The sequence below is a fragment of the Balaenoptera physalus genome, assembly GCF_965194825.1.
Source record: "Balaenoptera physalus genome assembly, chromosome: 10".
Lineage (NCBI taxonomy): Eukaryota > Metazoa > Chordata > Mammalia > Artiodactyla > Balaenopteridae > Balaenoptera > Balaenoptera physalus.
In genome coordinates, this window is record NC_138889.1 from 74,527,632 (window position 1) to 74,761,522 (window position 233,891).

The following is a 233,891-nucleotide window of genomic DNA, read 5'->3' on the forward strand; positions in this document are numbered from 1 at the left end:
TATAGGGAACTTAATTCTACTAGGAAGATTTGTACTATTGTAATAACTATAATAGTTAACATGAATTGAATGTTTACTATGTGCTAGGCACTGTTGGAAGCATTAACATGCATTAACATATTTAATTCTTAGAGCAAATTTATGAGGTAAGTGCTATTAAAATCTACATTTTATGGTTAAGGAAACTGAGGTACAGAGAGGTAGAAGCATATTCTTGACTTGATTTAAATGTTGTATTGACTGTACACTAGCTGCTGTAACAACAAACTTTGATATCTCAGTGGCTTAATGCAATATAAAGTTATTTCTCTCACACATATGCCCAATAAGAGCTTGGGTATTGAGTGACCCAGACTGATGGAAAGGTCTATCGTCTTCGGTACACTACACCCAAAGTCACTCTGAGGTTTCTTGCACCATCCTGAAGGTGAAATGCACCCAATTCAACTGGCCAGAATTCTCTTGCCTACACCTAACTGCAAGGGAGGCTGGGAAATTTAGTTGAACTGTGGGCCCAGAGGGAAACAAAACCAGTTTGGCAACCAGCTAGCCAGTCTTGGTCAAACTAACAGATCAGATAACTCTACTGGTTCAAGCAGAAAGCTTCCCCTTTTTCTTTCAAAATGTGCTCCTTAAAGAACTAAAACCATTTTTTTTTTTCCGGCCGTGTCGCAGGGCATGTGGGATCTTAGTTCCCCGACCAGGGATGGAGCCCGTGCCCCATGCAGTGGAAGCACGAGGTCTTAACCACTGGACCACCAGAGAAGCCCCCTAAAGGCACTTTTAGATGAGCTTAGTGCATGGCTTTTTTTTTTTTTAAAGAAGGGAAAGATAATTATTTGCCTCTATGCTGAGGATATTACCACTAAGCAGGCTCTGAATCTTTCTACATAATTATTGTCAGAAAGCATGGCTTAAGATCAACTCTTTTTATATTCAAATATTGTTTTAGGTCGCTGTCCTCTAACATTTAATTCATTTATTGACAAAAAATTTATACAGCACATGCACTATGCAGTTACCTGGAAAGTAAAAATTTTTAACTAATTTACTGAGTTCTCTTGACTAATAGAGGCTAGAATGATCTTGACCACATGTGTGTGGAAGAACTTTGGGGCCTGAGGCATTATCTGTCCATGTGATTATGTGGGTTAAGATCTATTTTTTGAGGAAAGTTTTAAGTCCACTTCCAAATGGCAATAGGATAGACTTTTTCAAGCTATCACACTGTTAGACCCCTTACTTCTCTAAAAGATTGTTAGTCCTATCTTCAGTGCCATTGATTTTCAAAACAATTACTAATTAGCAGCAAGATCATTTCCACTCTAGTTTCTTGCCAGAGAAATGACTTCAATTCTCTACTACAAATTATTCATCAAAAGCTCAGGTGAAAGAAGTACTATTCATTGAGGATTACCTGAAGGATAAGTAATCCACCCATTTCTCTAGACATTCTGAATGTTATCCCTGATTCACAGCTGCTAGTATAAGCTGTGTAGCTGGATTGCCTCTGGTCCCTTATAGAACTTCTTTTACTGAGCCGCACTTTGGTTTTATGCATTGAAGCTAGTTCTGAGAGATGGCCCTGGGAATCTTGCTGTTGTGTTTACTGCAGGGATATTGTTGAGGACTTTGACCATTATGTCACAGAGTGACTCATGATGAAGGAATATTTCTCTCAGATCCTAATACCAGGAAGCTATATTTCTCTTAAGAACTACTTCATTTTTTTTTTTATTATGGGCACATTGAATTTCATAATTGTTCATATTTCCCTATTGCTCTGTTCCTGGAAGCTCAGAATCAAATATACAGCCCAGATCTAGTTACTGTGTAGAACTGTATAATATGCACTTTTGTATGTCAGTCCTAACAATTGACTTCATTTTCCTTCTCCTGTTAGTCTTTACTTTTCTTTTTTTTTTTTTAACATCTTTATTGGAGTATAATTGCTTTACATTGTTGTGTTAGTTGCTGCTGTATAACAAAGTGAATAAGCTATACGCATACATATATCTCCATATCCCCTCCCTCTTGCGTCTCCCTCCCACCCTCCCTATCCCACCCCTCTAGGTGGACACAAAGCACCAAGCTGATCTCTCTGTGCTATGCAGCTGCTTAAAAATATGGAACGCTTCATGAATTTGCGTGTCATCCTTGCGCAAGGGCCATGCTAATCTTCTCTGTATCGTTCCAGTTTTAGTATATGTGCTGCCGAAGGGAGCACCGTCTTTACTTTTCACCTTCATCCCAATTTCTGAATTATTTCCTGTTATATTTCTGTAAGTTGCTTCGAAACCTTTTGGGAACATATAAACTATTTACATGTTTCAGAACGTATTTGCGTGTGTATGTTTTTATATGAAGTAATGCTCAAATATTTGGAATAACAAACAAAAGATTTTGAGCTAGATATTTGCTTTAACACAAGTTTTACCTTGGAGTTCATGTTTGTTTCTTTCCTTGTACTTCACTGATTCTAACATCTGTCCTTCAATTCATGCTTTAAACCCCTCCCACCTTTACTTTTTCTCAAGCTCCTTCCTGATGGCTCCTCAGAGAGGCTTTCTGACCCCCGTTCTCTCTAAAGCTGATGTTTGTCCCCTACCTACCTCAGCTCATTATTCTCCCTCCCAGCACCCTGCCTTTTTCTTCATAGCACCATCTTTTAAGTTCATTTTATTAATTCACTTGATAGTTACCTGTCTCCTCCACTAGAGAGTGAACATGTGAGGGGAAGTACTGTGTTGTTTGCTTCATCTAGGTCTTAAGATGAATGAATCAACGTTTCAGCCCCAAAACTGCAGAAAATCTCTTCTCACTCTTTTATACCCTAAGGATAGTTCCCTTTTCTGAACTCCTGAATTTACTCCTGTCTGACCACAATCACCCACCACATTTAAAGGCTTTGATTCCTCTTTGTTTCATGTTTCAGGATGGATTTCCTCAATTACATTGTGAGTTTTTAATTATTTGGCTAATGGATTAGAGGAACACTGGAGGTACAGTCAGTAGTATCTAGATTTCAGCAAGGGATTTAAATAGTCTCGTGATATTCATGAGGGCGATGATGACAGAAGGGCATGAAGGGGAGGTAGAAAGAGAGCTTACATTTATTGAGAACTATTTAGATTAGGGAAGAGAAGAACCAGTGAATGCAAGTGACAGGGAGGTAGATTTCAGCTCACTTCTTTAACAATGAGGGTAAGCCAAAAATAGAATGAGTTTCCTTGGAAGATCGTTCACTCAACAAAATGTATTGAGCACATTTCATGTGCCAGGCATGGTCCTAGTTACTGGGGATGGAGCATGAATAAGACCTGGTCCCTGTTCTCATGGCACTGACAATCTAGGCAATCTAGACAATCTATATGGGAAGAATCCATCTCAGAAAATGTTCCATCAGGCCTGGAATCAGGGATTCTAGCCCGCAGAAGCCAGATTCAAAGGTGGAAGAAGGAAGTGAATGTATGTTTTTTGAAGACTTAAAACTGTATATCAGACACCATTCGAAGCACCATACACAGCCTCCATGTTCCCTTAAGACACACAGATCCTTGAGGGGAGGAACATTATATTGCTCTTCGGTTCCTCAGGGCCCTGAGTGTTGCTGTGCACATAGGAGACATTTGGTATTCAGTTGACAACTGATATCATTCAAGTGCTTCAATGGCAATGAGATGCTAGTAGCATTCTTGCGCCCGTCACACAGACAGTAAAATAAAAATTAACAATGCCATAAAAAAACAAGTTAAATTATTTGCCAGAGACCAATTTTTGCAGTTCTTGTCAAAGTTGGATATACACTCAGGAATTCCTGGCCTGCAGTCCTGGGCTTAGATTTCAAAGCCACACTTCTCTCTCCAAATACATGAGGTAACTGTAATTGTTATGTAGCCAGTCATTATGGGGATGCTAGAATGTCATAGCTACAGCGATGCCATCTGTAATAAGAGCCCTGATGAAAGCTCTAGATACTATTTTAAATATGCTATGAGTTTTGTTTCCTCTGCCTTTACATAAATGAATTGATTTTTAAAATTTTTAAAATGGTTGATGTACAATATCATACAAGTTTCAGGTATACAACATAGTGATTCACAATTTTTAAACGTTATATACTTCATTTATAGCTATTATAAAATATTGGCTATATTCTCTGTGCTCTACAATATATTCTTTTTTTTTTTCTTAAAGGAGAAAGGTCCCAAATCAGTTTTTTAAAAATAAATTTTTTATTTTTAAATTTTTTTTGGGCTGCCTTGGGCCTTCATTGCTGCACACAGGCTTTCTCTAGTTGCGGCGAACGGGGGCTACTCTTCACTGCGGTGTGCAGGCTTCTCATTGCGGTGGCTTCTCTTGTTGCAGGGCACAGGCTCTAGGCGCACGGGCTTCAGCAGTTGTGGCTCGTGGGCTCTAGAGCGCAGGCTCAGTAGTTTTGGCGCACGGGTTTAGTTGCTCCACAGCATGTGGGATCTTCCTGGACTAGGGCTTGAACCCGTGTCCCCTGCATTTGCAGGTGTATTCTTAACCACTGCACCACCAGGGAAGTCTACCAGGGAAGTCCCTGTACAATATATTCTTGTAGCTTATTTTTTTTAAGTATTTATTTATTTATTTAGGCTGTGCTGGTCTTAGTTGTGACATGTGGGATCTTTAGTTGCAGCATGTGGGATCTTTTAGCTGCTGCATGCATGGGGGATCTAGTTCCCTGACCAGGGATCAAACCCGGGCCTCCTGCATTGGGAGTGGGGAGTCTTACGCACTGAACCACCAGGGAAGTCCCTGTAGCTTATTTATTTTATACATAGTAGTTTGTATCTCTTAATCCCCTACCCCTATCTTGCTCCTCCCCCCTTCCCACTCCCTGCCGGTAATCATGTTTGTTCTCTATATCTGTGAGTCTATTTCTTTTTTGCTATATTCACTAGTTTGTCTTATTTTTTAGATTCCACATATAAGTGATATCATATAGTATTTGTCTTTGACATTTCACTAAGTATAATACTCTCCAAGTCCATCCATGTTTTACTCTAGATCCAGCAGGGGGAGCCAGGTCCATGTTGATTAAAGGCAAAAACCAAACCAGAACAACACACCCCCCCAAAAAAACACTGAAAAAAACCCCTTCTAATTTCCAAAGTATTCTATTTCCACCTTCCATTAAGTGTCCGTGAACAGCTCTTTCTTTCTTCTCTGTCTGAGAATTTAGGGCATAAAAGTGAACTTCATACATGTCACAACAGAAAACTTAGACTTTTTTGAATTACCTTGAAAATGTCAGTATTCCATTTACCCATTTATTCCCATGAGCACGAATTGTTGCCTGCTCTGCCTGCTGGTCTGGGGCAGGACAAGAGGCAGCCAAAGTAGGGAAGGGTCAGACTAGAGATCTGTGATGGGGCAGCTAATAGGGGAGAGCAGCCACCTTCAGGGAGGAAGAGATCGTTGAATTGGATCTTGAAGGACAGTTAAGCATTCTTCAGTCAGTCATGGTTGGAACTGGCATTCCAGACTGTGAGAATAATATGAGCAAATAACAGATGCAGGGTATTTGTAGAATTACAGATAGGAGAGGAGCAAGGTTGAGGGTAGGTAAGATAATTCTGAAAAGTAACCTAAGTAGAGTTTATTTCAACAGTGTTGGATAATAGCTAACCATAATAACTAATATTTGTGTTAAATAAATATCTAATATTCAGCAAATACTTATATAGCACTTAATGTATTCCAAATGCAGTTGTAAGTACTTTATAAATATTAACTAATTTAATCTTCACACAATCTGATTATTCTCCCCATTTCCAGATGAAGAAACTGAGGAAAAGTGAGGTTGAATAATTTGCCCAAGGTCACACAACCTGGGAGGGGTGGAGCTGGCATTTGAGACCTGAAAGTCTTGCTCCAGAGTCTCTGCCGCTGATCTAAATATTTGACCCTTGGGCTTCCCTGGTGGCGCAGTGGTTAAGAATCCGCCTGCCAATGCAGGCGACACGGGTTGGAGCCCTGGTCTGGGAAGATCCCACCTGCTGCGGAGGAACTAAGCCCGTGTGCCACAACTACTGAGCCTGCGCTCTAGAGCCCACGAGCCACAACTACTGAAGCCCGCCCTCCTAGAGCCCATGCTCCACAACAAGAGAAGCCACAGCAATGAGAAGCCTGCGCACTGCAACGAAGAGTGGCCCCCCTTCGCCAAAACTAGAGAAAGCCCGCGCACAACAACAAAGATCCAATGCAACCAAAAATAAAAATACTAAATAAAATAAATTTTTAAAAAATAATAAATAAATAAATAAATATTTGACCCGCGTGATCTCCTTTAATTCTCACAACAACTCTCTGAAATCAGTGCTATCATTATACCCATTTTGTAGATGTGGAAAGAAACATAAAGTTAAGTAATTTGCCTGAGGTCACACAACTGGTAAGTGATGGAGAAAGGTTTAAACCCAGGCAGTCTGATACCAGAGCCCATGTTTCTGTGGTTGGTTTGTTTGCTTGTTGTTGTTGTTTAAATTTTGATTTACATTCAAAATGATTCCAAAGGTGTAAAATAGTATACAATGAAATGTCTCTGTTACTGTTACCAGCTACCTAGTTCTCTCCCTAAAAACCAATGCTATTAGCTTCTTATGTATCCTTCTATACACAAACAAAAAATATGTTATTTCCCCATATTATCACACAAACTGTGTATACAGCACATATTTTTCCACATTTACTTTTATTTATTTTTTATTTTATTTTATTTTTGGCTGCGTTGGGTCCCCGTTGCTGCACGTGGGCTTTCTCTAGTTGTGGCGAGCGGGGGCTACTCTTTGTTGCGGTGCGTGGGCTTCTCACTGTGGTGGCTTCTCTGGTTGCGGAGCACGGGCTCTAGGTGCGCGGGCTTCAGTAGTTGTGGTGCGCGGGCTTCACTTGTGGCTCACGAGCGTAGTTGCTCCACGGCATGTGGGGTCTTCCCGGACCAGGGCTCGAACCCATGTCCCCTGCATTGGCAGGCAGATTCTTAACCACTGTGCCACCAGGGAAGCCCCACATTTGCTTTTAAAACATAATGATATATCTTCTGAATGGCTGCACAGTATTTCTGTGTATGAATATATTATATTTTTGTTTTACCAGTCCATAACTGTTAGGTGGTTTCCAATCTTTTGCTATTATAAGCAATGAATGGGGGACTTCCCTGGTGGTCCAGTGGCTAAGGCTCTGCACTCCCAATGCAGGGGGCCCAGGTTCGATCCCTGGTCAAGGGACTAGATCCCACATGCCACAACTAAAGATTCCGCACGCCACAACTAAGACTCGGCTCAGTCAAATAAATATTTTAAAATTAAGAAAAAAACCCCAATTTCCCACGGGTGTGGGCCTATATGCAGGATAAATTCCTAGAATGTATTTACTGGTCAAAGATACCTGAATCTGTAATTTTTTTTTTTTTTAATTTGGCTGTGCCAGGTCTTAGTTGCAGCACTCAGGATCTTCGCTGCCACGTGCGGGATCTTTCAGTTGCAGCATGCAGGAACTAGTTCCCTGACCAGGGATCAAACCCAGGCCTCCTGCATTGGGAGCACGGAGTCTTAACCACTGGACCACCAGGGAAGTCCCTGAATCTGTAATTTTGATTGAAGTTGTGAAATTGCTCTCTGTAGAGGCAGTACCAGTATATATGCTCTCCTACAGTAGGAGTATCTGTTTCCCCATTCCTTTAGGATCACAGTGTGTTAAGTGAAAAATTGTTATCTCCGTCCAGGTTTAATTTGCATTTCTCTTATAAGTGAGATTGAACATCATTCCATGTATTTAAGAATCATTTAACATTTCTTTTTCTGTGTGGACCATTTGATCATAATCGTTGTCCATTTTTCTATTGGGTTGTAGAGGAAGAGAGATATATTCCAGCTCCTGGCCAAAAACCTATGTGTAATTTTTTTCAGGCCCAGGTGTAGGCAATTACAAAGGCTTTACTTGGCAAGTCTCACAGGTGAATACTGCCCCCATTAGAATTGCACAGGCAGTACGCTGCAGCCTCTGATGGGAGTTTTACTCAAGGACTCAGGACCCTCTGGCCGCCCATGATCTTACATATCTGCATTTCTAGACCAGGAGCCTTCACTTGGAGGTCCCTTTCATTAGGACGTTCCTCGGGGCCTCTGCTTAGGCTTCCTTATTGGTGGGAGAGGAGGGAGGGAGAGGTCATGAAGACACTTTCTCCCTTCTCACTCAGTACTAGTACTTTTCCACTCTGACTCAGTACTCAGTACTTTTCCACTCCTAGCCCTCCTATAAACCCCCTTACCCCCCCACCCCGATTCCAGATCTGTGCTGATCCACCTGACCTGCAATGTTTCATGAGGGAAAATGCAAGGAGATGGAGTCAAAACTTTCTCTGTTTTAGCCTCTTGCTTATACTATCACAGTAAGTGATGAAAGGCTTGACTCTTACTTTCATTTTAGCCTGTTGCTTTAATCGAGCACTCTGAACATCTGGCAGCTCAGCTCTCTCCCGCTCTGCTGAGCCCTTGACTTTATATAAATATATCGACACACACACACAAGATCAAGATAGACAATGAGAAGAGAAAGCTGAGAGTTAGGATGACCCCAACCTCAGGACCAAGGGGGTCCCCAGAACATGGGACTTAAACTGCTAAAAGTGAGTTTGCCAAGTACTTTCTCGGTTTTAAAACTGAATCACATAATGATTTGACAGCTTTTCCAATATCCACATCTCTGGAAGAAGATTCCACATGGGAGTTTCTCAGACTGATTCTTTCTTTCTTTCTTTATGGCTGCATTGGGTCTTCGTTGCTGTGCGTGGGCTTTCTCTAGTTGCGGCGAGCGGGGCCTACTCTTTGTTGTGGTGCATGGGCTTCTCATTGCGGTGGCTTTTCTTGTTGTGGAGCATGGGCTCTAGGCGTGTGGACTTCAGTAGTGACTTGCGGGCTCCAGAGCACAGGCTCAGTAGTTGTGGCGCACGGGCTTAGCTGCTCCGTGGCATGTGGGATCTTCCGGGACCAGGGCTCGAACCCGTGTCCCCTGCATTGGCAGGCAGATTCTTAACCACTGCGCCACCAGGGAAGTCCCCATCTTAACCATTTTTAAGTATATAGTTCAGTGGCATTAAGTATATTCACACTGTTGTGCAACCAATCTCCAGAACTCTTTTCACCTTGCAAAACTGAAACTCTATATTCATTAAACAACTTCCCATTCCTCTTCCTTCCAGTTCCTGTCAACCACCTTTCTGCTTTCCATCCCTATGAATTTGGTTACTCTAGGAACCTCATATAAGTGTAATCATACAAAAGTGTTTATCTTTTTGTGACTGGCTTATTTCACTTAGTATAATGTCATCAAGATGCATCCATGTTGTAGCATGTGTCAGAATTCCTTTGCTTTTTAAGGCTGAATAACACACAATTGTATGTATGTAGCACATTTTGTTTATCCCTTCATCTATTCATGGACACATGGGTTGCTTCCCTCATTTGGCTATTGTGAATACTGCTGCTATGAACATGCATATACAAATATCTCTTTGAGACCGTGCTTTAAATTCTTTTGGGTATATACCCAGAAGTAGAATTGCTGGATCATATGGTAGTTCTATTTTTAATTTTTTGGAGGAACTGTCATACTGTTTTCCATAGTGCTGCACTATTTTACATTCCTACCAACAGTGCACAAGGGTTCCAATTTCTCCACATCCTCATCAACACTTGTTACTTTATTTATTTATTTATTTGGTTGTGTCAAGGTCTCAGTTGTGGCTCACGGGCTCCTTAGTTGCAGCTCCCAGGCTCTTTAGTTATGGCATGTGAACTCTTAGTTTCAGCATACATGTGGGATCTAGTTCCCAGACCAGGGATTGGATCCAGGCCCCCTGCATTGGGAGCATGGAGTCTTAACCACTGTGCCACCAGGGAAGTCCCAACGCTTGTTATTTTCTGATTTTGTTTTTGTTCATTTTATAGTAGCCATCCTAATGAGTATGAGGTAATATCTCATCATGGTTTTGTGGTTAATTAAAAAATCAAAATAAAACCTTTTTAAAAATGGCTGCATGAGGTTAAAAAGTCAAATAATGCAATTCTAAAAGGGTTATAATGTCCTCATTCCTGTCCCATCCCTTTTTGCCCCCCAATCCTGCTCCTCAGAGCAGCTTATTTTTCCAACTATTTTAGTTGTTCTTCTGATCCTCCACTCCATAGTCCTAAATAATATGCTAAGATTGTTATTTCTCGATTTACCTGTTTCAGTCATTATTATTTTGTAATTATGGCAGAGAGATTCAGCATTCTTCAACCATTCTCTTCTTCCACTCCTCCCATCCTTTCAATATAATTATGTAAACAAGTTTAGTTAATTCAATATGACTAAGCATAATTTACTATTGAAGCATGTATCATACATAAATTGTTTCCTTTCTTACATATATTTCAGTTTCTTCCAGATTTAATAATTGTCTCATTTTTTAATTTGCTCAATTTTCTATGTATCTATTGCAAATTCTTCCCATATACTCCAACAGCTTCTTATTATAGGCTTTTATAGAGTCAAACATATCAGACAATGCACAGTCTCCGTGCTTTCCTAGAGATACTCCTTCTGGAGCCCTCTGTTCTCATACACCTCCAATCTAGTTGTGTTGTTTTATAAGCCTGCTACATAGTTGTCGTCTAGGGACTTCCCTTCCAACTCCCTCTGGAAGTTGGAGTTACAGTAACTTTAAAAAATTCTAAGGGCTTCCCTGGTGGCGAGTGGTTGGGAATCTGCCTGCCGATTCAGGGGACACGGGTTTGAGCCCTGGTCTGGGAAGATCCCACATGCCACAGAGCGGCTGGGCCCGTGAGCCACAACTACTGAGCCTGCGCGTCTGGAGCCTGTGCTCTGCAACAGGAGAGGCCGCGACAGTGAGAGGCCCGTGCACCGCAATGAAGAGTGGCCCCCACTCGCTGCAACTAGAGAAAGCCCTTGCACAGAAACGAAGACCCAACACAGCCAAAAATAAATAAATAAATAAATAAATTTATTAAAAAAAAAAATTCTAAGCAAATTAAAATTTCACGTGAAAAACAATGTCTGACATTAGTAAGCTTTGGATGCATCCTACTTGAGTTCTTAGGATGGTGAGTTCTAGTCTCCGTTTCTTTAGTATTGTACTCGCTCCTCCACAGCACAGCTCCTTGAGGGTGCTATTGCTCAGGGCTCTAAGAATTATGTAAGGATAATAAGAACAGATGAAGAAACATCAAGAGGAAAATATAGTGTGCTCATTACAAAAAAGTTGCAAAAATACCAACATGTGGAAAGAATGAGGGACAGTAATCTCAGCCCTCTCATATTCCCACAACCGAAGACAACCCCTATTAACATTTTTGTCTATTTCCTTCTCATCTTTTTTTTTAATATGTTCTTTTTTTTTTTAAATAAATATTATTTTTTAAATTTATTTATTTTTGGCTGCATTGGGTCTTTGTTGCTGCATGTGGGCTTTCACTAGTTGTGGCGAGCGGGGGCTACTCCTCGTTGCGGTCTGTGGGCTTCTCGTTGTGGTGGCTTCTCTTTGTTGCAGAGCACGGGCCCTAGGCACACAGGCTTCAGTAGTTGTGGCTCACAGGCTCTAGAGCGCAGGCTCAGTAGTTGTGGAGCACGGGCTTAGTTGCTCCGTGGCATGTGGGATCTTCCTGGACCAGGGCTCAAACCTGTGTTTGAGAATCCGCCGCCTGTTGGCAGGCGGATTCTTAACCACTGCGCCATCAGGGAATTCCACTCATCTTTTTTTTTAAAGCCTAGATTTGGTTGTTGTTTTTGTTGGACTGTATTGTATATGCTATTTTATTTTCTGCATTTTATTTTATTTTTTTTAATGTTTATTTATTTATTTATTTATTTTTGGCTGCGTTGGGTCTTCGTTGCTGCATGCGGGCTTTCTCTAGTTCTGGCGAGCAGGGGCTACTCTTCATTGTGGTGCACGGGCTTCTCATTGCAGTGGCTTCTCTTGTTGTGGAGCACAGGCTCTAGGTGCACGGGCTTCAGTAGTTGTGGCTCGCGGGCTCTAGAGCACAGGCTCAGTAGTTGTGGCGCACGGGCTTAGTTGCTCCGCGGCATGTAGGATCTTCCCAGACCAGGGCTCGAACCCGTGTCCCCTGCGTTGGCAGGCGGATTCTTAACCACTGCGCCACCAGGAAGACCTATTTTCTGCATTTTAAACAAAAATTTTATGTAAGCATTTTTCTAGGGGCTTATAAATTATTCAGAAATATCGTTTTAAAAAATGACTGCATAGTAGCCCATCCAGTTGAAGTACCGTAATTAATAGATCTTCTACTGTTGTATGTTTAGATTGTTACCAATTTTCCACCATTATAAATAATGTTTTGGTAAATATTTTGTCATAAAAGCTTTTGCATAATTGGAATTCTTTCCCTCAGATAGATTTTTACTAAGTCAAAGGATATGACATTTTTAAGGCTGAAAGAAGATTTTTTTTTTTCTTGACGAGCTTTCAAGTATGTATATTCAGAGACTGACACTCTTATACTTAAATGGTCATGATGTATTTCGTACTCTTTACTGGCTACATTTGAATGCGGCTAGGATTAGAGGATTAGATGGCCAGACATCCAGATTTAATTATGTACAGTTCAGAAAGAAAAAGATCAAAAGTCTTAGAAGATGCCCAAGATAAAGTGGTTCAGAAATGCTACAGGTAGGATCAAATACATGTTTATCAGTCCTTACAGCTCAGAAGTGCTCTGTCCTCTGGCACATCATGAAGAAAATCCATCTCTGGGCTTGTGTTTATAGTCTCCCTCCCTCCTTTCTCCTCCCTCCCTCCCTTCCTTCCTCCCTCCTTCTCTCTCTCTCTCTTTCCTTCTTTCAGCAACACATCATTACAACTTACAACAGCACATCATGTAAGTTCTAGTAGCTATTGGACCTCAAGGGTATGCTAAACCGTTAATCAGAATACTGATGTTTATGTTGTACAACCAAAATGAATACAATGTTATATGTCAATTATGTCTCAGTAAAACTGGAAGAAAATAAAAAGAATCCTGCATCCATAATTTCCCTGAGTCTTAAACTCTTCACCTTTCAGGCTGCATTGCTGGCTCTAAAAAAGGGCTGAACTCCTCCTTGTGTTATGAAGCTTCTCTCCTGATTGCCCCCAACAGTACAGGCACTCAATAAATGGAGTATCATACAACAGGATGAAATCTAACAGACTCTCATAAGACAGGATTTCATTTTATATCCTAGACCAGAAGAAACAACTTATCTGACCCAGGAAGTCTATCTCTATGGTGACAGACGATTTTTTTTTTTTTTTTGAGTATGCACTATATCCGTGTAACATGTTGGACTCTTTACAAACATTATCTCATTTAAATATTAACCCTAGATAGTAGGTATCCCCAGTTTACAGTGGAGGTAACTGAAGTATAAGAGGTCAAGCTACTTGGGTGAAAGTACATAGTAAGAGGCACAGATAGAATCTGAGGAAGTAGAAGTCTGTCCTTCCATTCATCAAGCTGGCAGGCAAGTCAGGGGTTGGGGGGACAGACACAGATAAAGCTAGCTGCAAAGTTGGCAAGAACGATTGTTTCTCCTAAGGATACACGGTAACCATAAAGTGTTACAAATGATCCCCTTCTGGAGGGACCACTGCTTTCTTACTCACTGAAAAACCTTGTCTTCTAAAATCACAGAGTATCCAAAACGTCGTTGTTTGAAATTATACCAGTAAAAAAGAAACACCCTACTTTTGCCTAGAGGTTCTTAGTCGCTTTGCTACAGAGAGACTGCCTTGATTTTCAACCTAGGTGAGAGTTTCAGATGAGTTCTGGACACAACGTTCCATATCTACCTTAACTTTGTAATATCCAAGGAAACAGGACCCTTGGTCCATTAGCAGTCCTAAACTGATGTTAACCCATTTACAAATAGCCCTGTTTCACTCTAAGCCTAATCAGAACACTGCTTCCCTCAGTTACACCTAAAATTCTGCCCTTTCCTCAAATCCTACAATAATTCTATATTTTCCTGCCCTATAGCTCCTTTGGTGTGCAGTCTCCCTCATAATAAGGAGTCATTTTACCTGACTTTGTCACCTGCATGCTTGTCCCTGGTGGTTTGGGGCTGACTGGGCTAGTGACAGGTTTGGATCCAGGTTTGCCTATAGTAGAGTCTAATGTGTAAATGCCAGGCTAAACTGGAGATTATTTAATCTTTAGTCATATATTTTGTCAATGCTCTTCAGCCAAATACCATCAAGAACACTCCTGTAGTTGAACAAGTTTGGTTTATAACTCGTTGCAGCAGGAGAGAACATATACCATGGGGAACTGCAGGGCATCTCAGTAAGAGGGTGTTAGAAAGGACTCATTTAGGACCTGAGCTTTGGTTGGATGATTTTGAGGAGGGTACAAAGAAGACAGGGTTCACCCAGGCTGTTAGAAAGTGGGGACAATTCTATCATTGAGTATCTCAATAAATCTTATTTATTAGAAGGACAGATTACAGCAAAGCTAAAGCAGCATCATTCACATTAGTCAGGATAGGCGGATGTGTGGCATTTTATGGCTTGCATACTGTTAATGTTTTGTCTGTGTTCAGACATGATTATGAAGTGGTCTTGTTTTTGTGTTGATGTATCATGGTCACAGAGCGGTCTCATCTGATGTTGATGGTCTGTGAAATAGTTCATGTCCAACAGGAGAGCATTAAGACCTAGCTGTCAGGCCAGCTCATAGTAGTAGTACCAGTAGTAGTAGTACCAATAGTACTACCAGCTGGTAGTACCAGGTCAGTTCCTGGATGTCAAAGGATGCTTTTTTTCCTTCTCAGTGCCTACATATATATATGCATGTGTGTGTGCACATGTGTGCATATGCATACACGCATAACTCTATTAAAATCATATAAAATTCCAACTATAAAATTCAAACAAAAACTGACATTTGAGATGTTTTCTATTTTATTAGGGGTGGCATATATATTTATGACTTGGGCATGGGCTATATATTTTCTTCTGGGAGTGTGCTTATATATTTACTTTATTGAATATGTAATACATTCACATGATTTGAAAAATTTTTTGAAGTACAGAGAAAATCTTCTTTCTGTCCCTCCCTTATCTGTTCAATTCCCACACTCTCCCAATAGGTAACTACTATTATTAGTTAATTGTATATCCTTCCAGAGATAGTCTTTATGTTGATAATACATAGGAATGTGAAATATCTCCTGGTGTTTCTTTTTTAAACTTAAGGCAGATAACCATGCAGTTTTGCCTCTTCCTTTTCTATTAATCCATCTAGGAAATATTTCTGTTTTAGTACATAAAAGCTTCCACATTCCTAGGGAAGTTTTGTTTGAACTTTATTTAATGATGTACATTTTATCTGTTTTCAATCTTTGCTAGCACAAAAATCGTTGCAATGAATACCTTTGTCCATCATCATTTCACACATTGGGGAGTACAGCCTTACAATAAGTTCCCCAAAATGAAATTATTGTCTCAAAGGGTGCACTCACTTGTAATTTTTTTTTGTTTGAATTTTATTTTATTTATTTAATTTTATACAGCAGGTTCTTATTAGTCATCAATTTTATACACATCAGTGTATACATGTCAATCCCAATCTCCCAATTCATCCCACTACCACCCCCACCCGCTGCCGCTTTCCCCCCTTGGTGTCCATACGTTTGTTCTCTACATCTGGGTCTCAATTTCTGCCCTGCAAACTGGTTCATCTGTACAATTTTTCTAGGTTCCACATATATGTGTTAATATACGATATTTGTTTTTCTCTTTTGACTTACTTCACTCTGTATGACATTCTCTAGATTCATCCATGTCTCTACAAAAACCCAATTTCATTCTTTTTTATGGCTGAGTAATATTCCATTGTATATATGTACCACATCTTCTTCATCCATTTGTCTGTCGATGGGCATTTAGGTTGCTTCCATGACCTGGCTATTGTAAATAGTGCTTCAGTGATCATTGGGGTGCATGTGTCTTTTTGAATTATGGTATTCTCTGGGTATATGCCCAGTAGTGGGATTGCTGGGTCATACCGTCATTCTATTTTTAGTTTTTTAAGGAACCTCCACACAGTTCTCCATAGTGGCTGTATCAATTTACATTCCCACCAACAGTACAAGAGGGTTTCCTTTTCTCCACACCCTCTCCGGCATTTGTTGTTTGCAGATTTTCTGATGATGCCCATTCTAACTGGTGTGAGGTGATACCTCATTGTTGTTTTGATTTGCATTTCTCTAATAATTAGTGATGTTGAGCAGCTTTTCATGTGCTTCCTGCCCATCTGTATGTCTTCTTTGGAGAAATGTCTATTTAGGAGTTCTGCCCACTTTTGGATTTGTTTGTTTGTTTTTTTAATATTGAGCTGCACGAGCTGTTTATATACTTTGGAGATTAATCCTTTGTCCGTTGAATCATTTGCAAATATTTTCTCCCATTCTGAGGGTTGTCTTTTTGTCTTGTTTGTAGTTTCCTTTGCTTTGTAAAAGCTTCTAAATTTCCTTAGGTCCCATTTGTTTATTTTTGTTTTTATTTCCATTACTCTAGGAGGTGGATCAAAAAAGATCTTGCTGTGATTTATGTCAAAGAGTGTTCTTCCTATGTTTTCCTCTAAGAGCTTTATAGTGTCCGGTCTTACATTTAGGTCTCGAATCCATTTTGAGTTTATTTTCGTGTATGGTGTTAGGGAGTATTCTAATTTCATTCTTTTATATGTAGCTGTCCAGTTTTCCCAGCACCACTTATTGAAGAGACTGTCTTTTCTCCATTGTATATCCTTGCCTCCTTTGTCATAGATTAGTTGGCCATAAGTGCATGGGTTTATCTCTGGGCTTTCTATCCTGTTCCATTGATCTATATTTCTGTTTTTGTGTCAGTACCATATTGTCTTGATTACTGTAGGTTTGTAGTATAGTCTGAATTCAGGGAGTCTGATTCCTCCAGCTCCGTCTTTTTCCCTCAAGGCTGCTTTGGCTATTCGGGGTCTTTTGTGTCTCCATACAAATTTTAAGATTTTTTGTTCTAGTTCTGTAAAAAATGCCATTGGTAATTTGATAGGGATTGCATTGATTCTGTAGATTGCTTTGGGTAGTATAGTCATTTTCACAATATTGATTCTTCCAATCCAAGAACATCTGTTGGTATCATCTTTAATTTCTTTCATCAGTGTCTTACAGTTTTCTGCATACAGGTCTTTTGTCTCCCTAGGTAGGTTTATTTGTCTCCCTAGGTAGGTTTATTCCTAGATATTTTATTCTTTTTGTTGCAATGGTAAATGGGAGTGTTTCCTTATTTTCTCTTTCAGATTTTTCATCATTAGTGTATACGAATGCAAGAGATTTCTATGCATTAATTTTGTATCCTGCAACTTTACCAAATTCATTGATTAGCTCTAGTAGTTTTCTGGTGGCATCTTTAGGATTCTCTATGTATAGTATCATGTCATCTGCAAACAGTGACAGTTTTACGTCTTCTTTTCCAAGTTGTATTCCTTTTATTTATTTTTCTTCTCTGATTGCCGTGGCTAGGACTTCCAAAACTATGTTGAATAATAGTGGTGAGAGTGGACATCCTTGTCTTGTTCCTGATCTTAGAGGAAATGCTTTCAGCTTTTCACCATTGAGAATGTTTGCTGTGGGTTTGTCATTTATGGCCTTTATTATGTTGAGGTAGGTTCCCTCTATGCCCACTTTCTGGAGAGTTTTGATCATAAATGGGTGTTGAATTTTGTCAAAAGCTTTTTCTGCATCTATTGAGATGATCATATGGTTTTTCTTCTTCAATTTGTTAATATGGTGTATCACATTGATTGACTTGTGTATATTGAAGAATCCTTGCATCCCTGGGATAAATCCCACTTGATCATGGTGTCTGATCCTTTTAATGTGTTGCTGGATTCTGTTTGCTAGTATTTTGTTGAGGATTTTTGCATCTATATTCATCAGCGATATTGCTCTGTAATTTTCTTTTTTTGTAGTATCTTTGTCTGGTTTTGGTATCAGGGCGATGGTGGCCTCATAGAATGAGTTTGGGAGTGTTCCTTCCTCTGCAATTTTTTGGAAGAGTTTGAGAAGGATGGGTGTCAGCTCTTCTCTAAATGTTTGATAGAATTCACCTGTGAAGCCATCTGGTCCTGGACTTTTGTTTGTTGGAAGATTTTTAATCACAGTTTCAATTTCATTACTTGTTATTGGTCTGTTCATATTTTCTGTTTCTTCCTGGTTCAGTCTTGGAAGGTTATATCTTTCTAAGAATTTGTCCATTTCTTCCAGGTTGTCCATTTTATTGGCATAGAGTTGCTTGTAGTAGTCTCTTAGGATCCTTTGTATTTCTGTGGTGTCTGTTGTAACTTCTCCTTTTTCATTTCTAATTTTATTTATTTGTGTCCTCTCCCTCTTTTTCTTGATGAGTCTGGCTAATGGTTTATCAATTTTGTTTATCTTCTCAAAGAACCAGGTTTTAGTTTTATTGATCTTTGCTATTGTTTTCTTTGTTTCTATTTCATTTATTTCTGCTCTAATCTTTATGATTTCTTTCCCTCTGCTAACTTTGGGTTTTGTTTGTTCTTCTTTCTCTAGTTCCTTTAGGTGTAAGGTTAGATTGTTTATTTGAGATTTTTCTTGTTTCTTGAGGTAGGCTTGTATTGCTATAAACTTCCCTCTTAGAACTGCTTTTGCTGCATCCCATAGGTTTGGATCATCGTGTTTTCATTGTTATTTGTCTCTAGGTATTTTTTGATTTCTTCTTTGATTTCTTCAGTGATCTCTTGGTTATTAAGTAGTGTATTGTTTAACCTCCATGTGTTTGCATTTTTTTACAGATTTTTCCCTGTAATTGATAATATCTAGTCGCATAGCTTTGTGGTTGGAAAAGATATTTGATATGATTTCAATTTTCTTAAATTTACTGTGGCTTGATTTGTGACCCAAGATATGATCTATCCTGGAGAATATTCCATGAGCACTTGAGAAGAAAGTGTATTCTGCTGTTTTTGGACAGAATGTCCTATAAATATCGATTAAGTCCATCTTGTTTAATGTATCATTTCAAGCTTGTGTTTCCTTATTTATTTTCATTTTGTATGATCTGTCCATTGGTGAAAGTGGGGTGTTAAAGTCCCCTACTATGATTGTGTTACTGTCGACTTCCCCTTTTATGGCTGTTAGCACTTGCCTTATGTATTGAGGTGCTCCTATGTTGGGTACATAAATATTTACAATTGTTATATCTTCTTCTTGGATTGATCCCTTGATCATTAGGTAGTGTCCTTCTTTGTCTCTTGTAATAGTCTTTATTTTAAAGTCTATCTTGTTTGATATGAGAATTACTACTCCAGCTTTCTTTTGATTTCTATTTGCATGGAATATCTTTCTCCATCCCCTCACTTTCAGTCTGTATGTGTCCCTAGGTCTGAAGTGGGTCTCTTGTAGACAGCATATATATGGATCTTGTTTATGTATCCATTCAGCCAGTCTATGTCTTTTGGTTGGAGCATTAATCCATTTACATTTAAGGTAATTATTGATATGTATGTTCCTGTTACCATTTTCTTAATTGTTTTGGGTTTGTTATTGTAGGTCTTTTCCTTCTCTTGTGTTTCCTGCCTAGAGAAGTTCCTGTAGCATTTGTTGCAAAGCTGGTTTGGTGGTGCTGAATTCTCTTAGCTTTTGCTTTTCTGTAAAGGTTTTAATTTCTCCATCGAATCTGAATGAGATCCTTGCTGGGTAGAGTAATCTTGGTTGTAGGTTTTCCCTTTCATCACTTTAAATATGTCTCACCACTCCCTTCTGGCTTGTAGAGTTTCTGCTGAAAGATCAGCTGTTGACTTTATGGCGATTCCCTTTTATGTTATTTGTTTTTTTTCCCTTGCTGCTTTTAATATTTTTCTTTGTATTTAATTTTTGGTAGTTTGATTAATATGTGTCTTGGTGTGTTTCTCCTTAGATTTATCCTGTATGGGACTCTCTGTGCTTCCTGGGCTTGACTGACTATTTCCTTTCCCATATTAGGGAAGCTTTCAACTATACTCTTTTCAAATATTTTCTCAGTCCCTTTCTTTTTCTCTTCTTCTTCTGGGACCCCTATAATTCGAATGTTGGTGCACTTAATGTTGTCCCAGTGGTCTCTAAGACTGTCCTCAATTCTTTTCATTCTTTTTTCTTTATTCTGCTCTGCAGTAGTTATTTCCACTATTTTATCTTCCAGGTCACTTATCCGTTCTTCTGCCTCAGTTATTCTGCTATTGATTCCTTCTAGAGAATTTTTAATTTCATTTATTGTGTTGGTCATCATTGTTTACTTGCTCTTTTTAGTTCTTCTAGGTCCTTGTTAAACGTTTCCTGTATTTTCTCCATTCTATTTCCAAGATTTTGGATCATCTTTACTATCATTACTCTGAATTCTTTTTCAGGTAGACTGCCTATTTCCTCTTCATTTGTTTGGTCTGGTGGGTTTTTACCTTGCTCCTTCATCTGCTGTGTGTTTCTCTGTTTTCTCATTTTGCTTAACTTACTGTGTTTGGGGTCTCCTTTTTGCAGGCTGCAGGTTTGTAGTTCCTGTTGTTTTTGGTGTCTGCCCCCAGTGGCTAAGGTTGGTTCAGTGGGTTGTGTAGCCTTCCTGGTCAAGGGGACTGGTGCCTGTGTTCTGGTGGATGAGGCTGGATCTTGTCTTTCTGGTGGGCAGGACCACGTCCGGTGGTGTGTTTTGGGGTGTCTGTGACCTTATTATGATTTTAGGCAGCCTCTCTGCTAATGGGTGGGGTTGTGTCCTGTCTTGCTAGTTGTTTGGCATAGGGTATCCAGCACTTAGTTTGCTGGTCATTGAGTGGAGCTGGGTCTTAGCGTTGAGATGGAGATCTCTGGGAGAACTTTCATCATTTGATATTACGTGGAACCAGGAGGTCTCTGGTGGACAAATGTCCTGAACTCGGCTCTCCCACCTCAAAGGCACAGGCCTGTCACCCGGCTGGAGCACCAGGACCCTGTCAGTGACACAGCTTAGAAGAAAAGTTAGGAAAAAAGAAAGAAAGAAAGAAAAAGAAAGAAAGAAAAAGAAAGAAAGAAAGAGAGAGAGAGAGAGAGGGAGGGAGGGAGGGAGGAAGGAAGAAAGAAAGAAAAAGAAAGAAAGGAAGGAAGGAAGGAAGGAAGGATGGAAGGAAGGAAAGAAAGAAAATAAAAAGAGATAAAGTGATTAAAATAAAAAACAAAAATTATTAAAAATTAAAAAATTAAAGTAATTAAAAAAAAGAAGAAAGAAAGAAAGAAAAGAGCAACCAAACCAAAAAACAAATCCACCAATGATAACAAGCGCTAAAAACTATTCCAAAAAAAAAAAAAAAACGGACAGACAGAACCCTAGGACAAATGGTAAAAGCAAAGCTATACAGACAAAATCACACAAAGAAGCATACACATACACATTCACAAAAAGAGAAAAAGGAAAATATATACATATATATATATAAAAAAAAGGAAGAGAACAACCAAATCAATAAACAAATCTACCAATGATAATAAACTCTAAATACTAAACTAAGATAAACATAAAACCAGAAACCAGTCAGTCTCATACAGAAAAACCCCAAGTCTACAGTTGCTCCCAAAGTCCACCGCCTCAATTTTGGAATGATTCATTGTCTATTCAGCTATTCCACAGATGCAGGGTACATCAAGTTGATTGTGAAGATTTAATCCGCTGCTCCTGAGGCTGCTGGGAGAAATTTCCCTTTCTCTTCTTTGTTCGCACACCTCCTGGGGTTCAGCTTTGGATTTGGCCCCATCTCTGCGTGTAGGTCGCCTGAGGGCGTCTGTTCTTCGCCCAGACAGGACGGGGTTAAAGTAGCAGCTGATTAGGGGGCTCTGGCTCACTCAGGCGTGGGGGGGAGGGAGGGGTACGGAATGCGGGGTGAGCCAGTGGCGGCAGAGGCCAGTGTGATGTTGCAACAGCCTGAGGCACAATGTGTGTTCTCCTGGGGAAGTTGTCCCTGGATCACGGGACCCTGGCCGTGGCAGGCTGCACAGGCTCTCGGGAGGGGAGGTGTAGAGAGTGACCTGTGTTTGCACACAGGCTTCTTGGTGGCGGCAGCAGCAGCCCTAGCATCTCATGCCCGTCTCTGTGGTCCACGCTGATAGCTGCGGCTCGCGCCCGTCTCTGGAGCTCGTTTAGGCGGTGCTCTGAGCCCCCTCTCCTCGTGCACCCCGAAACAATGGTCTCTTGCCTCTTTGGCAGGTCCAGACTTTTTCCCGGACTCCGTCCTGGCTAGCTGTGGCGTACCAGCTCCCTTCAGGCTGTGTTCACATAGCCAACCCCAGTCCTCTCCCTGGGATTCGACCGAAGCCCAAGCCTCAGCTCCCAGCCCTCGCCCACCCGGGCGGGTGAGCAGACAAGCCTCTCAGGCTGGTGAGTGCTGGTCGGCTCCGATCCTCTGTGCGGGAATCTCTCCGCTTTGCCATCTGCGCCCCTGTTGCTGCGCTCTCCTCCGTGGCTCTGAAGGTTTCCCCTCACCCACCCACCATCTCTGCCAGTGAAGGGGCTTCCTAGTGTGTGGAAACTTTTCCTCCTTCACAGGTCCCTCCCAGAGGTGCAGGTCCCGTCCCTATTCTTTTGTCTCTGTTTTTTCTTTTTTCTTTTGCCCTACCCAGGTACATGGGGAGTTTCTTGCCTTTTGGGAAGTCTGAGGTCTTCTGCCAGCGTTCAGTAGGTGTTCTGTAGGAGTTGTTCCACATGTAGATGTACTTCTGATGTATTTGTGGGGAGGAAGGTGATCTCCATGTCTTACTCCTTCGCCATCTTGAAGGTCTCCCCCTTTTTTTTTTTAAATAGACATTTTTAAGAACACTTTTAGGCTCACAGCAAAGCTGAGCAGAAGATACAGAGTTCCCTTATACTGCCTGTTCCCACACATGCACAGCCTCTTCCCCTATCAACATCTCCCACCAGAGTGGTACATTTGTTACAATTGATGAACCTATACTGACACATCATTATCACTTGAATTCCATAGTTTACCTTATAGTTCACTCTTGTCCATTCCTTGAGTTCGGACAAATTTATAATGGCATGTATTTACCATTATAGTATCCTACAGAGTAGTTTCACTGCCCTAAAGATATTCTGTGCTCTGCTAATTCATCCCTTCCACTCTCCTAACTTCTGACAACCACTGATCTTTTTACTCTCTCCATAGTTTTGCATTTTTCAGAATGTCATGTAGTTGGAATCATACTGTTCAGATTGGCTTTTTTCACGTAGTGATATGCATTAAAGATTTCTCCATGTCTTTTCATAGCTTGATAGATCATTTCTTTTTAGGGCTGAATAATATTCCACTGTCAGGATCTGCCACAGTTTCTTCATTCATTTATCTGTTGAAGGACATCTTGGTTGCTGCCAAGTTTGGGCAATTATGAATAAAGCTGCTAGAAATATCTGTGTGTAGGGATTTGTATGAACATAAGTTTTCAACTCATTTTGATAAGGAGTGCAATTGCTGGATCATATAATAAGAGTACATTTAATTTTGTAAGAAACTGTCAAACTGTCTTCCAAAAAGTGGCTGTAGCATTTTGCATTTCCACCACAATAAATGAGAGTTCCTGTTGCTCCACATCCTTCTCAGCACTTGGTGCTAACAGTGTTTTGGATTTTGGCCGTTCTAATAGGTGTGTAGTAGTATCTTATTGATATTATAATTTGCAATTCCCTAATGACATATGATGTTGAGCATCTTTTCATATGTTTATTTGCCATCTGTATATCTTCTTTGGTGAGCTGTCAGGTCTTTTGCTCATTCTTCAATTGGGTTGTTTGTTTTCTTATTGTTGAGTTTAAAGAGTTCTTTGTATATTGTGAATAACAGTCCTACATCACATATGTCTTTTGCAAATATTTTCTCCCGGTCTGTGACTTGTCTTACTCTCTTGAAAGACGAGTCTTTTTATCATATGATGAAGGGCCATTCTAGTTCTTTACTATGAACTGTCTGTTCAAATCTCTTGATGGGCTCTATTTTAGAGCCATTTGGTTGTTAGATTCTAGCAGAAATTACCTCTTTCTAAAGTCATTCATGTCTCCACTCACAAATCCTTCCAAACTGGAGTCTCAGATCAACACATACTTTTATATTTATACCTGTGAAGCTAATTCTGAATGAAAAGAAATCTGGTGATAAAACTGTCTTCTGCAAATTCCTAATTTTTAGGCCAATAATTTTTGCTGGCAATAACCACTTACCTTTCACTATCACGTAACTGATAGAGAGCAAACTTTTGATCTTTATTGTTATGTCGGAACTGGTTTGTAACAGCTCAAGAGAGCCAGCTGTTCAATTTTTAGGAATTTTGTGAGCCAACTGTTAAACAATGCCATTATTAAAAATTAACTTTTATAAACTTACAATTAAATAAATTACATCACGAACAAAGACAAAAAAATGATCAAAACTCATCACTTCCTTATTCTGCTACATTTTACCATTACCTATGTTCTTGAAGGTATTTACATCAACTACCTGCAGGGTGGAAATCTTATATAACAGTGTGTATTACTGCACATCTCTTCCCAGTTCTGCACTCAATGACATTGCAAAAATGGCCATGGTAGGAGTATTTATCCCTGCAAATGCTACAAATCAGGGCTTTTCTCTCTCCCCCTCGCAGAGGGACAGTTGTTAACCATGAACTAGCCCTCTATTCATTGCTGATGTGTTGGCTAGGGAGCAGACCAAACATGCCACTCACTTATTCAAAAGGAGTTCAGAGTATTCAGTCAACCTGGCTCCAAATTTGCCTCAGTTAATTTATTTTATTATTATTATTATTAAAATTAATTAATTAATTAATTTTTGGCTGCTTTGGGTTTTTGTTGCTGCACTCGGGCTTTCTTTAGTTGCGGCGAGCGGGGGCTACTCTTCGTCGGGGTGCACGGGCTTCTCATTGCTGTGGCTTCTTTTGTTGTGGAGCATGGTCTCTAGGCGTGGGCTTCATTAGTTGTGGGGTGTGGGCTCAGTAGTTGTGGCGCACGGGCTTAGTTGCTTCGCGGTATGTGGGATCTTCCCAGACCAGGGCTCGAACCTGTGTCCCCTGCATTGGCAGGTGGATTCTTAACCACTGCGCCACCCGGGAAGTCCTGCCTCAGTTTATTAATTTAGAGAAAATGCAACTGAAACTGAAGCAAATTCCTTTATTCCTTAAAAGTGACTTTGGGGGACTTCCCTGGTGGCGCAGTGGTTAAGAATCTGCCTGCCAATGCAGGGGACACAGGTTCGAGCCCTAGTCTGGGAAGATCCCACGTGCCATGGAGCAACTAAGCCCGTGTGCCACAACTACTGAGCCTGCGCTCTAGAGCCCGCGAGCCACAACTACTGAGCCCACACGCCCCAACTACTGAAGCCCACACGCCTAGAGCCCGTGCTCTGCAACAAGAGAAGCCACCGCAATGAGAAGCCCATGCACCGCAACGAAGAGTAGCCCCCACTCACCACACCTTGAGAAAGCCCATGTGCAGCAACAAAGACCCAACGCAGCCAAAAATAAATAAATAAATTTATATATAAAAAAAAAAATCGGGGGTCTCCCTGGTGGCGCAGTGGTTAAGAATCTGCCTGCCAAAAAAAAAAAAAAAAGAATCTGCCTGCCAATGCAGGGGACACGGGTTTGAGCCCTGGCCCGGGAAGATCCAACATGACACGGAGCAACTAAGCCCGTGTGCCACAACTACTGAGCCTGTGCTCTAGAGCTCCTGTGCCACAACTACTGAGCCTGCATGCCACAACTACTGAAGCCTGCACACCTAGAGCCCGTGCTCCGCAACAAGAGAAGCCACTGCAATGAGAAGCCTACACACTGCAATGAAGAGTAGCCCCTGCTCTCCGCAACCAGAGAAAGCTGGCACACAGCAACAAAGACCCAATGCAGCCAAAAATAAAAATTTAAAAAAAAAAAAATTAAAAAAAAATTTTACTTTCATCCTGATGCATTCCTGTTTGATTAATTTAGGACTTCATATTTTATATACCAGTGAGGTCAAGCCTTCTTTTGATTTTTTCTTTTGTGTTGAAAAAACAAAATAATATTTGAGATGATTTTATTTTTATTGCTATTTTTTAAAATATTTATTTTATTTATTTTCTTTATCTTTTTTGGCTGTGTTGGGTCTTAGTTGCGGCATGCGGGATCTTCGTTGAGGCACGTGGGATCTTTCATTGCAGTGCGGGCTCTTCGTTGTGGCGCATGGACTTCTCTCTAGTTGTGGCATGCAGGTTTTCTCTTCCTTAGTTGTGGCGCGGGCTCCAGGGCGCGTGGGCTCTGTAGTTTGTGGCACGCAGTTGAGGTGCGTGAGCTTAGTGGTTGCCACGCGCAGGCTTAGTTGCCCTGCAGCACATGGGATCTTAGTTCCCTGACCAGGGGTCAAACCTGCGTCCCCTGCATTGCGAGGTGGATTCTTTACCACTGGACCACCAGGGAAGTCCCTTGAGGTGATTTTAAAGAAAAAAAAAAAAAGAATTAATAAAAATAAAGAAGAGCCCCAGATTTTAAACTCCACTCTCACACAGCTGTTATATTCTTAGACATTTCTTTTACTCTCTCTTTCTGTCTCTGCCAGTATTTGTCCGTAGGCATAGTATTATTTCTGTGTTTGAAATAATGGTATATATTCATTTTCATAGTCTGCTCTTTTTATGTGATTTTACATCATAAGACTTTTCCTTGTGTTAAAGTATAATTTTCAGACTTAAAAGCATGACTTTCGTGCACATGTGTTGTGGTGCAGCCTCTAAAATGGCCCCAATGATTTCTGCCTCCTACTTGTCATGACCTTGTGTAGTCCCCTCACGTTGAGCAGGGCTGCTCTTATTGACTGGCTTCTAAGTGTCAGGAAGGAAAAACTTTTCCTCCACTCTCTCAGGTTTACTAATTGGGAGCCTATGACTTAAACTGATCAAAAACTTATATTAACAGGAGAAAAGACAAATTTTAAATCCACATATGTTTGCAGGAGCGCACAGAAAAATGTGACTCAAGGGGGCAGTTAGAATTTGGAGCTTATATACCATCTTAATAGGGAAAGGGGAGATGGAGAAAGAGCACTTATGGGAAAACAAATGACTTTTAGAAAAGATAAATGGCCCTTAGGGGAATAGGTGGGAGATAGACTAGTTTTGTTTAGGTAATCTCTTATCCTGGTGCTGACAGCCCTCTCTGGTGATAGGGTCAATCTTCCCTGGTTAAGAAACTCCTTGGAAGAAGGTGTATGACAGTTGAGCTTCTTTTGGGAGGCTCTGCTTTTAGGCAGATAAAGGGAGTTCGGGGTGGGGAAAAACCTGTTCTTGTACCTGTCTGTTATCAAACGCCTTCAGCTCAAAATAATTTTTAGCTGGACCCTTTATAAGGAATAGAATATGGCAGAAATGATGATGTCATATCTGATACTAGGTTATAAAAAGACTGTTGCTTCCACATGGCTATTCTCTCTCTGTCTTGGATTGCTCAGTTCTGGGAGAAGCCAGTTGCCATGTCATGAGACAGCCCTGTGAAGATGCCCACGTGAGTGAGTTTAGAAGCAGATCTTCTGGGACCTGTCAACAACCACATGAGTGAGCTTGGAAGAAAATCCTTTTTCAGTCGAGCCTTGAGAAGACTGCAGTCTCATGAGAGACCCTGACCCAGACCCAGCTAAGCTACTTGCAGATTCCTAGCTCACAGAAATTGTGACATAATAAGTGTCTGCTGTTTTAGCCACTAAGTTTGGGGGTTATTTGGTACAAAGCAATGAGTAACTAATGCAGGTGCTAAGGATTTTTCACCTAGTTAATTAATATGGGAATCAGTAAGATATTAAGACCAATTCAAAGGAGAATTTGAAGAATAGATAAATAGAGGCAATTAGGAATGATGAAATAAATTTGCTAAGAGATGCAAATCTGATTAATATCTTATAGGACAATATAATGTAATGTTTTGGGTCATCTTTTTACAGAGTAGAAATTAATTATATTTCTATCAGACAAAATTCACATGTATTTTTGTGGACAAAGATCTTTTACATTACTATCAGTTTTCTACAATTTAACTTCCTGAAGAATTGTAAAAACAGCCTAGTTAGAAGAAAGACAATCTGAAGTGCACATCCGTATAGAATCAGTTTATCCTCAGTTGGTCTGCTAGATAACCTCTAGCATTCCACAGAAACGACACCAGTAATCTCTTCTGCCTATTTTAAAATCTTGGACAATTTTTCTAGACACTTGTTTATACAAAGGCTTTACAATGACTGTGTTTAATGGCTGTATAGTATTCTTGCAATTTGAAGCACCCTAATTTTTAATATTTTTCTATTATTGAAATTTCAGTTGTTCCCAGTTTTTTCTTAGTTACAATATTAGATAGTATTGTAGTATTATTTTATGTAGATATTTTAGTGTTGTAAATAATGATTATATTAATTTTTCCTTAAGATAAATTTCTAGGGGTGGGATCCAAGTGTAAGAACAGAGGGCAGTGTGCTCCATAGACTAGTTACCACTCTGCCTCTCTGGTCTGATTCCCTGTTTCCTTACAAGCACTAGGCCATCCAGCAGATGGTTCCACTCACCTTTCTGTGACTAATAGTACTGTGACCTCTGCCGGGAATATTCTCCCCCCTCTTAGCTAGGCCAGGGATTCTCAGATGGCTTTCAGGGAATTCACAAGCCTCTTGAAATCAAATGCAAAATTTTGTGTGTGTATGTATATGTGTGCTTTTTCTGGGGAAGAAAGTCCAGAGATTTATCACCTTCTCAAAGGCGGTCTGTGGGATGCTGAAGCTCCAGGTCCAAAAGGGTTTTTCTTACTCCTTCAAGCCTTACTGATCTCTTCCTCTCTGAGAAATACAATATTCCTGATCAATACTCCTTAATTGTTAACTAATGACTTCAAGGAAATTATTTTGTTTCTCCAACTTTTAGGACAGATACTTTTAAACAGTAGGCATAAGGAGTAAAAGGAAAAAAATGAACAAATCAGAGATAAAGTAGAGCAGACATTTAGGATGATGCCTAGTATGTTTGGAACACAAAAAATGGCAGCTATTATTGGCTATTACTCAAATGCTTATCAGATGAGAGGCAATGTAGCATGGGCTCTGGAGGTCAACTAAGGTTTGAATCTGATTTTGGTACTTATTAGCTGCGTGACCTCGGGTGAGTTGCTTAAATTCTGTGTCTCTTCTTCCTCATCTCTAAAATGCAGATAATAACAATTACCTAATTCATGCAAGTGTTGTGATAATTAAATGAAATAATGTATGTAAAGTGTTCTGAATGGCATATAGCACACAGTAAATGCTTGAAAAGTGGTCGCTATTATTCCAGACTAAAGCACTTTCACATATATTTTCTAATATTCACAAAGACCTATGAGGATTTTTTTTTCATTCTTTTTATTGAAAATTTTCAAACATATACAAAAGTAGGGAGAATAGTATAATGAATCCCCAGGTACCCATCACCCTGTGTCAACAATTAACATATTAGCTAGTTTTGTTTCAACTATACACCCACCCAACTTTCCCCCTACATTTGGATTATTTTGAAGCAAATCCCATCCATCACATCATTTCATTCAGTATGTATCTCTAAAAGATAAGAACTCTTTTAAGAGTTTATTAACCTCTTTCGGGAATTCCCTGGTGGTCCAATGGTTAGGACTCCCCACTTTCCCTGATGAGGGTCCAGGTTCAAACCCCGGTTGGGGAACTAAAATCCCGCAGTGGTGTGGTGCGGCCAAAAAAAAGAAAAAAAGAAAAGAAAATTATTAACCTCTTTCAATAGGTTGATTAACTGAGGCTGAGCAAAGTGAAGTAACATTCCCAAAGGGACCGAGCTGGTAAGTGTATTAACCAAAATTCAAATATAAGCCTGACTTCCTTTACGTTGCCATTTACTGACTGATATAAATATTCACAATCTGAAGGTTAGGCATTAGAACTCTAAACTTCAGTGGCTTCCCTGGTGGTGCAGTGGTTGAGAGTCTGCCTGCCACTGCAGGGGACACAGGTTCGAGCCCTGGTCTGGGAGGATCCCACATGCCTCGGAGCGATAGGCCCGTAAGCCACAATTGCTGAGCCTGCACGTCTGGAGCCTGTGCTCCGCAACAGGAGAGGCCGCGATAGTGAGAGGCCCGCGCACCGTGATGAAGAGTGGCCCCCACTTGCCGCAACTAGAGAAAGCCCTCGCACAGAAACGAAGACCCAACACAGCCATAAATAAATAAATAAATAAATAAATAAAATTAAAAAAAAAACAAAACTCTAAACTTCAATAGTAAATCTTAGCATTTTAAAATTTAAAAAGAGAATAGACTTGTGGTTGCCAAGGGGGAGTGGAGGAGGGAGAAGGATGGACTGGGAGTTTGGGGTTCGTAGATGCAAACTATTACATTTAGAATGGATAAACAACAAGGTCCTACTCTCTGGCACACAGAACTGTATTCAATCTCCTGGGACAAACCATGATGGAAAAGAATATAAAAAAAGAATGTAGAAGGGGATTAACCAAGATGGCGGAGTAGAAGGACGTGCTCTCACTCCCTCTTGCGAGAGCACCAGAATCAAAACTGGCTGCTGGACAATCATTGACAGGAAGAACCTGGACTTCACCAAGGAGGATACCCCACATCCAAGGACAGAGGAGAAGCCACAGTGAGACGGTAGGAGGGGCGCAATCAGAGTAAAATCAAATCCCATAACTGCTGGGTGGGTGACTCACAGACAGGCGAACATTTATACCACAGAAGTCCACCCACTGGAGTGAAGGTTCTGAGCCCCACGTCAGGCTTCCCAACCTGGGGGTCCGGCTACGGGAGAAGGAATTCCTAGAGAATCAGACTTTGAAGCCTAGTGGGAATTGATTGCAGGACTTTGACAGGACTGGGGGAAACAGAGACCCCACTCTTGGAGGGCACACACAAAGTAATGTGTGCATCGGGACCCAGGGGAAGGAGCAGTGACCCTGGGGGAGACTGAACCAGACCTACCTGCTGGTGTTGGGGGGTCTCCTGCAGAGGCGAGTGGTGGCTCTGTTTCACCGGGGGGATAAGGACACTGGCAGCCGAGGTTCTGGGAAGTTCTCCTTGCCGTGAGCCCTCCCAGAGTCTGCCATTAACCCCACCAAAGAGCACGGGTAGGCTCCAGTGTTGGGTTGCCTCAGGCAAAACAACCAACAGGGAGGGAACCCAGCCCCACCCATCAACAGTCGAGTGGATTAAGGTTTTACTGAGCTCTGACCGCCACAGCAACAGGGAGGGAACCCAGCCCCACCCATCAACAGTCAAGTGGATTAAGGTTTTACTGAGCTCTGACCGCCACAGCAACAGTCAGCTCTACCCACCACCAGAGCCTCCCATCAAGCCTCTTAGATAGCCTCAACCACCAGAGGGCAGAGAGCAGAAGCAAGAAAAACTACAATCCTGCAGCCTGCGGACCAAAAACCACAGTTACAGAAAGATAGAGAAGATGAAAAGGCAGAGGGCTATATACCAGATGAAGGAACAAGAAAAAACCCCAGAAAAACAACTAAATGAAGTGGAGATAGGCAACCTTCCAGAGAAAGAATTCAGAATAATGATAGTGAAGATGATCCAGGACCTCGGAATAAGAATGGAGGCAAAGATTGAGAAGATGCAAGAAATGATTAACAAAGACCTAGAAGAATTAAAGAACAAACAAACAGAGATGACCAATACAATAACTGAAATGAAAACTACACTAGAAGGAATCAATAGCAGAATAAGTGAGGCAGAAGAACGGATAAGTGACCTGGAAGACAGAATGGTGGAATTCACTGCTGCGGAACAGACTAAAGAAAAAAGAATGAAAAGAAATGAAGACAGCCTAAGAGACCTCTGGGACAACATTAAACGCAACAACATTCGCATTATAGGGGTCCCAGAAGGAGAAGAGAGAGAGAAAGGACCAGAGAAAATATTTGAAGAGATTATAGTCGAAAACTTCCCTAACATGGGAAAGGAGATAGCCACCCAAGTCCAGGAAGCGCAGAGAGTCCCATACAGAATAAACCCAAGGAGAAACACGCCGAGACACATAGTAATCAAAGTGGCAAAAATTAAAGACAAAGAAAAATTATTGAAAGCAGCAAGGGAAAAACGACAAATAACATACAAGGGAACTCCCATAAGGTTAACAGCTGATTTCTCAGCAGAAACTCTGCAAGCCAGAAGGGAGTGGCATGATATACTTAAAGTGATGAAAGGGAAGAACCTACAACCAAGATTACTCTACCCGGCAAGGATCTCATTTAGATTTGATGGAGAAATCAAAAGCTTTACAGACAAGCAAAAGCTAAGAGAATTCAGCACCACCAAACCAGCTCTACAACAAATGCTAAAGGAACTTCTCGAAGTGGGAAACACAAGAGAAGAAAAGGACCTACAAAAACAAACCCAAAACAATTAAGAAAATGGTCATAGGAACATACATATCGATAATTACCTTAAATGTGAATGGATTAAACGCCCCAACCAAAAGACATAGACTGGCTGAATGGATACAAAAACAGGACCCATATATATGCTGTCTACAAGAGACCCACTTTAGACCTAGGGACACATACAGACTGAAAGTTAGGGGATGGAAAAAGATATTCCATGCAAATGGAAATCAAAAGAAAGCTGGAGTAGCTATACTCATATCAGATAAAATAGACTTTAAAATAAAGAATGTTACAAGAGACAAGGAAGGACACTACATAATGATCCAGGGATCAATCCAAGAAGAAGATATAACAATTATAAATATATATGCACCCAACATAGGAGCACCTCAATACATAAGGCAACTGCTAACAGCTATAAAAGAGGAAATCGACAGTAACACAATAATAGTGGGGGACTTTAACACTTCACTTACACCAATGGACAGATCATCCAAAATGAAAATAAATAAGGAAACAGAAGCTTTAAATGACACAATAGACCAGATAGATTTAACTGATATATATAGGACATTCCATCCCAAAACAGCAGATTACACATTCTTCTCAAGTGCGCACGGAACATTCTCCAGGATAGATCACATCTTGGGTCACAAATCAAGCCTCAGTAAATTTAAGAAAATTGAAATCATACCAAGCATCTTTTCTGACCACAACGCTATGAGATTAGAAATGAATTACAGGGAAAAAAACGTAAAAAAGACAAACACATGGAGGCTAAACAATACGTTACTAAATAACCAAAAGATCACTGAAGAAATCAAAGAGGAAATAAAAAAATACCTAGAGACAAATGACAATGAAAACACGACGACCCAAAACCTATGGGATGCAGCAAAAGCGGTTCTAAGAGGGAAGTTTATAGCTATACAAGCCTACCTAAAGAAACAAGAAAAATCTCAAGTAAACAATCTAACCTTACACCTAAAGAAACTAGAGAAAGAAGAACAAACAAAACCCAAAGTTAGCAGAAGGAAAGAAATCATAAAGATCAGAGCAGAAATAAATGAGATAGAAACAAAGAAAACAATAGCAAAGATCAATAAAACTAAAAGTTGGTTCTTTGAGAAGATAAACAAAATTGATAAGCCATTAGCCAGACTCATCAAGAAAAAGAGGGAGAGGACTCAAATCAATAAAATCAGAAATGAAAAAGGAGAAGTTACAACAGACACTGCAGAAATACAAAACATCCTAAGAGACTACTATAAGCAACTCTATGCCAATAAAATGGACAACCTGGAAGAAATGGACAAATTCTTAGAAAGGTATAACCTTCCAAGACTGAATCAGGAAGAAACAGAAAATATGAACAGACCAATAACAAGTAATGAAATTGAAACTGTGATTAAAAATCTTCCAACAAACAAAAGTCCAGGACCAGATGGCTTCACAGGTGAATTCTATCAAACATTTAGAGAAGAGCTAACACCCATCCTTCTCAAACTCTTCCAAAAAATTGCAGAGGAAGGAACACTCCCAAACTCATTCTATGAGGCCACCATCACCCTGATACCAAAACCAGACAAAGACACTACAAAAAAAGAAAATTACAGACCAATATCACTGATGAATATAGATGCAAAAATCCTCAACAAAATACTAGCAAACAGAATCCAACAACACATTAGAAGGATCATACACCACGATCAAGTGGGATTTATCCCAGGGATGCAAGGATTCTTCAATATACGCAAATCAATCAATGTGATACACCATATTGACAAATTGAAGAATAAAAACCATATGATCATCTCAATAGATGCAGAAAAAGCTTTTGACAAAATTCAACACCCATTTATGATAAAAACTCTCCAGAAAGTGGGCATAGAGGGAACCTACCTCAACATAATAAAGGCCATATATGACAAACCCACAGCAAACATCATTCTCAATGGTGAAAAACTGAAAGCATTTCCTCTAAGATCAGGAACGAGACAAGGATGTCCACTCTCACCACTATTATTCAACATAGTTCTGGAAGTCCTAGCCACGGCAATCAGAGAAGAAAAAGAAATAAAAGGAATACAAATTGGAAAAGAGGAAGTAAAACTGTCACTGTTTGCGGATGACATGATACTATACATAGAGAATCCTAAAACTGCCACCAGAAAACTGCTAGAGCTAATTAATGAATATGGTAAAGTTGCAGGATACAAAATTAATGCACAGAAATCTCTTGCATTCCTATACACTAATGATGAAAAATCTGAAAGAGAAATTATGGAAACACTCCCATTTACCATTGCAACAAAAAGAATAAAATACCTAGGAATAAACCTACCTAGGGAGACAAAAGACCTGTATGCAGAAAACTATAAGACACTGATGAAAGAAATTAAAGATGATACCAACAGATGGAGAGATATACCATGTTCTTGGATTGGAAGAATCAACATTGTGAAAATGAGTATACTACCCAAAGCAATGTACAGATTCAATGCAATCCCTATCAAATTACCAATGGCATTTTTTACAGAGCTAGAACAAATCATCTTAAAATTTGTATGGAGACACAAAAGACCCCGAATAGCCAAAGCAGTCTTGAGGCAAAAAAATGGAGCTGGAGGAATCAGACTCCCTGACTTCAGACTATACTACAAAGCTACAGTAATCAAGACAATATGGTACTGGCACAAAAACAGAAACATAGATCAATGGAACAAGATAGAAAGCCCAGAGATTAACCCACGCACCTATGGTCAACTAATCTATGACAAAGGAGGCAAAGATATACAATGGAGAAAAGACAGTCTCTTCAATAAGTGGTGCTGGGAAAACTGGACAGCTACATGTAAAAGAATGAAATTAGAATACTCCCTAACACCATACACAAAAATAAACTCAAAATGGATTAGAGACCTAAATATAAGACTGGACACTATAAAACTCTTAGAGGAAAACATAGGAAGAACACTCTTTGACATAAATCACAGCAAGATCTTTTTTGATCCACCTCCTAGAGTAATGGAAATAAAAACAAAAATAAACAAGTGGGACCTAATGAAACTTCAAAGCTTTTGCACAGCAAAGGAAACCATAAACAAGATGAGAAGACAACCCTCAGAATGGGAGAAAATATTTGCAAATGAATCAACGGACAAAGGATTAATCTCCAAAATATATAAACAGCTCATGCAGCTCAGTATTAAAGAAACAAACACCCCAATCCAAAAATGGGCAGAAGACCTAAATAGACATTTCTCCAAAGAAGACATACAGACGGCCACAAAGCACATGAAAAGCTGCTCAACATCACTAATTATTAGAGAAATGCAAATCAAAACTACAATGAGGTATCACCTCACTCCTGTTAGAATGAGGATCATCAGAAAATCTACAAACAACAAATGCTGGAGAGGGTGTGGAGAAAAGGGAACCCTCTTGCACTGTTGGTGGGAATGTAAATTGATACAGCCACTCTGGAGAACAATATGGAGGTTCCTTAAAAAACTAAAAATAGAATTACCATATGACCCAGCAATCCCACTACTGGGCATATACCCAGAGAAAACCGTAATTCAAAAAGACACATGCACCCGAATGTTCATTGCAGCACTATTTACAATAGCCAGGTCATGGAAGCAACCTAAATGCCCATCAACAGACGAATGGATAAAGAAGATGTGGTACATATATACAATGGAATATTACTCAGCCATAAAAAGGAACGAAATTGAGTCATTTGTTGAGACGTGGATGGATCTAGAGACTGTCATACAGAGTGAAGTAAGTCAGAAAGAGAAAAACAAATATCATATATTAATGCATGTATGTGGAACCTAGAAAAATGGTACAGATGAGCCAGTTTGCAGGGCAGAAGTTGAGACACAGATGTAGAGAATGGACATATGGACACCAAGGGGGGAAAACTGCGGTGAGGTGGGGATGGTGGTGTGCTGAATTGGGCGATTGGGATTGACATGTATACACTGATATGTATAAAATTGATGCCTAATAAGAACCTGCAGTATAAAAAAACAAACAAAACAACTAATACTAAACTTTCATTGGGTTATTTGTATGGAAATATGTTAATATAAATGTTTCAGACATTACATGAAATTCCTAAAAATCTTATATTTGTATTTGTATGGAAATATGTATGGAAATATGTTAATATAAATGTTTCAGACATTACATGAAATTTCTAAAAATCTTATATTTGTATTTGTATGGAAATATGTATGGAAATATGTTAATATAAATGTTTCAGACATTACATGAAATTTCTAAAAATCTTATATGTTCTGGTATAATGTTATAAGTAATAATCCTAGTTATTACTTTAAAATGTATATCTCAGAAATAACTAATTTTCTTGTCAACTGCATTATTATGAACTTTCATCAAATCTTTTACCGTGGTCATTTTTAAGTCTTTTGTCATTTACAGACAGTTCTGGGTGTACTCTGATGATTTTGCAAATATGTTCCTATAAAAGGGTTTCATCTTCAAGAAATTCATGGAAAAGACTCTGACAAGTACAGGTTTCTGGTAACTGACTGTACTGCTGAACTGAATGAATAAGCATTTTCAGAACTCTGATGAAAAACTGATGAACTCATAAAAGTGCTAACAAAAGATCAAGATGAAAAAAAACAATTAATTACATGGGACTGAGTGAACTGATGAGGATGAGTATAATTTTTGTGACTTTCTGTCTGAATTAAAAGAAAAAAAAAAGTCCCGCAAGGACTCAGAGGCAAAGAATATACAAATCAATTTCCACTGCAAAGTAAAGGAGCTGTTACAGTGGAGGATTACTGGACTGAATGTCAATATTATGACATAGTATGAGTGTGTTTCATGTTTGGTAATTGCAATCATTGTTGTTTTTGTTGTGGTCATCCATGTACAATGCTTGGTGTCAGTCTATTTATCTCTTGTAAAAATAAAAAAAAAAAAAAAAAAAAAAATGAACATAGGATTCAGGAATTTAAAAATTGCCTACTTAAAAATATCTACTGTATCAATTTCTCATAAGGTTTTCTTCTAGGTTTTGATTTTGTTGTTTGTAATAGCCTTTAAGGTGAAGTATAATTTTAAGTGTGTCATCCCTTGAAAATCAGCACTTGCAATTTTATAGCATTATTGTGATAGTGCTAAGTGAACACAGATCCTAATAAATACTTTTCATACTGTCAAAAAAAAAAAAAAAAAAAAAAGAATGTATATATGTGTGTAACTGAGTCACTTTGCTGTACAGCAGAAATTAGCACAACATTGTAAATCAACTATACTTCAATAAAAAAATAGAGAATAAAAATAAAATAAAATGTCTTGGGAAAAAAATAAAATAAAATTTAAGAAGAAATCATGTAGCACAGGGAACTCTACTTAATACTTTGTAATGGCCTACATGGGAAAAGAATCTAAAAAAGAGTAGATATATGTACATGTATACTAATTCACTTTGCTGTATACCTGAAACCAACACAACATTGTAAATCAACTATACTCCAATAAAAACTTTAAAAAAATAAAAAGAAATCAGAATAGAATAAAAGCATTGGTGTTCAACATTGAGTAGTGATAGACCACAGATTAAGCTCTTATGGATTTATTTTTCCTCTGGTTGAAAGAATTTATCTTGATCTTTGAAGCCATCAAGCACGAAGTGTGAAAGCAGGCATCAATTGTTCAGATTTTGTACATAGTGAATAACTGAGCAAATTTTTTCTCCAGCTTTCAGCACTAAAACAAATGCCTGCTGGAAACTACAAGCACCTGCTTGTAGTTTGTCACACTTTCAAAAGAAAATATTCCTAGCAATGTGATTATTTAAAAGGAAGAGTATACAGGCAGAAACTGCATGCAGGGAATTAAAATTATAGTGCCCAGCACCATGACCGCTTTCAACAAATGTTAATTGATGATGATGAAAATGATAGTAATCATAATAATGAGGTTGACACATGACATATGAACCACACGAACGAGCAGGTAGACAAGTCGTATGTCTGTAAATAACAGCTTGCAAAGCATCTTTGGAGCTTGTCTGAGGAAAAGGCCAAAGAGGTGTTTGTGTATGGTCCAGGTGCTAAAACCACTGGCTTTGGGGCCAGCAAGAATTCTGATCCCCTACTATTAGATGTATGACCTTGAACATGTTACTTAACATCTCTGAGCCTCAGTTTCTGCATTTGTAAAATGGGGATACTAGTACCTATTGCATAGTTGTTATGAGGATTAGATGAGGTTGTGTGACTGACTCATGATTATCAAAATTGTTTGGGAGTTACTAGGAGATGTCCCCCAAGCTTGAGAAAATGAGGCAAGTAAAATTGCTTTTCAGAAGTGGAAGGAGACTGAAGTGTGCTTAGGCTGGCAATAATGTATTTGGAGAAACACTGAATTATTTAGAAGGGGACAGTAAATATCCCAGGTTCTCCTGGTAACCTGATGAGGATCTAGCCTCCTGGGTTAAGTTTGCCGATAGGGAAGGAAATGAGCAGGCATTCAGCCTTCAAGTATGTAAACCCTGTGGCAGTGACTCTCTGTGGATGACTAGGTTAGCATTTGGCTCCTGTGAATTTTGGGGTGCCCAAGTCTGTCTCTCAGGCCCTGGACACTCTGAGGCCTTTCACAGGAAAGGACAGATCAAGCCAGACTCACCTTAGACAGTGTGCACACAAATCACCTACAGGTCTTACTAAAATGCATATTCAGATTTGGTAGATCTGGGGTGGGGCCTGAGATGCTCCCAGGTGATGCTGAGTCTGCTGGTCCCTAGGTCACACTTTGAATAACAGAGCTGCAGACAATGCATGCACCCCCACTTTCAGTTACCCCTCTACTTTCCACAAGGATTCATCAATAGTATTTATCGTCCTCTCTTTCTTCTGGGGGTCATAAGTGTCCAACTAAGAACCTAATGCTTGCTGCCCAAGCACTCTACATCCAGGGACTAGAGCAAGTCTTTGACTTGCTTCGTTTGTTTTGTTCGTCCATACTTACAGGTCAGCATGGGGCAATAATGGGTGTCTAAATCTTCCTCTCTCTAATCCAGGGCAGGTCCAGCAAGGGCACTGGCTAAGGCTGCTTAGCTGTATCCTGCCTGAGGTGGACTGAAGCTGAGAGAGAGAAAAGACTGACTGAATACGGGTCCTACAGGAAGTCCAAAGGCAAACCAGGGGAAGCTGAAGCAAAATTAGCTGGGTGAATGGGAAGAGCACCCGAGAGTGGGATGAAGAGATGGTGGTAGATGATTGTTTTGGGGCTACGAGATCTCAGCTTATCTGGCAAACCCTGAACTTGCGGCTTGCATGATGGAATCCCTGTAACAGGCAAAGCTAAATTTGAATCAAGCCATATCCAGACTTGAGTTGTTAAAATAAGAAACAGGCATTGTAGGCTTTTGAGAGTATCTTATTTTTGAAAATTTTGATTTGCTCATCTGAAAACTGAGAGAAATAAATTAAAATAAATGGGTTATAGATAAACCATAATGGAAAAGAATATAAAAAAAGAATGTGTATATGTGCATAACTGAGTCACTGCTGTACAGCAGAAATTAGAACAACATTGCAAATCAGCTATACTTCAATAAAAAAATAAAAAATATATAAATGGGTTATATAAAACTTAAGTGTAGACAAGATTAAAACTCATCTATAATCTTTATTTTTTACCTTTATTTTTAAAAATATTTATTTATTTATTGGCTGCGTTGGGTCTTTGTTGCTGCACGCAGGCTTTCTCTAGTTGCGGCGAGCTGGGGCTACTCTTCGTTGAGGTGCACGAGCTTCTCATTGCGGTGGCTTCTCTTGTTGCGGAGCATGGGCTCTAGGCGCACGGGCTTCAGTAGTTGTGGCACGCGGGCTCAGTACTTGTGGCTCATGGGCTCTAGAGCACAGGCTCAGTAGTTGTCGTGCACGAGCTTTGTTGCTCTGCAGCATGTGGGATCTTCCTGGACCAGGGCTCGAAATGCACCAGGAAAAAAACCCACAGAAGACGTTGGTCTAACATAATTTCCTCTAAGGAAGTGGTTATTTTTCTGGGTGGCTTAATATAAGACATAACTGACTGATTACAGTCAGACGTGTGGATGTAAATTATGCTAGAGAACCACATGAAAGCAGGTCAAGTTCTCATATACAGCCAAAATGGCTAGTTTCAAGATTACACAGTACTGATCCTCTTGGTCTGTGAGTGACCTGAAGGCAGAGGCCATGTCTGGTCCATCTGTGTGGTTAGCAAGGCAGGCATTCTGCATCTAGGAGATTCTCCCACTAGTTCGGGGCCGTGGGGGCAGGACTGGGGCAAAGGAGCAGATCTGCAGCATTAGGGAGAGGAACTGAAAGGAAGGGTTCTTTCAGCAGGACAAAGCATGCTACGGAAGGAGATCTTGCAATAGAACCGAACAAGAGTCTGTCCTCTGCACAAATATGCGAGTAGGGATGTCAAGTGTCTTCGAAAAAAGTTCCTCACAAACAGGGAATATAGAAGGGATGATGGTGAAAAAAAAATAAACCACATCTGTTTTTTTGTAGATATACCTTGTCCCTCCCCACTCCTTTTCCTCTGAGAAAGTTTTAACATTATCATGTACATAGCATTAGAGTACCTGAACATATTACTTGAAAATAGATAAACGAGACAGCAAATTATTCACATATCTTTATGTAATATTTATATAACACTGAATATGTGCTAGGCACTGTTATAAGTACTTTCCAAATAAATATTAGGTCATTTAATCCTTGTAACAACTCTATGAAATAACACTATTGAAATCCTCATTTTACAAATGAGGAAACTGGAGCACAAAGAAGATGAGTAACTTGCCCGAGGTCACACAGCTAGTAAGTGGTAGAGCCCAGGTAGTCTTCTCCCAAGTCCATGCTTTGCTTTATCTTTAAGAAAGGACTACAAACAAGCGGTGAGAGTGTGAAACTGTGCAACTCTGATTGGGACTTGAACCCACATGTGTTGAAACAGGAGGGAAGGGGGCAGGGCACAATCTTTAAAAGAATGACATAGCCCAAACACGGCATAAACTGATTAGAAGCAAACAGGTCCAAGATGGTGGAGTCGCCTTCCACTAGACCTGGAGCCTCAATATATGCTCATTGTAACACATCAGCAAGCTAAATGACACACCCACAGGTGCCATGACAGTTCCAAGGCCGACCACAGAGGTCAAAAAGTGGGCAGTGGCACAATTCCTAGAAATCCCCACCCCTTCCCCAAAATAGCTGGAATACTTCTCCCACTCATTAGCCTATGAAATTACCCACCCCTATAACAACTGACAACCTCATACCCTGGTGTTGCTCTCGCCTTCTGAGATGGCCCACACTCTGTCTGTGGAGTGTGTTTCTTTCTAAATAAATCCACTTCTTACGTATCATTTTGTCACTCACTGAATTCTTTCTGTGATGAGACATCAAGAACCTGAGCTTCATTAAGTCCTGAAACCAGGTGTGTGATCTCAGTTGGAAGACTGTGGGTTTTGGCTGGGTTGGAGTCCCAGCCGCGTGGGTTCAAGTTCCAATCAGGGTTTAGGCTGGGTTCGAGTCCTGGCACGTGGGTTCAAGTCCCAATCTGAGGTGCACGGTTTCAAAAGGGCCAGGTATATTACACTGCTGGAGAAGGAACCTCATGGGCGTCTTAAACCCAGCCACTTATTTTTTGGCTCCTATAGGTGAATGCTAAGTGGCAATAGAACTTTGCTGACACTGTGTGAAACTGAGCAGGATCCTGTGGGGCCCTCCTCAGTAGAAATCCTTTCGGATGCAAATCCTTTCTGTGTCCCCCATTTCTTGTTTGTAGGAAAGAAGCTTCAGCCTCCTAGACCTTCCCTGAGTACCAAAGGGCAGATTCAAACAGTTGCTTATCAGGGAAGAGAGGGAACAAAGAAAACAAAGAAACAAAGGAGGAGCAGTCAGGAAACCATAGTGCAATAATAAAGCAGGGTCCTGGTTCTTCCTCAAGGAATATACATAACAATATCTTTGAGTTCTTCTGTAGGAACTAAGGCCCCCACCCAGGTGGAGGATGGTAACTTCAGGCTGGGTATGATTCCTGGAGCAACACCCTGTTACCCCACCACCAACCAGTCAGAAGAAAATCTGCACACAGTGGAAGATAAAAGACTCTGAGCCCCTCCCCGAATGATTAACTGCGATTAACTTCCCTTTTCTCCCTCTAAAAAACTTTCATGGTCAAGCAGAATCTTGGGAGTTGGTTCTTGGATACAAGTCCTATTTCTCCCCATGTTGCTGGCCTCCTGAATAAAGCAATCTTTCCTTTCCAGTCAACACTTGCCTCTCGAGTATTGGCTTTTGAGTGGCAAACAGCCAAATCTGAGTTAGGTAATATATGTTTCTCTAGTTTCTTGTCGTCACTATTAATTCTGTGCTTCTTTTTGTTTGTTTCTGGATTGCTTATGGCTGATAAGTTATTCCCCAAATTTTGTTAGTCATATTTGTTTCTCTATTTGTCCACCTTAAGACCATGCAAACCAGGAAGGAGAACAGACTTCTACCTGGATGGGAAACAGCTCTTTGATATCCAAACTAGTAAGTTTTTGTGTTTCTGTTTTTACTCTTGACTTGCAGCTGAAATTGTAGATTTAAAGCTATAAATCTATATCTCTGTGTAATTTAGAAAGGCCTTTACCTCTCCGTGTATGAGTGTGAAATTGTAACTGAGCAAAGGGCTCGTGTGCCAGCAGTACAGAAAGCCAAACTCTGGCAGTGGGAATTTGCAGCAAAGTAAGGATTTATTGCAGGGCACCAAGCAAGGGAGTGGGAGACAAGTCTCCACTTCAACTTGGTCTTTGAGTTAGGAGTTTTTTCAAGGGGGAGAACAAAGAGGCTGGGGTTAATCATCTTCTTGTGACATTTCTTAATTGTAGTTTTGGGAATCAGGATGTCTCTGGTTTGTGATTCTCTGGCCAAGTGGTCCATGGCTCAGAGGCCTATTAGCTCATCTTGCCCTGGAGAAACAACCTGAGTTTGTTTAAGTTAATAGTGATATCTACAACAGCAATTTTAGTACATTAATGATGTTATCAACAACATCAGTTTTAGTCATCTGACTCTGGTTGATTAGTGTTTAGTTAGCACAGGATTGAGGTCAGAGAAGAAAAAAGGGAAATAAAGTTTGGGTTAGAAAGAAAATCAAAAATTGGGTAAGGGAACTCGGCTTTAGGGGGACTCAGTTTCAGAATGTCTACCTATCTCCAGATGATATTAATAAATTAGATTATAGGGACTTCCCTAGTGGTGCAGTGGTTAAGAATCCACCTGCCAATGTAGGGGACATGGGTTTGATCCCTGGTCCAGGAAGATCCCACATGCTGCGGAGCAACTAAGCCCTTGTGCCACAACTACTGAGCCTGTGCTCTAGAGCCCGTGTGCCACAACTACTGAAGCCCGCATACCTAAAGCCCGTGCTCTGCAACAAGAGAAGCCACCACAATGAGAAGCCCACGCACTGCAATGAAGAGTAGCCCCTGCTCGCCACAACTAGAGAAAGCCCGCACGCAGCAATGAAGACCCAATGCAGCCATAAATAAATAAATAACAATTTTTAAAATAAATAAATAAATAAATTAGATTATAACGACTTCTAAATTAAAGGAGCTCTGCTCTGATTGGCTTATAGAGATAACTAAGCACACACATAAATCAAATGTTCCTAAAATTCTCTTAAACTAAGGAAACCAAGCATCTAATACTTTAAATGTGCTAAACTAAAAAAATTCTAACAGAATATATGGGGAGGCTCAAGGAAAATAGGGTTCTTCTAACAAGGTACAGATTCTTTGTGGCCTCCATTCCCTGTCTCTGGTGGTAAGAATGTCCTTTTCTTCCAGGTGCAAAGAGGGCATCTTTCACATGGGAGTTTTACCTCTTGCTTTCAAGAAGAAAGGGGAGGTCAGAGTGCCCTTCTTGCATCTGCTATTTTCCAAGTGCCTTTAGCTCAAAATAATCAGTAGGCCAAATCAAAATATTTTGAGGTGGCATGTTCTGAACCCCTTCAAGACTCATTTAACAATTTTGGTTTTAAGAAATAGCTATCTCTTCTCTGATTTATCAGTGTTAAGTATAATAGAAATCTACATTTTGTTCTATTTGTATTTGTTTTTCCTAAACGTCTGGAGGTTTACTGACCAAATAAGCTAACATTACTTCTACATAATGTTAATAGAGAAAAAAAGCAGCCCCTGACATCCAGGAGCTGGCCTGGTGCTATCTGCTGCTGGGCCTTGGTGTTGCTATGAGCTGGCTTGGCACTCACAGCTGGGTCTTAATGTTCTCCTGCTGGACATGAACTATTTCACAGAACGTCAACATCAGACAAGGCCACTCTGTCTGTGACCATGACAGATTAATACAAAAACAAGCCCACTCCAATAATCATGTCTGAACATAGACAAAACAAGAACATTGTCCAAGCCATAAAATACCAAATATCTCTCTAGACCAGCTAGTATATGACTGATACTGCTTTACCAATTATAGCTCTATGCTTGCATTAGTGTGCCCTCCCTATGAATAAGATGTATTGAGATAATCATAGATCGTCCCCACTTTCACCTAGAGTAAACCCTCTCTTCCTGTACCTTCTCCAAAATCACCCAACCAAATCCCTAGTTGTATAAGTCCTTTCTAACATCCTTTTACTGAGCCGCCCCACAGTTTCCTACGGTGTATGTTCTCTCCTACTACAAAACCAAACTTGTTCAACTACAGGAGTGGTCCTGGTGGTCTTTGGCTGAAGGGCATTAACAATATTTAAGATTATGAAATGTAAATTTGTACTCAACTAAACTGAATCATTATACTGACAACATTTTTATTTCAATAATAATTATATTTTGTAGTATGTATGTTTTGTAGTAACCTGAAGTTAATTTTCAAGTTCTTTAACTTAAAACATTAGACTGGGAATTCCCTGACAGTCCAGTGGTTAGGACTCTGTGCTTCCACTGCAGGGCGGCATGAGTTCAATCCCTGGTCAGGGAACTAAGAGCCCGCAAGTTGAGTGGCTTGGCCAAAAACAAAAACAAAAACAAAAAACAAAAAAACCCAACATTGGACTGATATTAGGTTAATTACTAGATAATCATTGAATACCTAGATAACTTCTAAGTAATGTAGAATACTGTATTGTTGATTATTACTAATCATAGTTTTGAGTATACATAGTTTTGCTTCTTACTTTTATGTGTTATAGAGAGGCTGTAACTTGGGTCATGGTAATAAACATGTTTTCTTTGCCACTTTCAGAAGCTGAAAGGGATGTATGTGGCTGTAGAAAGGTGTAGTATATGTGTTCATGAGCTTTGCTAGTCTGCTAAAATGCTCCTGTACAACAAGCAATTCTCATTTATCCATCTGCCAGTTTTCTCTGTACAATAGAAGTTAGTTGCTTTGGTTAAAGGTAGTCCAACATAAATGGCTGAGACTATTCCAGGAGCAATAGTAATAGAGAAATAAAACTATGTATGTCTTTTTTTTTTCCAAGGGAAAAAAAAACACCTTTTGTCCTAAAGCAGAAATCCTCTGGTTTTCTCATCTCCAGATTTCTTAACACTTATATTGGAAATGGAACCAAAGAAAATTTAAAGACCTTTTTATTAATTTATTTAAAGTTAGCAGTGATGACTCCATTGATGTTAACATAAATAACATCTTAGTATTGTTATGAAATAGCTGTGACCTCATGGATCCAAGAGAGAACCACTGTCCTAAACACCAGCAGAGTGTCAGTTTGTTCCAGAATATTAAAGAGCATAATGCTGGGCAAAACTTAAAAGTTAATTGTATTTGCCTGCGCGTTTGGCTGTTATAACAAAATACCACAGACGGGGTAGCTTACAAACAACAGAAATTTATTGCTCACAGCTCTAGAGGCTGGAAAGTCCAAGATCAAGGTGCCAGCACGGTCACTTTCTGGTGATGGCCCTCTTTCTGGTTCATTAGCAGGCACCTTCTCCCTGTGTCCTCACATGGTGGAAGGGGCCAGGGATCTCTGTGGAGTCTCTTTTATAAGGCATTCATCCCATTCTAAGCACCTCCCAAAGTTCCCATCTCTTAATATATTATCATCTTTGGGGGTTAGGTTTTTAACATATGAATTTTTGGAGGGGGGAGTGATACAATCGTTTAGACCATAGCACCTTGATTTATACTACCTGAGTTTGAAAAGAAGCTATGAAATTGGTGAGTGCTTTAGTGAAGTTCACTCTGTCTTGAACAGCTTGCTTTTATGACATTATTCCTCCAAGAGAGCAGTCAGCCACTTTGTGGCAAGTTGAGTATATCAGGCCTCTTCTATCCACTTGAGCACCTCCTGGAATTCTTTTAATCCATTATAACTATGAATGGTTACATGTAGCAAACCTGGACTGAGAAGGGTATGATTATCAATGGGTTCAGACCCCTCAGAGATAAAAGTTTGAGTTGCACTATCAGGTAAGCCATGCAGATCTGCTGGGGTAGTAGCTGAGGGTGAGGGGAATTTAGAATGCATAGTGGAAACCATAAGCAAGACGAAAAGACAACCCTCAGAATGGGAGAAAATATTTGCAAACAAAACAACGGACAAAGGATTAATCTCCAAAATATACAAACAGCTCATGGAGCTCAATATCAAAAAACCAAACAATTCAATTAAAAAATAGCCGGAAGACCTAAATAGACATTTCACCAAAGAAGACATACAGATGGCCAACAGGCACATGAAAAGATGCTCAACATCACTAATTATTAGAGAAATGCAAATCAAAACTACAATGAGGTATCACCTCACACCGGTCAGAATGGCCATTATCAAAAAATCTAGAAACAATAAATGCTGGAAAGGGTGTGGTGAAAAGGGAACCCTCTTGCACTGGTGGTGGGAATGTAAACTGATACAACCACTATAGAGAACACTATGGAGGTTCCTTAAAAAACTACAAATAGAACTACCATATGACCCAGCAATCCCACTACTGGGCATATACCCTGAGAAAACCATAATTCAAAAAGAGTCATGTACCAAAATGTTCATTGCAGCTCTATTTACAATAGCCAGGACATGGAACCAACCTAAATGTCCATCGACAGATGAATGGATAAAGAAGATGTGGCATATATATACAATGGAATATTACTCAGCCATAAAAAGAAACAAAATTGTTATCTGTATTCAGGTGGATGGACCTAGAGACGGTCATACAGAGTGAAGTAAGTCAGAAAGAGAAAAACAAATACCGTATGCTAACACATATATATGGGATCTAAAAAAAAAAAAAAAAAAATGGTACTGATGAACCTAGTGGCAGGGCAGGAATAAAGACGTAGACGAAGAGAATGGACTTGAGGACATGGTTAGGAGAGGGGGAAGCTGGGGCAAAGTGAGACTAACATCGACATATATACACTGCTGAATGTCAAATAGCTAGTGGGAAGCTGCAGCATAGCACAGGGAGATCAGTTCGGTGCTTTGCAATGACCTACAGAGGGGGGATAGGGAGGATGCGAGGGAGGCTCAAGAGGGAGGGGATATGGGGACATGTGTATGCATATGGCTGATTCACTCTGGTGTACAACAGAAGCTAACACAGTATTGTGAAGCAATTATACTCCAATAAAGATTAAAAAAAAAAAAGAATGCATAGTGGAGGAAGGAGAGGATGAGTACTAAATGAAGCCTTAAGATCAAATGCAGCAATAGATGCTGTAGTTCTTCCAACACACCTCCCTCAGGAAGGAAGTTTCCCCTCAGAAAGAGAGGCCCATGGGCAGCATGGAGGAGGTGCTCCCCGAACCTGTACAGTACAGAGAAGTAGGTCTGCACGGCACAATAGGTGGACTATGGCCGCTATGAGAAAGTGCCTCTCAGGTCTCTGACTACAGGGACCATAACTGACTGTAGGCCTCTGCTGCTGTGCTTGGAAATTCATCCTTATGTTTGTGCCAAGGCCATGCTTCCCTAGCCAGTGACTGAGCACAGCAAGGATACTAAGGTAGGCCCCTTCCTGGGAGACTTGTTGCTCTTCTTATGGAGACTTCAGCTGGAAGGCTACCTGATGGCCTGGAAAAGTTTTCTTAGACCTGAATGGCTGTCTAAGCATTCCCCCCTTCCTCCCTTCCTCCCTTTCTCCCTCCCTCCCTCCCTTCCTTCCTTCCTCCTTCCCTCCCTCCCTCTCTCCTTCTTTCCTTCCTTCTTCCCTTCTTTCCTCCCTTCCTTCCTTCCTTCTCTCCTTCACTCAGGGTCAGAGTTGTACTGCAGTCTGACAGATCTCCCAGCCTTCTCTGGCTCCCTACCCATTTTCTCTCTCAAAGACATTTCCCTTAATAAATTCCTTGCGCATTTAATCCTGTCTTGATGTCTGCTTTTCAGAGGACCCAGGAAATGAACTAACTACCAATCAGCCATCCATTCATCTATTTGTATAGAACCATGAGTTTATACTGATTCCCTCAATTTCACTCTATTACCATAGGGTTCATTCTAGCCTTCTTCCTTTCCATATTTGAACTCGTTTCTGACAGTGAGAAATCTAGAAATTATTCACATATGTTTACTAAGTTTCTCTGTCTTAGAATGCACAAAAGGTAGTTTCAGAATTACTAACTTGCTCCATGGCAAAAAGCAAACTAACAAACTAGAGTTTAAAACTTGCTTACAGATATTTTGGATTTAACACCAAATGCAAAGGCAATAAGCACAAAAGTAAGTAAGTGGGACTACACCAAACTAAAAAGCTTCTGCACACAAAATGAAACCATCAACAAAATGAAAAGGCAACCTATGGAGTAGGAGAAAATATTTGCAAATCATGTATCTGATAAGGGGTTAATATTAAAAAATATAAGGAACTCATCAAACTCAATAGCAAAAGAACAAATAACCCAATTAAAAAATGGGCAAAGGGGGCTTCCCTGGTGGCGCAGTGGTTGAGAATCTGCCTGCCAATGCAGGGACACGGGTTCGAGCCCTGGTCTGGGAAGATCCCACATGCCGCGGAGCAACTGGGCCCATGAGCCACAATTACTGAGCCTGCGCGTCTGGAGCCTGTGCTCCGCAACAAGAGAGACCGCGACAGTGAGAGGCCCGCGCACCGCGATGAAGAGTGGCCCCCGCTCGCCGCAACTGGAGAAAGCCCTAGCACAGAAACGAAGACCCAACACAGCCATAAATAAATAAAAATTATAAAAAAAAAAAAAAAAAAAAAAAAAAAAAAAATGGGCAAAGGGGCAAACTATTATATATAGAATGGATAAACAACAAGGTCCTACTGTACAGCATACGGAACTGTATTCAATATCCTGTGATAAACCATAATGGAAAAGAACACAGAAAAGAATGTATATATATGTATAACTGTCACTTTACTGTACAGCAGAAATTAATACAACATTGTAAATCAACCATACTTCAATAAAAAAATGGGCAAAGGTTCTGAATAGATACTTCTCCAAAGAAAACATACAAATGACCAACAGGTATGTGAAAAGGTGCTCAACGTTATTAACCATCAGAGAAATGCAAATCAAAACCACAATGAGATATCATCTCATACCTGTTATTTAGTTCATGATTTCAGTTATGGGCTAATTCCATTGCCAAGGAAAGTGCCAGACTGATCCACAGCCTAAACTGGAAGCCATATCCAAGATTAGACCTGCTGACCAATCCTATTTCAGTATATGTACTGCCGAACAAAGCACTGACCAATCCTAGCATATCAGTTCAGAAACCAGTTTACAATCCAGCCAGAATCCCAGCCAGTACCATCTCAGTATAATGTTGTACCCAGAGTTGTGTTGACACAGATAGACAAACATGTCCTCAGCTAAGAGATCAGCGCAACTCAAAACATAGTTAATGTGCCAGTCCACCTTGACATAGAAACCAAACAACTCCTGACTAACCCAGATTAGAGCCAAGGCCTGGTTTCTGATGGCCCAGAACCCAAAATATGCTAGCTCATTCCCAGACCCATTCACTCATTAATTTATTCAACAGGCCTTTAGTGCAGGCCTACTAGGCTTCAGGGATTGTGGTAAGTGTTCACGCTTATCTGTGCATGGGAGGATTCCAGAGAGGCTTGCATCAATCGCCCTAGTGGTGTAAATGTAGGGTCCAGCTCCTCTTCTTGTTGTGGTCAACACTTCCAGACTAGTGTCATCAGACAAATTCTCACAGATTTTTCTCATGACATCATATTCTGCTTAATCCCCTTATGGCAATTTTTTAAAAATGGTTTTTTATTTATTTGGTTGCACCGGGTCTTAGTTGTGGCAGGCAGTCTTCTTAGTTGTGGCAGGCGGGCTTCTTAGTTGCGGCTCGCTGGCTCCTTAGTTGTGGCTTGCTGGCTCCTTAGTTGTGGCTTGCTGGCTCCTTAGTTGTGGCATGAGAAATCTTAGTTGCGGCATGCATGTGGGATCTAGTTCCCTGACCAGGGATCGAACCCAGGCCCCCCGCATTGGGCGCACGGGGTCTTAACCACTGCGCCATCAGGGAAGTCCCCCCCATAACCTTTTTTTTTTTTTTTTTTAAATGTTAGGTTGATTTATAAGAGCTGCTCTGGGCAGTTAACACAGTTTGTTTACAATGAGTAGTTATCTAACTCTGAACATACTGTATGTACATGGCAATTAGAAGTTGTCATGGTAAGAAGAAACCATAGCCCGCCTGCTGCAGCCAACACAAAAACAGCCAGAAACAGTAGGGGAAACGTAGGGACAAAGGTGGGGTTTGTTTTTATTATAAAAGAAAAAAAAAAAAACTCCTCAGGAATCTTAACAAAGGAAGGGAATATTTCACACTCAGAAAATAGACACCAGGACACAAAATTACAAGTGTTTTGACTCCAGACCTGCCCTCATCTCCTCCAACAGCAGACATGGGAAGGAGACAGCTGAAGCAAACAAGCAATTCTGTAAAACAAAGACTTAGAAACCCTACAAATATGATTAAAATCTAAACTTCTGTTTTGCTTTAAAAAAAAAATTTTTTTTAATATATCAAAAGGCCTTCTTTAGTGACATGCTAGTCCCACCAGAAAATAACCCCCAAAGCCCCTTGTCAGTAACATGCTCAAGTTGACCAGCCAACTCATATTTCCAAACCCCTGTGTGTACAAGTACGTGTGTGTCTTATGAACCAAAGCCCCAGGGCTCAGGTGACTGCTGCTGCTTCCGAGGGCTGCCACAGCCAACCCCTGTCAGCCTCCCCAGAAGGGTGAGCAGGGCAGAGAAGCCCTGAAGCGGTAGTGAGGGGATAAGAGCCCAGCAGCCAACTGGTCAAGCACCCCACCACCACCCCCCCACCCCCCGCAAAAGGAGACCCTTATTCCTAACCAGACTCCCAACTCAAATTTGGCTCCCTGTGACCAGAATGGTTTGTACTCCCTAAGGAGAAAACACACATTTATCTGCACACCCGCATATATAATTTTTTTGTTTTTACATTTAAATATAAAAATACTACTCTGCTTTGTGTTATAAATGGAGGAGCAAACAACACGGAACTCTTTCTTTTAAGGTAGGGCTATCCATCCATTTATGCTGAGCTTGTCAGGGCATTTAGCCCCAGGCAAGGGAAGCGCCACACCAGGAGATCTAGGGCATTTTCCTACCTGATTTCCCACCCTTCCTTCTCCCCTAATTCTCACTTTTAATAGAAAGTTGGTTATAGCCTTTATAAGTAATGGAATTTCTCACCAAGAAAGGGAAATCCTAACCTTACCACAGAATCAAGCCCCCTGCCCCCAACTCAGCTACCACGCAGAGAAAGTCCTCCCCCTCCCTTCACAAATACTATGCTCTCTGTCCGGATAGCTATGCCTATTGGACAAACACACCTGATTAAATGGAAGCAGTGGTTGTGTTTCCCCAACCCCGCCCCGACTAACGCACTAGAAAGCTTCAGTGATAGGAAAAAAAAATGGAGGGGGGGTAGGTGGGTGTGAAGAGATTAAGAACTTGACCCCTCTATCCTGGCCAAAGAAAGCAAGAGTGAGAAATAAAAAAAGACCTTGATATCCCGCCCTTTGAGTTGACAGCTATTATGACAGGTGAGAGGGGCGAGAATGGGAGCAGGATGTAGGATTAGGAGGGGTTTTGACGGCTGCAAGTCTAGTCCACTTAGTTTTTGTACTGGAAGGGCTCGTCGCCAGTTTCATTGAGAAGACACGTGCGGATGAGGGCTTCTGTCACCGCAAAGGGGTCACAGTTGGCAGAGGGGCGACGGTCTTCAAAGTAACCCTTCTTCTCCTGGCCGACAGTCCAGGGAATGCAGATGCTAGCGCCACGGTTGGCCACACCGGCAGAGAAGTCGTTGATGTTAGAGGTTTCGTGGAATCCAGTTAGGTGCCGGGCGTTGTCCAGGCCCCCCTTGGGATCGTAGGCTCGGATGTGGTACTGGTGTCGCTTGCTTAGTTTCTCGATGGCCTCCTCGATGTACTTCAGACCATTCTCCTCTCGCATGGCCTTGGTACTGAAGTTGGTGTGCCAGCCGGCACCATTCCAGTTCCCAGGAATGGGCTTAGGATCAAAGGTGGCAATCACTCCGAAGTCTTCACACACACGATGCAAGATGAAGCGGGCCACCCAGAGATGATCTCCCATGTCGATTCCTTCACAGGGCCCTATCTGGAATTCCCACTGGGCAGGCATGACCTCGGCATTCGTGCCCCCGATCTTGATGCCGGCATACAAGCAGGCCCGGTGGTGAGCCTCCACGATATCCCTGCCATAGGCTTTGTCTGCTCCCACACCACAGTAGTAGGGACCTTGGGGCCCAGGGAAGCCGTTGGAAGGCCAACCAAAGGGATGCCCATCTGTGCCCATGAGAGTATATTCCTGCTCCATTCCAAACCAGGGGCGCTGGTTGCTCACCATGTCCATTATCCGTTTACAGGTGTGCCTTAAATTGGTCTCTGCAGGCTTTCGGTTGTACCTGAAGACTTCACAGAACACCAGCTTGTTGGGGTCCTCGCGGAAAGGGTCCCGAAACATGGCAGCAGGGATGAGATACATGTCACTGTTGGAGCCTTCGGATTGAAAAGTACTAGAGCCATCAAAATTCCACTCCGGCAACTCTTCTATACACTTGGGCTCACAGTCCAGGGTCCGGGTCTTGCAGCGCAGTCCTTCTCCAGTACCGTCAATCCAGATATACATAGCTTGGACTTTCTCACCCTGAGGCAGGGACATGTACACCTGCTTGATGCCTTTGTTCAAGAGGGAGCTCGCTGAGGTGGCCATGGTGGAAGGTGTTCTGGGCGGCGAGCAGGCGGCAGGGTGGGCAGGCCGCGAGAGCGAGGTGTGGAGAGGAGAGGCGAGGAGGCCGGAAGGGCTGCTTATACAGCTGGCTCTTCTCCCATTCTCGGCTCTCCCCCATAACCTTTTGACCTAGTAGATTTCTATACTTGCTTATGACCATTCACTCAACACATTTATTAAATATCTTTAGATTGCTAGGCCCTGGAGACACGAAAATACTGCCTTTAAGTAACTCACAGTCTTTAATTCTACCCAAGGAGATTAATAAATTAAAAAAAAAAAATTGGGCTTCCCTGGTGGCGCAGTGGTTGAGAATCTTCCTGCCAGTGCAGGGGACACGGGTTCGAGCCCTGGTCTGGGAAGATCCCACATGCCGCGGAGCAACTGGGCCTGTGAGCCACAACTACTAAGCCTGCGCGTCTGGAGCCTGTGCTCCGCAACAAGAGAGGCCGCGACAGTGAGAGGCCCGCGCACCACGATGAAGAGTGGCCCCCGCTCGCCGCAACTAGAGAAAGCCCTCGCACAGAAACGATGACCCAACACAGCTAAAAAAAAAAAAAAAAAAAAAACTACCAAAACTTGGGAAATGTTTAAAAAAAAAAACAACAAACTACTGCAGTTCTAAAATAAAGGTATAAGTTCTTTAATAAAGGTATCTTCAAAATTCTATGAGAGCCTAATAGACGAGTTGTTTCTTTTCTTTTTTTTCTTTTTTGTTTCTTAGGCCATGCCACGCGGCATGTGGGATCTTAATTCCCCAACCAGGGATTGAACCCGCTCCCCCCCTTCATTGGAAGCATGGATTCTTAACTGTTGCACCACCAGGGAAGTCCCAGAGTTTTTTTTTAACGCTAGGAAGGTGTAGTTAGAGAAAGTGATTTCTCTACTGTTCTTTGAAAAATGACTAGGAGTTTAGTGAGAGAGAAAAACGTTACAAGAAAAGAAGCAGTCTGTGCCAAAGCATGCAGGCAGTAAGGAGAATAGGACGCCCCAAGGACAAATAGTTGGTGATGTTATGCAATGTCTTATTCTTTGGAGACACAATGGTTTATACCACTTAGGGATAATGAGATTTGTTCTAAACTTGACCCATGGATGTTTGACACAAAGGACACTCGACAATATACAAACATACAATAAAAATTATGCCAACATTAGTGAATTTGGGAGGAAAGTATCTTATGAATTAAATTCCATCGATCCAGTTTAATTCCTTGATTAATACATAGACTGCATAATGGAGGCAAAATCCTCTGAGGTCAGAGTGGCAGGATCAGAAAGAATATTATTGGGATTAAAATGGCAGGATATAAACATCCTGCTGCTTCTACTCTTGTCACAATGAATTTTCCAAGGTCTCTATACCTCATGTCATAGATTACCTTCCCCTCCTACAACACTGACTCACCTCTTTGTTATATGGAATTCCCCAAACTAGTGTCACAAACTTAAATGCTTACAAGTGCTAGGTGGATAATATGAGTAAAGCTGGCTAAGTGGGATTGTAAACAAATAAGTATCTGCCTTGTACAAAGAGGGAAGCTGTTACTTTGCTCCAGCCAGTTGTTGCCATGTAGGAATACAGGCTAAGGACTGTCAGAACTCCAATATTTTCAAGAGAGAAGCCAGAAATCCTGATTTTTATTATGGGAACTTGTGATTTGGTAACTAGTTGGAAAAAAACCCAACCCTATAAGCAGGTCAAACAACATGTCTATGGGTCTGATTCTACCCCTGGGCACCAGTTGGTTAACTTTTCTAGTTTTCTATGATATCATACTTAAAGGAATGAAGGACTGTTCCATCTCCTGACATTACTGGCTTCCCAAATAAGGACTCAACCTCTTCCTCTTGTGAAGAACTATTTTGTACCACCCTCTAGTAATTGCAGAGTTTGCCCATTCCTTTAAGCATCAAGTTTTATGTTTAAAACCTCTCTTGTGATAACATGAACTATACCAGCAATCTTCCCCTCCACTCTTGAATTTCCCTGGCCACACTCTTTATGACCTCATGAATTGCCCTACCACCTTGGAATGACAACTCATGTCTCCATACCACTGCAATCATTTGCCTATTTCTTTGTATCATGCCCCATGATATCATATATTAACCTCATTCAGGACTGCAACATAGGATGGGAAGTGGGAAGATAAAATCTGTATGGCATCACAAAAGCATGAGGTTGCTTGGGAAACTTCATTATGTCATAAGAAAATGTCTACATTAAAAGGGTCATAAAAGTTAGAGAAGGATGTGTAAATACTGTGATTTAGATCTCTTTAGAGTGAGTAAAAAGTATAAACTCAGTTTTCCAAGTATTTCAGGCAAACATCTATCATAGTGAAGTTTTATAGGAGATCTCTAAAGAGATTCTGCTTTCTGGATATACTGTCTATTCCTTAGGGGGAGTGAGAGGTTATCTTTTTTTTAACTTCATAAAATGAAAATCTAGTGATTGGGAATAAGATTTATATAATTACAGTCATTGCACATTATAAGGTTTTTTGCTGAACTGAAATAAAAATTATGAATGTAGCACACAATATTTATTTGATAATATTCCTTACTGCAGCATGACTGAATTTTTTTCTCACTAAATTCTTGTAATCTATGGAACAAATACTTCATACTACTTTGTTTCTAGTTTCTTCTTCTTTTTTTTTTTTTAGGATTGCTAAGTGGGAGTAAAATTATCATTCTTAGGATGCTATAAAACTTTTTGGGTAGAGATAGTCTAATTTTTAAAGTATGGGACTCTTTAAATTATTGTCATTGTAACATGGATTTAGATACTGTTTTTACTGTCTATTGATTTACTCTTATTAATATTTGTCTCCTATGCAATGATCACTAATATCAGCAGGCAGAGGACACAATTTCCATTCTCCTTCTAAAGGAAAAAAAGATAAAAACAAGATTCAAATCCCTTTGTCAAAATACTGAGAAAAAACATCCCCAACAACATGAATACCTAAGATAATTAGGTGATTGTCCTTTCATTCACTCATTCATTCAACAAATATGTATTGATTGTCTACTATATGTATCAGACACTGTGCTAGGCTCTGAGTAAATGGTGAAAAACAAATCAAATATGGTCTATACTCTCATGGATCTTCTGGTCTAGTGAAAGAGACAGACAAAAAACAATTAAGGAAAGAAGTGCATATATATGTATACCTATATATGTAAATGAATTTCACATATATGTACATGTATATATACATATTATTATGGAGAATAATGGGAAGGAGGAGAGGAAAATTACTTTAGGTTGAGTAGTCAGAGTGGGTTTTTCTGAGGCAATGGCAAGCTGAGTACAAGTGAAGAAGGATCCGGCCATGTAAAATGTAGGGGAAATAGTGGTCTACTGAAGGGGGTATACTTGAGCAAAGGCCTTAGCTGGGAATGGTTTCTAAGAACAACAACAATAAAAAATCAACATGGCTAGAGCAGAAGCAAAAAGAACTACAAGTCTGCAACCTGTGGAACGAAAACCACATCCACAGAAAGATAGACAAAATGAAAAGGCAGAGGACTATGTACCAGATGAAGGAACAAGATAAAACCCCAGAAAAACAATTAAATGAAGTGGAGATAGGCAACCTTCCAGAAAAAGAATTCAGAATAATGATAGTGAAGATGATCCAGGTCCTTGGAAAAAGAATGGAGGCAAAGATTGAGAAAACGCAAGGAATGTTTAACAAAGACCTAGAAGAATTAAAGAACAAACACCTAGAAGAATTAAAGAACAAACAGATGAATAATACAATAACTGAAATGAAAAATACACTAGAAGGAATCAATAGCAGAAAAACTGAGGCAGAAGAAAGGATAAGTGACCTGGAAGACAGAATGGTGGAATTCACTGCCGTGGAACAGAATAAAGAAAAAAGAATGAAAAGAAATGAAGACAGTCTAAGAGACCTCTGGGACAACAGTAAACGCACCAATATTCGCATTATAGGGGTCCTAGAAGGAGAAGAGAGAGAGAAAGGACTGAGAAAATATTTGAAGAGATTACAGTCAAAAACTTCCCTAACATGGGAAAGGAAATAGCCACCCAAGTTCAGGAAGCGCAGAGAGTCCCAGGCAGGATAAACCCAAGGAGAAACACGCCGAGACACATAGTAATCAAATTGACAAAAATTAAGGACAAAGAAAATTATTGAAAGCAACAAGGGAAGAACGGCAAATAACATACAAGGGAACTTCCATAAGGTTAACAGCTGATTTCTCAGCAGAAACTCTACAAGCCAGAAGGGACTGGCATGATATACTTAAAGTGATGAAAGGGAAGAACCTACAACCAAGATTACTCTACCTGGCAAGGATCTAATTCAGATTTGATGGAGAAATCAAAAGCTTTACAGACAAGCAAAAGCTAAGAGAATTCAGCACCACCAAACCAGCTCTACAACAAATGCTAAAGGAACTTCTCTAAGTGGGAAACACAAGAGAAGAAAAGGACCTACAAAAACAAAAACAAAACAATTAAGAAAATGGTAATAGGAATATACATATCGATAATCAACTTAAATGTGAATGGATTAAATGCTCCAACCAAAAGACACAGGCTCACTGAATGGATACAAAAACAAGACCCATATATGTGCTGTCTACAAGAGACCCACTTCAGAACCAGGGACACATACAGACTGAAAGTGAGGGGATGGAAAAAGATATTCCATGCAAATGGAAATCAAAAGAAAGCTGGAGTAGCAATACTCATATCAGATAAAATAGACTTTAAAATAAAGACTATTACAAGAGAAAAAGAAGGACACTACATAATGATCAAGGGATCAATCCAAGAAGAAGATGTAACAATTATAAATATATATGCACCCAACATAGGAGCACCTCAATACATAAGGCAAATGCTAACAGTTATAAAAGAGGAAATAGACAGTAACACAATAACAGTGGGGAACTTTAACACCTCACTTATACCAATGGACATATCATCCAGACTGAAAATTAATAAGGAAAAGCAAGCTTTAAATGACACAATAGATAGATTTAATTGATATTTATAGGACATTCCATCCAAAAACAGCAGATTACACTTTCTTCACAAGTGCATATGGAACATTCTCCAGGATAGATCACATCTTGGGTCACAAATAAAGCCTCGGTAAATTTAAGAAAATTGAAATCATAACAAGCATCTTTTCTGACCACAGCACTATGAGATTAGAAATAAATTACAGGGAAAACAACGTAAAAAACACAAACACATGGAGGCTAAAAAATACGTTACTAAATAACCAAGATATCACTGAAGAAATCAAAGAGGAAATCAAACAACACCTAGAGACAAATGACAACAAAAACACGATGATCCAAAACCTATGGGATGCAGCAAAAGCAGTTCTAAGAGGGAAGTTTATAGCTATACAACCCTACCTCAAGAAACAAGAAAAATCTCAAATAAACAATCTAACCTTACACCTAAAGGAACTAGAGAAAGAAGAACAAACAAAACCCAAAGTTAGTAGAAGGAAAGAAATCATAAAGATCAGAGCAGAAATAAATGAAATAGAAACAAAGAAAACAATAGCAAAGATCAATAAAACTAAAACCTGGTTCTTTGAGAAGATAAACAAAACCCTTTAGCCAGACTCATCAAGAAAAAGAGGGAGAGGATTCAAATCAATAAGATTAGAAATGAAAAAGAAGTTACAATGGACATCACAGAAATACAAAGCATCATAAGAGACTACTACAAGCAACTCTATGCCAATAAAATGGACAACCGGGAAGAAATGGACAAATTCTTAGAAAGGTATAACCTTCCAAGACTGAACCAGGAAGAAACAGAAAATATGAACAGACCAATCACAAGTAATGAAATTGAAACTGTGATTAAAAATCTTCCAACAACCAAAGTCCAGGACCAGGTGGCTTCACAGGTGAATTCTATCAAACATTTAGAGAGGAGCTAACACCCATCCTTCTCAAACTCTTCCAAAAAACTGCAGAGGAAGGAACACATCCAAACTCATTCTACGAGGCAACCATCACCCTAATACCAAAATCAGACAAAGATACTACAAAAAAAGAAAATTACAGATCAATATCGCTGATGGAATATAGATGCAAAAATCCTCAGCAAAATACCAGCAAACAGAATCCAACAACACATTAAAAGGATCATACACCATGATCAAGTGGGATTTATCCCAGGGATGCAAGGATTCTTCACTATATGCAAGTCAATCAATGTGATAAACCATATTAGCATATTGAAGAATAAAAACCATATGATCATCTCAATAGATGCAGAAAAAGCTTTTGACAAAATTCAACACCCACTTATGATAAAAACTCTCCAGAAAGTGGGCATTGAAGGAACCTACCTCAACATAATAAAGGCCATATATGACAAACCCACAGCAAACATCATTCTCAATGGTGAAAATCTGAGAGCATTTCCTCTAAGATCAGGAACAAGACAAGGATGTCCACTCTCACCACTATTATTCAACAAATTTTGGAAGTCCTAGTCACGGCAATCAGAGAAGAAAAAGAAATAAAAGGAATACAAATTGGAAAAGAAGAAGTAAAACTGTCATTGTTTGCAGATGACATGATACTATACACAGAAAATCCTAAAGATGCCACCAGAAAACTACTAGAGCTAATCAATGAACTTGGTAAAGTTGCATGATACAAAATTAATGCACAGAAATCTCTTGCATTCCTATACACTAAGAACGAAAGATCAGAAAAAGAAATTAAGGAAACAATTCCATTCACCATTGCAACAAAAAGAATAAAATACTTAGGAATAAACCTACCTAAGGAGGTAAAAGACCTGTACTCAGAAAACTATAAGACACTGATGAAAGAAATCAAAGATGACCCAAACAGATGGAGAGATATACCATGTTCTTGGATTGGAAGAATCAATATTGTGAAAATGACTATACTACCCAAAGCAATCTACAGATTCAGTGCAATCCATATCAAATTACCAGTGGCAATTTTTACAGAACTAGAACAAAAAATCTTAAATTTGTATGGAGACACAAAAGACCCCTAATAGCCAAAGCAATCTTGAGGGGAAAAAACGGAGCTGGAGGAATCAGGCTCCCTGACTTCAGACTATACTACAAAGTTACAGTAATCAAGACAATATGGTACTGGCACAAAAACAGAAATACAGATGAATGGAACAGGATAGAAAGCCCAGAGATAAACCCACGCACCTATGGTCAACTAATCTATGACACAGGAGGCAAGGATATACAATGGAGAAAAGACAGTCTCTTAATAAGTGGTGCTGGGAAAACTGGATAGCTACATGTAAAAGAATGAAATTAGAACATTCCCTAACACCATACACAAAAATAACCTCAAAATGGATTCGAGACCTAAATGTAAGACCGGACACTATAAAACTCTTAAAGGAAAGCATAGGAAGAACACTCTTTGACATAAATCACAGCAAGATCTTTTTTGACCCACCTTCTAGTAATGGAAATAAAAACAAAAATAAACAAATGGGACATAATGAAACCTAAAAGCTTTTTCACAGCAAAGGAAACTATAAACAAGATGAAAAGACAACCCTCAGAATGGGAGAAAATATTTGCAAACGAATTGACAGACAAAGGATTCATCTCCAAAATATATAAACAGCTCATTTAGCTCAATATTAAAAAAACAAACAACCCAGTCCAAAAATGGGCAGAAGACCTAAATAGACATTTCTCCAAAGAAGACATACAGATGGCCAAGAAGCACATGAAAAGCTGCTCAACATCACTAATTATTAGAGAAATACAAATCAAAACTACAATTAGGTATCACCTCACACCAGTTAGAATGGGCCTTATCAGAAAATCTACAAACAACAAATGCTGGAGAGGGTGTGGAGAAAAGGGAAGCCTCTTGTACTGTTGGTGGGAATGTAAACTGATACAGCCACTATGGAGAACAGTACGGAGGTTCCTTAAAAAACTAAAAATAGAATGACGGTATGACCCAGCAATCCCACTACTGGGCATATACCCAGAGAAAACCATAAGTCAAAAAGACACATGCACCACAATGTTCACTGCAGCAGTATTTACAATAGCCAGGTCATGGAAGCAACTTAAATGCCCATTGACAGACAAATGGATAAACAAGATGTAGTACATATATGCAATGGAATATTACTCAGCCATAAAAAGGAACGAAATTGGGTCATTTGTAGAGATGTGGATGGACCTAGAGACTGTCATACAGAGTGAAGTAAGTCAGAAAGAAAAACAATTATCATATATTAACGCATATATGTGGAATCTAGAAAAATGGTGCAGATGAACCAGTTTGCAAGGCAGAAATAATAGACACAGATGTAGAGAACAAACATATGGACACCAAGGAGGGAAAGTGGGGCTGGGGGGTGGTGGTGGGATGAATTGGGAGATTGGGATTGACATATATATACTAATATGTATAAAATAGATAAGTAATAGGAACCTGCTGTATAAAAAATAAATAAAAATCAAAAAACAAAAATATCAACATGGCTAGAATATAGCAATTGAGAAGAATGGTAGTGAGAAATAAGGTTGAATGGAGAGCTAGGAGACCTCACGAAGAGGCTTGATAGGTACAGCAAGGAGTTTGGATTAGAAGCCATTGTTTTCAAGTAGAGCAGTGCTATGTTTTAAAGATCACCCCAACTGCTGTGTGGAGAATGGAATATAGGGGATCAGAGTGGGTGTAGGACACTACTTTAGAGGCTATCTGCAGTATTCCAGTGAGAAATGATGGCTTGGACTGGGTTGGTAGCAGGAGAGAGAGAAGTAGATTATGTATTTCGGAGTAGAGTCAACAGAACTTGCTGATGAATTAGATATGTAATGTGAAGGAACATTAAGACTCAGGAATGACTCATAGGGTTTGGCTTGAACAACAGGTGCATTCCATTTACTGAAATGAAAAAGAGAGAGAGAGTGCTAATAGGTTCTCTGGGAAGCAGATGCTGACACAGAGTTAGGTGTGCAAAGTTTCTCAGCGAATAACACTTGTAAAAGGAAAAGAGGCAGAAGCATAGTTGTATACAGAGAGGTTGCAAGCATGATGCAAACCTGACAAAGTCTCTGCCAGCCCAGTGGGGAGTACCAGAGCAAAGACTGCTAGTTAGTAGAGTTCTGTGTTGGACTAGGTCCTTGTACCACCTTGCTCATTCATTGGCTGGGAGCCTCCCCAAGAACAGTATGCCATTAGTTATACCCCAAGAAGAGTGTAACTTTGGCTCTAAAGGTGAGGTGGACCCTGAAACAGGTAAGAGCTGGAAGCTGTCAGGTAACCACATTCCTCACAGCTGGGCAGGCAGTCCTTCCTTGAAGGGGGATGTAAGTAAGCACATCTCCATGTCCACCTCAGGGAACAACAGGTAGGAAAAGATCAAGAATTTAGTGTTCGATAGGAGCGGGGCTAAGACAGTTAATTAGATCATTCATTCATCAAATATTTATTGAGCTTCTATAACAGACCATTCAAATGGAAATGTCAAGCACATAGTTGGAGGTAGTAGCGAGTTCACAAGAGATGTTTGGGCCAGAGATATTTGAGAATTAGCATATATATGATATTTAAGGTCACAGATTGGTTGGCATCACCTACCAAGAGACAAAATGGTTTTTAACCCTGAGAAATACCACTTCTCTAGGGACTGTTTGGAGGCAATTTGGGTCGTCACACTGACTAAGGGGACAAGGGGGACACTACTGGCATTTAGTGGGTAGGGTCTAGGAGTGTAAAACATCCTGAAATACATGGGAAATTCTACTCAATGAAGAAGTGTCCAACATAAAATGCCAATAGTGCCTGTGTGGAAAAATTGGCTGTAGACAGAGAAATGGTCCCAGAACCAACCCTTGGGACATTCCAACTCTTAGAAGTTGGGTAATGGAGAAGAAGCTGGCAAAGGAGACCAAAAAAGGAGTACCTAGAAAGGCAGAAAGAAAACTAGAAGTGAGTGGTGTCAGATGCCAAGAGTGCAGAGTGTTTCAAGGAGAGAGGCAGGTCAGCAGCAAAGAATGTTGCTGAGCAGTTGAATATGATGAGGACAGAAAAGTGTCCACACAAAGGAGAGCTTAATACTGTAAGAGCCATCTCAGAGGAGTGGTGGAGATGGAAGCCAGATGGGCACAAGCTGAGAGTAAAGGGAGGGGAGCAAGTAGAGAAAGGAACTTTTTAAAGGAATTTGAATAAACAATAGCAGAGAAACAAGTTGGAGGATGATTTGGGGTCAAGGGAAGGATTTTATTTCAAATATTTTATTATCAAAGTTTTAAACATGCAGGAAGTTGAAAGAATATTGCAGTAAATCTCACTAAGTTCTATCATTAACATTTTACTATGCTTGCTTTATCATATCTTTTTTTTTTTTATGTGGACTATTTTTAAAGTCTTTATTGAATTTGTTGCAATATTGCTTCTGTTTTACGTTTTGGTGTTCTGGCCGTGAGGCATATGGGATCTTAGCTCCCTGACCAGGGATCGAACCCACACCGCCTGCATTGGAAGGCGAGGTCTTAACCACTGGACTGCCAGGGACGTCCCTATCATACCTTTTTATCTATTCATAAGGAAGGAATTTCTAAAGATGAAAAACACTCCTAGAGCATGTTTGTATGCCTACAGTGTGATTCAACAGGTAGGGAAGATTAATGAAAAAAGAAAGAAAGGGGATAACCAAGTGAGAAATGAAGCCCTTGAGAACTGAGGGAGGGGAACAGGATTCAGAGTACAGGTAAAGGGATTGCCTTTTGTTGTTACAGAGGGAAAAAAGAGCAACTGGTTACAGAATCAAGTAGGTTTGTGGATTTAACTCAAAATCGATTAAAGACATGGACATAAGACCTGAAACCATAAAACTCCTAGAAGAACTTCAACATAGGTGGTAAGTTCCTGAACATCAATCTTGTTGATGATTTTTTGGATTTGACACCAAAAGCAAAGGTAATAAAAGCAAAAATAAACAAGTGGGACTACATCAAGTTAAAAAGCTTTTGCACTGCAAAGGAAAACATCAACAAAATGAAAAGGCAACCTATGGAATGGGAGAAAACATTTGCCAATCCTATATCTGATAAGGGGTTAATATCCAAATATATAAAGAACTCATACAACTCAATTACAAAAAACCAAATAATCCAATTTAAAAATGGGCAAAGGACCGGAATAAACATTTTTCCAAAGAAGATATTCAAATGGCCAACAGGTACATGAAAAGGTGCTCAACATCACTAATCTTCAGGGAAATGCAAATCAAAACCATAATGAGATATCACCTCACACCTGTTAGAATGGCTGTTATCAAAAAGACAAGAAATAAGTGTTGGTTCAGTATCCTATGATAAACCATAATGGAAAAGGATATATATATATACATAAAAGAATGTATATGTATGGGTAACTGAATCACTTTGCTGTACAGCAGAAATTAATGCAACATTGTAAATCAACTGTACTTCAATAAAAAATAAAATAGAAATGTGTTGATATGGATGTGGAAAAAATGGAACCCTAGTGCACTGTTGGTGGGAATGTAAGTTCATACAGCCACTATGGAAAACGGTATGGAGTTTCCTCAAAAAATTAAAAATAGAATTACCATATGATCCAGCAATTCCACTTCTGGATATTTATCCAAAGGAAATGAAAATCCTAACTTGAAAAGATACCTGCATCCCTGTGTTCACTGCAGCATTATTTACAATAACCATGACATAGAAGCAACCTAAGTGTCCATCAGTGAATGAAAATGTGATATATATCTATATATCTATATCACATTTTCATAATATATATATATAATTATGATATACATAATATATATGACATATTATATCATATATGTTATATCACATTTGCATTATATATGTGTATATATATATGCAAGATGGAAGCCATCTGGCTTCCATCTCCACCACTCCTCTGAGATGGCTCTTACAGTATTAAGCTCTCCTTTGAGTGGACACTTTTCTGTCCTCATCTTATTCAACTGCTCAGCAGCATTCTTTGCTGCTGACCTGTCTCTCTCCTTGAAAGACTTTGCACTCTTGGCATATATATATGAATATTATTTAGCCATTAGAAAAAGAAGAAAATCCTGCCATTTGTGACAACACGGATGAACGCTGATGGCATTATGCTAAGTGAAATAAGTCAGAGAAAGACAAATGCCATGTGATCTCACTATATATGGAATCTAAAGAACAAAAATAAAAACATGAACTCATAGATAAAGAGAACAGATTGGTGGTTGCCAGAGGCAGTGGGTGGACAGTGAGTGAAATGGGTGAAGGTGGTCAAAAGGTACAAACTTCCAATTATAAAATAAGTAAGTCCTAGGGATGTAAAGTACAGTATGGTGATGATATGGTTTATTATATTTTAATTTAATTAAAAATTTTTAAAAATTGTGGTATAGTTGATTTACAATGTTGTGTTAGTTTCAGGTGTACAGCAAAGTGAATCTGTTATACATATACCTATATCCAGTCTTTTTTAGATTTTTTCCCATGTAGGCCATTACAGAGTATTGAGTAGAGTTCCCTGTGCTATACAGTAGGTTCTTATTAGTTATCTATTTTATATATAGTAGTGTGTATATGTCAATCCCAATCTTCCAATTTATCCCTTCCCCCCCTTACCCCCTGGTAACCATAAGTTTATTTTCTACATCTGTAACTCTATTTCTGTTTTGTAGATCAGTTCATTTGTACCCTTTTTTAAGATTCCACATATAAGTGATATCATATGATGTTTGTCTTTCTCCATCTGACTTACTTCACTTAGTATGACAATCTCTAGGTCCATCCATGTTGCTGCAAGTGGCATTATTTCGTTCTTTTTTATGGCTGAGTAATATTCCACTGTATACATGTACCACATCTTCTTTATCCATTCCTCTGTTGACGGACATTTGGGTTGCTTCCATGTCCTGGCTATTGTAAATAGTGCTGCAGTGAACACTAGGGTGCATGTGACTTTTCGAATTATGATTTTCTCTGGATCTATGCCCAGGAGTGGGATTGCTGGATCATACGGTAGCTCTACTTTTAGTTTTTTAAGGAACCTCCATACTATTCTCCATAGTGGCTGTACTGGTTTACATTCCCACCAGCAGTGTAGGAGGGTTCCCTTTTCTCCACACCCTCTCCAGCATTTATCGTTTGTAGATTTTTTTGATGGTGGCCATTCTGACCGGTGTGAGTGATACCTCATTGTAGTTCTGATTTGCATTTCTCTAATAACTTGTGATGTTGAAGCATCTTTTCACATGCTTTTTAACCATTTGTATGTTTTCTTTGGAGAAACGTCTATTTAGATCTTCTGCCCATTTTTTTGATTGGGTTGTTTGATTTTTTGATATTGAGCTGCATGTGATGTTTGTATATTTTGTAGATTCATCCCTTGTCGGTTGCTTTGCTTGCAAATATTTTCTCCTATTCTAATGGTTGTCTTTTCGTTTTGTTTATGGTTTCCTTTGCTGTGCAAAAGCTTTTAAGTTTAATTAGGGTTTTTTAAAAAATTTTTATTGGAGTATAGTTGATTTACAATGTTGTGTTAGTTTTAGGTGTACAGCAAAGTGAATCAGTTATACATATACATATATCCATCTTTTTTAGATTCTTTTCCCATATAGGTCATTACACAGTATTGAGCAGAGTTCCCTGTGCTATACAGTTGGTCCTTTATGTAGTTTGAAATACTGTATTTCACATTTGAAAGTTGCTAAAGAGAGTAAATCTTTTTTTTTTTTTTTTTAAATGTTTGAAATAGTTTGGTACAAGTTTATTTTTATTATTATTGATATCTGAAAGAAGATTCTACTTTCTAAGACTAACTAGTCATTTGGCTTTTTCTTCTTTCTTTTTTTTTTTTTTTTTTTTTTTTAATGTCTGAAACATTTATATTAACATATTTCCATACATATTTCCATACAAATACAAATATAAGATTTTTAGGAATTTCATGTAATGTCTGAAACATTTATATTAACATATTTCCATACAAATAACCCAATGAAAGTTTAGTATTAGTTGTTTTGTTTGTTTTTTTATACTGCAGGTTCTTATTAGGCATCAATTTTATACACATCAGTGTATACATGTCAATCCCAATCGCCCAATTCAGCACACCACCATCCCCACCCCACCGCAGTTTTCCCCCCTTGGTGTCCATACGTTTGTTCTCTACATCTGTGTCTCAACTTCTGCCCTGCAAACCGGTTCATCTATACCATTTTTCTAGGTTCCACATACATGCATTAATATATGATATTTGTTTTTCTCTTTCTGACTTACTTCACTCTGTATGACAGTCTCTAGATCCATCCACGTCTCAACAAATGACTCAATTTCGTTCCTTTTTATGGCTGAGTAATATTCCATCGTATATATGTACCACATCTTCTTTATCCATTCGTCTGTTGATGGGCATTTAGGTTGCTTCCATGACCTGGCTATTGTAAATAGTGCTGCAATGAACATTCGGGTGCATGTGTCTTTTTGAATTACGGTTTTCTCTGGGTATATGCCCAGTAGTGGGATTGCTGGGTCATATGGTAATTCTATTTTTAGTTTTTTAAGGAACCTCCATATTGTTCTCCATAGTGGCTGTATCAATTTACATTCCCACCAACAGTGCAAGAGGGTTCCCTTTTCTCCACACCCTCTCCAGCATTTGTTGTTTGTAGATTTTCTGATGATGCCCATTCTAACAGGAGTGAGGTGATACCTCATTGTAGTTTTGATTTGCATTTCTCTAATAATTAGTGATGTTGAGCAGCTTTTCATGTGCTTCGTGGCCATCTGTATGTCTTCTTTGGAGAAATGTCTATTTAGGTCTTCTGCCCATTTTTGGATTGCGGTGTTTGTTTCTTTGATATTGAGCTGAATGAGCTGTTTATATATTTTGGAGATTAATCCTTTGTCCGTTGATTCATTTGCAAATATTTTCTCCCATTCTGAGGGTTGTCTTTTCGTCTTGTTTATGGTTTCCTTTGCTGTGCAAAAGCTTTTAAGTTTAATTAGGGTTTTTTAAAAAATTTTTATTGGAGTATAGTTGATTTACAATGTTGTGTTAGTTTTAGGTGTACAGCAAAGTGAATCAGTTATACATATACATATATCCATCTTTTTTAGATTCTTTTCCCATATAGGTCATTACACAGTATTGAGCAGAGTTCCCTGTGCTATACAGTTGGTCCTTTATGTAGTTTGAAATACTGTATTTCACATTTGAAAGTTGCTAAAGAGAGTAAATCTTAAGTCTCAGCACAAGAAAAAAAAATTGTTATCTATGTGTGGTGATGGACATTAACTAGACATATTGTGGTGATCATTTTGCAATATATACATATTGAATACGTAATATTGAAACATTATGTTGTATACTTGAAACTAATATAATGAAATGTCAATTATATCTCAATAAAATAAATTTAAAGAAAAGGCTGATGGAATGAAGTTTGATCTAGGGACTAGCAATACTGGTATCACCCTAGTGTTTGTTAGAAATGCAGAACCTCAGGCCTCATTGTAGATCTACTGAATCAGAATCTGCATTTTAATAAGACCTCCCAGGTAATTTGTATGCACATTAAAGTTTGAGAAGCAATGGATTAGGGGATTTGACGAAGGTGAACATTTTTGCAGTCGGGATATTGACAAAAGATTCTGGGTGAATTATCAAGATCAAAGGTTAGCAATTTTTTTTCTGTAAAGAGTCAAGTAGTAAATATATTTGGCTTTGAGGGCCATAGATTCTCCATTACAGCCACTCAACCTTGCCCTTGTAATTCAAAAGCAATCAGAGACAATACATAGGCAAATGAGTGTGGCTGTTGAGAATGGCTGTGTTCCAATAAAACTATTTACAAGAACAGGCAGTTGGGTGATTTGGCCCAAGGGCCTGGTTTGCTGACCACTGACCTAGATCATAATAAAACTGTTAAGTCTTGGTGCCCATGTACAGTGTACTGTTGTTTTCCTCTTTCTGATTACTTACTGTCTCTTGTAAGTACTCCTGCCTCCCTCTCCCCCATTCTGAACACAATGAAGAACTTGGCCAGGTGATGTCCTGTGGGATCCTAGAAGTGAGAAGGGGAAAATTGAAGTATTAAAAAGCCAGAATCTCCCTGACACCTTTTTTTTTTTTTCCTGGAAGACCAAGGTATGGGGCAGGCTTCACATCAGCTGGTTCTCTGGAGTTGTTTCCCTTTTATTTTCTCCTGGCCTCCAGTAAACTCATTTTGAGCTTTTCATCTGAGCCAAGAAAAATCAAGCAAAGATATTTTATCCTTGCTTAGACCAGGTTGAGCAATAGCCCCTTGATGGCAGTGGCAGTGTTAATCAGAAAGGAGTTCAGAGGTAACAGGCTGAGGGCTTGCAGGGGTGGAGGGGGCAGAGAAATAATATTTATTGAGCATCTCTTCTCTAACAGTTTACATACATCCTTTGAACCCTTACAGTAAGTTCAATATTATGCTCCCAGGTTACAGATGGAGAAACTGAGACCAATATTGTATCAGACATTAATATAGCACTTACTATGTGCCAGGCACTGCTCTGCTTTACAAATATAAACACATTTAATCCTCACAAGTCTATGAGGTGGGAACTATTATTGCCTCCATGCTATAGGTGAGGAAGCTATGCTATGGAGAGAGGTTAAGTAACTTGCCAGAAGACACTCTACTAATAAAAGATAGAACTGAGTTTTTAATCCAGGCAGGGCTGGGACCCAGGTCTGACTCCAAAGTCTTGTTTTTTCCCTCTCCAAGTTTGGGGTTTTACCTATTAAGTAATAACATTTCCTTATAAGTCCCTCACATGAGCTCATAGTTCCAGGGCTCACTGTCAACATTCCTATTTTTCTCTACCACAAAATAGTCTTTACTAGTATAAGAGAAGCTATTGCCTGCTTTACAGGCACACGACATTCTTAAATACTTTCCTCAGTGATCTCTCCTAATCCTGAGTCTTGCTGTTTCATCTTGGTTTTCCTGTCTTTCTTGTTTTCTTCTTCTTTCACCCCAGAATATTGCTGAGAATATTGCCAGCATCTCAGTCACCAAGCTAGTGTTATCTTTTTCTTTTCATCGTGTTGTTGGACTAATCCAATTTCTCATTTTCCATTCTTCTTCTCCACTGGATTACTAGATAATAGTAATAAATAATATTTATCTAGATAAATAATCTAGATAGATTATTACAAGATCTTTCAGGGTCTCCCCTTAAAGGGTTTATCCCAATTTTTAGGGCCTAGATCAGGCACAGTGTACTTGGCCCTTTGGTAGATAATGGGTAATAAAAATGTGGAAGATAGCTTCTGCCTTTGATGTATTTACAGTTTAGTGTTTTCCACATTGATGGGATGTGGTATTGTCTCCTGACCTAACACTAACATTGCTTACTAATGGTACATAACCAATACCCCCGTATTAGTATTTCTCATGTTTTTCAAATAGAAATTTAGTCCTCCTATACCATAACCTCTTGAATATCTTTTCTTTCTCTAGTGTTTTCACTTTTCAATCTCTCCATCAGAACCGAATATGATTACTTTCCTCACATTTGTCTCTGCTATTAAACCCTCAGTGAAGGCAGAGTCATAACATTCTAGGACTTTCATGATGATAAGAGAGAGAGTTTGAGATTTTAAGAAAATGGACAAGTGTTTCCTCCTGAACCTTCAAAAAAGCTTAACCTCCAGGCACTGTTGTAAGTATACAGATGAGAGGTGTCTAAGAGTAAAGATTGCTGGTCTTGGAATCTAGAGACCTGAATTATAGTTGTAGCTCAGCCACTAAAGTGAGAAGGGCTAACATTTACTGAGCACTTACTATATGCCTGTCACTTTTCTATTAACTTACGCTGTAAGGAGGAAAAAACGCATACGCCCTTTTTGGCCAACCAAGCAACCTGGAAAGGCAAATCAGCGCTAAAAAGAAGTGAGGCACAGAGCACTTAAATAACTTGCTGCGAGTCAAGGAATTGGTTTGACATAGGCAGTCTGGCTCCAAATTTGTGACTCAGCTACTATTCTCTATTACTTCCTGATAAAAAGAAGCTACCATTACTAACATATATGCAACAGGTTCTATACTGGTTTTCGGGAATCTTATCTAATCTTCACTAACAACTCTGAGGTATATACTATTTTTCACAAGGGAGAAAACTAAGGCTCGGAGAAAGATGCCATTATTTGGCAGACTTAAGTTTCGAAACCAGCCTTGAGGCTCCAAAAGCTTCTCTAACCCTCGCCACTAGTATCTTTGAAGCTGAGTTTTCCTATCTTTAAAATGAGGGTTGTGGAGTAGATGTCTCAGTTCTATGAGAAGGGTGTGAAGAAAAGACAGATGTCCGCAGATGGGTGTGAGACAAGGTGAAATAAAAGCAATCAAGCCATAGTGGTCCAGGGCCCAGCAAAACAGGGGAGGGTGAGGTTACAAATATGAGTAAGATTCCCGCCATGGAGGAGGCCCGGGGTGTTAGACCCAAGCGAGGCCTGTGGTTGAAAACGAGCCTAACAGCCTGTCTCTGACCAGTCCGGGAGCTGCCGGCGCGGACCACGGGCCGAAGGGGAGGAGATACCTGGGTTTTTGTCCGCGTCCCGGGTAAGCACCTCACCCACCCAAATCCTGCTCCACAGGACTCTCCATGAAAGCCAGAGAAGGAAGGGGCGCGGCTTCTCAGCCCGCGCCGCAGAGCGCCACGTCCCTCTTGGCTCACCCTCCCCGGGGCTCCTACGCGTTAGCTCTCCACACCGCCCGCCTCCAAGCCCTCCAGCGCGGCCTGGTCTCCGCCCTTGCCAATCGGCGCCTTCCACTCTCCGGGTAGGACCAATTAGCGGCTGCTGGGGCCCGGGGCGGTCGCCATGGCAGCAAGGAGGCGGGAGCGCGCGGTGGGTAGAAGTACAGAGCAGAGCCGCCGGCTGGGGGCTGGCGAGGCAGGTCTGTGCGCTGCAAGCGTTCAGCAGGCGGAGCTTCGCGTGTGGAGACGCGGCTTCGTAAGGCCGGCGATCTCGAGGTGGGTGAGGCTCTGCACCGCGGGAGGCTGGGGTGGGTCCTGAGATAAAGCTCAGGTCTTCGCCTACCCTGCCCCGGCAGTAAGGATGGTGGGAGCTCCACGGTTGGGCGGGCACGGTGGAGAGTGGCTTCCAGCTCGAGCTTGAGACGCGGGGTCTCTTTCTCCGTTCCACTCGCTGCCGGGCACCCGTGCTTTCTTTGCGGTCGATGAAAGTGGCAGGCTCTTGGCGAGGAGCAGGCGGGGGGTGAGTGCAGGACCAAGTCCCAGGCTGGGCTCCAGCCCGGCCTTGGCAGGTTGATGGGCGAGGGAGGTGCCCCCTGGAGAGACTGATGCTCACCACCGGCTGAGGCGCAGAGCTAAGATAGGCCGGTGAATCCTGCTCTTCTGCCGGTTCTGTTCAGCCGGCAACCGCTGACATTAGGGGAGGAGAAAGTTCGTGCCAGGTGTGGTATTGTTTTCTCTAAGTGACAAACCATTAGGTGTGAGATGATGGTACAGGGTTTGAGAAAGATGGTACTTCCTTGTTGCACCTGCTAAATAGTGACTGAGTGAGTAAATGTGGTTATTGTTGTGGTTGGTGCTGGCAGTGGTCTTGGAAGGCAATTATTTTATAATCTCAAGAAAGAAAATATGAACATAAACCATTGAACCATTACTCTCATTTCTGGGAGACAGAACCTCTTGAAAGTCTCAAAGTGTCCACTAAACTCCTAAATTGGATAATGTCCATTTACACAATTAAATAAGTGCTGCCGTCTAAGCCTTTTATTAAGGCTATTAAATTCATGAGTGAATATGAACACCAAACTATATATTACCTGGGTTAAAAAAGGGGGGAGGAGGGAGAAGGGAGGTTAAATGCAATTATGTCTGATAGTCAATGTTGTCTGAAGGAGATTATGGACTTTCCGTATAAGAACTGAAAGAATTCATGAGATATTTACTTTAAGGAATTCATTAAAAGTAGTATGACTAGTGGTATAATAGATTTGGATCCGTTAATTTATAGCTTCTTTTACAGCGTACTTAAATTACTTGTTTCTTAAGAGCTTCCCTGGTAAATTCTGTTGAATAGTGTCAGCCAATATCCAGATTCTTGCATCTTGTTCCTCATAGATGTTGCCTCGGGACTCATTCTGATTTAAGCCGAGTGTTAGTTCTTGTTTTATAACACTTGAAAACCAAGTTCAACAAACGTTGAACAAACAGATGTTTCAACAATTCTTCCTCAGTTTGTAGAGTCAAAATTTTAAGAAAAAACATGGAAATTAGAATTAGAAATGAAATCTCAAATAATATCCCTCTTGTTATTAGGGTAAACATAGGAACTTCTGTTTCTCATCTTGGTCTTTAAATTCTCCATGATCTGGTCCAGCTTTTCAAGACAAGTGAAAAATTCATTTGTCTCCTTGTGGTTACCTATGTTGTTCCCCTTCTATTCTAGTTTTACCCATTTTGCAAGGGTGAAGTCCATGTTGTGTTTACCTTTCTCTGATCTCCTGAGGTACTTATTGTTCATACCACACATTTTGTATATACCCTTTCAGTATACTTTTTGCCAAGCTGGTTTGTGCTCTGTGAACAGCAGTTAAAATGAAATGCACAATTAAGACAATAAGGGTACCTTTCAAAACACTAGTTATTATGGGCACTAATATAGAGTATCAGTAACATGATCAATACCAGTGTCTTTTTATTTTGGAATATGTTATGTATCTCTATAGACATACCAAACTAATTTTGTGTTATTTAGAATAATATTTAAATTGCTTTCCACTTTCTAAGGACCCTTTAGATGACTGAAGTGTGCAAAATACCCTTTTAAGTGTTGGGTAGCTGGAGGAATCAAGTGTAGGATTTCAAAATGTACTGAAAATAATTCTTAAAGTCAATAATCTTTTAAGTATTGTAATTGAGTTGACTATATTTGACATGATAGATGATTAACTTTTTCTAAATAACTGAAGGTCTAGAAAGGGGAAATTGTTATTTTTATGTTTAATACATGCAATTAGTTTGTAGACTTTAAAAAACAGGCTCAGGAGTTTAATACAAGCAATTAGTTTATAGACTTTAAAAAACAGGCTCCTAACAATTTAAAATAATTTATTCAAGGAAAACCATTGATCACTTTAATGATTTTCAATCTAAAATTTTTAAAAACCACCACAATATGGTAAAAAGTACATTTAATTAGAATTAAATGGCCAGATTCCAATCCTGGCTCTGCCAAATGATCTTGGCCAACTCAGTTAACCTCCCTGTGCCTTATAACCTTTTATAAACGTAGGGTCTGAACCGAACAACCTCTAAGATCATTTCTGGTCCCAGCATTCTCTGATTTTAAAAATTTAAGGCAGCCTAATGGAAAATGAGATAGCAGTTGCATGCTTTTATTTTTGGCAGAGTTTTTTGTTTGTTTTTTCTTTGTTTTTTTTTTTTTGGCAGAGCTTCTTGACATACTGTATTTTAGTTATTGAAGTACAGTATGTGTAAATAATGAACACATTGTAATTTTAATAAATTTAAAATTTTTACTGTTGCTCATATGTTTATTGAGTATACATATGTGCGACAGTATCTGCTTTTCAGAAGCTTATCATCAAGAATACTGTAGGGGAGAGGGAGAGATAAATTAGGAGTTTGAGATTAACATTTACACACTACTATATATAAAATAAACAACAAGGACCTACTGTATAGCATAGGAAACTATATTCAGTATCTTGTAATAACCTATAATGGAAAAGAATCTGAAAAAGAATAAATATAAATATATATATAACTGAATCACTTTGCTGTACACCTGCAAGTAACACAACATTGTAAATTAACTATACTTCAATTAAAAGAATGGTAATTAAAAAAAAAAGAATACTGTAACTGTCTTTTAAGGTTGGAAAAAAAAGGCAATATACTGGTTTTCTTGATTGGTGTCTTTTTCTACAGATATGAGCAACAGAGACACTAAGATCTATGCTGATATCTTGATACAGGGAAGGGTTGGAGTCCAGCGCAGCTGGTCATACATCTGATGTTTTATTTTTTTTAATTTTAGAAAGTTTCTTTTTTTCATATATATATTTTATTTTTAATTTTATTTATTTAGTTATTTATTTTGGCTGCGTTGGGTCTTCGCTGCTGCTCGCGGGCTTTTCTCTAGTTGTGATGAGCGGGGGCTACTGTTCATTGAGGTGCGCGGGCTTCTCATTGCGGTGGCTTCTCTTGTTGCGGAGCACGGGCTGTAGACGCGCGGGCTTCAGTAGTTGAGGCATGCTGCGCTCAGTAGTTGTGGCTCGTGGGCTCTAGAGCGTAGGCTTAGTAGTTGTGGCGCATGGGCTTAGTTGCTGCACGGCATGTGGGATCTTCCCAGACTAGGGCTCGATCCTATGTCCCCTGCACTGGCAGGCGGATTCTTAACCACCGCGCCACCAGGGAATCCCAGAAGCTCTGTTTTAATTCCAGGGAGGAAGAGATTGTGTTCTTCTTTCGTTGGATGTATTCTTTTCATTGGCCTACAGCTGCATCAGGACTTTGGCTATGGCAATGCTCAGAGGAGAGCTCTAACATGGCCTTTCAAAAAATGACATTTAAGGTTGTATGTCAAACTGGTTTATTGCTTTTTAAGTTCAATGACTTTGGGTGTTTACAGCACAGATTTAAATTATTTAAATATATAGATATTAAATTTTCAAGACAGGAAGGGCATTACTGTTTATGGAGCATTTACTATTGCCAGTACTGTGCTAGTTACATTGTATTCATTCTTATTTTCATCCAGTCAAAAACTTAATGGAGAAGTAGTTTGTTCAACTTTATAGATAGGAAAATCGAGACTCAGAGAGTCAAATAGCTTGCCAATAAATGGGAGTGTTTAGGATTAAATCTGCTGTTTATTTTTGACCATGCTGTGTTAATAAAAGTCATGTGCTTTTCCGACATATTACATGCATATGATTACTCTCCTGCTTAGATAATTTTATGTTAAATATAGTACCATGAAAAGAAATAAATATGTGTTCTTAAAACTTGAAGATATTTTATTTCCTTATTTTCTTTACATACTGCTTAGAAATAATTATGTTCACTGGTGAGTTTGCACATGAGCTAACTGCCTTGTATTTTACAGTTAGGTAGTGGATTTCAAAAAAGACTTTGAGATGTTTTGCTTTATTACTGATCACTATGTCTGAGGCTGGGGCCAAGGTTAATTTTTAAAAGCGGTGGTAAGAGTCAAAAAATATTCCAGATAAAGATTTTAAGAAAAATTCCAGTTAAGGATTTAATGGGGAAACTTACCCTATATATTGAAGTCTCATTGCAGAGGAAAATAAGCTTTTCATTTGAACTTTTCTTAGTTATTTAAAAGAGGAGCAATATGGTAAAACCTGGGTACAATAAATGAGTATCTTTGCTTATTCTGGTCTTTGATTCTGTTTAGTTAATATATTTCTTTCCCTTCCCTCACTGGCATATGATACAGTCTCATTCCACTTTATAGAAATTTGGCACCTTTTCTTATCACAGGATTTGACAAATGTTTACACTGTCATGTGCCATTACCACTGCAATAAGGCTAAATTTATGTTTATTTTTATTTTTTTATTTTTTATTTTTTTTACATATATTTAGAACCTGTTAAGAGTCAATTCTTAGCGAAAAAGCATTGAGCCAGGAGCCAGACCCACCTCTTCACTAACTGATCTTGCGCAAGTCATCTTACCTCTCTGGATTTCAGTTGCCTGATCTGTAAAAAGGAGATAAAAATTCTTTACCTGTTTGAAGGTAAGTGATCAGTTAAGAAAGCAAAAATGAAAACGGACTTAGTGGTGGCTTCAACATAAAATGTTTATTTTCTCATGTAAAGTAAGTTTTGAGGTAAGCAGCCTAGGATAGGTATAGTAGGTTCATAAAGTCACCAGGGACCTAAACTTTTTCCAGTTCTTTGATCTGCTATTCCTAAGATGTGGCCCTGGTCCTCATAGTCCAAAATAGCTGCCAGAGCTCTAACTGTCAAAGCAAAGTTCCAGGCAGCAAGGCAAAGACAAAGAAGGATGCATCCTCTCCCTTTAAGGAGATTATCCTGAACCAAAGCTCAGGCTACCAGGGAAGCAGGGAAATGTAGCTGGATACATGGCTGCCCTGAATAAAATTGGGCTTTTGTTATTGAAGAGGAAGGGAAGATTTGGATATTGGCTGAGAAATAGAAGTATTTGCCACAATATGCATCTTTTTCTCTTTCATCTCTGATATCTGTAAGCTGTGATAACCACTCAAAGAAGCTTCAGTAATTTGCCATGGCAGAGCTTTAAGTCTGACCATTGTCTCTAGAAGGAAATAACTTTCATCTAATACATTGTTTTTCTTTTGTTATGTTTATCCCATGATTCCTTATAGAAGGCTTTCTGTCTTGATTGGGTATTTGTTCTGGTTATTTAAAAAAAATTACCCATAAATGTTCAATAGTAGATGTTGGTTGTGTAGCTAACATTTATTGAGCCACTTGCTTTATGCAAAGTACTAAAAAGACAGAGATAAGTTATCCTAAGAGTATCACATAATAAGTCATCAGGAAGTAAATTTATGTTGAAAAGTGTAATCCACCTTAAGATACATTTAAATTCAATGTTGTCATGCAAGGAACATTTTTACCTTTCTTCTTGGTTAAAAGTTGTGGTTTTTTTAAAACAACTTAACTGTTAACCGTCTTGAAATTTCCTCTTACTTAACTACTAGCCCTTGCTTAACTTACTTAGGTATACCAATATTTTATTTCCTTCCAGACTTTTTTGGATAAATATTATGTAAATATACCCTATACTTGTCACATGAAATGATTCAATTGCCATTATATCTGTAAAGAAAGTGAATTGAAATAAAGTTTTGAGAAAAGGAAACTGAAATTTAGGAAATGGAAATTGGATGGAGGAAGAACCTAAAGATTCAGTCAATCTTTTAGGGATATTAGAAGGAATATAAGGAGCAAATTAAGACATTTAGCATTGTAAGTCACCTGACTGAAAATGTCTTATTTGCTGAATACTATTTTAATGCCTTAAAATTTGTTCAGTTAACAGAAAGGATCATGCTATATGTTGTTTTGTAAGCAGCTTTTTTCAAATTGCAATTGTTTACTTAATAGGCTGACTTCCACACTAGATTGAAAATTCTGTGATGGTAGGGACCATGTCTATCTCACTTACCTTTGTATCCAGCATAATGGCTGGAATATAGTGAGTACTTAGTAAATATTTGTTAAATTAATAAATAGCATATAACAGATTAAAGAAAACATACTTCAATTCAGTCTTAAATTTAAAAGGAATAGGAGTAAAAGAGGAGGGTTGAGGGAGGGAGAAAGAGATGGATGAGGGAGGAAGAAGAGAAACAAAAGGAAAGAGAGACAAACTAGTTTCAGTTTTTTGTACTCTTCACACTTCTCACCCGTGACCATGCATTTTAACCACTTCCAGGGTTTTTCTCCCTACAAACAAGCAAAACAGGAAACTCTTGAGAAACACACACACACATACACACCCCAAGTAAACTTAATCTGGATAATTACTGGTACGAATCAGTAGTTGAGAAATGTGCCTCTGTTTATGAATGGGAATTTTGATTTGGTGGAGACAGGGAAGGAGAGTTAAACTTACTTTTAGGACTTAGACATTTAAGGAAATTATTTTGTATCTACTGCATGTTAGGAGAGGCTTAAGAACTCTGCTTTTTTTTTTTTTTTTTTAAATTTTGGCTGTGCTGGGTCTTCATTGTGGTGCACGGGCTTCTCTCTCTCGTTGCGGCGCACAGGGTTAGTTGCCCCGCGGCATATAGGATCTTAGCTCCCCAACCAGGGATTGAATCTGTGTCCCCTGCATTGGAAGGCGGATTCTTAACCACTGGACCACCAGGGAAGTCCCAAGAACTCTGCTTATTTTGTAATTTTTCTTGAGGCTCTAATGCCTTTGGGATCAGTGCTTTCCATGCTTTTATTTTTTTTTTTGGCTGTGTTGTGTCTGCTGTGCGTGTGCTTTCTCTAGTTGCGGTGAGTGGGGGCTACTCTTCCTTGTGTTGCGCAGGCTTCTCATTGCAGTGGCTTTTCTTGTTGTGGAGCACGGGCTATAGGCATGCGGGCTTCAGTAGTTGTGGAGCATGGGCTCAGTAGTTGTGGCTCGCAGGCTCAGTAGTCATGCGGCAGGGGCTTAGTTGCTCTGCGGCATGTGGGATCTTCCCCGACCAGGGATCGAACCCATGTCCCCTGCATTGGCAGGTGGATTCTTAACCACTGCGCCGCCAGGGAAATCCCTTCATGCTGTCTTGAGATCACTGCCTGATTTAGAATTTCACATTATGCTACTTCAGAGCGTTAATTTTCAGCCTATCCTGGTTTGGATCAGTCTGCTGTGTCAGCCAGCTAGTTTGGCCCAGTATTTCCTCTTTAGGACTCTGTTCTTATGGAAGAAGAGAGTGATAAAAGAAAGGAGAAGGCCATTCTTACTAACCTGATAATGGAAGAGAAGTAAATTAGTCTCCCTTTCTCTCCATTGCCTCTCCTTATCGTTCATCTCTCCTTCTTTTGTATGGACATTTGTATATTACTGGGTTAATGAAAATCTGTAAACCTATCTCTGACACATTTGACATTATCTTGGTGTTTAAAGACATCTTTGTATCGTTACTTTTCTACCTAATGAGCTAGAAAAATTTTCATTTCTTTTGTTATAACAGTTAACATTTATTGAGGGCTTATTACGGAGTAAATGTTTTAATTAGCTTTAGACTTCAGTAAGTTAATTGTCCTAATTATTTCTAGAATAAACAGTAAAAGATTAGAAACTAATAGAAGGGAAAGATATATTTTAAAAATTCCTCATCAGTCAAAAACAAAATTTAAAAAAACAGGCAAGAAAGAAGAGGAGATAAATATTAAAGAGGCAGGATAAATAGAAAGCCAAAAAGAAGATGGTGTTTCATCAACTCTAAGACTCCATTGATATTAAGACACCAGTTTATACTATATAGAACACATACTGCCAGTTAAACTATTACACTGTGCTTTATCACTTATAATTTCATTTTGTGTTTACCGAAAGTGCTTTTTAAGATTCATTTAAACATATAGATTTTTCTCACATCACTTTTGCAGATACATAAAGAAATTACAAGTTAAATAAATTGGTTAAGGTATTCCTAAGACTTTTTCACATTCATAGTCTGAGTCTTTTGAAATGCTTTCTTGATTCAGAATTGTGAATGTTTGTGTTTTCCCACACGACATTGTTCTCTCTACTATGAAGAGTGAGGGTAATTTTATTCTGGGAATTTCTTTAAGACCATTTGCCTGGAATTTTCTTCCAAGCCTCTGACATTCATTTTGCAAGCTTTGATGCCAGTGCTTTCCAAAAGATGATACTCATTTTGCAAGCTTTGGTGCTAGTGCTTTTCAAAAGATGACAATGGAAATTTGTTAGATTCATCTTCTTTCCTCAACCTCTCCTTCAGTGGTTTATTGACTAAAATTTTGAGGGGTTTTAGTTTGTCTAGACATGGCATCAGGAATAACATCAAGTTGTGATACCTTTCCAGCAACTTATTCTTTCAATACGCAGGTACGCAGCCTCAGAATGCATCAAGAACTAAACTCATACCCTTGGCAGACCCTGAAAGGCTCTTGGACATTCAAACCAGATTTAGCTAGCCTTCCTTTAAGTCAGCCATAATCCCTCTTTTACATATACAGTAACGTTTTTGGGAAATGCTTTTGTAGTTTAAAATTTAACATGGCAGCAACTTTTGGCCACAGGTGCTTATGCTAGTGTTTCAGTGATATGCTATTCCCTATGTAACCCATTCTCAGGATATCAATCTCTTTAGTACCTTTAGCATTAGTATATCATTTTGAGGCCTGTAAAGAACATCAGGATTTTTTCAGCATTTCCTATTGACTAAATTCAGCTTTGTTTCTTCGTCAGATTACATGGAAATTATGCAGCTTCTGTTCAGTCTTGGTAGGAAGTCTCTGACAAATTAACATGTGCCTTAACGATTCCTGAATCCATCAAATCAGCCTCATGTTCTATAATTTTTTTTTTTATATATTGGAGGCATTGTCAGTTTCTACTGCCCTCATTTGCATTGTTTGGCTGCTCATAGATAATCTTGTTGCATCTCAAAATGTAAGGCAGCTTTGTCTATTTGTTGGTATCTTCCTGTCTAAAGTCAGGTGAAGCACTTAAATGTTCCTTTACAAGAAAATGTAAAGTTGCTGTTATTCCTTTAACATCAAATATTTGCTTCACTAATACCAGCTGCTTCATTTCTATGTTTACAAAATATTTTTTTTTTTTGGCCACGAGGCTTGCGGTATCTCATTCCCCGACCAGGGATTGAACCTGGGCCACGGCATTGAAAGCCCAGAATCCTAACCACTAGGCCACCAGGGAATTCCCCAGAATAGCTTTTCATTTCAATGCCAAATCATAATTTAATCCTTTTGAAGACATTTTAAATGGCAATTAAATTCAATTTGTGAAGTACCCAAAATGCAAAAACTCAGTCTGAAGTGATGGCAGTAGGAATAGCTATAATAAAGTTCATGCATGTGCAGGCCGTAAAGATTATATTGCTATTGCCACTTAGTCAACCACATTTTAATATTCCATTAACTGAAAAACACTCTGATTTCTGAGATGTTAAACTGAGGAATTAAGTACAATGTCAGTAATTTGATTAAATATAAACAGAGAAAATACTCTAATTGGAAAGATTATTAGGCTGAATTTTAAAAAAACTTGGGAACTGCTATGTTTAAAATGGATAACCAACAAGGAACTACTGTATAGCATAGGGAACTCTGCTCAATGTTATGTGGCAGCCTGGATGGGAGGGGAGTTTGGGGGAGAATGGATATACATGCATATGTGTGGCTGAGTCCCTTTGCTGTGCACCTGAAACTATCACAACATTGTTAATCGGCTATACTCCAATATAAAATAAAAAGTTAAAAAAATAAAAAATAAAATAAAAATATGAGCTAGGAAGATTTCATCCTTACCAAGTATACTTCAAAATAACCAAAAAAACCCAAAATATGATACTTATATTTTATATATAACTGGTCTTTATCATACAAATAAAAGAAAATTTATTAGAGAATGTAAAAAATAAATAAAGTAAGTGTGTGAGAATGTGTGTGTGTGTGTGTTTGTGTGTATCTACACACTAATCAAAAGAGAACTGGTTTACCTATATTACTGTCAGAATAGACCTTAAGGCAAATTGGGGTATAAAGGTCACTCAAATGTGAAAAAGATTAAATCCACCAGGAACCTAGAAAATCTTAAATTTGTGTACATTTTATAACATAGCCTCAAAATATTTAAATGAAAATGGACAGAATTATAAAGAAAAACAGATAAATCCAAAATTAAAGTGCAAGATTTTCACTTTTCTAGTATGATAGGACAAGCAGACAAAAATCATTAAGAATGTAAAAATTGGATAATTATGAAAAGTTATAGAGCATGGCTAGTTCTAAAACCTCTATACTTTTGTAGGTAAATGATGTTTGTAAATTGTATTTGTTCCTTTTTTAATGTTCGCATTTTATTTTATAAGCTCAGATTTTTTGCTCTATTTTTCATTACTTTAAAAAAAGTTGAAATATGATTCACATATCATAAAATTCACTCTTTTTAAAGTGTACAGTGTCTCACACTCTGTATTGAAAGTGTGAAACATTCCTGGCTTTACTTCATTCTTATTTTATCTAGATAGGAACTTTCTTTGGTAGTTGATTTTTGTATTCTTTGTATCCCAGCACCCAGATCTTCTCTTTGATCTACCAAGGTAATTTTCAGCTGGCTGAATCAGCAATGTTTGGTTTAAAGACATTTATAAATCATATAATTTAATTTCTTACAATTGGTGTGAGTACAAACAATTTGAGTAATATTTCTGATAATGTAACAGAAAAGATCTACACATTTTTCAAAAGAATAAACTGACAATAGAATCTAAGAGCTTAAAGAATACTGAGGTCTAGTTAAAATCTCTTTAAAAAAATTCATTATTTTAAAAAATGAGGAGACAAGCAGGGAAAGTTAATTGACTGACCTATGATCACATAGCAAGTGAATGGTACAGCTGGAATTAGAATATAGACCTAAATTTAGTTTTGCCTTACCCTTCTTAGTTGTAACACCTGATTTTTGTTTCCTTGAGGATCCAAATTTACTTTTCAGATACGCATTCTCTTTGTCTCTCATAGTAGAAGAGGTTTGTGAAAAACAAAGCTAAGGAGAGGCAGTATGTCCTCAAATGTTAGCATGCCTCGGAATCACCTATAGGGCTTGTTAAAACAGATTTTGCCCCCCCCCCTTCTCTTCCTCACCCCCCTCAAAGATTCTTTGATTTAGAAGATCTGGAGTAAGCCCTGATAATTTGCATTTCTAACAAATTCCCAGGTGGTGTTGATGCTGCTCTTTCAGGGACCACAGTTTGAGAACCAGTGCTTAAAAGCAGACATACTCTTTGAAGTCAGTCACTCCCAGGTCCAAACTCTGGATCTACGATTTACTGCTGTGTGACCCAGATCAAGTTTTTTAACTGATATGTTTCAGATTTCTGTACTATAAAATGGGAATAATAATATTTATTTCACAGGGCCATTATAAGAAATAGATTAGTTAATATAATAAAAAAGTTTGGCATACTGCTTGCTACATAGTAGACACTCAATAGATGGTTTCTATTGTTATTTATAATAAGCCTGGGACCCAGTGAAATGTTTATGAACCATAAATTCAGTCAATGTTTTAGAGTAGATGCCCAGAGACTTTCTGTCACTTTGAGATGCTGTCAGGACACAGACACATAGACACATTCATATATACAAACACATTCTTGCTTGACTCTCTTCGTATTTATGGTAGACTTGAAAGAAGAGTGAGAGAGCAGAAGTGACAAATTGGTAAAGAGATTCCACTTCCAAGATTGGATTTATCTATAGTTTATTTTTATTACTCTCAGCTTCTATTGTGTATTGAAGTAAAGGTGGACACTATAAAAAAAAAAGAGCATATTTCAAGGTATGTGACATAGCTGCCAATTGCTAAGACAGAACTGCTTATTAATGTGTACGTGTGTTGTATGGTGGGAAAAGGAGAGCCTAAGGGACATTAGAGATGACACAGGTGGAGGGGAGAAGTCTGTGTGAAAGATTCTTCTAATGTGTTTTTTTTTAATTTAATTCAATTTTTGGCTGTGTTGTGTCTTCATTGCTGCACAAGGGCTTTCTCTAGTGGCAGCGAGCAGGGGCTACTCTTCGAAGCGGTGCGCAGCCTTCTCATTGTGGTGGCTTCTCTTGTTGCTCTAGGCATGCCAGCTTCAGTAGTTGCGGCACACAGGCTCAGTAGTTGTGTCCCGCGGGCTCTAGAGCACAGGCTCAGTAGTTGTGGTGCACGGACTCAGCTGCTCCGCGGCAATGTGGGATCTTCCCAGATCAGGGATTGAACCTGTGTTCCCTGCATTGGCAGGCGGATTCTTAACCACTGCACCACCAGGGAAGTCCTGAAAGATTCTTTTGAACTCTGGATTGACCACATCAAGGGATAGTCACAGTTCCTGATGGGGTCTGCAAAATGAAGTTATGGAGGTATATCCCTGAGCTGACTTTCTCTGTGTACATTATAGAGAGACTATTCAAACCATTTTAGCAATTATTCATTTTCTGACTGTACAGGTACCATGTTAGGGGCTGCGGAGACTTAATTAAGCTCCAGAAGTGTGTGTAGAAGACATCAAAATTGACTTGAGCAGTTAAGTCATAACTTGGGCCTTTCAACCATGATTACACTTAAAACTTTTATGTTGTATAATGGTCATTTGGTCAGCCTGTTTACAGTGGCATATGGGACTTGCAAAGGTAAACAAAAGTTTCAATTCAGAGTTTTTGAAAAAACAACTAACTTAATATTTTTAAATTAATTTTTTAAAAGGTAAAAGGTATAGCTAATAAATACTTGAAAAGATGCTCAACATCATTAGCCAGTGAAATGCAAATCAAAATCACAGTGAGATACCGCTTCACACCCAGTAGGGTGGCTATAATAAAAAAGATAGACAATAGCACGTGTTGGTTAGGATGTGGAAAAATTAGAATCCTCATATATTGCTGGTGGTAGTGGGAAAAGGTGCAGCTGCTATGGAAAACAGTTTGGCAGTTCCTCAAAAAATTAAACATGGAGTTATGGAATTGACCTAGCAATTCTACTCCCAGGTATACAACCTAAAGAATTCAAAATATGCTAACACAATAACCTGACACAAATGTTCATAGTAGCGTTATTCATACTAGCCAAAAAAGTAGAAATAACCCAAATGTCCATCAACTGATGAATTGATAAACAAAATGTGGAATATCCATACAATGGCAAATCTATTCAGCTGTAAAAAAGAATGAAGTTCTGGGACTTCCCAGGTGGCGCAGTGATTAAGAATCTGCCGGCCAGTGCAGGGACACGGGTTCGATCCCTGGTCCAGGAAGGTCCCACATGCCTCAGAGCAACTAAGCCCATGTGCCTCAACTACTGAGCCCGCGCTCTAGAGTCCACGAGCCACAACTACTGAGCTCACGTGCCACAACTACTGAAGCTTGCACACCCTAGGGCCCGTGTGCCACAGCTACTGAGCCCGCATGCTACAATTACTGAAGCCCGCGTGCCTAGAGCCTGTGCGCTGCAACAAGAGAAGCCACTGCAATGAGAAGCCTGCACACCCCAATGAAGAGTAGCCCTCGCTCCCCGCAACTAGAGAAAGCCTGCGCGCAGCAACGAGACCCAATGCAGCCAAAAAAAAGGAATGAAGTGCTGATTCGTGTTACAACATGGTTATACCTTGAAAACAATGCTAAATGAAAAAAGCCAGACACAAAAGGCCACATGTTATATGATTTCATTTATATGAAATGTCCAGAATAGGTAAATCTATATAGACTGAAAGTAGATTAATGGTTGCCAGAGACCGAGAGAATAGGGGGAGTGGGGAGTGACTACTAATGGGTATGGGGGTTATTTTTAGAGTGATGAAAATGTTCTAAAATTGGATAATGGTGATAATTGCACAGCCTTGTGAATATACTAAAAACCACTGAATTGTACAATTGAAAAGGGTAAGTTTTATAGCATGTAAATTGTATCTCAAAAGAGCAAAAACAAAACATGTACCTACAGTGGGCATGAAGCATGAATGAGAAGTAAACTTTGTTGTCATAAAAAATAATTGTGGGAAGAGGAGGTAATTCATGGTTAGGGAAAGATTCTGTGGAGAAACAAACCATCCTTCTATTAGAGATTCATAATGCAGAGTAGCTGATCTGAAGTTCTGAAAGTCTCACGAATATGGAAACTTATTTAGCTTCATTGAGCCAGTATCTCCATTTCATTATAAAAAACATTTATTCACGACAATCATGTTGAACTAGTGTCCTAGAGAAGAGTGAATCTTGGTCTTGAGCATACGTATGTAGGGGGATCACCTGGATTGTTTGTTAAAACAGATTCTGGGTCCCCACCCCAGAGATTCTGATTTCAGAGGTCTTGGGTGCAGGCTGAAAATTTGCATTTCTGACAAGCTCCCAGATGATTTTATCCTTCAGGTTTGAGAACTAAACTGAGTAGCATCTTTATAGAATAGTCAAATCCTGTACCTTAAATGGGTGAATTTTATGGCATGTGAATTATATCTCAATAAAGATGCTAAAAAATTTGATATACTAGAAATAGCACTAGAATGTGGATTCTAGTGATTTTGTTAATGTAAGACAATGCTCTATGAGTGACTTGTTTCCATTAAAAATTTCTTCATCTATAAAATGAGTCACTGTTCTATGTACTACGTAGGGTTGTGGTGAAAATGAGGCAATGTACTCTTCCAAATTGTGTTCTGTAGATAAAAACATGTTACTTTAAAAAAAAAAGTCCATGGCCAGCTAAATTTGGGAGTCTCTAAATTAATAATGCATATTCCAGATTGATGGTCAGACCATTATTTTTGACTTGGATCCTAATATCACTCTCTCTACATAAAATCAATTAAGTATGAGCTTTTTATTCATTCTAATTCTTGTAGTAGATCCTCTGGAGCTACAAAGATCCTTATGAAGTAGAAACTGAATAAGCAAGGTTTGAATAATATTGCGGGACCAGCAATAGTTGTTCCTCTTTTGCTTCAACACTGTTACATCCTGCTTGATATTTTATTGACCTATTTATCTGAAAAATTATTGGCCAAACAGAATTTTAACATAAGACTATTGGCTATGATAAAATAATGTCTAGGAAGGTTAAGAGAATACTTGTAGCCAGTTATTTGTCTCTTTTAATCAATTTATGTTCATAGAGCAACTTATTTTCAAAATTCGATTGAAGCTAATTTAAATATTATATCCAGAAATAATTTTGGCTCTTTAGTATTTCAATAGAGAAAAAAATAAATAGTTTTCCTTTCTCCCTTTTTTTTAAAAAAAATTTATTTATTTATTTGGTTGTGCCGGGTCTTAGTTGCGGCAGGCGGGCTCCTTAGTTGCAGCTCGCCAGCTCCTTAGTTGCAGCATGTGGACTTCTTAGTTGCAGCATGCGAACTTCTGGTTGCGGCATGCATGTGGGATCTAGTTCCTTGACCAGGGATCAAACCCGGGCCCCCTGCATTGGGAGCGTGGAGTCTTAACCACTGTGCTACCAGGGAAGTCCCCCTTCTGCCTTTCTTAAACTTGGACTATTTATTTTAAAAAAAATTGAGTCCCTCATTACTGTCTTTATTTGAAGCTTTTATAATTAACCAAATGTTTTCTTATACGATATAAGCAGTTTAAACTTTAAAATTTTGTTTACTTGTCATTTTAATTTTAGCTGAAAAGCATTTCTTTCCGGATTTTCTTTAGTGATCTATTTTAAGCATTATTTTTGATGTTATAATCTATTTTTAACCCCTTTCCTAGAATTCTTTTGTTGAATTAAACTTCCTGAAATTAAATATATTATTAATGTGGCATTGGGAATGCATGTATATATAGTTTGAAAACATCTTTTCAGGACCTTAATATAATTGTACCTTTATTTCAGATGACGTGGAGGACCATCCTACTACAATATTGTTTTCTCTTGGTTACATGTATACTTACTGCTCTTGAAGCTGTGCCTATAGACATAGACAAGACAAAAGTAGAAAATGCTCAACCTGTGGACAGTGCAAAGATAGAACCACCAGTAAGTGAATGCTAAAGATAACCTTGTGGGAAGAATTTTAACTAAAATATTGCTAAGAATTTATTACTTATAAAATTGGACATTTAGGAACTATTTCTGAAATAGCAGTAAAAAGAGTATTGGATAAGCATATGTTCTTTAATATCAGACAAAGTTTTTTTAATGTAATTATATTAGATATATATATCTAATTAGTATATTAGATAGTGTATAGAAGAATTAATCATAATACATTTCCAATGTAGAGATAACCAACCAAGAAAACGTATTATATTCAGAGAAGAGACAGATAAGAATGAGGAGAGACAGGTGACAAGGGGGTAAAACCAATTAGTATATTGGTTAAGTATTCATTGTCTAAGCCATATAGAAAATCTACCTTTATGTAAGAGTAGAACATGACATTGGTTCTGATACAACTCTCTTCATTTGAGAAATACAGCTTTTAACTTTGACTGCCCAAACTATCAAAGTAGGTATGTCTCAATGCCATTTTGCGAGACGGTTTTTTTTTTTGTTTTTGTTTTTTTTAGGATTGAAATCTTTAGATACAGGAAAGGAAAAACTTTCAGAAGAGTTATTGTTTGTTTCTTAATTTGAAGGATACTGGACTTTATTATGATGAATACCTCAAGCAAGTGATTGATGTGCTGGAAACAGATAATCATTTCAGAGAAAAGCTCCAGAAAGCAGACATAGAGGAAATAAAGGTAAATGTAATTAAATAATTATTTAACAAACACTTGAGCATGCCAGACACTGAGCTAAGTATTGGGATTACAAAGATAAGACTCGGGACTTCCCTGGTGGCACAATGGTTAAGAATCCACCTGCCAGTGCAGGGGACACGGGTTCGAGCCCTGGTCTGGGAAGATCCCACATGCCACGGAGCAACTAAGCCCGTTTGCCACAACTACTGAGCCTGTGCTCTAGAGCCCGTGAGCCACAACTACTGAGCCCGCGTGCCACAACTACTGAAGCCCACGCACCTAGAGCCCGTCCTCCGCAGCAAGAGAAGCCACTGCAATGAGAAGCCCGTGCACCGCAAGGAAGAGTAGCCCCCGCTTGCTGCAACTAGAGAAAGCCCGCGCGTAGCAATGAAGACCCAACGCAACCAAAAATAAAAAATAAATAATTAAGACAAACAAACAAACAAAAAACAAAGACTCATTCTTAGCCCTTAAAGAACCCTCAAGGGAGACTAATATCCAGAAAACGATTACTAAGATAAATATACGCTGAGTGTATAATACATTTTGGAGATACAGAGGATGGACACCTAATTCAGTAGGAAGCAGTGGGGGAAAGTGGGAAGTCTTTCTTCCTGGTAGAGATTATGCCTGTGCTTAAATATGTGGCTGAGAAAAGGAGAAAGATTGGGAGACATGCTAGGCCAAGGTGCAAGGGAACAGAGACAGGAATATATAGGAACCTGGAAGGAGTAACTGTTGCTGGAACCTGGCCTGGGAAGTGGAGGCCATGACTGGCCAAAAGATGAGGTTGGAAAGAGTCATGGGCTAGATGACAGAGGGCCTTGTACATCATGGTAAGGGGCTTGAATCATGATGTGAGGACAGCAGGAAGCTATTCAAAGGTTTAGCACAGGTTTAGTTCTGGTGTTTTAATCAGGTCCAGATTAATAGAAGACGTAATGGGCCACATCTTATCTCAATAGGGGAGGTTTAATTATTTGCCTCTGTCCTAAGAACCCTATTTATTTGACATTATCCTAGCCCTATACATCTCCTTAGTACTCACAATAAAGAAAGGTTGTAAAAACCAAGATCTGACGTGAGAGATTCTTTTAAAGCCCACCCTTGAAGGGTAATGAATCCACTTAGTTGGGTTTATCTTAGCGTCAGCAGTAAAAAAAAATTTCCAATGATTTAATTTTAAAGTTTCAGTTATACCTCTCAAGATAGTTTTATTGGTTTGCTTATGTTATTTTTGTTTATCTGTTTTTAACTTTCCTAAAAAGTTATCTTACCTGGAACTTTTGTTTGAAGGAAACTTTCTGAATCAAACATACTTATTTTAGTCTCTGTCCCTGGTCTGGGCCCCTGTGAAAGTCTGACCCGCATTAGGTTGTGGCCACTATCAGAACCTGTGTGTGGCTTTTATTTATTTTATTATTTAAAAAAAATAAATTTATTTATTTATCATTTATTTTTGACTGTGTTGGGTCTTTGTTGCTGCACGTGGGCTTTCTCTAGTTGCCGTGAGCGGGAGCTACTCTTCGTTGCGATGTGTGGGCTTTACATTGCGGTGGCTTCTCTTGCTGCAGAGCATGGGCTCTAGGCACTCGGGCTTCAGTAGTTGTGGCACTCAGGCTCAATAGTTGTGGCTCACGGGCTCTAGAGCGCAGGCTCAGTAGCTGTGGCGCACGGCCTTAGTTGCTCCATGGCATGTGGGATCTTCCCAGACCAGGGCTCAAACCCATGTCCCCTGCATTGGCAGTTGGATTCTTAACCACTGCGCCACCAGGGAAATCCCTGTGTGTGGCTTTTAGTTCACAGCTGTCCTCTTGGAGACTGTGAATTTTTCTGGGAGAATGGTAACAGCCTTATGCCAATAATTCCCTTGAATTATCTTTTTTATTTTATTTTATTTTTTTGAATTATCTTTTTTTAATTGAAGTATATTTGACATACAGTATTATGTTAGTTTCATATGTACAACATAGTGATTTGACATTTGTATACATTGTGAAATGATCACCACAATAAGTCTAGTAACCATCTGTCACCATACAAATTTAATACAATATTATTGACTTCATTCCTCATGCTGTACATTACATCCCCATGACTTATTTATTTTATACCTAGAAGTTTGTATCTCTTGATCCCCTTCACCCATTTCACTCCTCCCCCAACCTCCCTCCACTCTGGCAACCACCAATTTGTTCTCTGTATCTATGAGTCTGTTTTTTGTTTGGTTTAGTTGGTTTGTTTGTTCTGTTTTTTTAGATTCCACATATGTCATGCGGTATTTGTTTTTCTCTGTCTGACTTATTTCACTTAGCATAATATCTACAGTCCCCTGAATTGTTTTGAGAATAATCTCGTGTTTCTTTGAAAAATTCATTTGAGCTGTGGAACTAATTTCCTGGGATGAATGATATTTAATGTAGAACTTTCAATGTCTCTTATTTACTTCAGTTAGGACTAAGAGCGTTATTTGGGGGCTAACAGACAATGTGGGTAATGGGAGTTACTATATAGAGATAATCAGGGAAAAGAAAACAACAAGCTTGCCTTCTTCAGTATAGGAGAATACTTTTATAACTGTCTCCCTTTCACAGTCAATTTCTATTTCCTGTGGGGTTGTGTGGGGGGAGACAAAATGAAGTAAGTTAAACAGTTGTTTAATGAAAAAGAAATTGAGTAAAAATAGACAATAAAAATCAAGCCAACAGAATCATTACAAACAGCTGAGCAAAGACTCCTGTCTCAGGAAAAACTGGAAAAAAAAGAGAAGTTGTCCTTTGTTGTCAGCTAAGCATTTTGAAAGGAGAATCATACTATGTTTCTTCACTTACCAAACACTGCTAACTGGGAAGATTATGGCTTCGCCCACACCACTTCCCTGAATGTACTTTTGTGAAGGATGTCAGTTGACTTCCTTATTTTTTTTTTTTAATTTAAAAAAATATTTATTTATTTATTTATTTATTTGACTGCACCGGGTCTTAGTTGCGGCAAGTGGGATCTTTAATTGCGACATGTGGGATCTTTAGTTACAGCATGCAGGATCTTTAGTTGCAGCATGAGGGACCTAGTTCCTTGACCAGGGATCGAACCCGGGTCCCATGCACTGGGAGCATGGAGTCTTAACCACTGGACCACTAGGGAAGTACCTGTCAGTGATTTCTTAATTGCCAGATCTAGTGAGCACCTTTTATTCCTCTTCTTACTGGACTCCTTTATTTTATCTCAGTGGTTCTCAGATTTTAAATTGTTAAAACAGATTTCTGGGCCCCACCTCCTGACTTTCTGATTCAGTAAGTCTAGGGCCTCCATAGCTAAAGTTCCCAGGTGATGCTGATGCTTTCACTTTGGGACCACACTTGAGGACTATTGTTTTATCTAATAATAATGACCATTCTCTCCTTGAAATGTACTACTCTTTTTGCTTCTGTAACAGCGTATTCTCTTAGCTCTCCTTCTCCCTCTCTGAACATTCTTTCTCGGTCTTGCTTGAGGCGTTTCTTTTCCTTCCCTTCCTCCCCCTTGACTCAGTCCTGAAGGGTCTGTGTGCCTGATTGCTAGTTAGACTTGCAGTTTCTGATTGAAAATGCATTTTTAAACAAGAGAAGGTAAACCACTAGCTATTTTGTCTCTTAAATTTTGGAACATGAATAGAATTACTCATCTATGAAAAAAAGTAATCAAAGGAGACAACCTAAAAAAGATGAATTTGAGAAGTTATTTATATATGGAATGACTAAAGCTTAAGGAGGCCACATTACTTTAAAAAAAACTTTATTGAAATATAATTCACATACCATAAAATTTGTCCCTTTAATGTATACAATTCAGTGGTTTTATTATATGTACAGAGTCATGTAACCATCGCCACTATCTAATTTTAGAACTATTTTATTTCCCCCCAGAAGGAACCCTGTACCCATTAAGCAATCACTCCCCCTTTCCTTTCTCTCCTCAGCCCGTGGCAACCATTAATCTACTTTCTATATCTGTGGATTTGCCTATTCTGGACATTTCATATAAATGGAATCATATAAAATTTGGCCTTTTGTGCCTGGCTTCTTTGACTTAGCGTAATGTTTTCAGTGTTCATCACGTTGTAGCATGTATCGGTGTATTCATTCCTTTTAATGGCTGAATAATATTCCACTGTATGGATATTCCATATTTTATCAATTCATCCGTTGATGGACATTTGGGTTATTTCTACTTTTTTGGCTCGTATGAATAATGGTGCTATGAACATTCATATTTAAGACTTTACGTGAGGACTTCCCTGGTGGCGCAGTGGTTAAGAATTCTCCTGCTAATGCAGGGGACGTGGGTTCGAGCCCTGGTCCGGGAAGATCCCACATGTTGCGGAGCACCTAAACCCGTGTGCCACAACTACTGAGCCTGTGCTCTGGAGCCAGTGAGCCACAACTACTGAGCCTGGGTGCCACAACTACTGAAACCCATGCTCCTAGAGCCCGTGCTCCACAACAAGAGAAGCCACCGCAATGAGAAGCTTGTGCACTGCAACAAAGAGTAGCCCCCGCTCACCGCAACTAGAGAAAGCCCGAGTGCAGCAACGAAGACCCAACACAGCCAAAAATAAAATATAAATAAATAAATTTATTTTTAAAAAAAGACTTTATGTGATATGTTTCAACTCTTTAGGTATATACCTAGGACTGGAATTGCGGGGTCATATGGTAACTGTGGGTTTAACTTTTTGAGGAACTGTCAAAATTGTTTTCCAAAGTGGCTGCACCATTTTACAATTTAAGTTACTTTTTGAGTTTCTTCTTTGTGCTTTAATTATGCTTCTCTAAATTATATGGTTTTTAGACATCTTGATTTTAGAGTCACAAATTGAATATCTTCTGAAAGAAATGCTGTTTGTAATATCAAATTTATCTAAAATAGTCAAAAGTATCACTACTTTATTATAACCCTATTTTTAATATATTGTCTTATCTAAAAATGCAATGGAATAGATAAAATTAATTTATTATTTTTGTTAACAGAGTGGGAGGCTAAGCAAAGAACTGGATTTAGTAAGTCACCATGTGAGGACAAAACTTGATGAACTGAAAAGGCAAGAAGTGGCAAGGTTAAGAATGCTGATTAAAGCTAAATTGGATTCCCTTCAAGGTAAGTGCTAAAGAAAAGGCAGGAAAATTCCAATATTTGGTTGTTAAGTTCAGTTTACAGACCATGTTCCTATAGTCAAAATTTAATGTTATATTGATTTGGCTTCTCTTATTTTTTAAAAAAATTTATTTATTTATTATTTATTTATTTATTTAGGCTGCGCCGGGTCTTAGTTGCGGCACTCAGGATCTTCATTGCGGCATGCGGACTTCTTAGTTGCGGCATGTATGTGGGATCTAGTTCCCTGACCAGGGATCAAACCCAGGCCCCCTGCATTGGGAGCATGGAGTCTTACCCATTGGACCACCAGGGGAGTCCCACCTTCTCTTAATTTTTAAAATTTAATTTTTTGAATAGGTTATATATTCACGTCATTCAAAAATCAAAATGATTAGCCTTAAACAATTATATCAATAAAAAGGAAGAATGAAAAATAATGAATTAAGCCACTGATATGAAAGAGGAAAAATAACGTCAAAGCAAACCAAAAGAAAGTAGAGAGAGAAAATCTAATTAGAACAATTTCCATAGATGAAATAGAACAATTGTCAGAGCTAGCTCCACAGAAACACCAGGTTCAGATAGTGCCAAAGGGAATTCCACCAAATCATTAAAGATCAGATTGTCAGTGCTATTTAAAGTATTCCAGAGCATAGATTAAGAAGGAAAGTTCCACACTCTTATTATGTGTTGATGCCAAAACCAAAATTATTGGACGTTAAAAGAATATTCTATCATAGCAAGTGGGTTTATTTCAGGAATGCGAGATTAACTTAATTTTAGGAAATCTAATACTGTAAATTATCATATGAATAGATATAAGAAGAAAGAAATTTTTGGTGTGACAAAAGAAATTGTAAAGTCAAAGGACAAATAATGAATCGGAATAAATCTTTGAAATTTGTATTTTTTTAAATTAAGACAATTTTTTTAGTGCAATATAAGGTTCACAGCAAGATTGAGGGTAAGGTACAGAGATTTCCCATACACCCCTGTCCCCAAACGTTCATAGCCTCACCCAATACCAACATCTCCCAACAGTGTGGTACATTTGTTACTATTGATGAACCTACACTGACCCATCATAATTACCCCAAATCCATAGTTTATATTAGAGTTCACTCTTGGTGTTATACATTCTATGGGTTTAGGCAAATTTATAATGACATGTATCAACTGTTATAGTATCATACAGAGTAGTTTCACTGCCCTAAAAATCCTCTGTGCTCTGCCTATTCATCTTTCTATATTCTTTTAATTTTAGACTATGAGAAGATTAAATAGCTATGAAGCAGAGTTTTTGAAATGTGAAGATATCTTAAAGAAAGTAATCTCATTGTTCATATGATCATCTCCATATATTCAGAAAAGGCATTTGACAAAAATTAACACCCCTTCTTAATTTTAAAAAAGTAATAAAATAGTAATCAATAGATACTTCTGTAACATGATCAGATATGTCCAACTCAGCTACACATTGGGGAAACACAAATATATTTTCTCACTAAAATCAGAAACAAAACAATGATGCTCACTGTCACCACTACTAATTAATATTGTTTTGGAGGTACTAGCCAAAGCAATTATACAAATGAAAAAATTGGAGGTAAAATAATTGGAAAGTAGGGGATAAAACCATCTCTATTTGCAGGTAATATAATTATTCACTTGGAAAACCCAAAGAACTTGTCTGAAAAACTTAGTATATACAAAAGGAAAATTCAACAAGGTAAACAATATACAGAAATCAGTGTTTTTCATATGTACAAACAACAGCCAATTAGGAGATACAATGGAAGAAAAGACTCCATTTATGATACCAACAAAGATAAAACACCCAGAATAAACCTATTAAGAAATGTGCAAAACTTACAGATAAAAACTTTAAAATGCTCCTGAAGGACATGAAAGTAGACTTGAAAAAAGGGGAAGACATAACATCTTTTTGATACAAAGCCTCAACATTATGAACATGTCAGTTCTTCTTAGATTAATTTACAAATTTAACATGATCCAAATAAAAAGATGTACTTTTTTCCCCTGGTACTAGCCAAGTTAATTTTAAAGTTCATATGAGAAGGGAAATGAGCAAGAAAAGCGATGTGCCTCTGAAGAAGAACAAAGAAGAAGGACTAGATATATTAGATATTAAAATATATCACTAAGCCTCAGACGTTAGAACGTTATGGTTTTGTTATGTAAGTAGAAAGACCAGTGGAACAAAATAGAAATTCCAGAAATAAAATTAAATACATATGGAATTTAGTTTGAATTAAAGGTGGTATCTCATTATTAGTGAGATAAAGATTTAAAAAAAAATAAGTAGTCTTAATAGAGTTGGATAGCCATTTGGAAAAAGGTACAGTTAGATTTATATCTCATATACATCAGAATAAGTGCTTATATAAATCAAAGATTTAAGTGTAGAAAATAAAACCATAAAAGCAACAGTTGACAACATAAGTGAATTCCTTTATTGTCTTGGAATGGCCTTTCTAATTATGAATCAAAATCCAAGGGCCAGCTTTGGCAAGTGGGAGACCCTTCAGGCTGGCTCCTGTGTCCTTGTAACATGCCCCCATAGGTTGGTTATCTGGGTGGTTCGTTGTCATCAATAAATATCTGAATACTTACTAAGGGTGGAATAGCAGTTCTTAAACTTCAGATTGCATAAAAATCACCTTAGGGAGCTAGTTAAAAATGCAGATTACTGGATCTCACCTCCAGATACTCTGATTCTAGGGATGAGTAATCTGCATTTTATCTTTTTATTTTTTAAAAATAGTTTTTTATTATTTATTTATTTATTTTTATTTTGGCTGTGCCGGGTCTTAGTTGCAGCACGCGGGCTTCTTAGTTGCTGCATGCGAACTCTTAGTTGTAGCATGCATGCAGGATCTAGTTCCCCGACCAGGGATCGAACCTGGGCCCCCGCATTGGGAGCACGGAGTCTTACCCACTGGACCACCAGGGAAGTTCGTGCATTTTAAACACGTACCTCTGGTCAATGGATCATATTGGAGAAGTTGTGTAGAGCAGTAAACTCTCTGCTGGTGAATAGACTTAGAAAACAAGTACCAAATACTCTTTATCCTGAAACTAAGGATATCAATGAGAGGTGAATTAACTCATACCATCCTACTTCAGCTGGTCAGACACACAAGGTAATTCCATCCTTGAAGCCAGGCCTAAGGTGGTTTGAGATTTCTTTGCCCTTAGACAACTTCCATCCCCTTAATCTTGGCAATATTTTCTTTATTCCAAGACAGGGGCTGAATTTCATTATCTAAAGGAAACTGTTTTATATGCTTAGAAAAGTTATGAGTATTTTCTCATTGATTCAAAATTTATGAATTAAAATTTCTGATAATTTGAAGAAGGGCTTAAAGTGTCTTAATTTTGCGGGGTTGTGTGTGTAATTTTTAAAGTAGGCAATACATTCACATGGTTTAAAAAAAGAAAGTGTAAGAAAGTATATAGCAAAAAGTTCCCTGATATTTTTGTACTTTATCAGTTCCCACTGCCCCCTAATACTATCCTTCCTGAGTTTCTTTACTCATATATAAACAAATACAAATAAAAGTTCTTATTTTTCCTCTCTTTTATACAAAAGATACATGCAATACACGTTTGTAGCTTGTATTTTTCCTTTACTAATATATTTTGGAGATCTTTCTGTATTAGTACATAGAGACCATCATTTTTTTTTCAGCAACTGCGTAGATTTCCCTTATATAGGTATACCATAATTTATTTACCAGACCCCTCCCTGTTGATGGATATTTGGGTTATTTCTAGTGAACACTCTTGTACACATACCACTATGTATCCATGTAAGATTATCTGTAGGATAAGTTCCCCACAATGAAACTGTTAAACCAAAGGATATATGTATTTGTAATTTTGGTAGACACTGCCACCTCCACGGAGGGTGATCAATACCCATTCCCACCAGCAATAATTTCTCACAGCCTTGCTAATTATAAGTATCATCAAACTTTAGGAGTTTTGCCACTCTGTTAGATGGTATAATTGTGCAGGTTTATTATGTATTTCTCTTATTTTGAGTGAGGCTAAGTGTCTTTTCATATATTTCAGTGACGGGTCGTATCCTTTAGGGCTAGGTTTTGTAACAGATCTTTTCTTCATAAGTAAAACTTCTAGTACAGGGCCATACTGAGAATTCAGTGAAAGCTTAGTTGAACTAAATTTCGCTGTTTCTTACTTTCTGGCATAACAATATATTCCAGGCTCATCTTGTACTTTATACCCTGCCCTAGCCCTGGAATTAGCCATTTCTCTGAGGATTCCTGGTTTTTAATTTTAGTGCAAAATGATGTTACAGACCAAGAGATGGCACTAGGTGTGCTCAATACTCCTGGGATATATTTTCTTCTTGACACTTCCATAGGACAGAGATAGGAAATACATGCATGTCTATACACATATGCATGCACACACATATATATAAATATATATTCATACACATGCATGTACGTGTGAAACATACATGCATATATGTGTACACATTATATATGTATGTTTTAGAAATAATAAGTTCACACAGTTAGCACTAATTCCCATCCCTTTCCCCAAGTTTCTTTCTTGCCTTCCATGATTTTCATGTTTGTATGTTCTTTTTTCCTAAGTGAGAACCCTGACTTCTAACAAATCAACACATGTACATGTTTTGCTCAGTTCTATAATACAACTGAAATCGTCCAGAATCGCTTCACTCATTCAACTACAATACACTGTAGCTTGTTTTTTTTTTTGTAAGTTCTTTGCAAAGAAAATGATGTTTCTTTAAAAATCAGTCATAATCAGGGACTTCCCTGGCGGTCCAGTGGTTAAGACTCTGTGCTTCCAGTGTAGGGGGCGAGGGTTCGATCCCTGGTGGGGGAACTAAGATCCCACATGCTGTGCTGTGCAGCCAAAAAAAAAAGTCATAATCAAATGAATTTACTGAATTAGATTTTTATTGTTCCATAAAGGATTAATTGGAGCAGCATACAAATAGTTCCTTCATATAAATTTTAGAGCAATTCTTTTTAGAAATTCTTCTTAGGACTTCCCTGGTGGTCCAGTGGGTAAGACTCTGTTCTCCCAGTGCAGGGGGCCCGGGTTCGATCCCTGGTCGGGAAACTAGATCCTGCATGCATGCCACAGCTAAGAAGTCCGCATGTCTCAACTAAGTAGTCTGCATGCCACAACTAAGAAGCCCACATGCCTCAAGTAAGCATCCGCATGCCGCAACAAAGAAGTCCACATGCTGCAAATAAAAGATCCCACATGCTGCAATTAAGACCAGGTGCAGCCAAAAAAAAAAAAATTCTTATAAAAAAAAAAGAAAGAAATTCTTCTTAGACCTTTGGTGAGGGTAGTATATTAGAGTTTATCTAATTAAAAGTAGGAAATTTGGTACTTTTACAATAATGAAAAAGTTTTTACTGTAAATTATACTGCTAGCTAACTAGTCTTTCTTGAAATAACATTAAAATGTACACATTAAATTGTATTCCATTCTAGATTCAAGGGCATTACCTTTGCCTAGAATAACAATATGTACGATATTCTAAAAGAAAATATGAACTTTTAAATCTAAAACTTTGAATTTTCTTATAAAATCCTATAGGAATTAATATGAATGCTTATTCTTCTTTTTAAAGGAAATCACCACATCAATTTTAAATTTATTTATTTATTTATTTATGGCTGTGTTGGGTCTTCGTTTCTGTGCGAGGGCTTTCTCTAGTTGTGGCAAGCGGGGGCCACTCTTCATCGCGGTGCATGGGCCTCTCACTATCGCGGCCTCTCTTATTGCGGAGCACAGGCTCCAGACGCGCAGGCTCAGTAATTGTGGCTCACAGGCCCAGTTGCTCTGTGGCATGTGGGATCTTCCCAGACCAGGGCTTGAACCCGTGTCCCCTGCATTGGCAGTCAGATTCTCAACCACTGCGCCACCAGGGAAGCCCCCTGAATGCTTATTCTTATGTATTATTTATATTAATGTTTCTAGCGTCTAATAATTTATTGTTTACAGTTTTCTCATTTTCTTTCAGATACAGGCATAGACCACCACGCTCTTCTAAAACAATTTGATCATCTAAATCACCTGAATCCTGAGAAGTTTGAATCTACAGATTTAGATATGCTAATCAAAGCGGTGAGACTCATTTCAAAATGTGTTATCTTTGTTGTGCCTTTGAGGTTTTGTAATTTGACAAGTAAATTCCAGAAAGTGGTAGTATAACTTTTACATACTCTCTAGAATATCTTTAAAGGGAGATAGCTTAACCCTTATTAGTATAGATAATAATGTGGACATACAGGTCTGTAATCCCTTGCCAACAATTCCAAAATCCAAAATACTATAAAAATGGAAACCTGGCTTGAATTATAGTAAGGCTATTTATAGGTTTTATTTAGCTTACTTAGTGTGAGTATTTATAGATTTTGATAAGGAAGTACTTATCTGTTTGGTTACAGACTCTTCAGGGGTGTAATATGATATGGCATATATGCCATATGTCTTTTCTAAAATCTAGAAAATTCTTAGACACATCCTGCCTCAGGGATTTTAGATTATAATTTGTAGACCTCTCATGTACTGTATGAAGTTAGCAAATTAGATGTTCTAGCCTGGGTGTTACTAGATTTAGTTAAGTCGTTAGGAACTGTTCTAGTTCTCTATACTGTACAGATTTGATACAGTCCCTTCCTTTTTCTTCTTTTAAAAATAAATTTATATGTTACTTGCTTATGAGGAACTTCCTAAAGTTGAAGCTAGCTTTGAACTTTTAGTTTCTTTGAATGCCTACATCTCTGAGAATAATAATGACTAAAATAGAAGGGTAAAATTTAAAACAGAAGTCAAATATGTTTTGGCCCTCCTATGCTACCTTCTGTTAGAGAGTATGCTATATGCAAGAAAGCCTTTGTTTATATTTTTCAAGCACATCTTCTTATTTAATTTAAATATTGCATTATAGGCTACAAGTGATCTGGAACACTATGATAAGGCTCGACATGAAGAATTTAAAAAATATGAAATGATGAAGGAACATGAAAGGAGAGAATATTTAAAAACACTGAATGAAGAAAAGAGAAAAGAACAAGAGTCTAAATTTGAAGAAATGAAGAGAAAGCATGAAAATCATCCCAAAGTTAATCATCCAGTAAGGATTATGACTTTGTAAAACCATAGTTAGATGAAGATACTTCTTTGTGCCAGATAGAAGAATTTTATAAGTTATTAGTACTTAAAATCTTGATTCTTAATTCTGCAAAGTTTTTCAGTTTTATATTTTATTTTGAGCCTATATACATAGATTATAGTTTGTTTTGAGTGGTTTTTTAAAAATTGATTCACAGGGAAGCAAAGATCAACTAAAAGAAGTGTGGGAAGAGGCTGATGGATTGGATCCTAATGACTTTGACCCCAAGACATTTTTCAAATTACATGGTAACAGATTTGATACAATATTAATATTTATATCTTTTGTTTGAAAAATTATAGATGCTTTACTCTTAATTGATTTCTGCCAAGGTTTGCTAATCGAGTCCTATTGATAGTAAACATTTAGAGTTTTCCTCTAGGGTAGTATAGTAGTCTTTATTGCTGGTCTGCAGTATAAAATATTTTAGGTCAGTAGCTATGTCTTTATACTTGCTTTTACTTTTGAGTCATTATATGACTTATTACAAGTTTCTCTGTAAAATGAAGGCATTTCTGTGTCTAGCTAGGTTATATCTAATGGACTTTATGCTGTAATATTAAAATTTACTTTTAGTCTTATAGCATATTGCTTCACTTTATATTTTTGGAAAAAATGGTTAATATATATATTTTTCTAAATAACTATGATGAATTATGAATAAGTAGTGAATTGTTATCAGTTGGACTGATCTGAGGCTTCATAAAAAAGAAAGACACCTTTTTCTGTAGCATGTTGATGCTTAATGTTAAGTAATACTTTTGCAAACCATTTGTAATTAGTTATATTTTAACTATCAATTTTCTAAGGCATTAAAATCAGTTTTTGCATTTGTAACTTTTAAACTTTAGATGTCAATAGTGATGGCTTCCTAGATGAACAAGAATTAGAAGCCCTATTTACTAAAGAGGTAAATGAGTTCATTAAATATTCAGTGGTTTTGCTCTGTCTTTTTTCCTTCTATTATCTTCCTTTCTTTTATGTTGGTTTTAAATTTTTCTTTTTAGTTGGAGAAAGTATATGACCCCAAAAATGAAGAGGATGATATGGTAGAAATGGAGGAAGAAAGGCTTAGAATGAGGGAACATGTAATGAATGAGGTATGTTTGAAAAGTTTATCTGTTACTTCTGTGGATTTTTCAAGTTCTTGCAATAAATCTTATTGTAAAATGGAAAATAAATATACATAATAGATATTTAATTGGATTTTGCATTTTTGATCCAGAACAGTCAGTAGGTTCCCTTAGTGTAAATAAAATTATTTTGTAACTGCTTTAAAATATTTTAAAATATTAAGATGCTGCTGCATATAAAAGAATGCTGTAAAACATTCTTTTAGAAGTAAAAAATAATGTAGTCCATTATTTGATATTTTAAATGCTGTATTAGTTTTTGCTAAGAAATTAAAAAACTCAATACCTTAATGGTTTATAACAACACGTATTTATTTCTTGTTCACATTATTAAGCTGAAAACTCTGAAATAGCTATCATAGGCAGGGTAACTTAAGCCCACTTTTTTGTTGTTTTGTTTTGTTTTGTTTGTTTATTTGTTTTTGGCTGCACCACGTGGCTTGTGGGATCAGCTTGTGGGATCTTAGTTCCCTGACCAGGGATCGAACCAGGGCCCTTGGCAGTGAAAGCATAGAGTCCTAACCACTGGACCACCAGGGAATTCCCCAAGCCCACTGTTTTGCTTCAGTGATTTTCACCTGATATTTGAGCTATTCATGGTAAATTGGGATTTTTGTTGAGTGCTGTCTTCCAAGTAACAAATGAATTTCTTTGGCCATCACAGAGTTCACTTTTGTAACTGAATTTGCCATAGTCTATAAGAGCCATTAAACACGGTTTGGAAAGGTTGTCAACTTTAGCTTTGATTTAGTTAGTTGTTTGTTTTTAGGAAAACAATGTTGGGAGCATTTTAACTTAAACTCCTTTACTCTTGGCTAAAACAGTTTTCTTTCTGGAAAGATTGTTTTTCTTGCCCAAGCACTTGGCTTTGAAAGGAGGTATGGTGAGTAAGGAAAACAATACTAGTCTACCCAGTCATATCAGCAGACTCAAACTTGGTGATCTTTGGGGGTATCAGTTATTTTCAAATTTGAATTATATAGAAGAGAAAGTTATCTATTTTCTGATTCTAGGATAATGTTGAGTGTCCTGTTTTGATTTTTTTTCCCTCAGTTTCTATGGATGTTAGGCTAGCCCTAATTGCTGTATGCTTATGTAGTAGCATCTATTAGAAGAATTTCTAGTATCTAAATAATGTGAAAGAGTTATTTTATTTTACATGTACATTTTCCTTTAATCAGGTTGATACTAACAAAGACCGATTGGTGACTCTAGAAGAGTTTTTGAAAGCTACAGAAAAAAAGGAATTCTTGGAGCCAGATAGCTGGGAGGTAATAGAACCTACGTGAAATGGGATGTATGGTTCAAGAAATTCTACATCAGTCTATTCTGCTTTTAACTTTTATTCGCCATTATGTTTGCATGTATAGTTTTACCATCTTGGCTTTTCATATAAAATGTCACTATAAAATAATGAACTTGATTTCTTGCAAAGCTGGGACAATTGATCTCTATTGGTAATCACATTGCATGTAATTATATCTTTCTAAAATCGTACTTTTTTTACGTGTAAAATAATGTTCATTCTTGAAAATTAAAAATATGGATACAGTTAAAGTATGAATTAGAGGTTACATGTAATTCTACCATCTGGAGGTAGACACTTAAATTATGCATTGTGTTATGCCAGTTTGGAAATCGTTTGTATATTTAGTATATGCATATATAGCATATAGTGAATAAATAGTGTACTGTCCCATTTTTAGCTTACATATACACATAAATTCATATCTATATATTTTTTTAAATGGCTTCATATATTCTCTATATAAATGACTTTGTATGTTTGTGAAATTCTGTTTTTTTAAAATATAACAATATTTCATGAACATTTTCCAGTGCCATGTCTCAAAATCTCGATTTAAAAAATGACCACTTAGCATGCAGTTGTGTGGTTGTAGCATAATTTATACAGCCATTCTTCCAGATTCAGACATTATGGGTCAATTCTAATTTTTTTTTTTTACTGTGATAAATAACATTATGACGACTATCCATTTGTTCATGCATTTGGGGGCATCAGTGATGATTTCCCTGGGATTAATTCCTAGGAATAGAACTATTCTCAAGTTTTATGAACATTTTTTAGTTTCTAAATATATCTGTCAAATTGCTCCTGAGAAGTATTTGAATTTATACCATGGTTTACTGTGTATAAGTGAGTGCATACACATCTTGAACAGAATGGTTGAGAGGTACCAAACAAAGCAGATTGAAAATAGAACATTGTCGGGCTTCCCTGGTGGCGCAGTGGTTAAGAATCCCCCTGCCAATGCAGGGGACACAGGTTCGAGCCCTGGTCTGGGAGGATCCCACATGCCGCGGAGCAACTAGGCCCGTGAGCCACAACTACTGAGCCTGCGCGTCTGGAGCCTGTGCTCCGCAACAAGAGAGGCCGCGATAGTGAGAGGCCCGCGCACTGCGATGAAGAGTGGCCCCCGCTCGCCGCAGCTAGAGAAAGCCCTCGCACAGAAACGAAGACCCAACACAGCCAAAAATAAATAAATAAATAAATAAAATTTAAAAAAAAAAAAAAAAAAAAAAAAAAGAAAATAGAACATTGTCGATGGGTGCGAGCCACGGCTATCAGTGTGGACACCAGCGACAGGCATGAAACACTAAGTCTGCTACTGCAGCCACCAAGAAGCCTGTGTGCAAGCACAGGTCACTATCCACACCACCCCAGGAGCCTGTGCAGCCCGCCACTGCCAGGGTCCGGTGATCCAGAGACAACTTCCCCAGGAGAACACACAACATGCCTCAGGCTATTGCAACGTCATGTCAGTCTCTGCCGCCGCAGGCTCGCCCCGCATTCCGTACCCCTCCCTCCCCACCGGCCTGAGTGAGCCAGAGCCCCCTAATCAGCTGCTACTTTAACCCCATCCTGACTGGGCAAAGAACAGACGCCCTCAGGCGACCTACATGCAGAGGCGGGGCCAAATCCAAAGCTGAACCCCAGGAGCTGTGCGAACAAAGAAGAGAAAGGGAAATTTCTCCCAGCAGCCTCAGGAGCAGTGGATTAAATCTCCACAATCAACTTGATGTACCCTGCATCTGTGGAATACCTGAATAGACAACAAATCATCCCAAAATTGAGCTGGTGGACTTTGGGAGCAACTGTAGACTTGGGGTTTGCTTTCTGCATCTAATTTATTTCTGGTTTTATGTTTATCTTAGTTTAGTAATTAGAGTTTATTATCATTGGTAGATTTGTTTATTGATTTGGTTGCTCTCTTCCTTTTTTTTTATATAGATACATATATACTTTTTCCTTTTTCTCTTTTTGTGAGTGTGTATATGTATGCTTCTTTGTGTGATTTTGTCTGTACAGCTTTGCTTTTACCATTTGTCCTAGGGATCTGTCTGTCCATTTTTTTGTTTTGTTTTGTTTTGGTTTTTTAGTATAGTTTTTAGTGCTTGTTATCATTGGTGGATTTGTTTTTTGGTTTGGTTGCTCTCTTCTTTGTTTCTTTCTTTTTTTGTTACTTTTTAATTTATTTTATTTTTAATAATTAAAACATTTTTTTTATTTTAATTGTTTCCTTCCTTCCTTCCTCCCTCCCTCCCTTCCTTCCTTCCTACAGGTGTCAGACCTGTGCCGCTGAGATGGGAGAGCTGAGTTCAGGGCAATTGGTCCACCAGAGACCTCCTGGCTTCATGTAATATCAAATGGTGAAAGCTCTCCCAGATATCTCCATCTCAACACTAAGACCCAGCTCCACTAAACAACCAGCAAGCTACAGTGCTGGACACCCTATGCCAAACAACTAGCAAGACAGGAACACAACCCCACCCATTAGCAGAGAGGCTGCCTAAAATCATAATAAGGTCACAGACACCCCAAAACACACCACCAGACGTGGTCCTGCCCACCAGAAAGACATCCAGCCTCATCCACCAGAACACAGGCACCAGTCCCCTTGACCAGGAAGGCTACACAACCCACTGAATCAACCTTAGCCACTGGGGGCAGACACCAAAAACAACAGGAACTACGAACCTGCAGCCTGCAAAAAGAAGACCCCAAAGACAGTAAGTTAAGCAAAATGAGAAGACAGAGAAACACACAGCAGATGAAGGAGCAAGGTAAAAACCCACCAGGCCAAACAAATGAAGAGGAAATAGGCAGTCTACCTGAAAAAGAATTCAGAGTAATGATAGTAAAGATGATCCAAAATCTTGGAAATAGAATGGAGAAAATACAAGAAACGTTTCACAAGGACCTAGAAGAACTAAAGAGCAAACAAACAATGATGAACAACAAAATAAATTAAATTAAAAATTCTCTAGAAGGAATCAATAGCAGAATAACTGAAGCATAAGAACAGATAAGTGACCTGGAAGATAAAATAGTGGAAATAACTACCACAGAGCAGAATAAAGAAAAAAGACTGAAAAGAATTGAGGACAGTCTCAGAGATCTCTGGGACGACATTAAATGCACTAACATTCAAATTATAGGGGTCCCAGAAGAAGAAGAGAAAAAGAAAGGGACTGAGAAAATATTTGAAGAGATTATAGTTGAAAACTTCCCTAATATGGGAAAGGAAATAGTCAATCAAGTCCAGGAAGCACAGAGAGTCCAATACAGGATAAATCCAAGGAGAAACATGCCAACACACATATTAATCAAACGATCAAAACTTAAATACAAAGAAAAAATATTAATAACAGTAAGGGAAAGCAACAAATAACATACAAGGGAATCCCCATAAGGTTAACAGGTGATCTTTCAGGAGGAACTCTGCAAGCCAGAAGGGAGTGGCAGGACATATTTAAAGTGATGAAAGGGAAGAACCTACAACCAAGTTTACTCTACCCAGCAAGGAACTCATTCAGATTCGATGGAGAAATTAAAACCTTTACAGACAAGCAAAAGCTAAGAGAATTCAGCACCACCAAACCAGCTTTACAACAAATGCTAAAGGAACTTCTCTAGGCAGGAAACACAAGAGAAGGAAAAGACCTACAATATCAAACCCAAAACAATTAAGAAAATGGTAATAAGAACATACATATTGAAAACTACCGTAAATGTAAATGGATTAAATGCTCCAACCAACAGACATAGACTGGCTGAATGGAAACAAAAACAAGACCTGTATATATGCTGTCTACAAGAGACCCACTTCAGAACTAGGGACACATACAGACTGAAAGTGAAGGAATAGAAAAAGATACTCCATGCAAATGGAAATCAAAAGAAAGCTGGAGCAGCAATTCTCATATCATAAAACAGACTTTAAAATAAAGACTATTACAAGAGACAAAGAGGGACACTACATAATGATCAAGGGATCGATCCAAGAAGATATAATAATTGTAAATATTTGTGCACCCAACATAGGAGCACCTCAATACATAACGCAAATGCTAACAGCCATAAAAGGGGAAATCAACAGTAACACAATCATAGTAGGGGGCTTTAACACCCCACTTTCACCAATGGACAGATCATCCAAAATGAAAATAAATAAGGAAACACAAGCTTGAAATGATACATTAAACAAGATGGACTTAATCGATATTTATAGGACATTCCATCCCAAAACAACAGAATACACTTTCTTCTCTAGTGCTCATAGAACGTTCTCCAGGATAAATCATACCTTGGGTTACAAATCAAGCCTTGGTAATTTTAAGAAAATTGAAATCGTATCAAATATATTTTCCAACCACAATGCTATGAGACTAGATATCAATTACAGGAAAAAATCTGTAAAAAATACAAATACATGGAGGCTAAACAATACACTACTAAAGAACCAAGATATCACTGAAGAAATCAAAGAGGAAATCAAAGAATACCTAGAAACAAATGACAATGAAAACACGACAACCCAAAACCTATGGGATGCAGCAAAAGCAGTTCTAAGAGGGAAGTTTATAGCAATACAATCCTACCTCAAGAAACAAGAAACATCTCAAATAAACAACCTAACCTTACACCTAAAGCAGTTAGAGAAAGAATAACAAAAAACCCCAAAGTTAGCAGAAGAAAAGAAATCATAAACATCAGCTCAGAAATAAATGAAAAAGAAATGAAGGAAACAATAGCAAAGATCAAGAAAACTAAAAGCTGGTTCTTTGAGAAGATAAACAAAATTGATGAACCATTAGCCAGACTCATCAAGAAGAAAAGGGAGAAGACTCAAATCAATAGAATTAGAAATGAAAAAGGAGAAGTAACAACTGACACTGCAGAAATACAAAGGATCATGAGAGATTACTACAAGCAACTCTATGCCAATAAAATGGACAACCTGGAAGAAATGGACAAATTCTTAGAACAGCACAACCTTCCGAGACTGAACCAGGAAGATAGAAAATATAAACAGACCAATCATAAGCACTGAAATTGAGGCTGTGATTAAAAATCTTCCAACAAACAAAAGCCCAAGACCAGATGCCTTCACAGGCGAATTCTATCAAACATTTAGAGAAGAGCTAACACCTATCCTTCTCAAACTCTTCCACAATATAGCAGAGGGAGGAACACTCCCAAACTCATTCTACGAGGCCACCATCACCCTGATACCAAAACCAGACAAAGATGTCACAAAAGAAAACTACAGGCCAATATCACTGATGAACATAGATGCAAAAATCCTCAACAAAACAGAATGCAACAGCACATTAAAAGGATCATACACCATGATCAAGTGGGGTTTATCCCAGGAATGCAAGGATTCTTCAATATACGCAAATCAATCAATGTGATAAAACATATTAACAACTTGAAGGAGAAACACCATATGATCATCTCAATAGATGCAGAAAAAGCTTTTGACAAAATTCAACACCCATTTATGATAAAAACCCTCCAGAAAGTAAGCACAGAGGGAACTTACCTCAACATAATAATAGCCATATATTACAAACCCACAGCCAACATCGTTCTCAATGGTGAAAAACTGAAACCATTTCCTCTAAGATCAGGAACAAGACAAGGTTGTCCACTCTCACCACTATTATTCCAAAACTTCCAAAACATAGTTTTGGAAGTTTTAGCCACAGCAATCAGAGAAGAAAAAGAAATAAAAGGAATCCAAATTGGAAAAGAAGTAAAACTGTCACTGTTTGCAGATGACATGATACTATACACAGAAAATCCTAAAGATGCTACCAGAAAACTACTAGAGCTAATCAATGAATTTGGTAAAGTATCAGGATACAAAATTAATGCACAGAAATCTCTTGCATTCCTATACACTAATGTTGAAAAATCTGAAAGAGAAATTAAGGAAACACTCCCATTTACCATTGCAACAAGAAGAATGAAATACCTAGGAATAAACCTACCTAAGCAGACAAAAGACCTGTATGCAAGAAACTACAAGACACTGATGAGGGGCTTCCCTGGTGGTGCAGTGGTTGAGAGTCTGCCTGCCAATGCAGGGGACACGGGTTCGAGCCCTGGTCTGGGAAGATCCCACATGCCGCGGAGCGACTAGGCCCGTGAGCCACAATTGCTGAGCTGGCGCGTCTGGAGCCTGTGCTCCGCAACAAGAGAGGCCAATAGTGAAAGGCCCGCGCACCGCGATGAAGAGTGGCCCCCACTTGCCACAACTAGAGAAAGCCCTCGCACAGAAATGAAGACCCAACACAGCCATAAATAAATAAATAAATAAAATTAAAAAAAAAAAAAAAGACACTGATGAAAAAAATTAAAGATGATAGAAACAGACGGAGAGATATACCATGTCCTTGGATTGGAAGAATCAACATTGTGAAAATGACTATACTACCCAAAGCAATCTATAGATTCAGTGCAATCCCTATCAAACTACCAATGGCATTTTTCACAGAACTAGAACAAAAAAATTCACAATTTGTATGGAAACACAAAAGACCCCGAATAGCCAAAGGAATCTTGAGAAAGAAAAACAGAGCTGGAGGAATCAGGCGCCAGGACTTCAGACTATACTACAAAGCTACAGTAATCAAGACAGTATGGTACTGGCACAAAAACAGAAATATAGATCAATGGAACAGGACAGAAAGCTCAGAGATAAACCCACGCACATATGGTCACCTTATTTTTGATAAAGGAGGCAAGAATATACAATGGAGAAAAGACAGTCTCTTCAGTAATTGGTGCTGGGAAAACTGGACAACTACATGTAAAAGCATGAAATTAGAATACTCCCTAACACCATACACAAAAATAAACTCAAAATGGATTAAAGACCTAAATGTAAGGCCAGACACTATAAAACTCTTAGAGGAAAACATTGGCAGAACACTCTATGATATAAATCACAGCAAGATCCTTTTTGACCCACCTCCTAGAGAAATCGAAATAAAAACAAAAATAAACAAATGGGACCTAATGAAAATTAAAAGCTTTTGGACAGCAAAGGAAACCGTAAACAAGACGAAAGACAGCCCTCAGAATGGCAGAAAATACTTGCAAATGAAGCAACTGACAAAGGATTAATCTCCAAAATTTACAAGCAGCTGATGCAGCTCAATATCAAAAAAACAAACAACCCAATCCAAACATGGACAGAGGACTTAAAGAGACATTTCTCCAGAGAAGATATACAGATTGCCAACAAACACATGAAAGGATGCTCAACATCACTAATCATTAGAGAAATGCAAATCAAAACTACAATGAGGTATCACCTCACACCAGTCAGAATGGCCATCATCAAAAAATCTACAAACAGTAAATGCTGGAGAGGGTGTGGAGAAAAGGGAACCTTCTTGCACTGTTGGTGGGAATGTAAATTGATGCAGCCACTTTGGAGAACAGTATGGAGGTTCCTTAAAAAACTAAAAATAGAAATACCATAAGACCCAGCAATCCCACTACTAGACATACACCCTGAGAAAACCATAATTCAAAAAGAGTCATGTACCCCAATATTCACTGCAGCTCTATTTACAACAGCCAGGACATGGAAGCAACCTAAGTGTCCATTGACAGATGAATGGATAAATAAGATGTGGCACATATATACAATGGAATATTACTCAGCCGTAAAAGGAAACGAAATTGAGTTATTTGTAGTGAGGTGGATGGACCTAGAGTCTGTCATACAGAGTGAACTAAGAAAGAGAAAAACATATACCATATGCTAACACACATATATGGAATCTAAAAAAAAATATATGGTTCTGAAGAACCTAGGGGCAGGACAGGAATAAAGACACAGATGTAGAGAATGGACTTGAGGACACGGGGGTGGGGGAAGGGTAAGCTGCGATGAAGTGAGAGAGTGACGTGGACATATATACAGTACCAAATGTAAAATAGATAGCTAGTGGGAAGCAGCTGCATAGCACAGGGATATCAGCTCGGTGCTTTGTGACCACCTAGAGGGCTGGGATAGGGAGGATGAGAGGGAGACGCAAGAGGGAGGAGATATGGGGATATATGTATATGTATAGCTGATTCACTTTGTTATAAAGCAGAAACTAACACACCATTGTAAAGCAATTATACTCCAATAAAGATGTTAAAAAAAAAAGAACATTGTCTTTTCCTATATAAAATAAAAAGATTACCTTTTTAATTAGTTTGAGATAGGGTGGCCAACTGTCCTGGTTTACCTGGACTGTGGAATTTCCCAGGCTGTGGAACTTTTCAGTGTTACAACCTGGACAATCCTGGACAAATTGGGACAATTGGTCATCTTAGTTTGAGGTTAAATAAATCAGCTTCTTTTTTGTTGTAAGTTTTTGTCAACATTTGAACTATTTCTGGACATTGGTGAAGAAGAAGAATGCTAAGATTATTTGAACGTGAATTCCCTTGAGTGCTTCTGGTGAACTGGATCAATAGATAATTATATACCTTTTTCACTTTGGCATAATTTCAGATTTACAAAAAAGTTACAAGAATAAACAAGGAATTCCTGAATACTTTTCACCCAGATTTCCCATTTTACTACATTTGCTTTCTCCCTCTCCTTTTCTCTCTTTCTCTATTTTTAATCTGTGTGTGTGTGTGTATTTATATATAACATATATAATTATTTTTGAGAGTAAGTTGCACATGATGCTGCTTTAACCTTAAATACTTGAGTGTGTATTTTTTGCAAACAAAGATTTACATAATCACAGTAAGATTATCAATGCTACACACACAATACTATTCTCTAATCTCTAGATTTTATTGAGATTTTTGTCAATTTTTCCTGTATTGGTCTTTATAGCAAAAGAAAATCCAAGATCGTGCATTGGATTTAGTTGTAATGTCTTTCTAGTCTACTTTAATCTGAAACAGTTCCTGAGTCTTTGTATCTCATAGCATTGATATTTCTAAAAACTACAGACCAGTTATTTTGTAGAATGTCCCTCATTTTGAGTTTGTCTGCTGTTTCCTTATGATTCCTACTTTTGATAGGAATATCACTGAAGTGATGCTAAGTGCATCATATCAAGAATCATATGCTGCTGATTATTTCCATAACTGCCAATGTTAACTTTGATTATTTGGTTAAGGTGGTGTCTACCAGGTTTTCCCACTGTAAAATTACTGTTTTACCTTTTGTAATTTGAAAAGTGTCTTGTCTATCCCACCATACTGCCAGAATCAGAAGTCAGCTTAGAAAAAAAAAATCACTCAACATCATATCAAAAGTATTCCCAAATACTATTTGTAAGCATTGTTTTAATAACTATGGAGGTGCTTAACTGTTTTCTGAGGGTTAGACATTTAGGTTATTTCCAGTGTTTTATTGTTATTTTAAAAGATAGTGCTGCTATAAACACATTTTTATATGAAGTTTTTATGTGTTCAGGGTTATTTTCTAAGATAAATTCTCAATGTAGCATTACCAGGACCAAGGGAATATTTTTAAGGTTGTTGATATACTTTGTAAAAGTGCTTTTCAAAAGAATTGTACCAATTTACATTTCCACCAATAAAAAATGAGATTGCTCTACTTTTTAAAAAGGTATTGTCTTTGGGGATATACTTTGAGACTCATTATCTACGGGGTTTAGCATGCATTGATGAATCTAGCCAGAATAAATTGTTACTGTGACTGTTGACAAATGGTGATTTTCTAATCATTCCTTAGTTGACTTTCTGCTGTAGGTGGAAAAAGCCAATATTCCCTTGGCTTTCCACTGTAGCTGTTCCTTCCCCCTTCTCTAGTTGTTTATATCAATGTAGACTCCTGGCTTCTGATTTTATTCAGTAAACTTGAATTCTTACTATCATTTGTTTTTGATGTTCAACTCCTGGCTTCTGATTTTATTCAGTAAACTTGAATTCTTACTATCATTTGTTTTTGATGTTCAAATTGTCCCTGATTTGGCTAGTAGGAGTTTCCTCAGACAGGCTTTTGTGTCCTTCAGGCATGTCCCTATCATTCTTTGAGGACTTCCTTACTTTTTAGTGTAATAAGGTGTCCAAGGCTCATCTTGTTCTTTCTCTGCCCTACCTCTGGAATCAGACATTTTTCTGAGGAGCACTGGTTCCTTTTAGTGGAGATCAATATTACAGTCCAGGATCTGGACACTGGATTTGCTCCTTGCTACTGGAGTGCCATTGCTTCTGGGCCTTATCAAGTAACAGAGTTGAGGAATTAAAAAAAAAAAAAAAAAAATATATATATATATATATATATAAAATATATATTTATAGTATGTGTATGTGTGTATATATATACATGCATGCATGCACATATGTATATAGACACATCTACACATTTATATTCATTTTTATATATTTAGCTATCAAGCTGTATTAAAACTCATGAGTTCACACTGATATCTCCTTAAATTTCAATCTAACACTTCTACTTCCAGTACAACATTCTTTTTCTCTTTCCATATTTCATACAAAGCCTGACTCCCATTTTCCACAATAATATTGTATTTATTTGTTCAATCCTAAGATGTACAAAGAGTTTCAGAATTGCTAATTGATGCCTCTGCAAAGCCAGACTTTAATATTTGTTTACAGTTTTTGTTGTTGTTTTAGCCTAACAGCATATAGTCCAAATGCTGTGATCAAAAGTTTCTTGGGTTAGTTCTTTTTTCCTTCCCCCGTCTGTGGATTATTTCACTTAAAATAAAAGTATTATTTGTTTCTATTTGTATTCAATTTGGAGAGGTTTTCTGTCCTTGTGGATTTTTATTTATTTTCTTTTTTTCTTTGAGTATGTGAAACATTGATATGTTTCCAACAATCAAATCTGTGCAAAAAAGGCATATTCAAAGGAGTGTGATTTTCTTTCCCACATTGTCTTTGTCCTTTCCACCCAGTTCTCCCCTTACTTATTCTGTAGGTAACCAATCTCATTAGTTTCTGGATTTTCCTTCCTGTTATATCTTTTGCTCAAATAAGTACAAGTGTATATATTCTTATTTCCCCTTCTTTCTTACCCAAAAGGTGTAATACTGTAGATATTCTTTTGTACTTTGCTAAGCATAGAATTTTAAAGCTGAATCAGACCTTTTTGTTTTCTTTCTAAGGTTATTCTTTTCTCATTTTTTTGTCTTTTAGACATTGGATCAACAACAGTTCTTCACAGAGGAAGAACTGAAGGAATATGAAAATATTATCTCCATACAAGAAACTGAACTTAAGAAAAAGGCAGATGAGCTTCAGAAACAAAAAGAAGAGCTACAACGTCAGCATGACCAACTTGAGGCTCAGAAGCTGGAATACCATCAGGTGATATTTAGTAAAAAAGCTTATGGCATTAAAAAGGATTTTAGGGGCTTTCTACAAGCCTGTGTTTTTGTAATGTATTTCAATTAGCTGTCGTATTTTAAATTTTAGTATTTTTTAAACTGCATTTTTTTTAAACTTCCTTGTTGAATATTAATCTAAATTATAGAACGTGAATATCCCATTTTGGAAAACAATTTTCAGTTAGTTTGTTGTGCATTGTCAAAGGTCATACATATCAGAGAAAATCAAATAACGCTTACTTTTAAGGCATTCTTTTTCCATTCACTAGGTTTTACAGCAGATGGAACAAAAAAAATTACAACAAGAAATTTCCCCATCAGTGCCTGGTGGAGAATCAAAGATCCAGCCACGTATGTAATTTTGTTCATTTGTTTGTTTGTTTGAGGAAATTAAAAAATTGAATAAATAGAAATTCACATTTATTACAAATATAATTTCAAATCATTAATATCTGTGCTATTTTCTGTTTATTTGTGGAAATAGAGCAATTTGTATTACAGAAAAATGAAAAAGCCTCTAAAATTTTTATACATCAGTACATTTCAAAAGCTATATAATTTGATAGCCATATGCATGGTGAAATGATTTTTTTCAGTATTATTCATAATTCTTCCTAATCAATTATTGATATTATCAGAGAACATGTTTTTTAATTGTAATCGGTGATTAACTAAACATAGTTAAAAAGCAAATACTCAATATATCTATGTATAAAAGAATATTCAGAATAAAGGAAGATACCTTTAAAATGAGGGCATATTTTTTTTTTTTTGGACAGGCATTTAAAGTCCGAAGTCCACCAGAACTTAGAATAAAATTGTTACATCATCATGTGTGTCATCTTTTTACCTCCCTTCCTTTTCCTCTGCTCAATAAATATTTTAAAGCATACGTGGAATAAAGGAAGATACTTTTAAAATGAGAACGTATTTTTTTTTTTTTTTTTGGACACAGATGTTTAAGGATTGAAGTCTACCAGAACCAGGAGGGAAACAAACTCAATACCTGCTCTCATTTTCATACCTCTTTTCTTTTTCCTTTGTTCTCCTTTAGTGATTTAATTAAGTGGCTTTATGCCATAATTTAATGAAACTATTAGTAACTATTTAAGTGAGAAAGCACCACCCACTGCTTTTAAAATAAATTGTTTTCTCTTATTCATAAAGGTAAATACTCTTTTATGGGTGCTTATCATCCCCTCTCTCAATAAAAGCTCTTTGATATTAATAATTCTTCTCCTGAGAAGACCATAGTATTCCCCAGTGTGTGTTGGTAACTTTTTCCTACTTTCAGCAATCTTAACTGCTAGAAATTCTTCTACCAAACAGCTCTTGCTACCACTTAAGGTCATTTTTCATTTACATTTTTGCTTTATACTCTATCATTCAATATCAGGTTTTGCTACATATAACAGAAAACCCAAAGATAATGGTGGTTTAAACTGAATAAGAACTTTTGCCTTTTATATAGAAGAAATCTGGAAGTAGGTGGTGTACAGGTTCCTATCTTTCTGCTCTGCTCTCCCCAGTGCATAGTTTTTATTCTCGAGTTATTTCATTCTCAGGGTCCAAGATGGCTCTTGGAGGCAGTGGGGAAGGGCAACAAAAGGAACGTCCCCCAGTTGAATCAGCTTCCTTGATGCAATTTTCCCAGAGAACCACATAGCATTTGAATTTACATCTCACTGGCCAGAGCTGTGTCACATGGCCATCTAGCTGCTAGGGAAGCTGAGAAATCCATGTGGCAATGGGACCAGCTAAAAGTTAGGATTCTTTTAGGAAGGATTCCCTTTAAGAAGGGAAGAGGGAATGTTTGGTAGGCAACTTACAGCTTTAATTTAAACAGCCTTTTGGTTACCTAAATACCTATGTACATTCTTCCAAAACAGAAAACGCTCACTTCCCCCACCTCAAAAGGAAACCACCAAACCCAATCTATTATTGCATGTAGTTCAAAGCCCATGACATCTGAGTATAGTCCCCTCCATCAGGTTAGGATGTGGTTTTTTTATGTTCTGGTCATCTGCAAACTAAAAAGCAACATGTCTGCCCCCTGAGCGCCATATGCATAATGGGATAGGTACAGGATAACTGCAATAAAATCAACCTTTTAGAAAAGGGGAAAACAGGAAACATAGCAGTCATCTTTCCATAACATCTTTCCATTGGCAAAAATAGCAAGGTCTCTCTGCTCTGTCCATAAATATATTCTTTGGTTTTTCTATTAGGCAACCCCTGCTTCACCTTTCTGGGAGGAACTCCCTTGTCTAATGTCCTCAGGGGCCCTTGGCATTGCCCTCTAGGATGTTTTTATTGCCCATTAACCTTCAAGGACACAAGTGGGCATTGGGAAATGTCCTCTTCTTGAAGGCTGGACAGTCTTCACACTTCACTTCCTGTTATTGTGGGTTTGGGGCCTTGGGATTGTTTCAGATAGTTACAGGCTGTTTCAGGCCAGGCTTAGGGTTTTTATTTGTTTTTGTTTTGTTTTGCTTTTTGGCAAAACAGTTCCCTAAAAAGTTGTAAGTTTCTGGTCTGTTTTCTTCAATTATTACCACGAGAAACCACAAAGATCTTGTCAAGACATATTTAACAAAGAACCTCATCTTTTACTTGCTGACCTCTGTGTTCTTTTCTCCCGTTGGGTCTTAAATGAATGGTACCCACTTCGGATTGTTTTAAACTATAGGCTTGGGTGGGATAACAGCAGTCTTAATCTGATCTTTTTCCTTAGGATGGCTCCCATTACTTGGCAGAAAATTCTTAAGGGAAGGTTCTTGGAAAGGTTGTGAAAGCTTTAGCAGCTTCCTCAGAACCTTTACTTATAACTGTTTCAGTTTGGAGTACGTTAGTACAGTAGTTGACTTTTTCAATTCTTCAGGGCTCCAGATTTGGGACTTTATCAATTTATTTGGTAGATAGCAGTTCTCTCAGCAAAGCTATATTGCCTTCCATCTCTGCAGACTTGCTCACCTTAGCCCGAGCCACATCTCTCCTGTAGGACTTTTCTGAAAGAGGCAAGACGCAGCCCACACATGCTAGCATTCTGAAATTCTACCACCATTTTCTCTGATACCTTAACCTCAGTTGGCATGAGGTATCACTGCCCCAAACCCTACCTTCTTAACTAAGCCAATTCCATTTTTCAGATCCTTTTACTTGCTGCACCTTACTTCTAGCTACCAAATTCTGTATAGGTTAAGATTCTTCATTGTAAGTAATAGAATCATCTTCAGCTACTAAACAGAATGGGATTGATGGGGAGGCAGTGTATAGATAGCTCACAGAATCTTTGGGAGGGCTGAAAGAACGGAACTTAGGCTGAGCTTCTAGGAACTGCATCATGAGACTGGGCTGCCAAAGAAGCTGCTGCTTTTGGAACAATCAAGAAGCTGCCTGCTAAATCAGGAAGCCACCTGCCAGATTAGGAAGTCATGAAGTTGCCAGCTCCAGAACCACACCACCTCTGCCTTGCTTTGTGTCAGCAAAAACTGGATATTTCATGTCCTGCTTCTCTCCCCATGTAACTCAGTTCTGAGTAAAAGTTTCAAGTGAGTACATCTGATTGTTTGGACCAATCATATCTGGAACCCTAGCTGCAAGGGAGGTTGGGAAATAATATTTAATTTCCTACTCCTATAGTACAGGAATGCATGTTTAAAGCTGTTGAATGAACAAATCCACTGTAATACCTCAAAAATTTACATTGTTTCTTTTAACATTAATAATTTTTAAAACTCTTAGTTCTCATTTTACAAATTTTAAAATAATCATTGCATACTCCTCCAAACACTTCAGATTTTTTTCCTTAAATCATGGATCCCAAAATTAAATATAGCAATCTAGAAAAGTTCTGCTTATATGTAGCTTAAAAAAACCCACAGAAATCACTCAGCAGAGTAATGCTATGTTTCTTTAGAGATGGAGAAGAATTCCTATCTCTGTTGTTTAAATTGTAGGAAATATTTTTAAATGATCTGGGATATCCTTTTGTTGATGACTCTATCTGTAAGCGGTATTGTGATAAGACAGGGATTCACCTAGGATAAATTTTTTTAGATGGTGGACTGGGGTCAAATCAGAAAGTAATTGGAGACAATAATATGGTACTTTTATGAAATGTGACAAATATCAATACAACAGCAGTCATATTACAATATATTAAATATATCAAAGTAACACATCTTGTACCTTAAATCTACACAGTGGTATATGTCAAATATATTCAAGTAAAAAAATAGTAATTGGAGGAGAACTTAGAGAAATTTTTTAAAATGCTTTTTTGGCATGAGTAGATAACGGACAGATATTAATGTAGACATACCTCACAGTTTCCAGCAAATTATTAATTTATATTATTAAAAAAAGAATTGTTAGCCTAAGATTATTTATGGACATAAGGAATCCCAGTTCTTATGAGTATTGGGCATTTATGAGTAAAGATTTTTTCTTAAAGAGTTGCTAATAGTATTTTTTCCAGCTCTGTTAGAAAGTATTCATCCTGTGTTTGATTTATCCCATTCTTCTTCATATTCTTAGATATTAAGAAGTCTTTGGTTTAGTTGACTTAGTGATATGTGTAAGTAATTTGGAACTTTGTTTCACATATGAATTTTCATGAAGCATGTACATTTTATAGTATACTTAGATATATATAATTAAAATGATATTTTAAAAGACAGTGGTCCTCTAGAATATTTGACTCTCACTAAAGGAAACTGCAATTTAGAAGTAGTGGTAAAAAACCCTTTGAGATATGGCTCTACTTTTTTTTTTTAACCAAGATTTGTTTACAATGGCATTTTTTCATGCTAATTGAACAGATTTGTATTACCATAAGCCTAAATGCAAATCTGTTTTTCACATGAGGAAAAATATAAAGGAAATTTTCATATTTGTGATAATGTGACTTTTAAGATAGTCTAGCTAATAAAAGGGGGTAAGAAATGTATTTTCTTTAGGGAGAAATATTGACAAGTCTAGTTCTGGTTAGTGCCTAAAGTTTAATTTTTGTTTTATAGCTGTGCAATAAATCAAGAAGAAATTGATAAAGAGGCAGAGTTAGATGATGACCTTCATCATTTTCATGCAAGATTTTTGTCGCCTGAAAAAGCTGCTAGAGAAGATCATCTTTACCCTTAACCACTGGTGTCTCAACTTGATACTTGAATAATTCATTTGTTTTTTGTTGGAATTGAGAAACTAAGGTGTATTAGGTAAAATGCAGAGTTCCTATGGGTGATACAATGGAAGACAGTAATTACAGCTTGTTTTCAAGGTATGAGATTTGAAGGAAATTGGATCTTTTCCTTGCTTTTTGTTTTTTTAACACAATATCATTAGCAGGATTTCAGTCTTTCCCTACCCATGTTTTAATTAGTTAATTAATCAATTAATTAAAATCCAACAATTTAGATCTAATAGGTGACTTTTTTTCAGTTTTTAAAATTTTGTATTGAACTATAGTTAATTAACAATATTATGTTAGTGTACAGTAAAGTGATTCATATATATTTATATATGTATATATACTTTTCAGATTCTTTTTCATTATAGGTTATTATAAGATATTGAATATAGTTCCCTGTGCTATACAGTAAATCCTTGCTGTTTATCTATTTTGTACATAGTGTTATATCTTTTTATCCCATATTCCTAGTTTATCCCTCTACCCCCCTTTTCCCTTTGATAACCATGTTTGTTTTCTATGTCTGTGAGTCTGTTTCTGTTTTGTGAATAAATTTATTTGTATTATTTTTTAGATTCCACATATAAGTGATATCATATAATATTTTCTCTGACTTATTTCACGTAGTATGATAATCTCTAGGTCCATCCATGTTGCTGCAAATGGCAATATTTCATTCTCTTTTATGACTGAGTAATATTCCATTGTAGTATACATATATACCACATCTTCTTTATCCATTCATCTGTTGATGGACACCTAGGCTGCTTGGCTATTATAAATAGTGATGCCAAAACTCTTGGCTGTCTGTGCACCGATGCTGGAAAGAAATACGGAGACAGAGTTTTGGAGGAACAAGAAAAATGGCTTTAATCTTTGCCTGACAAAGGGGAAAACACAGCAGGCTAGTGCCTCCAGAACTGTGCCCCCCTTCCCTGGGGAAGAGGGAAAGGTGATATAGCCTGGGGCTCGAAGTCTGGGGTAGGTGATAAGGCTCAAAGTAATTAAGGTCTTGCATTTCTTTTCTTCTGCAGATTCATGGCCAAAGCTGGCATCAGGCAGCTCAGCAACCAGGTCTGGTGTCCCTGAAGTTATCAGCCCGTGATGTTCTTTTTGAAATGAAGAGTGCTACAAGGGAGTGTAGGGGGCGAAGAAATGCTAGGTGCAAAGGGTAATTCATATGGAATCAGAGTAATCAGCTTTGTGAAGAACATGTCTAGCTACAAGTGTTTGTTAGTAGCAACAGCTAAAGAATAACCAAGATTGCTTAACTCTTTCAGGCCTGTTTATGTTGTTTCCCCAGCCTGTTCATTGTTTCCTTATTTTCCTTGTTTATCAGAAAAGAAAAGTCTCATTTCTATTTTGTTTTTGTAAATTTATTTATTTATCTTGGCTGCATTGGGTCTTTGTTGCTGCATGCGGGCTTTCTCTAATTACAGCGAGTGGGGGCTACTCTTCGTTGCAGTGCGTGGGCTTGTCATTGCAGTGGCTTCTCCTGTTGCAGAGCACAGGCTCTAGGCACGCGGGCTTCAGTAGTTGTGGCACACGGGCTCAGTAGTTGTGGCTCGCGGGCTCTAGAGTGCAGGCTCAGTAGTTGTGGTGCACGGGCTTAGTTGCTCTGCGGCATGTGGGATCTTCCCGGACCAGGGCTCAAATCCATGTCCCCCGCATTGGCAGGCAGATCCTTAACCACTGCACCACCAGGGAATTCCCTCACTTCTATTTTTGCTGCAACAAATTCCCCACTGCTAGTTCATTCCCTCCATATCAATGGAGGAAGGGAAACGGGCGTCATTCTTGTCTGGCTGAGGACAAAACTTGAGTTTTGCTCCGTTTGATAAAACACCAGCTGTCCAGCCCAGGGGCCCATCTATTTCCTACTTAAATAGTGCTATAATTTATTTATTTATTTATTTCATTTTTTAAAAAAAAATTTTTATTGGAGTATAGTTGACTTACAGTGTTGTGTTAGTTTCAGGTGTACAGCAAAGTGAATCAGTTATATACATATACATATATCCACTCTTTTTTAGATTCTTTTCTCATATAGGCCATTACAGAGTACTGAGTAGAGTTCACTGTGCTATACAGTAGGTCCTTATTAGTTAGTTATTTTATATATAGTAGTGTGTATATGTCAATGCCAATCTCCCAATTTATCCCTCCCCCCATTTACCCCCGATAACCATAGTTTGTTTTCTACATCTGTAAATATTTCTGTTTTGTACCCTTTTTTTAGATCCCACATATAAGTGATAATCATATATTTGCCTTTCTCTCTCTGACTTACTTCACTTAGTATGACAATCTCTAGGTCCATCCATGTTGCTGCATATGGCATTATTTTGTTCTTTTTTATGGCTGAGTAGTTAGTTATGCATTAGTAACCTTGCTTAAAAAAATTTAAGAACTGAGCCAGAACAAGCAGCAGCAGCAAGTGGTGAAGACACCAAACTGAAAAATTTGGATTTATGGTTACCAGCACTACCAAACTGTTTAGTGAGATAAAAGCAAAGCAAAACAAAACCAATAAAACCTTTTATTTAATTTCAGAAATTCAGGGATTTTTCCAAATATTGCCTATAGAGTTATGTAGAAAAAAATTTACATTTATGTTTACAGATATCTACAATTTTCACAAATTTAGTTTATATTTTAATTGATATTTGTCATGTTCTTGATGATGAATGCCATGTACCATCTTGGTTGTCAGTCAGCCCTTGACAGTATTTTTACTTATAGGCTCGCCCTTCCAGTTGCCTTCCAAGCTCTGCCTGCCTGTAAACAAGTTGTTTTGTTTTGTTTTTTAACAATTTTTTAACTAGTTTTGTTTATAATTTGTTTACAATCTATTGTAAGCAATAGATATGACTTTTGCTGTACAAATTTTCTTACCTCTTTTTTTTTTTGGCCACACCACACAGCTTGTGGGATCTTAGTTTCCCCACCAAGGATCAAATCCAGGCAGGCCCATGGCAGTGAAAGCACCGAGTCCTAACCACTGGACTGCCAGGGAATTCCCGCTCCTTTTGTTTTATCCTTAGTAATAAGTATGTTTCCTAAGACTGTCCAGGATTATGAATATATATCTTGCAATTAAAGTGTTAAAATATTTCATTTTACAATTCTTATAATTTTGCTACTCCATGAAATTTTTTAATGAATAATGATTTATTTTTATGAATAATGATTTTAAAGTTATAACTTGTCTGAGTGTTTTAAAAATAAGGGAGGAAAAAATAAAATTCCATCTACTAGCTCTCTTTGCCATCTCCCATGAATCATTGTATTAAAATGTCATTTTAAAATTTTAGTCCATTTAACATCTCCTTTTTAGTGATGTGAAAATATGTATCATTTAATTAAATCCTCACCCTCACTTTAGATTCCCTGTGTATGGAGTAAGTAACACATGTACAGCTTATGCCATTCTATATTTGTTTTGCACCATGTGACTTTAACTATTTTGCTGTCCACTATTACTCTTCACTTGTTAAAGTGATCTGAGTTTGCTTTACTTTTGAACTTTATCCTTTCTTTTCTTGGTGTTGCTACTTCATAAATATTTCCTTATTAGAGTAGTGTTGTCTTATAGATTATTTCTTTTTTGAGACATATTTGCCATGCCCCTTAATGTTTTAAACATTTTTATGGTAGTATTGAAGCATTTTCCTCAAACACAACAATTTAAAACTCCTATATCTTTGTGTAGTGATTCCTTCTTGTTCTATAGCATTGAGTAATGTGTATTAGAATTTGTATTTTAACTTTTTCCTGACTAAATCTCAGTTCTAATCCTGTATTCATTTCTTGTTTCCTTTGATGTGTATGTGTTTTCACTCTCGATATTTCTAGTATGTTTGATTGAGAGTCAAGGTTTATCTTGGGGAAAAGAAAACTATGTCTGCAGAAAAGTCAGGTTTTCTAGAGCTCGTTAGGCAAGAAGGCAGTCCTTCCTAGAGTGGTTTCTGAGCACTGTGGAGAGTGCTTCTAACCCTGAAAAAAGTTTCTGACTCATGAGTAGAGATTTCCTGAGTCCTTCCCTTTAACAGAGTGAAACAGCTTACAGAGCAAAAGCATCCAGATTGTGGTGAATGTCCGTTGTCCAATTCTTTAGCTTTTTTATACCCTCCTTAAATAATAATAGTATTTAAAAATACTTCGTGCATCCCAACAGACATTTTCCATCTTACAGTTGTTAATAAAGGAAAGTAAGTATTTTTTGGAACAGAAAGACCAGGACATGAATTTGGCAATCTCTGATTAGAAGAGAAGTAGCATATTTTATTGTTTCATCATGACTTTTGCCTGGATGATCTGAGTTTTAATTAAGTTCCTCTCTAAGTACTCTCCCATTTTTCTACTGTTGTATTGACTTTTCCACTATTGTATTTCTAATGCACCTCCTTAATCATTGGAGAGTTTCGAGGGATGTAGAATGTTGTAGCACCATTGTTAGAGGTCTTAAGGTTTCATAGTCACCAGCTTCATGGGGCTTATTATCCAGACTTTCAAATGAATTCTCTTCCCTCACAATCCCAAATAATAATCTTTTCTCTAAGGAAGTCTGTTACTAATTAAGATTTAGAGGTGATTTTATTAAAACAGGATTAATTTCCAAAAGGTTTATATAAAAGATAAAATAGAGGCTAAATCTTTTATTTTAAGGACAACAATTTAAAGCCAGTTAATGCTCAGAGTGACTGTTTCATACATTTGGAATGTTTCTGGTGACTTCCGGGTAGTTTGGTCTGCCCCTCTCTATCTAGTTTAAGGGCCTAAGAATGGAAGAGCCCTGGAGGCTGAAGTGCTGTAGCCAAGGGGGAGGAAGGAGCCCCCATTCTGCTGAAGGTGTTTCTTTCTCTGAAGCAGTTAGTCCAGGATCTATTAGCAAATGAAAGTTCTAAGCCCTTGCAACTTTCAAAGTATCTGTCTGTGTACCAATTTATGTAGCCTCTAATTGAAAGATCATATTTTTGGAAGGAATATGTGTTTATATATAAGCTTGTGCCTAAAACAGGTCTGAAGGGAAGACCATTATTTATCCTGTGTTTTTTGAAAAAAATTGTCTTCTGAAATTAACATTAAAAACATTTTTTCATTATTGCTTTTCTTTCTCATGAAGGAAACCTGTGTTGCATAATCCATATTTCATCAATATTTATTATGTTTTAAAAACCATTTAAAAATGATGGTTTATATATCCTATTTTGTCAGAATTTTTTTTATTAATTAATTTATTTTTGGCTACGTTGGGTCTTCATTGCTGCATGCGGGCTTTCTCTAGTTGTGGCGAGCTGGGGCTACTCTTCGTTGCAGTGCGCCGGCTTCTCATTGAAGTGGCTTCTCTTGTTGCGGAGCATGGGCTCCAGTTGCACAGGCTTCAGGAGTTGTGGCACACGGGCTCAGTAGTTGTGGCTCGTGGGCTCTAGAGCGCAGGCTCAGTAGTTGTGGTGCATGGGCTTAGTTGCTCCGTGGCATGTGGGATCCTCCTGGACCAGGGCTGAAACCTGTGTGCCCTTCATTGGCAGACAGATTCTTAACCACTTGGCCACCAGGGAAGCTCAATTTTGTTATATTTGAATTTGTCTTTTGACTATATGTTGTAAGAATTCTTCCAGTGCAATATTTGTTGGAAAATATTATTCTAGTCATCATTTGTATAGGTTTATATTTAATTATATTAAATGTAAAATCCGAAAAATATGTAAAATTTGTTGTAATTTTCTGGGGAAAAAGACAAATTTGACAATGTTGAAAGAATGGATTGTTTGCAAAACACTAATGTTGCACATTTTGGCTAGAATATTAAAATTTGTAATTTGTACATATCCTACATTGTTATTTTAATAGTATCACTAGCGTACTTATTTTCTACACTAGATATTGAGCAAAAACATTTCTTTTGTATGTGTGTTTCCAACCATCATGATAGATGCTTATATGCATGTATGTAAATGTAACATGGCTGAGCCTTTTTCTTTTACCTCAGTTTAAAAAATGCCAAACAGCACAATAGCCATAACTTAATTATCTACGGAGTGTTTACTTTGGAGGTGAAATAAGTTAGCTAACAAAAATACTTGAGAATAAACATAATGCAGCAACTTTTATACAGGGAAATATATTTCCACTTTTCAAAGTGCTTCATATATTCATAGAAACATTAGAAAATGTAACTCTGCCTAAATAATTCCATACTCTTATAAGATGTTAAATTCAAATGAAGTGATTTATCATTTCTAAAAACAAACAAACAAGAAACACTAACGTTGTAGAGTCATAGAGCCTCAGGGTCTTAAAGATCATTTACCTGGAAGGGACCTCTTCTCCAGCATTTCCTAGTAGACTTTTATCCAGCCCTGCTTCCAGTGATAGGATTGAAGTGGAAATCACAGTAGTTTCCAGGCTTGTCTCCAATATTGGAATCACCTAAGAGCTTCAAAAAATACTGATTCTTGTGTCCCACCTCCAGAGATTGTGATTTCATTCTTCTGGAGTGCAGTCTGGGCTATGAAATTTTTAAAAGATCTTCGGGTGATTCTAATGTGCAGACAAGTTTGGGAACTGCTGGTAAATCATGTGGAAAACCAACCAACATTAGAGAATCTATGCTGGGGAGGAAACCTGACTGATGTTATGAAGGCTCTGTAAGCATTTAAATGTTACTTCAGTTACATTCACGCACACACCAGTGTTTGTAATGTGTAGGAAACATTTCCACTTAAATTCAAGAACCATTTAATAGCAAGATATCACAGTGACAAAGAATCCATGATAATGGGATAGTGGAAAGTACTGGGGGCTGGGTGTTAGGACCCTGGCTCTGTCATTCTCCAACTATATGATTTTTTTTTTCCTCCTAGTGTCTGGAGAAAAAACTCTAAAAATTCTAGACTGTGAGCTTTTACTAACTTTACTAACTAAAGTTTCCTAACTTTTCCATTTGAAATCATTTCAGATTTGCAAAAAGCATGCAAAAATAGTACAAAGAATTCCCATAAGCCCTTCACCTAGCTTCCCCAAGTGTTAACATCTTACAAAGTTATTAAAATCAGGAAATCAACATTAATACAATTTTACTAACTAATCTGAAAATTTTGCCAATTATCCCACTAATACACTTTTTCTAGGCTAAGAACAAATCCAGGATCTCACATTGCATTTAGTTGTGTGTACATGTGTGTGTTTGTTAACTTTGACAAAAAATTATCAAGCCTATCCAAAAAGGTTGCAACAACTGTACAGCTAATTCTAGTATGCCCTTCCCCTAGATATATCAGTTCTTAGCAGCTTGCCACATTTGCCTTCAAGCTTTCTCTCTGTATAATTCAGTTTTTTTACTGAAGCATTTCAGAAGTTTCAGACATTGTGATCCTTTACTGTAAATATGTGAGTGAGCATCTCCTAAGAACAAGGACATTCTTTTATAATAACCGTCTTATAAAAATTATCCTCTTGGGGCTTCCCTGGTGGCGCAGTGGTTGAGAATCTGCCTGCCAATGCAGGGGACGCGGGTTCGAGCCCTGGTCTGGGAAGATCCCACATACTGCGGAGCAACTAGGCCCGTGAGCCACAATAACTGAGCCTGCGCGTCTGGAGCTTGTGCTCCGCAACAAGAGAGGCCGTGACGGTGAGAGGCCCGCGCACCATGATGAGGAGTGGCCCCCACTTGCCGCAATTAGAGAAAGCCCTAGCATAGAAATAAAGACCCAACACAGCCATAAATAAATAAATTAAATTAAATAAAAAAAATTATCCTCTTATCAAATTCAGGAAATTTAACGTTGTTACTATGGACAAAGGATGTGGTCTGCCATTTCAATAAAGAAAGGATGTTGCTACCCTCAAGCCATCAGCCATCATAGCTGCCCACAAGAGTGCACCCTGAGGGGAACTCAGGATGGAGATAAACAGGATACTAGTCCTTAGAGGGTTGAAGTGCATATCAAAGGCATGATTTCATTGAGCCCAGATTCTTGCATCTTCCCATACATAGAAAAGTGCTAAATTCATTAACCTGAGATGTCTGGTTTTCTTTAATTAACGGTAATCTTTTAATGTTCTGACTACCTGTTTTTGTTGTTGTTGTTTTTTCACAAAAGCTCCTATACAGTATATCCTGGTTCCTCCCTTACCTCTTTGCAACAGCCCCTTGGAGCTATCTGAGAGGCTGTCTCCCGGGCTTCAGTCCTCAGTAAGTCCACTGAATAAAACATAATTCTCAACTCTTAGGTTATGTGTTTTTTTTCAGTTGACATTCTAATACTATTGATCTATTATAACATCTGGTCCATATTCAGATTTCACCAGTTGAATGAATACTGTCCTTCATAGTAATTTTTTTTTTTTTTGTCATCTAGGATATAATCCAGAATCAAGCTTTGCATTTACTTGTCATGTCTCTTTTATTTCCCTTAAGCTGAAATAGCTCTTCAGCCTTTCTTTGTCTTTCATGACATTGACATTTTTGAAAAGTACAGGCCAGTTATTTTATAGAATGGCCCTCAACTTGCATTTGTCTAGATCAGTGTTTCTCAAAGTATGTTCTGTGACTGGTGCTGGTCTATACACCAGTGTCACCCAACAATGAGGGGTCAGCATAGAAACTGAAATTAGTTATGCCTTTGAAAATAATTTTATGTCTGTTTTATAATAAAAATGGGAGCTTATATTTTTATGTCTCGATTTCCTTTTTCTAAGAATTCATTTTTGTTGTATTTTATAAAATATCAGTCCTCGATGGGTTGGATATTTTCTTTAAAAAGGTCCTTTGTCACAGCTACTTTGAGCAGCACTGGTCTAGATGAGCTTTTTGAAGCTAAGGACTGTGCTTTAGTCACCTGAATCCATTACATTCAGACCGTACCTGGCAGAGTTCAGTGAATGGTTGCCTGTGGGATGACTTAAAATGGCCATTCCTTTATTAGAGACACTTATGCTGAGTTCAAATCTGTCTCTCCATAAATTCTACATAGGAACCTTCCTTCTGCCTTCAAAAACATATAACATGTCTACGCATATACTTATGTGTTAGCTTTTCAGAAATTTAAAAACTGATAATAAGTCTTAAAGCCCCAGTCTACTCCAAGCAAAAGTAGCTCCATTTCTTTTACCATTTGTAGTGATTAGGATTAAGTTTTGCTGAAAATAAGAACACCTCAAATAAGAATGGCTTATTGACTTTGTTTCTTATGTTCTGCAAGCTCAGAGGTGTCATTCTAGGGCTGGTAGGGAAGTTTCCCAAATCATCAGGGACCCAGCGCCCCTCTATTTTGCTGTCCCATTGTCCCCAATGTGTGACTTTTACACTGTGGTCCAAGATGTCTGCTGATGCTCTAGCTATTACAGCTGCATTCCTGCCAGCAGATGGAGGAAAGGGTAAAGAGCATATCCCTCCCTTTAAAGACATTTCCCAGAAAGCACACAAAACACTTCCATTTATATTAATTGGGTCAGAACTTGGTCATATGGCCACAGTGAGCTTGTTCTGCAGATAAGGGAGAATGTAAATATTTGTTTAGTTACTGACAGTACCACTAACTCAAAATTCACTGTGCCAATAAGACTACTCTTTATTGGGATTTGATCCACAGCCCACAGGATACTGTAATTCTTACAACAGTCCTGCAGGGAAGATTTTACGACCTGAATTTTAGAGAAGTGGAAATCGAGGCTGTCGGGGTAGAGGAGGTGGGGTAACTTGCCTTCTGTCCTGCAAAGAGCAGCTGGTGTAGCTGGCATCTGAGTCCAGGTCTGCCTGTGAGTTTCTGTAGGTTACACTCTTTTTAAAGATGTGAGAAAAATAATTAAATAGGATCAATGAGACTACTGGAATGCAAGATGCTGGAGAAAGAGATATGTGCGTTTATAACAACAGCAAATGCCACTTGTGTTCTGAACTTGGCAGTTAAATTGATTTTAAAGGTGGTCTAGAGATTGTAAAACTAGATCACTGAGCATTTTGTTTTGCTTGGAGAGGTCAGAAGCCACGTTTTGGTTAGTAAGGGGAAATGGGCTGCTTTCAGACATTTGACTGAAGCATCCTGGAGATATAAATTTAGCTTTAGGTTTCAGTAATATAAGATTTCTTTTTTTAAAGAAATGTAAGTTGGAGCTGGTAGCAGATGTTCCTATTCTATAAGTTTGCTTTACAACAATATGAAAATAAGTGACATTCTTTACAGGTTGAAGGGTTTATTTTTTGTATTGTCGACTGAAAAAATACGCGCAACCTAAAAGTTATGTTTTTTTTTAACATCTTTATTGGAGTATAATTGCTTTACAATGGTGTGTTAGTTTCTGCTGTATCACAAAGTGAATCAGCTATACATATACATATATCCCCATATCTCCTCCCTCTTGCGGCTCCCTCCCACCCTCCCTATCCCACCCCTCTAGGTGGTCACAAAGCACCGAGCTGATCTCCCAGTGCTATGCGGCTGCTTCCTACTAGCTATCTATTTTGCATTTGGTAGTGTATGTAAGTCAATGCCACTCTCTGAGTTATGTTTTATTCGGCGGGAATTTTTAGGACTTCAAGCCCGGGAGGCAGCATCTCAAGTAATCCTGAGAAAACCGCTCCAAGGAGGCGAGGGGGCGGGTTTTGCAACAAAGGGCAGGTAGTCGGGAACATCAAAAGATTATTGTTAATTAAAGAAAACCAGATACCCCAAGTTAAGGAATTAAGCCCATTTCTATGTATGGGAAGATGCAAGAGTCTGGGCTCACTGAAATCATTCCTTTGATATGTATCTCAACTATCTGGGGCCAGTGTCCTGTGTTTTTGAAGGGAGTGGCTGCAGTCTGATGGCTGCTACATGGCAGGTATTCTTTCCTTCCTGAGTTGCCTCAGGGCTCACCAGCTTACCTTCTGGTGGTGGCTACAATCCCCGGTGACTGTGACAGCCTCTGTTTACTGATATGGCAGGAAATAATCAATTTCTCAGTATCAAAATAAAGAATGACTTTTCAGAACCGTAAAAAAAAAAAAAAAAGTAATGTTAGTTTATCATGCTGATGGTAAGAACAATTGCCCCCAATGCGCTCCTGCATAGTGGATCTTCCTTAGAGCAGCGACCAGGCGATCGGATCCTGGCCTCAGTTTACAAAGCGAACGTAGAGGCTGACGCGAACCCTGTGCCCCTGCCGGCCGGCGCGCTCGGAGGCGGGGACTGCCTCCCCACTCCTGGGCGCGCGCGCAGCCGGTGGAGGTGTGACTGGGCAAGGCGCTGGCGGTAACTTCTCTGTGAACGGAGCAACCAAAACGACTTCTCGCAGAGTTGCAGAAGGTGAAAATGCTCCATTAACTAATTCTGCATAAAGTTCCAGTCACCGCGCAAGAGATGTTCCGTCCACCCACTCCTTAGGAGCTTCCCACTCCTTAGAGGAAGAAAGCAACTAAGAGGAAGTTCGAGGATGCCGGTTCTGGGAGGCTGTGGCCATGGCGCAGAGGGCGGCCGGCCCCATGTGGTGGGGCTCCGTGCGGTGCTCCCGGTTCTGGTGCTGGTCCTGAGGCTCACGCTGCTCACCGCAGGTAGGGCAGGAGGGAGAGAAGGAAGGAGGCAGGGAGAGAAGGAAGGAGGCCGGGAGGGAGGAGGCGTGGCTTTCGCTACGCTGTGAGGTCCGAGTCCGGCTGGGGCTAAATATCTTAAAAAGCCCCAACCAACCCTGAACTCTCTATTGTGAAATGCGGATTCATTTACTGATTCAACAGTTGTATACTGACGCCTACTATGTGCGGCGTCGGCACTTGTACGAGCCTGTGAGCACGCGCTCTGATGTTCTTTAAACCTCTGCCTCTCTTGCATCATGCCAGTTGCTGGAACGGAGGGGCGTGAAATAAATTTACTCTGGGACTTCCCTGGCGGTCCAGTGGCTGAGACTCCACGCTTCCACTGCAGGGGGCACGGGTTTGATCCCGGTTGGGGAACTAAGATCCCGCATGCATGCTGCCAAAACAGGAAGTTTATTTCTCACAGTTCTGGAAGCTGGGAAGTCCATGATCAAGGTGCTGACCGATTTGGTTCCTGGTGAGGGACCCCTTCCTGGCTTGTAGATGAACATTTTCTTACTATATCCTCAGGTTTGGAGAGATATCTCATATTTCTCATGTCTCTTATTTTTTATTTTTATTTATTTATTTTTTGGCTGCGTGGCATGTGGGATCTTAATTCCCCGATCAGGGACCAAACCCATGCCCCCTGCAGTGGAAGCACAGAGTCTAAACCACTGGACCGCCAGGAAACTCCCTCTCATGTCTCTTATAAGAGCACTAATCTGATTCATGAGGGCTCACCCTCATGACCTAATTATCTTCCAAAGGCCCCTCCTCCGAATACCATCACACTGGGGATTAGGCCACAACATATGAATTCGGTGGGGACACAAACAGTCCGTAACACATCCCCCAAACACATTTGTGGATTAGAAGCAACATTGCTAAGATGGCAATACTTGCCAAATTGATTTACAGATTCAGTTCAATTCCTGTTAGACACTTAGCTGACTTCTTTGTAGAAATTGATAAACTGATTCTCAAATTCCTCTGAAATTGCAAGGCACCCAGCATAGCCAAAACAATCTTGGAAAAAAAAAAAAAAAAGAACAAAGTTGAAGGATTTTATGTGGATTAATGAGGGGCCATGAACTAAGGTCCTTTGTATCTGAAGACCCCTCCCCCCGCCCCCACAAAAAGGGAAGTTGTTTCCAATTATATGGCAGTGTTTTAGAGCCCCAGGCCTATGTTTCTTCCAAGGGTCTTCCATAACAGAATTCTCATATTGCCCCAGGTTTTCTGGAAGTGGAGATGGCAGGGAGGACTCAGATGGTTTTCCTGAATGAAAATGCGACTATCTTGTGCAAGATCCCTGGTTTCCCACACCTGGACATCAACAGTATGGGTATCACCTGGTTTCGGAAGGCTCAGGTGTCTGAAACAGAGATCAAACTGTTTGAATTTTTTGGAGACCACAAAGTGGCATTCCGACCTGGAGCCAACGTGTCTCCATGGAGGCTGAAGAGGGGGGATGCCTCACTGCAGCTGCCTGGGGTCCAACTGTGGGAAGCAGGAGAGTACCGATGTGAGTTGGTGGTCACTCCTCAGAAGGCACAGGGGAGAGTCTGGCTGGAGGTTGTAGGTGAGTGCCTGAGGGCAGTGCCCTGTGATTCCCATGGTGATGGGGCTTGGGGTGGTGACGTAGATGGGCCGAGTGGAGCAGAGCATGGGCCTAGGAGTCAAATAGACGTGGATTTGAGTCCTGGGCTTCCATGGACTTCTAGACAACTTTGGACAAGTTATTAATCACGCTGAATCTCAATGCCCTTCCCTCTAAACAAATGTAATAGTACTTTTCTAAGAGGATTGATTGTAGGGAAGAGGCTATGAAAAATGCAAGGAAGATGCTTAGAATAGTGTTTGGCCCATTTTAAGTTCGCAGTAAAAGATAGTCAAAGTAATTATATAATTTCCCTGGTGTGTGGACAGTTAGTCTTAAATGAAGAGGTACCTCTGAAAGGTAGCTAGGGAAGGAGAGAGACTGCACTCTGGTTCCCTGGATCTGAATCCTATTCTATCTAACTTTGTTGCTTCCAAACTGAGTGATTGGGTCAGCCATTTAACATTGTTACACGTGAATTTTCCCATGTGCAAATGAATTTTCCCTCATTTTGCATGTGCAAAATGAGGTGATAAGTCATACCTGCCTCATAGTGTTCTGAGGATTACACAAGATCATATACGAAAACGCTCAGCCAGTGCTGTTGTGAGGTAGGTGCTCAGTCAAGATTTATAACAACACTTTTCCCTAAACACGTTTTTGAGCTCCACTTTCTTCTATTATAAATAGGTCAGATACTCTGTGGATGAGCTTGGGGCTGCCATAACAAAACGCCACTGACTGGGTGGCTTAAACAACAGAAATTTATTTTCTCACAATTCTGGAGTCTAGAAGTCTGAGATCAAGGTGACAGCAGGGTTGGTTTCTTCAGAGGCCTCTCTCCTTGGTTTGTAGGTGTTTGTCTTCTCCCTGTGTCTTCACCCCCTCTTCCCTCTGTGTTTGTGTATCCTAATCTCCTCTTCTTATAAAGACATCAGTCATATTAGATGAGGACTCAACCTAATGATCTCATTTAACTTACCAAACTCAATAAAAACCCTACCTTCAAACATAGTCACAGTCTGAGGGACTAGGATTAGGACTTCAACATATGAATTTGGGGGGGGCGTACAATTCAGCCTGTAACTGAGGGGCAGTGTCTGTGAGCCCTCCATAATTGTACTTAAGACTTTGAATGTTTTGTACATACTAATTTTGGTAATGGGCATGTATATTAGAATTCATTTCCTCTGCAACTGACAGAAGGCCTAAAATAAAAGGTATTTTTTTCCAAAAATTAGATACACTTTATTTTTTAGAAGAGTTTTAGATTTACAGAGAAATTGGAAAGATAGTACCGAGTTCCCATATTACTCTTGCCTCTGCACCCCACTTGCCCCATTAGTAGCATCTTGTATTTATGGTATATTTGTTATAATTAATGAACCAATATTGATACATTATTCATTAAAGTCCATAGTTTATTCAGATTTCCTTAGTTTTTTTCCCCCTGATAATTTTCCTTGTTCTGAAGGCTACTTTGAAATTCATATAGCTACTCAAGTTCTCTTTGGGTTTGTATTAGTATGGTATATCTTTCTCAATCCTTTTACTTTTAATCTATTTGGGTCCTCATATTTAAAGTGGGTTTCTTGTAGAAAGCACATGTTTGAGGCTTTTTTTTTATCCACTCTGACAGTCTCTGTCTTATACTTGATGTAGTTAGACCATTCATTTAAAGTGATTGTGTATATAGTTGGACTGATATGTATCGTGTTTGTATCTGTTTTCTATTTGGTGCCCTTTGTTTTTTAAATTTTTTAAATTTAATTTTTCCCCTCTTTTTATGCCTTCACTGGTTTTAATTGAATATTTTATATGATACCATTTTCTCTCTTTTCTCTATATATCAATTATACTTATTTAAAATTTATTTTAATGGTTGTCCTAGAGTTTGCAGTGTACATTTACAACTAATTTAAGTCTGCTTTCAAATAACACTGTATTGCTCCATGGGTAGTACAGGTACTTAATAACAGTATTTCCAGTTCTTCTCTCCCATCTCTTATAACATTACTGTCATTCATTTAACTTTTTCATATGCTATAACCACCCAGTACATTGTTGCTATTATTATTTTGAATGAACACAATGATCTGTTAGATCAGTTAAGCATAAGAAAAATAAATGTTTTATTTTGCCTTCATTTATTCCTTCTCTGACACTCTTCCTTTCTTTTTGTAGATTCTAGTTTCTGACCTATATCATTCTCCGTCTCTCTGAAGAACTTCTTTTAACATGTAGCAAAGCAGGTCTACTGGCGACAGATTTCCTCAGTTTCTGTCTATCTGAGAAAGTATACTTCATTTTTGAAGGGTAATTCTTCTGGATATAGGAGTCTAGATTGGTGGGGTTTTCTTTCTTCGAATACTTTAACTATTTCACTCCACTCTCTTCTTGCTTGCATTTAAGAAGTCCCATGTCATCCTTATCCTTGTTCCTCTATAGGTAAGTTATTTTTTTCCTCTGGCTTCTTTCAAGGTTTTCTCTTTGTTTTTTTGCATTTTGAATATGGTATACTTAGGTATAGATTTTTTTTTTCTTTTTTTGGTATTTTTCTGCTTGGTGTTGTCTGAGCTTCCTGGATCTGTGCTTTGGTGTCTGTCATTAATTTTGGAAAATTCTCAGCCATTATTTTTCAAAATGTTTCTTCTGCTCCTTTCTCTTTTCTTCTTCTGGTATTCCTATTACATATGTTACCTTTTGCAGTCATCGCACAGTTCTTGGATATTCTGGTCCCTTCTGGTTTTTTTCCCCATTCTTTTTTCTCTTTGCATTTCAGTTTGGGAAGTTTCTATTGACATTTTTAAGCTAGCTGATTCTTTCCTTGGCACTGTGAAGTTTACTGATGAGCCCATCAGAGGCATTCTTCATTTCTTTTATAATCTTTCTGATTTCTAGCCTTTCCTTTTGATTCTTTCTTAAAGTTTCCATCTCTCTATTTACATTATCCATCTGTTCTTGCATGTTGTCTGCTTTTTCCATTAGTGCTCTTAACATTTTAATCATTATTTAGAATTCTCTATCTGATAATTCTAAAATCTGTGTCATACGAGAGTCTGGTTCTGAGGCTTGCTTTGTCTTTTCATACTTTTCAGCATGCCTTGTAATTTTTTGTTGAAAATGAGATATTATGTATCAGATAGTAAGAACTGAGGTGAATAGGCTTTTGGTGTGAGAGTCTATGTTGCTTTGGCTAGACGTTAGGCTGTGTTTAGTGTTAATGCTGTACCTGTAGGTGCCAGAGTTTTCCGCCTTCATTGTTTTGTTTTAATTTCCCTATGAACACCTTAAACAGAGCCTGTGTTTAACAGCTCTCTCAGTTGTAATCTACTGTTATCATTCTGGAGCTCTGTTGATGTAGTGGTAAGGTGTTGTGGAGGAGAAGCAGTCTATAATCTTATGGTTAAATCTCATTCTTTGAGTTGCCTGAACCCCTAGGCTGTCTCACCTTCAGAAGTGTTTCTAGGTGAGGCGGGAAGGCTAGAGGGGGCTGGAGTTGGCTAATCATCACTATCCCAGGTCAGGCAAGACTCTGGCAAAGTCTTTTCCCTTGAGAGCATCCTTTATTATGGAGAATACACTGGGTATATTTTTAAATAGTTACTTTTCCTCTCCCCACTGCTCAAAATAGGAGGGAATTTTTCTTGGATCTTCACAGTGACAGCGTGGTGGGATTCTGGGAGGTAAAACTCATGAAAGTGTTGTGGCTCCCCCCTAAGACTGGGCCTTTAGGAGTTTTTTATTCTCAATCTTGTCCACACTTATCCTTTAGCAATTTGTCAGAGTTACTGCTTAAGTGTGTCGACCAGTTTATTACTCCAGTACCTTCTGCTTAAGGTTTTATGATCTCAGCTGTGATTCTCTCAATCTGCCTGTCTTTTTTCAGGGTGGTGGTTTGCCCTGTCACCTCAATTCTCTGATGGATCTAAGAAAAGCTGTGGATTTGCAGTTTGTTCAGCTCAGCTTTTTTTTCCTGTTATGAGGATAGAAGTGATGACTTTAGGTCTTTACATGTCAGAGGGAAGCCAGAAGTCAATAGTGCTTTTAAGAAGGTAGTTTATTTTCCTTTCACAAAAATGTAGCCAACCCAGGGCATGTATGGCAGTTCTGTGATCATCTAGGACCCAGGATCCTTTTGTCTCGTCACTTTGCCATCCTCAACCTGCATTTCCACCTTGTGCTTGGAAATGGCTTCTCCATCTCCAGCCATGACGTGGTATTGCAGCCATTCTGCAGGAAGGAAGAAGTGGAGGGGGAGAAACACTGTTCTTTTCTTTAAGATACCCTTGTTATTTCAGGAGACTTCTTAGAAGTTGCTCTCACTACTTCTGAATACATCCAAACTTCCAGACCCTTAGTTCACATGCCTACACCCAGCTGCAGAGGAGGGTGGGAGAAGTAGCTTTAACTTGGAGGTGTCATTGAAGAATGGAGATTCGCAGCAATTAGCAGTCTCTGCCACAACACTGTTCCAAGGCTTTCCTCAGATTCTCAACGGTGTCTATGACACAGAGGGGCTTAAGAAACTCTGCTTTATAAAATTGTGGTGAATTTCGGGGTCACAGCATATCAGCACCCTGCCAGCACTGGGACCAGCATACCCAGAACATTTAGCCTAGGCAGAATACCATTCAGTTTACTCACCTTTCCTGAAGGCTTGCCATGGGTCTGACATTGGGCTGATAATAAGCAAGTCCCTACCTACCCTCAAGGCATGATTTCTCTCCCCTGGCAGCTCACCCAGTCAGTAGCTTGTTTCTGGAGCAAGCCATGGTGAAAGATAATGAAGACAAACATATTTTGTGTAAGTCAAGTGGATTCTACCCAGAGGATATTAGCATAACGTGGAAAAGGTGGACCCAGAAGGAGCCCCAGTTCCAGGAGATTTCTGAGGACATCATCACTGGCCCCACCATCAAGAATGAGGATGGTACATTTAATATCACTAGCTACTTGAGGCTGAAGCCCTCTCTGGAAGACAATGTGACCATCTACCAGTGTGTGGTATGGCATGTATCCTCACTCATGTGCCAGAGTTTCAACTTCACCCCAATTCTGATAGGTAAGCATCCCCCTAGACATTTCCCCAACTTTTCATCTTGAGAGGAGTATAATATCAACTTTGGTTCCCACACAGTCTAGGGGAATATGGGGGCCAATAGGGAAGGAGAGAAAGCTTGGTCTGGTTTAGCTCAGCCCCAGAGTCAGCGGTCCAGATTAGGTCCTTAAGCCGGGACAGATGGTCTAATAGGTAGAGAGTGGTGATGACCTGGCTTCCAGGGTCATGGCTCTGGTCCTGCTGGTCCAATGCATCTGCCTAGAGCTGAGGGAGGTAAGGAAGGCAGAGGCTAACTAGTGGCCCTGGGGAATGTGGTCAGGGTGTGCCAGATGGGGCTTGGGATGGCCCTGAAGGGAGAGAGAAATTGTTCCTGGAAGTAAGGACTAGGGATTGTGTGGGTGGGTGGTGTGTGCAGGGATGTGTTTAGGATATGTGTGGGGCATGGGGAATATGAAATTGAAATATGCTTTGTGTGTATGGTATAAGGGATTTGTCTGGGTGATATGTATATGTGTTAGTCTGTATGGGCTGCTATTGGGTTGGCCAAAAGGTTCATTCGTTTTTTTCCATAAGATGGCTCTATTAGCACTTAGTTGTCTTTAACTTCATGCAAAACAGTTTTGTTAGATTGTACATGACAGCTGTCATATCAGTGTGCATTTAAAAAAAGACATCAAAATTGGTGAATTTTTGTGTAGCCATTTTAATATTGAAGATGGAAGAAAAAAAGCAACATTTTTGGCATATTATGCTTTATTATTTCAAGAAAAGTAAAAACGCAACCGAAATGCAAAAAAGATTTGTGCAGTGTATGGAGAAGGTGCTGTGACTGATCAAACGTGTCGAAAGTGGTTTGCGAAGTTTCGTGCTGGAGATTTCTTGCCGGACGATGCTCCACAGTCAGGTAGTTGAAGTTGATAGCGATCAAATCAAGATATTAATTGAGAACAATCAACATTATACCACGCGGGAGATAGCCAGCATACTCAAAATATCCAAATCAAGCATTGAAAATCATTTGCACCAGCTTGGTTATGTTCATCTCTTTGATGTTTGGGTTGCACATAAGTTAAGTGAAAAAAACCTTCTTGACCGTATTTCTGCATGCAATTCTCTACTTAAACATAACGAAAATGTTCTGTTTTTAAAACAAATTGTGACGGGCGATGAAAAGTGGGTACTCTATAATAATGTGAAACGGAAGAGATCGTAGGCAAGCGAAATGAACCACCACCAACCACACGAAAGGCCAGTCTTCATCCAAAGAAGGTGATGTGTATATGGTGGGATTGGAAGGGAGTCCTCTATTATGAGCTCCTTCCGGAAAACCAAACGATTAATTCCAACAAGCACTGCTCCCAGTTAGACCAACTGAAAGCAGTACTCAACGAAAAGCGTCCAGGATTAGTCAACAGAAAATACATAATCTTCCATCAGGATAATGTAAGACCGCATGTTTCTTTGATGACCAGGCAAAAACTGTTACAGCTTGGCTGGGAAGTTCTGATTCATCTGCTGTATTCACCAGACATTGCACCTTTGGATTTCCATTTATTTTGGTCTTTACAAAATTCTCTTAATGGAAAAAATTTCAATTCCCTGGAAGACTATAAAAGGCACCTGGAACAGTTCTTTGCTCAAAAAGATAAAAAGTTTTGGGAAGATGGAATTATGAAGTTGCCTGAAAAATGGCAGAAGATAGTGGAACAAAAGGGTGAATACGTTGTTTAATAAGTTCTTGGTGAAAATGAAAAATGTGTCTTTTATTTTTACTTAAAAATCGAAGGCACTTTTTGGCCAACCCAATACAACAAATTGCCACAGACTGGGTCACTTATAAACAACAGAACTTTATTTTTCACAGTTCTGGAGGCTGGAATTCTGAGATTAGTGTGCCGCCATGGCTAAGTGAGAGCCCTTTTCCAGGTTTCAGACTTCTCATGGTGTCCTCACATTGTGGAAGGGGCGAGGGATCTCTCAAGGGCCTCCTTTATAAGGCACTAATCTGACTCATGAGGGCTCCACCCTCATGACCTAAAGCTCCCCAAATCCCCACCTCCTAATACCATCATATTGGGCATTAGGATTTCAACATAAGAATTTTGAGGGGACATAGACATTCAGTCTATAGCAGTATACAAGTGATATAGGGTAGTGTAGTAGTATGGAAGCTTTGAACGTGTGCATGGCATGTGTATATTGTATGTGGTGTTTGATATTGCGGTGTTTTTCTGGCAAGTGCTAAGCAGGCTGTTTGATGTGTGGAGGTGTTAAGTGATAGGATGGAGGACGCAAAGACGCGTGGCAGAAGGTTGGTGGTTCTATCTCTGACAGGGAAGATGACACACAACCACACAGATCCTAGAAGCAGTCGTGTGGTCTCTTTGGCCCCTACCAGTAGGTTTCCTCTTAATGTTCTCCTCTTCTTTCTCTCTGCAGAATCTGAGAAGAAAACTGACTCGTGGATTGTTTGGTTGTGTATTGGATTGATCTTTACTGTACTGATCTTAGTAATTTTATTTTTATATTTTTTTCTTTGGAAAAGGTAAGAGGCTGCAAAGCAAAATTTAGACTTATGTTTTGGAGTAGGCTCTGGGAGTTCAGAACTCACGGCCAATGCATGGTGTTGGGGAGTTCTCAGGGTTGATGCCGGGATATTCTAAGTGTATTTATGGTGTGTGGCTTTTTCTGATGTGTTGGGGAGGAACTGTCTCACTTGGTCTCCATGTGGTGGCCTGGGACTCTGGGGAGACGCATTGTAAAGCCCCTCTGCCTTCTCATAATAAAGTCTCACTGTAAATCAAACCTGACCTCATTGTTCACACCAGGCCTGTGAATGATGTGGGCTGTACTAGTGTTCTCACATATAGAATCCATAGCTCAGAGAGGGGAATTCCTTCCCCCAGTTGCTCATATTTTTTTAATAGCTCAATGAGATAACTTACCACCCAGATTTTACTGGTTTAACCAAGAACTTCTAACCCTAGTGAGGGTGTTTCCAAACTAAAACATGTTTCCAAACATGTTTATCCCTCTGGCCCACATAGCAAATAAAATAACTCAAGCTGTTGTTGAGACCAGTGTAAATGTGTTGGTTAAATGGTTCTAGGTAATAAAATTGCCTCCAGTTATTTATGAGCCTGCCAAGGCAGAATATGTGCAATAGCTAATATATCTCATTATAAATGCTTTAGGAAAAGCAGAACAATCCATTAATCAAGAAAAAAGGCTGTTTGTCTAAAGTTGGCCAACTGATTCATAGAGCCTGCTGGAGGGTGAGAGACACTGGAATCAGAGCCTGCTACAGGATGAGAGACCCTGGAAGCTGGAGCTAGTTGCTCTAGTGGAGGCCAGTCTAGATCTGATGACAGCCACCAGACATGTAAGCAAATCTAGCTAAGATCATCAGCACCAACAGAACCAACTCTCAAATGCATGAGAAATACTTATTTTTTCTTTTTCTTTTTCTTTTTTTTCGGGCGTGGGCTGTGTCACGGCATGTGGGATCTTAGTTTTCCTGGCCAGGGATCGAACCCGTGTCCCCTACGGTGGAAGCGTGGAGTCGTAACCACTGGAGCACCAGGGAAGTCCCTTTTTTTTTCTTTCTTTCTTTCTCTTTTTGAGAAATACTTATTTTTTCAAAGCCACTGTGTTTTAGGGTGGCTTGTTACGTATCAAAAGCCAACTGATACAGCTCCCCAGGAAGTTGAATTTTGACCCAAAAGTGTGGTTGCCATGGAGATGTGCTGCTGAGATCCCCTCCAAGACAGAGCCTGCTATGAAGAGTGTACTTAGCCACCATGTTCCAGCTATGGCATCTCCGGGATCTGCTGTAGCTTTTGAGCTTATGCCATGCTCTCCTGGCCAGCCAATGGCTGATCAAGGCAGGAATCTTTGGAGCTCCCTGTTGGGGTGGCTGAGATTTTCTTGGAGTTGCACTGTCACCTGACGCTCTTGCTAGGCAATCGTCCTTTCTTCCTCCCTTCACAGGTATCAGACCTATGTCAAAGTTTCAGTCAGAACTGTAGTTATTTACTTCCCTCTGGTTTACCCTGGAGTATCTTCTCTTCCCCAATAATAATGGCATTATGGGAAAAACTGGAGTTGATCAAATGAAGAGTACGCAGAGGCAGGGCTGCGTAATAAATTGTGTAGTGTATCACTGCTTCACTCATTGGCATCAGTGCCTGGAAGGACCTAAGTATGGGGGAAGGACAGAAGTTCACACTCCTGTACCCAGGTTGGCCAGTCTAGGTAGCCTGCCTTTCACATCACTCCAGAGTTGGCCCAGCCCAGAGTGGAAATAGAGTAGCGTGTAGGTAGATGAAGATGTACAATGCCCCAATCAGGTGGTCCTGGCACAGAGGATGCCAGTAATCTAGATTCTAATGCAACAAACCCACTCTTTGGAACTCAGTTCTGACCTTAATCCCATTGTTCGGCCTTTCCGCAACTCCTTTCAAGTTGGAACAGATCTGTTGTTCTTCAGGCCTGCCCCAGTCTAGGGTCAGCAGCATTCATGTCTTCTTCCCCCAAGTCTTCTGCATGTCTTGGTACAATAGGGTGTCTGACACTGGACCTGGGGAGACCTCAGAGGTGAGCCCAGAGATGTGTGGGGATCCAGGGCTACTCCCTGCAGCAAGCTCCCTAGGAAAGTTCTCCCTAAAAGAAGATGTTGGAGAGGAACTCAAGAGCAGGACAGAGCTGGGAGGATGCTACCTGAGGAGAATGGGTTCCATAGAAGCTGGGTGAGTCCTTCCCAGCAGAAAGGCTGGAGGTCCACCTTAGTGGGCCACATGTGGGCCATGCGGTGACTGGCTGGAGATGCCAAATCCAGAGGCATTAGGCCTGAGCAGGTTTCCAGTATGGCTAGTGGGCTAGTTTTTCCAGACTAGCAATTCAGTTTCACTACTGAAGAGGGTGGCTTGGCTTCCCTCCTCTCTTGAACTCAGGACTTAGGCCCAGGACACATGTCACAACACCTGGTGTGAGTTGGGGACAGACAGGAGTGGCAGATGTGCCCCATTAGTCTGCATTGCCACCTGACTGGCTGTGGGGAAGGTAGCCTGGAAGGTAGGGACCCCAGTCCATTTGCAAGAAGGCGGAAGATGGAGGGTTCATCATGCACTGGGTGGGAGAAAGTGTTGGTGAGGTCCTGTAATAGGGAAGAACCTTTGTATTCCATTACAAGTTAATCACTAAAGGGATGTTGCCTATAAGCTTAAATTATACATAATGGCCCGTCCCTGGGAACCCTGCTTCCCACGTGATGAGCATTAAGCTAAAATACCTTTGTTTAGCTCAAAGGAAACATCCTGACCAGGCCCACCTGTGAATGACTGCAGCAAGGAAGAAATTAACACATCCTCTCTGGAGGCTGACCGGAACCAGGGCATGTTTGACTTTACCCCCTCCCCTTTTAGTATAAAAGAAGCCTGAATTCTGACTCATGCAAGATGGTTCTTAGGGGCACAAGCGCACCACCTTCTCCATCTGCTGGCTTTATGAATAAAGTCGCTGTTCTTTGCCTCAACAACTCGTCTCTTGATTTATTGGCCTGGCATGCGGCGAGCAGTACAAGCTTGGATTCAGTTAACAGTCCCTCTGGCTCCCTTGGTGTTTTGGACGTGATCTAGGCTGTCACTTATCATAGCTGAGTCTGTGTCAGTCTCAAATCTGGGACCTTCCTGAGTTATGCTTTCCCTTCCTGTTCTTGGTCTAGAGACATGACAGTTGAGAGCAAGGTGGCACCCCTAGAAAAAGGTGGCACTCAGGAAATTGGGACTGTGCAGCAGGGGGAAGGGAGCAGGGCTGTGGTTTGAGACAGACTCGGGTTCAAATCTTGGGCCTGCCACTTACTAGCTGTGAGATGTTAGCAAGTTAACACCAAGTCTGATCCCGATTCCTCATCTGCAAACCCAGAGAACAGTGCCTCTGTCAGCACTGGACCACAGTGACATGAGCTACATCCTTGGGATCTGGAGAGCCAGTTCTGCACACAGGGTGTGGACGAGCTTGGACTGCTCCATCTGCTCTCATGTGACGCCCAATGCTGTCCTGGAGGTGGAATATCAGAAACAAAATTCTCACAAAAGTTCCTGCTGGGCTGAGTGGAGCTCAGGGAAGTTCCCTTGTCTAGTTTAGACAAGTGCCTTAAAAAGGGGGTGCCCCCACATGGTGGGAGCACTACCAGTGGACAAGAACATCCGGTGGAGGGTGTCAAGGAAGGGCTGGTCCAGCTGTCCCTCCATGCCTGGAACTTTCCAGCTCCTCCCTGAGCTAAGCCTAAAGGCTAGGGGTCTCAGAGCTGAAAGCCTAGGACCAGTGGTTCTGAGTTTTGGGGATCAAGTAGGTCTTGTCTGTGGTCAGCAGGTGGCGCTGAGCCCTCAGTTCTGCCGGTTCACTGTCACCAGCTGTTTAAGGTGCATGAGGGAGTGGAGGAAGGTTACTCTGGATGGTCCCCAGAGAAGGTGCTGCCCAGGAGCTTCTCATTAGTGAGTCTGGCCCCCCTCCTCTGGTCTTAAGGACAGCCAAGCTGAGTCCCAAGAGCCAGGCACTGTCCCCAGAACTCTGGGCCAACTCTGAGTAGCATCTCATCCCTTCTTCCTCTAAACCAGAAACAGGTCAGCTCAGCAAGGAATCAATGTTGGGGGTCTGTGGGTGCAGAGACGGGGCATCTTAGAGCTTCGACCAGCAGCTTCCTGGCCATTCGGCCCTGCTTCTGGAGTAGCCTGGGACAAACTCTCACTGATCCAGCCAAAGCCCTCTGCAGGCCTCAAACTGCAGCATTGACCTTGGCTTGTTGTCCTGTACGTTATCCATCATTCATTCATTCATTCATTCAGCACTTACTCAGGGCCAGTCACAGTGCTGAATCAGGCACAGTCCCTGACCTCAAGGAGCCATGGACTTGGGGATGGGGAGACGGACCCATAAACACAGGCAAAAGTAGAATGCCCACAAGCACAGAGGAAGGGAAGGGACCATCGCTTCCTAGAGGAATCAGGGGAGGCTTCAAGGAGGCATCATTTGGCTTGGACCTTAATGGATTTCAACAGGTAGAGATGAGGCTTGGGCAGTCCAGGCAAAGGGAATAAGTAAGCAAAAGCTCAGATGTAGGAAGATAAATACAGGGAGGGGATACTGAGGCTGCCAGCGGGACGGCTGGTTGCACAGTGTCCTGGCCAGAGAACAGTAAGCTGTAAGGCTGGAAAGCAGGCAAAGCCTGAAATGACTGGTCACAGGTCTAACCTTGACCAGGTGATGAGGAACTACTGGAGGCACTTGACATTGGAGAGAATGATGTCTTTTAATAAGACCACTCTGGTGGCTACATGGCAGATGGTGTGCAGAGGATAAGATGGAGACAAGAAGCCCAGGTAACAGGTGCAGTCACAGCCCCTGTCATCGGGGTCTGAGCTGGGAGGGGACATTGTGTAGAAAGCAAGACCAGGCAGAGAAATGCATCACCAGGGGACATATAATAGCACCTTCTCTCAGCATTTGCTTGCTCAGTTGTCTCATCACGTGGCTGATTGAACAGCAGTCTCAACAGTTAACATTTATTGAGCACTGGTTATGGACGAGGCACTCAAGCATTTGACATAACGCTTTTCACTTACTCCAACAATTCTATGAGGTAGGTACTATTAGTATCCCCACTTTATAGATGAGGCAACTGAGGCACAGAGAGGTTAAGTTATGTGACAAAGGTCTTAGAACTCAAGCAGCTGTTTTGAGAGCTAACGCTCCAACTGCCACACTAATGCCTGTGACATACCCGCCTCTCTCCTTGAGCCCCTTGGCCTTCCATCAGTCCCCTGGGAGTGGAGGCAGGGCTCAGGGCTATAAGCCTGATGGATGCCCAACTGAGATGGTCAGACGGTCTTGTAAGGCTGGGCTACCGAAGGCAGGAAGGGGAAGTCTCTGAACTGGGGGAAGAGGGCCAGCCCCAGGTCCCTTTCCTGGCCTCCCAGCTAGGGTCCATGGCACCTCTGAGATGTAGGCTGGCAGCTGCCAGCCCCTGCTCTCCCTGCCCACCAGCAAGAACAGCCCAGAGTTTAGGTCACGAAGGGGGAGGCTTTATTGACAATGGAGAAGGCAGAATTCTGGGCAAGTACACACAGCACTGCTCCAAGAGTCCAGCTTGGGGGTCAAGCCTGCCAGGACCGAGGGCCTTTTTGCCTCAGGGACCTCACCCACCCCCTCCATCCTGAGCTTTCCAACATCTCCTTTTCTAGCAACCCAAAGGCCCTCCGTGGCCACCCTCTTGACAAAGTGAGTGGCAACCACTGGGGGGGAGCCAGGCCAGAGTACAGTCTGAGGCCTGCCACGCGTGGTGGGCCCAGGACCCCAGTCTCTCCCCAGCCTCTTTCAGCTTGGCACGCCAGGGTCCGCCCCAGCCCACTCCAGCCTCCCAGGGCCGGGGACAGAATGGGAGCAGGCAGGTGCAGCAGCCCCAGCCCCTGGAGCCCCCATTGAAGAAGCCTTGGGGTCAGGGGTAAGGGGCTCGTCTTCCCTTCCCCGTGCCTGGGCAGGGCTCGGCAAGGTAAGCCTCCCGGTGCCATTTCCTCTCTGCCAAGCCCGCCCCAGGGAGGCTCCACATCTCCAACCCTCCAGCTAGACTGTGCTCCCTCATTGCCTGCCCTCCCCAGCAGGCCAGGCCCACCCTTTTGGCCATCACCTTTTCAGAGACCAAGTAGGGGCTGGGGCCTCACCACAGGCATCTCTCAGGGCCTCAGAAACAGAGCAGCAGGCCTCCCATCTGGGGACTGTTCTTCCCCAGCCACCCGCCCGGCTTGCAGCCGGTCAGTCGTGGCGGCCAAGGACTAGATGGGAGTCCCAGCTTTAGGGCCTGACACTTCTCACAGCTCCCCTAGCCTGGGGCGGGGTCGGGGGGAAAGCCAGTCCTGAGTTGGGGCTGGGAGAAGCAGGGACAAAAATAACCCGGTACAGGCTCCTGCTGAGGCCAGAAATAGAGTAGCGACAAGTGCCTTGCAACACCCTGGGCGAGCAGCCGGCGGGGAGGCTGAGATGAGGAGGGCCCAGCCTCTTAACAGGTCCTGTCCTGGCCGAGGGGCCCGCACCACGTCCGCTCTACATACCATGCCACACTGGCCTGCACACACATGAGGAGGGAGGCCCAAGGGAGCAGGGCTCAGGACAGGGAATCTGGAGAGATGCTGAACTTGGCCTTGGCCTTGGCCACGGCCATGCTGCGCTTGCGCAGGGACCCGCGGGCGAGGGTCAGGATATCCAGCAGGCTGGGGTCCTCATCCAGCTGGCGGGCCGTGCAGAGAGGCGTGGGCACTTTGATGGTGTTGCCAAACTTGGAGTAGTCCACAGAGTAGCGGCCATCCTCCTCGGACACGATGGGTACAAAGCGCTGGCCCCACAGGATCTCGTCGGCCAGGTAGGAGGTGCGGGCCTGGGTGGTGATGCCCGTGGTTTCCACCACACCTTCCAGGATGACAACGATCTCAAGGTCGTGATGGTGGTGCAGGTCGCAGGGCGCCAGGTCATAGAGCGGGCTCTTGGCGTCAATGACGTGGTAGATGATGAGGGGAGCCACCAGGAAGATGTTATTGCCACCCACACCATTCTCCATGGGGATGTCCAACTGGTGGAGGGGTACCACCTCACCCTCAGGGCTGGTGGTCTTGCGCACCACCTGCATGTGGATGGTGGCGCTGATGATCATGCTCTTGCGGAGGTCGCCCACGCGCAGCATGAAGCAGAGGCGGCTGTGGCGCAGGGCAATGACGGCATGCTTGCTGAAGATGAGGGTCTCAGCCCGCCGGTGGGCCTGGGCAGTTTTCATGAAGATGCAGCCCAGCATGATGGCATTGATCATGAGCCCCACGATGTTCTGCACAATGAGGATCAGGATGGCCAGAGGGCACTCCTCGGTCACCATGCGCCCGCCGAAACCGATGGTCACCTGTACCTCAATGGAGAAAAGGAAGGCAGATGAAAAGGAGTGGATGCTGGTGATGCAGGGCACAGCAGCAGCCTCACCAGGGGCCAGGTCACCGTGGGCGAAGGCGATAAGCCACCAGACCATAGCAAAGAGCAGCCAGCTGCACAGGAAGGACATGGTGAAGATGAGCAGCGTGTATGGCCACTTGAGGTCCACCAGCGTGGTGAACACGTCCTGCAGGAAGCGACCTTGCTCCCGGATATTCTTGTGGGCCACGTTGCAGTTGCCATTCTTGGACACGAAGCGGGCTCTCCGCTCACGGGCACGGTACCGGGGCTCTGTCGGGTCCTCTGCTAGCCGCGTCAGCACATACTCCTCAGGGATGATGCCTTTGCGGGACAGCATGGCTCCAGCGACCACCAGGGGGAGGTCTCCCCCATGGGGGAGGAGCAACCACCTGACTGAGCCTTCAGCCTACTGTGCGGTTTCCGCCCTGGGACCACCCTAAGTCTGCACCGGCCTCACTTCTGAGATGCCTCCCCAGCTAGACTCATCCTCACCTCCACCTGGCCCCTCCTTCACTTTATACCAGCCTCACACCTCAGCCCACCTGCCCACTGCCTACTGAACCCCCCACTCTGCCTGTTCCCCACCTGGCTCTGGATCCCAGCTCAGCTCTCCTCCACTCGCTGACCACCCCTGGGCGTCTCCCTAGGACCCTTCTCCCCACTCAGCCTTCTTTCTCAACCCACCTCTCCCACCTGGGAACGTCACACCTCCGGATCTTACCAACCGACCACACCCCACACAACCCGCACCGTGTTTCCCGCCTCACCCGTTTCTGCCCCGGGCTCCCCTCCAAGCTCCAGTTTCATACCGTCTCACCTCCTGGTACCTCTTTCCTACCCCACCCTCCGTAGCGCTCTCGCCGCTCTCCGATCTCCCTCTAGCTCTCGTCCTCTCTGTCTCCTTGGGATCCTCCGCCCTCCAGAGTCACCACCCCACCCAGCTCCACTCCTGATCCCCTCGCCCCCAGCGCGACCTGGCTGGCGAGGCCCACTCTAAGCCGCGGCCTCCCGGCTCTGCGCCGGCAGCACGCACGCCGGCGCCGCGACCCCGCCCGCCGCTCCGTCCCTGCCACCCCCCGCTCCTCGCCGCGGCACCTGCTCCTGCTCATCAAGCCGCAGTCCTCGCCTCCCCGCCCCCTCCTGCTGCCCGGGCGCTCGCGGAGGGCCGTCCTCCGGTCCTTCTGTGTGTCAGTCGGCCCGCGGAGACCGACCTGTGCTAGGTGGGGTAGAGAATTGAGGACACCGAGCGCCGGAGGCGTGGAGTGGGGGCCGGGGGCCGCCAGGGGGAGCCCGACCTATTCCTGGGCTGGAGGGCTGGCGGGCACAAGTGCAAGCCCCGCCCCTCGCCATTCACCTCCCACCGCCTTCCTTCTCCCGGCTCACTTCGTCTGGCCTTGGGAGTTTTACCAATCAGATGGACCAAAGAGGTTCTTCCCAGACCACGCGCTACGAAATTAGGGCAGGGCGGGGCAGGGGGGGCGTGAAGGGAGTCGTGACCCGCCCTCCCATTCTGGGGACCGATGCTCTGTCGCCCTGGTCCCACCGCAATTTTCCCATCCTGGGTTGGGTCAATATCCGCCTGGGTTTTGTGGGCTCCCAGCGAAAGGCGGTACCGAGGAGCTGTGTCACCAACCTGGTGACTGGGGTTGGGGCGGGGAGATTAGGTGGCCCGAGGACTCCTAACTGACCGCTTCTTTTCTTTGGCGATGATTTTAGTATTTTCAGAGTCACGAATCCTTTGAGGGTCTGATGAAAGCCACGGACTTCCGGGGGGAGGGGTGGAGATGTACCTTAGTAGGTGTAGAAACATAGTTTAATACCCACTACAGGGGATGCTGGATGCTGCAGCCCAGAAGCCTGGGTGGTTGCATCTTCTCAATCATGACCCACACTTTCAATCCCACCCCTGCATTTTATTTTATCTTATTTTATTATTTATTTATTTAAAATTTTAAAAAATTTATTTATCTTATTTATTTATTTTTGGCTGTGTTGGGTCTCGTTGCTGTGCGTGGGCTTTCTCTAGTTGCAGCGAGCGGGGGCTCCTCTTCGTTGAGGTGCGCAGGCTTCTCATTGTGGTGGCTTCTCTTGTGGAGCACGGGCCCTAGGCACTTGGGCTTCAGTAGTTGTGGCACGCAGGTTCAGCAGTTGTGGCTCACAGGATCTAGAGTGCAGGCTCAGTAGTTGTGGCACACGGGCTTAGTTGCTTCACGGCATGTGGGATCTTCCCGGACCAGGGCTCCAACCCGTGTCCCCTGCATTGGCAGGCGGATTCTTAACCACTGCGCCACCAGGGAAGCCCCCACCCCTGCATTTTAAAGGGGGTTTGAGCTACTGGCACTTGCTTTACACCTCCTTACACCTGCAGCCTGAGGAGCTGTGTCAGGGCTGGTTTGGGCACTGGGGGTCCTAAGCTCTTGGCCTGAAGAGGAGTGGCGTTTCTACTGCAGGCGTCAACCTAGGATTGTCCTGTGGCTTGGGGCCCCTCTACTACTCATGGTAGATCTTGGGCTATACTACCAGAGATGCAGTGCTTAGGGTGGGGAAGGGAAAATAGGGTGAGCAGAGAGGGCAGCTCAAGGAGACAGAGTTACACAGGAAAACTCTGGGGCAACTATGGCTGCTCAGCCATCAGAAAAGGAACCTTGGAGAGTCTTCCCAGGGAGTTCAGATACTATCGCAGAAACCCCTGGGGTCCAAGGAGGATGGACTAGTTATTTTGTGTGGTCCAAAGTATAAACCAGTATAGACACTGGAACAGAGGCAGGCTTTGATTTCACGTATGGAAGAGTCAGTTCTAATTACCAGAGATGACCCTTATCTATGGGGTATCCAAGTCGAGGCTGGCACACCATCAGGGGAGCTATCGAGGAATTTGGGCTAGGATGGCCTTAGGCATCTCTACAAGAATTCAGTGTGAGCTGTGACGTGCCCCTGTGCCCTTGCTACTTCCCTTTAATCCCTTGGCTGGTCGTAGGCATGGGGGGGGGCGGTGGGAATCCTCTTTTCCCTCCTCAGGCTCTGCTCCTGGGAGGCCCAACAGTGGAGGGAGTGCTGGGCCCCCAGAGGCATCTCAGAGCTGGAAAGGTTAGGACTTGCCTCACAGTGTGGCCCTAAGGCCTCGCTTGCCAGGAAAGCGAGCCCCCCACCAAAAGTGCTCAGCCTCCTGCTCTGCTCCATCTTGCACCTCCTCATACTCATCTCCCCCAAACACTGCACTTGTCAGGTCCCTTTCGCATTCAAAAACCTTCTCCACTTCCCTTTTGTGCATAGGCATGTCCCAGACTCCTTGTCCTGGCATTCAAGGCTCTCTGATCTTATTCCCCCTCCCCGTCTTGGGCCCTTTTCTCTAGCTCTCTGCTTATCTAATTCCCACCCTTCCCATGCCGAACTTAAATCCTGCCTCTCCCAGGCAGCCTGCCAGGCCTCACAGAGCTCTCCCTTCCCGAGCTCCTCTGGCTCCTGCAATAGCCAGAAGGGTCTGTGCTGGACCCCTCTCCAATGACTGGTGGATTTTCTTTACACTGTATGACTCTGACCCCCTTGCACACAACAAGGATGAAGGCCCAAGACTCCTAGGTCTGCACCCCAAGGGCCTGGTACAGCCAGTACTGAAGGCAACATGTAAATAATAATAAAATGATATGTAAACAAGCACCTTCCTTTCTTGGTGGGACAGGTATACACTCGTGTCTCATGATGCACATGGAGTCTGAAGACAGCTGTTTTTTAGTCTCCCCAGTGTCTGGGCCCCAGTATGTCCCAGTCACTACCTGGCTGACTTGTGGCATATGTACTGTGCTTTCTCTCTGAAGGGCCACCCTTCTCCCACTTCTGAATGTCCCTATGTGTGGGATGGACATGGGGACATGTGATTCAGGCCCCTCTCTTTTTCAGAGGGGTAGGATGTAAGCTGGAGGTGCTAGTGGCCATCTGTCATGGGGGAGGGAGAGGAAGATGGAATTCATCACCCCTGATGTCAAACACCTGGATCTAGCCGTGCTTGAAGTAGTATACCTCCTGGTCTTCTCAGTCATATGGGATAATAAATTCCACTGTTTAAGCCACTTTGAGTGTGGTTCCTGTCATTTGCAATGGAAATAATGCTAATCCGGGGTACCTGGGGACCCACAATTTTAATCCAAGAATTAAACTGAGAAGGAAAAGGGACCAAGCTATATGCAGATCTGCTACCTTATCTGATGAGATAATCACAAAAATACTATAACTCTGTTATGGACTGAATTGCATTCCCCCCAAAATTCATATATTGGAGCCCCTGCAATGTGATAGGGCCAGTGAAGAGGTAATTTAGTTTAAATGAGGTCATAGCAGTGCAGCCTCATCCAATATGTCTAGTATCCTAATAAGGAGAGAGAGAGATAAAAGGGGTGTGCACACAGAGGAAAGGCTGTGTGAGGACGCAGCTAGAAGGTGGCTGTCTGGAACCGAGGAGAGAGGCCTCAGGAGAAACCAAGCCTGCGACACTTTGATCTTGGACTTCCAGCCTCCAGCACTGTCAGCAATAAATTTCTGCTGTTTAAGCCACCCAGGCTATGGTATTTTGTTACAGCAGCCGAATACAACCTAGCAGACTAAGACAGCCCTCGTGTCACAGATGAGGAAACATGCTTTTGCCCACACTCACAGAGCTTCCTCAGGTCTGCCTGATGCTAAAGTCAGACTGCTTCCATGGGACCCACGGTCTGCCCCAGTCCCTGCCCACCAGACCCACGGCCTCTGGTAGGAAATAACCAGTCTTTTTATTTACAAGTGATTTTACAGTTAGAGAACCCGGGCGGGAGGTGGGGGCAGGGTGGGGCATGGGATGGCACTTGGGCTCTGGTGGGTCACTTGTCTGCACGGACAAAAGAGGCAAAGACGCTGTCCTTCTGGCTGAGCAGCTTCTCTGGCTTGTCGAACTCAAGGATGGCGCCGCGCTTCAGGACGATCACCAGGTCTGCACTCAGGATGGTGTGCACGCGGTGCTGGGCGGGGCAGGAAGGGCTGTCAGGGTTGGGGGGGGGCCGGCCTGGGGCAGCTGAGGCATCCCTCCTGCAGCTTGGAGGAGGAGGCATGTGGCCAGAATGTCTTATCTCTGTGGGGACTGCCCTTGCCCGGTGTGGCTGTAACTCCAAACCCTCCATCTGCTAATGCCACCCTCTCCCTCACCAGGTCTCAGCTCTGCCCCACCTCCAGGCTTCAAGACTCAGAGATTCTCCCAACGCCCCCATCTCCCATTTGCTCTGGAGAAGTAACCCTAGCCTAGCTCACAGGGCCTTGGGACAGGAGCGGACCTTGGAACCTGGAGAAAGAGGGGAGGTCTGAGGGAAGTGCAGGCACAAACCTTCCTACATCCCAAATCTTGCAATCCAGGCTCCCTGCAAGCCCTCCAGACTCCTTGCCCTGCACTGCCACAGGGTCCTCTCTTGATTACCAGGTGCAGGTGAGCCCAGAGGCTGCCCACTGATGACAGCCTCAGGAGGCCAGCCATCTCCCTGGGTGTCCCCCCTGCACCCCATCATGGGCCCCTTACCGCGATGGTGACCACAGTGCGGTCTGCGAAGGCCGTCATCACCACCTTCTGGAGGATGTTTTCCTGCCAGGTCAGAGCAACAGCTGTTGGCTCACCTGCCCAGTGGGTGGGGTCTGGTCTGGCTTCTGGCACAGCTCCCATCTGACCCCAACCGTAGCCCCACCCCCTCCCTCTGGCTCTAGTCCCCATAGGACCAACCAGGTTCCCAGTGTTCAGGGGCTGGGTTCCGCCTGTTGGGAGCTCAGCTGTGTGCATGTGTGTGTGCTGTGTGTCTGGGTGTGCTGGGTTGTGGGGATGGGTGTGAAATTTGTGGGTCCGTGTGCAGCTTGTGTGTATGTGTGTTATATTCCAGCCTTAAGACTACCTGGAATCAGGGTCCCCCAGCCCTTCGCCTTTTCTACTCCATATGACTCTTGATGTTAAAGGCAACTTGAGTTTCAGGACTACTTTGTGCAACCTTCTCCCTAACACCCCTGAAAACCCTCTCCAAGACCCCCACCCCATGGGTGTGCCCAGCACCGACCGTGGCCATGTCGATGGAAGCCGTGGCTTCATCCATGATGAAGATGCTGGTCTTCCTCACAAAGGCCCGGGCCAAGCAGAACAGCTGCCTCTGGCCCTGGCTGAAGTTTTCCCCACCTTCCGTGATGATGGCATCTGAAAACAGCCCCAGGAAGGGGGCGCAGGGCTGAGTTAATTCTGCGTTGTGAGTTTAGTGGATGAAGTGGCTTGGGGTTTCAGGAAATGTGTGTACAGGGGTAAATATGTAGGCGTGTGTCATGAGTACAGGTGTGCACAGTGTGGCTGCACCTTACACAACACAGATGCCGTCTGCTGGAGTTACAAAGAGAAGAGCGCTCCCTGGAGTTATGCACGGCTGTGGCCCTGGCATCAGCACAGAGTGTGTCCGTCCTGCATGTGTATGGGCCTTGGTGGGGTGATTTTCTGAAGCCAAGGCTTGGCCGGCCCCCACTGTCCCAGGCGTTTCAACAGATACACCAAAGGTTCTGCTGACCCCTGGGGTGGGGACACAGTCTTCCCAGTAGCCTTGATGAGTGACCTGTGCCTGTGATTTCCAGTCAGTCCTCTCCTCCCTCCGGGCAGAACTGGGCAGGCAGGTGGATGTGGAGGGCAGGGCCGAATATACCACCATGGCATTGGGGACTTGCAAGCTCTGTCTCCTTACTGTCCCCCCGTGCCCTGTAGGAGAGGCCAGATCCTGACTGACCAGTTGTGTGACCTGGGACAAATCACTTGACATCTCTGAGCTCCTGTATAGTGAGAAGTAGAACTTAATGGTCTCTGGGATCCTGCCAGACCCCAGACTCTAAACTCTGGGCAAAGCTAAGACACAGGTGTGAGTTGTCCCTTCCCAGCCCTTACAGGCGTCCTTTAGTACCCGGCCTGTGCTCAGCCAGGAGTAGTTACCGAGGCCTCCTGGCAGCGCCTTCACCACCAGCTTCAACTGGGCTATCTCCAGGGCCTCCCACAGTGTGCTGTCAGAGCACTTCTTCTCCGGGTCCAGGTTAAATCTGGAGGGTGACACACAAAGCCCTTAGAGAGGGGAGCAGGGTCCTGGCTCTATTCCCAGGGGACGCACAGAGGGTGAGGCTGGTGAAGGGAGCAGTGAGTGGGAACTGACTCACTTGGGGGCCTGGCTGGGAGGGGGCAGCAAGGTGCTGGCAGTGGGTGGAGGAAAGCATCCCAGGCTTGAGGGTTGGGGGACCCCTACCAGTGCCTAGGCCTAATGGAAAAGAGAAAGGCATGAGGGTGCAGCTTTAAAGAACCCACGCCAGCCCTTCATGCCCAGAGCTAGAGCAGGGCTGCTTGCCCAGGGAGGCTCCTGGCCTCGTCCACCCCTTCCTCTCTATGCCCCAGATCTGGAGGAGCGGAGCCCGGCCTGGGTCTGGGGTGGGCCTGGTGGCAGGGGTCAGGGGGCTCACCGGATGGTGCCGCTGAAGAGGACGGGTTCCTGCAGGATGATGGAGAGGCGCGAGCGCAGGGTGTGCAGCGGCAGTTTGGCAATGTCGATGCCATCGATGATGATGCGCCCTGCATGCAGACAGTGTCACAGGTGGGGCACCAAGGAGCGGGGAGACGGTGGCGCTGGGGACAGGGTCTGCCTGGAACATGGGTCCCAACGAGGATGCGGGGGAAGGCAGTGATGGCTGGGCCTCCTGTGACGTCTGACCATACCCAGGACTGAGGTCCCATCTCGTGGCTGTGGGTACATGAGGGGTGCCCGTCATACAGCTCACCTTCGAACACGTCCACCATGCGGAAGAAGGCAAGAGAGAAGGAGGACTTCCCACTGCCTGTGCGGCCGCAGATCCCAATCTGGAAAGAGAGGAGCAGGTACGCTGTGGGCACCTGGGGTGTCTGGGAGCCTCTAGTGCTGGGCTGTGCAGGCGTGGGAAGCCCCAGCATCTCTTCTCGTCCTGGTGTTCTGACCAGCATCTCTTCAGCCAGGGCTGGGCCCAGGTTTGGGCTTGTTTCCTGCAGTGGATCCAGAGGGAGCTCCTACTTGTCTGGCTGGGTGTGGTGCATGACTGCGGGGGAGCCGGGGCCACTGGTGTCTGTCTATGTGCCTGGGTGTGGCGGGAGGGCACAGGGGCGGCTGAGCGTTGTGTGCAGGATGTACCGCACCTTAAACTGGAGTCACCTCTCACCCCATCGCATCCGATACAGTGACAGAGGTGGTGATATAGAAGGATAAGAGAGGCAGGGACAGAGGTACATCTAAAGGTCAGAGATAGTGAGACAGACAGCCACAGACGATGACAAAGTGAGAGAGACAGAGACAAAGAGACAGGAGGAGAGGGGCAGGGTCGGAGCAGAGGGGGAGAGAGGGGGGAGTCAGTCAGAGTTGGATCAGAGTGCAGACAGGAGCTCCCTCCCCAGGACAGGGCCTCACTCTCTGCCCCAGGACCCTGCTCTGAAGCTCGGGGTACAGTGCCCTGGGAGAGCCCCTGACCATTTGTGGGGGGCCCTGACAAAGCCCCTCTGAGTCAGAGGAGTCTGGGGGGATTCTGTCCGTCTCCTTGGTGGGTGAGTGAGGGCAGCAGGAGGAGAAGGGGAGAGGCCCGGGGCTGCGAGACTGGGGGTCTGAATGGGTGTGAGGCCTGGAGGGCCCTGAGGGCCAGGAGGTGACTCTGTGAGGCTGTCCAGCCCTCTGCCCTCCCCGCCCCCCTGACCTTCTGTCCTGGGGAGATGAGGGCATTGACGTGCTTCAGCGCTGGCTTCAGGGAGCTGTCATAGCGCACACTCAGGTTCTGGATCTGGATTTTCCCTTGGTCTGGCCAGTTCTTCGGGATCAGCGATGGTGCTGGGGGCCAGGCTGGGGGTCAGCTGCCAGGTGTGGGCCACAGCTGGTATCCAGGCATGCCCCCCTACCCCCAGGCTCCTCGTGTCCCCCGCAACCCAAACACACATCCACGCTGGGCCCTTTCCCCAGAAGTCCTCCCGCGCCCCTCACCCAGCAGCCCCTCGTAGCGCTCCGCTTCAGTTTTCAGGAGCCCGTGGATGCGTTTCACGGCCCCCATCTGGAGCTCCATGTCCGCCAGGTTCCTCACCATCCAATTGAGGTAGTTGGACACCTGTGGGGAGCAAGCCGTTCACAGCCAGTGATCACTTGGTCCTGTCCCTGGCCACCAGGATGGCTCTTCTTACAGTTGAGGATGCCTTTTGCTGCCCACCGCTGACTGTCCAGGGGGCCCTCCATGGGGGTTACAGTGAGTGTGGACCCTCACCCACCCCCGTCTGGGGCCCAGGCCTGGGTGAAGGGGCAGGGACCTGCAGTAAGCCCTCCTGCCCACATGGTCCCTCTGGCATCAGACTCACTATAGCGTGGGGTAAGGCCTGGGAGCGTCTCAGTCAGGGAAGGTGCCCTGAGCTTCCCCAGGGGCTGGTGTCTGACTCCTCCCCTGCCCCACCTGCTGCCACTCACCATTAAGGCATAGGTAAGGCCCAGGCCCACCAGGCCGGCAGAGAGCTCCCTGTGCAGGGAGTTGGAGATGGAGGTCACGGCCGCGATGAGGACCACACATGCACCAATGTACTCCTGCAGAGGCAGTGGAGTTGGCCTGGACCCTCAGGGGTTGAAGCCACAGCACCCCTACCCCTCACTCCCTTCAGGGCAGAGAGCAGCTCAGCCAAGACTCAACCCCAGCCCCGCAACACATCATCAGACACACAGGAGGCTGTGAAGGCTGGAGCCCCAGTAGACAACGTGTGCACATAGCTCTGCTCCCCCCGCCCCCAAGCCCAGCACGCATGCCTCACCAGCTGGTCCATACCTGTCATATGACCCACTTCAGACACACCTGTCACAGCTAAACACACAACTGTTCTCGCTCTTGGCACACACCTCAGACACACAAGCCTCCAGGCAGTGATATAAGGAAGAGAGGGCTCAGGTCAGACACGGGGAGGACCACCAGAGGTGGGAAAAGCAGGAGGGCTCGATGCCCACCTCGTATGCACACCGGGCCGGTATCCATCCTCTCTTCCCACCCTCCAGTCCCTGTTTGGCCCTTGCTCTGGCTGCACAGCCCTATCAGAACCCCCTGTCCCTGGGGGGCACTTGCCATGCGAACTTCGAGCCACCTGTTGGCGGCTGTGAGGAAGAGGGAGGCGATGTTGTTGGAGTCCGTGTATTCAAGGAGCTTCTGCTGGAACCGGGTCTCGTACCTGGAGGGAGGATGGGGAGGGTGAGGGGGAATAATCTTGGCCCACGTAGCCCTCGGGACTTTCCTCACCTGCAGAGGGGGCTGCCTGGGCCTCAGCAGCCCCCAGACATGCCATCTCTGCCACCTTATGGATGCCATTCCTTCCTGGAACTCCTTCCCAGCTCCCTTCTGCTTATTCAAACCTGTCAAAGGTGCCACCTCCTTCAAACGCTTGTTTTCACCCCAAGACCTGTTCTCCTCTGCAGGGCTTCCCTGTTACAATAAAGCGCACCTCCACCCACCCAGGTGCTCAGGCTGGAAACCCAGGAATCATCGGGATTCACATCCAATCCCTCAGTCCTCTTCTTTCTTTCTCCAAAATAGCCCTGGCCTCTGCCTGCCTCTGGCCTGCTTCCTGCCCACTGCAAACTCACCTGGACTATTGTATCAGCTTCCTGATAGGTCTACCTGCTATCTCCCTACAGTCTACCCTCCACACAGCAGCCAGCATAATCTTTCTAAGTCATAAATTGCATCCTATCTCTCCCCTGCTAAGAATATGAATGACTTTTAGGATAAAGAACCACCTCCTTGCCAGAAGCCTGTGTGAGCCAGCTCCTGCCAACCTCACCCACCTCCTTCCATGCCACAAATTCCCTTGCTCACTGTGTTGCAGACACAGAAATTACAGTAAAGTAATTTATTACTTTACTTGCCTTTTTTCAGTTTTGTGACAATGCCAAGTTCTTCCCCACCCTAAGGCCTTTGAACATGCTGTTCCCTCTGCCTGGAATGCTTTCTCCTCTGCTCTTCCCAAGGCTGACTCCTCTCAACTTTCAGGCTTTACCTTAAGTGGCACCTCCTCAGAGTGGCCTTTCCTGGCCTATTTTTCTCCATCTCTGCAGCCTGTTTGTTTCATAACCTCTGCTCATACGTTAATTTCTCTAGCTGTTTATTGTCCATCTCCCTCACTAGACTGTAAACTCCATGAGGATGGAGACCATGTTTGTTTTGGTCACTAATGTATCCCCAGCACCTGGCACTGTCAATAAATATTTGTCGAATGAATGAACCTTCCCTGACCCTCTAAGATAGATGGGACCTCTCTGTACAAGGAACTCTGGAGGCTTCTTTCCTGCCCTCGTGCCCTCATCACGTTCTCTCTTGTGTTACTTTGTATGGATCTGCCTCTTCTCTCTGACAAGACTTGGGCTCCTGGTGTCGCTCTCCTTGGCCACCCCTTCAGACTTTGCGCCAGGCCTAGACGAGGGGGCAGGTGTACTTGTTTGATGGTGAATGAAAGAATGAATGAAAGCTGTCTCAGCATGGTCTCAGGTAAACAACCGAGGGGACTCAGAAGAACTCAAGATGGATCTCGTGGGCATTTGCTTTTCACTCCCAGAAGCTGTTTGTTCTGCTTCGATTTTTTCTGGGTGGAGGGCCTGTGTCTGAATCATGTGTCTGAGGAGAGCAAAGCAAGTCTCTGAGTTGTGAGAAGGTGTGATCGCCCAGCCACAGGGTGGATGTGTGTGTGGGGGTGATGTGTCTGAGGGGAATGTGAAGCCATCGGTCTGAGGGTTTGTGTGAGTAAGTGGGTGTTGAAGGTGTGTATGTGTGAGTGCATGTGTGAGTGACTGGGGAGTCTGAGGGGTGTGTGACTGGCTTGAGGGGTGGGTGTGCATGAGAATGTGCGTGAGATGGGAGCTTCTGTGGTAGGTGTATGACAGTGTAAGGAATGTGGAAAGAGCCCCAGTTTTGGGGCCATGTGGACCCAGGTTGGAGTCTGAGCATTATTACTTACAGGCTGTGTCTCAGGACCAAGGCTCAGTTTCCTCACCAGTAAAATGGGGATAGTAATAGCTCCTACATGGACTGAAAAAACCGTTCAGTGTTGGGCACCCTTGAAACTTTTCTTGGGAAAAAGCAGGGCCTCCAAAAAAACCCAGGAGGTCAGCCAGGTCTGGGTTCCAAGCCCAGCACCAGCTCTCACTGTCTGTGTGACCTTGGGCTGGTTACTCAGCCTCAGCTGTAGAGCGTGGCTTCTCCTACCTATGTCATGAGGCTCTTATGAGGATTAAATGCAATAACCCACACATATACCTGGCACATGGGAAGTGTACAACCAATAAATGCTAGGTAGCTCTCAGCAGGACAGACCTCTGGGCAAAAAGCCAATGAATTCAACACATTCAGGGATGATTTAAAAAGTCCTTCACTCAAATTTAAAACTCACTGACCATGTCAATGCAGGGTGTGGGAGGCCTCCCAGGCAGCAGTTTCTCTGGCTAACCGCTGGCTTGGTCTGAGGCTGGTTGCAGGATGCGGGCATACACTCAGATCCTACTGAAGGGTCTGGCCCACTCTAGGAAAGTCGCACTCTCTCTGCCCCAGGCCCTGCCCGAAGGCCTCCAGGATATCAATTCTAAGAGGAGCATCACCGAAACTTAGAGTAGAGGTTGGCCCAGGAGTGTTGAGGGGTCTGGAAGGTGAAGGAACTGGGGAGATCAGGCTTGAGAAGAGGAGGAGGCTGGAAGGAAACCCTGGAGTCATGCCAGGCTCCAGGGAGCTTCTGTGGGGAAGACAGCACAGGCTTGCACAGTGGCAGGGGATGTCCAGGGAGCAGAGCCAAGGCCACGGCAGAGCTCTGCTTTGCTTTGCTTTACTCAGACAAGACCCCAAAGAGGACCTCCCATCAGCCCCAGATGCCCCAGAGAGTGAACTGGGGCTGCGGTGCTGCACCAGGAGCCTGGGCACCTCTCCCAGGGCAGCAGCTGGACTTTGGGGGTTGAAGGGAGGAGATGCAGGCAGGCCTCCTCAGACCCTGTCGGCTGACCCTTGAGCCCTAGGGTTACTGGACACAAGGCTGGCGTCACATGGTTACTGTCATGCCCCGCACAGCTGTGCCATCCTAAAAATAACCTAGAATCACTCTCTGGGTGAGGCTTAGAGGCCAGAGCCCCAGTATCTGGGTCAGGGGTCTCTGGCCTGTCTATCTGGAGGAGAGATGCCCTAATACTTCAGACAGAGACTGAGGTGGGGAGCAACAGCCCCCTCCACTCCCAAGGCAGCCTCAGATGCTTCTGTCAAGCCCAACATCACAACTCAGAGTGGCAAGAGGATGGTGGGAGTCTTGGAGGAACTGAAACAGAAGTTTTGGGAGAGTTCCTCCAGCCTGGTGAACTCTTATCTCCTCTTTGAGTCCTAGCACTAATGACACCTCCTCAATGAAGCCTTCCATGACTGCCTCCCTTCTATGCTCCCAGAGCCTGTGTCCCCCTTTCTTTCAGAGTACTTGTCACATGGGTTTGTCCTGGCCTGCTCAAAGCCTGGACTGTAAATGCCTCCAGGGCAGGGGCTCATCTGACTCATTTTTGTCTTTTTAGTGCCTGGTATGGGGCTTGGTGAACACTCAGTAAATGTTTGTTGAATGAACAAGCAGGTTCAAATCTGTACTTTGTGGGACCTTACAGAGAGCCTCAATTTCCTTATCTGAGAACTGGGAATAATCAAGCTTTCCGTTTCAGATTGCAGTGCAGAATGAATGAGACTGGCATGTAAAGTACTCAGCAAAGTGTTTGGCTCACAGGAGAGTCTCAATGAAAGATGGCCTCAGGGCTGGCCCATACCATGTAAGGGCCTTTCCAGCATTGATTTGTGAGGAACTGTCCCAGCCTTTTCTCTTTTCATGTTTTACTTTAGTTCACAGAGGCCGTGGGCTTGGCTCTAGGCCTGAGATTCTCCTCTCTGGATCATGCCGCTAGAGCCCACTAGACCTGACACCTTGGGTGGACTGGCCTTGGGGCCTGATGAGGGGTCGGGAGACATGTGTCCTGGGCTTTCCTAAGCAGAGCCCTGAGAATTGAATCTCATGACCTGTGACCCTGGCTCCATCCCCACCCCCCTACCCCCCCAGGGTGAATCTGGTACCTGAAGGCCCGGATGGTGGTGAGACCTTCCACGGTTTCGGCAAAGTGCGAGAGCAGCGGGAGCTGGGTGGTGTCGTCCAGCTGCTGCAGGTCCCTGTGCAGGGGAGCAGAGCCGAATGGTTAAGAGGGCAGCTCAGGGCTCAGCCTGGGTCTGAATCCTAGCTCCACCTCCTACTACTGTGCGGGCAAATGGCTTCACCTCTCTAGGCCTCAGTTTCTCGCCTGTAAAGAGGGAAGACAAGGGTACCACCCCATCAAGCAGTCGTGAGGACTGGATGAGCTCGTTAATGTAGATACTTAAGCAGAGCATGCTGAACGGTTACTGTTATCCTGGGCATCACCCACCTCACGTCTGCATCTATCCATTTGCTTTGCCGCACCGCCTCACTCTGCAGCAGTGTTAGTTCCCTTTCACAGGCGAACAACTTGAACAGCGAGTCAAAGGAACAGAAAGACCAAACTCCACACTTTCAGTCCCCTCCCCGATAACCACCACAGGCTTTGGATTTAAAGAGCTCCTCGAGAGGGAAAGGCCAGTGGTTTCCATGGCAACAGAATGGGTTCCTGCTCCCCACAGCTGCACCTTGACAAGTGTATTAGTGCCAAGGAGGTCAGCTTGGGAATGCAGGAAGCGGCCTTTCTGGACAAACTGTCCCCAGGGCCAGAGTGGGTGCCAGGGGAACAGGGTGGTTTCTCTGGCAGAAGAAATGAACCTTGTAGAACAGCTTGTACGGTGTTTAAAAAGCCACTGTGATCTTGTGAATATCAGTGCACTATGTTCCATGTGGGTACCAGGGGATTCTGCATCATCCAGGCAAAAAGCCGTTTATACAAATTGTGATCCTTGTGGGCAAGGTAATTGTGGCCAAAATGTATCTAAATTTAATTATTATTATCATAGCCAATCAGTATTTTGACTCATTTCTAACAAACTCTGTGAGAGAGAGTACTTAACTCTCAAGTTAAGTTACCTTAAGTAACTTAACCTTAAGTACAAACTTGAGAGAGGTAATTAACCTTTCTGACCACAACTCCTAGTAAGAAACACATTTTATATCACGAATCAGTACACACAAACCCCCATACATGACCAAAACAAAGGTTTCATCAAGCAAAGCTTACTGTTACTATGTGAATACAGTCTGATATTTTCTATTCTATTTCATTAAAAAAATTACTGGTTGTGATCTATGATATTGATTTCATGACCCACTGATAGGTTGTGATTGGCAGTTTGAGACACACTGGCCTAAAGATTCTTAAAAATTGTCCCTACAAATCTTTGAATCTATGAGCTTAACAGAGTCACTCCCAGAAAGAACTTCCAAGAGAACATTCTTAGAAAATTTTGAGTAGGAAAGAGTCATGCGTGGCTCCAAGGCTCATGAAGGCGAATGTGATCAACGCAAAAGGCTGTGAGAGGCTCCCTCAAGTCAAGGCTTCCAGCCACGCTCTGGATCCACGTGGGCTGGGAGGTCTGGTTGCCATAAGACCCCTCACATCAGGTGCCCTCTGATTTTATGCATCAGCCATCAGACTGTACACTGGAATCATACAATCCTCCTGGGAAGCACTTTGGCAAAATGAATGAAGGGCATAATCACGTGCCTACACACTGACCTAGCAATCCCATTCCTGAGCATATCACCCAAGGAAATAGTTCAAATAGTAACTGCAGTGTGTGCGTGCTGACAGATGGTTATATTAGGATAGTGGAATATGAATATTTCAATTTTCCACTGTTTTGGGGGACACGACTCTACTACTTCTACGATAATGATTCTAATAACAGTGCTGAAGTGCCTACTGCAAAGAACTTCCCATCCCTCACCCCTTGGCAAGTGCTGCCATCACCTGGATGCCACCCGGAAGTACTTTTGGATGAAGTAGCACACGACAGCCAGGGGCAGGAGGGCCACAAGGAACACAGGTGTGACATAGGAGATGACGGCCAGAGCTGAGACACAGAGCAGGGTGGAGCGGCTCAGGCACTCCAGCGTGGACGGGATGTGCTGCAGGAGGGGAGGGTGAGAAAGGCAGGTGAGTTTTGGTATTTGATCACCTTCAGTGTGTTACCTGGCGCCATATTTTGCTCTCTTCCTTTATTACGGGTGCATGTCTTACCCCTGCAGCTACACTGTAGGCTCCCTGAGAACAGGAATTAGAACTTTGTTTTTCACCATCTAGTATGACGGCAAATAAAGAACACAGGCTAGATCAAAATGAATATTCTCCACAAAATCAGTCACCTTGGTTTAGAGTATGCTTGGAACCTTATTGTGAGCCAGAGTGGGCTTGGATGGAAGCCAAAGGGATATGGTTTCCTTCAGCCTTATTATGAGGGTCTCCCAGGGGAGGCCCCAGGTCCTGAGGCAGCATTATAATCAGATGGGGGCCACTGGGTTCCTACCCCAAGGCTCTGATCTGGGGAAGCCAGCACCAGGCAGGAAAAGCTCCTGGGGGCCTGGCCTCTCTGAACTGCGGAAATGCGTCGTGGTCTTGTGTACCTGGTCGATGGTGTTACAATCGGATGAGAACCTGTTCAGGATGCTTCCAAGGGGCGTGGTCTCGAAAAACCTAAGAGGTAACCAGAGGAGCAGTTACTCATTTGTTTACTGATTTCCTTCCTGTTTACTGAAGGAGGACAGTCATTTCTTTCGTTTCAACGTCTATGGGGTCATCCCCAGGTCTGCTTTCCCAGGGGCATTCGCCTTTGCAGGTCTGTAGACATCTGGCCTGTGTCGCTGAGAATTTGTGCGGCCGCCCAAAGGGGTGCTGGCCCCTCCCCAGCCTCTCTGACCCTACAGCCCATGTGTGACCACTGCCTCCGTTCTCAGCTTATCGCTCTGCCTGACTCACTCAGGACTCCTTCTGTGTCCTCCCGGGGACACAGAATTCTCTCCAGAGGGACAACTCTCCCAGGGTGGGGAGGGGACAGGGCCCCGGGGCAGCTCGTCGGCCGGCTGACCCTGCAAGGCCACTCCGGCTGTCAGCACTCCGGCTGTGACCCAGAACTGGCACAACCCCAACAAGAGGATTTCAAAACCACAGATCTGGACAAATAGAGGGTAAGTAAACCTGGAGGCCGTGTCTGTGGGCCACAGAGTGCTCACAAGGCTGAAAAGTAAAAAGTGCAGATGGTGAGGTCCGGCATTGAGGAGGGGCCAGATAAGCTGTTTGCCTACTGTGTTTGTAAACCGAGTTAGCCAGCCAATTGGGCTGTGACAGCTTTAAACCTCTTTCACACCAAGCAGCCTTTGGGGTTTTTATCCATCCCATTACGGAGGATGAGAACAGCTTCCCTGTGTGTCCCTGGGGTCAGAACCTGCAGAATGGCTGCGGGTGGAGAGAGAGGCAGGGGAGGTGAGAGCTGAACCGTGGGTGGTACCTGCCTAGGGAGGGGAAACTAACATTTACGCAGAGCCTGCAGACACTCGCTGTGAAGGGCTGTGGTGACAATTAGATGAGCTAACCATGTAAGATTCCTAGCACCATGTCTGGCTGAGTAAATGCCAGTTTCCCTCTGCTTTCTGCACCGAGGAGGGCACTTTTCTCACATCATCTCCTTGAGTGACCCCTAGAAGCCTGCGACAGAGATCGTATATCCCCATTTTATTGATGGGAGACCTGAGGCCCAGAGAACAATGACTTGCCCATAGCCCAGCAAAGCCAGGGGAGAGGCCTACCTCATGGGAGCCAGGATGATCTGGTTTAGTAGGCTGCAGTGCAACCTCTTGGCCACCTTCAGCCCTGTCCACTCCACTGTGATGGATGTGACAAGGCACAGCACGATGCCCAGGCTGCAGAGCACTGTGAACACCATGGCGTAGACAGTCTGGTCGAGGGAGCACTCCTGGGCCTGGCAGAGAATTAGGCAGGGTCCTGCAGGGGGGGAGTCCATGCTCAGCCCTCCCCCCGCCCCAGCCCCGGCACTGGGGCTGCTGGCCACACCTGGCTGAGGGAGCAGTTCCTGGCCATGGGGTTCAGGCTGAGGGCGCTGTCAGTCCACTTGGCCAGCCAGTAGTCAATGGCCACCAAGACCATGTGCTTGAGCAGCTGGGAGAAGACGAGCAGTGAGAGAAGCAGGATGCCGGCCGAGGACAGGTACTTGGTGCAGGCCCGCCATGGGATCTTGGCGCGCTGGTGCAGCACCGACGACAGGTTGTCCTCCTCCTCACTCTCGGCCACCTCCTCTGCAGGCCGCAAGAACCCTCCCTGTGGCTTCACATTGCACACCCCTCTGAGGGGAACCAGGTGGTGTATCAGCCCCACTTACAGATGGGAAGACTGAGGCACACAGACGGGATGGGATTTCATCAGAGGCACACTATTGCCCCACTCCCAGAACCCCAAACCTTTGTCTCCTCATTGTTGATAAGACCTCAGGCCATGATTTCACTCCAGTCCCACTGTCTGTACCTTCCTCCTCTTCCTCATCCTGCAGGAGGCCATCTCTCGAGGACATGGCCCGGGGCAGGCCCTGGGGTGGCTCTGTGGCTTTTCGCTCCACAATGGTCTCCTGAAAGACAGATGGGTCTGGCTGATGTCCTTGGGGTGTGCAGAGGGGAAAAGGGAGGGTAGGGGGGCAACCACCCCCGGTGATGTCCAGTGTCAGTTTCCAGGTTGCCCCTGCCTGGGGGACGGTCCAGATGGACACATGTTTGCCTGCCAGAATTTATTCCTTCCCCTTCATCAGTTACTAGCACCCCAATATCCCTGTGGGAGACCACCTTTCCCCTGTTCTTAGTCTCTGTGATTCAGGGGGGCTGATCATTCTCCCTTGCTCATGGGGTGTGCACGTGACCCAGGACTGGTCAATCTTCACATTCCACATTCCTGACCACAGTGATTTGTTTGGGGTGGGCACATGACCAAATTGGACCAATAAGAGTCAGCCCTGGGACTTTTGCTAAACTATCATGAAAGAGGCACTTTCCTTCTGGCAGAGTTGTTGACCTGGGAGAATGGAAACCTGAGATTGCCAATGGCCCTCATTGTTATATGAGAATGAAGCCAATGTGAGGTGAGTAGAGCCAAGGGATGGAGAGAAATAGATTCCTGATGATATTGCTTGACTACCTGGATCTAGCTCCACCTGAAGCTACGGCATCAACTTTCCAGTTTCTTGAGCCAATAAATCCTTAACTACCCACCCGTTTTTTCTTTGCTTAGCCAGTTTGCATTGGTTATCTGGAGCTTTGTAACTAAATGGTACCTGACTATCTCAGGATAAGGGGAAGTCATCCTCCCGACTCTGCCTTGGGTAGCTGGCCCAGGTACTGGCTCTCTAGTAGGAGCAAGTTCATGCCCAGCTCCCACATCTGTCCTTTGTGTGTGTGTGTGGGAGGGGGGGCTTCCTGGGGCCAATGAGGGCAGGAAGGCGTTTATGAGCTCAGGTTGTAGCAAAACCTTCCCCTCAGGGGGTGGCTGACTGGCCCCCAAAATACACCCACCTTCTCCAGCTCTTGGTCCTGCCGGTTCATGAGGGTCTTCCAGTGCTCAAAGAGCTGGCACTCAGACCTCTGGAAGTCCTTGAGCGTGCCCTCCCTCTGGATGGTGCCGTCCTTCATAGCGATGATCTGGAAAGGCAGAAACAAACCGGGGTGGGGGCTGGCTGGGGAGGAGGAGTGGAGGTCACACCCCTGCCTGACCGAGAGGTCTAAGATGGATGTACACAGAGCACATATCTTTTCCCCACCACGAACGGCCTCCAGCTTGCCCACTGCCCTCAGCAACACACTCCAGGATTTAGAGTCTGGTACATCTGCGGGGGGTATTCTCAATGGTTGCCCTGTGGTCGATAGGAGGGTTTACAGAGCAAATTAGTGCATCCTGGTCAAGCTGTCTGGTTATCCCCAAGGACTCCAGCAGTGAGAGCTGTTTCCATACACTGAAAGGGCTAATAGCACATTACCCTTAGCTCCTCCTTGTGGCAGGTCTGATATGTTCCACCAGTGTTTGGCAAAGCACCTGTTGGTCTAAGTGTGTGTGGCCTCTTTGAAATCAATAAAACTTATTTTATTTGAAACATTCAATGTTTTATACTCATGTAGACCCATCAGTAATTCAGAAACCCATCCTGCTCCTCTCACCCCCACCCACCCCATGCTGGGGTTCAGGGACGGATGCCCAGGAGTCCTGTTCACTGACACCTTGAGGAACAAGGCACCTCCGTGTCTGCCTTCTTTGGACTAAAGATTGTCCTGAATTGTCTCACCAGAGTCACCACAAAAACTCAGACACAAACCTGTACCTGCTTTAATAGCTTTTTAAAAAAATCTAAATTTTTTTCTTTTTTCTGCTTTAATATCGTTTTTGAAAAATCTGGATCTTTTTTTTTTTTCATAGTAGAGGGACGATCTTACCACATGTAGAAGAAAGACTTATTTGGGGGGAATTAGCAGGGCCGATTAACACAGACCTGAAGCTTAGGAAGGACCTCAATGTCCCCGGACAAATTTATGTAGGATTCAGGCAAGACCCAGATTTCACAAGTCACATGATTTCCATCTTAAAAATTAAATGCTTTCCAGTTATTTGAAAAGTAACTATTGTCTTCATGTTGAGGAATATGGGAATTTAATTGATGTGGGATTTCACAAATTTGCATTCTACTGGTAATGTTGAAGTTTCTATTACTACTGCCGTTGTTCGTTTCCATATTTTCCATTTGATCCTAACTCGAATCTGATGCACTAGTGGGCAGGAAGATGGCTCTCCCCTCCGAATGGGCACCCCCCCAAGGCTAGGGGGGTGAATCATCAAACTGGGCAGGAAACAGAGGTAAGAACTGAGTGTCTGCTTCTTTTTGAGACTTCTTTGTGCCAGCCTTGTGTGTACACACATGGGCCCCGGGTCAGGATATGGATGTCTGCAGCTCTAGGTGATACCAAACCCTTGGGCTATGCAGGTTCTCCCTGATTGGCCCAGCCTGTGTGAAGCCAACCATTGCTGATCTCTTCTGCTTTGTGGCCCTCAGCAGTCGCTACTGAGACATCTGATTGACTCCTTTGAAGATGTCCGACTGCCTCTCCCACCTCAGCCCTCCACAGCTTGACCCCCTTGTGGCCCCTCACCCAGTCTGCATGCGGCAGGTACTGTAGCTTGTGCGTCACTAGGACCACTGTCCGCTTATCATCTCGGAGCAGCTCAAGGATCCCAGCCTGCATCAGGTGGTCACTCAGATGGACATCCAGAGCTGAGAAGGGGTCATCCTAGGCAGAAGGGAGAAGGTAGGGACACATGTGGGAAGAGGGGATAACAGTGAGTGTAAAAACCACCAGAGTTACATCAGCTCTGGTTTAGGGACTGACGCTAACCCAGCCCACTGCGTGGTCCCGGATAGTGCAACCAATCTTTCTGGGCCTCAGTTGCCTCATCTTGAAATGGGGCTATCAGTTATGCCTCTCAAGCAGATCTAATCACAAGCATTTCCTGACTCCTGAACCTCCATTGACTCCCCATAGTTTATTGAGTCTGAATTCCTTAGCACACTAATCCAGGCCCTTTACCACCTGCTCAGTCTTCCTTTCCAGTCTCACTTCTCATCTGTCTTGTGCAAGCTCCCTACGCTCCATGTTTCCAGGGAATTTGCCATTCCAGGCCTTTGCTGTTCCCTCTGCCTGGAGTGCTGATCTGCCTCTTGTCTGTCTGGTGAACTATTACTCATAGTAATAGTGGAGGGTGGAGAATAAAGCTGGGGTCAGAGACCTGAGGTTCCTTCTTCTAACCGTCTGTCCAAATGGGCTTCCTCTTTCCTTCTGTTTAACTGACTCACTCTTCAAGACCCTCCTCTAGGAAGCCCCCCCCCGATTACTCTAGCCCTCACAGTTGTCTCTCTGGACATAGTCTGTGTCACACAGTTTGGCTTTCAAGTGGGCTGTGGCTCTTGAGTGTAGGTAAGCTCTGTCTCCCTAGTCAGACTCTCAACCTTTGAGGCGAAGGGCTGGGTCTTAGAATTCTTCAGTATCAACTAAGGCACCTCACACAGAACTTGGCATGAAGTAGGGCAGATATAGATAAGTTTTATCTCATGTTTGATTACTAGTGGTTACCTGGAGTGCTGTGTTGAGAAGGATTCTGAGGCCAAATTAAGTTTCCATGGGAAAGAAAGCTGTGATCAATTAGCAATGTCTGCTCTGGGCATGAGATGCGAAGTGGTAACTCACCTTCCATGTATTTGCCATTTTTATAGTCGGGCTAAATAAGTGTTAATAGGTTGGGGCTGTCCTACAGGGACGAGGCCTATAATTACTACTCACCTCCCCTTATGGCTACTGCAGAGCCCAGTGTGAAATCCACATGGGTCAATTGGACTAACCTTGCCTCAGTTTCTCCATCAGTAAGATGGGTAGGTAATATCTCTGGCAGGAGAGGATTGCTCCTGGAGAGGGAGGTTGTTGGGCGATGGTGTGTATGTGTCTATCTGTGCAGGCAATGAGCCAAGGTGGCAGCCAGACACAAGGGCCCCAAGGAGGTACCAGCTGGTGCACTCACCAAGAAGACGACGTTAGTGTGCTGGTAGAGGGCTCGGGCCACGCTGATTCGCTGGCGCTGACCACCGGACAGGTTGATGCCCTGCCGCCAAAGGGGAGGAAAGGTCATGCCCTCACAGCCCTTCAGGAGAGACTGTCCTGGCCCCTACTTGTGAGCTCTTTGGGAGGGAGGCCTGGCTCTATGCACCTTTTTGCCCCCTCCACCTGGCAGAGAGGGGGAACTTGTACATGTTTACTGAATTCATTCAGAAGCGGGGAGAATGATTCCCAAGGTGCTAGGGACCATCTGACCCATGAAAACCAGAATGGAGGAAGGGCAGATTTAAATCACACACAAGGAGGACAGCCACGGAAGAATCCTATTTGTTTAAGCTTATGGAGGAGGGACCCCGCCCGGAAAGGGAACAGGAAGAACAACCCTGAGTCTAGCGCAGTGCCGTGCGGGCTCTCAGTACATACTTGGGGCATGAATGGAGATGTCAAGTCATCTGCAGCCTGGGAAAGTGCTAAGCTGACCTCTGCACCAAGCACGACTGAAAACTTTTCGAGGACAGCCACCAACCCAGGGCTCAAGGAGATCATTTTGATCCCACTGCAGGCAACTCTTCAGCCTTCCCCCTCTCTCATTTCTCATTACCTGTTCTCCCTGAGAAGGATGTCAGGGCATGGTAATGGTGATGGGTGGGGAGCAGGGGAGGCTGAGGGCCCCAACTTTGAGAACCACCCCCTGGAAGCTGCTACTAACCCGTTCCCCAATCTGGGTCTGGTCTCCATGGGGCAGGATGTCGATGTCTGGTTGCAGGGAGCAGGCTTCGATGACCATCTTGTACCTGCAGTGGGGTGGGTGGGGACACAGCTGATCGGCCTGGCCAGAGGTGGGCCTGGGCATTTGCAGAGGGTCATTACCCTCCAGGCAGACATGCCCAGGAAGAGCAATGGCTTTAATGGGCCTCCTGATGGGTGTAAGCAAACACCCCGTGAGCTTGGAAAGAGCTGAGGGCAGCAACTGACACCATCATGAAGAAAGTTAAATATTTGAAAGATGAAATTGGATGGGAGCAAATAGCCACATAAGTGACAAGAGAGGGCCTGTGGCCCCTGTGCAGTGGGAAAAGCTGCAGCCAGAGCCCATGCTTGGAGCACTGCCAGGGAAAAATCACTGCTGGTTTGCTTAGGCAGTAAATGATGATGGCTGGTCCAATATTTGCCCAGCCTGCTCCCCTCACGCTTCCCTGGTCAGCTCTCAGCCTGGGCAGGTACCAGCCAGAGTGCATGGAGACATCAGAGTGCCTCGGTGACATGTACTTGGGTGTCAGGAAGACTTGGATTTGAAACCCATTTCTGCCACTTACTGGCTGGGTGGCCTTGGGAAAGTTACCTAACCTTCCTGAGTCTTGGTTTCCTCATAAAATGGGGATAATAATAGTACCTGCCTACTGGGATTGATGTGAGCATTACAGGAAATCATGCATAGCAAGAACATCTGGAAAGAGCTCCATGGATGTCAGCAGTCATTAGCACTGGAGGGATCTGTGTACAAGCTGCGGAGCTGGGGGTGGGGAATCACGAGAATGGAGACTCACGGAGGGCTGGGCGAGCCTTTTCACCAACCTCAAGAGACAGCACCAGGGTTCCTGCACCTCCCTCCCCTCCTGCCCTCTCAACCATGGGAGTTGGACTGCCCTGATGCCCAGCACATCTGGATCATTTCCAGATGGACCATATGGAACAGGCTGGAATCCAGATAAGGGGGCTGGAGAGCAGGATGGCTGGGTGAGGAAGATCGATGGAGGAGCAGGCAGCAGGCTGGGCTTGGGGGCTGGGGCAGTGGCTAATGCACGACCAGTTTCTCCCCTCCCCAGCTTGCCCCCCAACCCACCTCCTCGAGGCTTTTACCGTTGTTTGTTGAAGGGACTCTCAAAGGTGATGTTCTCCTCCACGGTGGCATTTAGCAGCCATGGTTTCTGAGAAGCATAGGCCACGGGGCCTCTCTTCCTGGAAAAAGCAGGGCAGGAGTAGGGAGGTATTCTCAGGAGGTCATTGTCAGAGGTGGTTGTCAAGCTGATGGCTTAAACTGGGGCAAGGGGGTGGGGGCAGCACTAAGATGAGGAGGTGCAGTTGGCAGAAATCTGCTTTGTGTGGCTCCTGGTGGCCTCTCGTTCCCCAAGGGCCCGAGGCAGTCTTGGGCGCTGGGTCTTAGCTGGCTGGGGGATAAGGGACCTCAACCCCTCCCTGCTCTCCACCCTTCCCTATCCCACCCTTTCAGTCTGTTCCCCTTCTTAAGTCTCTACCCAGAGCCTGGGAAGACCCCAAAGTGTGACCAAACTAAGTAAATACTTGAACCCTGATTTCCTCCTTCCTTGAGTAGCCCTCAAACCACTCGACTTTGATGTTAGCAGGTAACACTCCAAATGGAACTTTTTAACAATGAAGAGTCAAGGAAACCACATTTAGTGTGATGTGGTTTCTGAAGACCAAAAAAAAAAAGGAAAGAAAGAAAAGGAAAAGATGATCACCAGACAAAAATGATCTGGTGTGAAGGGAGCAGCTTGGTACACGGAAGCAGTGGTGACCTCCGAACCACCGCACGAAGCACAGTGCCCTCCCTGGCCTCCTCTGCAGCTGGGCTGGACCTGGGGGGCTGCCTTCCAGAGCTCTGTGGCTCCCTTGGCCTGAGACCCCCTCTGAGGAAGTCTGCCCTGGAGGGCGGTGCTCTCGGGACACAGTACCTGATATCCGAGTCGGTTGCCGTCTCCCGCTCTGGGCTGCAGCAGGGGAGGAAAGACGCACCTTCAGGGTTCACCTGAGTAGACTGAGTTCTCCATAGACATTTTGAGCTCCCTCAAACCCAGCGTGAGTGCCTTTATAATCCCTGAGACCAAGACTGCAGCCACAAAAGCCACACGCCATCCAGGGGGAGCCTCCACTGCCTGAATACACACGGCGTGTGTGAGGAAGGCCTCAGGGGACCTGGTTAAGTTACGAGGGAGAGTGGGGGGAAGGCACCATTGGTGTAGGCTCATGGGGGTGGTGGTGCTTCCCACGTCAGAGGAGCATGAGGCCCAACATGTGGCTCCTGCAGACCCAGCCTCTGCATCAGGGCGCGGATGCACTGGCCGAGGGCTCGGGCTGACATGGCTGCACAAATGTCTGGGGCAGGAAGTGCGCTTTGACCGTAGCCAGGCCAGGCCGTGCAGGCCACCGTGGGTGCCTGCAGTCTGGGGATGGTAACCCACAGCCGATGAAAATCAGTGTGGCACCTAGAGAGCTGAGAAGGGCTCCAGGTGTGATTTGCAGCCCCAGGTCCCTTTCAGAAGACAACCATGGAGCCTGGGGGTTCTGCCAAGAGGGACATGGTCAGCTGTGGTGCCCACGTAGCCTGGACAGACCCCAACTGCTCCAGTGTCAAATACTCCGTCCCGTTGTGCTCATCCATGCGTTCATACTTGTCACATACCATGAGGTCTGATTTTTGGCTCAAGAACTATGGTCACTATGGCTAGAGAGTCTGGGCTGTCATCATGCCCTGGCACTTGGCGACAAGGTGGGAGAAAGGGCAGAGAAAGTATGGGGAAGTGAAACCTCTGTGGTGTTGCAGAGTGAAGGCAAGAAGCTTAAACGGATTTCCAAGGTCAAGTCAACCTCCCACTCCTGACTTCCCACCACCTCCAGTGTGCCTCGATTGTCTTGAAAGAGGTGTGGTTAGGGAGGGTTTTGAAGGTCTTAGAGCCAAATCAATCTATTTCACTTGGATGTTTTAGACGACCAGAACATAAAGCACATTGAACATAAAGCAACACAAAGCAACACGACTGAATTTTCTGTCTCCCTGGGGGATACCCACCTCCGCTTTTTATAGCTTTGTTTCTCAACTTCTTTTCTTTCTTTTTTTTTTTTTAATTTATTTTTTATTTTTTTTATCTTTGGCCGCTCTGTGCAGCATGCGGGATCTTAGTTCCCCGACCAGGGATCGAACCCATGCCCCCTGCACTGGGAACGCGAAGTCCTAACCGCTAGACCGCCAGGGAATTCTCCAAGCCCCTTCCCTTTGTTGGAACCCACTTCCGACCGAGCTCCAAGGCTGTACCTGGGGTCCTCTCCTGTCTCGCCGTCAGGAAGGCTGCTGGGGCACAAATGGGAAAAAACAATACCAGTTACTTCTCACTCCATTGCCTTCCTCTCCATCACACTGTGTCTTTGGGGAGAAGCAACCCCACAATCCCCACCCCTCCGACCCATCCCCAGTGTCCCCAAGTGGCTTCCTTGGGGGCAGAAACTGTTCTTCTCAATCTCTGTCCCTCCTGCAGCAACTGGATGGGCCCCCTCCGAACAGCAAGGGCTTCATTAGTACTCCTGGCACAACTCCAAACAGCAGTGAAGCTGGTTTGGCATCAAGACTGGCTTATAGTTGGGAAAACTAAGGCTCAGGGAGGGAAAATGACTTTCCCAAGGTCATAATCATTTCATACAGCATTTTCCAACTGTGGATTGGGACCCGAAAATTGGGTCTGAAACAAGTAAATTGCAACTGCACTTAAAAAGAAAAGAAGAAAATACCAATGTGCATTGCATGTGGTCAAGATGTGTATTTTTTGTGTGAATTTTTTTTCTCTTACCTATCAATGCATAAATGTAGTGGGCTGTGATGTAAAATGTGTTTCATACTGTGGATTACAGTAAAAAGTTTTTAGAAAAACACTGAGTGAGGTGACCTGAATTTTGGTGCCAACTTTGTCAGTGCTCTTTCTCCTGCCCCAGGCCACCTTTCAACCTTCCAGAAGCAACCTTCTCCCAATGAAGTATGTACTTCTGACATGCACATTTGGGGAAAATCAATCTGTTCTGTCTTCATGCAGATCTTACTTTAATAATAGTAAAACCAGCTAACATTTATTGAACTTTTATAAGCACTGCAATAGTATTATCTATTTTAAAGCTCAAAAAAACCATATGAAGGAGGTCCGCACTTTATAGACAAGGAAAGTGAGACTTAGAGAGGCTAAGTAACTTGCCCAGAGTCACACAGCCAGCAAATAGCAAAGAAAATAGATCTGTAACTCCAAAGCTGCATGCTCTTAATGACTATGCTACATTGCTTCACTGTGATTACCCAGGCCATACCTCCGATAAATTTCTTGCCAGGAAAACAGGATGGACAAAAACAGGGATGGAAAGAAGCCTGATGAAATTCTCTTTTGTCCTCTGCTGAGGAGCAGAACAGAATGGACCCTGATGGATATATAATCACCAGTTCCCTATGATCCTATTCGCCGATCTTTATGGTTTCATTTCACTCCCTCAACTCAACCTAACCTCATGTTCCCTAACCATCAGACTGCTGTAGTTTATGGACAAGCTGGTAATGTGAGACAGATTAAAAAACCCAAGCTTACAAATTCCAACTCTGCAGCCACAGCCCAGATAAGCTCATCGCTGCAGTCTTCTGCCTTGACTGCTTCCAGGGTTGCAAAGGCTGTTATTTTTCTGGAGGGAAGCACATCTGTGGCCTCCCTGAGGACCCCAGCACACATTGAACTCCCTCAGCTCTAACTCAGTTTGCATCATTATCTGGGCTGTTCATTTAGCCCTTATAATGGACTACCTTCTTCTCTAATCAGCTCCTGTGTAAGTAAGTCTTTTATCCCCAGTGGGATTTTAAGGCAGGAAGAGCATCTTTTTCAGCTCCCACAGTGCTTAGCACATGACAGGTCTGTAATAAATGGAGGTTGTTAACAGACATCTTTAATCATTTGGGAGGAAGGAAGGGAGGGGGGCTAGCACTCAATGCCGGCCATCCTCATGCCAGGCACTGTGTGAAGTTGCTTGTATTCATCACTTCATCCTCACAACACTCTATAAAAAGATGTTAGTATCCCCATCTTACAGATGGAAACACTGAGGCTTAGGGTTTGCCTGATGTGCCCAATGGTACAGAGCTAGGAAGAGGGGAAGCTGGGATGTGAATCCAGGTTCATCTTCTCCTCTTTCCAGTGTAGTTCCAGCCTTCCTAGAATGAGCCTCCTCATTGTGTGTGTATGTCTTAATCTGAAAAGTAAAAAACGGTATGTGTGGCGCACACTTCCTCTCATTGATTGCTGGGCTCTTAAATGAGTGTTCCTCTTCGGCCTGCACTTTTGGGACCAAGCACTGAGCTAAGAAGATGATCTCTCCTTTTCTCTGACCCACCTCCTTCCCTGCAGCCAGCTGTGAGCTGGGTGCCTGTGTGCATGGCAACCTGAATCACTGCACAGAGCCTGCCCTCAAAGGGCTCACGGTCTGGCAGAGCGAATCAGACAGGGACAGAAGTCAGAAAGTTATAAGGGCCAAAAGAAAAGTAGGAGCAAGAAAGTACTATAGAAATTTGGGGGAAAAGTACACACAAACACATATGCAAATACGCAGAGAAAAGACTGGAAACTTCTGGGTGGTGGGATATTAGGTGGTTTTTAATCTTCTTTATACTTGTGTATCTTTTCTCATTTAACGTACATTCTTTTAGAGTCAGAGAAAAATGTACTTTTTACAAGTAGTTTGGAGGAGGAAGAAATCTGAGAAAGTGAGGAAGGGCTCATAGAAGTTACAGGTGAACGGAACCACGAAGCGAGAAGGATGGAGACAGTGGAGGTGGAGGGAGGGAATTCTAGGCTGGAGGAGGAGCCTGCATGAGTGCAGGCAGTGTGAGAAGTGGAAAGAACATGGGCTCTAAAGTTTGTACCCGATGGGCTTCTCTACTCACTGGTTGTGAAATCTTAGGCAAGTCCTTTCCTTAGGGGAGCCTGTTTCCTTATCTATAAAATTGGGGTAATGGTAGGAACCTCACCATGACTCTGGGAGAATGTATTACCAACCTAGCTCATAGCTGGTTGGAGGGAAGGACCTGGGTGGGGTTCGAGAATGAGGGATGGGGTCGGCGGGAGATCATCCTTTCAGCTCAGTGCTTGGTTTCAAAGGCACAGGCAGAGGAGAAGTCCAATGGCCCCAACATTCATTTAAGACCCCAACAATAAATAAAAAGGAAAGCGGTGGAAATTGAGGTTGGAAGGGGAAGTTAGGACTTATGGGTCTCCATGGTCCATTCATCCTGCCCCAGAGGGGCTTGTTGCTGCCCTGAAATGTTACCTTTCACCCACAGTGCCCTTTCCGATTGATGTCGTTGGGTCCTAATGCCAAATCTCTGAGGGAGGAAAGGGTTTTTCTTATTGTTCAGATGAGGAAACTAAGACACAGAGAGGTGAAATAATCTGCACAAGGTCACACAGTTATCGAGGGGCAGAGTCAGGACCACAACCAGAGACTATCTAGTTCCCAAGTCGGGCTCGTCATGTCCACGTGGTGCCCCAGCTGTCTGCCCACCATCTCACCACACCTGCCTCCTGCAGGAAACCTGGGGTGCCCTTGAGCCCCTGACCCAACTCCCCAAAGGCTCCAAGGAACTGTATGAACAGATGGGATCACAGAGTCGTCCTGAGACAAGCCTATTTTTCACCCTGGGGAATCGGGGGTCTCAGGAGGCAGCCTTCACACCACAAGGCAACAATGTCCTGAGGCAGGCTCAGAACAAGTAGGGCCTGGGGCGCACACCTCCGGGGGTGGCAGGGGCAGCAGGGAGCTCCAGAGAGGCCAGTTTGCAGTTCCTCGTGGGGAGGTACCTCAACGCTTTCCTCGGATCCCAGCTTCCTGCTGTCTCCCCAGGGCTGTTTAAAATCAATCTACTGTGGACATTAATGGCCCTATTCTTTATTTCCAGGGAAAGAATTTCACTTGAATATATCTGCTAATTTTGAGTGTTTATCAGAATGTTTTTCTCTTAAAGATTAAGGAGAGAGTTTGCAAATTCCCAGGTTAACAGTGCATCGAAGCAGAGAGCCAGGCAGGCGCAGGTGACTATCAGTAAAGTGAATATTTGGGAGCCGCACGAGACCTGGGTTCTCCCAGAGACCTGGAGCCGGGCAACAACCGATGTGCAGGATCCACTCAGGGCTGCCGCAGTAACTCTCCAGCCTAGAATGTAGGGCCTCACCCCTTGAAGCCCCCATGCCCATCCTAGGCCTCTGTCCACCCAGGACTGGTGAGCCCCCTGAGGGCAGGGGCCAGGTCTTCTCCTTTGTAGCTTACACAGAGTGGTTCACAAAATACACATCCTGTGGGGCGCACCTGGGGCATGGCATGGAATAGCCCCCTCCAGCCCCGTCTCCAAGGAGCTCAGTGTCATGGGGGAGACATGCCCCAGCATACGGTGTGAGGCGTGCACAAATAGGATTTGCACATTCCAAATGCTGGTGGAGAAGTTGGGTGGTGGAGGTCTGGGTGAGGGAAACAGCTTGGACAAACGCATGTGGGAAGGAGAGAGAGGTAAAGACGCATTTAATGGCAGTCTCCTAAAGGTCATAAGTTGTTCCTGGTTCATTCATTTAGCAAATGCATTCATTTAGCAAATGCATTCATTTAGCAAAGGCCTGTGGATTCAGAGAGACAAACAAGATATGATCTTTATCCCCAGGGAGCTCACTACAGTCTCTCCTGGAGACAGGCTGGAGTATAATTAAAGAGCAATAGGGGAATTTTGTTCCTGGAATAGAAGTACATCGTCAAACAATAATATTTATAATAATATTTATAGGGCATTTGCTACATGCCAGGTTAAGCCTCACATTAACTCCACGGGTAATAAGGGAAAACTGGTACAGAAGGGTCACAGAATTTCCCAAAGCACAGAGTCCAGATTTGAACCCAGACAGCCTGCCTCCAGAACTTTTGCTCCTATCCACTCAGCAATACTGCTCATTTTTTTCAAGGAAGGAATAAATGAATGGTTGTACACACAAAGCAATCTCCCCAGAGCATTCTCTGTTATGCCCCTCCTAATCTCCCAAATCCCTGCCTTGTGCCTCCTGGAACTCTTTCTGGCTGCCTGGTCACCAGGTCTTGGCCCTGGTATGGATGAAAAACACCAGAGCGGCTTGGCATCGCCCCTGCCTCTGGCTGTAGACAGGCAGGCCTGTGGGAGGGGCTGCTGGGTCAAATGCTATTTTGCTCTTGGCTCATTTTGCAAGCGCATCGTTGCCCTGCAGCCCTGCAGCCCAGGGTCTGAGGCATGGAGCTCCTGCAAGTAACGGAGGGGGGCCTCAACACACAGTCCCCACACTTAACTCATTGCCCAGGGTAGGTGGGCCAAGCAGAGCTGTGTACGTGTCCAGGATTTTGAGAGACAAACAGCAGATGAAGCCAACTGAGCCAGGTATGACCAGCCTCCTCCTTCTCCCATCCACTGTAACGAACTCCTGACTGGTCTCCCTTCCTGCAGTCTCTTTCTCCACGATCCCTCATCCTGTATCACCAGCACGTTTCTCCTACAGCTTTCAGGCTAAATCTTGTTTCCCAGGCCAGGTATACAGGGTGTCTGACCTCAGCCCAGCCCACTTCTTTAGTCCTGTCCTTCACCAGCGTCCCTAACACCCACTGCTGCGGGCACCAGAACCACATCCTCTTACATGATCACGCCTTTGCCCACGCTGATACCCTTGCCTGGAACACCTTCCTCTCCCACCTCGGCCTCTTCCATCTGATGAAACTACGCTCATCCTTCAAGGCTCAGATACCATGTCCACGTGAGCCTTCTTTCCTTGACCACAGAGTTCACTGTTCCTCTGTGCTCGATGGTGGCACTGATCTCTGTTCTCCTCCCTTGGAAGCAGCGGCCACGTCTTCACCACCTTTGCATTCCTATTGCTGTGCCCGGGGTCTGGCACACAGCAGGTGCTCAGTAAATATGGGGTGAGCGAATACATCAATGTAGAGAAGCCAGAACATGAGTTGAGTCATGAACAAATTCTCACAAAGTCCTGGGGTTGGCTGCAGGCTACGCTGATGCGCTCGCTATGCTTGGGAGGGAAGCTGTGCCGTGGAGGAGGGCAAAGTGGATCCTGGAGAAAAAAGATCCTTTCACCACCACCCCCTCGCTGAGCCTGGAACAGAGCCAGGACGTGGGGCCCCAGCTGCCGGTCGAGGAGAGTGAATGTCAATGCAGACAGAGCTGTGAGCTGTGCTGCGATGGTTCTGCTGAGGTGGGGCGGCGGGGTACCACAACCATTGAGGCTGCTGGCCTTCAGAGTAGCCAGGCTAGCTATTTCTTCATGTTGCTCTCAAGCCCCTTCTCTCTCAGCACACAGTGGAAAGCCCATGCACTTGAGCACTTAGGGGCACATCCCACTTCTGCCATTTAAGGGCTGGGTGGCCTTGGGCAACTTGCTTCACCTCAGTTTCCTCATCTGTTAAATGGGGATAATGATAATGCCTACTTCACAGAGTTTGGTGAAGACTGACCGAGACAATGAAGTAAATAAAGTGCCTTACACAGTATCTGGCACACAAGAGGCACTCCAGCACCCTGGAGAGGCCCCTGTACCCCCTGGGGCTGGGGCAGAGGTTTCCTAAGAGAGAAGAGGCAGCAGTCAGACCCTGAGGGTTGGCACAGCTTGGAGAGGAGGTGGGGGCTGAGGCTGAGCTGCCTCTGCAGAGGCCAGAGAGGTGCTGACGCGGGTGTGACAGCACCTGAGGGTGAGGGCGGTGGGGAGGAGATGAAGGAAGTGGGGCAAAGGGAACACGCTCAGAGGGGGTCTGATTCAGGCTGAGTGGGACACAGGGGAATCTAGGGGCAGCCCCAGTTTCTGGGCTCTGTAATCCCATCTAGGAAAGGTCTGCCCTGAGAGAGGGCCCGGATCCAGTTTGCCCTCCACATGGAATTTGGAGAACAATCCCTGGAACTAGGACCCAAGGTACCCCAGCCCAAGGCAGTGGCCAGGCTTGAGGGAAAGAGCCCAGGCTTGGGACCCTGGTCTGCACGCTGACCAGTAAGTCACCCAGCCTCTCTGTCCTCAGTTCTTACTTCTGTGAAATGGGGCGATAACACCCAGCGGGAAGCTTCAATGAGATCGTGCTTGCAGCGCACTTAGCAAAGGGCCTGCCCATAGCAGGTGCGCAATAAATGATCAGTTGCTTTCTTCAGCTCACAGTTCACTGGGGGCTCCTGTCTTCCCATCACAGACACACACAGGCAGCCAATGGACAAGGGCTCCTCCCTCCAAAGCCCTGAGGGGCAGTTGGCACAAGGGCCTGGCAACGCAATGCTTGGACCTTTCCAGTCAGGCTGTGTTGAGAAACACCCGAATAAGATGGGGAATGGATGCAGAGACCCTCTGTCCCCAGACATACCACATCCCCAGTGGAATCAACGTTCCAGAGACTAAGGTCATGGGAAACCCAAGGGGCTTGTTTGCCAGCCCACAGCCCCGTTGAGGAGGGAAACTTGCCAGATGTGCTGGGTGCACCATTCAGGGACATTTTGGAAAAACAGGAAATGGGGGTACATGCAGGTGTTCAGACACTGGTCCAAGGCCTTTCTCTCTGCTCAGTCTGCACTCCAGCTTATGAAAAAACCTGACATCTTGCCCTCTGCTGAACTGGCTGTGACTTTCATTCCTGAAACCTCAGTCGGATCCCTCTTTCTCTTGGATTCTTGGATACTGGGGACGGGGAGGTGTTGGGGATGAGTGTCAGTAGGCTCCAAGCCACGTTGTGTGTTGACTCCAGTAGCGATGTTCTGTCCAGGTTTCTGAATACCTTTTCCACCCTCTTCATTTCTTGGCTCTTCTTTTCTTACTTTAAAAATAGCCTTTATTTTATATGTATCTTTAATCAACTAGTTTCAAGTGCTTTTTGGAAGTAGGTGGGTATAAATAATAGATTCATGATTGACTCAGCCTAGGGTTCTGGCTCTTTAATTAGGATAGTGATCTTTGCCCAGAAACTCACATTTGTCTGGTTTATCTCTGGCTCCTTGAAATACCCACTGAATGGTCTGTATCAACTTTGCTGATGACCAAGCCAGAAACCAATGTTTGTGTCACGGTCCCTCACACTGGGAGGCAGTGCGGCTGAGTGAACGCGGAACTTGGAGTCAAACAGAACTGCGTTCGAATTCCAGCTCTGCCACTTATTAGCTGGGTGAATGAGGGCAAAGAGTTTGGCCCTTCTCTACAAAACGAGATCTGTTAACAGTACTTACCTGGCTGGTTTTCATAAGGATTAAATGACATAGTGTGTGCAGAGGACATCGCAAAGTACCCGGCACATAGTGAGGGCTTAATAAATACGAATGATGCTAATGAGAATAACAATTCAGTGCTTTCACTGAGTACTCGCTGAACACACTCAGTAAATGCATGGTGCATCCTCCACTGAGAAGGATGGTTGAAAGGAGGGCTTCCGCCTGCCCACTGTCTTTCCCCACTAACTGAGCCCGGAGGATGCATGTAGTACCTGTTCCAGAAGACGGCCCCCGAGACCTTCTGCATCTCCCCCAGGGTGGCTAGGAGGAGCGAGGACTTGCCGCAGCCCACCTGCCCCACGATCATGGTCAGCTGGCCTGCAGGGAGGGAGGGCAGCAGATGGGACTGGGGCCAGGAGGGAGTCTGAACAACCACCACCCGGAAAGACAGACAGACAGATATACCCAACCCTGGGGCCCCCATTTGCTTTCCTCCTACCTAGAATCTCCAGGGAGTCCTTTCCCCCTTTGAGCCTTTCCTTCTGGAAAGCTACATCCTACCTCTGGCTCCCCAGGTCCTTCCTCCTTCCTACTGTTGATCCCCCCACCCCTTCCTAAGCACCTGCTTCTCCTTCCAGTGCTCTCAAGTGTGAGCCCAGAGTCTCCCAGTCCCAACAAAGGGCACCCGTTCCTTCCCGCTTCCACGCTTTGCTCCTGCTGCTTCCCCTGCAGAATGTCCACGCTGCCTCATGGCCCGAGGCACCCTGCTCATTCTCAGAATCCCTACCTCTTCCACTACAACTTCCCTGGCTACTGGGGATCGCTTTCCCTTTTGTGAAGCACCCATTCTGTCTGCAACAGATGGTTTGACATCAAGGCCCCGCTGTCTTGCCCTGTCCTTGCTGCTGCACTCCTGCCTAGCACACGGACTCCTCGGGGAAGTAGCCCACCCCCTCTCTAGCCTTCATACCCTAGAGCACCCACCGAGAGTGCACACAGAGCAGGTACTCAATCGATCCTGATTTTTCTTTTTCTCTCCATGTCACTCAGGGGGGCGTGGGGAGGGAGCACTTCAAACACGACTCCAAGGGGGACACACCCAGACCATGACAGAGGGGTGAGCTGGGCCATACCTCGGGGGATGCAGATGGTGATGTTGGACAGTGTGGGGATTCCATCGGGGGTCCACGTGAAGAAGCCTCCAATGATCTTCATTGGCGGTACCCCAGCCCCGGAAGAGAACAGAAAGGCAGCTGGGGTCTCAGGGTGAATAGTCAGTCGCCTCCCCTCCCCCATGAAAGCCAAAAAACACTGATTCCAGTCCCCAGATCACTTCTAAGGCAGGGGAGTGGGGGAATGGCCTTCTCGTGCAGACCTCTCTGCCTGAGGCACCCTCCCCAGAGGACCGCTACAGGTCCCCCCACTTGGTGGAGATGGAAGCATTGTCCCTGGTCTCGGGACTCCTGTGGACTCTACAGGCAGCCAGGGTGACCTCCAGGGCAGAGGGCTCAGCACACAGGTCTCTGGCCCTTCAGATGTAGTGTTTCCTCCTGGGGTTGGCGCTGGGCGGCGGGCGGCGGGGTTGCGGGGTCTCGGACTCACCTGGACACAGCAGTTGTCAGCATCCCCGTCTGCACCGGGGGTCAGGCTCTGCAGCGGGCCCACGAGGCCCCGACAGTCCTCCCAGGCTGGACGCTTGCGGTTCACAACCTTGAGGGGCTGGGGATGGTTAGGAGGAGGTGAGGGCCCAGGGGCTGGGAGCTGTGCAGGGAAGGGAGCTCCCCCACCAGTGAGGAAAGGCTGAGGCAGGACCAGCAGGGCACGAGCCGCAGGCATTAGAGAAAAACACTGTGTGTGGGGGGTGGGGGTGTGGCAAGGGGACGCTGGGCACTCACCACCGCCTGGTACTTGCTGGCCTGGCCCCGGGGCTCGGGCTCCCGGGCAGCATACTGCTCCTCGCGGATCTCTGCGCTGGACAGGAACTCGCTCAGCTTCTGCACGCTGCAGAGGAAGTGCAGACACCCCTCACCCTGCCCAGGGCAGAGGGGAGGGGAGGGGGAGGAGGGCGAGGTCTGAGAGAGCAGCTCTGAGAAGATGCCAGGTTCCAGGTGTGGCCCCCACAAAGCCCGCACTGGAGGGGACAGACAGGGGGCATCCCATGGGGGGCTACAGGTGTTACCAAGGCTGGTTAGGGTCGACTAGTCAGCTGGAGTAGGTTAGGGTGTGGATCAGGTGGGATTGGCCAGTTTTAGGGTTAGTGTTAAAGTTGATTAGTCTTGAGTTATTCGACTGAAGGATGTTGGGCTTTATCAGTTACTTTTAGGTTAGTTAGGATTAGGATTGGTTATCAACCACAACTGGTATTTTTTGATCACGTAATATACGTCAAACACTGTTAAATACTTCATAAGCACATAATATAATCCCCATAATATAATTTGATCTCACTGGGGGAGGTGTGGAAGAGGAATTATTCCTAACTCATGGAGGAAAAGGCTATTCTCCACCCCTGGGATTTCCTTATGGACTCAGAGGAGGTTCCAGAAGCTTTACTCTTTTGATTCATTCTCTCTTATCCCTGGGGGTGGGCAAGATGCCTGGGGAATCTTGAGAATTGTTCGCGTACCCCTCTCCCACCTTTTGCTTAAATGTCCAACAGCCTGGGGCCACCCCCAACCCTGTTTCTGTTCTGGGCATGACACCCCCTCCCCACAGCAGGAGCAGACAGCCAGCCTCGCCCACTTCCCCCTCTGTCCTTGTTCCAACACGACTTGACAAGGGCTGTGGGGGAGGGGAGGAGCTGGCCTTGGGGTCAACCGTCAGGCTGTGTCCTGTTCCCACTTTCAGCCCAGAGTCTGGTCTCTCTCTTTAAAAAGGCCTTAGCTATCCTGACGATGGTGACATGAGAACGGTTTACATAGAAATACTTCTGACTCAGGCAAGGGATTTCCCATAGGTGTAGCATCCTTGAATCTGTGGGTTCTACACAGAATCACAGGCTGGGGTACGGGTGAGGGAGGAGGGCTGATCATTAGAAGTCACAATGCCATGGCCAACAAAAGTGAGTCAGCATAGCTGACCCTGGAAACGGGAGCTAATCCCCTTGCAGCCGGCTACTCCCTAGTCAGATACTCCTATGACCACAGTTCTACTGCGTTATGCCCCCTTCCATCCTTGACCCTCCTTCCATCAGCTACTTCATTCCAACAGCTACCCCTCCCTGCCAGCTGCCTCGGACTTGCCAGGGTCCCCGAGACAGGGGTGTCACTTCCCTCAAGGCTGGAGGGGCTTGGGTACAGAGGACATTTGTTACTGTCTGGTCCCATTGGTGATGAGAAAGGACATGGCCAGCTCTCCCCAGTGGCACGACTGGCCCTTGCTTTCAAGGAGCTGTTTCAAAGGCCTAAGGAGATCTTCACACTCCAGCTGTGGCATTTTCCAGCCAGAGCCTCAGCCTTCTACCTTCAGGCTTTCACTCCCAAGAAGGCAATGCCTCTGGGAGAGTGGCAGAGTCACCACTGGGCTCTAGAGCCCAGAGGTGGGGCCTCCCAGAGTGCGAGCCAACTGGGGACAGTGTGTACAGGCACCTGGAGGAAACTGCTCCACTGAGCGGGGCTGTGAGGGCGCTGAGACCCGTGGAGAGAACACGGGATGTTCAGCTTGGGGAAGACCGAGATTTGGGGGATACCTTCTGAAATCTGAGGGGCTGTCACGTGGGGGAGGGATGGCACTCATTCTGTGTGGCCCTGGAAGGCAGAACTAGGACCAATGGTTAGAATTGATGAGGTTATACCAAATTTGGCTCAACGTTGAATTTTTCTTTTTATGGAGTTCTCTTGGAGGTGACACTCTCCTTGGAGGACGTAAGCACGCTGGCTAGTCCTTCTCAGGGACTAGAGGGAGGGAAGCTACACATGGCCCATGTCCCTCTGACCAACCACAACCAGCTTCAGTGAAGCCCAGATCAACGGGCAGGCATGTCCTGGGACCAAACAGCTGTGGTTGTAGCAGTCACCAGAGTGAGCCCTGGGGCCGACACGTGAGCGGGCTGACCACTGCCCTTGCTGGACCCTCCTCTCACCTGACCAGAGCTTTGACTGTGGACCGGACCACACTGGACAGCAGGAACAGTGGCGTCACCAGGATGTGGAAGAGGGAGAGGGAGGCAAAGGCTACCGAGGGGGAGAAGTCGGCCTCTTTGAAGAAGCTGACGTGGCCCACGAAGGTCTGCGGACAGAGGCACAGATGAGACAGAGCAGAGCGTGACTCAGCGTGTGGGCCCCTCCCGCACTGGCAGCCCTCAGCCCTGGGAAGGAAATGAGAGGCGGGAAGCAGGGGACCTAGGGGACCTTTGGGTTGGAGACACCACCATCCTCACAGTCATCTCATGGAACCGTCCCTCCCTGCCCTGCCTCCTTCATTCCAGGAATGACCAGGGAGGAGCCCTCAGGTTAGGTCAGCTCTGCCCCCTCTCAGACAGTAGTCCTCAGTCGGAAAATGTAAACACGATACTTACAAACCCACCTCGTAGTCTGTCGCCTGCCCCCCAGCCTCCGGGTACCCGGCTTGGCTCCGTGGCCTCCGCTACCCAGAGTTCCCCAAGGAACCAGGCCAGGAACCAACTCAATAAATCATGTTGAAAGTGAATTCCCAAGCGTGACTGACAGGCTGTGAACTCACCACAGTTCAGGGACGCCGGCCCCGGGGGAAAGACATGCATCTTTTTAAAGAACTGCGGACGTCACAGAAGCCAGGGATGGGAACCCTGGGTGAGGGGCTGTGGGCGTGTGGCCTTTCTGGAGGGGTGCACTGCCGGCCCCCACTGCTCAGCTCCTACACAGCTTTGGTCAAAATTGCTTTAGAAAACCACCATTGTCATATTTAATGGCATGGAGAATTCTTCGTGTCATATTCTTACATTTTAAAAAGCAGTTTATAAACCTGCATACGAAGCACAATCCTAATTTTGTAAAAATGCCGTATTCTGTGAATCAAAAAAAGACTGGAGAAAAACACATTAAATTTGTTGCCAGTAGGATTATGGGTGATTTAAGTTCTCTTTGCCCTTTCCCTTCTGTATTTCTCAAAATTTCTACAAAAACGTTTCACTTTTATAACGAAGTTTGATAGCAGTTTTTTTTTTTTTTTTTTTTAAAGAAAGTTTAATTGCTCTAGAGACTAAGCGTTGGGTCTTCCAGGCCAGGAGGCGGAGGTCCTGTCTGCCTGGAGTGGGGCAGTGGAGGAGGGACAGGCTGCATATATAGACTCTCCATCCGGCACCCTATTCTCAGTCCCGCTGCTGAGCTCATCTTCCGAAGCCCCTGTGCAGAAAGGCCAAACCCTGGGCGCCTCTCACGCCAGACAGCCTTCCCCACCCCGCCCAACCAACTCCCACCGGGAGACGGAGAAAGGATCCACTTACGATGAGGACGGCTGCAATGGGGATGGCCGTGTTCATGAAAACTGCGGAGGAAGCACAGGGGGAGTTTAGTGGGAGGAAGGAGACAGCTGGAAATGAAGCTGCCCAGGTTGGTCTGAAGGCAGGGCAGCCTCTGGGGTCCTTTCCCCAGCCTGCGGGGTGGAGCTGGGCAGAACTCTAGCTCTGTGGCACCTCCAGCTCCTAACGTGTGTCCCTCAGGACGCTTATCTCCATCTCTGAGACTTAAGCCTTTAAATAAAGGTTGAAATGCTCTTACTCTGCTCCATGTGGACAGTGTGAAGAAAGCCCTGTGAGGAAGTGGCAGGGGAAGGGATTGGAGAGCTGGCGGCCTGTGGTCAACCATGAGGTCAGCAGCACGTGTTTCTGGGGGCACCAAGTTGCTACTCCTTCCTCTGCCTCTGGTCCTTGAATCCCCGCAAGCCAGGCTCACTCGGAGGCTGAGAAGCTTCCCAGTCTCCCATGGCTCTTAGGAAGGATTTCAAACTCACTCACACTGAGGTATTAGTGACAGGACCGCTGGAAGCAGGGTCTGCCTTAGCTCTAAGGCTGCGAGTCCACGCCCAGGTGGGACAGTTGGTTTGCTGCAACAGAGGCCCTCTGCTTATTCTGTTCACAGTGTGGCCCTCAGACTCTTCATAGGGACCCCAAAGAGCAGAGAGATCTGGACTTAAAGTCAGAGAAGGGCGGAGTCCCCATTATTTCTAAGCTGTGTAATCTTGGGCTGATCGTTTACCTTCCCTGAGCCTCGGTTTCTTCACCTGATTTTTGTAAACTTGTACTTACTTGTTCACATACTCTGGCTCTCTCCAAGGTGAGAGCAGGTAATGTAGGGAACAGGCCTCTGTGATGCCTCAGTGCTACCTCAGTATTATACCTCACGGGCTGCTAGCTTAGCCCTGCTCCTCTGGTCCAAGCTGTGAGATGCCCGAGAGGGCCCTGACCCCAGGCCAGAACTTCCAGAGAGAGCAGCCCTCCTGGAGTAAGAGATGCCCATCCTAGCTGCCACCTTCCCACCTCCTCCTCCTTCCTTCCAGGAGCCTCTTCCAGGCCAGCCCAGAAAGGAGTCTGGTTCTGCCATTAGCCAAATTAAAGGAGGAGCCAGGAGCCAGGAGCCAGAGGCCAAGGGCTGAGCCTGTGCACATGGCCCCTGTTTAATGAATGGCGAAGTATCTGACACTCCGAAGAATTCCAGGCCGTCAACACCATTCCAAGAAGCTGATTGTCTACTTACTCCAAGAGTCCTGCACCAGCTAGTACATACATGGTGTGTGCTGGAGATGTGGAACCCCAAGGGAGTGGAAGAACGTGGTCCCTGTTCTCAGGGGGCTCCCAGTGTGAGGAAGGAGACAGGAACTATGCTCCCAGGAGACACGTTATAGGACGGGGAAACAGGGAACATGCCCATACGGGGTTCCCAAGCAGATAGGAAAGATATTGTGCCCATCTTCGGGGAATCCCCAATCTATGCGCCCTGCCATTGGAGGGCTCCCTGTCTCATGGAGAAGATATGGCTGGAGCCCTTGGGGCACTGCCAATCTCTCCGACCACAAGGCTTTTTATCAACACTAATAACACACATGACGGTGATTTAATTGCCCTTCTTGATGAAGGTTCCATGGTCTCCTGGTGCCCACCTCAATGCCACAGCCCTCCCTCACAGCCCTCTCGCACTGAAGGGGGCAGGATAAGCATTATTGGTTTTCCCACAGCATAAGGAACCCACATCTGGGACATAGGACACAGCATGGCCATCACTGGCTGGGGAGAGGGAGGGAGAGGAGGATGTCCATCAGGCCTGGGCCATTGACCATCACCAACCATGAAGCTGTAAAGACAGGTAGCCTCGCCCCTCCCCTCCAAGGCAGTTCCTCCAGGGAGCTCCCTCAGGCAGGGGCCACCTTCTGTTCCTCTCCTGCCCATCCTGTCAAAAGGTACCTGTGCACCCCACCTCGGCCCCTGCCCCAGGCCAAGACCCCTCCCACACACACACGGGGGCTCAACTCCCAGCTAAAGAATAGGCTTGGAAGTTAGATTATAAATTCGTACAACTCGCTCAGAAAGCAATCTGGTGCCCTGTAGCTAGAGCTGCACAGAAGTTCATACTTCTGATCCTATAATCCCTCTCCTGGAAATTTATCCTGAATAATCACTCAAGAGAAGCACAAAGCCCTCAGCAAGATGGTGTTAGCTGCAGCACTGTCTGTCACAGCAAAACAAAAACCACAGCCACAGCAACGAACCACTGAAACGAAGTAAACTAGAAACATCTAACAGGAGCAGCTGTTTTAGTAAATGAGGGAAAGCAACTCCAGGGAGATTCTGCAGTCAGGAAATGTGTGACAATTGACATTTTGTTCTTCTGCATGTTTTCCCTGGTCGTGATTTTTTGAAATTTTTTTTTTTTTCTATTTTATTGTCCTTATTCTTGCAGCTGCCTGAACTCCTTTGAGGAGTGAGACAAGCTATACATAAAACTGAAAAGGAGCATTCCAAAGCTGACGCAGCAACATGGAGAATGCACATAATATAATTAACTTCTGTCCTGTTCTGGCTGTTGTATGGAGACGCTAAAGAATGAAAATGTTATTTTCCATTGTCCTCATCCTCTTCTGGAGGGATGGCCTTTGTACAGAGAGCTCTGGGTCCCCTTCGGGGTGGGTGCTGGGGGAATAGACTCATCAGCTGCTTGTGTTTTATAGGCCTCTCTGAAAATCACCCCATTAGGGTCTGGGGTAAACATGGCTGGAACTGGGGATGTCAGTGCCAGAGAGTGGGGGGCCCGGGATGCTGCAGGCTCTGGCATCTCTCCGGGCTCAGCAGACACCTCTGTGCCTGAGTTGAGGGAGGGGTGCGGTGGGGAGGGAAGGCAGCTGGGCATCCCAGCTGTCATGGCTGGAAGACCTGAGAACTTGCTTCCATTTTCCTGAACCACTTAAGGGCCAATGGGACATTAAAGGCGGTGGAGGAGTGGGAAATATAACCAAGAATAGATTTCTCTCCAACTTTGGCATGGGGTGGGCTGACTCACTTAGATTTGATCTAGGAAAAAATTTAAAAAAGAAGGACATGACAGTGCTCAACTCTTGAATGTTAGGGAGTAGGGAATACTGTTAAATAACACTAAGTGGAAGCAGAAGATTATGAAACGACGTGTGAGTGTGATGCCGTTATGGAAAAGTTTAGTTGCACGTAGGCAGCTCAGAAAGGCCACCTTCAAGAGGGAAAGCCTTTTTGTAATGGAGTAGAGATAAGGGTACCTATTGTTTTAATACTGCCCCTCCAATCTTTAAGAAATAATTCATTCAGAAATTCTTTTTTGAGGGTCTCCTCTGTTCCCAGGCATTGTGTTGTGTTCTGGGGGTTCCGTAGTGAACAACTGTGTCAGCTTTTCATACCCCCCAAACAAAACAAAACAACAGATCAACTGAAAACAAAACAGGGCTCAGATCACCTGCTCCCCCGTCCTCTGGGCTTTGGCCAAGGAATGCTGCCTGGCCTTGTGGGTGGCAGTCCCCCCCACCCACCCCGCCCCGCACTGCAATAGCAGGAGCTTTTCATTTGCAAAACATTGATAAATATTTCAGAAGCCATGCATGGGAAGGCACAGTGAGCCATTTGTGCCTCTGGTTAACTTCACCCCCTCCCCTACCCAGGGCCGGGGGAGGAGCTGCCAGCTCACAGTAACTGCAGGCTGCACCTGTAGGAGGGGAAAGGCATTTCGAAGTGAACAGAGCTATTCAGCCCGGTAGTCAGTCTGAAGTCAGCAGAGAGAAGGAAAGTAGGCAGTGGTGTGCCCGGCGCTGGAGGTGGTGGAAGCGAGGCAGGAGGCTCACAGCCACACCGATGGCGGCTTCCAGCTCTCCCTCAGACACCCAAACCCCCCGCCAGGCTATGCATCAGCAACCCACTGTGGCTGTACCAGATGGTGGAAAGAAGGGCAGACGCTGAAGTTCAGAGAAGCCAGAGAAGGAAGGGGGACCAGGTCTGGAGGTCTCCTTGTCCCCGCACACTGGCCGTTCTGAGTCAGGGCCTCCACCGAGGAGGAGAGAGGGAGCATGAGACTTGCGAAGAATAGTCAGGCCCTGGGTTGCGGGGAGGGGCGGGTGCTGGGTGCCCTGTGAATGGGGTTCACAGGCACCATCCTGCCCACCCCACACCTCCATCCAAGCTCGGTGGCTTGTTTTTTGCTTTTCAAAACATAGCATGAGGCCAGTCACATTCATTTGATGTGAACCACCTGACTGTGGTTCAGACCCAAGTAGGAAGAGGGAAGACCCCTGACCACAGAACACTGGAAGAGATGGCAGACCCACCTTTCCTTTAAAATCCTTCAATGTCTCTTCTGCTTCAGGAGAAAAGCCAGCACACAAGGTCTTGCATGATCTGGTCTTGTTACCCTCTCCTCACTGTGATATACTCGAGTCTTGAACACACCCATCATCCTTTTCACCTTTAGGCCTTTGTGCCTGGAACATTCTTCCCCTCACTTGGCTGACATGTGATCCTCTGGGCATCAGCAATGGGTTTCACCTAGCACAAGGCTTCCTGGACACCCACCACCCCTATGACGAGGTTGGGTGCCACTCTGATGGATCCCACTTTCTGTTCCTGTCACTCACGACACAGGTGCCCGTCTGGCTTCCCTACTAGACTGTGAGCAGCCTGCTGCATCCCCCAGGCCTGGCATAGGGCTTGACACATAGTGAGTGCTTAGTAAATATTTATTAGATAAGGGAACGAAAGAAATAAAAGAGGCCAGGGCCAGGTGTGCACCATGAAAGAGAACACGGGGGATTTAGAACTGACCCTGTGGCTCTAACCACAGGCACGGCCCCTGTTCATGGCATGGTCTCCCACAAGACTGCGAGGGTGAGGACCGTGCAGCCTCCTCTCTAATGCCCAGGGCCTCAGGAGAGTCTAGCACAGACAGGAGGCTCTGGAATGGGTGCTGCACAAAGGACAGAATGAACTGGCAGCATGTCAACTGGTTGACAGTTAGGGCCTGGGACCCCTGTGTCACCCCTGAGAAGCTTGTCCTCAAATTTATGGCTGGACTGGACACCTAGAGCTATGCGGGTTCTGCAAGGAAATAAGGGTTGGATTGGTTTCTAAGGGGAGTGACCACAGCACTCGCTCGCAGCTTTTCCCCACTTTGTCTTCTGCTCATTGAAACACTGCCTGTGGCAGGTGCAGCCACGCCTCCTCTTGCATGAAGCTCCGTGTGAACTCTGAGCCCGTGCAGGCTTCCTTCTTCTCTGTTCTCTGCCATTTATTGGCTGAGGACCTCAGAGAGTCCTTTCACCTCCCTGAGCCTCAGTCTTCCATGCTGTAAAATAGGACAATAGTGCTACAAACCTCACAAAGTTGTTCGGAGGGTTAAATGAAGTCAGGCTTGCTGGGCAGCAGCATAGAGCAGGTCCCCGTGGTCGAGAGCTCCCTGCCACACTGTTTTCAAGTATGTTAGCTCTGACTTCTTAGCAGAGTATAAACTCCTTGAGAACAGGAGCACATCTTTTGGTCTCTTGCGTCCCTCCCAGTGCTTAGCACAGGGCAGGGCTCACTTAACGCCCTCTGAGTAACTCACATCTGTTTTTCTTCGAGAGGAAATGTTGATTCTGGATTTTGATGGCAGAGAAACTGTATCATTTCCTTTTCACCCCTTTGCTCTGTCCTGCCATGCACCAGCTCAGGGCTCCACAAACAGGAGCTCTCAGTGATGCCACTGTGAGACCATCAGACAGAGTGTCAGAGGTAACCTGTCTTCCCGACAGTCTGCCTGGTGTACAATGACCAGACTGAAAGCCCAGCAGGCAGCACCAGGATGGGCCCCATCAAGAAACATGACTCCAGGCCTCCTTTGCGGCGACAGGACCCCATGGCTGGTGCCAGAGGCGAGAATGAAAGATGCCCCATTACCTCAAGCCTAATGACCTGTATCCTAATTCTGGGTGACAGAGAGCAGGAGGCAGGAAGTCCAGGAGGAGGTAAATGAAAACACACTCAAAGCATATAACTGCAGCCTGGCGGTGCCCTCACCCTAACACCCTGTCTCTCCCCATCCCACTGCCGACCAACACAAAGAAACCCATCCCAGGAAGGGCGAACACAGAGCAAATAGCACTTGGCTTTCAAAGCTCTCTCTCCCGGAGGGCTCTTCCCCTTCCTCCTCTCTGCCCTCTTCCAGGGACCAGCCTGGGCTGCTCTGTTTATCTCTCTAGGTCACCAAGTACTGGACAGGTGAGGGGCCCTGGGGAGACCCCTGTTTAGCTCCAGAGCCACTGTCATCTCAGCTCTTGACAACACGGAGCCTCCTTGCCCCAGGTCCTCCTGGCTCCGGACCCTTCACAAAGCCATGGCTAGTCTTCTGGGGGCCCCATAGGACAAAAAGCACCTACTAGACAGGCTTAGTGGGCTAGCCTGGGAACCTAGGCATCTTATGATGTTGTTTACATAGGAAACATGTCCCAGCAGGTTGAAGTTTGGATTGCAGGAAATAAGCATACATCTCTTAGAAGCAAAGTAGCTGCCACCTGCCCCCACCTGTATGACCAGAGGCTGTCCCTACTTTGCTGTCAGGAATCTTGGGGACCCAGTGCTCCCAATTTCCTTACAGCTTCCCTTCCCTCTCTCCCGTTGTATCAACAGTGAGCCCGCCCTACTCCACCCTGCCACGTTATTGCCGGGAGGCGGAAGACCTCCCCCACCTCGGCAGCTGTTCCGCCTGATGGGGTGTCTGGAAGCTAGGTGTCTGTAACTCACGGGTCTGTACACAGCGTGGGGTTACTGTTACCACGACCAGGCTCAGGGGTAGGCAGAGCTGACAGAGAGGCTGAAGAGGGCCTAGGGTGTGGACACTGGTTTCTCTGAGCTCCCCAGAGGCTCCTGCCTGATTTCTCCTGTCCTATCAAGTGCTCAGCCCGGGGGTGCTTGGAGGCCACAAGGTCACGGCTGAGGAACCTGGAGTGTCTTGGTAAAGAATCTAGGAATACTGCCATGCTCATCGCTCCATTCTGAGAAAATCAGCTCTTAGCAGGATTTTCTGCAGAAGGGTGCCGTGGCTGGTGCCATGATGGTGGGTGGTCTGGCCACTGGTGCCTGGACCAGGACGTCATGGTCTGACCGGACACAAGGAAGTGCTCCGTGCAAGCCCCACCTTGTGAGAACCTTCAGGTTGGACGCTGGCCACTTGACCCCACCAGACCCTCTTGCTAGGCAACGTGACTGCCAGGAACACACAGATGACCTGAAGGACCACCTCATTCTCCATGTACCTCTCTGGGAGACACATCTGGTGCACCCTCCACTGCTGCCCAGCACTGCCATGCCCACAGGTGTGTCTCTTCCTGCCCCACCAAGAGAACCAACTTCAGCTGGAGGGGGGGTAGTCGTAGTGTCTACCTTTCTTAATTTCCTTCCCTATTTCCCACTCCTGTCAGAGCCCATGCTGCGTTGTTTCTCTTCTATTCAGAGACAATAGCCTGAAAATGGTGTCCATTGTGCCCTCAGTTTTCTTCACCCCACTTAGGTTCCTGGCTCTGGGTGGAAAACAGCATAAGGCTGGGAGTCTAAGAGATTCCAGAGGATCTAGTCTGAGCCAAGCCATTAACCTCAGAAGTGACCTCAGGAAGATGTCCCCCTCTGGGCCTCAATTTCCCATCTGTAAAATGGTTCTCCCAACTTACAAAAACATTTTCCATTTATCTCTCCTTGCCACATTCTGTGTAATTTCCACAGATCTGTCTTTTTATTCACAAATTCTCTCTTCAGCTATGTTAATTCATTTAACCTGTACACTGAGTTGTTTTTTGTTTCTTTTTTATTTTTTTCTCTCTGGGGGCTTCCTCTTGACCCTTCCTACCAAAATGGCTCTTAAACTGGACAGATCAAGGAATCAGAATGGGGTTTCCTAGCTGCTAAATATCTACATCCCAATTATGCACTTGGGCAGTAACCACAAAGGGGTGGATCCATGGAACCACTAGACCAACTGTGAGATAAACTTGGGCCAGGACTCCATCCATCACCTGACCTCTATATGCTCACTCCGACCAGGGGGCCAGCTGAATTAATTTCAATAACTAAATTTTTAATTTTTAGAAGTTCTTTTGGCTTTCTTTTTGCTATTTTGCCTTGTGCCTTCCTTTAATTATTTTAACACACTTATTTTGTTGGTTTTATTTTGTTTTGTTTTTTGGCCATGCCGTGCAGCTTGTGGGATCTTAGTTCCCTGACCAGGGATCAAACCCGGGCACTCAGCAGTGAAAGCACGGAGTCCTAACCACTGGACTGCCAGGGAGTTCCCTTAACGCACTTATTTTATTATCTCTTTCAGACTATTCTATCATCTCGAGGTACTGAGGAACTAATTCTCCTATTCGCTGACTCTCACTCTGGTGGTACATCTTTTCTGGAGGATTTTTATTTCTTTATTATCAGCTCATTGTTTAACATGAGTATTTGCCACTGGAGTCCTATGCTCTCTGGAAAATGGTTTTAATATGCGTGTCTTCTGGGACCATAGGAGTTTTACCAGTTTTGGTCTTTTTTTCTCTATTTTCGGGGCTTGGGGTTCCCAAACCACTTGGTTAATGTAAATTCAGTCCCTACACCTGTGAGTACCTCAAGCTTGAGCTTTTGTTCTTTAAAGAGAAATTTTCTACCTCTCATGGCCCCAGGTAGATGAAAGCTTCCTTGTAGCTTCCTTAAGGCACTGGCAGCTCAGTCTGACTTATTGACAAGAAGTCCTCAGACTTGGGAGAATTCAAAACTGCTGTTATTTATTCATTTATTGCTGCCTCTCAATAACATATCAGCTTAATAAGACATCAAAGACCACATCTGTCTTTCTCATCACTGTACCTTGAGGGCCAGCCCAGGGCCCTGCAGGCTCTCAATACGTTTGCTCGATAAATGGCTGAAGAACACTGATTTCTGGCAGCTCTGCTACAAGAGACAGTCTGAGGCTCTCCTGGATGGGATGATTCCCAAAGTCTCCCGCTTCTGCCGCCCCTACCTCCTCCCCCAGCCGTGGCACCCTATCCTGGCATGTAGGCAGCAGCACACAGGGCTGGCTGGTTGCGGGGGACTCACTGGAGATGGAGGTGTAGACGGCGAAGGCCCTGAGGCTGGTCATCTCCTTCTTGCGGGTCACCTCCACCAGCGTGCGGAAGATGTTCTCCCAGGCGTACAGCTTGAGCAGCTTGATGCCACGGAGCATCTCGTTGGTCTGCTTCAGCCTCTCGTTGGAATACTCCTGCCAGGGGTCACTGAGTCAGAGAAGGGTTTCTTTTGCCCCCATCCCACCCAAGAGGAAGGAGGTGAGTCAATGCCCTCACCATTGTACAGCCTACGCCCAGCCCCCGTCTCCTCGGGGATGCTCCCTTAATCCCATTTCACAAAGAAACCGAGGCCTGGACAGCTGAAGTGACCTGCTTAAGGTCAATCGTAGTGTGGATGTGTGTGGGGGGCACTGTTTGGTGACATCTGGGGGAAGAGAGAGGAGACCCACTAATGTAAGGGGAGAGGGAGCAGTGTGGGGGAAGGAGGGGAAGGGGGAGAGGGAGCAGTGTGGGGGAAGGAGGGGAAGGGGGAGAGGGAGCAGTGTGGGGGAAGGAGGGGAAGGGGGAGAGGGAGCAGTGTGGGGGAAGGAGGGGAAGGGGGAGAGGGAGCAGTGTGGGGGAAGGAGGGGAAGGGGGAGAGGGAGCAGTGTGGGGGAAGGAAGGGGAAGGGGGAGAGGGAGCAGTGTGGGGGAAGGAAGGGGAAGGGGGAGAGGGAGCAGTGTGGGGGAAGGAAGGGGAAGGGGGAGAGGGAGCAGTGTGGGGGAAGGAGGGGAAGGGGGAGAGGGAGCAGTGTGGGGGAAGGAGGGGAAGGGGGAGAGGGAGCAGTGTGGGGAAAGGAGGGGAAGGGGGAGAGGGAGCAGTGTGGGGGAAGGAGGGGAAGGGGGAGAGGGAGCAGTGTGGGGGAAGGAGGGGAAGGGGGAGAGGGAGCAGTGTGGGGGAAGGAGGGGAAGGGGGGGAGGGAGCAGTGTGGGGGAAGGAGGGGAAGGGGGGGAGGGAGCAGTGTGGGGGAAGGAGGGGAAGGGGGGGAGGGAGCAGTGTGGGGGAAGGAGGGGAAGGGGGGGAGGGAGCAGTGTGGGGGAAGGAGGGGAAGGGGGAGAGGGAGCAGTGTGGGGGAAGGAGGGGAAGGGGGGGAGGGAGCAGTGTGGGGGAAGGAGGGGAGGGGGGGAGGGAGCAGTGTGGGGGAAGGAGGGGAAGGGGGAGAGGGAGCAGTGTGGGGGAAGGAGGGGAAGGGGGGCAGGCACACCTGCAGATACTTACCAATGTGCTCCGCTGGGCCTGGGAGAGCTTGGTGGCCACAAAATACTGGACTGGAGCCAGCAGAATGATGACAGCTGCTCCAATTAAGGCACTGATTCCAAGGATGTAGTAAAGGAGAATCACACCCACGATGATCTGAGGGAGGGTCATGGGAATGAGTTCCCTTTGATCTGGGGGGCTTCCCTGCCAGGGGGTATTGGCAAACCCCCCCCCCCCACCACCCCGTATCCCAGTGCCCTAAAGTGGGACATGCCTTGGTGTCCAGCTTTCAGAAGTTTCTTGGGGGAAAGAGGAGGAGGTGCTACGAAGCAGTTTCAGAAGGAGGGATTAACATGATGGGCTCTCACACAAGCAGAGAATTTCTGGGCTGGTAACTAACTGCATTTATCTGCAAGGCTGGCTGAGGCATTAACTCTCTCCATGTCTACTTTCCAGATGGAGGTCTAAGAGCTGAGTTTGCACAGTGAGTGACAGCACCTTTTGCTCTGTTTGCTGGTTTTCAAGGCTGATGGTTCACTCTCATTGGAAAAAAGTGATACGTGAGCAAAGGGGCAAAATAGCTGCATCCACGCCAGACAAAACCAGTCCAGGGTCTGAGAGTTTACTTTTCATCCTTATGCTCCTGGTGTCTTTAATTTTTAGTGAATCTGGTAGGTATCCTCTAAAAAGAGAATTCATTCTGTTTCTAGCTTTATGTAAATGACAGCTGGCTTCTGAATATTTATGAGAAGTATAAATTACTCTTGCCAGCCCCCAAAGCATCAAGATGACAATTTCTCAGGTCTCCTTCAAAGGCAGACGCTTCTAAATTCAGGGCTTATTCTAGAGGAACAGATGTGCTGTCTTCCTTAATTGAAAACAAAAAGTGTGTCTGGGTTGGCCCTGCACTCCCTGAGCCCTACACCAAATTGGCACTAAGCTCCTGCACCATCTCAAGGGCCAGAGAGTGGGTGGGTGGCTCTGTTATGTCTATTAGTTAGAGAATGCCTCCTGCATTAGCAGGTTCCTAGGGGGTTGGTAAATGACCCCTTTACCACCTGCCTCCCAGTGTTTAACTGATGTTAAATGCTGGCATGGATGGGCAGAGGAGCACATTAGGAGATGAAAAACCTTCCTACTCTTGCTGGCCCCCACTCCCATCATCCTTCTGGAAAATTATCCCTGGCATCCACTCTTTCCATTAGCTGTCCTCATTTGGAGGCAGTCGGGGTGTTGTTTAGCAGCTTGGGTAGAGCAGGATACCAGGGAAGCTCTCAGAGCACTGCCAGAGTCACCACCAGGGCCCCGGCTGGGGGTCGGTGTCTGCACGCCCACCACCTCCAAGGCTGGCAGCTGCTGGGGCAAGAGCTGGGGATGTGACTTCTACTGCCACCAGCCTCCTCCTCACACTTCAGCTACCCTTTGTCATGCTCCCCAGACCCTTCTGCCTCCTCTGCCCTTCTGCAGGGGTCTGAATGGACCCTGTGAGAGAACATACCAGAAATCAGGGATTCTGAGTGTGCAAAGCAAGTGTGGGGAATAAAAGGACTATTTTATCTCCTAGTCTCAGGCTAGGAAAGCAGTCTCGTGTAGTGGTGGGGAGATCACAGTCCCAGGAGTCTGCAGTCGAGTTTGAATGCAGTCCCAGCATTTACTGGCAGTGCAATCTTGAATCTCAGCACCTTCATTTTTAAAATGGTGATCTTAATTGCCCCCTTAGCAGGACTGTTGTGAAGATTAAATGAACATATATATGATAAGAACCTAGAATAGTGCCTGACACTTAGCTGGAGACAAGGTGGCTGACCCTTTTTTAAAGATCTTTTTTTGACAGTGGACCATTTTTAAAGTCTTTATTGAATTTGTTACAATACTGCTTCTGTTGTTTACGTTTTGGTATTTTGGCTGCCAAGCATGTGGGATCTTAGCTCCCCAACCAGGGATCGCAGGGATCAAACCAGCACCCCCTGTATTGGAAGGTGAAGTCTTAACTACTGGGCCACGAGGGAAGTCCCTGACCCTCCTTCTTAAAAACAAACAAACAAGCCTCATGGGACCTCTGTCACTAGGGAACCACAGAAAGGCGATACCTGGGTATGGTGCTGCTACCAGCTCACTGTGTGGCCCAGGGTAAGGTCCCCGCCCTCTCTGGGCCTCTGATGCCCATGGGATGAGGAAGCACAGAGGTCCTCACTATGGCCACGTTCTTTGACATGGTTGCCAATAAGCTTCAGGGGGCCCACAAAGCCCCTTAAATTGTAGGCAAAATGTATGAATGCACATTTGTTTTTCTGAGAAGAAAGTTTCATTAGGTTTTCAAAAGTATATGTAGATCAGTGGTTGCTTAGAGCTGGGGGCAGGGATGAGGAGTGACTGCCGGTGGACGTGGGTTTATTTTTGGGGGTGATGAAAGGGTTCTAAAATTGTGATGATGTTGCACAACTCTGTAAACATGCTGAAGTGAATTGTACACTTTAAGTGGGTGAATTATATCTCAATAAAACTGTTATTTAAATAAGTATATGTGAATAAAAAAAGATGACAAATCAGGGAGAGCCCCTGGGGACAAAGGAACAGGGGCTCCTGAGCTAATTTCAATACCATCAAAAGCCTCCAGCGCCCTGTGGCCAGCCAGGCTGCACATGGAATCCTGACCTGGTCGAAGGAATTGTATCAATTCCGGTGGTAACACTGTGTCTTGAGGGCTGATCAAAGCTATAAGTGCAAAGGTACAGTCTTTGAGGAATTAAACCAGAAAATCAAATGATACTTCATGATAAATAAGGAAAGGTAAGTACTTTGTGGAGGTAAAAATTCTCACCTAATCTCCCACCCCCATGCCCCCCCCCACCGTGTTGTGAGAGTTAATTACACAAGTGAGACAGGCTGGGCAGGCCAGGCACAGGGCAGCGGCTATCAGCTATTAGGTTTGTTAGCAATGGTACATGTGCAATAAACACTATTAATGATAGTAACCAGGGACTTCCCCGGTGGCGCAGTGGTTAAGAGTCCGCCTGCCAATGCAGGGGACATGGGCTTGAGCCCTGGTCCAGGAAGATCCCACAACCGCTGAGCCTGCGCGCTAGAGCCCAGAGCCGCAACTACTGAAGCCCGTGTGCCTAGAGCCCGTGCTCCACAACAAGAGAAGCCACCGCATTGAGAAGACCCGCGCACCACAACGAAGAGTAGCCCCCGCTCACCGCAACTAGAGAAAGCCCACGCGCAGCAACGAAGACCCAATGCAGCCAAAAAAAAGAGATATAAATAAATAAATAAATAAAATTTTAAAAATAAAATAATAGTAACCATAACAATGCAGCAGGTCTGGTGGACAAAATCTTCCAAAACGGGTTGTTCGAGGGAACACAAGAGAAACAATAAAAGGCTGTGACTGTATTAGGTGAGCTCTCCAGGCCCTTCTATAGCTTCTGTAGTCACTGATCCATCTTGGCAGAGTGGAGGGGGCCACAGGGATCTGGGTGTTGGTCAGTGGTAATAGGGAATGGTGTATGTGGCTGTTCCCATAAAAAGGACCATCAGATTTCCTGCCCTACGTCCAATCTTGTCTAGCTGCCTCCCTATGCAAGCCTCTCCTTCTGTTTTTCTTTAGTGTCTCTTACACATAAACTTTACAGGTAAGGAAGACCAATAAAAATCACTTTAGATTAAGGTTTATGGAATCTACATCCCAAGAAGCAACGGATTCTGGATTGGTAAAGTTCTTACATCAAAGTGAGCAAGTTAGAGGGCTCTGATGTTTACTTAGTGACCACTCTATGCCAGGCACTGTGCTTGGTGCTTTGCTCACACTACCTAATTGAATCATCAGAACACCTCCAGAAGGTAGGAATCATCCTCTTTTCCCAGATGAGGAAACCGAGGCTCAGATAGGTTAAGTACTTGAATCAGCCTGCCTCACCCAAGTCCAGACACTTTCTGCTATACCAGGCATCCCCCGTGAAGCCTGCAGGCCCTCTGGGAATGGATGTTGGGTTTCAGCTTCTGGCCCGAGCACCAGAGTGAAGATTCATCTTCAGGCTCAGGACAGGAATCACAGACTCTGTGGTGGAAGAGCTCCAGATGGGAGATGGAGCAGACGAGGCCAGGAGTCAGGTAAACCGTGCCGGGGATTCTCATTCTACCGTTGGGGGAGAATGTGCCTCCTCCAGAGCCAGTCCCGAAAGTTGCCTGGCTTTAGGGAATGCCATGTTTTAGATTTCCAAAATTAACACAGGCTTATTGGAGAATTTAGAAACACATAAACAAAATAAAAATCACTTGTGGGGCTTCCCTGGTGGCGCAGTGGTTGAGAGTCTGCCTGCTAGTGCAGGGGACACGGGTTCGGGCCCTGGTCTGGGAGGATCCCACATGCCGCGGAGCAACTGGGCCCGTGAGCCACAGCTGCTGAGCCTGCGCGTCTGGAGCCCGTGCTCCGCAACAAGAGAGGCCGCGATAGTGAGAGGCCCGCGCACCGCGATGAAGAGTGGCCCCCAATTGCTGCAACTGGAGAAAGCCCTCGCACAGAAACGAAGACCCAACACAGCCACAAAATAATAAATAAAATAAATAAAGGGAAAAAGATGGTTCATTTAAAAAAAAAATCACTTGTAATCCCACCACGAGGACTTTCAGTTCTTTTTTTTCCTGTGTGAATCTGTGCAAATATATACATGTGTATATTCCAATTTAGCAGGAAGCACACTGTGAGTACTATTTTTAACTTACTCTTTTTGCTTAAAAATACATTGTGAACACTTTTCAACGTAATTAAGTACTCTGCTATAACATAACTTTTAATGTTTGTGGAAGTGTTCCACACATGATTATTCTATACTTTTTTTTTTAAGGTTGGCTACATTTTAAAAGTCTTAGTGACACTGCCTTCTCTGATCATCAAGAGAGATGGCTAGACCACTTGCAGAGTATAAGACAGTATAGACACCCAGGCATACACTCCATGCAGACCCCAAGGGGATAGAAGGTACAGGCAAACAAGGAATGGAAGATGGTGAGATCCTGGCCACTGGGCATGTACCAGCGGATTCTGGTTTTGTGTCCCCCCAATCCCCAACAAAGCACACATCCCTTACCTGTACTGGCATAGCCCAGAGGTTTGGGCACAAGAAGAAAAACCACATGAGCTGGTTGGTGTCGATGGCTACCAGGTTACAGATCTGCCCGGCAGTCATTTCCCCCATGGATAGGTTGGAGGTGGACAGGTGCATAATTTTATTGTAAATTTTGGTCTGGAAATGAGAGCAGAGTATTTCACGTTTGTCATCATCAACATCCTAATCACCACCCCAGGTGCCATGTGTCTCTAAAGTGCAAGGGGCTTCTCAGACATTCCCCCATGGAGCCCCAGAGCAGCTCTGTAAAGGGCACTGCGTGATTGTTCCAGTTTTACAAATGGCGTAACTAAGGCTCAGAGAGGTAAAGGGCTTTGACTATAGTTCAAGCAAGTCAGAGAGGCAGCATTCACGTGAGGAATCTGTGCTAGCATGACAAGCTACTTCCCCAGCAAGCAAGGCCCTTCCCTTGGAGACAGGACTTAATTAGCTTTTAAATCTTAAAAGCAGATTTTCACGTCCAGTTGTATTCTTGATTTACCGGAGGTCCGTGGAGAACACACTTTAGAGCCATAAAAATGATGAAGGGTGGCAGCCATCTGTTTTAATGCGGCTTCTTCAACCGGGAAAGTGGGTATGCTCTGGGGCCAAGTCCTGTCTTAATTGAGCCTTTAAATAAAACAAGGATTCAGCCTGGGAAGGTCTTCTGTGAGACAAATGCTTGTGTCGATCAGCCCCAGCACCGTCCGGAGTCTGGCCACCCCAAGGACCTTGTTCTACTTCCCCAGGGTAGATGGGGAGCAGCCATGGTAATGGCTCCCTGTGAACTCCGAACCTAAAAGCTCTATGTGCGCAATGACTGTGCCTCCCAGAAAGATGGCAATTGTCAGGCTCTGTGCCCTTAAACAAGGAAAAATGCATTCCGTTTAGGGATGCCTGCTCTTGAATGAAATTCTACTGTGCATTCTGTTGCAAGGTGGATTCCCAGCCCTTAATTCATCTTTTGTGTAAAACCGGGCTTTTTCGTGGGTCAGGTCTGCTTAAAGCATGAACCTGTTCTGTCTTTTTCGAGTTTATATATACCATGGGTAAGGTTTAATACAATGGCAATGACATTTTTTGACAGATCTACGCTCATCCTAAGTTATGTGCAATTTGTCTTTAAAGAATAATAATAAATCTAGTTTCAGTGAAGTGGGAACATACAGTAAACTATCAAATAAAGCATTATTAAGATCAGGATACAGAGAATTACACAACCGAAACCTGGTATATGTCAAAAATTATATATAATACAGGAATCTTGCTTCACAACTTTTCATGCAAGAACTGTGGTTGTTCTCAAACTCATGAAGACATAAACCCTTATCTATAAATTTCTGTAAATCTCTGAAAGGAAGAAGTTTTTTTCTAATTTGCTCCCATAATTAATGCCAGCATTTTCTTTCGGGGACATAATGAATTCATGCAAAAGATTCAGACAGTTTAATAAAAATGATTACATGCTAATACATTAAAAAAACATATTTGGCTTTTTTAGTATAATTGGAAAATATTGGGCTAGTGTGTGATTTATGACAGAAATAGAAAGTAGATTTAATTACAAAACTGCTTGACTATGAAATTGGCTGCTGTTTGTTGTGATACATGCCTGCCTGTCACTGGAGGGGTCTGGACAGAGTTTGGGATTTTAGAGAGGTTTTCTGAACTAGCAGTAGCTTGGTTCTCCTAGATCTGAACCCCTACGCGTCTTAGAGGGTCTTACATTTTCCTGGGATCTTTCTACCATTCTCACTTGATGACATTCATGAGGAAATGAAAAACCACTGGAGATGGACAGCTTCACAAGCTGTGCGCTATACAACTCCAGGGGGCGCCACTTACATGGACTATACCAAGATAACCAGAGTTTGGACCCAGACACAGTCTCCAGCCCAGGCTATACCCTTCTCCTCTCAGTTCCTTTTCTGCAGTGCCTCTGATCCTGGCTCCCAGAGGACCAATCAATGTTCATGATTCTGAGAAAAATTTCTGAAGAATGAGCTGGCTTTGGGATTTAGTCACAACTTCCTAGTGTTCTACTGACTTCATGGGAATTGCTGGGTATGGCAGAATCTGCCAGCTGTCCCCCACTGTCCATTCTCTTCTTTTCGTAAGAAGAATTTCTAGCAGGGCATATATGGCTGTCAAGAATAAAGACCAGGGACTTCCCTGATGATCCAGTGGTTAAGACCCCACACTTCCACTGCAGGGGGCACAGGTTCGATCCCTGGTTGGGAAACTAAGATCCCACGTGCCGCGTGGTGTGGCCAAAAAAAAAAAAAGAAAAGAAAAAGAATAAAGACCACACTTTCTAGCCTCTCTAGGTATAGCCATGTGGCCAATTTCTCCCCAGTGGGATGCGAGAGGATCTGTGCAACTTCTGCATCATGATTTGAAAAGAAGGCAGCATTCCTTCCTATTGTCCCATCTTTCTTCTTGTTAGTTTAAATGTAGACGCGATAGTGGCAATTTCAATAGTCTCATTAAACCATGAGACAAAGTCATGTAAGAAGGCTGGCAAAGCAACATTACAGAAGCAGCCAAGGTCTCTGATGATTGTATAGCTGCCGCATCAGCCCTGACTAAATGTGCAAAACAAACTTGTATCCTATTTAAACCACTATCACACTGGGTCTCTCCATTCCAACAGTGGAACCAAAATTCTAATGAAAACACTAGGGCTCATCACCACCTTGCCTAATGGGGCCCTGAATCCTTCCTGACCTTGACCATCCTTTCAACCGACTCTGAGAAGGAAGCCACAGCAGACAGGAACAAGAACCTAGACCTAGGGACTTAGCAGGCTGGATACGTCTCTCTTGTCATGACCCAAGATTTAAGAGTTCAAATAGATCTTACAGTCTATCTAGTCTTGGTATGTCAAACATGCTTCTTTGTAACCAAAGAAGACTGTCTGGTAACAGAGCCCTGGAACAACATTTATAGAAGGATTCTTAGGCTGCACTTGCAATCAGCAGGAAAAAGTGCTGTGATTGATTAGTGATGTCCGTCCCATTCAAGGCTGAGCAGTTGACATCTCAGATCTAGTCCAAGGCAGAACTAGGGATAGAACTACTACATTTCCCAAGACCAGTCCAAGGCACTCTCCACTATGTCACACTGCCTTGTCAATGGTTATTGTTTCAAAACACTGTTAAAGGGCAACAAGAAAATAAATTCACAGCAGAATCATTCTTGAGTGTCCATCAGGACAAATAATGCAGTTCTTATTGTGAAGTGAAAAGAATAATCATTCAAGTACCTGTATTGCTCCTCTCAAGTTAATTCCAGTTTCAATGGCGACATAGTAGGATGCTTGCAGAAATGTCCTTTGCAGTAGGAGGGCAAGGAACAGAAGCACGGCTAAGACGTAGGCATTAGCAAGGAACTCTTGGGATGAGACAAAGTAAACCCCGAGAAATTGTGTCTGTTGGAAAGAGAAATTCAGAGGTGGTAGTCGTTGCCAGCAAAATGACTGCCATTGGTACCTGTTACTGGGCCATAGAGGCCATTATTATAGCACCCTCCATGCTTGCAAGCCTTGTGCAACTGTTTATGAGTGAAAAATCAGACTAGCATTCTTCTAACTATAGGGAGGGCTGCCCATACTCTCTCCATCAATAAACTTAGGTGAACAGAATGTGGCCCAGTTCTAACCTCATGCCCATAAATATGACTCTCAGCTTTGTGGCCACCAGGCCAGGGGAGCTCACTCTGAATAGGACAAGAATAAATAGAGCGAATCACAGAGCAGCCAAAACTAGAACTGCTAGAACAGATCCCACGACGTGTGTTCTCTGCTACAAAAACAGAATCAGCTGAGGCTTTGTCCCACATTCACCAACAGCCTGAACTGTAGAAACTTCTGGGGAGAAAGACCAGCAGAAAACATGGCGGTAGTGTTCCCAGGCGAGAGATGGGAACTCATTGCCTATAATTGACTATTTCAGACCCAAGCGCCCCAGCCTTGTGGGCTCCTGGGACCTCCTTTTAAACGTAAGATTTCCTGCACCTCCAGCAAGATCTCAGATGATAAGCAGTGGGGCGGGGGGGGGGGGGGGGGGAACACTTTGACTTCATTGCTAAAGATACCAGGGAACAACAGCATGTGTTTCTAAATTCATCATCAACAGCTCCCGGGAAAACTTTGATCTTGATTAAGTCCATCGCTCCCCAGCAGAGCCACATCAGTGTTTCCATGAAGACATAGCTCTCCCCTTCCGGAGACTCTGCCCTGAACTTTGCAAGTGATTCGGAAGGGTGTGGGAACTGCTGCTGCGGGATAAAGAGTGGTGGGAACAAAGTGATGAGAGGGAGCCTGATGGCGTGTCCACACCAGAGAAGGCTGAAAGGGTCAGAATTCTTAAGCGGAGTCCTGTTCCTAGAGGCAGAAATTCCTGCATCCTGGATACAGGCCTTTCTGATGGTAGAGAAGATCTTGCCTTTTGGTTCAACAGGCCCCTTTAACCAGCCCTCACAGCTCCATGGAGCTGGTCCTGGTTACAACTGTATGGCCCTTCCTCTGTGGGATGGGGTCTCTCCCTTTTGGGGAACAGCAGGAAGCAGATATAGGGAGAAGTGAGGTCTCCTAGAAGGGGGTCCTACTGACACCTGAAGCCCCTGACTCTGTCTCATTTGTTAAAGTACAACAGGGAAAGGGAGAAGGGAGAAGGGAGAGAGGGTGGGGATGGCTGGAAGCAGCAAAACGGACCTTAAAACTAGGCCATGTGGCTTAAGAACCTGACCTAACAGGGAAGCAAGGGGCAGGATACAATATTTACCAGGTGCAATGTGCACAATACGCAATGAGAAGAGTACCATTATTAGCCCAATTTTACACATGAGGAAATGGAGTTTCAGCATGGTAAGTGGCTGGCCCAAGGTCACATGCTGATAAAGGAAAACACGTGAACATGAACCTGTGTGATGCCAAAATCACTACCGTAGATCCACTACTTAAGCCTCATCCAGTCTTTTGACCTTGAGTCTCCTACTGTCAGCTACAAGCTTGTGACTTGTGGGGGACTGAAAGATGCCCACCTGGATGGCTCTGGGTCAAAAATGTAGTCATCCAGGTTTGGGAAAAACCTGGTCCTGTTTAACATGCCTTGGAATTCTTCTGTTCTACCAGCCTCCGTAGAGACCCAGCTCTGGAGAATAGAGTCCATTATTTTAAAGCCACAAAGCACATTATGGGGATTTATCCCAAAGGAAATAATTTAACATAAGGAAATAGCTGTATGTGCAAAGATGTACTATCTCTGGATTATAGCAGGGGGAGAGTGCAAAAACCCATGTAAATATCTAACCACAGGGAATGGGTAAGTATATTACGATACTCATGGGAACACTATGCAACCAAGAACACCAGTTACCATGAAAGCTCTCGAGCAGCATGGAATGACACTCATTCACTGTGTCACAATGATCAGAAAGCACATACGCTGGAAAATGAGGGCTAGAAAAATCAACCAATCTCGTTGGTTAGGCTATGGGTGCTATTTATTCAATGCACTCATCAGTATTTGTACATTTTTCACAAAGCAACAAATTCTCTTTTTTCAGGTCTAAAGGCAAAGCCTTGACCCCTTCCCCTAACAACACACACACCCTGCGGTCAGAAATAATATTTATTTGGATCAAGAATTTTGTGACCTGTTAAAATGAAAATCTGCTTGGCAGGTATAAGTCATTGATTGGGTCATTATTTGATCTCTCTTCAAAGAGACAGCGTAAAAGAGATGGAGGCCAGAATAGCTACATTTTGATTAAGAAGTGGGTTCTAGACTAGCCAAAGAGGCCCAGGATGCTGCCCAAGGAAGGCAGGCCCTGGGAAGCTTCAAATGGCTGTGAGAGCACTGGCATTGCCCAGCACCTTGAAGACTGGAGAGAAAAGGCCAAGGACTTACAAGTTGACATTTGGCGGGTGGTAAATGCTTTGGAAGATCAGATGCCCTTGTCTCACATTTTCACAAGCTCTCAGGGAGGAAATTGTGTTTGTTTCCAGGGGTTTCCCCAGTAGCGCTCAATAAATATATTTTAAATTAATCAATGCATATGATCTTCATCCCCCATCCACTTTTTATAGAAGCTATACATTTCCCCATTTTACAGTCGAGCCAACAGAGGCCTGCAGAATGTAAGTGACTGCTGAAGAGCGCAGAGGGAGCTTGTTGCAGAGGTAGGCCTAGCACCCAGGACTCTTGATTCTACAGGTCTGACTCCCGTTGCCCCTGCCTGGCCAGAGGTATGACTGGAAAGGCTCCTTTCCCTTGTTCTCTGGAGCTTAAAGGAGAGGGGGACACTTGGGATCTTGCTTCCAATTTTGGCAAGGGCCAAAAAGTGAATTGCTTGTAGGTCCCAGTTCTGGGAGGCCCTGGGTAAAAACACTGAGAACTGTCTTTGACCACTCACAGACCAAGGCACCCACCGATCAATCCACAACCATTTGACATCGTGGTTTAGAGCTTAGACTTTGAGGTTAGCCATATCTGAGTCTGAGCTCTGACTCATTAGGTTAGCTACTATGTCCTTAGTAAGTTCCTCAACCTCTCTGAGCTTCAGTTTCCTTACCTGTAAAATGAGGCCATTAAGGGTTTCTACTTCAGAGAGTTGTTATGAGAATCCAATGTAACAATGCAGGTAAAAAAATTTTTTAGTAAGTGTAAGCAGTAACAGTAACATCTGCATTATTCATTGAAGAATCACTTCTCCTGTGCCTCCTGGGTGTCAGGCATGGAGCTCAGCACACAGAGGTCAGACAATGCAGGTCCTGTCTTAGGAGACTCAGGGTCAAGTTGAGGAAAAAGAAAAGGGGTGCTTTGATGGTGCAAGCGTAGGATATTATGGGAGCACAGAAGAGGAGTATCTAATTCAACCAGAGGAAGGCTTCCTGGAGGAGGTGACATTGGAGATGCATCTTGGCAGCTGAGAGGGGGTTAGTGACGCATGCCAGACCAGAGCAGCTCATGGGCACTGTCGTAAAGAGACCAACCCACACGCTGACATCACAAAATCACAGAAATGCATATAAGTTCTCAAAGTACCCACAGTGATAGCCACAAATATAGGTGTCCAAATGGGGACACAGATATACACAGAAAGAGACATACCAAGAGACACAGGGACAAACAGAAGGACATACGCATAGACTCATAAGCAGGTCTCAGGAGAACTCATTCAGAAACAACACACACTCACTAACCTACACATGACTCCCACTGAGGTTTAGAGGCCATTTGAAGCTTTGGCCCTGAGATCAAACCCAGACTGTTCTTTCTTTTTTTCTCTGCTCAGCTCACAGCCTAGAGCAGTGCTGGCAGGTTTCAGGTGCCAGCAGTTTTTCATAAATCCTTGCCCCCCTGACAGATCAGAGGCATCCGTGGAAGGTGACAGATTGTTGGTGGGGGTTGGGTGAGAGAGGGGGCTGGAAAGAGATCTACTGTGGGCTGTGCACAGCCTGGGTCCCAGCTTTCCCTGGGGAGTGGCAGGGGGACAGGAGTGCCAAAGACCTAGCAGGCTATATGACACTTCCAGCAATAAAAGAAGAGATAAGAAATGCTTGTCCTTGAAGATGCCAAGGGCGGTATGATTCTTGTCAACTGTGAGTATCCTGGCGGGGGAAGAGAGGACAGGGCAGCCACTGATAATAGAGTAAACAATGGGTGCCCGGCTGCGCTGACTGCAGCAGGATGGATTCAGGCTGAGCGGAAAGAAGGGCTTTCTCACTGAGAGGGTTGTTAAACACTGTGACGTGTAGCTAGAGAGCTTCCTTCTTTGTTCATAAAGACCAGGATAGCACCTGTCTCTCTGGGTTAGAGCTGCCTGCTGGGAGGTAGGGGGGTGAACCAAGTAACTTTAATAAATGACCCCTTTCCCCTACTTTCTGGGCCCAGAAGCCCAAATGAGAATTAAGCCATATCCCAAGCAACCACACGATTGAGGACTCTTTGTTGCTGACACTGGAGACTATATTTACTTTCAACTCTCGTTTCTATGTCTGTAATTTGCTGATTGTATTTGGGCTGCAGGGAACAAATATTGCATTTGATAAGGCCTGCTGCCACTGAGGCAGGGCCACCTGTCTCGGCGATTTATGTGCCAACAAGTAACTGAGACAAGAGCGTTCCAATGAGAGGGCAGCAAATCTCAGGGTTTGTGTATAAACAAAGAGAAAAGAGAAGGCAAAGCTAACATTCAGATGAACTAATATTCTAAGTGTTGTTCTCACCATCTCTTTGACACATCCGCCCTTAGAGTTCTTAGGAGACTGGCATAAGAGTTTTGGGAAACATAGGAAGAAGAAGACGATGTGGACAAGTTGACAAGGGCTCTGGCTGGTGTCACTTCCCCCTAATATTAACAACTGGCTCCATGCTGCTGCGGTTTTATCAATGTGGAGTATTTGGGGGTCATCTAAGGTCAGACTGAACCTGAAGGTGACACTCCTGTGGACAAGAGAAGCAGTCTCTTCCCCCCTCTTTTGGGGCCAAATAAAGTTCAGCGGCTCAAAAGCCACTGAAGTCTAAATAAGCAAAAAGAGTCCTCAAAGTTTTTTTTTTTTTTTTAGGCTTTCTCAAGTTTATTTTTTTAAGGAATTGACACATTATAGAAGCATTTTCTAAAAGCGAAAAAATTGTGAAGTACAGTAAAGTTTTCATAAAATTTATTTCAAAGTTAATAGTCCTCACATTCTTGATTGAACAAGAAATCTACCCATCTTAGCCTAGCCAACTCCTATGCATCTGTCAAGGCCCCATTCAAATACCCTCTCCTCTATGAAGCTGTCATGATCACTGGCTGAGTTAGTCACTCCTTCTTCCCATAGTTCCTTGTATCTATTTCCGAGTAGTAGTATTTAACACATGGTATAAAAATATTTTATTTAGATTTCTCTCTCCTCCATTGGGTTTCACAATCCTTGGAGCCAGCAGTGATGGCTTGATAATAATAATCAATTTAGCATCATGATTGTAAATGCCCAGATTATGGAGTGAAAGAGACTTGGTTTCAAATCCTGACTCTGTCACTAACTAGCTGAGAGACCCTAGGAAAAGTTACTTAACCTCTTTGAGCCTCAAGTTCCTCATCTGTAGAATGGGGATTAAAATACCTATCTTATAAGTTGTATGGTTATGTGAATTATATCTCAATAAAACTGTTACAAAAAAACTTACCCTAAAGGGCTGTTTTAGGGATTAAATGAGGTAACACATGGATAACTTCTGCACACAGCCAGGCATGTATTAAGCAGTCAATAAATGGTTGTTATTATTGTTAATCCTCCTCATCGTAACCATTGCCTCTACACTCTCACAGCCTAATCCAGGTCTGGCACATGGTAGGGTTCAATAATCATTTGCTGAGTAAATCAGACAAACAGACTTGGAGTGTCTCATATTCCCGGCCAAAAGTACTCAGCTGATTAATTATATCTCTGGAAAAAATTCATATGACCCTCCTGAGGATTAAATGATATCTGCAATTTTGGAGCCCACGAGATGAATAACATTACACAAGGGAGAGTCGTAAATTAGTAGTCAGATCCCTAATTAGTAATTCCCTGCATCATTTTTGGACTGTCTGTTTGTGGTTAAAAGGTTATAATGATGTTCCTGCTGGGAAAATAAGACTCTGAATTTTATTAGAGGTGAAAAGTTTTCCGTTTCGTGACCATCTAAACCTAAGTGGCAGCAAAGAAACAGATGGAAGAATTAAGTACTCCACCCTCACCCCCAGAGTGGATGCTATTGCCCCAAGAAAGGAAAATAAACCCCAGAAAGATTTTCTGTCTCTGTTGTCCGACAAATTTCAGTCTGTAGCATCTTTAGAGCCGGAAAGGCCATTGGATATCAGCTAGTCCAATGGGTTTCAAATATTTTTAAGACATGGAACTCTTTTTTAAAAAGAAATTTTAATGGGCAAGTCTAACATATTAATAAAACTGGGGCAGCTTTTAATAAACTTTGGAATGGAGGGAGAAAAAGCCCTACATACGGAGGTTTCCCACTCTCCTCCCCCCAACAGCGCCACCAAAATGGCCCTGCTGAACATTGAGTGCTGTGAATATACAAAACTGAAGAAGATAGATTCGCGAAAAGTTATTTAGAGTCTGTTAAGATGACATGAACTAAAAGCTAACAAATAGAAGCTCTAGACACTGGATAAACACATGCACTTCCTGCAACTTTCTGAATGATGACATAACTGAGAGAGGTATTATGGTGATTATGGTATGGTGAAAAGAGCAGAGTGCCATAAATCCTCTAGGGGCACAAGCTTGCCTTCTAACGTTTCTGTTGACCAGATGCAGAGCATCTCCTAGAGGGGGATATTGCTAAGGGCTCTGTGCATGGTAAGGAGCTGCCCCGGTGCAGCCACAGATCACACACATCGGCCTCTTGCCCTTTCTCACCCGTGAGTGAAAACCTTGCAAAGGGTGCCCTGCTCTACCCCTGGGTGGCCTACCTTGGGCTGGAAGACGTGATTCTCCTTCCCGAGGTGGTCCACGATTCCAAAGATGCACAGTGGCCCAGCGAAGCCCAGCAGGTCAGCCAAGATGCGGAAAGTGCTGCTGAGGACCAGGCGCCTCCCGAAGGCATGGCAGAGGGCCTGCCAGATAGCCCGGGCACCCTGTGTGCTTTGCATGTCCTTCCGCTGCCCAGAGAGACCCATGGCCAGGTCAGAGTGGCTGAGGGCCCATTCACAGCAGGGCCCAGCCTCCCAGGGAGCTCCTGGCTCCTGCTGCCTGGGGAAACCCAGTGGCATCTGCTGCAAAAAGGTGAACTCCAGGAAGAAATTATGGAACCACCAAGCGTGTGGTTGTGTGGGTCCATACGGGGACCCAACATGGTCCAGATGGGGAAACTGAGGCCAGATGATGGATCAAGGTCACACAGCTGGTCAGGGACTACGTGGTGAGCATAGCACTGTAATGAGGGAGTAACATATGCCAGTCCAGTGCCACTGTGTCTGCCTCAGCGTCTCCCCTTGATGCTAGGGCAGAAGCAGCGAAGGAGCACTGGACTGGGAGTCAGGCAACTGGCTCTACTACCCACCAGCTGTGGGCCAGCTCTGGGGAGGTCACAGCCTTTCTCAGGTCCTCAGTTTCCTCATCAGTGATTTGGAGAGATGCCTGCCTGGCCCAAATCATAGAGTTATTGTAAGGATCAGGCTACTAATGCCCCTGCTCTCTAAATGGGTGAAAATTCCCACCTTTACAGTCACTGAGCTCCAAAAGGAAGAGCACAGGCCATGGGAAATCAGTACCTCCCTTCAGGGCCTCAGTTTCCCCACATGGACAATGAAACTGTTAGACCAGATGAGCTAAACTGTGAGGGTCATTCCAGCTGTGACTGTCCTATGAGTCTTTGGTCTTGGACTTGTCCCTGGTTCACTGTGTGACTTAGGGCAAGCCTCTTCCTCTCACTGGGACTCAGTTTCCCCACTGTCCCATCAAGGGTTTGACCTGATACTTTCTGATGTCCCCATCTGTGACTCTAAACCAGAGGACAGGGAATGGATGGTGTGGCCATGCCCCCACTGACCGCCTGGGCATCAAAGGCCTCGCAGAGCCGCTGGTAGTTGGTGAGGGCCCTCATGGCAATGGGCAGCTTTCCAATGGCTCGGAGATCAATGGGCTTCTTGTGGGCAGTCTTGATGAAGGCGTTCATCCACCAGTAGGTGCCTTTGGACAGCAGGTTCACGAAGGGCTGCAGGAAGCGCACCCCCAGGTCCTGAAGGTCCTCTGGGGGCTTCACTTCCCTCGGCATCTTGAAGAAGATGTATCTCTGTAGGGCACATGGGTCACTGGGGATGGGTAAGTGCAACTTCTCACCACCCTCCATTCTGCCTCAGCAAAGATCTGGAGTTGTGACATCCCACCCTTGACCTCTAATAGATGGGGCCATCGTTTGCCTATTCCCAGGAAAAGGATCCCCCAACTCCTCTTGGCTACCAGTGCCAGGGCCTCCTGACTCATAACTCTTCATCGAGGGCCCCTCTGAATCCCCTGGGGTGGGTTGGGCTGGGGAGGAGCAGCTCCCATATACCATCTTCTCCTACAATTCTGAAGATGCCATTGTGTTTCATGTAGGGTTTGCAGAATGTGGAGCCATGCAGACCTTGGTTTGAATCCTGCCTCCTCCGCTTACTAGCAAGGCGTCTTTGGACACATCTCATCTAAAGTGTCTCCTCATCTAAAAAGGGGATCATGTGAGGGTCAGTGGAGGTAGGGAATATAGAAGCCTCTATAGGCTGCAAATCACCAACTAAAGCAGAGGAGTCAGAGAATGCAGATTAAAATAGCACTTTTTGCTCATCAGACTGGCGCAAATTAGAAATGGCTATAGCCCCCCTTGCTGGTTGGAGAAAGGGAAAGCGCTTTCTGATTCATTGCTGGTAGGTTACAGCATTTCTGGAAGGTAATCTGCAGCATCAATTAACATTTAAAATACACAGACCCTTTGAGCCAGTAACTCCATTCCTTGGATTCTCTGACATAGAAATAAAAGCAGCAATACACAAAGATATAGGTATGTTGAATATGCCATTATTTATGAAGGTAAAAAGTTGGCAACAAAGTGAATGCCCATCAATAGGGTAATGGCTGAATAAATTATAGCTCATCCCCACTATGGAATATTATGCAGCCATTAAGGAAGCTAAATTAACCATATCAGACTTGGAGGGAGTCCCCAGGGGTATCTGTTAGATGAGAGAAGCAAGCTGTGAAAAACTATGTATAATATGATCCCATTTTTAGAAAACTAATATTGAAAGAAAAAAACAATACTTATATGTGTTGAGAAGAAATTCTTAACAGATACAAGTATGTGGTATTATATTAATAAAAGCAAAGAATGGAAGGACACATACTAGGCTGTTAATCTGGGTTACCTGGGGAGAGAGAGGTTAGGGGAGGGGAGGTTATGAATCTCAGAGAGGGAAAGGGAGCAAGCAAAAATGATAAAAAAACAAAAGACATGTATGTAGCCACATTTGCCACATTTACTCATTCATGTGTAACTATATGAATACATAAATAAGTCTCCCTGACCTCAAAAAGAAAAAAAAATCAAACAAACTCAGAGAAGCCAGTACCTGAAGCTTTTATTTCCTCTCTATGGGATTAAACCCAGAATCCTACAGCCTCAGCTGTCACTTCCTCTCCCCCTGGGAGCCTGGGGTAGAGGGCAGCTGAGCCGGATGGAATGTTCCTCCTGAAACTTTTCCCACTGGCCTCAACTCTCCTTTTGGGAGTAGGTAAAAGAAGCTGACTCCCTCTAGGGCTTGGCTAAGAAGAGGGTGGGGACCCACACCCAGGCACAGGAAACGGGTCAGAAGCCCCGCCCTGGCCCAGCTGTGTCCTCAGGTGGGTGGCAGCCCAGGAGTGGCCCGCTTACCCTCACCCTGATGACGTTGACCTCCACGAGGAGTAGCATCCCGTAGAGGATCACCAGCAGCCCCGTGAGGCAGAAGCGCAGCTGCGAGAAGCCGATGTCGTGGTCGTAGAACTTGACAAACTTGATAGTCTTGGTGATGAAGGCCAAGGTCCAGTAGACTAGCAGGGCTGCCGAGGAGAGACAAGAGAGCACGGAGGATGTGTGTGCACGTATTCATGTGTGTGTGTGCAACTGTGTGGAAGAGGACAGAAAATAAGTGTGTCAGGGAAGAGGTGTGTGTGTGGACAAGCAAGTGTTATGGGTGTGAGTATGCACATTTCTGAGTAAAGGGGTGTCCGTGCGTGTGAATATATGAGTGCATAATTTTGAGATGATTATGCATACATTAAAACATTCATGATAGGCATGTTCAAAAATAATAATCATCTTATAAGTCAAGGTGGTCAGCAAAATTTCCCTTTACAATAAATAAGAAGAAAAATAGTGGAATTATTTCTTGAATTTAACTAAGTTATAGGCACCATACCAAATAATAACTTTAATTATATTTATCTCATTTATTTCTTACATTAGCCTTGTGAAGGAAGTCCTGCCGTCATGCTCAGTTTAACAGACAAAGGAATCGAGGCTCAGAAAGGTTTGGTAACTGATCTAAGGTCACACAGCCATTAAGTGGACTAGCCTAGTGCCGGAGCCTGTGCATGTAGGCTCCACCCCACAATGGCTTCCCTGTGAATTCCCAAGCTGGGAAGATCTTAAAGGTCCTTCAATCTAGCCCTTTCATTTAACAGATGAGGAACCTGAGACCCAGAGAGAGGAGGTGACGTGCCCAAGCTCACTGCAAGTTAGTGACAGAGAGAGGGTGAGGGCCTAGGTCCCTGGCCCCCAAGTCCAGAGTCCACTGCGGCATGATGATGCTCCTCAGGGAGCCTGGGGAGTGGGGGATACAAAAGAATGAGTCACAGTCCTGAGAGGCAGTGTGTATAGTGGTTAGAGCCGGGCCTGCAGCCAGATACGCCTGGGCACAGATCCTCTGACTTAATAGCTATGTGACCTTGGGTAAGTCATTTAACCCATCTAGGCTTCAGTTTCTTCATCCATAAATGGGAATAATAATAGTACTACCTCAAAAGTCGTCATGAGCAACGTATGGAGAGCATTTAGCACAGTGAGCCTGGCACACAGTGGGTGCTCTTTGGATATCAGCTGTTAATATATTTGTCATCTCCAGATTTCAGACCTTGGACCCTAAACATCAGGAGCCATCTGTGGATTCTATCCTGTAAATTCCCACCCACCCCCATCCAAATCCACCAATAAACCACAGTCAGCTGGTGACAACAAAAGACAGCAGTAACTAAGTCCCCCTTTAGGGGGTGCTTTAGCACAGGCAGTCCTTCCCCAATTACTCCCTAGAGTCATATGCTCTGCGATATATGATACATATGATCTTACCTATGATATAAGGTCAGCCTAAATGCCTAGAGCTCCTCTCTAGAGGAATCACAGTGAGGGAAGGAGACTGTCACCCTGCCTTCATCCCTAGGTGGGCCAGGACATAAATGCCAGGGCATCTCTTGGGGACAAAAGCTGGGGTCTGTCTCAGCCTGGCTCTGGGCTGGGAACTAGGTTGAGACATTGAACTGGGGAGGGACAAATGCCACCTGAGTGACAGCATTAGGATAGAGGGCAGGAGCATCCGCTTCTGGTCCCAGCCCTCAAGACTGGGATGATGTCCCTCAGCTGGGTCAGGTCTCCAGGTCACAAGGAATAGGTGTGGACCTATACTCTCCCAACAGACTCTATCCCAGGGACCAGAACCTCTTCAGACCTTCGTGAGGGTTCCTCCCGGGGCCAAGACTTGAAAATATGTCTCAGATTGGTCTTGCCTCTAACACGTAACAGATATGGTTTGATTTGATCTTTATAAGAACACTATGCCTTAGGCAGGGACTTACTATTCCTGTTCAGATGGGGAAACTGAGGCTCAGAGAGCCTGAGTGTCTTGTCCAAGGTCACACAGGGAGTTAGTTGTGGACCCAGGACTAAGCCCAGGGGTTATTTCCACAGTCCCATCCTACAGTGCTGAGCCCTCAGCCTGTTGCCAGACACAGCAGCATTCGGTAAAAGCTTAGTGCATGTCTGAGAGAAAGGAGAAAGGAAAGAAAGTAGTAAAACACAGGGGCTGCTGGTGAGTTTTAAACTCTGAATTCCCATTACCTCTGCTTCTTCCCTCCCTTTCTTCTCCCTCACCCCCACATCCTACCTATTACCAAATTCTATTTTACCTCCTAATTATCTTGAATCCACTCACTTCTGTCCATCTGGGTGGCCACCTGGGTCAGGTCACCATCATGTCTCCCCTGGACCACCTTAAGAGCTTTCTCATGGTTTCCCCACTTCCCCTCTTGCCCTCCTCCAACCTAGCCTCCGTAGAGCAATACATTTAATCAAATATGATCTCAACACACCCATGTTCATAGCAGCATTATTTTTGATAGCCAAAAGGTGGAAGCAACCCAACTGCCCATTGATGGATGAATGAATAAACAAAATATGGTGTGTGTGTGTGTGTGTGTGTATATATATATATATATATATATACATATATATATATATATACACACACACACACACAATGGAATATCATTCAGCCTTAAAAAGGAAGAACATTCTGACATGTGCTACAACATGGGTGAAACCTGAGAATATAATAAGTTTAATGAACCAATCACAAATGGACAAAACAGTGTATGATTCCACTTATACGAGGTGCCTAACGTAGTCAGATTCATAGAGACAGAAAGTATTATCGAATGATGGTTTTGAGGGGTTGAGGGGAGTTATTGTTTAATGGGTGCAGTTATTGTTTAATGGGAAGATGAAAGAGTTTTGGAGATGGATGGTAGTGATAGTTACCCAACAATGCGAATGTATTGAGTGCCACTGAACTGTACACTTAAAAGTGGTTAAAATGGTAAGATTTATGTTATGCATATGTTAACACATACACACACACATCCCGATCCTCAATGGCTTCCCATCGCCCTTGGGATAAAGAATAACGCCTGTAGTGTGGCCTTCAAGGTCTTGCCCCACCTGCCACTCCAACCTTCAAAGTTCAGCTCCCTTCTGTTCTCTGCACTTCAGCTGCTGTTTTTTGCCCAGACTTCCTAATGCGCTTTGCATCTTCTGCCTCTGGGCCTTTACACATGCTGCTCCTTCTGCCTGGAGCATTCCCCTGTCCCTTCTCACCGTTAGTTCCTACCTATCCTGCAGTTCTCAGCTCAAACATGACTTTCTCACAGAACACCTTCTGATCTCACCTGGGTCCAGGAACAAGGTTACTTCGCAGGACAATGTAAGCCGCATCATGGGTCACCTTTCTGCAGGACTCCAGACCTGTGACCGGACAGTAGCTTCCTCAAAGGGCCAACTATTCCCCTAATACCCGCTGCCCTGCAGCTCATGGGGTGCATCCTCTTCCCTTTTCCCTGTTCTAGAATTTCTGGCTTTGTGGAGAGCAAAGCTCTACCAAAGGGGGGAGTTAGTCTTTGTTCCTTGGAGAAGGACTGGTCCATCCATGGGTGGTCATTTGTGCTTTGCGGAGATAATATTATGCACTTTCTGGAGAATGAGAAAATGAACTCGCCAGATGCCTAGACAGGGTGTTTCCAGGGGCACCGGTCAGCCAGGCCTCGTGGTTAATGAGAGGTCTCTGTGCATGAGGAGCTGCTTCAGACACTGGCGCGGGAGGCTCTCCGAAGCCTGTATTTAACACCTCTCCACCTGCTGCCCCCTAGTCCCTCAACCACACTCACTGGGGGGTCCCTGGGGTGGGGGCATCACCAGGGTGATCCTGATGGAGCCAGCTCCCACCTTACACAGGAAGGTAGACCTGTGATTAGCTTGGGAAACATCCTCTACCCACTCATGACACCGTGCTGTCTCTGGCTTAGCACAGAGAGTTCCAGACTCCAGATGTCAATTAGATGCTATGATTCCTAAAAATCATAGTCTGACTTAATGACACATGGTCTGACCACAGCCTAACAGTCAGATGTACAGCCCCGGCCTTAGACATGCAGACTGAGCCCCACACAGAGGCAGATCTGTGGATTTATACCTCTGGCCTAAGCACAGTCTGAGGACCCTTAAACACACAGTCTCAGCCTTTTTAAGAGCCTGCTTGGGTGCCAGACTCCTGGGACCTAAACCTGGCTCTGAGGACTTCCCTGGTGGTCCCGTGGTTTAGAATCCACCTTCCAATGCAGGGGATGCGGGTTCGATCCCTGGTCAGGGAACTAAGATCCCACATGCCGTGGGGCAACTAAGCCCGTGCGCCACAACTGGAGGGCTCGCGCACCACAACTACTGAGCCCGTGCACCACAACTAGAAAGAAGCCCGCGTGCTGCAATGAAGAGCCCACACGCCGCAATGAAAGATCCTGCATGCCACAACTAAGACCCAGTGCAAGCAAATAAGCAAATAAATATTAAAAAAAAAACCCAAAAAAACTTGGCTCTGGCCCTTGACTAGCTGGGGAGACTAGCGCAAACCACTTAACTACTGAGCCTCGGTCTCCTGATCTATAAAAGGGAAATAATAATGGTACCTACCTCACAGAGTTGTAAGGATTAAATGAGTTAATATATGTAAAATGCTTAGGATCATGCCTGACACATAGCAGGTGCTAAATGAGCGTTCACTGTTATTATTCGTAACCTCTCTGAGTTTCAGTGTTCACATCTGTAAAATGGGGATAGCAACAGTACAAGAGGGAGAGTGTGGGGGTTAAGTGAGATAATGCATGGAGGAAGCTTAGCACTGAGCCTGGCACACAGTACACACTCAGTAAATGTCAACAGCCATCACCGTTGTTTCTGACTGGGATCCCGGCCACATGGTGTCAGAAGGTCTAAGCGGGCACTCCTAAACGTTGGCAAACCACAGGCTCTGGTCCTGGGCCCCTTCTCTTTCCTCCAGGTTACCTCATTTGGGCTCAAGATGTCACCTATAAAGCCATGACTATCTTAGACCTCCTCTGGAACACCCAGCTTGTTTATCTAACTGACTGCCTGACACTTGAGCTGGCTGTTTCAAACTCAACTGTGGCCTAAACACCCCAACTCCTGCTCCTTTGCCATGTCAGTTACTAATACCACTGTTCACCCATGTACTCTGGCCCAAAGCCTAGGAGTCTTCCTTGTTCCTCTCCTGGCCCCTGACCCCATCTCCTACCATTCTTCCCCTTGCTCATTTGCCTTCGCCCATACTAGCCTCTTTGCCACGTTTGTTCCTATCAGAAGGCCCTTGCGCTTGCTGTGCCATTTGCACGGAAACATCTACCCCCGAATGTCTGCATGCTCGCCCTTATCAGAGACCTCCTCTGAGCATCCTACACAGACAGCAGCACGGCCTTCACTCTCTACCCCTTACCCGGCTCTACGTTCTTCACAGCATCCTCACTGCTTATTTGTTTGCTTGTCTGTTCACTGTCTTTGCTTGTACGTCTCCTCCACCAGACTGGAAGCTCCACAATGGCAAGAATTTTTCTTCTCTAATTCTGAACCTCTAGCACTTAGAACGGTACCTGGCACATAGTAAGTCCTCAGCAAACATTATCTGAAGGAACAAATGGAAGTCCCTATCCCTCCCCGTTTCCCACTCCTCCCCTTTCCCTACCAATCAGCAGCTTGGGGAAGTTGGAGGTCTCAATGTTGTGATAGTAGATCACAGAGGTGACAGCAGCCATGAACGCCATCCCGGCCGGCATGTACAGGTGGAGATGGCGGGACTCGGTCACCCTGAGATAAGGGCAAGAGAGACAGAGAGAGAGAGAGGGAGAGAGAGAGAGAGAAAATGTAGATGAGCTGCGTCGTACCCTAACAGAGTAACCCAGGCCTCGTGCTTAGGGCACAGCACACAGTGGGGCCTCCAGAACACACATGCCATAGAGTTCCATACCATATGCTGGCAGCTCTGCCCAGCCCATACCCCAAACACGCCTGTTAACTAAGGGGCCCAGGCGTTCACACAGACATGCTATGAGAGCTCGGTGTTCAGGCTTTGAAATTCATGGCCTTCTCTCTCTGGGTTCACGCTTACAGAATCTGGCGTAGGGGAGCTGACCTTGGCAGTCGCAGCTGCAAAGCTTCTGGCTTGGAACCAGCTTATCCCCCTACAGAGGCCTCAGTAGGTGGGCTCTGGTCTGGTGATAAGGCCCATAGGGAGCCAGAGCTCCCTCCCAGAACTCAGCTTCCCCACAACTGGTGAGGAGGCTCAGCTTGACTGGTCCTGATCATGCCCTTCCAAGGCTCCCTTCTATAGAAAGCAAAACTCAACGGCACAGGTGATGTGGCCTCAAGCCTTTTTTCCAGCACTGCCCAGCCTGCTCTTTCTAGTGAAGCTACGGTTAGGAACCCCTCCATTCCCAGGAGGCCTCCTCCAGTCTTCTGCTTCAGCGCTGCCCTTGCTTGCGCTGCTCCTTCTATCCAGTGTGCAAAGAGTCCCTGCCCTCGAGAAGCTGACAGTTCGGAAGGAAGCAACCATGCTCAGAGCTAACCGTCGGACTAGGCAGTCTAGGGAAGTGGTATTGCAGATGGACAGAAGGCTGAGAGCACACAGGGGAGGGTGGGCAAGCAGGGAATGCTTCACAGAGGAGGTGGCACAAGGCTGAACTTTGAAGGATGAGCAGGAGTTCAACAGAGAAGGTGGGGGGCATGAAGAGAGCCATGTTGGGACCCCAAGCGGTCTGGTGGGACTAGGATATAGCATAGAGGCAGCGTGTTTCCCTTCTTCCTCGCTAGAAGAACCACAAGTTTGCTCCAGCAGCAATGCGCCCAGCCCCAGGGAATGGATGGTGATTGGTTCAAGCAGCCATGCAATTGCACACTTCTTTGTCAGTGATCGGTTTAAGAGTGGCCGTATAACCCAATTCTGGTCAATGAGATGTAAGGAATGTCTGTAGAAGATGATCTCCTGCATAAAGAAGAGGCCTGTGGGCAACATGCTCCCTTTTTCCTTGCTTAGTTGATGCCTGGAGTTGGGCAGCCATCTTGTAACCATAAGAGAAGATATGGTGGACACACAGAGTATGGTATAGAAAGATGTGGAGAAGCTGGGTTCCTGATGCCATTACTAAGCCACCACACCAACTAAAAAAGGTGGCCTCCAGATTTCTTGTTAAATGAGACTGTACACGTTGATATTCTTGAAGCTTGATTAGTGGATAGTCTCAGTGCAAGGTCTTCGCACTGTTACAGGAGGTACAAGGCAGTCACTAGTGGGGGCACTGGAAACAACCAACACCCTGTCCAGGAGGTCTTCAAAACTCTTGCCTCTGTACTCCTTGAAATAATTTTGAAAAACTCTGTACTCCTGCATACATTTTTAAGTGACATCTAAAATGTTATTTCATAAGTTTAAGTACATTCATTTTTTTTGCAGTAGAAGGCAGAAATGATAAACATTTTATAAGATGAAATAAGACAGTGAATAACCATAACTGAAATAAGTATTTTATGACAAGACTTAAATAGATTTAGGCTGCTTTACTGAATAATATACACTGACTTAGGTAAGAAATTAGGTAAAAGTTTTATATATGGCTTTTTTCCAGTGTATGGTGGTCTGGGAAAAACATTCTATATTTAAAAAAAATTTCTAAATAACCTATACTGCTTTGGTTGTTGTGAATTCAGAGCATCACAGAGAAATAATACTTAAAGGAAGACAAGAAGCCCTACAGGTTAGATGCCTTAATTAATCACTAAATGAGGCTTACCTTAAACTAAACTCAAGTTTAAAGGCCACAGTTTTAATGGCCCCCCTCTCTCATCTGCCCCATACACTTCCGGCAAGTCTGCCAACCCAGGACAGGGACTGTGGCTTCTCTTCATGTCTGTTCCCCTTCCCATCCTCCTTCATGCTCCCCTGCCCAGGGATGTAGGCCACAGATGGAAACCAGCAAATACCAGATAAGTGCCTATTGAGGAGCTGACCTGCTCTCTGGGGAGGAGATGGCGATTTGCACTGAGCTGGAGAGGTTTGGGATACAGGTGCTGCCCCACACAGGAGGGGCTGCTGGACAGCCAGCAGGACGGAGTCCCCAACCGTATTCTACCCAGTCTCCCACATTCTGGGAATATACTAGCTGCCCAGGGCTCTGCCACTCTGCACTCTGCACCCCGTCTATGCTCTAATTTCATCCTCCACTGCCCTATGAAGCAGGCAAGGCAGGGATTATGATGCTCATTTCACAGGTAGAGAAAGTGAGACCCAGAAGGGCTGGGTGACTTGTCCAAAGTCCCACAGCTGGTACGTGGCACAGCAGAAATGCTAGCAAAGACCCAGGTCTACCTTCTCTGCAGGAAGGGTATTTTCCCCTCTGTCGCTTTGTTCATTACAGCCCGGTGTGGTGCGTATATTCTGGCCGGAGGGCTCACAAGGCATCCCTCCCGTCTCTAGCATCTGTGCTGCTTTGGAAGGGGTGTTGGGATGGAAGGCGGGAGGCAGACTTGTCACCTGCTAGTTAGTTATGTGGCGGTATGCATTCTGGTCCTGCTCATCTGAGGGCTTTGATAGTCAGGAGGAGGCCCAAGGCAAGCAGTTACCACAGCGATTACTGCTGAAGCCAGGATGCAGGGACATTGGGAGTGGGAGGGGGAGGGAGTGTGTGTGTTGGTGGGGTGAGGACCCCATCCTCCTGCCATGCATCTGCAGGAGCCAGGGCTGGCAGGAGCGGAATCTGGGCATACTCTGATTCCAGCTCAGAGGGACTGGACCTCAAGTACTTAAGCCAAATGTCCACCACCCTCCACCACCCCGTCACCCAGGCAGTCACTGAGCCTTGCCGATCCTTCCATTCTTCCTTAGTGAGATGGCTGCTTCATGTCCTCCTCATCTGCACCCCCAACTGCTGACACACCGCTTTTGGCTGCAGGTATCTCTCACCTAGACTACTGCAATCACTCCTCAGTGCTGTTTCTACCTCCAGCCTCTCCCTGCTTCCATCCTGCCCTCGAGTTCCCACCTAAAAGTGCTGCGCTGATTACATCTCTTCTCTTCCAAACTGCCTACAAAATTCAACCCAAACACTCAGCCTGGCATGTGAAGCCTTCCTGCAGATGCCCCCAGTTTCCAAATCTCAGCCTCCATCGCTCCCACGTGTTTCATGCTTCAGCCCCGCTGCACTGCTGCACTGCTCCCACCCTGCCTGCTTCCCCTCCCACCCCTCCCCACTCGCCCGTGGTACCTTTCTCACGACTCCCCACTGGCCTTCCCTCTCTGGAACTCCTCTGCCTGTCAGAACCCTAGTCATCCTTCCAGATTCTGCTCAGAAGTCCCCTCAACCATGAAGCTTGCCCAACTCTGCCTTCCTTTATCCTCCCACAGTACTTACTTGTAACGTTATTTCATTTATTCTCTTAAGGAGTCACTAAGGGTCTATGGAGCTGTCTCATGTGCCTTGCACTGTGAATACAAAGATGAATGAAATGCAGATTCCAACTCTGAGGCCTTTCTGATTTAGGGGGGAGACAGTTTGCAAATAGATATAGATGTTAACATACAGTATGATCTGTGCTGTGGCAGAGGTGTGAAGAGTATGCTGTGAGGCCCAGAGGCAAGGTGGGCATGGGGAGAAGGCCCTTAGGAATGAGGCTAGAGAGAGGGAGGGCCGACTGTGAGGAACCTGGATGCCAGGCTGAGGACTTAGGACCTTGTAAACAACCGGGAGCCAAGGAAAGATCTTAAGCAAGAGTGATTTTTTTTCCCTCCAAGAAGGTAACCCCAGCAGCTTGTGGGAGAGGCTGGGCATATCCACTCTAATAGGCTCTAGGATTATTTCACCAGGTCTTGGTGTGCAGATCTGGGTTCCCTCCACCCTGCTGCACTGAGAGCAGGGCCTGGTTCTCACTGTCCAGTGCCTGGCACAGAGAGCCTGGCACACAGATGTTGGGTAAACAGTTGCTGGATTTATTAGCAAATGAAACGATATTGGCTCATGGAATGCAGCTGAGCTGGGGTCTCCCTGGGCCTTTTAGGAAGCACCCTTGAGTAGACCCGCTCTCCTGGGTCCTCTGACAGTCACTCACCCATCAGACAGGATGCCCTCCGCGATCTCACACACCAGGACGAAGAGCAGCATGAAGGTCAGGATCCAGCGCAGGTTGTGCCCCGGGAAGTGGAGCCATGTGCTGTGGTGGATGTGCACCTTGGAGCTCTGACTGCCCCATCCTGCAAGGAGAGACAGGAAGAGGTGGGAAGCCTGGCTCACCTGGAGGAGGTTTCGTGAACCCCAGGGGGGTGCTTAGGCATTGGGTCCATGGTGGGGATGAGGAGTGTACCCATGACAATGCCCCAGTCTGGTACACATGAACTAAATGTCCTTGCATGAAACCCCGGACCCACAGAGGCCCACATGTGCAGGTACCCATTTTATATGCGGACTTCTTGTGTGACAAATAACCGCATAAATAAACCATTTGGTTGAGAGCAACAGTGTAAATGCTGGTGCAATTTTTGATACACATGTGAGCATAAGCTTCCTTCCTATTTCTAGTTGTCTTTGTCAACAACTAGCAACTTTTTGCTTCTGCAGCATCCTCCTCTTTTTAATTTTGTAGCAATTTTTCCTTTCTTTTCAAAAGCTGTATATGAATCTTAAGATTTGCCTTTTTTTCTTAATTAGAGCAAATTAACCCGTTTTGGGGGAGGCAGGGAACACCCTATGAGTTGACAGAGCTAGCTAGCTTGGGAAATTCGAGGTCTTGGAGAGAGATAAAGGGGACCTTAGGAAAGAGGCACACACGACTGTCTGGGCGGTGACGCCGAACTCTGCAGAGGGCTTTCAAACAGGGGCGCTGGTGGCCTCCGTCCGGGTCTCTGCTAAGTCGGATCGGCTCTGCCCCGAGCCCGAGAAATTGCGCTCCGGAGACGCGCGCGCCGCGGTGGGGTTAGCTGGGGAAGCGGAGCCTCTTCTCGATCGGGGCGAGTGGAAGCCCAGGATTGCCGGAGGCTACCGACCACTGTCGGGCTCAGCCCCTGGGAAGCACAGGGCTCGCAGGGCCCCCAGCCCAGCCTCTGAGGCGCAGGCTGCACTCCTCCCTGGGCCCAGCTGCGGCTGACGAGAAGGGTGCCTTGGGGGAGGGGTGGCCCGGCTCCCTACACAGCGCCTCTGAGGTTACAGCCCGACCCCCTCCCGACCTTTCCAGCGCGTACAGAGACCCCTGCTTTCCCCTTTCTCCACCCCAGCTCTGGCCCTGCGGTGGCAAAACTTGGGGGTCCCCTGGGTCAGGAGCTTCCGTTGTGGTGCGTGCGGTTTCAGGGACACCCCGGGAGTGAGGGCTGTGCGGGTGTGCGAGCGCCGGCACCGCGGGGCATAACACAGAGCAGGGGACCCCAAGAGGGAGGCGAGCGGCGGTCGCCTGGCCGCAAGGGGACGCGGAGCGCTGCGGCGCGCAGCGCCTCCTCCTCCTCCTCCCTCCCGACCTCCGTCCTCCCCTCCTCCGCTGCTCGCCCCGCGCGCTCACCGATGAAGAGGATTGGGAAGGTGATGAAGAGCAGGAAGACGTGCGGCACCACGTTGAGCGCGTCCACGAAGCAACCGTTGTTGAGGACGCCCTGGTCCACCCGGTAGGCGGCCGAGTGGTTCTCGCTGCCGCAGAAGGCCAGGGGCATGGCGGCGCGGGCTCGCGCTCGGGCTCCAACTGCGGCTGGCTCCACGCGCCTCCCGCGCTCTGTCCCCGGTAGCTCCACCGCCCGGCCCGGCCGTCAGGCCCCAGCCCCCACCCCGCGGGCCCCGCCCCGTCGGCGCTCCGGCTCTCCCACCCCGCCCCGCTCCTCTACCTGCGGGGCCTGGGGGGCGGCGGGGAGCCCGACCCGCCGGGCCGCGCTGGGGCAGAGTTCCAGCTGTGGCGGCCCGCACGATGCGCTGGGGGCCGCCTTGTGAGTGCCCTGCCGCGCGCGTGCGCTGGGGAAGAAGGGAAGACAGGCTGGGTGGGTGGGCATGCTCGAGTCTGGATGGGAGGGTGAGTGGTGCAGAAGAGAGGAGGAGGGTCCTCGCGGCTCCGGAGTGGGCGCGGTCGGAGTCTCGAGTGTGACCTCCCTGCCCGGGGTCTGAGCTGTGAGCTCACCTGGGCCTGGCTCTTGTGGGTATAGTTAGAGCGGAGGGTCCTGGTGGGGCAGTGTGGGACAAGCCCCACCCCATATGAATAGGAAAAGCATTCAAAAAGATTACCTAGCGGGGAGCTTCGAAGGTTTTCGAAAGTGGTTCCAAGCGGGGGACGTTCATAGGTGCTTTACAGCGTATCCCTCGCTTTCACAAACGGAATCTTCCGATACTCCTGCTAAGTACAGGTTAATTGCTCCCATTTTTCTGGTGAGGAAACTAAGGCTCCGGGAGGTTACATGACTGACCCAAGGTCTCACTGCCAACAAGTAGGGAAGCATAACTTGAACTCAGCTCATCGAATTTCAACCCGCACTCCCCAGCCCCCATCTACCTCAGGCATGCGTCTATTACATTATTGAAACCTCCAGCGACTGGCAGGTGAATGGATAGAACAGATCACGGCCCAAGGTTGAAAAAGAGGTGCTTGTGGAATTATATCCAGTGAAGGCAATGGAAGGCAGCCAAGAGGGGTGGAAAGAGATAGTGTCAGATACCCTAGGCTGTATCCTTAACCTGACACAGACAGGCTTAAGGAGTTCAAGAACCTGGTGAAATCGTAAAGACAATATTATGCCTTCCTATACTTTTTGGAGAAATTCTCACAGGTCTGTGACCAAAAATGTTTACGTCCTATGAAGAAAGAAGACAAAAGGGGATTTGGGGTTAGATTTTAGAAGAAATTTCTGAGTTAGGGATATGGAGCATAAATGCATCTGTTCTCAGGAGGAGCTAGGGGGTCATCAAGGAAGCTCTCTTCAGCCCTTTTCCCTATGAGCTTCACTGAGGCTGTTCTGAGGCTGCTTTGAGGCTCGAAGCCTTTACAAGACACTGTCAGGCAAGGACTCAGCTTTGCCTTAGGACTTGAGAGAGGCCAGGGCAGAACCAGGAACCAGAGCAGAGGGTAGGTGGGGCTGAGTGAAGAGCTTGGGGAGGGCAGGAGCTCAGGGTTCAAAGTCCTCAGACAGTCTCCAACTTTTTGGGTATCTCTCTGAGGCCAAAAGATGTTTCCTGCAGTATCAGCCAAAATAGTGAAAACTTGGTGGCTGTAAATGTCCCGTACCAATGGCAGGAGTTAATTAATCTGGGTGAATGCAGCCACTGAAAAAGTGATTGCTGAGTCTATGTAGTCAAGTGGGAAAAGCTTATGAGACAATGTCAGGTGATAAAGGAAGGAACAAAATTGTGTGTTTCCTTTGATTACAGCCATATTAAATATGTATGTTTGAATGCAAGCCCACGGGGGAAGCTCAGACTTGGAAATGGCTGTTACATTAGGGTGGTGCATAGTATACATTAGCTACCGTTGCTGTGTTTATAATTACTGTTATTACCATTCTCTTTCTGTAAGAACGAAACAACTGAGGTTCAAAGAGATGAGATGGGGAATTCCCTGATGGTCCAGTGGTTAGGGCTCTGCACTTTCACTGCTGCCGAGGGCACAGGTTTGATCACTGGTTGGGGAACTAAGATCCCACAAGCCTCGAAGCACGGCAAAAAGACAAAACAAAAAAAACTAAACAAAGAGATGAGATGTGCCCTTGGCCACCTAACAAAATTGCTTTTAGGTTTTTGTTTTCAGCTCCAAGTTTTTTTTTCAAACTTTCTGTTGCCATTTTGTTTTTGTAGTTATAATTTTAGTTTTTCACACTTTCAGCAGTGCTGTTTTTCCTTTCAGTGGTAGGTATATATATATATTTAAAGTCCTCAGTCCTGGCTCCACCACTACTAGTTGTGTCATGTAGGACAAGTTACCATTCTGTGCTTCAATTTCCTCTTTTCTAAACGGGGAAGATAGTAATACAGACCCCAGAGGATTAAAATGAAGTCACAGTTATAAATGTGCTGTGTAAGCCTGGAAGATGGTCCTGGCTACCTCATCCTCTGGGTGCCCACCCATGGGACCCCCTCAATCAATCATGGTTATCTAGTGGTCTTTCCCTTCCTTGGCACTCAGCACACAGTGCCTGGCACATCCCACACACTTGCCTCTTCTGGGCCATTTGAAATAAACAAAAAGCCTGGTCCAACCCAAGCTGGACCCAGGTGTAAAGGACAATTAAGGGATCACCAACTGGGACTAAGAGGAGGCTGGAGGGGGGCACCACGTTTGCCATCTCTAGCACAAACCTACTGCGTGACTGTGGGCAAATTCCACCTTTTCCTACACCTAGCTTTCCAGTGAGGATATCCATCACCCTGCCCATCATGTGGGTGTTATCTCGAAAAGTGTGGAGTCAGGTGCATAAAGAGGCATGAAAGGACTCCTGCTGAACGTGGATTGTGATCTTGGAAACACCCAAATGTTCATCAATAGAGGGCTGGTTAAAATAAAACTAACACACGAACAAACAACATGATAATTCCATAATGTGGAGTACTGTGAGGCAAATACAGAGAGTAAAGTAGGGTTATGTACACAGACACGGAAAGATGTCCAAGACATAGATGTAGAGCAGTCAGTGAAGCATGAAACCATTTTATTTCTGCAACAGAAACAGACGCAGAGCTACAATGTCTCTGTGGGGAGGCGCTGGATCTCAGTCACGCTTTCGCATCTCCAAAGTTGCTTGCTCGCTTCTGCTGCAGGGAGATGGAAGAAGGATTCACTTTGGGAGCAGGCTTGGAGCGAGGGTATTCCCCTTTGAAAAGTCTCAGCCTTCCTCAGAGCAGAATGGAAAACCTGGGAAGGATTTCACGGACCTGGATTGTTGCGCTCCCGGGCCCACTAGGTGAGTGTGGCCGCAGGCAGGGCCCCTCCCCTCCTTTGTGCAGGGAAAGGAAAGCTTGGCGCAAGGCTTCAAAAAAGTCCCTTCTAGCTCTTCTAGCAAATTCCAGGTGGAGAACAGACAACTGGTGTATCAGAGAGAGAGTTCTTGAGATCAGGAGACTGTGCTCAGCCTCCCTACCTGCCTGTTAGTCACTCCTTAAAGGGACGCTGAGGGTACTGAGGATTTTACTGCCTCTCAGTCTTCATCTCCTGAGGAGGGCGTGCAGCCCCCAAAGGACAGACTTTTGGGGAAACCTGCACATCTGTGCATTAGGCCTCTTCTCTGTGTTAGAAGCCAAAGGAAATACCCAGTCATGGCGTCAGTCACTGGCATTAATCAGGGAGCCAGATGGGAGGACCTGAGTGTGAGGGGGTCCTGCTGAGTGGGGCCTCACCTGTGGGTGAAGTAGGCTCACAAATGACCTGGCAGTGATTTGCTTTGGAGACAACTTCCATCAGTGATGGAGGGGAATGATTGCCTGTGAGCTGCATGGGGATCCCATAAGGTGCGCTGGCCTGCCCCTCTCCCCACCCGAGGCCACACTGCAGCAGGATCCCCATCTGGGCTCAGACAAGGAGGATGCCTCTCTCTGGCACAGCCTGGCCCCTGACAGGTGCCTCTGGCAGGTACAGCACAGACTCAGCTCTCTGGGCCTGGAGGGCCCTGCCAGAGCAGGAGCTGAGGC

At 43.6% G+C, this 233,891-nt stretch overlaps 5 protein-coding genes and 1 pseudogene across 23 annotated transcripts; 2 read left to right on the forward strand and 4 right to left on the reverse strand.

The window, feature by feature from the left end:
- Nucleotides 1-17,282: 17,282 nt before the first annotated feature.
- On the reverse strand, nt 17,283-74,285 carry LOC309667842 (uncharacterized protein; the record flags this gene model as incomplete). The annotated part of the gene is made up of 4 exons (XM_082476790.1): nt 17,283-21,050; nt 69,809-69,890; nt 72,397-73,053; nt 74,282-74,285. The coding sequence occupies 4 exons, from the start codon at nt 74,283-74,285 to the stop codon at nt 20,831-20,833; spliced, it is 963 nt and encodes a 320-aa protein (XP_082332916.1). The 3' UTR covers nt 17,283-20,830.
- LOC309667720 (glutamine synthetase pseudogene) lies at nt 51,231-53,909 on the reverse strand (annotated as a pseudogene). Its single transcript has one exon. The product of its transcript is annotated as a glutamine synthetase pseudogene (transcript).
- On the forward strand, nt 72,702-131,518 carry NUCB2 (nucleobindin 2). Of its 5 annotated transcripts, XR_014267919.1 has the most exons (15): nt 72,882-73,075; nt 77,464-77,616; nt 88,950-89,093; nt 89,696-89,803; nt 94,813-94,939; nt 101,002-101,105; nt 101,932-102,117; nt 102,314-102,404; nt 103,008-103,066; nt 103,164-103,256; nt 104,471-104,560; nt 115,759-115,929; nt 116,219-116,300; nt 116,905-121,227; nt 122,172-131,518. XR_014267919.1 is itself a non-coding variant. In XM_082476555.1 (14 exons), exons 3-14 carry the CDS (start codon nt 88,950-88,952, stop codon nt 116,910-116,912), a joined length of 1,263 nt encoding a protein of 420 aa, XP_082332681.1. In that variant the 5' UTR covers nt 72,882-73,075; nt 77,464-77,616; the 3' UTR covers nt 116,913-131,518. The 5 variants fall into 5 exon arrangements, 4 of the variants coding, with proteins under 4 accessions (XP_082332680.1, XP_082332682.1, XP_082332681.1 ...); XM_082476555.1 differs by having other exon boundaries at nt 116,905-131,518; XM_082476553.1 differs by lacking the exons at nt 116,905-121,227; nt 122,172-131,518 and adding an exon at nt 116,729-116,875 and having other exon boundaries at nt 72,884-73,075.
- An 811-nt stretch (nt 131,519-132,329) lies between these two features.
- NCR3LG1 (natural killer cell cytotoxicity receptor 3 ligand 1) lies at nt 132,330-144,892 on the forward strand. Of its 3 annotated transcripts, XR_014267920.1 has the most exons (6): nt 132,330-132,673; nt 133,929-134,276; nt 139,033-139,359; nt 141,796-141,901; nt 142,551-142,738; nt 144,657-144,892. XR_014267920.1 is itself a non-coding variant. In XM_082476560.1 (5 exons), exons 1-5 carry the CDS (start codon nt 132,556-132,558, stop codon nt 144,673-144,675), a joined length of 918 nt encoding a protein of 305 aa, XP_082332686.1. In that variant the 5' UTR covers nt 132,330-132,555; the 3' UTR covers nt 144,676-144,892. The 3 variants fall into 3 exon arrangements, 2 of the variants coding, with proteins under 2 accessions (XP_082332686.1, XP_082332685.1); XM_082476560.1 differs by lacking the exon at nt 142,551-142,738; XM_082476559.1 differs by lacking the exon at nt 144,657-144,892 and having other exon boundaries at nt 142,551-143,785.
- Nucleotides 144,893-147,415: 2,523 nt separating this feature from the next.
- Nucleotides 147,416-150,414, reverse strand: KCNJ11 (potassium inwardly rectifying channel subfamily J member 11). 2 transcript variants are annotated; one of them, XM_082476558.1, is made up of 2 exons: nt 150,161-150,414; nt 147,416-149,664 (listed from the first exon to the last, which is right to left on the reverse strand). In XM_082476558.1, exon 2 carries the CDS (start codon nt 149,450-149,452, stop codon nt 148,514-148,516), a length of 939 nt encoding a protein of 312 aa, XP_082332684.1. In that variant the 5' UTR covers nt 149,453-149,664; nt 150,161-150,414; the 3' UTR covers nt 147,416-148,513. The 2 variants fall into 2 exon arrangements, with proteins under 2 accessions (XP_082332684.1, XP_082332683.1); XM_082476557.1 differs by having other exon boundaries at nt 150,111-150,414.
- A 3,673-nt stretch (nt 150,415-154,087) lies between these two features.
- Nucleotides 154,088-230,114, reverse strand: ABCC8 (ATP binding cassette subfamily C member 8). 11 transcript variants are annotated; one of them, XM_082476512.1, is made up of 39 exons: nt 229,798-230,095; nt 228,361-228,502; nt 223,949-224,070; nt 218,263-218,429; nt 216,406-216,648; nt 215,327-215,515; nt 208,122-208,286; nt 204,839-204,994; nt 199,770-199,904; nt 198,544-198,706; nt 189,436-189,476; nt 188,095-188,240; nt 185,909-186,014; nt 185,616-185,732; nt 185,147-185,222; nt 184,286-184,391; nt 176,055-176,087; nt 174,697-174,732; nt 173,864-173,962; nt 172,713-172,797; nt 171,969-172,049; nt 170,549-170,686; nt 168,926-169,051; nt 167,892-167,991; nt 167,424-167,665; nt 167,159-167,331; nt 165,980-166,049; nt 165,327-165,484; nt 163,474-163,566; nt 159,466-159,568; nt 158,826-158,939; nt 158,355-158,475; nt 158,074-158,204; nt 157,138-157,216; nt 156,823-156,931; nt 156,308-156,411; nt 155,403-155,536; nt 154,880-154,942; nt 154,088-154,331 (listed from the first exon to the last, which is right to left on the reverse strand). In XM_082476512.1, exons 1-39 carry the CDS (start codon nt 229,943-229,945, stop codon nt 154,194-154,196), a joined length of 4,752 nt encoding a protein of 1,583 aa, XP_082332638.1. In that variant the 5' UTR covers nt 229,946-230,095; the 3' UTR covers nt 154,088-154,193. The 11 variants fall into 11 exon arrangements, 8 of the variants coding, with proteins under 8 accessions (XP_082332638.1, XP_082332635.1, XP_082332640.1 ...); XM_082476509.1 differs by having other exon boundaries at nt 176,055-176,090; nt 229,798-230,094; XM_082476513.1 differs by having other exon boundaries at nt 154,304-154,404; nt 176,055-176,090; nt 229,798-230,098.
- Nucleotides 230,115-233,891: the final 3,777 nt, after the last annotated feature.

Bases quoted from the DNA above. Each gene is read 5' to 3' on its own strand.
- KCNJ11 (XM_082476557.1), bottom strand. From the start codon at position 150,150: ATGAAACTGGAGCTTGGAGGGGAGCCCGGGGCAGAAACGG. The intron at 149,665-150,110 runs GTGAGGCGGGAA...TGTCCCGCAAAG, and splicing joins GGAGCCCGGGGCAGAAACGG to GCATCATCCCTGAGGAGTAT.
- NCR3LG1 (XM_082476559.1), top strand. From the start codon at position 132,556: ATGCCGGTTCTGGGAGGCTGTGGCCATGGCGCAGAGGGCGGCCGGCCC. The intron at 132,674-133,928 runs GTAGGGCAGGAG...ATATTGCCCCAG, and splicing joins GCTCACGCTGCTCACCGCAG to GTTTTCTGGAAGTGGAGATG. The intron at 134,277-139,032 runs GTGAGTGCCTGA...CTCCCCTGGCAG, and splicing joins AGTCTGGCTGGAGGTTGTAG to CTCACCCAGTCAGTAGCTTG.
- ABCC8 (XM_082476509.1), bottom strand. From the start codon at position 229,945: ATGCCCCTGGCCTTCTGCGGCAGCGAGAACCACTCGGCCGCCTACCGG. The intron at 173,963-174,696 runs GTACTGTGTCCC...TGCTTTTTCCAG, and splicing joins GCAACCGACTCGGATATCAG to GAAGAGAGGCCCCGTGGCCT. The intron at 172,050-172,712 runs GTTAGTAGCAGC...CTTTGGCGGCAG, and splicing joins AGACCCAGATTGGGGAACGG to GGCATCAACCTGTCCGGTGG.
- NUCB2 (XM_082476554.1), top strand. From the start codon at position 88,950: ATGACGTGGAGGACCATCCTACTACAATATTGTTTTCTCTTGGTTACA. The intron at 103,067-103,163 runs GTAAATGAGTTC...TTTTCTTTTTAG, and splicing joins AAGCCCTATTTACTAAAGAG to TTGGAGAAAGTATATGACCC. The intron at 103,257-104,470 runs GTATGTTTGAAA...TCCTTTAATCAG, and splicing joins GGGAACATGTAATGAATGAG to GTTGATACTAACAAAGACCG.